This window comes from Podarcis erhardii (genome assembly GCF_964252035.2).
Source record: "Podarcis erhardii genome assembly, chromosome: 1".
NCBI classification, from domain to species: Eukaryota; Metazoa; Chordata; class Lepidosauria; order Squamata; family Lacertidae; genus Podarcis; species Podarcis erhardii.
Genome location: NC_138497.1, coordinates 11,092,610 through 11,380,967, shown reverse-complemented (window position 1 = coordinate 11,380,967; position 288,358 = coordinate 11,092,610). Strand labels below are relative to the sequence as shown.

General features: G+C 45.4%; 7 protein-coding genes and 1 pseudogene across 20 annotated transcripts in view; 2 read left to right on the top strand and 6 right to left on the bottom strand.

The window, feature by feature from the left end:
* BRF1 (BRF1 general transcription factor IIIB subunit) overlaps nucleotides 1-56,313 on the bottom strand; it is a gene marked incomplete at its 5' end in the record, with an annotated part of 190,627 nt that extends 134,314 nt beyond the window's left edge. The window contains 4 exons of the mRNA XM_081861258.1: nucleotides 935-966; nucleotides 23,795-23,968; nucleotides 47,582-47,659; nucleotides 56,106-56,313. Coding sequence (XP_081717384.1) covers nucleotides 935-966; nucleotides 23,795-23,968; nucleotides 47,582-47,659; nucleotides 56,106-56,313 — 492 coding nt within the window. The remainder of the gene's footprint in view (nucleotides 1-934; nucleotides 967-23,794; nucleotides 23,969-47,581; nucleotides 47,660-56,105) is intronic.
* Nucleotides 56,314-77,794: 21,481 nt separating this feature from the next.
* PPP1R36 (protein phosphatase 1 regulatory subunit 36) lies at nucleotides 77,795-145,813 on the bottom strand (the record flags this gene model as incomplete). The annotated part of the gene is made up of 11 exons (XM_081880246.1): nucleotides 77,795-78,090; nucleotides 79,556-79,750; nucleotides 81,338-81,531; nucleotides 81,648-81,690; nucleotides 91,687-91,827; nucleotides 94,454-94,552; nucleotides 96,341-96,407; nucleotides 100,533-100,651; nucleotides 101,899-101,994; nucleotides 102,900-102,964; nucleotides 145,481-145,813. 11 exons carry the CDS (start codon nucleotides 145,811-145,813, stop codon nucleotides 77,856-77,858), a joined length of 1,587 nt encoding a protein of 528 aa, XP_081736372.1. The 3' UTR covers nucleotides 77,795-77,855.
* Nucleotides 120,395-122,916, bottom strand: HSPA2 (heat shock protein family A (Hsp70) member 2). Its single transcript, XM_081839887.1, has one exon. The coding sequence runs from the start codon at nucleotides 122,691-122,693 to the stop codon at nucleotides 120,789-120,791; it is 1,905 nt and encodes a 634-aa protein (XP_081696013.1). The 5' UTR covers nucleotides 122,694-122,916; the 3' UTR covers nucleotides 120,395-120,788.
* On the bottom strand, nucleotides 131,473-141,582 carry ZBTB1 (zinc finger and BTB domain containing 1). 3 transcript variants are annotated; one of them, XM_081860950.1, is made up of 2 exons: nucleotides 140,927-141,582; nucleotides 131,473-134,084 (listed from the first exon to the last, which is right to left on the bottom strand). In XM_081860950.1, exon 2 carries the CDS (start codon nucleotides 134,062-134,064, stop codon nucleotides 131,938-131,940), a length of 2,127 nt encoding a protein of 708 aa, XP_081717076.1. In that variant the 5' UTR covers nucleotides 134,065-134,084; nucleotides 140,927-141,582; the 3' UTR covers nucleotides 131,473-131,937. The 3 variants fall into 3 exon arrangements, with proteins under 3 accessions (XP_081717076.1, XP_081717078.1, XP_081717077.1); XM_081860952.1 differs by lacking the exon at nucleotides 140,927-141,582 and adding an exon at nucleotides 140,813-140,833; XM_081860951.1 differs by lacking the exon at nucleotides 140,927-141,582 and adding an exon at nucleotides 134,886-136,025.
* Nucleotides 145,814-161,458: 15,645 nt separating the features above from the next.
* ZBTB25 (zinc finger and BTB domain containing 25) lies at nucleotides 161,459-170,746 on the top strand. Of its 6 annotated transcripts, none has more exons than XM_081863345.1 (3): nucleotides 161,459-161,660; nucleotides 163,583-163,762; nucleotides 167,683-170,746. In XM_081863345.1, the coding sequence occupies exons 1-3, from the start codon at nucleotides 161,650-161,652 to the stop codon at nucleotides 168,818-168,820; spliced, it is 1,329 nt and encodes a 442-aa protein (XP_081719471.1). In that variant the 5' UTR covers nucleotides 161,459-161,649; the 3' UTR covers nucleotides 168,821-170,746. The 6 variants fall into 6 exon arrangements, with proteins under 6 accessions (XP_081719471.1, XP_081719472.1, XP_081719474.1 ...); XM_081863346.1 differs by lacking the exon at nucleotides 161,459-161,660 and adding an exon at nucleotides 161,807-161,919; XM_081863348.1 differs by lacking the exon at nucleotides 161,459-161,660 and adding an exon at nucleotides 161,890-161,914.
* Nucleotides 170,747-171,568: 822 nt separating this feature from the next.
* On the top strand, nucleotides 171,569-172,181 carry LOC309344595 (fatty acid-binding protein, adipocyte pseudogene; annotated as a pseudogene). Its single transcript has one exon. The product of its transcript is annotated as a fatty acid-binding protein, adipocyte pseudogene (transcript).
* Nucleotides 172,182-178,572: 6,391 nt separating this feature from the next.
* AKAP5 (A-kinase anchoring protein 5) lies at nucleotides 178,573-192,037 on the bottom strand. 6 transcript variants are annotated; one of them, XM_081863162.1, is made up of 2 exons: nucleotides 191,794-192,037; nucleotides 178,573-181,559 (listed from the first exon to the last, which is right to left on the bottom strand). In XM_081863162.1, the coding sequence occupies exon 2, from the start codon at nucleotides 180,780-180,782 to the stop codon at nucleotides 179,340-179,342; it is 1,443 nt and encodes a 480-aa protein (XP_081719288.1). In that variant the 5' UTR covers nucleotides 180,783-181,559; nucleotides 191,794-192,037; the 3' UTR covers nucleotides 178,573-179,339. The 6 variants fall into 6 exon arrangements, with proteins under 6 accessions (XP_081719288.1, XP_081719289.1, XP_081719284.1 ...); XM_081863163.1 differs by lacking the exon at nucleotides 191,794-192,037 and adding an exon at nucleotides 191,704-191,724; XM_081863158.1 differs by lacking the exon at nucleotides 191,794-192,037 and adding an exon at nucleotides 191,376-191,680.
* Nucleotides 192,038-200,635: 8,598 nt separating this feature from the next.
* On the bottom strand, nucleotides 200,636-271,929 carry MTHFD1 (methylenetetrahydrofolate dehydrogenase, cyclohydrolase and formyltetrahydrofolate synthetase 1). The gene is made up of 29 exons (XM_081859442.1): nucleotides 271,775-271,929; nucleotides 260,755-260,839; nucleotides 259,778-259,837; nucleotides 258,569-258,622; nucleotides 257,731-257,867; nucleotides 256,164-256,264; nucleotides 255,042-255,178; nucleotides 254,192-254,303; nucleotides 246,879-247,006; nucleotides 245,201-245,298; nucleotides 243,840-244,013; nucleotides 242,689-242,825; nucleotides 241,598-241,644; nucleotides 239,541-239,648; nucleotides 239,354-239,428; nucleotides 238,327-238,429; nucleotides 237,087-237,163; nucleotides 232,780-232,920; nucleotides 232,044-232,112; nucleotides 230,048-230,159; nucleotides 228,410-228,549; nucleotides 224,712-224,753; nucleotides 222,649-222,749; nucleotides 219,450-219,627; nucleotides 215,580-215,687; nucleotides 214,261-214,413; nucleotides 204,843-204,951; nucleotides 202,980-204,545; nucleotides 200,636-201,845 (listed from the first exon to the last, which is right to left on the bottom strand). Exons 1-27 carry the CDS (start codon nucleotides 271,813-271,815, stop codon nucleotides 204,862-204,864), a joined length of 2,808 nt encoding a protein of 935 aa, XP_081715568.1. The 5' UTR covers nucleotides 271,816-271,929; the 3' UTR covers nucleotides 200,636-201,845; nucleotides 202,980-204,545; nucleotides 204,843-204,861.
* Nucleotides 271,930-288,358: the final 16,429 nt, after the last annotated feature.

Here is a 288,358-nt window from a genome sequence, read left to right as displayed (position 1 = left end):
TTAAATGTCCTGGAGTAGAAGGAAGGTTGCATCTCGGTGGTAGAAAACCTACTCTGCATGTAGATGGTCCCAGGTAGGGCTGGCAAAGTCCTCACCAGTCTGAAACTCTAGAGCAATGGTTCTCAACCTTTTTCCGACCATGGTCCCCTTCCAACCTTGTTTCCTTCCTGTGGCTAAAGGTAGCTATTTAAATGTATTGCTTGTAAATAGAACATGTCGTATTTATAATTTTTACAAATCCACTGGGAAGCATGGTCACTTCTCGGTTGACTCTACTCTTGTTTTCTATTCTCTTCCACTTCTCTGTTTTCTTTTTTCTTTTCTGATTTCTTTTCTCAGTCAATTCTGTTTTCTTCACTTCTCACTTCCCTCTGTGGCTCCCTAGTCTCATGCCGTGAACCCTCCACTTACGTGATTTTCACCTGTGGCCCCTTTGGAATAGTCTATGGGGCCTGCAGGGGGGTATACAGCCCGTGGTTGAGAAACGCTGCTCTAAAGCAGTGCTTCCTAAACTTGGGTCTCCAGCTGTTTTTGGACTACAATTCCCATTATCCCTGACCACTGGTCTTGCTAGCTAGGGATGATGGGAGTTGTAGTCCAAAACATCTGGAGGGCACCAGGTTGGGGGGAGGCAGGTATATAAAATCTGACCTTGGGCCACTGCCTCAGCAGCAAGTTCATTAGCATCACAATGATACTAACTGTTGATTTGTTATTTGTTGAAGGGAGCGAGAGGCACCAAACACTTGATCTCTAATTGCATAGAACAATTATCCCCGATTTCCAACCCCTGTGATTTTCCTGTCCAGCACTGCTAAACCAAAAAGAGAGATAATTAAGGCTTTCTGAATAAGCACCCACGTTAGTAGCTCTTCACTTGCAAGGATTAATGTTTGAGCAGAACATTGGGAGAAAATCGGATGCAGTACAATACCTGAAGGAGATCGCTGAGGTCAAGCAGCATGTCTGTGGTGGAGGTTAAGGAACTTAAGCACATACTCAGGCGTGAGGAGCTGCTCTTTGATTGGCAGCTGGGAAAAGAAACAAAAGCACTTTGCTCCAAATGCACATGAATAGGGTGTGTCATCTCCTTATCCTGATTTGTTAAGCAAGGTGGTTAGGGCTTTTCCAAACACACACACAATCCACTCATTCATAAGCGTTTAGTAAGGGTCTGCATCTTTCGCTGCTGTTTTATTAAGAAAAATGTTGCCTGACATTTAAGCCAATATTCTAGTCAGTAAAGAACACTAATTTCAGGTTGGAACTAAATGCTAACAGTAACAAATTATAGGGGAAATGTTGCTTTATGAACGCCACAGATCCCACCATTCGCTTCCCCCAATTCTAACCAAATCATGCTCCCCAGACTTTCTAAATGCAACATGTGGTTATTGTAAAAGAGAGTCAGGTCTGCTCCTCACCCCAGAATTTTAGAACTACACACTCCTCCTTTTCTAATAACATCTGATAAAACCAGCACATTGTGCAACGTCATCAAACTGCAGGTTTGCGGGGGGCGGGTGTGTGACTTTGTTTTAACAAACCACCACAGCAAGTGGAACAAAACATTTGCTCCCGAAGGCAGAGAAAGGGCTCAAAAGTATTGGGCACACCATAATTGAGTATCAGCTGGCGACACCTTTTGGAGGTTGGTTTCCAGAGTGTAAGAATGTAAGAAAAGCCCTGCTGGATCAGAAGGAAGGCCCACCTTGCCAGCATCCTGTTTTCCGCAGTGGCAGATCAGATGATGTGGAAATCCCACAAATGGGGAACAAGAGCAATTGCCCAACTCCTGCTGCTGTTCCGCAGCAAGTGGTACTCAGGAGGAATGCTGCACGTCTAGTAGCCAGCCACTGACAGCCTCACCTTCTGTGACTTTGTCCAACCCCATTTTTAAGCCATCTTGTGGTGTTGTTTAGTCATTTAGTCGTGTCTGACTCTTTGTGACCCCATGGACCACCAGGCACTCCTATCTTCCACTACCTCCCGCAATTTGGTCAGACTCATGTTTGTAGCTTCGAGAACACTGTCCAACCATCTCGTTCTCTGTCGTCCCCTTCTCCTTGTGCCCTCCATCTTTCCCAGCATCAGGGTCTTTTCCAGGGAGTCTTCTCTTCTCATGAGGTGGCCATCTTGTGGTAGTGAATTCCATAGTCTCATTTATGAGCTGCCTCTCCTCTATTCAGCTGCAAGTCCCCACTCAATGAATGAATGCCCAAATCAAGCAGAGGCACAGCAGGGGTGCTCCTCTGAGGACGGGGAAATTATTACTGTGAACACATTTTAAAAGCAAATCATTTGACCTGGAAGAATGATTATAATTCAGAAAGAAGAAAAACATGGCTCAGCTATCAGTAGGTTTGGCAGACACGGCTAACACATTAAAACTTTGAACATGCTTCCTTCCTTTCCTCACATCAGCCAAATAGCAATAGCACCCTCCTGCTGGAACAACTAATAGGGGGGAATGTTTAACCAAGAGATTGCATTGATGCAATGAACCACAGGAACCTCTACCAGCAACAACCAACAGCTAAAAGCCAGGTGTGTCTAAGTCACATGGAACACAAAGCACTCTGGCCAGGTTCTTCTCAAAGGGATTGCAAAAGAAGAGTTACCTTTCTTTGGATCCCATCCATCTTTCTGCTATCATTCTCCCTCCGGGTTTACATTTCCTTTCAATAACATCTCGCTTTCATTTCAAAATCTCCTGCCGATCTTGCTGTCTGGCACAAGCGTTTTTGCCAGGGAGATCTCTGAGAACAACTCGCCAAGTATTGTGTGATTTTTAAATGGCTCGACGTGACACTTATTAACTGTGCATGCGACACTTTGCACAGTTTCATCACAAAAACAGAGAAGTCCCTGTCCACGAGGAAAATATATATAGTAGTACCTCTGGTTGCGAACGGGATCCATTCAGGAGGCCCATTCGCAACATGAAAAGAGTGCAACCCTCAGCGGTGCATCTGTACACACGCGGGTTGCAATTTGCCGCTTCTGCGCATGCGTGTGATGTCATTTTGTGCTTCTGCGCATGCGCGAGCGGCAAGACCCAGAAGTAACCCTTTCCGGTAGTTCCGGGTCGCCGCAGGACATAACCTGAAAGAACATAACATGAAGCGGACGTAACATGAGGTATGATTGTAATCTAAAAATATTTTTCATTGTTTATTACATTTTCATTCTGAAAATGCAGCTGCTCTAAGGAAGTATACATGGTTCTCTACCCCCCCCCCCTTATCTTCAAAAACAATCTGTGGAGTAGGTTCAGGAGAATGAGGAGAGAGAGAGAGAGAGAGAGAGAGAGAGAGAGAGAGAGGGAGAGGGAGAGGGAGAGGGAGAGGGAGAGGGAGAGGGAGAGGGAGAGGAAGAAAGAAAGAAAGAAAGAAAGAAAGAAAGAAAGAAAGAAAGAAAGAAAGATCCTGTCCCAAGGGCACCCCGTGAACTTCATCAGGGCCAGCTCCAGGTGTGAGGGGGCCCTGGGTAAATTGTGCTCCTTCTCTGCCAGTGGGCTCTGGCTCACCTGGTTGCAGTGACAGTGCTCCAAGCAGAACTGCTGGGGGGGGGTCTACCCTCCCCCCCAACAACCTTTAATTCGCCACATTGCTCCAGAATGGGCAATAGGCTGGGGGCATTGTGAAAAATGAGAAGGGTGGCTAGATCCAACCACCTGCTTGGAGTGCCAGTTCAGAAAAAAAAAACACGAGAAGGGTCTCAGGAAGGGGCATCATCAGACGGTTCTGCTTAGGTCTGGGATCCTGGCCCCTGCCCAAGGACACCAGCTCCAAGTTTCCAATGATCAACAGAGATCATTCTGTTTGGAATTCCTGGTACATCTTTGCAGTGGGCCACGTGGGGCTGTGGAACAGGAGGGCAGAATTATCACCTCCAGGATTGAGGATGGGCGCCATCGGTTCTCTGGTCCTACCTGACTTTTCTGGGAGCTGCGTGGAGGAGACCCCTGACTTCCTGGGGGGTATTGCAAGGCAGGTTGCCAGACAAGAGAGAATTTGAACCTGGGCCTCCCAGCATCCTAACCACTGCACTACAATGGCTTTCTAAAAAAGGCTTTGCTAGCCCTGTCATCCAAGATGACTGAGATTCAAGGATGTCATTTTGGTCAGCGCTGTGACAGTCAATCTTTCTGGTTAGCATAATACAGTACAACTCAAATTCCAAGGATGAGATGATCCAACTCTAGGACCATGTACCTTGTCTAACCCCCTGTACCTTGAAACAGTCTTGCCTTTGTTCAACCACAGTGGAGACAGGGACACTAGTCTAACCCCATGCTATAACTTGGCCATGGGCCCTCTTAGTCCCATCTAGGGATGCCACAAAAACCCAGTTGCCTATTGGTCACCTATGGGCCAGACAACTGTTTTTATGTACTCAGTTTCCTGAAAGCGAGACTTTGCAACTGCACGGTTTCAGAGATCTTCACAAAGACTGGAGCAGCTTTTAGAGTGACTATGAGTTACACCAACAGAACACTGTGCAATAATACAACATACATTAGATGTTTCATTCATTCAAATGTTTTAGATTATGGAATGTTTTCTTAGCTTGTGCAAGTATTAGAAAACTTCAGCGCTTTGATGAGTTAGTAAAGGTTGCCTTTTCCATAATTACAATCTTTCTTTCAACTTAATAAACACTAGAGTAGATCTTAGCCTGAACATTTCAGTTTAAATACTGTGGATTATTTTTTTTTTTAAGGATAGGAACAAAAAAACACAAAGAGCTTCAAAGTTATACTGCACATTCCACAGCTACACCTTATCAGCAAGGTAGGGGAGAGGTATTCACTTGGCACAATCTGAACCTTTATCCAATGACGGGGAGGGAAATCACACTAGGGGGTTTGCGGGTATTATAATTCCTATTACAATGAGATTTCCAATGCATGGTAGGGTAGAATGCTGGTGTCCGAAGAAGTGTCCTTGACAATATCCAAACACTCAGAGCCAGAAAACACTTATGGGGGGTCCAAAACCAGTAAGAAACCTGCAGGAAAATTGCCATTGGTTAGAGAAATGTCCCCACAAACATTACAAGGCTTTGTGCCAACCTGCTGGCACTTCCTCTGCAGTCATGAGTTGCCTCACTCTCTGGAAAAATGAAAGAAAACCGCTTCGGTGTGGAATACTGCTTTGCCAGTTTTTTCATTCAAAGGGGGATGGGTTTTGCAGAAAATTGCCCAACACATTTGAAAGTACAGTGGTACCTCTGGTTGTGAATGGAATCTGTTCTGAAGGCCTGTTCGCAATATGTGCAGAACGCAACCTGCGTCTGCACGTGTTGCGATTCGCCGCTTCTGCGCATGACATCATTTTGCATGTTTGTGCATGCGCAAGCAGCAAAACGCAGAAGTAACCCTTTCTGGTACTTCCGGGTTGCCAGGGAACACAACCTGAATACGTTCAACCTGCAGCGAACATAACATGAGGTATGACTGTATACCCACCCAATCCATGAACTGGAATCAGCTTCCTATCCCAGCTTCTTCCAGCAAATGGGGTTCTGTATTGGGGGAGGAATAGTCTAGGCTAAGAAAGAGGTTTCCGTACCTTGAATGCCATAAAGGGGGCAGGAAGGGTTTTGTTTACTCCTTTTCCATGTACAGTGGTACCTCGGGATGCGAACAGAATACGTTCCAGAGCCCCGTTCGCATCCCGAATGGAACTCAAGACGTGACGGTGCGTCTGCGCGTGCGCGGGTTGCGTTTCGCCGCTACCGCACATGCGCGTGACGTCATGAGCGTATGCGTATGCGCGAGCGGCGAAACCCGGAAGTAAGGCGCTCCATTACTTCCAGGTTGCTGCGGAGCACAACTCGAATGCGCTCAACCCAAAGCGCATTCAACTCGAGGTACGACTGTAACTGTAAACTGGTTTGCGTCCAGTGCTCTTGGGTGTCCTAGAATCAGAGTTGGAAGGGACCCAAGGGTCATCTAGTCCAACCCCCTGCAATGCAGGAATCTCAGCTAAAGTATCCATGACAGATGGCCATCCAACCTCTACTTAAAAGTCTCCAAAGAAAGGGAGTCCACCACCTCTCGTGGGAGTCTGTTCTACTGCCGAACGGCTCTTACTGTCAGAAAGCTTTCCCTAATGTTAGTCGGAATCTCCTTTCATGCAGCTTGAAGCCTACTCTCCAGAGCAGGAGAAAACAAGCATGCTCCCTCCTCCATGTGACGGCCCTTAAGATATTTGAAGATTGCTATCATATCTCCTCTCAGTCTCATCTTTTCCAGGCTAAATAATACCCAGCTCCTTCAAACGCTCCTCATAAGGCTTAGTTTCCAGACCCCTGATCATCTTGATTGCCTTCCTCTGTACACGTTTCCTGTCGCTGCCCATTGTTCTATGAAAAATATCAGGGTGCTTTTACATTGATTAAGGTAGTAAATAAACAAGGGACGTTGTACAGGTGTCCAATTTGTGACAATTTTCAAGCAGAACAACTTTGTAGGTCAACTTATGTGTACAGACAACTCCTCATTTGATTGCATTCAATAGGTGCACGACCGCGCATATGGGCATCACATCTAACTCGGAAATGAGCCATAAACATCACAAAAGGGGGTGGGAACGGGGCGGGGCAGGGCAGGAACAGGGTGCTTGCAGGCTTTTTTCAGTGGTGTTTCAAATATACCTTACTTTACTCAAACAGGCGGTGCCTCGGAACATAACCCCCCCCCACACGCCCCGCCATAAATAGTTATCTGTATATGAAAAGTGTGCGGGGAAAACCCTTTTGCTTCCACTAAACTGTCAATGAAATAATTAAACATAACATTTGTCACAGTGCTTCATATACATAACCCACTTGCAATCCTTATACTGTAAGGCTTACAGAAATTCAGAAGCTCAGCATTGTTTACTCCCCTACTTCAGATTGAGCGACTGAGGCTAAGAGAGAGAGAGAGAGAGAGAGAGAGAGAGAGAGAGAGAGAAGCTTCCCCTAAGACCACCTAGAGAAAGCAGGGACTTTCTGATTCACAGCTCAAGTCGCATCCACTCCCCCTATGGTTTTCTCCCAGAGAATCCTGGGAACCATAGCTCACCCCTTACAATACTACAATCCCCAGCACCCTTAACAAACTACAGTTCCCAGGATTCTTTGGGGGAAGCCACATCCTTTAAAAGTATGACATAGATACGACCTCAATCCTTTAACCACTTCTCTTCAACAAGAAGCCTCCGCTCTAAGTAGATACAAAACATCTCCATGAATATAATATTTATTTGTGTCTGTGTGTGTGTGTGTGTGTGTGTGTGTATTGCATTACACTGAATTTCAGGAGTCAGCAGGTGCTGCAATCCTATTCTGGGCTTAAAGATGCCCCCTCCTTCATAAGACCTTACTTCTGCCACAACAGCTTGTAAAAAAAAAAAAAACCACACTTAAGATGGCAGATCCAAGTTCTTCTGTCTACATCCATATCCTATATCCAACCTGCCTTTTTCAGTGCCATAGAATTTGTATAAGAGCCTAGTGAGAGACAAAAGATCCTTTGTTGCAAGACGCGCACAAATTCAGATGGGCTGTACAAGCACATCCAGCCTCTGACAAACCCTTCACACAGACACACCCTTTGACAATTGCTTTACCAGTGGAACAAGAGGGCGAGGCTTTATTACTGTCTTCAAAATACACTGAAATAAATCATCTCGCCTGCCTCGGCTCTGCTTCCAGCTAGCCCAGTTGCAGCTTAAAAAGAATACATATAACAATATATTCCCAAAGTTCCTAAAGATACCTCGTGCATCTGGCGTCACAATGAAAACCCATGGAGAGAGTTATGCAGAGGCAGAAGTGGGGCTTTCAGCAGGATTCTCAATCGCTCAAAGGTCAGGGAGCAGGTTTGATCTCAGAATACGCCAGGCTTGCTTGCTTCCGTAATTCATAGAATCACAGAACTGCAGAGTTGGAAGGCACCCTGAGGATCATCCAATCCAGGGGTCAGCAAACTTTTTCAGGAGGGGGCCAGTCCACTGTCCCTCAGACCTTGTGGGGGACCGGACCCACCCTCTCCCAAAAGCAACCCCCTCCCCAAAGGACCCCCCTCACCTGAAAGGAGAAACCCCACCAACGCCAATGTCACTCACGCTGCAGCTGCCGACGCCACCTTGTCTTCGGCAGCGTTGTCGTCATCCTCTGCCTTGGCCAGGGGTCCGCAGGGGCGCAAAGCCCAGGCCATTGGCCTGGGCAGCAGAAACAGCCTCTCCGCCACCACCGCTTCCTCCCGCTCAGCTCTTGGCCATATGCAGCTGCCTCAGCGGGAAGGAAGGGGTGTCGCCCAGAGGCATCAGCAGCTTCAGATTGGCTGCAGGAGCTTCCTGCGGCCAATCTGAAGCTGCATCAGCATTGCAGAAGTCAGTCTCCATGTGTCGAATCCTCTGCACCGCACCGATTTAGCGCAGGGACTGACCAAGCGGGCGGCAGGGTCTGCAGGCCAGATTAACGAGCCCGGTGTGCCGCATCCGGCCCCTGGGCCTTAGTTTGCCGACCCCTGATCCAATCCAACCCCCTGTGATGCAGGAATAGGCAGCTGTCCCATAGAGGGATCAAACCTGCAACCTTGGCGTTATCAGCACCACGCTATAACCAACTGAGCTATCATGGTTATAAATGAAGGGCTGCCATTCACGCTGGGAAAGGTGAACCACTGCACTTCTGGACAGACTTGCACTGACTTGGATCCAGAGCCCCTCCATGTGCAACTCGGCTCAGGCTGCTCCCACTGAAGGAAGGGGGGCATGCAATTTCGGCAGCTCCTTGCAAAGCTGCCCAGAAGGTTCAGGGACACCCCAGAACAACATACGAGATGTGAGAGGCTGCAAGGAAATGGAGAACAGCCCCCCCCCAAAAAAACTGCTTCATTTCCACCACCTCAGGCTGATGCCTCCGCCAGGTGAGTCCCTTCCATAAGCAAATGAGAGTCTTTCCGAACGCTCTGGATCAATTCACTGACAAGTGGCTTGGCCCTCATTAAAAATAATTCATCAGGAGAAGAGAAAGCACACTATTTCCACAGGTCCCAGCAGTATAGAAGCCTCACAGAAGAACACAGAATCATAGAACTGTAGAGTTCTATGGACTCTACTTCCTTGGAGGTTTTTAAGCGGGGCGGGGGCATCTGTCATGGATGCTTCAGCTGAGATTTCTGCACTGCAGGGGACTAGACTAGATGACTCTTGGGTTCCCTTCCAACACCACAATTCTATGCTCCTTCCTTTTGCAAATGATAACTCACATCTAGCAGAGGCTGCTGCTCCACTAAGGGGAGAACATTTCTGAGGGCAGAGGGAGGGGGAGGAGGAGGACTGGCCAAAAATCACCTCTTCTCTATTCTGCCTGCAAGAGCATCCAAAGCGCTGCCAACGACAAATCTGGATGGAACCCAACAACAATATAGTGAGTGTGTTGGATCACGTTCATACACTTTCACTGTAAACACAATGCACACACAAACCTTGAAGAAAAGAATCTGATGAGCCAGAAATAGCTTAGCACACTGATGCCTGAATGGAAGACAACAACACTAGAAATTCATTACATATACACACAGAGCAGCATTGTGTGATGGTTCAGATATCCATTAAAGATTAAGAAAAGTTCAGGGCGCAAATTTGAGGCCTCCCTTGCAGCAATGTCAGATAATGTTTAGATGCCAGGCTGCCAGAGAAAAGAGGAAATGTGTCATTTGCTTTCCAAGGGGTGGCCTGTTCTATGCCTGCTGTGAGAGCAATTATCAATAGGAAGCAGTTGTAAAAACACCCCTTTGTTTTTAATCTCTCTCTCTCTCTTTTACAATACAAACGGTTTGGGAGACTGTGAATCACAGAAATAGTGACTTCATCCCCAGCAACATGCTGGGAGAGAAAAGGTCAGGAAGATGGAGCAAGTAGTATCTGGGGTCTTTAGTGAGGCTGGAATGCAGCACACAAACCAACATTTGTCCCCCTTAGTATGAGCCAGTTCAATATAATCCGTGCAAAGACTGAGGCCCCCATATGAGGTCAAGCCCCCTTTGTTTGCAAGATTATCCCTTTTGGTGAAGCCATTTGGTGGAGCTATTTATAGACAAGACATATAATACCCATCACAAAAGGAACTATATAAAGGACAAGGCACCCGCTAAACACAGCTGAGTTCAAATCGAGCTGCAAATGTCTAACTGGCTACAAAAGCAGGGGGAAAGTCCTCCAGATTACCTCATGCTATTGTGTCTGGTTGCATCAGCAGATCACAGTTTGCAGCCAAGCAAAGGCATGCAGGATAAAAATATTTGGGGGTGCAGGGTGGGAGAGGCCGATGGAGATGTTTGGAGTTTGGGCCTGGAAAGAACCCGAGACAAGAGCAGAATAATGGGTGTGGTGACAGCCACTTACCAGCTGGACCATGCTCAGAGAAGAGCTGCCAGGACAGCAAGGAGTCTGAAAATTAAGTAGGAACAGTTGCCAGAGCTAGTATTGTTTAGCCTTAGACAGAATAGGAAGAGGTGAAGGGGAGAGGTCTCTGAATATTTGAAGGCGTGCCATGAAGAAGCTGGAGCTGACTTTGTCTCTGTTGCCACTTTGGGCCAAACTAGAATCAAGGGATAGAAGCTGCACAGAAGTAGATATCAGGTCAATATTAGGAGAAATAACAAGAGCTGTTCAAGAGTGGAACAGACTGTGGTGGGCTTGCCTTTGCTAGAGGTATTTAAGCAGAGACTGAACGGTCATCCTTCAGGGATGCTGTAACTGCATCCTGAACTTCAGATTCTTGCACTGAGCAGAGGCTTGGATTACATGAACTCCATGGTTCCCTCCAACTCTGATTCTGCGTGCAAGGCATGTCTTCTGCTATGAATTATAACCCCGCCCAATGTTTTAAAGATTTTCAACTCAACTCAACTACAATGTAAAGACAAGTGATTGGAAGCAATTACGTACTTTCTGGAAGTCTGCACCTCACAATTTCAAAAAATCATGAGGTCTCCTTGTTTATCATTGTTCTCTAACCAACACTCAAAAAACTCCACTCTGCGTTACAGCTGAATAACCTGCCTAGTAGAAATAAAACTTCTCCCTCATTAATTAACATAAAGCTAATAAAATTAATACAAAAAACTATGCAATTATTTAATTAGGCTCGTTAACTGACACTTCTAGTCTATCAACACCCAAGTACATGGCACAACTGAAGAATAAAAATAATCAGATAACAAATGTGGCAAATGTTACAACACTCAGAATCAACTTTAGATTAGTTGACCACAGAGAGATTGGTTGCTTATGTGCAAAGCATGCAAAAAATGCTGTAGCACAAATATAGAGCTGTTCCTTGTGATTGCAGGATGAGGACTCAGAGAGGCTGCCTGTATCTGTGTTGCAGAAGACTGTACAAATCTGCATATCAAAATCCCCTGCACTGGGGGGGTGGGGTGGGGGTGGAAATCCTCTTATTAAAAAACAAGGAAAAGAAAGCAAAAAGATTCTCAGTTGGAAAAGCAAGGATGCAAACTTGCAAAATCAGGTTTTACCTGGAAGCTGAATAAATAAGAACAGCTGGACATTAGGAACCCAAAGAGCTCTCTGATAGATCACCTACTGATACCACTGCTTGGATCTGAGTGATGCCATTTTGGCTGCATCAAGACTGGCGCTCTGACAACAAATTTGATATTAATGTACAGGATGCTTGTTACTACTATCCTTTATAAGGTGCTTCCCAATGTTCAAAGTACTTCACATACATTATCTTATTGTAATCTCCCCAGCCTCATAAGGTAATAATTATATGCCCTGAGCAATACGCTTCTTCTCCTCCTCTCCGCTACCAAGTGAAGGTTCTTCAAATAGCTGTGAGGCAAAAGCATGAATGTTTTTGTGTTTTATAATCCAGACATAAACATTCTCCCTGTGAAGCAATTTACATAAAGAATATTAGGCAAACCTATGCACATTTTGCTGCCAGTGCCAATGAACACAGAAGGACATTGGCATGCGTAGATCATGCAATATATAGATGTTTTAAATTGTTTGTATTAAATTGTTTGTTTTACTGGAGACGCGAGTATTTTATTTGTACAAGGAGTGTGGCACAAAACAGACACACTGTGGATTTTTTTAACGTTTGATATATTTTTGTTTGCACCCATGAATTGCCCCCACTCCTACTTTTAGATCAGGGATCGGCAAGGTTTATCTCCCCTGGGCCGGTTCACTCCAGCGGAGATCCCTCTGTGGGCTGGATCGCGTGCACCCGCGATTTCCGTTGTCTGCGCAGATGCAATTTCCGGGGCCGCAGAAGTGAGTCACCGCACCACACTGCGTCGGTTTAGCGTAACACGTGGGGACTCGCCGAGCGGCCGTCTCGGTTGGGGGGTAGCTCGTGGGCCGGTTAAACAACCCCCGTGGGCAGCTTGTGGCCCATGGGCCTTAGGTTGCCGACCCCTGCTTTAGACAATCCTTCGTGCTTTTTGGTAGAGTGAGGTTATTTGCTGCCAGAAAATCCTAAACAAGCTTGGACTTTCTGGGAGGAAGTTGCAGAGAGCAGATGAATCAATAGGCAATTCTGGTTGAAGCTGTTGGAAACTGAAGTCCACCAACTTCCTGAGGACCAAAGGTTACCTATTATTTGAGGGTTAGCAGCCCAGCACCCACAAATCACAGCAAATACAGTGGTATCTATCATTCCCTTCAGCCTCAGCCAGCAAGGCACTCTGGTCTCACCTGTCTAAGCCAGAATATCATCCTGCTATGTATTATGGTTCAGGGCTTTGGAACAGGCCAGAAGGCCAAAAACAAACCCCAGAAGCAACCTGGATATGTGGCACTCAGGCCTAGGAGTCTTCTTCAAGCAGAGGGTAGAATAAGGAAGTGCAGAATCAGTCTAAGACTGAGTAGCAGAGCGAAGCCCCAGAGAGCATTATCTTCTGCCCACTACTACACTTCAGGCTCCAAAATCACACAGTAGCAGAAGTAATGCATGAATCAAGGATGAACACAAGAAGCAGGACTTACCTGCCAGTGCTCATTTTCTTCCAAGGAAATTTATACTTAGCCCTAATGCAGAGTAACCACAAAACATCAGTCTTTCCTACAGTTATCAAGATTTAGAAGGTGATCAAGCATCATAATCTTTTATATCCGTACCTGGCAGTGTATTGCCTAATCAAAACAATGAGATCACATTGGTTTTGCTATAAAATGTACATTAGTTTGCTGCCGTTGAATTGCTCAAGAACAGTGAAGCCTTCAGGGAATGCTAACAGTAGAATGATGAAATCTTCAGCTGTGACAAGGAAGAAGAGGACAGATTTAGTACGCTAACTGCTACAAAAGAACTTGGTTAAGAAAGTTTTGGAAGACAATTCCTCACCAGCCTTTCATATGGGACTTTTCTGCACCATCTACACATGCTGCAGTGTGCATGAAAAATCCTGGTGCCAATTGATGGCAGAATTAAGAGACTGCTGGTATGAGCAACTAAATGGCTAATTGTCTGTCTTAGTTATCTAATAATAAGCAACCATCAGCCACGGGGGGACTGCACCCCCACCCTTTTTCTTGGCTGGCTTTTGATCCAGCAAAGACACCAGAGGACTCTGCACAACAGGTGAATGGCAGCTCAAAGGGCTGAAGGGGAAATTGGCAAAAACCACTTTCCTCCTTTTCCCCTTAGGGAACACATTCACAGGCGCAAAAGCGCAACTGGATTCCACCAGTGAAGATTTATCAGTCTTTGACGTGACCTGCTATTATTGAAATATGGTATATGAAGTGCTGTGACCCCTTAAAACACTATATAATATAAAATGTCAAGTAAACTAGAGTTCACTGTAGCAGCCCAAAACATCAATAGCCTATCACGGATTTTACAAAGACAGAACTCCTTTTCATTCCAAAAAGCTTGCTTAAAATATAGACGTTAATTTGGTCTGTCCATGAACTGAACTCTTGTTTTGCTACAAGGTCTGTAATAACCAGACTTGAATGATCTTTAAGCAGCAATTTAGGGAACCACTCACTCACAGACACACATGCCCTTCTCAGGGAAACATGAAAGCATCTATTATTTTGTTTTTGAGACCCATTATCTGTGAAGAGTCAAACCGGCCTATTTAATCAATATTTGACACTTATTTACCAATTAAATTTAAAAGTTCAAAGCTTTATGATTTCAGTGGCGAGTGGCATGAGCAGATTTGCTTCCAAAGGAGGTGAAAAAAATGCAATTATCAAGGTTTCTAAATTACAAGCATATAACCTCCCACTAAAAAGAAGACTCTCAACAAAGACAGAGAATCTTTACTCGGAAGCGTCATCAAACTTTTATGCCCCTTAATCCTCTGTAGATGGCAAACACTTATTGCAAGTCTCATTTACAACCCAGAAAGTGCTCTTTTCATTATCAGGGTTTGTTGTGTGTGTTTTCTAAGGATATCTCGTAAACTTATCTCAGTTACTAGAGCTCTTCGCAAGAAAAATATGCACTGATTGTACATATCATTTGCCTCTGGCAAAATAATCACTGCCAGCAATATGCTGGGAAAGAGGTAATCAAGTCCTCTTCGCATACTACTCTGTTGTGGGTTTGACTGCGATCTGGCAGCGCAATTTCACATAGCACACCACGGCACAAAGATCGCAATCTATTCAGATGCAGCTTGCATCCAAAATGTAGCTACAAGGAAAGACAGGGCTCTGTACTTACTATGTCCCTCCATTCAGAAGCAAATTCTCTGCCTTCCCATTTGGTGGAGTAGTGCTGGGGAGAAGAGAGTTCAAATCCCCACATTTAGCTATGATGACGCTCAACTCAGGCCTGTCACTATCTCTCAGCCCAGCTTACCCTTAGGGTTATTTATTAAGACATTTTTATCGAGCCTCAAAGTGGTATACAAGATTAAAAACATAGTATGCAATACAAAACAAAATAAATGCCACTGAAATCAGACAAATAAATCACATGCTGCCAAAGGCCTACATACAGTGGTGCCCCGCAAGACGAATGCCTCGCAAGACGGAAAACCCGCTAGACGAAAGGGTTTTCCGTTTTGGAGGTGCTTCGCAAAACACATTTCCTATGGGCTTGCTTCGCAAGACGAAAATGTCTTGCGAGTTCCTGTGGGGTTTTTTTCCTCCTCCCCCCCTTTTTCTAAGCCGCTAAGCCGCTTATCTGCTTATCCGCTAAGCCAATAAGCCGCTAAAAGCCGCTAATAGCGCTAATAGCGCTAATCCACTAAGCCGTCAATGGGCCTGCTTCGCAAGACGAAAAAACCGCTAGACGAATTAATTTCGTCTTGCGAGGCACCACTGTAAATGTGTTTTAAGGAGACACCTAAATACCAGCAGTGAGAGGTGAATCCCAATAAAATGATGCAACTACAGGAAAAGTTCTGCCCAAGGGGCTTCTTAGTGATGGCTCCCCATTTGTGAAATGCCTTTCCTGCTGATGTGAGCCTGCCTTTCTCATTACTAACTTTTAGGAGAAAGTTAAAAGCTTACAATGGCTGAAAGATACTGCTCCCGGTAGTCTTGACATTATTGGCTGTGAGGGTATGTGACTGTTTTTAAACATTTTTAGATGTTCTTAATGTTCCTACTTATCTTATAAATGGAGGGTATTTTTAATGCATTTAAAAAGACACCCCCACCTTCAATCTCAGGTGTTGCAAGCACTACTAAAATGCAGCCAGTGTATAAAATAAATACAATCATATTAAGCAGTCAGAATCAGATGTGGTACTAGTGGAATAAAATATGTATGTCTGCACAGCTTTTCCAAACATGCCGCTACACGATCATCACATCAGGGTGCATCTCTCAACTGCCTCAAATGAGATAATGCCACTTGGTAATGAATAGGGCAATGCCTGCAGACATGTGCATAAGTTGGCTCTGCATGTCTGCAGGGGAAGACAACACCATACAGAAAACCTTATGCATTCAGAGCTCAATCTCCTTCACTAAAGTGAATGAATGGCAAGTCGCTGGGTGGAAGCACTGAAGATCAGAGAGAAAAGCACAGAAATCCACAAATCCACTCACCAGCTTGTCAAAAGCAAATATCCAAACCCTTTCTCGTAAGGAGAAAGCACAGATCATGCCCTGGCCTGGAGCCCCCAACCTCTAAACTGAACTGGTATGTGGAGAAAGTAAGAAACAGCAGCAGAAAACCCTCAGGTATTTCTTAGATTTAACCCAGTGCAAGTGAAAGAAATTCCTGCCTCTCTTTCAAGCTTACTATATGCTCCAGAAAAAGCACGGGCACAATTTAGATCAGCGTCTGCTGGTAGATATCTGACTAATTTGTCATGGATCAGCAAGAGTTTCTAAACTACTCTCAACTGGCTGCCAAGAGCAACTACTAAAAGGCTTCCATCATTAAATTAGGCCGCTAAAACAAAGGAAGCTGGAAGGAAAACCAGAAGTGGGCTTTTGTGTGAAACGATTGTGAGCTTGGTTTTCAGACCGATTACAATTCCTGGGCTGAACACATGTAGAGGCAGCCTGTTCCTTAATTATTAGCTTATGTCTGTGTTCCTGCCCTTTCTTTTGCACCTGACGCTGGTTGACAGACCTTAGAATTAATCAGAAAATGAGGTAGGTCCTATAAACTTGAATTCCTGCCATCCCTGTTCCGGAATACTTGAGAGAGGCTGGGCCTTATCTCAATTGCTCTGAAGTTTAGAGAACTTTCGGTGGTGCCCTGCACAACCCTTTGGGATATTCTGATTCTTCTTCGGGGGGGTTTTAAAAAACATGCTGCATTTTATCATTTTTGCTGTTAGCTTTCTTGCTTTTGGATGCTTTTTTTTTACATATTTGGGTATGTGCATTTTATGAAAAGGCAGCCTATAAATAAATACAAATAAGTAAGTAGAAGCTTGTGCAATGTGATAATCAGAGCACACTGAGATAGGAGACTGCCTCTTCCCAAGCCGCAGGTGTGGTTAGAGGACGGGAGTAAAGCAAGTTTTTATATTTGTGGACCCCCCTAGAAACGCCACCTTGCTCAGCAAGCTGACTTAGAGCAACTTCAGCCCCAAGCACTGCATATTTGTACCCACTCTAAATTAGGTTTACTTTTTTTAATGCAAAAATGGAGGGGGGGATAAATCTATGCTCTTCTTGGAAGGAGGGATAAAAAATGTAATATAAAAATATGTCAAGTGTTGTATCAGACATTACAAGTACAATTTAGCATTTTGTCCAGCTTTGTTCTTCTGGTGCGAGGAAGAGGGTTAACTTGTAAACACCAAGCACACATTGTGCACCTGTATCCTGTTCCCACTAGGAAGAAACACCCTCTTTTTACTCAGTGACACGGGAACATTCTTATCTGGCTCGCTCGCTCTCCAAAACGATACACACGGCAGCATATGTGGAAAGGAAAATTAAAGCCCATTTGTTGAGAGTACAGGGGGTCCATCCTTCATATTTTCCATCACCAGCTGCAGTTATTCCTGTCTACCAAAAGTTCACACGGTGAGCCATCTGTTGGCTAAATCCTAGTGAAAACAACTCAGTCCAATCTTCTAGTTGTGAGATGATGGAGAGAGTTTGCCAACTGCCCCTCCCCTCTTATTTACCTTCATTCACTTTCCTCTTTGCAGGACTCTTCTCTGATTGGATTGCAAGCCTGCAGGCAGTGCCTGTTTAGTTTTCAGGTTTTGCATGGACTCTTAATTGGTTTTAGGTGCTTTATTCAGTACTGTTTCAGTGCTGTGCTTTTCTCAAGATATCCATGTCTCCTTTTCCCAGGCCAAACCAAACCCCCGAGTCAGTAAGTTCCTCCCAGGGCTGCCTCCGTGTTCCATGGGAGGCTCTTTCTCCAAAACGGACAGAGGTTTTCTGCCTCAGAGCCCTTGGCAGGCTAAAATCCAGGGCTCCTATGCCTCCCCAGCAAGTGGCAGGTGCTATATCAACACAGGCCATTGGTATACTCTCTCACACCATGTGCAACAGGGCTTAGGGGAATGGCCTGGTGAAGATCTCCAACTGGAAGCAAGGACCACCTTTCCCCAATTTCTGCAGAAGCACCTTATGTGAGCATCCAGTTTGCCCAAACTGTTTCCTGTGTCTCTACTGGGCTTCGCCTCCCTTCCTTCTTCCCTAAAAAGCAACAACTGGGCTCCTTCTCTGCCATCAAGCAGCTGGTGGAGAGTGTCCCACCCTTCTTCTCCCAAAGGTGGAGAGTCTCCAGGCAAAGTCCCAATGTGGTCCCCTCAGGGGTCATTGCCTGGCTGGTGCCTGTCGGCGCTGATCAGGCCTACTTAGAGGGCTGGGTACTAGCAAAGGACCGGCAAGCTCTGGCAGCTCATCACACCCGCCTTACTGTTGTATAAAGATAAAATGGAGGAGAGCCTTGCACATAATCCCGAACTTCTTGGAGGAAGGGCAGGTTTTTTTAAAGAAAAAAAGAAAGCAACACTTACACAAGACTACCACGCATTTCAAAACATCCTACTCAGAATTTGGTCTTAATAGCAAGAACAACCAGTTGTTCCAGCCTGTAGCTTAGAAGTTTAAAAATGTGCAGCCTCTCCCAAGTGAGGTTGGGTTGCTCCGTTAGAGTTTACAACAGCAATATCAAAACACTTTCTTGCCAAGATCACAGCACACGTTCCTGCATATAATTCACCCAAATGATGCAGAAGGGCAATGCTCGGGGTCAGGAAGAAGTCAGAGAGTCACCCTTCCATTAGAAACACAAAACAAAATTGGAGGGGGGCATTTCACAGCTGAGTAGTTCAATACATGCTGTGCATGCAGAAATCCCTAGGTTTAATCCCTGCCATCTACCAAAGGATACCAGGCAGCAGGACTAAGAAAGACCCTCTGCCTAGACCACAAAGAACTGCTACAAGAGTCCAGAGCTTTGAGCCAGAGAGACCGACAGGCTGACCCCAGAAAAGGCAGCTATGCATGTTCACATGAGAAAGAAGTTATCAGTAAACACCACACTAAATAAGAGTTGATTTCTTGCGATGTATTATCTGGCAAAATTATATTCTTCATCTATGCACACACACAAACACAATGTGCACTGCATGTTGTGAAAAATTCCAGCTCAACTATGGCTAATCTAAAGAGCAGTACAGAAGTCTACTGTTAAAAGTCATTCTATAGCCTTCCATTTTGCCCTACTGGAAGGACTCTCTCAATTTATATGCAGGGTGGAGAGCACACCAGTGCAAAAGTAGCAGATAATTTGGTATGGGCATATTATTCAGCGTCCTGCAAATTTTTGCATTTGCTAGAGATTTCTCATTTGCCAGAGGCCTTCAAGCAAAGGCTAGGCAGTCATGTCTTTGGGTTGATCAATTCTAGATTTCCTACATTGATCAGGAGGGTTGCTTAGTTTCCGTAATTGAATTCTGCTTCTCTTGGTGCAGGTTTTTTGCACTATCATCATATACGAATACTTAGCACTTAAACAGAGAGATTCGAAGACATCTGCATTTTGTAATCCTTAAAAACTTGCAAGGCAGGTCAGTATTATTATGCATTCATTTATTTGAAGAACTTCTAGTTCATTAAATTCAATCCCACAGCAGGATGCAATAGAGTGAGAGAACGAGAGTCTGCAGCTCACCAAGATTCAAAGATTCTCCTTCTAAGATTCAGACCTATAAGGGGCTTGAAACTCAAAAGACAGACAAGGCACCTCCAGCTTTCCTGCCCTTAGCAGGACCAAATCTCACAATTCACCTACACCCGCATCGAGTTGTGTGCATTAGTTGTGATCCCCCATAGAGTTCACTATCCCTCCAAGTCTAGGCACTGCTGGGAGTCTGAAAGCAGGGCCACCTGATGCACATATGTACATCTCATTAAACATAATGGATAAGTGTCTTACCAAACACTACCTGCATATGGTAATGGAGGAGGTTTCATGGGAACCTTAAGCCAGGTCAAATTATTCACCCATCTAGCTCAGTATTAAGGGACGCGGGTGGCGCTGTGGTCTAAACTACCAAGCCTCTTGGGTTTGCCGATCAGAAGGTCAGTGGTTTGAATCCCCACGACGAGGTGAGCTCCCGTTGCTCAGTCCCAGCTCCTGCCAACCTAGCAGTTCAAAAGCATGCCAAAAAAGTGCAAGTAAATAAATAGGTACCACTCCAGCAGACAGGTAAATGGCATTTCCGTGTGCTGCTCTGGTTTCGCCAGAAGCGGCTTAGTCATGCTGGCCACATGACCTAGAAAAACTGTCTGCGGACAAACGCCGGCTTCCAGTAAAGCAAGATGAGCGCTGCAACCCCAGAGTCGTCCGTGACTGGACTTAACAGTCAGGGGTCCTTTACCTTTACCTTTTTAGCTCAGTATTGTCTACTCTTGACCAGCAGCAGCTCTCCAGAATTTCTAGCAGAATATTTCACTCACTGCAACCTGATGCTTTTATCTGGTGTGATGCTGAACCTGGAACCTTCTGCATGCAAAGCATTGAGCTATATATAGTCTATGCAGATCTGCTTCCATGCAACTGGCTGCCCAGGCAGCAGGGAATTTTGGCTGTGTACTTAATATTACAAAGGGGAGGGGGGAGCACAACCCTTCTTGAGGATTGCTTTCAGTTATAACCACATGTTCTTGTTCGTAGGAATGAGGGGGCCTATCCAGCAAAAGGCAGGCACATAATTTAAGTGAAACTCCACCAAAGTGAAAACACTCCAATATACCCAGGCTGACAACATACGCAAAATTACTTATCCACTCTAGTTACTGCTTGAGCTTATGTAACAGACCCACATAGATCACTGTGCCAGATGGTCTCTTACACATACTACGTTGTCCTGGGGGCCGAATGTCAAGGTAACCACAAGGGGAAAGCTGAAGCAATTTATGCTGATGAAAGAATAAAAAGGGCAAACATCGCCCCATCATATTCTTTTTAACTGCCCCCTATTCCCCACAAACTTGAAAAATAACCCTGGTAGATAATATCCAGATTATTTGCATATAATGTTGAAATTACTGGGAAAATGCAACCCTCTTTTCAAAAGACCCACCCCCCACGCTTGAAAGCAGATTGCTACAACTTTTGTACCAAAAAACCTCCCTTATTAGGGGGTGGCTTCTTGTTTAGCCCTAAATGCTCCTTTAGAAAGACCATGAACCAGAAGATGCTAGTCAATTTGCAAGTATTATTTACAATGGCATTTCATTTTTGTAAATTTAAACTCAAGAAGGGGCCTTCCCCCCCCCCATGGCTCCCTTCCCCCAGGGAGGCTCACCTGGCACCTTCATTACATATCTTTAGCAGCCAGGCAAAAACGTTCCTCTACCACCAGGCCTTTAGCTGACTGAACATTCTACGTCCTTTTAAATATGTTTTTTTTGGGGGGGGTATTGGTTTGCTTTTGTTTTATTATGGATTCTGTGTTCTCATTTTTTTTAATGTTGTAAACCACCCTGTGATCCTTGGGTGAAGGGCAGTATACAGATTTAATAAATACTAACAACACCCAGTATCATGAAACGATGGGTAGTATGTAATGAAGTGTCAGGGAAGAGTTAGAAGTTTTCAGTATTTTTGTTAGTGCTAAGACTTGTGGCTGTAGAACAGAACTTACCCTCTCTCTGTTTCCTCCATATACCCATAAATCTGTTCTGGGGTTGCCACAAACCTTCAAGAGCAAATTTGGGGAGGGGGGGCACACGGGGAGAAGGCGATGAAGTTCTGTTGCACAATTGGAAATCCTTGCACTAAGGGAACTACTTCACTGAATGCCTCCCTACACTTTAATCTATTTCTTATGTTGAGCTTTTTGTCTATTTCTTTCCATTTTATAAACGTTTTCTTGAGAGCTAAACTTTGAACATGCTGAAAATGTTAATTTAACATACTCTTCAACCTTTTTTGCCCTTTGAAAATGTAAACATGTTTCTCATTATATTATATAGTTGCTCTGCTGCAAACCATTAAAAAGAAATGTGTATCTGAAGAAGTGTGCATGCACACGAAACCATTAAACATGCAAACCATTAAAAAGAAATGTGTATCTGAAGAAGTGTGCATGCACACGAAAGCTCATACCAAGAACTGACTTAGTTGGTCTTTAAGGTGCTACTGGAAGGAATTTGTTTTGTTTTCATTAAAAAGAAAGCAGCTTTATACTGAACGTTGGGTATTTCTATTTCTGCAGCCAGGAGCTTGCCTTTTTTGCTCTACTGTGGTTAAAGAAACCTTCTTCAACTCTTACTTCAGCACTCAATTTGCTGTCAGAACTGTCGTATGCATTTTCATCTTCTGTTTACTTTAAATATTGTGATTCACGTTGGATTTTCGGTATTTTTGTTCTTTTTCATTCTTATCCCAAACACTGTGCTCTGCTACCCCCTCTAAGGCAAGGAACCTCTGACCTGTGGGCTTCATTAGACCTGACAGACCACTCCATTTGGCCCACAAGGCTGTTTCAGCCCAGCCTGCCCCACACCTGACTTCACATACTTTTCAAAGTGCCATGGGTAAGCCAAGTCATGACACCATTGTGATGTCCCGCCTGTCAAACGTGGTCCAAGAAGGGCTGAATGGGTTCATCTCCCTTGAGCTAAGTCTAAGGTTTACACAACATATTACCTAGACAATAAGGGAAACTGCATAATATTCTAACAGGCTAACAAAGGATAGAAGTAGCGTAACCCTGCTGAAGGAGGCACATGCTCATTCCTGGTCCGCCTGAGGAAGTATTTCCTTCTACCAATGTGGACCTGAAATTCTAAGGAGTAAAAGGAATCCAATATACTGGGTTTGTTAGCACATTGCACTTGTCATGTGGTATGAACCCCAGATCACTGTTTGTTTGTTTGTTTGTTTGTTTGTTTGTTTGTTTGTTTGTTTGTTTGTTTGTTCCGTGAGCAGGAAGCCGAAAATAACAAACATCACTAATGTGAAAAAAAATAAACATTCCCAAGAAAATGGTACACCAGAAAAGAACACCAGGATCATGAAGTTAAGGTGGAAATGGGTACAAAATGTGAAAGACAGTTTGCCTGCTCAGCAGAGTGGGAAGATTCAAAGGCCTGTTTTTTTGGCTTTAATCAAAATGAAATGCATCTTACGCTGCTTTTATTTACATCATCACAGTTTTGCATGGGTGGGTGAAATAAATAAATGGAGAGGTCCTGCTCTCCATTTATTTACTGTCCACCCCCCAACCACATCCAGTGGGTTCTCCTTGCTTACCAGGCTTTGGGAAGAAGGGGAGGGGGCTCTGGGACACTTTCTTCCATCTTGGAAGGGGGGTTGGCAACTTGGAAGGGGTTTCCTGAGGTTCCTGGCTATATGCAATTTTGCATTTACGAGTGAACCTCCCAAATCAAACCCTCGCTTAAGATGAAAGCTACCTGTACACTGTATTGTTGCAAATATAATTTGTTGTCACTATATTTTGGCATACACAGCTAGTAAATAGGCACATTTAATTGTTTATTTTAAAAAAAATACCCACTCAGTGCATAGAATCAGTGAGCTGACCTGAAATGTGGAATAAACACATTGTGGCCTGATCTAATACAAAGGGGCGGGGGGGGGGAGGTCCGTTCATGCCCCTCCCCTACAGGCTAGGGCACCCTATTCAACTATAGATTAAATCGGACAATCCCTACCAATTTCACCATTGACTTTTATTGAAGACAAAATGTTTTCCTGGAGTTTTCTTCGATGCTTGACAAGATTAAAGTGTACAAAAATGGACTTAATAGTGAATTAGCACAAAAGAGTTAAGCCCTCAAACAGCCCAAGGAATGCCCCCCAAAATATTCAAGCAGCAGTGAAAGGATACGTGGAGTGCCTTCTGTTCTGCACACCAGGTAGAGGCAAGCAGCGATCACATGGGTCATCTTCCTCCCTCGGGTTAAGTGCTTGCTCACGGCCATCTTGAAAAAATTGAAGGCTGTATCAAGGCAATGCTGATTCAGTTGCAGTTGGTTCCCCAAATGATGGATCTGCCGTTTTCCTTTCAAGAGAATAATAATAATAATAATAATAATAATAATAATAATAATAATAATACACCATTTGCAAAGCATACTTACACTATGAATTCAAGTCAACTTGGTTGCTCTATACTTTTGGGTAGGGGGTTGTTTTGTTATAAAATAAGAAGTTAAAACTTTTAAAGCCACTAGGTCCTCTCTCTTTCTCAGATACTATATAATTTGCACCCAAGAAGGGGTTGTGTTCACTCAATATGGGTAGTATAAAGATTTTTACTTAAAACTATGTACAGTGTTAAATATGTACAACACCTGAATCAATTAAGAATTTCTGCAGTGCTGCCCGCAGATCACAAAAAACCCCCACAAACTCATATATATCCACTTAGATAGCATAGGGTACAACAATTTGTAGCACATTCTTTCTTTCCGATAGTGGGTATATTCACTTGCCCAAGCTTAAGCTACACTAAAAAGAATGGATTTTACTTCTGAGTAGATGTGCATAGCATAAAATTCATATATGTGCCAAATATGTGCTACTATAAATGATAGATTTTTAACCTATTAGAGAAATAAGTTTAGGTTGGATGATAAATAAGCCTGCATTTCAGTCCCCGCCCCCCAATTGTCTATTTCCCCACTGCTCCCAAAAAAATAAAACCAGATTGTGTGATTCCACCACCACCCATGGCTTCAAATAGATAAGCCAAAGGTTTGTTAAGAAGCAGGACTGTTTTCATCTGAATAAATGTACAGATACGCTATTCCGAAGAGAGTGAACAATGCCCTCAGTGTAAGTGCATGTCTCCAAATTGCAAACAGAAGACATTCCACGTTAATTTGAAAGAAAAGTAAAAGTTTTCAGTTCACCAAAAACCTGGCAAAGCACATTCTTGCTCATGCAGGTCCCCTGACCGCAAACAAGGCAAAACCACAACTGAGGAAATCTGGCCATAGAAAAAGATGTGCCCTCTAAGTTCGCCACTGCTGTGGAAGTACTTCCTGCAAATCACATTTGAGGAGAGCTCAGCTGCCAGATTACAAAGATTAAGTTGTGGCTTCAAGAAGACGGATGCACCTTATTGCTTTGTTTGAAGCCCTTTAGATGACTCATAAGAGGATATGACACAGCTGGTGATACAGTTGTGGAAAGCATAGCACAGGCACATCATGCTAATAAACACTTCAGCTGCAGGAAACTGTGGCAAGAGCACAAGCCCAAATTGAAGGAGAGTAGTTATAGAAGAACAGGGTAAAGTAAGTATGGTATTTATTGACCGGCCAATGAGTAGAGCATAGGTTCAATATGTAAGAAAAATGTTTCTGCCATGTGTTGTTACAGGAAACATGCAGAACATTAAAGTTTCATGGGGATATTAGAAACAAATAACATTTCCATGCAGGGAGAGAAGTTTGCCATGTGGCTTGTTCAACAGTTTAAACTAAGCACATGATGACAACACCAGACTTGTCGGGGAAATGAAAACACTGTGTCCATGTGCATTACTTTGTGCTTCTTCTTCCAGACTGCCTATCAAAGCACCTATAACACCAGGCATAGAGTAGCCAGCATATGGCAGATAAGCTCTTATAGGGTCAGTTCATAACGCAACCTTCCATATGTGTCCTATGTCCGAGGGGCCAAGATAACAAATCTTCCACCACAACCAGTAATATTTTATGTGATCTAAAAGCTATGCTCATAAGGGCTCAGAAATCTGCTTAACACCACTGATCCTTTATACCAGGGGTTATATTGGGGTTGGGAAACAGAGGCACTCCAAATATTATAGGACTCCAACTACCCTCATCCCTGACCATTGCCCATGTTGGCTGGGCTTATGGGAAATCCAGGAACATGTTCCCTATGCCTGGCCTGTCTCGCAGGATCTCTCCAGGATTTCAGTCACAAATCCTTTCCAGCCCTACCAGAAGATGCCAGGGATTGAAGCTGGAACCTTTTAAATCTAAAAGTAAGATCTACCAGTACGCTGCATCCCTTCCCTGGATACATTAATCTATAAATTCAACATCCCCCATTACATTCAGTAGGCTTTCTCTGTCGCCTGCATTGCCTATCAAATTTGTTTGAAGAAACCCAATCCCTGGCCTGTGTTATACCCGTTATAAACAGGGGAAGTGAGCTTTGCCCTGAGAATTACAAACTGCACTTGATAAGACTGACTAGAGATGTGGAGAAAGACCTATCTCGATTCCTGAACTGTACTAAATATTATTTGGTCAACACAGGATGCTCAAGATCTTGCTTTTCCAATCCAAGCTGATAAACTGTTGCCGACAAAGCTCACATATATAATTTTAATATGTAATCTAAAAAGTGCCTTGTGTACTCCGAATCAGATCAAAGCTGGTGCCAGAAACATGGGGAATTATTCATGGGACTTTTTCCACAATGAATCGTTTTGATTAAAGCCAACAAAGCTTTCACAGAACCACCTGGTGTCTCTCTCTGTATGCTTGTCTGTACGTGCATCATTTTTGAACTGCGAGAAACTAGACTTTGTTAGTGCCGTCTTCCGACATGAGCAATGCCCATAGTGCTGCCAATCCCAAACCCCAATTGCCAAATGCCCAATCTAGCACCATTTTGCTAATTAAATTAAATTAAATTGCTTGCAGATGTGCCAGTGCTGCACTGGTCTCTAACCCACATAAATTAACTATCCTGAACAGGCTGTGCCTGGCTATAATTAAAATGGGATGTGCAGGTTAATCAGCAACTATGTTTTTAATTTCCCTACAAAGGAGCATAGTGCACCCACCATTATTTTTAATTCCTAAGCCTCTTTAACAAACATAATCCGTACTCTGATCTTAACCCCCCACACACATACACAAAAAGAAGTTGCTCCTGCAGGGCACAGTGCAGCTGATTCTCTTGTGGCGGCTTCAAACGTTATGAAATTGCGAGATGAAAAGCAATACAAAGCTGGAACTGGCATGCAACCAGCATGTAAATACTGATGTGATCACATACATGTGCAGTTCAATGATTCCATGTATTTTGCTACATACAGATATGGCAGGCAGCTGCAATGAGCTGGAGCTTCCCAGTGTGCATACACTACATGCACCAACAGCAGAAATACATACTATGATTACTACATTATGCCCACCAGGCTGCGTGCTAATTCCTAAACAGAAGCACTTTCTCAATACCAGTTTTGTAATGCTTAGTAAACCCTTCTTTTTCCCTATGCTCAGGGGAATAAGAAATACCGTAATTTAGCACTGGAGTATAATGAAACACTGCTTTCTTCTGTCTGGCTCTACAAGCAAAACAGAGCAATTTTAATTTTGCAGATTGTAAACTGTGTGGCAGCCCTTTGGACTAGGGGTATGGGTGGGTGGGTGGGCAGGCGGGTGAGCGAGTGAGTGAGTAAAATATAGCGTGGCATACATTGAAAGTTCAAGCACATTATGTCACCAGTAACCATTTCCCAATGACAGCAAAGTGATTTTGTTTATACAAATTACCGTATTTTTTCGTCTATAAGATGCCCCTATGTATAAGATGCCCCCTATTTTGGGGGACTCCGATTTAAGAAAATGGGGGGAGATGGCCCCCATGTATAAGATGCCCCCAAATTTTGAACATTATTTTTTAAGGGGGGGGGGACCTACGTCTTATACACGGAAAAATACGGTATGTCATCTTTTCACATCTTTTTCATCTAATGTCCCAATTTGCTCCCTATTTTCTGCTTTTGGTGTATTAAAAGTAATTGTTTATTGTTTTAGTGATTCAGCACGACGTTCCTCATTCTACTTTCACTTACAACTGTCTCCGTTTACATTTGTTTTGGCAAAGTTTGGACTCCTTTACGCGTACCTCGTTTCAGCTTGTCTTTTTTAGCTGCTGTCCAAGCAGGGCAGTGATAAAAATGTGGAACCGGTTTCCAGAAAACTGGAATAGTTTTACAATCCTGGCTCATGGCACACCAACTAAGCAGGCCGTAGAGAAGACCCAGGTGGCCTGGCCATCTGTAGAAGCCCAAACCCTGATTTCACCTTCACCACCACGAAAGAACACTTGCATTAATAATCAAAAGGGGAGATAATTTTAACTTGCTGAAGGACCAGTACAGGCCTGCCTCATATAATGAGAAGCTGTGAAATGAATTAATAGAAACATGCTATTAGCTACCGAGTGCCGAGTTCAGACCAACAGTACTTCAAGTTCAGTGTTTCGTAGGAATCTGAAACACGCAACTACGTTTGCACTGTGACGGTGTGATGACACCTCAATACATCAGCACAACAGACAATTCAGCAAGACTGCAAAGCTTCATCAACAGGACGCCTAGATTAGAGCCTCCGGATCATCCTCTTCACTCCAATGAGCTCTCTCTCAAGTGGTTAATAAAGCTGTATTCCCTGCAGGCCCAGAGAGCTTCAATCTGTCAACCACTAGGCATTGAAGGGTGTGGAAACTAAGCAGCAATCATAACGGGGAATTACAGCTTTAAGGAGTGACAGCACTGACAGCAAAAGATCAAGTGTATTCCCCCCCCCCCCCCGACTGGAGACCAGGGCAGAGAAACAGCCCAATTAAGGTGAGAGTCAGTAAGCCTAGAAAAGCCAACACAGACTTTTGAGGAAATCCTGTCCTCGGGGACCATGAAAAGCGCTTTATATATTGCACCTCAGTAACTTCCAAACAAAAGGTCAGGGCTTCTGCTAGCATCGAGCACGGGGGTACATAGCATGTCCAGCTGTTCACTGAGAGTAAGTGGGTAGAGTAATGAACTATGACCAGGGAGGCATCCGTTCAAATCCGAACTCTGCTATAAACCTCACTGGGTAACCCTGGACCAGTTGCTAACTTCTAGTACCTATTATAACCTACCATGGAGAGTTTCCTGAGAGGATGCACTGCAACCTGCAACCTTCCTGAGGGAAGAGGAAAAGTCGAAGAGAAGCTTCTGAGCTGGGCCTGGGACAGTCAGATAAAATGAGAAATCTCACTGATTCCACATGTCTCTGAAGCTCATTACAACATCAGGGACAAGTTCCCTTCAGGCTCAGCAGAAGGGCGGGGGTCCATCCCTGACTTGACAGTGTACTACAGAGAAACTCAGATAAAATGTGGCTTCTTTCTCACTGCCTTCCAAGTGTCTCTGAAGTTCAGGCTATCTCTGGGGCAGGGGAGGAGGAATAATGTCAGTGGAAACCACATACTTTGACTGCAAACCAAGGCTAGGTGTAATCTGGGGGTTGGGGAACTGCTGTGAACAAAAAAATTGGGACCATCCACAGTTCAGGAAGCAATTCAACCATAGAAGATAACGCTCACAGGTAATAAGATTGTTATTAATAATGATGGTGATGATCAATCGTCTTCCACAGGTGTATCTAAGGCAACGCGCAAAACATTGTAATTTTAAAATGTTTGGCATGCCAATCTAGGATGGAAGACAAGTATGAGAGTGAGCCCTGTTTTCCCTCCACTTGCTGCAACCAAAATACATATGGATTGGCTGGAATAAGAGCTCTGTCCCAGCAGAAAAATACACAGCTCCGATGGCTCAGATGCACAACCCGTAACTACCAGAAACCTTGCATTCAGTGTAGTGGACCCAAGCCTGTGGAATTCCATTCCAACAGAGATTAGACAGACACCCTCCTTGCTAAACTTCAGGCACGTGACAAAAGACTTTCTTGTTCCAGAAGGCGTCTTATAGTCAATTTTCATGGTTTTACTGTCCCCATTTCTGTAAACTGTGTTTATGCATACCACTTAGAAATGTGAATAATTAAACAGTATTAAAAATGTCTTAAATAAATAAAAGTTGCAGCAGGAAACACTGCAAGGTGGTGGTATGTGATTCAAAGTCTCAGAATTCCAACATATCTCCAAAAAGACATACAATATATTTTACCGTATCAGGTTTGCTTGGGTTTCTTTACATATTTGTGAGGATTCTTCTACTAGGATATACTAGAATTATGCCAACTTCTGAAACACCATGCCAACAGCACATCCATTTTATGCATCAAGATAGGCATTGCTCCAGAGCCAAGGAATTGTCTGATCCTTCTTTCAAGACATAAGTTATTCATCAGGGCACTGAATTACTTTTCACAGCCCCCAAGCCATTGTCTTTTGCTTCAGTCATCTTCTGATCTAGAGCCTTGCTTGGAGGAGCATTCTAATTGGTCCTGTTTGGAGTCACACTTCAGAGCAGACACTTATTCAACGTATATCTAAATCTGAAAATGGTGCCCCATAGGACATACCTTACACAAAGTCCAATTAGTGAGCAACATTCTATGCCTTCAAAGATCATTTATCCACTACTACTGAAGTAGAAACATCTGCAAGAGCAGTGTTTATTCACAATAGTCAAGTCTCCCGCTAGGTAAATCTGGCTAAAGATTGTGCCGGGGGGGGGGGGTAAGTGCAACAACACTATCATCATAGTGGGGGGGTTTAAGTGCAACAACACTATCATCACCACAGTTCAAGAAGGACACGGACAAACTGGAACGTGTCCAGAGGAGGGCAACCAAAATGGTCAAAGGCCTGGAAACAATGCCTTATGAAGAACAGCTAAGGGAGCTGGGCATGTTTAGCCTGGAGAAGAGGAGGTTAAGGGGTGATATGATAGCCATGTTCAAATATATAAAAGGATGTCACATAGAGGAGGGAGAAAGGTTGTTTTCTGCTGCTCCAGAGAAGCGGACACGGAGCAATGGTTCCAAACTACAAGAAAAAAGATTCCACCTAAACATTAGGAAGAACTTCCTGACAGTAAGAGCTGTTCGACAGTGGAATTTGCTGCCAAGGAGTGTGGTGGAGTCTCCTTCTTTGGAGGTCTTTAAGCAGAGGCTTGACAACCATATGTCAGGAGTGCTCTGAGGGTGTTTCCTGCTTGGCAGGGGGTTGGACTCGATGGCCCTTGTGGCCTCTTCCAACTCTATGATTCTATGATTCTATGATCATATACGCTGCTTCAGGAATGGATGAGAGAAAGAGGTTTATAATGGGAAGCATGGATGATGGCATTTGAAATACTGCTATATATGAATGCATGAATGTTGTTGTTGTTTTAATTAAGTACTGCTGTCCCAAAAGTTTTTACAGATCTTCCCACCACACCAGCACCATCCACTTAGCTTGTGGTTTCTTAAACTGTAGGGTGCATTCCCCAAATGAACAGCACCAGATTATCTAATAATCTCATAATCTGAGTGCTCTATCTTGCCACAAGCGAAAACCAACTATTGGAGCTCCACATTATCCTCATTCCCATTAATTTTAAGATTAATTTAAGCTTTTTGAATGGCTTTGCAAGATGGGCACGGTGGCACACAAAAGAACCAAGGAACCAAAGCCACCTCTTTAAGAGTCATGCAGTCTTCGCCTAAAATGGCTTATCATATCAAAGAGTAAATCAGGCCCACTGAGAATCATGGTTTGCAAACCGGGAGCACACAACTTCACCTCACCTCCACAGCAATTACGCCCTTCACGTTTTTAACTGCAGAAGTTATTGCACACCTGTGGCCCTCCAGGTGTTACTGTACTATAGTTCCCAACTTCCCTGACCACTGACCTTGATGGTGGAAGTTGGAACAATATATGGACAGTCACAGTTCCCCATCCCTTAACTGAAGTTTCAGTCCTTGATCTTTGCAGGAACTGTCTTTTGTGTTAACTACGGTTTTCATCAGTGCTCATATCAACGCAAGAGCGAAGTTAACAAAGCAAAGAATAAAAGTAAAAGGAGTGGGGAATTGCTCTGGACAATCGCAGTCTTTTAACCATAGTTAGGAAATCAGGAGCATTATGACTGCTCTGGGCCTAAGATCATTTTACAGACCATTTGCCGGCCTTTCCATCAGAATCTCAGCCTTTGGTCTCCCCAAATTTCCCAGAGGTTTATTTCAATGACTCTGACTTAAACCAGAGCTTGGCAGTGCTCTTAGGAAAGCACTTGTTTATATCATTGGAAAATACACAAATAGAAATACAAGATAAAAAAGAAAGCTATTAAAAACAATAGTCGTGCCTCCACAGACAGATGCGGTATGCTTCTCAATACCAGTTGCTGGTAAATCACAAGTGGGCAGAGTGCCGTTGCATAAGCATCTGGACCAGATGGGCCTTTGGCCTGATCCAGCAGGGCTCTTCTTATGTTCTTAAAAATACTGTCTTACTGAAGACTACAGAAGCTAAAACTTCTTGAAAACATTGTCTGCATTACATTTGACTAAAACAAAATTTGCTCTAAAAAGAGATTCCATGGTGACTCAACTAGTCAATTAGCTTTCTCATTTCCAAAAGTATTACCAACCTTCCTGTAATGGTTCTAGGGGTGCGTAAACCGGCGCCACACCTGGCTGGGTTGGCTGAGTGAAGCTTTTCTGTCCGGACAGCCACTCGCCCGTGGCTGTCTCAATCGCTGGCAGAATCCGTCAGTGGGGGTTTCTTGAACTTCTTCCAGCAAAGAAGCTCTTTGACGCCTAGCCTCCGCCTACTCTCCCTGCGCGGAAGCCTTCTGCGCAAGGAGGGTGTGGGCAGCGGAGGACCCGTGCTCTCCCCGCTGGTCCCCGGCGAGGAGTCATGGGACCACCTCGCCAATTCCCCCATCTGCCCCCCTTCTCCACTGGTGCTACGCTGATTCCCTTCCCCAGAAGATGGGCTGCCTCTCCCCATCCCGGGACGCTCTCTGGAATCCCTCTGGAGCCCGCTCTCTCCCTCCGGCCCTGATGGCAGTTCCCTGACACTTCCAGTATTATAAACTCAGATATATAAGCTAGGAACAAATGGCACCTTAAATCTAGGTTACAGTCACCACAATGGAATATCTATTCGCCAGGGGTTGGACTAGATTACCCTCAGGGTCCCTTCCAATACTACAATTCTACAACTCTATGATCTCAACTACATTGCTTGACTGTAGTTGTTGTAGGTTATTGAATTTATATACCACCCTATACCCGCAGGTCTCAAGGCAGTTTACAGAATGAGATCAAAATATAAAACCACAAAATCCATAATCAAAATAACACCAACCCAATAACGCCCCCCCCCAAAAAAATCTCCACATTTTAAAAGGGCATAGTTTGCTCTTCCAACAATTCACTTGTCCCAATATTCAAGAAGGAGAAACACACATAGTGGAAATGGAAATGGGATTAACTATGGACTAAGGCAGAGGCTTTTAAACTGTAGTCACCAACCTGGTGCCCAAAAATCTCCACGCAGTTGCAGTGGCAGTGGCACCCTCCATGAAAGGCCAAGGTTTGGCTTCACATGTTCCCCAAACCAGGACTCATGGGTAAGCTGTCTCCTAACTGATCATCAACAGGGGCTACAGCTCATGGCTAATAGGAGACAATTTAAGCACAAGGCCCTTGGCTTAGCACAGCAGAAAAAAGGACTGGAGATGATCAGGGCAGTTGTGAGCATCTCTGCCATACATTCACACGACATGGTCTCAATGAGTCGTAACTTGGCATAATGTTGTGCAAACCGGGCAAAGGAAATGCTTAATGCTTATGATAAACCACAATGCCCAGAGCTTGCGTTTCCCTAAATTCCTGTTGTTTTCATGCAACGATCACCAACTACACACAGTGCATTTTGTGTTAATAAGAATCTGAATGATTTAGCTATATAGCCTTTCCCTGCTCCTCGCTTATTTTGGTTTGTGGAAAAGATTCATAAGCCTCACGAGTGCAGTGCAGCTTCTTAGAAAAACAAAAAACAAAAAAAATCAACTGATTTGACTATAATTAGCCCACAGCTTTGTTGTATTCTGCACTGGTTAATTTCCCTTTAAAAGGCAGCCCCCATCATGCCTTTTTCTTCCCTTTGTTCTAGCACAAAAGATTCCCAAGACTGGAAATTTTCAGAGAAAATAAAAATTCTTAATAATAAAAATGTGTTAAGCTGCAAAAGAAGATCATGCACCTCAGAACAAAAGGACCTCCTGAATAACCCTCAAACTGTTCCAAGTCAGATTCCAGCTTCAAGAACATGGATTGCAATGACTTGAAACCATTCGCTCTTAAAAGATGAACTACATGCTACTTGCAACCACATATAATAAAACTCCTAATGGATGCTGCTTTTAGGCAAAGCAGATTCAGAACAGGCTAGAAAACAGAGCTCAACCCTCCCCTTGCCTGCTTTTTTACCCTGCAACACCCCACCCCACAGCCACTTCCCCCTCTACTGATGCATGGACGTTCAGGCTTGGACAAATCATTACAACAGCACAGACCGGTAAGCCCACTGATGAGCAAGGAGGTTCCCCTTCCAGGATGGTCCATTACAACGCTGCTGCTGGGCAAGTGAGCAGGTGGGGAAGGCTGGCCGTCACTCCACCCTGACTACCACAAGCGGGCATACCTAGTCACTGCTTGTGGGCACAGTGGGGAAGGACTGGGATAACTGTCAGACTCCCCCTGACTCATCCGTGGGTTTGCCTGGAGACAGAGTTGGACTAGATGACCCTTGGGGTCCCTTCCAACTCTACGATTCTGTGAGCCATCAGCTTCACATAATGATACAGCGCAGAGGAGTAGCTAAGTGCCGACAGAGGTACTGAGGGGCAAAAAGTCAATATCCCTGTCTGTATTGATAAATTAATAAAATGTTATTGTGCTATCACGGTGGACCTGGACTTTCCAGCTACCTAGTAGAAACTAGCATGATGCTCCCAAGCCCGTAATTTGCAGGTCCCTTTGTGTGTGTGGCTTTAAAGGAACAAGAAAATACAGGCTCAGTGGGTTGCTTTTATTAAACAGCATATAAACTTAATGTAACATAAGAACAGCCTGATGAATCAGGCCAATGGCCCATCTAGCCCAGCATCCTCTTCTCACGAGGCCTATCGGAAGCCTAGGAGGAGGACACAAGTGCAACAGCACTCTCCTCACCTGTGATTCCTAGCAACTGGCATTCAGTGGCAGCACAAACGAGTGGAGACAGTTCTGTGTATCTGGAATCGGAAACAATCTGAGACTGGGATATATTTTTTTCCCTCCTGTGATTTTCACAGCACAAATGCTGAAGAAGAAAAATTGCATAAGGCTGCAGCAATTTCAAACAAAAACTGCACTTACTCATCTGCTGCAACCAGCTAATAAACAGAACATTTCTACAAATCCTCCCACTCACGTGAACTCAAGCCAAAGAACAGAACACAAAATACCTTCCTTCCCCTTCAAAAGGGAAGGGTTGCAAGTGCCATGGCTGCGTTCTTCCCCCTCCGTTTCTTACATATGCACAGGCACCGCTAGAACGCCGAGTCAATTCCAGCCCAGAATTTCAAGAGAAGCTCCTTCCAGGGATATGGTGCCAAAATAAATGTTTTATTTTGTAGACTCCCAGCATAATGAAGAGAGAAAAGTGCATCCAGCGTGAGAAAAAATGCTATGGCTTAACAGACCTGGGTGAGAAAATGGCACACTGTGGAAACACACTGCAGAAACCACTGGCAAAAACACCTGCCATGTCTACAAAGCAAACTGAGAAGGGTTAATGGAGGTGGATCAGATATTATCTCCTCCTTCCCCCTCCCCGCCCTGGCCTACAGACTAGTGCACAGGGAATCACAAACAAGTGGTCACTAATGCAAGGTGCGTGCTGCGGCTATTTTGGCAGTGGCATCAGTCCTCCATAGCCGCCCTGTCTCTGAATCGCCAGCAAACTATTGTACATCTCAGGTCTTCCCCTACGCACCAAAGAACGGGAGCTACTGAGCACAGTCACTATATCCTGCTCCATGATACAGCCTCTCTTATAGGAATTACAACACTCCTCTACTAGCATGGAATAAAAGTAAGCTTGTCCCAACTTAAATAAGGGCTAAAGGTGTGTTCAAAGCATGTGTTTTACTTGCATGAGATCCCATGTAGGGCTGGGAAAGAGTCCTGTCTGAAATCCTAGCAAGCTACTGCCAAATCATGTAAAATAGACAATAGTGAGATAGATGGATCAATGGACAAAGGCAGCTTCCTCTGTCCGACCAAAGAGCTTATTTTAGGAGTGTCTTAGTACAACTCAGAAAGAAGCAAAAATTCACTGCTGGTCCTCACATTTACTACACATACAGTATTGTTGTTGTTTAGTCGTTTAGTCGTGTCCGACTCTTCGTGACCCCATGGACCAGAGCACGCCAGGCACTCCTGTCTTCCACTGCCTCCCGCAGTTTGGTCAAACTCATGCTGGTAGCTTCGAGAACACTGTCCAACCATCTCGTCCTCTATCGTCCCCTTCTCCTTGTGCCCTCCATCTTTCCCAACATCAGGGACTTTTCCAGGGAGTCTTCTCTTCTCCTGAGGTGGCCAAAGTATTGGAGCCTCAGCTTCAAGATCTGTCCTTCCAGTGAGCATCAGGGCTGATTTCCTTAAGAATGGATAGGTTTGATCTTCTTGCAGTCAATGGGACTCTCAAGAGTCTCCTCAGCACCAGAATTCAAAACACATACAGTATACCTGGTGCCTAATCTGACATCCTCAGAAACTCAGCTTCAGTTTGTATTTAAAGGAAGGTTCCAACCAATATGAAATTTCCAAACTCAGAGGAAACCTCAGAGTTAACCAAGCAGTGAAGCTGGAGAAAGGTTCAGAAGCAAGAGCAGGGGGGCAGGCAGGACTTCAGAATCTCCCACCTCAGGAAAGGTCACCTGGTGGCTGCTTTATCATTTAGCTTTGTCCTGGGGAGCCGCTGCATGTCAGTGAAGACAATACTGAGCTAGACTACCAATGATCTGACTCAATATACGGCAATAGCCCTCCCATTAACAAGTCCTTTGTTGTTGTAAGTATCAGAGGCTAACAATCACCCTTGTTTAAAGTCCAGGAGACACCACTGGAGGCACTTAGCCTACAGTAACTGGACAGGTTTGATTAATATTAAGCAAACAGTCTGTGAGCACCTAGAAAGGAATACTGTGATCACCAATAGTCAGCATGGATTTCTGAAAAATAAGTCATGTCAGACTAACCTGATCTCGTTTTTTGACAGAATTACAAGCCTGGTAGATGAAGGGAACGCAGTGGATGTAGCCTACCTTGATTTCAGCAAGGCATTTGACAGGGTGCCCCATGATATTCTTGTAAAGAAGCTGGTAAAATGCGGTCTTGACTATGCTACCACTCAGTGGATTTGTAACTGGCTGACTGACCGAACCCAAAGGGTGCTCATCAATGGTTCCTCTTCATCCTGGAGAAGAGTGACTAGTGGGGTGCCACAGGGTTCTGTCTTGGGCCCGGTCTTATTCAACATCTTTATCAACGACTTGGATGATGGACTCAAGGGCATCCTGATCAAATTTGCAGATGACACCAAACTGGGAGGGGTGGCTAACACCCCAGAGGACAGGATCACACTTCAAAACGACCTTGACAGATTAGAGAACTGGGCCAAAACAAACAAGATGAATTTTAATAGGGAGAAATGTAAAGTATTGCACTTGGGCAAAAAAAATGAGAGGCACAAATACAAGATGGGTGACACCTGGCTTGAGAGCAGTACATGTGAAAAGGATCTAGGAGTCTTGGTTGACCACAAACTTGACATGAGCCAACAGTGTGACGCGGCAGCTAAAAAAGCCAATGCAATTCTGGGCTGCATCAATAGGAGTATTGCATCTAGATCAAGGGAAGTAATAGTGCCACTGTATTCTGCTCTGGTCAGACCTCACCTGGAGTACTGTGTCCAGTTCTGGGCACCACAGTTCAAGAAGGACACTGACAAACTAGAACGTGTCCAGAGGAGGGCAACCAAAATGGTCAAAGGCCTGGAAGCGATGCCTTATGAGGAACGGCTAAGGGAGCTGGGCATGTTTAGCCTGGAGAAGAGGAGGTTAAGGGGTGATATGATAGCCATGTTCAAATATATAAAAGGATGTCACATAGAGGAGGGAGAAAGGTTGTTTTCTGCTGCTCCAGAGAAGCGGACACGGAGCAATAGTTCCAAACTACAAGAAAAAAGATTCCACCTAAACATTAGGAAGAACTTCCTGACAGTAAGAGCTGTTCGACAGTGGAATTTGCTGCCAAGGAGTGTGGTGGAGTCTCCTTCTTTGGAGGTCTTTAAGCAGAGGCTTGACAACCATATGTCAGGAGTGCTCTGATGGTGTTTCCTGCTTGGCAGGGGGTTGGACTCGATGGCCCTTGTGGTCTCTTCCAACTCTATGATTCTATGATTCTATGATTCTATAATATATATATATTAGCATAAACTCTGAGCCTTGCAATAAAATAAAATGGACATAACCAGCCAACTAAGCAATGTTCCCAGGCAGTCTCTATCTTTCTTCAGACTCTTCAGCTGCCTGGCAGCAGTGAATAGAGAGCTGAACTGTGTTTGGTGCGCATGTGAGCAAGACAGAGAATTTGCTACCCACCCATAATCTTACAAATCTAAAGGAATCAAATTAAGCTTGAATAGATGAGTGTCCTTCACTCAAGGAATATCAATTTACAGTACTTATAAAGAAGCACCGCTTTTATATGAATATAATCCACCAAGAGGGTTGCACACAAAATAAAGCATAAAACATAGCAACAAGGTGCAAAAAGGCTTCAAAATTACACTGAATTAATAGCTGGAAAACCAGTGCTCTAAATCAGGAATCCTACCAAGAGACAAACCACAAGACATAATTAGGCCCACAATGTAAAGCTGATTCACCGCTTAAATGCCTTTTGGTCAATTAGATGTTCCTCCTCTCTTACTCAAGAGGGAATGCCTCTTCTTAGATAGCAGCTCTTGTGGCTGTTTACTATTTACTTATTAGATATGTATACTGCCCTATACCCGTAGATCTCAGAGTAGTTCAAAACGTAAAATTACAATAGAAAAAGACACAAAATACATAATAAAAACAAAGACAATCCAATAATCCCATAATAATGCAGTGGTCCCCAATTAGCTAAGTACTGCGGGGCCCCTTGTTTTTCAAAAGCCAAGACATAGAGCCCCTGCTTTTGAAAATGTTGATAGGTGCATTACCTAAAATCAAAGGGAGTGTTTTATTCATATGCACAGTTATGCTGATTAAAGGAGTGATCCTATAACAAGACCCACCAAGTTCAGCAGTGTTAGGATCCAGTGCAGTGGTTTCCAATTAGGGGTGCAGAACGCACCCAGGGGGTCCACAACCCGATCCCTTGCCCTCCCCCCCACTAATTTTTGTCATTTTTGCATGTTAATATCACAATTTTATGGTGTATTTTAGCACTATGTGGTTTTTCAATACATTGGCCAGAATCGGTTTTGAAATCACACCGCGATAATGATTCTGACCTGGCAATATGCAACAATAAATTGCTCCTCGCGCAAGCAAATTTCAAGTCACCGCTGATATCTCAAGATGATCTCAGCCAATAACACTGCTGATCTGAGCTGCCTTCCCTCACATTGAGGGAGACCAGGGTAGTCGATTGTAAGGCACTGCCTTCCCCTCACACAGATAGAGAACAGGGCAGCTGACTGCCCTCACTTTAAGACACCGTGGCACTACCTTCCCCTGGCAGTGAGGCAGAGCACCTTTTCTCAGTCAGCAGGAAAGTTAAAGGTAAAGGTAAAGGGACCCCTGATCATTAGGTCCATTCGTGACCGACTCTGGGGTTGCGGCACTCATCTCGCTTTACTGGCTGAGGGAGCCAGCGTACAGCTTCCGAGTCATATGGCCAGCATGACTAAGGTGCTTCTGGAGAACCAGAGCAGCACACGGAAATGCTGTTTACCTTCCCGCCAGAGCGGTACCTATTTATCTACTTGCACTTTGACGTGCTTTCAAACTGCTAGGTTGGCAGGAGCAGGGACCGAGCAACGGGAGCTCACCCCGTCGCAGGGATCTGAACCGCCGACCTTCTGATCAGCAAATCCTAGGCTCTGTGGTTTAACCCACAGTGCCACCCGCGTCCCCAAGCAGCTTTTCTCAGTCAGCAGAAAAGTAGCAGCTGCCATAGTGGGTGTGCATCTTCGCTGGCTGCCCCGCTGATGGCAGCTTGATGCACCCCCCATCCCCTCCCCCCTCAAACCATGGATGGAGGTGACTCCACTTCCTCTCCTGCCCCCACCCACTGGATCTCCAAGGCTGCTCCTTCCCTCATCTTCATGCCTGATCTCCAATTTCAGACATCGTGATATATCGGAATATAGCGGCTGGGGCAGGGCAGGGCACCTATGGGGGTGGGGCAAGCTGAGGCAGGGCATGCTGCCAGAACTGTGTCCCCCCAGCACCCTCTACCTGGAGGGCCACTGAGTGGGACACAGTGCTCGTGCACCACCCCAGCGCAGCCTGCAAAAGCAGTGAAAGGGCTGGGGCCAGAGCCGCCATGTTCCTGCAAGGCTTGCGGATAGCCGCCTGAAGCCTGGAGAGCGAGAGGGGTCAGTGCACACCGATCCCTCTTGCTCTCCAGGCTTCGCTTCGCTGGAGAGGCGCTGCACAGTTTTCCCTCTCTGCGCAACGCCCCTTCAGCAAAGCGGGAGGAGAAATGGAAGGGGCTCTGTTTCTCCTGCCGCTTCGCTGAAGGGGTGCTGAGCAGAGAGGGGGAGAATTTTTTTTTCCTGTTCTCCCCCTCCTATGGTCCGGTGCGTCCTATGGTCCAGTGCTCCCTATAGAGCGAAAAATACGGTAATCACAGGAATTTGGCTAATTCATCAGTTAAGATTTCTTTAAGTGGGCACCAGCTTGACGTACTGTGTGTCGTTGCTTTCGTTTTACCCTGATGAAGAGTAAAGATATAGATATATCTTGAAACATACTGGGTCCCCCAGCTATTTATTTATGTAGATCGCCACTGTATTATTCAGCATAAAAGCCATACAAGGCAATAATTTCTTGAAAATTTGAGTTGGCTTAAGGTATTTTGTTAGCTCAGCTGACAAGCTCCCAACAATGGGCACAGACATGTGTGCATTCACACACAGAGTTAACGTTTTACTCAGGCTGGAAATGTATGGTCACGTGCAACACACAGCTCCCTCTAGGAGTTTTAATGCTGTTAACTGTGTTTTTAAATACAGTCTCAACCAAACCCCATTTGCCACTAAATTTGCCAACACACAGGCTGCACATCTAATTCTCTACAGGGAAAAAAGCTCTCACTTTAATGGGCTTACAGAAATTGCTTTATGACTCTTAGCTTTGACTTCATGCATAATACAAGGAAAAGAGCACTGTGTATAATCACTGTGTGTGTAGGATATGAAATGGAACACCGTGGGCTGCACTGATGACAGCACCAACATCAGCCATGCTTTGATTTTCATAGAAGAACAAATAAAAGTGGGGACATGACAATGGGGTTCCTCACTCTGGTCAACAGACCCCACCTTTTAGATCCATAGCAAGCAAATATTGCAAAATGAGATCAAAATAAGCATAAAAAATTATTAACAGGTTCTCCCAGTACCACCCACAAAAGTCCACAGGATATCTCCTACTTCTAAAGCTTTCATTTTGTTTGTATACTGCCCTTCATCCAAAGATCACAGGGCAGTTTACAACATAAAAATACAAAATAAGAACACAAAATAATAACAATGCAAAAACAAACCAATAACCCCTCCTCCCACAAACACATTTAAAAGGCCACAGAACGTTCAATCCGCCAAAGGCCCGGTTACAGAGAAACATAAAGATATGTAATGAAGGCACCAGACGATCCACCCTAAGGAGAGGGAACCCACTGCAGAAACGGCCTGTTCTTGGGTTGCCAACCTCAGAAGTCTTATGAAGGAGGCACATGAAAAAGGACCTCAGACGATTATTACAGGGTTCAGGTTGGTTCAAATGGGGAGAAGCAGTCCTTGAGGTATTACGGTCCTGGGGGCAAAGTTTGCAGATAATATTAAATTATTCAGGAGAAAATCAAAAATTGAAAAATCAAATTGTGAAGAGCAAAAAGGATCGCTTTACTGATAAGAAGGTCAGTTCTTCATGGGCTCCCAAACACAGTTGCGAATGAATGGTTCCGAGATCACTAACGTATTTCAGAATCATTGGCTTCAATGGGGCATGCATATCTGAATAACTGTATTTTTATATTTTTAACTCGTTTTCTGCACGAATACTCTCACTGTCAACTTTGCTACTATCTCTCCCTCGCTTAGGATTACTGCCACTCAAGATGCCAGCAACTTTCACATTTTCCACCAGTCCTTCCGTATTTGACAGAAACAATTCAAGACCCGTCATATTCCTCATTGCTTCTTCCGTTTTCTGAAATAGGTTATCGTCAAGAAATTACTACACAGCCCATGTTTTGCCTCCAACAAATTAGGATAGATGGATTAATAAACCATTAATACCAGTTTAAACATACTTGACAACTTTGCTGACTCCCTAAGAATGCATTTCATCTGTCTGTCTGATTCTTTCATTCCAAATCCATGCCTATAGTTATGCCACCTCTCTCCCCACACCTTGCCCCCAACCTTCCTTGCTCTTAAAATTACAGAATGGTCTGCAGCTTCAATTCTGCAATTCTCCAATTTCGCTTTAAGCAATCTAACCTTCCTGATGTATTTCTTAATTAAGAAATACCAGTTCAATGGTTTTGAAGCATTATGAACTCAGGTCTGCAAATAAATTACCAAGTTCTAAATGCCATTAGAGAACTATTAGCAGCAGCAAAACAACAATTTCACCAAATGAATAGCTTTCTTATTTTTGCATAGTATTCAATTCTAGGGGAAAATGTAGTATAAATGCTTCTGCCAATTCATTTAAAAAGTACTTGCATTAAGAAAAAGAAAAGAAGGGGGGGGGGGAATTCACTTCGTATACACAAACTTTCCATACTGTTCTGGTTACATGACTCATTTTTCTCAGCTGTATCATCATTAAGTGGCCTGGTACAAACGTAATGTTCCATGAATACTAACTGTGGTCAAGAGATCAGGAACATGCAATAAGCTTGTAGGCTGCAGCCCATGCCAGGGAGCAAACATATCATCAGACAATATTGATGATGATGATGATGATGATGATGATTGTCATCATCATCATTACGCTTATTATTATTGTTATTGTTATTATCATTACGCTCATCTGACTGGATTACCAGTCAGTTGCAATGAGAGGACTGTGTCAATCTTTATTTTATATAATGCATTTGTTTTAGTCTTTAAATTGTAAACTTCCCTTGGATGCATTGATATGAAGGCCATATGTAAATCCAATAAATAATCAGACCTGTGAAAATACTGGGCGGCGGAATTCGACATAGTGGGAATTACAAATTGAGATGTGGAATTTTAATATGCAATTTGCAAGCTGATTTGCAAGCTGATTTCAGTCACTTTGCTGTATCACGGGACTTTCAAGTCTGTAAGAAATAAAATACTTGCCTCATCCACATTTTCCAAGAAGTCCTTTGAATAAAACTAGTTACACTGATTCTGTACCATCTGAAGCCTGTCTGTATGCCTGTCATTTAAACTAGCTCTCTAAAGGAGTGGACCTATGATGGAGCGCCTGATGGGATACTAGATTGTAAGAACGTACTACCTTCCCAAGTTACAATTCAGAAACTTGACATTCATTTCCATGAACACGAATTCATGATCATCAAAGAAAGTTTCTGGCAGTTTCCCTCTCTACGCTCCCATACCCGATTCCTCAACTAGCTCTGTTCCAGGTAATTGGCAAATTGCCAGGGCGCAACAGAGGTTTGCTAAACCAGTATTTTCATCTTGCCTCTCTAAGGCGACAATTCTACGTATACCCATAAAGCAGGGGTGCCAACTTGAATAAAATATTGTGGGGGGCCAGGTGAGCCCAGCCCCACATAACTGATCACATGACACAGTGCACACACACCATATGAATGGGAATATGCCCATCAACTTGGGGGCGGGGTCCCGGCCCCCTGAAATATTTTATTGTGGGGGCTGAAGCAATCCACAAGATGTGCACTCAGAAGCGAGTCCCATTGCATTCAGAAGCAAATCTAATTCTATTCAGTATACTTCCAGGAAAGTGTGCACATGATTGCTTGCAGACTTAAAGTCAATAAATAGTATGGGAAGGACAAATGACCTAGTCTGAATTTCAGCACTGCAACTTGGTGCTCAAGTTTTCCTTAAGTCGGGGCTGGGGAACCTATGGCCCTCCAGATGTTGCTGAACTACAGCTTCTATCAGTCCCAGCAAGCATGACCAATGTCAAAGGATGATGTGAGCTGTAGTTCAGCAACATCTAGAAGACCAAAGGTTCCCAACACTTGCCTTAAGTGAACAGACAAAATTCAGAATGCCTCAGCCAATTGGCAGTCATGCCATACTTGTCAGTTCACAACCATAGCAGTTATCAGTCTTAGTCACAGTCACCTATACTGACTTCTTATTTTTACCCTTATATGTTCAGAATAAGTTACATATGAACACTCCATTAAACTGTATATTTGCTGCTGGGGGGAGCCAAGGGTGCCAAGGAAGGCATGCATGACCTGTAATTATTTTTTTTATGTTGCAAAGGATGCTGAGGCACAACTCTCATACCCAGCCACTTTTCTGACCTTAACCACATTTCTCAGGCAGCCATTCCAAACGTCTCAAGCAGGCCATTAACAACTCTTAAGGTTGCTGCTTGCACTCTTCTGTGGTTCCGGCTCCCACTCAGGGGTGCATATTCAGTTGATGGAGGGCACTGACCAGGTCCATTGGCCATAACTTCTGCCCCCATCAACTGAAAGTGTGCCCCAGAATGCCTGCTATTAGGAATTACAGATGAATATCACAAATGTTAGTTCCTTGCAAGAGGGTCTGTCCACTATCACTAATCTTCTGACTGAATAACTCCTCATAACCTTCCAGGGAAACTGTATTTAACAAGACAAATGATTGAAAATAAAAAGTAGGTTCCACTGGTAGACATACTTCCTCTCGAACCAACTCTTCGGCAGTGCTTTACTTTAAATATATATATATTCAAGTCAACAGGCAAAGCTCCATGAACTTCAAACTGACAAAACACTTGTCAACAAATGCCAGTGAAAATAAAAATTACAACATCATTCCCACAGTTTCATTTGCTCCTGACCCAAAAAGGAAGGGGGTGGGATTATGCACAATGGCCAGCCAACTGCTTTTCACATCGAAGTCGGAAGAATGTCCTCATCTACCCCAGTGCTGTGTACATTAATACAGACTGTTCTTTCAGCACCTGGGGAATCTGCCAGCACAGTGCTGCACACGCTGGAAAGGAGTTTCTCAGAGACAGAGTGGCAGCAAGCCAGAGGAGGGCTTGTTACACAGATTAAAGTCTGCATTCCTTTCTACCGAGTGAAAGAGAATACCCACCATGCACTGTCAGTAAGGCGGCCCCAGATTAAGCCACAAAAGAAGACAATTCTGCAAGCAGTCTGCTTCTTTATACAACCATTTAGCAAAGCATTTTACTTTCAAGCACTGTATCTGGGACATGTGTCCGTTTTACTTTGGTGGGACTCAACCAGCTTAATTCCAAGCACTCCAGTTTAATAGTGCCATGGAGTAGACAGCCCCTGTCGCCAAAAGAAGACGGAATGGAGAGATAGGGAGAGAAGTGAAATACATCGTTCAAGGACTCCTTCTAGGAGTCATTGTTGGGGATATGAGAGACACTCTTAAAACAAAGAAATTGTTTAAATGCTAATCCTAAGTAAAAGCTGCTTCTCTGCGAGCCGCTGCGACATGGCTCGAGTAATTTTTAGATCAGCGATGGTGACCCCGTGGCCCACCAGATGCTGTTGCACTCCAACTCCCATCAGTCCCTAGTGAATGGTGAATGCTCAGGGATTTTGGAAATGGTAGTCCAACAACATCTGGAAAACCACAAATTCCCTGCCACTGGTTTAAATTGTCTGGCCATGGAATCAGCAGCAAGGGGGCTCTCTGGGACAGTGTTTGCCAACCCAGTGCCCTTCAGATAGTCTGAACTACAACTCCCATCAGCCTCAAACAACACAGCTAATATTTTATTTGGAGGCATTTAAAAAATAAATGCCTGAACATCTTTGGGCTTGTTGTGGTGACCATTGCCCAGCATGGTTAATTATCAATTTTAAAGGACTTACTGAAACTACCAGAACTGTATGAAACTAAACTTGGGGGGGGGGGGAATCAGTTTACATGCACCCTTACAGGTCATGCTAGCAAGAACTCATGAGAAAAAAATCAGCCAATTCTTACATTAGAAAATAGACAACACCCAAGATTAGTCTACAAGCAATTAAGGGTATCACATTGAAAATAACAGCAGTGTCAAACTGCCTAAAGAAAGCTCAAAATACAGAGAAATGAGAAAAACAGCCCATTGTGATTTTTAAACGTAGTGTTCATTTTCTGCTATAAAATTTGCTTTAAAATATATATAGTAATTGCACCATAGGATTTTAAAAATAAAGTACGCATCATAATGGGCATGGTATACCAAGCAGTATGTGGAGAGAGAGAGAGAGAGAGAGAGAGAGAGCGCGCAGCCCATGTGATCAGTGTACAGTATGAAAGCTACATCTGATGTAAATATGGGAGGTTGGCCTTCTGCCCCTGCTTTGTCAACAGAGCAGTAACTTTTAGTGCCTGCAGTCCAAGCTCCAGCTTCTCCAATGCAAAGGGACTGAACAGGAGAGCACTCCCTCCAAGTCTAAATCTGGCCCTGAGTCTAATCTGGCTCTTGACACTAATGCACAAGCCTGCCTCCATAAACAGATGTTGCACATAAGTAGCATTTGTTGGGTTGAAATAGCCAGGGTTCATTTATTATTAAATATATGTCCTGCCTTTCTTCTATCGAAGAGCATTGATCAGACCAAGGCTTACTTAGCTTGAGTAACGTTCCTACATTAGACCCACCCTTTTTGTAATTTTATTTCACAACAATGTTAAAGACTGTTTGGGCAGGAGGTGTTGTTTCCCAAAGCACATAGTTTGTCTTTTGCGGGAGGCCAGTGCAGAACAGATTGCAAGAAAATACATATATCTATTCCATTTTGAGTCTGGAATCATCATAAATAATGGGAATGGGAGATTACAAATCTGCCAGATTTCAGTACAAAGATATTGTGGAGCCTGAACTTGAAAACAACCTTTTACACACTAATGATTGATTGGTTGGTTGGTTGGTTGATTGATTGATATTGATTGATTGATTGATTGATTGATTGATTGATTGATATTTATTTATATCCTGCCTTTCTTCCATTAAAGCACTCAAGGCAGAATACACAAGTTTCCCAAGTGGTCTCCCATCCAGAAACTGAACAGATCCACACCCATTTGGCATCAGGAAAGTAACTGCATCATGTGCTCTCAGACAATGCCCTGGGAAACAAGTTCCCTCTATTGCAAGGTTACTGGGTGCTAGAAAACCTGTGGGGTTCAGGGACTGCACTGGAAAAATTGGGTACAGGAAGGCTTGGCTGAAGTGCCACCATCCAATCAATCAGAGTTGTGCCATTTTCCTGACCTAAACCCCCTCTTCCAACAGAACACATCACACAAGAAGGTGTTAGAATAGTTGTCCATCAAATATGGCTGCTCCTTTCTGAAACACCACCCACAATCAGTAGCTGACAAACCCATGATAGAACTATTTAGCAGAGAAGCCTTCCCCTTAGTTTTAGTTTTTAAATAAGTTATAACAAGTTACCATTTTGGAGAGTCTGCGCCCGTGATTCCTTTCCCAAGTTGACGTGAAATCCTCCAACTGTCTGTGTTTTTCCTGCCGCTGCAAGGAACAAAAAAGAAAAAAGCTTGTCAAATACTACAGATTAATGGAAGTATTACAATAAATCTTGTGATGGCTCCCTTTTAGTAAGTGTTTCATCTAACAAACTTCAGTGGTCCAAGACACAGAGGCTCCTCTTATGCTGATTAAGGACCCAAGAACACTCATAAGGGAACTCAAGAGCTCTCCTTTCTGCAACTTCATCTGCTTCTATCACAGAGTGCAACAGGCTCTCAGAGTGGGTGACTGAAAGGTTGTGCAATATATATTACTAGGGGCTGCCATCGCTGCTTGCTCTGCTCACCCACTCCATCCACCCATCTCTCTGCCCTTACCACACAGCTGACCAACCAGACTCTCTTTACACCTTCCCCCATACCTCACCCCAAGCCCCTCCTCTCTCACCCTTTGAAAGGGAGGAAGAGGAACTTCACACAGCAGTTTGCTAAATGACTGTGTGAAGGGTCTTCTCACCCTCTGTTAAACAGCTTACCTGGGCCAGCCAGCCATTCCTCATGCTGCATTTGGCATAGCTACCTATTGGCAGCCATGCAAGCTGCAGAGTGTGACGACACCTTATCTTTTTATGTAGGGAGAAAAACAGTGTGGGGGCACATGCAAACATTTCCAAAGATTCTTATTGGGTTTTCAAAGTCAGGCTGCATGTTAACTACTGTAGTACTTTGGGGTTTAGCAAACTTCCAAAAGGTAGCAAGCAAACGCATCAGGAAGCTTCTAAGAATATGTTCCCTGTTACCTTCAAACTATGATTACCAATTTAAGAACAAGCCAGAATATGATACCTCAGTTCTGTTCCCGTGCTGTTTAACAAACTACTGAATGGGATCATACAAAGCTTTGGAGTACGCTATTATCAGTATACTGGCGATATACAGCTCTATTTCTCCTTTTTATCTTCTGCAGGTGAGGCAGTGGATGTGCTGAATCAATGCCTGGTTGCAATAATGGACTGGATGAGAGCTAATGCACTGAAACTTCATCCAGACAAAGACTGAGTTGCTGTTAGTGAGGGGTCCTTCTGTTCAGCTGTGTTGTGTCCAGTCTGCTTTAGACAGGGTCACACGCCCTCTGAAGAAGCAAATTCAAAGTCTGAGGGTTCTCCTGGATCTACTGTTGCCACTTGAGATACAGGTGCCTTTAGTGAGGCAGAGTGCCTTCCCCCAGCTCAGGGTAGTGGCCCAGCTATGGCACTGCATGGTGTGCAAAACTAAAAGAGCATGGGAGCAAAACTGAATTTTTTCCCCCTAACAAATAAATTATTCCAGGAGCCATCAGAACCCATTCCATAGTGATGTGTCCAGTCAGAAGGAAAAAATTAAAATGAAAAACACATTTCTGGTTTCTATGCCATTTATGAAAGGTGTCAATCCAGACCTCTTTCAGCATAATTCTTTGGAAATCATTTGCACGTTAAGTTTCAGACTTCTCCCAGTTGACAACAGAACAATTTGTGCTAAAAAGTGGTTTATTTATCAGAACTATTAAGCCAAGGAAGCTGATGATGTGGAAGTAACTATGGTTTCTACCGTAAGAGAATATGTGGGGGTTTAAGTAATATTTTCACCACTGCACTCTTATAAAGAGAAAAATGGCACATACTAAAACAAGGAAGGAAACCTGTAATATCTGGTACTTTACACACTTATAATGCAGCCTGCCACTTATGCAGAAAGTGTCCAACCAACTGTGAGATAACCATGGATTACACTGGCTACATTGGGAGACTTAAGATACAAAAGCTAGATGCTTCAGTTCCATAGTATCTGCAATTGATAGCAACAAATGCAAAGATCCTTAAATTTTTCAGTCTGAGGTTTTCAGTCAAAAGCTACTGCTAAAAGATGGCTAACTCTCAACTTCTACCATTCAGCTGTCAAGCAATTTTACAGGATAGTAAACAGATCTGAACACTCTCCAGCAGAGACAAGTTCTGTCAAGCCCATTCTCTCCACATCCCCACCCCACCCCTCTTCTGTTCCCAGGTATCACCCCAGTGGGAGTCAGATTCTGAGGTTCATCTCTGGATGAAATACAGCTCTATAAAAAGCAAGGGGGGAAATCAATGCAGTCACAAAGTGCACAATTCAGCATTTTCATAACTGCCAAACTATCCTCTGCAGCATCTCAAGCAAGCCTTTGTTGCTGTCATGAAAGCAGCATATACAGGAAGAGGGTGCCAGAAAGAGATTTAGCCCTGATGCATGATACAAGACTGACACCTGGAGGAAGCCATGAAAGATGCAATGAGAAAGTCACTCATACGCTGTGCAGCTTCCCTGGGAGAGTTATCTGTTTCCATGATAAGGGGCTGCATCTTTCCTACATGATTCGAACAATCTGTTTTGTCCACATGACTCCTGAGGCACTCAAGAAAGTCTGTAATATGACGACAGGCAGGTAACAATTAATAAAGAAAGATAAAGTTTATAATAGGTCTATAGGCAGGAAATGCGCCCATGCTAATTAAATCTTCCTGTCCTAAGACCACCTGTAGCTTGGAAAGCTGCTATTTTTCTAATGCAACTGTGGGGAACCTGTGTGCCTTCCAGAAGTTCTTGGACTCCAACTCCCATCAACCCCAGCCAGAACAGCCAATAAGATGGAGGCTGCAGGCCAGCACCTTCTGAAGGTCCCACAAGTTCCCTGCCCCTGTTCTAATGGCTAGATGTGTAAGCAAGCATAAACAATGGCAGTCTGTGTCCTAAGGTAAAGGTAAAGGGACCCCTGACCATTAGGTCCAGTCGTGACTGACTCTGGACTTGCGGCGCTCATCTCGCTTTATTGGCCGAGGAAGCTGGCGTACAGCTTCCGGGTCATGTGGCCAGCATGACTAAGCCGCTTCTGGCGAACCAGAGCAGCGCACGGAAACATCGCTTACCTTCCCACCGGAGCGGTACCTATTTATCGACTTGCACTTTGATGTGCTTTCGAACTGCTAGGTTGGCAGGAGCTGGGACAGAGCAACGGGAGCTCACCCCGTCGTGGGGATTCGAACCGCCAACCTTCTGATCGGCAAGTCCTAGGCTCTGTGGTTTAACCCACAGCACCACCCGTGTCCCAGTTGTGTACAAGTCCTACTCTACTAAAATAACTCACAAATGAGGGTGTCTTCTGCATGACCATCCCTCCCCCCTTGCTTTCGGATGGCAATCTATAAGGAACCTCAGAGAAGCAATTTCTGCAGTAAACTCTGCATTTGAATTCAGCATGAATGGGCTTTAGGATAGCAGAAACAACAACCATCAGACAAGCTTATCTGACACTTGAAACGCTGTATCAGAGAATGAGCCACTCAACAGAAGGCTGGGGCTGTTCTGTTTATTTAAGAAATACGCTAATCTGAAAAGATGTGTGGAAGTTTGCAGAGAGATATGGAGAGTGGCTGGGGTGTGGGGTAATACGATTCTATTTATTTCACTTATTGCATTTGTATACCACTTTTCTGCCAAACCACTCAAGGCAGTTTATAATTTGTATAAGCCATTATCAATCCAAGACCGCTACAAAAGGATTGGCAAGAGAAGAGAAGAGAAAAACAAACAATTTCAGGTCCCAGCTCTTTTATAAGGTTACCTAATGAGCCAGTGGAATGGCCACAGCGGATCACATTGACAACCAAAGTATAAAGTAAATTCTGCATTCTATCTCCCACTGCAAACAAACAGCATCATAATTTATGGAAGGATGCTTCTGGAGTCTAAACATGGCAATGTCTCTTTCAAGTTCTGTAAAATATTACTGAAACAGATGGTAGAAGAGTGCTAACATCTTCAGCAGTTTTGGCATCACTGTTAAGAAATAAAAGTTATCAATGCTTGGGGGTATGTGCTTGTTTTAAGTTGCCTGATTTCAATTCATCAACAGGCCAAACTTGGGGTTTTGTAGGTGGGGTTTGTTTGGCAAGCACAAAGCAATGCTTCCGTATGAGCAGAGGTGTCTAAGACCACCATCCATTTCATGGAAACTGCCCATATTCTCAAGCTTTCCTGAGTAACTAGAAACCACTGTAGGAGAAGAGCAAGCCACAGGAGCCTTCCGTCTTTGTCAACAGGGAACTGGCACTAGCTGTACTAGAGAGAGGCTGTCAGTTTCCCCCCTTTCTGTCTTCATAGGCTATAAATGGGCATTGGACAGTGTCTAAAAGATGATAGTACAGTGAAAGTTTCAGGGGCTATGGAGTGTAATATTTTATACAGTGGTACCTTGGTATTCAAACTGCTTGGCTCCCGAACAAATCGGCTCCCAAATGCTGCAAACCCAGAAGTAAACGTTCCAGTTTGTGAACGTTTTTCGGAAGCCGAACATCCGACACGGCTTCCGATTGAGTGCAGGAAGCTCCTGCAGCCAATCAGAAGCCACACCTTGGTTTTCAAAGGTTTTCAGAAGTCAAACGGACTCCCAGAATGGATTAAGTTCGAGAACCAAGGCACCACTCTTAATGCGCCCACTTGTTAATCCCATCTTGTGAAAGTGAACTGTTTCCTGCTCAACTCATCGGGAATGAAAAAAAGGTGCAATTTGTTAAAGTTCCTGGCATAAATATAAGCCCATGGTGATTATTACAGCCTAAAACTGCCTACTGACTTTCAAAATTTTCTTCGATTTCTGGGTGTCACACCAACTTCTTACTGCACATTTCTTGATTTTCAGATGCCACAGTAGGTTAGGTACACATACATGCTTAAATTTCCTCCCTCTGCAGCTTTCACCATCCTTTCTAGACACTTGCCAAACTCAGCAGTAAAACAGATTCTGTAATAAGAGAGGTTGATGAAGAAAGAACAGGAAGAAAGAAATACTTCTAAATACGAGACATGACCAAATAGATAGGAAAAACCTAACAGATCTGAGTATTGAAGACATAGCAGGAAAGAAAGTCAGGTAAGTAAATGTAGTGGATTGAACTGTGAGAACTATATGGATGGCTCTATATAGGATTATTTGGGGGGGGGGAATCTACCTTTACCAGAATTTCCCCCCAAATTCTACCCCATCTGATCTCACAACTTCCCAGCCTTCATCCCACCAAATATTACACCCTCTCCTATTCCTGCCATTCCCCCCCGCCCTCAATCATATCTAAGCCATCATTGGTTACACCTTTTCACTTCCTCTGTGCACACACTATTCACTTAAGGTCCCCTCTCTTGATCTCCATCACCTCAAAATGATACGCAAGACCACGGCAATTCAGAAAATATGCAGTAGCCCCCACAAGTCACACAGACCTCTTAAAACCAAGTCTCTTCTGTCCTCAAAACTACCTGCCCCCCCCCAGAGCCTAGGACTTGCCAATCAGAAGGTCAGCGGTTCGAATCCCCGCAACGGGGTGAGCTCCCGTTGCTCGGTCCCTGCTCTTGCCAACCTAGCAGTTCGAAAACACATCAAAGTGCAAGTAGATAAATAGGTACCACTCTGGCGGGAAGGTAAACGGCGTTTCCGTGCGTTGCTCTGGTTCGCCAGAAGCGGCTTAGTCATGCTGGCCACATGACCCGGAAGCTGTACGCCGGCTCCCTTGGCCAATAAGGCGAGATGAGCGCTGCAACCCCAGAGTCAGCCACGACTGGACCTAATGGTCAGGGGTCCCTTTACCTTATACTAAGGGAGACCACAAGTTCATCTAGCCATTATTGTCAACACTGACTGGCAGCAACTCACAGGATTTCAGACAACAATTTCCTATTCCCCACCCTGCCAGACGATGCTGGGAAATAAACCTGAGACCTCCTGCATACACAGAACATGTGCTACCTCTGAGCTATGGCCCTTCCCTGCCAGCCTCAGCTCATTCAAAGTGCCCTAAATCCAGTCCTCTGGCACAGCCACCACATGCTGTCCAGTTCCTAAAAGCATAAGAAGAGCCTGCTGGATTAGGTGAAAGGCCCATCGAGCCCAGCATCCTAGTCTTACAGTGACTGACCAAATACCCACAAGTAGGATTCAAGCACAAGAGCCCTCTCCTCATTCACTCACACACACCGTGGTTTCCAGGACCCTGTTATTCAGAAGCATTGCTGCCTCCAACATTGGAGGCAGAGCACAACCATCATCGCTAGTACAGTAGTACCTCGGGTTACAGACGCTTCAGGTTACAGACACAGCTAACCCAGAAATAGTACCTTGGGTTGGGAACTTTGCTTCAGGATGAGAACAGAAATCGCGCAGCAGCAGTGGGAGGCCCCATTAGCTAAAGTGGTGCTGCAGGTTAAGAACAGTTTCAGGTTAACAACGGCCCTCCAGAACGCATTAAGTTCTTAACCCAAGGTACCACTGTAGTCACTGGCAGCCCTCTAATCCATGAATTTGTCTAATGCTCTTTTAAAGCCTCCTAGGTGGGTGGCCATCACTGCCTCTTGTGGGAGCGAGTTCCATAGTTCAATTATGTGCTGCATGAAGAAGTCCTTTCTTTTATCTGTCCTGAATCTTCCAACATCAGCTTCACTGGGTGCCCATGAGTTCTAATGTTATGAGAAAAGGAGAAATAACTTTCTTCTAGCTGCTTTCTCCATGCCACACATAATTTTATAAACATCACCATGTCACCTGCTACTCGCCTTCTCTAAGGCTAAGCTAAGAAGTCCCAGACCCTGCATGTTCAAGGGAAGTTCTGCCCTTGATCATTTTGGTTGCCCTTTTCTGATCCTTTGCATATTAAGCTTCCAATCCTTCTCATTATTAGTATTATTATTAATTAGATTTATTAGTCTTTTTTGCCACAGCAATGAAACGCGACCTCAAAAACAATTTTAAAAAACATATAAACATTTGGGGAGGAAAGACATTAAAACATCTCACCCACTCTAAAACCCCATCAGTTGTTAAAGGTGTGGTTTAAAAGGAACATATCTGCCTGAATTGCCTTGAAGTCATAACTTTAACCCATCACTGTGCGTCTGGTTTTTAAGGAAGGGTACAGAGGGACGCGGGTGGCGCTGTGGGTTAAGCCACAGAGCCTAGGACTTGCCAATCAGAAGGTCGGTGGTTCGAATACCCGCAACGGGGTGAGCTCCCATTGCTCGGTCCCTGCTCCTGCCAACCTAGCAGTTCGAAAGCACATCAAAGTGCAAGTAGATAAATAATAAACAAAAATAATAAATAATACCACCCATTTCTCTCTCACACACCTTGGACACTAAACCCCCAGTAGACCCTCCAAGTGTCCTTATTTTCCAGGGACAGTCCCAGATTTACAGAAGTTGCCCCGGTTTCCAATGGGATCCCAGAATGTCCTGCTTTTCCTTAGGAAGTCCATATTTTCATCGGAGAAATGTTGGAGGGTATGGAGTTATGCAAACCCAGCCCCCAAGCCAAGGGGATAAGTAACTATACAACCTATAGAAGACATCTGAAGGAAGATTTGCATAGGGAAGCTCTTTAGCGTTCAATGTTTTGTTATGTTTTCATATATTGGAAGCCGCCCAGAGTGGCTGGAGCAACCCGGTCAGATGGACAGGGTATAAAGTGGTACCTCTGGATGCGAACGGGATCTGTTCCGGAGCCCCGTTCGCATCCAGAAGCGAACGCAACCCACATCTGTGCGAGCCGTGATTCGCCGCTTCCGTGCATGCACGTGACGTCATTTTGACCGTCTGCACATGTGCGAGCAGTGAAACCCAGAAGTAATACGCTCCGTTACTTCCGAGTCACCGCAGCACGCAACCCAAAAAAACTTATCCCGAAGCTACTTCAACCCGAGGTATTACTCTATAAATATTATTATTATTAATACTACTAGTAGTATTATTATTTAATAGGACATCCCTATTTTCATTGGAGAAATGTTGGCGGGTATGGAGTTCTGTGACCCCTGAACCAAGGGGATAAGTAAATATTCAACCTTTAGAAGACATCTGAAGGCAGAGCAGACCTGCATAGGGAAGTTTTTAAATATTCGATGTTTTGTTATGTTTTTATATATGTCAAAAGTCACCCATAGTGGCTGGAGCAACCCAGTCAGATGGACAGGGTGTGTGTAAAATAATAATAATAATAATAATAATAATAATAATAATTATTATTATTTAATAGGACATCCCCATTTTCATTGGAGAAATGTTGGAGGGTATGGAGTTATGTGACCCCAGAGCAATCTAAAGGCAGCCCTGTATAGGGAAGTTTTTTTAAAAGTTTTCTTGCATTTTTATGTATGTTGTAAGCCGCCCAGAGTGGCTGGGGCAACAGGGTCAGAGGTGTGGGGTACAAATCCTGAAATAACAACAACAATTCTTCATATGGAATAGTAATGGTGGTGGTGGTGATAATGATAATAATAATGATGATTTCTTCATATGGACTAGGACGTCTGTATTTTCACAGAAGCGTATGCCCCAGCGCAGCTCACACACCCGGCTGCCCCACATGCCCTGCCGGCTTCCCCTTCTGCATCCCCTTTTCTATCCCTTCCTTTGATTCCCCCGTCACCCACCGTCGAGGGAGACGAACTGCCCGACGGCCGACGACCCTCCTCCGCTGTTCTCCACGAACTGCACCTCGGAGACGATGATGTTGTCCTCGAGGACGGAGCCGCAGCCCGTGCAAACCGCGTCTCCGCGGGCCGAGTCCACCTCGATCTCCGAGCTGCCGCACGCGGCGCACACCCGCCCGCCGCCGCCGCCGCCGCCGCCGCCCGGCATCTTCGAGGCAGGCTCCCCTCAGGCCCAAGGAAAAACGCCCCCGCCGCCGCCGCCGCCTCGCGGGCCGGGCCGGGCCGGGCCGGCGACCCCCTCCGCCTGCCCGCCTGCTCTCTCTCTCTCTCTCTCTCTCGCCGCCACACGCGCGCTCTCCCCTCACGGGCCTCGGCCGGCTCCCCTCGCCGGCTCCACCTCGGCCCGCAAACGCCGCCCCTTCTCGCGAGGCCGGCGAGGCCTAGTCGCCTCCCCTCGCCGGGAACGGGCGAGCCGACCGCTCGGGGGCCGAGGGGACGCGTTCGGCTCCAGCCCGCTCGTCGCCCCGCGGCCTAGGCGCTCCCGCGGGGCTTCGCGGGCCCTCTCGCCTCAGGCAGGGCAGTGGGAAGCCTGTGGGCCGCTCAGGGTGCTCGTGGACTACAACTCCCGTCAGCCCTCGCCAGCGCGACCTGGTAGCAGGGGCTGATGGGAGATGGAGTCCAGGAGCTGCCTGAGGGCCGCTGGTTCGCTTCCCAGGGGTATGGGCTGTTTTAGCTTGCCCCGCGTTCGCAGAAAACAAGCAGTGGGGCCAACCCAATTAACTTTTAAGTCAAAAACTGGTTTTTGTTTTTGTTTGTTTCTTTATCCTGCTGCTAGGCCACACAAACACAAAAGTTGTGGTGGGGGTGTTGTCACATTGCAGCTTGAAGATGTCAGCGAAGAAACCACCTTCTCAGGCTTACAATGGGGAAGACACAGCACTAAAGGAAAAAAGGAGTGGGAGGGAGAAGGTGGATAAGCAAACCTATTTCTTCATTACTAAGTTCTCGTACTGAGCAGGTAGAATGAGCCAAAAGCTGCTGGTCTTTCACCAGAGCTGACAAAGAAAGTCCTCTTTCCCACTCCCATAGCTTGATGAATTGTGGGGAGCTGATAGTAAATGTATATATAAATGACTGGCAGAATCCGAGACCTGGGAGAAGAAGAGGTGGAAGAGGACTGGAATAAGTTTAAAGACTATTTGCAGAAGCACTGTAAAATTTATGAATGTTAAACGATGTTGGTTTTAAAAATAATACGGCATTAGTGATATAGGTTTAAAAGCTATGTAAAAAATGTAAACTGAAGAAGGGTAAAAGACTAAAGCTATAATATGTCAAAAGTAAACAATACATCAAAGGCGTTCAAACATAAGGAGGAAGGATTGGAGACATAATAGAAAGATTTTAATAATCAGAAATGAGTCTTGAAAGAGGGTAAGGATTTGCTGTATTTGACTGGGTAAAGAGGAACACAAAAAAGGGAGGCGTGAGGAAGTCAAGAAAGAAGGTTTTGCAAATATGAACTTAAAAGCTGGAAGTTTTTATTTTTAATTTTTTATGGAATCCTCTTTTTCTCTGTACTTTTGCATTTTTTTATTTTTATTTATCTGTTTTATGTGACTGTTTGTGGTTTTTTTACTTTTGTGGCTGTTATGTTTTTCTCTTTTCTGTAAAAGCAAATAAACATATTTTTTTTAAAAAAAAGAACATTCCCTGAATTAAAATAGGATTTCAAAAAAAAAAAAGATAGTAAATGTGTATATTCCTCAGAATTGTTTTGGCCATATGTATGTCAAATTTGAGTGGCTGGGGAAACCCAGCCAGATGGGTGGGGTGCAAATAATAAATTATTATTATTATTACTACAGTATTCCTAACTGTTAAAGTGTGGGGCTTGCCTCCTTCTTGAGCTAGAATTTCACCCCCAATTGGTGACCTTCCCAGAGAGGAGTCTGGATTGCTGCTGTGGAAAATGAATTTGTGGGGAGTGTTGCGCTAGAAAGACAGGCCTTCCTTCATTTGGGTTGCTGATTTCATTCACAGCATGGAACACTCCATGATATCTGAAAAATAAAGAGCCCCTGAGCATGGAGAGTATATTTTCCTCACCACTGAATAAACAAAGCCTCTGCAAAGAGAGAAAGAAGATTAAGAAACATGGCTCATTCGCAATGGTTTTCTTCCTAGTTATGTGTAAGGTACAGGTAAAGGGACCCCTGACCATCTCGCTTTATTGGCCGAGGGAGCCGGCGTACAGCATGACTAAGCCGCTTCTGGCGAACCAGAGCAGCGCATGGAAACGCCATTTACATTCCCACGGGTGTCGTACCTATTTATCTACTTGCACTTGACGTGCTTTCAAACTGCTAGGTGGGCAGGAGCAGAGACCGAGCAACGGGAGCTCACCCCATCGGGATTCGATGCAAGGCCACTTAGAGCTGCATCCCCTCCTTTTCAGGAAGAGCATCATGGCAAGGGGAAGAAATTTTTTTATATATATATATAAATATTTATTAAAGTTTTTGAATACAATACATAAATAGTAAACAACATTACTTATATCATAACATAGTTTCATCACTTCTTTGGACTCCCTCACGTCTCCCGCTCCCACTTACATCGTTATAAAATTTTTTCAAGCAAATTATCATCTTGTTTAGAACCTTATATCCGCTCATTTAAATAAAATCTAGCAATTCTCCAAAAAATTTATATTTTCCTTAATCTCACTTATCGTCAAATTCAAATCTAATTCAGTGGTGGACAGTTATTTATGATCTAGCATCCTTCTTAACATTCAACCAAATTACAATATTTTTGTAGATAAATCTTAAATTTCTTCCAGTCTTCTTCAACCCTCTCTTCTCCCAGGTCTCGGATTCTGCCAGTCATCTCGGCCAGTTGCATATAGTCCATCAGCTGCATCTGCCACTCTTCCAGTGTGGGTAGATCTTGAGTTTTCCAGTTCTTAACGATGAGTATCCTTGCTGCCGTTGTTGCATACATAAAAAATGTTCGGTCCTTCTTTAACACCTTCTGGCCGACCATACCCAGAAGGAAGGCTTCTGGTTTCTTAGTGAAGGTATACTTAAATACCTTTTTCAACTCATTATAAATCATTTCCCAGAAGACCTTCACTTTAGGGCAGGTCCACCAAAGGTGAAAGAATGTTCCTTCATTTTCTTTACATTTCCAACATTTATTATCAGACAAATGGTATATTTTGGCAAGTTTAACTGGGGTCATGTACCATCTGTATATCATTTTCATTACATTTTCCTTCAGAGCATTACATGCAGTGAAGTTCAGCCCAGTGGTCCACAACCTTTCCCAGTCCTCAAACATAATGTTATGCCCAATGTCCTGTGCCCACTTTATCATAGCCGATTTAACCATTTCATCTTGTGTATTCCATTTTAACAGCAAGTTATACATTCTTGATAATACCTTAGTCTTTGGTTCTAACAATTCTGTTTCCAACTTCGATTTCTCCACCTGGAACCCTAACTTTTTATCATTTTTAAAAACTTCTTTAATCTGACCGTAATGTAACCAGTCTCGCACTTTATCCTTCATTTTCTCCAAACTCTGCAATTTCCAATTGTCTCCATCTTTTTCTAATATTTCCCAATATTTTGGCCATTTGGCCTCCATATTGGGTCTTTTTCGGGCCTTAGCTTCCAGAGGAGAAAGCCACCTTGGAGTTTTGTTTTCCAATAAGTCTTTATATTTTGTCCAGACATTAAACACTGCTTTTCTGACAATATGGTTCTTAAAGGCCTTGTTAATCTTAACTTTGTCGTACCATAAGTATGCATGCCAACCAAAAGCATTATTAAAACCTTCCAAATCCAGTACATCAGTGTCTTCAAGAAGTAGCCAATCTTTTAGCCAGCAGAAAGCTGCGGCCTCGTAGTACAACTTTAAGTCTGGCAGGGCAAAGCCCCCTCTTTCTTTCGCATTAGTTAATATCTTAAACTTAATTCTGGGCTTTTTGCCCTGCCAGACAAACTTAGAAATATCTCTCTGCCACTTCCGGAAGCACTCCGTCTTGTCCACAATCTGTAGTGTTTGAAACAAAAACAACATTTTTGGCAATACATTCATCTTAATAGCAGCAATTCAGCCTAACAAAGAAAGTTTCAATTTTGTCCAACTGTCTAAGTCTCTCTTAATTTCTGACCAACATTTTTCATAGTTATCCTTAAATAGACTCAGATTTTTTGCTGTTATATTTACCCCTAGGTACTTTACTTTTTTAACCACATTCAGGCAAGGGGAAGATAAGCCTCGTCCCGTCCACCAGGTAAGGAGCAGCTGCTCCCCCCACCCCAACCTTGCCAAAAAACATTCCACTTCTTCTGCCTGTTCTTAGACTGGAGAGCTGAAGGGAACCAAACTCCTGCCTCATCCATCAAGCAAAGGACTAAGGGGTCCTGGGCTGTGTTCCTGCCATGAGTTGCAAGGTATAAACCTTCTAAGCAAATAAGCAATAGATCAAGCTACAGAGAGAAGAAAAACCGTCTTGTAGGATCAATCTCATTTTACATGAAGCAGATGGCTTGGCACTTAGCTGAAATGCCTCAAGCTTCGTACTGGAAATTCCATCACGACAAATCAGTCCTAAAGTACTCTCAGCTAATTATTGTTCACTTGGGTCACTTGGTCTAGCATTTTCCTAAGTGCAAATTGCCCATCACTCCTCAAACACTCTTTAATTAACCCCCCCTTCCCCAACACACACAAACACAAATGTTCTGGAAGAGTGCTTAAGAGTACAAAACGTTGAAGAAAATGTGTTCATGCACATTTAAGGCTAAATTTTCTTATTCTTCTTTGGCGATCACTCTTAGCCGAGTAAGATTGTCCTCCATGAACATGGTTTTAACAATGAGTCTGTAAGTGACCGTGGAGGCCAGTTCTGGATCCACACGTCCTTCCACAGTGGGGACATAGGTTTCCAGGCGGGAGTTGATTACAGTGTGGATTTGCCAAGCATGCCTTCCTCTTAGCACATTTCTCCCTTGCGTCCTGAGTTCGAGTGTCTTCAAAGCCCATGACACCTTTGGTAAAGGCTGTTCTCCAACTGGACCGCTCGCAGGCAAGTGTTTCCCAATTGTTTGTGTTTATACTACATTTTTTTAGATTTGCTTTGAGAGAGTCTTTAAACCTCTTTTGTTGACCACCAGCATTACGCTTTCCATTTTTAAGTTTGGAATAGAGTAGTTGCTTTGGAAGGTGATCATCAGGCATCCGCACAACATGACCAGTCCAACAAAGTTGATGTTGAAGAATAATTGCTTCAATACTGGTGATCTTCCAGTACACTGATATTAGTTCGCCTGTCTTCCCAAGACAGTATAATTTAGCCTGGGAAGACAGGCTAAATTATACCAAATGTTAAATCACAAAATCTTGGAACTGAAAAGGATGGGAGACATCTAGTTCAAAAACACCGCCCCAATGCATGATGCAACCTTAAATACATGAAGCAGTGTAAAAATAATAATTATTTCCTTCTGCCCCATTTCATGATGGGAATCCCACTCATAGCTGCTATTTGCACCTACAGCAGCATCCTTTTTGGACAAATAGCTTGGCGGGGCAGGGGCAGTGAAATGATTTGATCCCCCACTTTCACCACAGTCCTGACTGGGAGATTCATATGACAGCTTTAAAAATAATAATAATACATGTAACATAATTGGAATAACAAGTCTCTCTCTAACTATAATCCAGTTTCCACGATGGTCGCTGCTTGACAAAATAGTTAACTGAGATCAGCATAAGGTGGTGTTGTGAAAACAGATGGCACGAAACCAATGCTGACCCCCCACAACTCACTAGTTGTTAACTTGTTTGCATAAAGTACTGTGCTTTTTCTCCCACACTTTCTTGTTTTCTGCTTTCATATTCAGGAGCTATGGCTAACCTAGAAGCCCCTTAAGTTTTATTAACTCTAAAGGAGAATAATAAAATTTATTCCCCACTTTCCAGCATGCTATGAAGTCTCCAGAAGTAGCACTTAAAACCTTAGTTTTCTATGGATGAGTGCATAGAAACATAGGGTAATTTTCTAATATTTATGTTATTTGCCAATATAAAACTTGAATGGGGGGGGGGGACAACCCACAGACAGCCGACCAGCTAATCCTGTATCACATTTCCTGCAAGTAGGGTTAGTAGTAATAATAATAATAATAATAATAATAATAATAATAATAATAATAATAAATGTTGTTTGTACCCTGCCCTCCCCTGCCAGAGCCGGGCTCAGAGCAGCTAACATCATATAAATAACACAGTACACATAAAAACAGGCATCAATTAATTAAAATACATCTTATAATTAATTCAGACAAATTAAAATCTGGACAAATGGCAGTTATCAGGTAAAGACTGAGAGCGGTTAATACTTTCCAGGACCAACTGTTTTCACTGGTCATATAAGGACCTGTGAGCAGACTGGGAGGCCTTCTTCATGCTTGTTCTTATACAAAGGAAAAATGGTCAGACTGTGCCTTTTTCAAAGGCCTGGTGGAACAGCTCTGTCTTGCAGGCCCTGCAGAAAGATGTCAAGTCTGGGTTGCCTCCAGACTATCCCTAGGTTCCAGGAGAGTTTCAAGTTCATACTGGAACTTTAGATTTGTGCAATTAAAGTGAATTTATTTGATTGTGTTTATTGAATTTATATCCCACCTTTGCTCCTAAAGAATTAAAGTACTTTGTTGTCCTTGTGCAACTATTCCACTTTTTTATGATAATAAAAAACATTGATTTTTTTGCAGTTAGGAAAGTGATAGACAGGAAAATAGATTGAAAATCATGGGATGAATGAACAATTAATGGGAACATATGTTAATAATAATAATAATAATAATAATAATAATAATAATAATAATTTATTATTTGTACCCCGCCCATCTGGCTGGGTTTCCCCAGCCACTCTGGGCGGCTTCCAACAGAGATAAAAAATACACTAAAATGTCACATATTAAAAACTTCCCTGAACAGGGCTGCCTTCAGATGTCTTCTGAATGTCAGGTAGTTGTCCATCGCCTTGACATCCGGTGGGAGGGCATTCCACAGGGCGGGCGCCACCACCGAGAAGGCCCTCTGCCTGGTTCCCTGCAACTTGGCCTCTCGCAGTGAGGGAACCGCCAGAAGGCCCTCGGAGCTGGACCTCAGTGTCCGGGCAGAGCGATGGGGGAGGAGACGCTCCTTCAGATATACTGGACCGAGGCCATTTAGGGCTTTAAAGGTCAGCACCAACACTTTGAATTGTGCTCGGAAACGTACTGGGAGCCAATGTAGGTCTTTCAAGACCGGTGTTATATGGTCTTGGCGGCCGCTCCCAGTCACCAGTCTAGCTGCCGCATTCTGTATTAGTTGTAGTTTCCGGGTCACCTTCAAAGGTAGCCCCACGTAGAGCGCATTGCAGTAGTCCAAGCGGGAGATAACCAGAGCATGTACCACTCTGGCGAGACAGTCCGCAGGCAGATAGGGTCTCAGCCTACGTACCAGATGGAGCTGGTAAACAGCTGCCCTGGATACAGATTTGACCTGTGCCTCCATGGACAGCTGTGAGTCCAAAATGACTCCCAGGCTGCGCACCTGGTCCTTCAGGGGCACAGTTACCCCATTCAGGACCAGGGAATCCTCCACACCTGCCCGCCTCCTGTCCCCCAAAAACAGTACTTCTGTCTTGTCAGGATTCAACCTCAATCTGTTAGCCGCCATCCAACCTCCAACCGCTTCCAGACACTCACACAGGACCTTTACCGCCTTCACTGGTTCTGATTTAAAAGAGAGGTAGACCTGGGTATCATCTGCATACTGATGAACACCCAGCCCAAACCTCCTGATGATCCCTCCCAGCGGCTGCATGTAGATGTTGAAAAGCATGGGGGAGAGGACAGAACCCTGAGGCACCCCACAAGTGAGCGGCCAGGGGTCTGAACACTCACCCCACACCACCACCTTCTGGACACGGCCCAGGAGGAAGGAGCGGAACCACTGTATGACAGTGCCCCCAGCTCCCAGCCCCTCAAGACGGTCCAGAAGGATGTCATGGTCGATGGTATCAAACGCCGCTGAGAGATCCAGCAGAACTAGGAAACAGCTCTCACCTTTGTCCCTAGCCCGCCGGTTAACACCCAAAAAGCAAATCAGGATGAATGCTCATTGTCATGTAACCACCCCATAAACAAACAAATAAAGAACAGAGATAAACTAACCACAACGTAGTTTTTGTGCAAGCAAATTGGAATGAATGCTGAATAAACAGGACATCTGGAGGGGCCCACTGTGCTTTTTAGCTAACTTTGGCGAAATTCTCAACTTTTGGGTATTATAGTGGGGAAAAATCTGGAGATAAAGTCTTCACTGTCAAGAGAACATTTCTGCCTTAAGTACGGTAAATTCCCTTTGATGAAACATCACTTAATGCTCCTTCTCTCAGCCTAACAATAGTATAAAGCAGTCAGCAGAGGGAGCCAAAACCCTATTTCTGCTCTGCTCTTGTTCTCTAAATAATTTAATAACCTTTACATAATTAAATGTTCCTGGGAGCCCAGAGCACTTGCTCACAGAGGTAGTTGGACTATTCTGTCTCTCTATGATTTGCCAGTCTTCTGTTTACCTCCATCCTCTCAGAATCTTCTGGAAGTGGGCTATTCTGTCCAGTCTGTAGATCAGGGGTCAGCAAACTTTTTCAGCAGGGGGCCGGTCCACTGTCCCTCAGACCTTGTGGGGAGCTGGACTATATTTTGGGGGGTGGAATTGAACGAATTCCTATGCCCCACAACTAACCCAGAGATGCATTTTAAATAAAAGGACACATTCTACTCATGTAATAATAATAATAATAATAATAATAATAATAATAATAATAAATTTATTTATACCCTGCCCTCCCCGGCCAGAGCCGGGCTGAGGGTGGCTAACACCAGTAAAATTACAATAAAAACATAATAGGGGGTCAATTTAAAATACAGGTTAAAATGCAATTTAAAATGCAGCCTCATTTTAAAAGTAGCCCATGTATCAAAACCATAAGGGGAGGGAAAACATAAGGGTCAGACTGAGTCCAAACCAAAGGCCAGGCGGAACAGCTCTGTCTTGCAGGCCCTGCGGAAAGATGTCAAGTCTCGCAGGGCTCTAGTCTCTTGTGACAGAATGTTCCACCAAGTTGGAGCCAGTACTGAAAAGGCCCTGGCCCTAGTTGAGACCAATCTAACCACCTTGCAACCTGGGACCTCCAAAGTGTTGTCATTTGTGGACCTTAAGGTCCTCCGCAGGGCATACCAGGAGAGGCGGTCCCATAGGTACCTGGGTCCTAGGCCGCATAGGGCTTTAAAGGTTAAAACCAGCACCTTAAACCTGACCCTGTACTCCACCGGGAGCCAGTGCAGCTGGTAAAGCACTGGGTGAATGTGATCCCGCGGCAAGGACCCTGCAAGGAGTCTCGCCGCGGCATTCTGCACCCGCTGGAGTTTCTGGGTCAGCTTCAAGGGCAGCCCCATGTAGAGTGATTTACAATAATCATGCCGTGACCGTGACATGGATCACTGTGGCCAGATCAGGGCGAGAAAGGTAAGGGACCAACTAACTGCTTGATACGGCGGAGATGGAAAAATGCCACCTTTGCTGTGGCTGCAACCTGCGCCTCCACTGATTCCCAAATGGCGGGACGGATTTAGAAGGTGATTGGGCTGGATCCGCCCCCGGGCCTTAGTTTGGCAACCCATACTCTAGCTCAGGCATGTCCAAAGTCCATTTCGGGGGCCTAATCCGGCCCGCCAGTTGGTTTAATGTGGCCCCTGTGGCAGTTTTTTTCCAGGGGTAAAATTCTAAAAAAAGTTCAACAACTTCAGTCCTAAAAAAAAGTCAACAACTTTTGTCGGCCCTCGCGCATGTTCACGTCATCAAATCTGGCCCTCTGAAAACAGCTTGAACTCCCTGCTCTAGCCCAAGTATAGCACCATTCTGAAGAGGCTGTCTGTTGTGTCCCTGCTCTGAGCATTTCTCCTTCCAGTTAGGTGGCAGGCCCAGAACTCACTCATGCCGGCTTTCTCTGAGGGTGGGTGGTTCTTGATTGCAAATTTGCTGCGCATGCAAGAGGGCCCACGTTCAAGCGTTCCTTCGCATTTTGAGTTCAAAGAGAATGTGGTGGAAGGTTGAGGGGGGGGTGACTCCACTTGACCCTGAAGAGCTGCTGTCAGTCAGAGTAAGTAATGCTAGTCAAGAAGAACAGGTAGTCAGTCTGACCTGGTATGAAGAGACTTTTTGCGCCAGACTAGACTTGAAGGCAGCAAATCTATCTGTTTAAACAGATTGAGAGAGGGATGGGTGGCAATCCGTTTTTTAACTTGCAAATTGGATGCAGACATCAGAAGGTTAAGAACCTTCCTCTCATCTGCAGTTTATCCACCCAAACCCACCTCAACCTGCAAGAGTTAAATACCCAAATAGGGCTTTAGTATGACTGTTGGTTTTTAGAAGAAAAGAAACTCCACAATCAGAAATCTGGGAAATACTGGGGCAGGGAATGTCTGGTATGTTTTTGATGAATCAGAGGGGCCTCCTTGTATGTTTAGGATTCCATCTCTCATCCGAAGATAAATGACAGTGTCTGGCGTCCTTGCCTTGGTCCGGATTGCAGAAATGTAGCAAAGCTCCACAAAGGAGCTGTTTTTCTAGGCTTGCGTTGTGTGCAATAGCTCAAAAGGGAAGGATAATTACTAATATTGTTTTCTTTATCAGGGCTGCAGTCCTGTGAATTCAAATTCAGAAGTAATCCTTCGTCTGATAGGGCTTAATCCCAGATGCCAGCAAGTGTGAACAGTATTGCTGCCGCAAGATTCATTCCTACACAACCACCTTTGACAACCTGGTATGCTTCAAACTTTTTGGACTAAAGTTCCCATCAACCCCTGCCTGCCAGTTACTTCAGCATCTATAATTATTACTGCTGCTGCTACTATTTCTTCTGTTGTTGCTGTTACAACGACTACTGCATAAAGTTTATTTAGCACCAATTCTTATAGAATCATAGAATTGTAGAGTTGGAAGGGACATCTAGTCCAACCCCCTGCAATATGGCGGGGGGGGGAGCGAAAAGGTTGTGAAGATTGAGAAGGTTGAGCAGCTGCATATCAGGCATAGGCAAACTCGGCCCTCCAGATGTTTTGGGACTACAACTCCCATCATCCCTGACCACTGGTCCTGCTAGCTAGGGATGATGGGAGTTGTTGGCCAAAAACATCTGGAGGGCCAAGTTTGCCTGTGCCTGGATAACATAATCAAAATGGCAGTTTTCATAGTAGCATATCATGTTTAATCAGTTTGATTAATCGGTTAAAACACATTGATACCTTCAGTTGATTGCACAGAAGGTGGTTCACTTATAAAAAATGTTTTTAATAAATACTTTAAAAATTGCAAGAAAGAACCTTAGAAGAGCCTGCTGGATATGACCAATGGCCCATCTATTCCAGCATCCTGTCCTCTCAGTGGCCGATCACAAAATCAGAGAGTTGGAAGGGGCCACAAGGGTCATCTAGTCCAACCCCCTGCAATGCAAGAATATTTTGCCCCACGTGGGGCTCAAACCCACAACTCTGAAATGAAGAGTCTCGTGCTCTGCCAACTGAGCTGTGTCCATGAGAAGCCTATAAGCAGAACCTGAGCACAAGAGCTCTTTCTTCTCCTGTGTTTTCCAGCAACTGGTATCTAGAAGCATTGCTGCCTCTTCTAAAACAATGCCTGTTGCAACACATTCATGTGTCATCTGAAAATGAGGAAAGCGTGCTTTTCTCTCTTTCAAAGGACTCTTCTCATATGAGAACATTATTCTTTTCTCATTCTAAACTCTGCATTGTAATTACAAAACAATACCTTTTCTTAATGCTGTGCCGTCTGCTGAAGAGAACAGCAGAAGAAGGTATTGTAGACCTGCACTGCACTCTGAGTTCTGCCGACACCTGTGTCTGCATGTCACTTCTCAACTTTTGCCTGCAAAACCTCGCCTGCCAAGATGTTGAAAAGAAAGAAGAACAGGACCTAACAGGTAGCGTAGTTTAATGGGGAAACACCAAAGCAAACAAACAAGGACCTAACAAACGAGGCAGAGTCAGAACAGCGGGGAAATAAAGTACTTATTCACACAGCAGATTGTTAAACTATGGAACTCACTTCCACAGGAAACAGTGGCAAACTACCAAGTTGGATGGCTTTAAAAGAGTGGGTAAATTCATGATGTATAGATGGTATATTACACCTGTGAAATGATCCAAAATGTATAAGATAAATAATAAATGTTGGAAATGTGAAGAAAAAGAAGGAACATTTTATCATATGTGGTGGGAATGTAAGAAAGTAAAGAACTTCTGGGAAATGATATATAATGAGATGAAAAAGATGTTGAAATATACATTTTTGTCTCTAGTTTCGATTTCTCCACCTGGAAACCAATTTTCCTGTCTTGTTTAAAAGTCTCCATTATTTGATAATAATGGAGCCAATCTCGTACTTTAGACTTTATTTTCTCATAGCTCTGTAGTTTAAATTTACCACTTTCTTGTTCTAAAATTTCAAAATATTTTGGCCATATTTGATCTATTCTTGTCCATTGTTAGAACCCAATACTAAGAATTGTTAGAACCCAATACTAAGAATTTATCAAGGATGTATAACCTATTGCTGAAGTGGAATACAATAGATGAAACTGTTAAGTCAGCTATGATTAAATGGGCACAGGACATAGGTCATGACATCATGCTTGCGGACTGGGAACAGTTATGGACCACCGGTACTAAATTTACGGCATGTAATGCCTTAAAAGAAAATATTATGAAAATGATTTACAGGTGGTACATGACCCCAGTCAAGCTCGCGAAGATTTACCATTTGCCCAATAATAAATGTTGGAAATGTAATGAAGCCGAAGGTACCTTCTTTCACCTTTGGTGGACCTGCCCAAGGATTAAGGCCTTCTGGGAAATGATTTATAATGAAATTAAGAAGGTACTTAAATGTACTTTTCAAAAGAAACCGGAGGCATTTCTCCTGGGCATGGTTGGCCAATTGGTTTCAAAGAGGGATAAGATTTTCTTTTTTTTTTTTTTAATAATTTTTATTAATTTTCAACAAACAAAAATACAAACAAAAAATATAACCTGACTTCCCCAAACCTCCCCTTCGCTGCATCCTTATTTTATCAGTTTTTTTAGCATTCTTTCATCCAATTCTTAAATATAATTCTTATTAAAGTTTATCAAACTCCAATTTTACAACTGTAATTCCTTGTGTCTAATCCCTTGACATCTTAGCATTCCATAATATTACAAACGTCCTTAAGATAAATTTTAAATTTTTCACAGTCCTCTTCCACCGACTTTCTCCTCTGGTCTCGAATTCTGCCGGTCATCTCCGCCAACCCCATAAATTCAGTCACCTTGGTCTGCCATTCTTCCAGAGTAGGTAGTTCTTGCGTTTTCCAATACTTTGCCAGGAGGATTCTTGCTGCTGTAGTTGCATACATAAAAAAGGTTCTATCTTTCTTTGGAATTGTTTGGCCAACCATGCCCAAGAGAAAGGCCTCCGGTTTCTTTACAAAAGTCCATTTAAGGATTTTCTTAATTTCATTATAGATCATTTCCCAGTAAGCCTTAATCTTAGGGCAGGTCCACCAAAGATGATAAAAAGTTCCTTCACATTCATTACATTTCCAGCACTTGTTGTTGGGCAAATGATATATCTTTGCAAGCTTGACTGGGGTCATGTACCACCTATAGATCATTTTCATTATATTCTCTTTTAGGGCAGTACATGCCGTAAACTTAATGCCTGTGGTCCATAACTGCTCCCAATCAGCAAACATAATATCATGTCCAATGTCTTGTGCCCACTTAATCATTGCTGATTTAACCGTTTCATCCTGTGTGTTCCATTTTAGCAGCAAATTATACATTCTAGACAAGTTCTTAGTATTGGGCTCTAGCAATTCTGTTTCTAATTTTGACCTCTCCTTCTGGAAACCTAGTTTCTTGTCCTGCTTGAAAGTTTCATTGATCTGGTAATAATGTAACCAGTCACGGACTTTAGGCTTTAATTTCTCAAAACTCTGTAGTTTCAACTTTTCACCATCATACTCTATAATTTCACAATATTTTGGCCAATCTGACTCCATATTAAGCTTTTTAACCGCCTTGGCTTCCATTGGTGACAACCACCTGGGGGTTTTACTTTCCAACAAATCTTTATATCTAGTCCATACATTATACAATGCTTTCCTGACAATATGATTTTTAAAATTTCTATGAACTTTTACCTTGTCATACCATAAATATGCATGCCATCCAAAACTATTATCATACCCTTCCAGATCCAAAATATCTGTATCTTTCAGAAGTAGCCATTGTTTCAACCAGCAGAAAGCTGCTGCTTCATAGTAGAGTCTTAAGTCCAGCAGGGCAAAACCCCCTCTATCTTTTGCATCAGTCAAAATCTTAAACTTAATTCTGGGCTTTTTGCCCTGCCAGACAAACCTAGATATATCTTTTTGCCACTTCTTGAAACAATCCATCTTGTCTAAAATTTGCAATGTCTGGAATAAAAACAACAGTCTAGGCAACACATTCATCTTGATAACAGCAATTCGGCCTAACAAGGAAAGTCTCAGTCTAGACCACATATCGAAATCTTTCTTCACTTCAAGCCAGCATTTCTCATAGTTATCTCATAGTTATCTTTAACATTTAAATAAATTAATGTTTTTAGATGTTAAGTTTACCCCCAGATATTTCACCTTACTTACAATTTCTAAACCAGTTTCCCTTTGGAAGCTATTTTTTTCCTCTATCGTTAAGTTTTTTCCCAGCACCTTTGTCTTATGTTTATTCAGTTTAAAACCTGCCACCTGACCAAATATTTCAATTAATTCTAAAACTCTTTTTACACTGGCTTCTGGTTGTTGCAGTGTCAAAACTAGGTCATCCGCAAAAGCTCTTAGCTTATAATGTTTAGATCCGACCTGTAATCCTTTAACCAGCTGGTCCCCTCTAATCATATTCAACAAAACCTCCAGTACTGATATAAATAGTAGAGGGGAAATTGGGCATCCCTGTCGTGTCCCTTTCTCAATGGGAATTTCGTCCATAACTACACCATTCATAATTAACTTGGCTTTTTGTTCAGAATATATTGCACCTATACCGTTTTCAAAGTTTTGGCCTACCCCCATCCCTTGAAGATTCTTCTTCATAAAACTCCAACAGATGTTATCAAAGGCTTTCTCTGCGTCGACAAATATCAACACAGCTTTTCTATTTATGTCAGTTTCCAATAGTTCTAAGATATCTATAATGTTCCTCACATTATCTGACATATGTCTCCCTGGGAGAAAGCCTGTTTGGTCTTTATGAATCTTCTCCAACAACACTTTTTAAAATCTTTTTGCTAAAATGTCTGCAAAAATTTTGTAATCCACATTCAAAAGTGATATAGGGCGGTAGTTTCTAACTTGTTGTTTTTCAAGTTCTGACTTCGGTATAAGTGAGATGAATGCCTCTTTCCACGATTCTGGAGCCCTTTTCCCCTCCAAAATTTGGTTGCAGACTTCTTTCAATGGTTGTATTAACCATTCCTTCAATGCTTTGTAGTACTTCGCAGTCAAACCGTCTGGCCCTGGTGATTTTCCTAGTTGCATGTTCTGGATGGCACCCTCTATTTCTTGATTCGTAATTTTCTCATTCAGGATCCTTTTATTTTCTTCCGATATTTTTTGTAGGCCATATTTTCCAATAAATTCTTCTATCTCTTGTTCATTTTTTGGCCCTTGTTTATACAGTTTCTTGAAAAAACCTTGAAAACAATTACTTATCTCATTTGGTTTATTTATAATCTTCCCATCAACTTCGAGCGATATCACTGTGTTCAACTTTTGTCTTTTTTTCAGTTGCCATGCGAGTAGCTTCCCACATTTATCTGCTGATTCAAAAGTCTTTTGCTTCATCTGTTTTATTTTCCATTCTATTTCTTGGTTCACCAATTCCATATATTGTGTTTGGTAAAACTTTATTTCTCTTAGTATCTCGTGGGACTTAGGTTTAGATCTAAGTTTCTTTTCCCCTTCTTTTATTAAATTCCAGATTTTTTCTTTTTTCTCATTCTGCTTTTTCTTCTTTATAGAGTTCTGTTGTATCAGGAAACCACGCATCACGGCTTTACTTGCGTCCCAAATTACTCTTTTTTCTACGTCTGATCTTAGATTTACCTCGAAGTAGTCTTTAAGTGTTTTTTGGGCCTTTTTATAAATTTCTTCATCTCCAAATAGGGTGTCATTCATCCTCCATCTAAAGGTTCCAGCTGTTGTCAATCTCATTTCCATCTTTACTGGATTATGGTCAGAACAAGTTTTCGGGCAGATTTCTGCTTTTTTAACTCTTGATGCCAGATTGCTAGATATCCATATTTGGTCAATTCTCGTCCATGTCTTTTTTGCTTCAGAAAAAAAGGTCCCCTCCTTCTCCAGAGGATTCCTAGTTCTCCAAATGTCAATCAAGTCCAGTGTGTCAGTCAGTTCAAAGAAAGTCTTAGGTAATCTTCCATTCTTGGAGACTACTTGACTTTGGGCCTTATCCATGTTCGTGGAGACAACTCCATTCATATCACCCAACAATATAATTTTAAGGTCCAAAAAGTTCATCAAAGTCTCATGCAACTTCTTGAAAAACTCAGCTTTCCCCTCATTCGGTGCATAAACTCCTACAATCAAGATCTTTTCTCCTTGAGCTTGGATTTCTACTGCCAGGTATCTTCCTTGCTCATCTTTGAATATCAACTTCGGATCTAATTTTTCTTTGACGTAAATCACCACCCCTCTTTTCTTAACTTTGTCTGATGAAACGAATTCCGATCCTAGTCTCTTATTTATCAGAAGTTTCCGATGTATCCTGGTAATGTGGGTTTCTTGTAAACATATAACATCTAAGTGCTCTCTCTTTAGTATATGAAACACTTGATTCCTTTTTCGGGGATGATTAAGGCCATGACAGTTCCAACTCAAGAGTTGCAGAGACATTTTTGTTGCTAGGTGTTTCTCCCACCGACTGCACCCAGTTGTTGTTCCTCGTCAGTAGGTGGTTGGTTCAATCCAAACGATAGATTTGCGATATCCGGTATTTCCCTCTCACTCAAAGAGGGATAAGATTTTCTTTATGTACGCCACTACAGCAGCAAGGATTCTTCTAGCAAAGTATTGGAAAATACAAGAATTACCCACACTGGAAGAATGGCAGGCGAAAGTGATTGACTTTATGGGACTGGCAGAAATGACCGGCAGAATCCGCGACCAAGAGAAAGAGACAGTGGAGGAAGATTGGAAAAAGTTTAAACTATATCTTAAGAACTGTTGTAAAATAGAGGAGTGATAAAATGTCAAGGGGAAGGAAGATGCAGAATTGCAGCTAAAACTGTTTGATGATTTAAGGTGAAATTGAGAATGACAATGAGTTTAAATTTAATTGGCAAAAAGGGTTGTTGAAAAACTGTAAAATAAGGATGCAAAAAGGGTGAGGTATGGGGAAGTCCGAGAAACGAGGCGTATGAAAATGAGGTTAAGAAATGATATTTTTTGTGTGTGTTCGTATTTGTTGATGTTTGTGTGTTGTTGTTGATTAGTGTTAAAAATTGGAAAATTAATAAAAAATTATTATTTTAAAAAATGAAATATACATTTTTAAAGAAACCAGAAGCATTTTTACTTGGTATTATAAATGAGGATATTAATAGACAGGATCTTAAATTGTTCTTATATGCAACAACGGCGGCAAGAGTATTGTTGGCCCAGAAATGGAAGCAAGAAGAAATACCGACAAAAGAAGAATGGCAGACAAAATTAATGGACTATGCAGAATTGGATAAAACCTACAGGACCAGAGATTTACAGATAATTGGAAGAAATATATGAACTATTTTAAGAGCAACTGTCATCAACAAATTACACTAGTAGGATTACAAGAAGTTTTGTAAGGAGAAACATATGAAATATTGCAAAGAAGAGAAAGAAGAGAAATATTAGTTACGAGATTTAAATGTAATAGTGAAAGTAAGAAATGTATATTAAGTGAAAAGATTGGAAAATTTTCAGATGTGATTGATGGAAGTCAAAAAATTGTATAAGATATAAAAGTATGTTTAATAATTGTGTTAAAAAACTAATAAAAAATAATAAAATAATGGATAAATCCAAGGCTCTCAGTGGCTCTTAGCATCTTGTTGACCATTGTGGGAACAGGAGGCTGAACTAGATGGAGCTTGAAGTGGCTTCTTCCGGTCCAAAACGTCTGGAGGGAACCAGGTCAGGAAAGGCTGGCAGAATCTTGTCAAAATTGGGGGGTGGGGTGGACAAATCAGAACAGAATATGCTCAAGTGCAACTTTTCACAGCAAACTCCCAAAGCACAGCAGTGAAGTGTTTTGCTAAACACATCCTATGCCCTTGCAGCTAACAGGAAGCTGGCAACTTTTAACTTAACCACCCTTCCTGGTATGGAATGACTTATGTGCCTTTCCCTACAACCACCCCACATTTGTGCCAGCCCAGGCCATGGGCAGTGCTGGAGAGGCTGCTCCAAATCCCTCGTGGAGAAGCAAGGATTAGCGTGTACCAGGCCATCTTTGGCGTGCTGTTCATCAAGATTCCCCAGCTGAGCTGAAGCTTTGCTGAATGACAAAAGAGGTTCTTTTATCCTATCTCCAGAGATGTGTAGTTTTAGCTCCCAAGGCAGGCGTGTTGTGCTTGTGGAGGCACGCAACTTGCTGAGGTCTGGTTCCATATGAGGGTGAATCATCTTTCTAAGAGGAGAAAGTGAGTCAGAAGGAAAGCTCTCTTTGTACAGGCTTATTATATGCCAGTCCCCCCTGCTGTTTTGCCCAGGAGTCAGGGAGAAATATCCACTCTTGCTAATGACATGTTGCAGCTGGGAATAATAAAAAGTGTGGCTCATTATTCCAGCCCCACCCAGCCTTTCCATTGTGTGCTGTTGTGCATCCAAATGTTGATTATTTAGTTTAGAGCAAACTGGCAGGTCCTAGGGTTTCTATGTTGTTGTTCTTTTAAAAAAACAAGGTGTCCACATTCTCGTTATGGGTCTTTGCACATGTGCACGTGCATTATTTCCAACAACACTTAATTTAAAGCACACATCCCTAGTGATACGAATCTTGGGGTGCTTCCAAGGATGGGCTTAATATGGTAAACATATCACAAATGGGACATTGATCACATTTCCGCCCAAAAGGTAAATCTGGATCCAGTTATTGGGGGTGGGGGGAATACGGGCTGGGGTTTTGAAGCCAGAATGTCACATGGACCATGCAAAAAAAAAAAATTGCACGCAGGAGAAGCACCCATCTGCCAATCTGGAAATTAGAACCCAAGGTCAATCCCTCCCCTCAGCGGCGTAGCGTGGGTTGTCAGCACCCGGGGCAAGGCAAGTAATTTGCGCCCCCTAACCCGGGGCAAGGCAAGTAATTTGCGCCCCCTAACCCCTAACCTGCCGCCGCTGCCAGCTTCTTGCTGCTGCCTGGGCTGGGGTATTCACAGTTCTACAAATCTTTGGCGCTGGCTTGCTCCATTAGTTTAACTTGGGGGGGGGGGGAGATTGCAATGGTGCTATGTGCACCGAGAGGGGGGGCACGGTTGCAACGCAGTGGGGGGGAGAGAAGAAGAGAAACTAGCAGGAGAACCTGGATTTCCCTCTGCAGCTCTGTGGGGAAGGAGGGCACAGACTGGGCTCCTTCCTTGCCACAAGATCCTGGCTGCGGGGCGCAATTCGGGAGGCTCGGCTGGCCGGGCCCAGGCCCCGCGGGGCTCCTCCGCGCTCCCCTCCCCCGGCCGGGTGGGCGGCACCTGCCAAGGCTGCGGGTTCCGCTGCGCCTCCGTCTCTCTTTCCACTGGTAGCGAGAGCGGGTGGGAGGAGGCCACCCGGGAGCCGGAAACGGGCGCCAAATAAGGAGAGCGGGGCGGGCCTGGATCCTGGCCTTGTTTGGCGCTTCCCCTCGGCCGGCGGCCCAGCCAAGCCCGCGGCGGCGGCGAGGCGATGCCCGCGCAGGGGGGCGCCCACCCCTCGGCCCCTGCCCGGCGCTGCCGCCCCAGCACCTGCCCGCTCCTCCCAAGGGGCCTCCTCTCCCTCCCGCCTCTTCGCAGCAGTCCTCGCGGGGGGGGGGGGGACAGGCTCGACTCTCCCCTCCCTCTTGCGCCCCGTCCCGCGGGCGATCCTGGCCAGGCTCCGGCTCCGGACCTCCTTGCTGGTGCCTGCTGCTCCCCCTGGTCGCCCAGCCCGACCCCTCCTCCCAAAGGAGCTGAGCCCCGAGGCTCTTCGGCGACTCTGGAGGCGGCGAGTGCGCCCCCCCAGATGTTGCGCCCGGTGCGGCCGGCACCCCCTGCACCCCCCACGCTACGCCACTGCCTCCCCTTCTCTGCTGCAGGGCACAAATATAGGATGGTCAGCTGCAAAAGAAAATGGGGCTCTTGCACCTTTAATAGGTCTGCAGAAGACCTTGTCATAGCTTGTCATGCAGTGATGCAAGGGCATATATGAACTGGCCCCAAAAGAGGGTCTTTTCCTGCTTTCTAACCCATGCTAAGAGATCTCTGAATGTTCCTTTGATGGAACAGACTTGTTTCTCAGCAAGATATGTTGCACTCAGCCCTGACTTTATGGGGACCAAACTGGCTTTAAGACAAGCACTTCCATTGCAATGCAAGCACTCCCACTCTTGTCTGTGGGCTGGCTGTATCCACATCAATCCATGGAGGATATAGAGACACAGGAAGCAGTGGGAAGCTGTAGTCTAAAGAACAGTAGGTCCTGTTCCGTTGACCTTGCAAAGGCAGAATGCCTGGCTCCTAGTATTTACAAGGCCCTGGCCAATTTAAAGCCTTCGGGTTGCTTGCCAGTTGCAGATGTTAACATCTGTCCCGTTCTGCCTGGACTCCTGGATCAGTTTCAGGAAGCTCATCAAGTTAAATGTCCACCCCTGACCTTGAGAATCCCAGTTTGCTCCCAGTAGTCCTAGATTGTTTGAGGAATGCAGTAGGATGGTGTGTGGGTAAGGAAAATTTTAAAATTGCAAATTAAAGGTCAGCATACAGTGCATTTAAAAAAACAACAACTAATAGGGCTCACTAATAAACATTCCACAGGGATGGAGCAGGTACTGAAGATAATGTCCGAGACTGCCAAATCGCCACCCACAGCAGGCCACCAGCAGAGGATGTGAACAAGCACAGTTTGCTAGGCCTGTGCAGCAGGAACTTCCAGTTGATGCACCAAAGCCTTAGGGAGGGCTCTGCAGTGAGGATGCAGGAAAAAGCCTTCTCCACCTTTATGGATTCCCATTTTACGAAACCTACCTGTTCCACCAGGGTTTTGGAGGTGTTTAATACCTGAAAGTGTACTATGTCTAGTTTCAAAAAAACTCTTTATTCTGGTTTTAACACAGACAGTTTTAACTTGCTTTAATGGTCTTTTTTTATTTAATTTTTTTAATGCTCCGAATACTGTATTGTCCTGGGAGCTTGGCAAAGTGGAAAATGTAGCCTGGCTTTGCTATACTCTCCCTGCAGGCTGGAGCACACAAGGGATACAATTCAAACGGCAAACGTTTCAAAACGTTTCGGCAAACATTTCAAAAGAGTTTAATTAAACGAATAAAAATTATCCCTAATGGCTAGCGTACGCTGCTAGAGATTCTCAACGTAATCTGCTTCAGTGGTAGCCCTTGAAGCCACCACGGACTGGAGGCTCGCGCTGCCTTGTGGGACCTTAGGAGAGACATTCAGCTCCTGGGAAACAGCTGGAGAGATGCTGGTCTCCGATCTCATGCTTTCGTCATCCTCGTTCTCAGCATCCTGCATCCCGATAGGCTGAAGCGTATGAGGGATAAATCTGTGGCGTGGGCATCCAATGATGCCGATCCTGCCGGAGAAGAAGAGTGCAGCCAGGTTGTTGAGTGGATGCCCACCTGTTACACCTGGGCTAAGGAAACTGCACTGGCTAAGCTAGAGCGTAGGGGTTACACTCCACCACTTAACACCATGGCAAAGTGGTTTGGGTGCTATACCGGGACTGGGGAGACCAAGGTCCAAATGCCCATCTTGGCTATGAAGCTCACCATGTGACCTTGTAGCAATCATCACCTCACAAGGCCAAACTAGGCAATACCTGAGCTCCGTATCTGTGCCCTGAAATGCAAGTTTGTTTTTCAAAACAGTTTGCATTTAAAATAATAATTAAAACACTGCACTTAAGGATACAGCTAAGGTCTGGTTTGGCCCTCGGTTCTCCCTCGCGGGTGATTTCTGAGAAGTTTCTAACCATAATTACCTTGAATTTCTGCTTAGCCCTCAAGAAAGAAGGGCATTTTCGCTGGCCAGGTTTGATTCAAATCCATCAGACCTCCTTTGGGGAAGGTTCTCAGGCAGGGTGGAAAGAGAAAGAACTTGCCCATGTGAAGACCACCTGGTGGAAACCCTTACACATATGGTTCTTAATTGTAAACTATATGCTGATAGTTATTGCTGATAGTTATCAGCAATTTCTAGATCAACTCTGCATCCCCAAATGGAAACCAGAGTCAGAGGTCATACATTTTCTATTACTGGGGAATGATCAGGAGCTCACCAAGTTAGTGGCTAAATATCTCTATTTGGTTTTTTGTCATCAAAATACACTGCAGACGTCTGATCTCCCTGTAGACAAGAGATGCGACGATAGACTGCTCTGCCTCCTTTCTTTTAGCAAATGTTTTGTGCCACTGGGGAAGTGGTAATTCTGTACTGATTTGTTTTGGATGTTGTATGTGATGCCAATAAAGGTTTTACGATACGATTTCTGAGAATAAAATGGGTGTCTGGAGAACCAGGTAGGCTGCCTTGTGCTCCTTGGAGAACGGGCAGGATAAGAAACAAAGAGATAAAGATGGGAGAGTCTGGTAGCTGGAGTCCCCTTCTCCCAATTTTCTGCTTTTGGGGGAAAGCAGACGGAATTGTTGCCAGGTAGACAAAACAGACAGACAGGATGCATGTCACCAAAACCAACGTAGTCCATTGGCCTGAATTTGTTGGCATCCGTCTGTCTCGGGAGACAATGGAGGAGTGTGCCTTTTGGGGTGAGGTCAAGCCATTCTCATCAAAACTCAATGGTTAAGCATTCATTGGATTCTATTCTGCTAGCTTTCCTTTTGCTCTAGCAGGGTCTTCAATGTCCTTTTGCTTTCCCCGTGGCCATCACATGCACAAACAAGGCAGATGCACCCAATACATTTAGAGCACATTCAAATAGGCTCGAAACTATGAGTAACTCAGATATATTTGTGAGAGAGGCCACTGCTCCGTTAGATTTTGTGGTCACGTATTGCGTAGAAAAGCCCTGCATTCCTTACTTGGGTTCTGGCACGACAGAGGAAAAGGGTGGCAGCTCTTCAGGAACGTAGGCTGGCTGACTTCTGCCAGCATGGAGGTAATGGTCCTGGAAAAGGTACTGAGCGCTGTCTTTAGGCATCGGCAGCAAGGTGCTCAGCACAGGCGATCGCTGGTCCATGACGCTTCGGATGGCTGGCTGCCTTACATCGGTGCTCCTTTAAGAAATAGTTTAAAAAATAAAATAAAAAATGAATAAGGGAAAGGTGTCCAAGTAAGGGTGACATCATACAGCGTACCTCCCGACTGACAGCATTTTGCAGGCTTTGGGGGTGCAGAATTCAATCACATACTGGAAATTTAGATTTGCAGAAATAAAATGGATTAAAGTGCTCTATTGCCTCAGGGAAACAAATCTACTAAAAAATATGGATTATTTTTATTTTTATTTTTTTTGCAATTAGGAAAGTGACAAGGAAATGCATTGAAAAACATGGGATGAATGAATGACCAATGGGAAAGTATGTGAATAGATGAGATACAATAGCCATCTTCAAATATCTCAAGGGCTGTCACATGGGAGATGGAGCAAGCTTGTTTTCTCCTGCTCTGAAGCAAAGGACTTGACCCAATGGATTCAAGTTACAAGAAAGGAGATTCCGACTAAACACCAGGAAGAACTTTCCGATGGGAAGAAGAAGAAGAAGAGTTTGGATTTGATATCCCACTTTATCACTACCTGAAGGAGTCTCAAAGCGGCTAACATTCTCCTTTCCCTTCCTCCCCCACAGCAAACACTCTGTGAGGTGAGTGGGGCTGAGAGACTTCAGAGAAGTGTGACTAGCCCAAGGTCACCCAGCAGCTGCAGGTGGAGGAGCAGAGACGCGAACCCGGTTCCCCAGATTATGAGTCCACCGCTCTTAACCACTACACCACACTGGCTCCCACTGTGCGACAGTGGAACAGTCTCTTTCGGGAGGTTGTGGACCCTCCTTGCTTGGAGGTGTATAAGCAGAAGTTGGACAGTCATCTGCCGTGGATGCTTTGGCTGAGATTCCTGCATTGCAGAGGGTTGGACTAGAGGACCCTTTCGGTCCCTTCAACTCTACAATTCTATGATTCTATGATCCTCAGGCTGGAATGTGCCTGTAATGGTTCTAGGGGTTGCTCATGCGTAAATCGGCACCACACTTGGCTGGGTTACCTGGGTGAACCTTTTCTGTCCGGACAGCCACTCACCCGTGGCTGCCTCAATCGCTGGCAGAATCCGTCAGTGGGCGTTTCTTGAACTTCTTCCAGCAAAGAAGCTCTTTGATGCCTAGTCTCCGCCTACTCTCCCTGCGCCGAAGGCTTCTGCGCAGGGAGGGTGTGGGCAGCGGAGGACCCGTGCTCTCCCCGCTGGTCTCCGGCGAGGAGTCATGGAGCCACCTCGCCGATTCCCCCATCTGCCCCCCTTCTCCACTGGTGTTACGCTGATTTCCTTCCCCAGCAGATGGGCTGCCTCTCTCCCTCCTGGGACGCTCTCCGGCATCCCTCTGGAGCCCTCCCTCCTCCTCTGGCTCAGATGGCAGTTCCCTGACAGTGCCCTACAACTACAATAATGCCTCTTGTTCACCTGGATGGAGTGCAGAAAATTCCGACTTTTGTATGGTTGGAATGTAACCTACTGCAGGCTCCAGCCACTTCTGGCATATGGCCTTGGCAGGGCTTTGGGCTAAAAAAAATATTCCCCACCCCCGATATAAATATCTGCAATGCATCCAATAATGGAGGGGGGGGGGAGAAGAGAGAAAATGAGGCCATACTTGCGATAGCGGAAAGTGACTTTCTTCACCTCCTTGGTCACGTCTGTTTTCAACTCCTTGGGTTTAGCTGTCTCTCTCAGAGCAGGATTGAATATGTTTGAGCGGAGCAGCCGGCCAACTTCCTGCTGGATTTCCTTGAGGTTCTTCTGTCTGAACGTCACAAAAGCCACATAGGAGGAGAAATTGTACAAACACTAGATGCAAAAATACAATAAAAAGAAAAATGGAGGTGATCTACTCTATTGTTGCAGCTTATCTGAAAGATGAGACAACCCTTAGCTGCTCTGTTCCTCCAGGCAACCGCTCTTACCTCAAAGAAATCCCTGTCTTTCTGTGTTGTTGATATTTTCCTCCTAAAATGTGGAAGAGAAGAATAAATCCACAGGCAGCAACAGAGAAAGTACTCCATAAACATCTTCCTAAATAAAAGGGAGTTTCTTCGACATTCTGTCACAGTCTAGCATGACCAAGAAACAGAATCAAGACCAAACGCTGGCAGGTAAAATTCATTCCCATGCCCCAATGAAACTACCAAGATCATGGCTTTTGGAAGTGGGGGCCCTGCAGTCTGCAGTTTCCTCTTGCCCAAATGACAGGAGGCGCACAAATGCAGTTTCAGACCACCTGTTGAACACATTCATCCTGATTTGTTTGCAGGGAGGTTAGACAATGTTGCATGAAAGCAAGCGTTATCTCATGATTCCCAGTGCATTTCCCCCACTTCTTTATTGCAAAACAACAACAACAACACAATCTTTTGGGGAAGTGGGTTTGTTTGCTTTATTTCAGATATTTACATAATACTTAATAGTCAGAATTTCTAAGTAGGGTAAATAAAATGGTTTGGGGAAAAGAAAAAAAATCTAACCATACAGAGAATAAGAACAATTAAAAATCAACATAAAATCAGAACACTACCTTAAAATGCTGGCTGAAATAAGAAAGTTGTGGGACAACTATTCTCATATAACTGACATGCTTAACTCTAATTAATGCATGAAGGGGTTAATACAATAGAGTCCTGCAGGCTTATTTCCTTTACCTTGGAAGGAAATAGGTAATCAAGCCTATTGTCCCCATCCCTCCCCACTCTACCTGAGATGCTCAGCATGTGAAGAAGTTTGAGCTTGCTGCTCCAACTCAGCCACATGACTCTCACCAGCCATTCTTGAGTTCCTATACCGATAATCTGGGAACCCTTACCACTTTGTTACTGTCTTTGTTTCAAGGTCTGAAGCACATGAATCCAACCTTTAGAGAGTTTGTAAGTAAACCAGTTTTTACTTTGCTGAACATGTGGTCTTTTCCTATGCTGGGGGGTAGTGAGGAAATTTGGAAGCAACGCAGAAGGCGTACTAAATATTTGCCCCAAACCTGGATCTTGGCATCCAGGAATTATTCAGCATGGAGGGTCCTTGTTTAATCTCAGTTGGGAGGGAATTTCAGGCTTCAGCAATGTAAGGCATGTAAGCTGAGCCATGGGGCACCACCAACAGAGACTCCCTTAAGATCTCAGTGATCAGGCTGGGATGTAAGGGATTCACCAATCCTTATGATATTCTGGATCCAATTTTTTAAGGGCTTTGTAGATTAATGCAGGGACACGGGTGGCGCTGTGGGTTAAACCACAGAGCCTAGGACTTGCCGACCAGAAGGTCGGTAGTTCGAATCCCCGCAATGGGGTGAGCTCCCGTTGCTCGGTCCCAGCTCCTGCCAACCTAGCAGTTTGAAAGCACGTCAAAGTACAAGTAGATAAATAGGTACTGCTTCAAGAGGAAGGTAAACGGTGTTTCCGTGCGCTGCTCTGGTTCGGCAGAAGCAGCTTACTCATACTGGCCACATGACCCGGAAGCTGTACGGCGGCTCCCTTGACCAATAAAGCATGATGAGCGCCACAACCCCAGAGTCGGCCACGACTGGACCTAATGGCCAGGGGTCCCTTTACCTTTAAATTAATGCATGAACCTTGAACTAGGCATGGTATCATATGTACAAGCTTTTAAGCAATGTTGTTAAATGGCTGTGGTCATCCGATCCCATCAAGTCTAGCTGTAGCATTTTCCACCAATCAGAACTCCAGGAAAGCCCCACATAGAACACATTGCACTAAGAGGCAATTGTACTTTAGTCCCATTCCATGGAAAACTTCAGCTATAAATCAAACTGGTGTTAATGGCAGTGAAGCTGGCCAGGTTTTGAGTTTTTTTTAGCTCCGTCAAGTTGGCATTCCCAAATCATTTGCCTATTTTAGCCGCTCTCCCAGTCTCAAACCAAGAGCGTCCTCCTGGCTTATGGAAGATCTCTAAATTTGACTAAACATATGTATTTAATATACACAGCTGCGAGAACAAAATGCAGATCCTTCCCCTCCCCTTATGTAAATTTGCCCCAGAGGAAACTGGCAGCAATAAATATTACCTAACCCTGTCCCTGAGCCAGATATGCCTGGTTCCTTCCTCATTGTATGAGGCACTAACAAAGGAAAAGGAGAAGGAAATCTACAAAACCCGTTAAAAAAATGGCAAGGTCCTCTGCAAATACCATCTAAGGGCCCCTCTGCAACTTCACCTCTGCCTTGTTCCAAGATTTTCACCACACTTTGGCTCTGCACACACAAAGATTGGGAATCACACAGGTGGGGGGGCAGGATGACACCCCCCAGAAAAGAGTAGAGTGTGTTTGTGTGCATTTTCCCCTTTAGGGCTGAAGCTGAATTTCTCTCTCTGGGCCCTTTTATCCTTGGAGAGAAAGTTGGGCTTCTGTGAAATGTTGTTTTGGGGGACGATGTTGCCATTTTATGACAAGAGATGTCTCTGAAGATTACATATATCGCTCTTAGGCCCCAAAGGGCTGGTGACTTAGTCAGTTTGACTAAGGAGCCCTTCAGGGTCCGTTTCGGGGGGGGGGCGCTAATCTGGCCCGCTGGTCGGTTTAATCCGGCCCCTGTAGCAGTTTATCTCCTGGAGTAAAATCCTTTTAAAAACTCAACAACTTTGGTCCTCACACATGTTCACTTCATCAAATCTGGCCCTCTTTGAAAAAAGTTTGGGCACCCCTGCTTTAGGCTTAACTTTCCTAACCTGGGGGGGGCCTCAACTCTGGACTAAAACTCAGCCCCAGCCAGGATAGGCCGCTCTAAATTTATTTATTTATTTGGTTAAATTTTATATACTGCCTGTTACTGGAAAAATCCGAGGGCTCCCTTGGACAAAAAGTAAAGACACCAACCAGAGTAAATTGGAGCAAATCAGCAGCCTGTAGGCTTGGCCTTTATTGAACTGTTGCAACAGGGTGTTCCCCTCACTTGCAGGTGAGAGAAAAGACACAGAAAAATGGTTCCAGTTACAGATAGGTAGCCGTGTTGGTCTGCCATAGTCAAAACAAAACAAATTCCTTCCAGTAGCACCTTAAAGACCAACTAAGTCAGTTCTTGGTATGAGCTTTCGTGTGCATGCACACTTCTTCAGATACACTGCTTCAGTGTATCTTCAGAAAAATGGTGTGCAAGACCTTATAAAAACTTTTGAAATTCCCCTCCTCTAGGTCAAGCCCACCCCCAGAAACATCATGCATACATTACAGAAAGGAGGGGTTGAGGGAGGAGTTGTGGTGGTAACCTGAGTGTCCTGTCACCTGGCTGGTTCCCTTCTCTCCCCCTCCCCATGAGTCACTTCCAGGAGACAAAGGGGAGTTTGCAGTTTCTTGCCCCCTGAGGGGAGATCTGATCAGTGTCCTTTGTTTCAGTCCATGCTGAATCCACTCCCATATGCAAGTTCTTTGTGATCTTGATTGTCTTCTGTCTGGGATCATCAGGGTTGGCATAGCCATAACTGGGCAGGGCTCCTGTGGATGTGCTGGGATGGTGAAGGGATTATGGCTGCCCTGTATCAAACCTTCCCCATTTTGTAGTCCTTCCTTCATGGAGTAAAATAAAAATGGAACAGTGCAAATCCAATGTATGGTTGATTTTCTTATGAATTTATAACAGAAGCGTAGCGTATGTAGTGTGTGAGTGTGAGTGTGTGTGAAGTTTGTACAAACAGAATGATTGGGGTGGGGGGGTTCCTGCTACACTGCCCTTCATCGTAAGATCAGAAGGTGGTTCACAATATAAAAACACAAAAATATGTAACATAATAACAAAACAATACCCCCCCTTTAAAAGACCACAGATTGTTTAATGAGCCAAAGGCCTGGTTATAGAGGAAAGGTTTTGCCTGGTGCCTAAAGTGATGTAACAAAGGCGCCAAGCGAGCTTTCCTGGGTGGAGCAGTCCCCAAATGGGGAGCCAGGGCAAAAAAGGCCCCTCAGGATTGGCTCTAGCAGTCAGCAGCCATGGACCTTCCCCAGCAATACGATTCCTTATATTTCACATTTTCAGACGTGTGCTAAAGTTCTCTACGCCAGAGATTCCAAAGCTCCCTTCAGGTTGCCTGCAGAAGGTTTGTGAAACAGTTGGGCATCTCTATGCTCAGCCCTGCTCTCTTGCTCTCTTGCTCTCTTTCTTTCTTTCTTTCTTTCTTTCTTTCTTTCTTTTCTTGACAGTGGAATTCAAGGCTCTTTTGACCAGGGACAGATAAGGATCTTCATAATATGGTCCTGGTGCTGTCTACTTATATTCCTTAAAAATTAACCACCAGGTAAGCAGCCTTTCTCAGCCTCCTGGCTGCCAGTTGTTTTTCTGGGCCCTGTTCAAGATGCTGAAAAATCCCAAGTCATTTGGCTTTTCCTGACATGAAAAAATGCAGCAATGGGGGAAGCTCCAGCTCTGAATTTCGGCCCAACATGCAAGTATCTAGGGTACAGAATGCAAAGGTGGCACCCTGTATTTATTTTCACTCTATCCCTGCAGCTGAATTGGGAGGGGGTGGGGTGTGTGTGTGTGTGTGTGTGTGTGTGTGTGTGTGTGTGTGTGTTTGCAATACTTGGAATTCAGAGCCAGGCTTTCTGGTTGGGTCACTGAACAATTTTGTCATGCTGACTCTTGCAAGCACAGCATTTTTGGGCTGGGCCACCGACTGTACTCAGCCTACAATTAACCACGGAGTTGGTGCGGCTCACCCTGCCGAATCGACAAGAAGAGGGAAAATAACTCCCTGTGCCCCGAGCGACGAGGATGGCTGACAGGACGCTGCTGAACCTGCAGCTGTGCAGGCACCTGCGGGTGGCAAGGCACCGCCCAAGATCACACAGATTTTGCTGCTACAGAAGCAGAAGGCAGCGGCTCTCTTGTGTCTCAGGTGTGTTGGCAGCCCAGCGGCCTCGTATCAATTGGCTGCAGATGCAACGAACTGAACCCGGGACATGATGCCTTCTGTGTTTGTTTTCTTTGTTTGTTTTAATTTCAACCTTTATTATAGAAAAAACTTAAAATACATACAATATAAAACATTACATTTCAGACATTACAAATTATAAATATACAAAAGAATATAGAAGAAAGAAAAGAAATAGAAAAAAAGAAATATGATTTTATTTACAATAAAAAGAACCTTCCGACTACACCCGTTGTACTATTTTGAAATAAATTCTTTTTTTACACAGTTTCCTGAAAATGCAAAGTGCATGCACATGCAGGAGAACAAAGCTCAAAGTCAGGGCGTGTTCCTTGTTTCGGGTTTGGCACTTCAACACAAGGCCAGAAAGAAAGAAAGAAAAATGTGGGAAGGAAAAAGAAGCTATTTTAGGTGAGGTGAGGTGTTGAATATCCTGTTCTCCACACAAGGGGAGTCCTTTGGCAGGCTAGGCGGCCCAGGGAGAGGGAACACAAATAATACCAAGGTGCCAAGCTGCTTTTAGGGATTACAGGCACCCTTAAAAATCATGGGTGGTGCCTGAGGTTGGCAGGGTTGAGCAGCTGCTGGGATCGTAGCACAAGGGTGCAGCAGGTGCCCTGAATGAAGAAGGTCCCAGGTTCAGTCCCAGGTATATCAAGTTGAAAGGGGTCTAATCGTAGCAGGTGAGGTGGAAAAGCTTGAGATCTCAGAGAGCCACTGCCAGTCAGAGTAGATAACAGGTGGGCATGATGGTCAAATGGATCTCCTTTGAAGCACCTTCCTACGACCCGGAAGCCAGCGCTGTCTGCTTGGTTTTCACTCTGTGCACAGCCAGCTCTGAGGCAGCGCAGGTTGTCTGTAACCTTCCCAAACCTTTCATGGACCAAAGCAGCTGCAAGCCAGATGCCTCGATGAGCGCTGGGGCATTTTCTTGCTCCACGCACCTCAGCAGATGTGCCTCTGCCTGCTCTACCCTATGAGGCCCTCCAAGCTTCAAGTGCCCAAGCCTCACTCAATTCCTAACCCTAGGATGGGGACAGGGGTGGGAGCAAAACTCTTGATTCCACAGGAACACACTGATTCAGAAGAGATTGTAAAACATGGTACTTGGGGACTCTGTGTTCCTGCCAAGTCTGCTAACCCCAGCTAAGGCCTCGCTGGAATTCTTCCTGCAAGTTAATTTGGCTGAGTGCTGCTGCTTCACCCTGGAATCATATCAGTAAAAGCTCATTCCAGGGCAATGTGCTCCCCGACAGACTTCACCTTCCGGTTGGGAATCTGCGCGTCTTTAAGGGTGCTCTCCTAAAGCTGCCAAGACAACTTCTCCTCTCTCCGTTCCGGCAGTCTCGTGGGCTTTCTGAAAAAGCACAGGCCAGCAGGCGCTCGCAGCAGGTCACGTCCAGCTAAACAGGAAGGCAAATCCCCAAGGGGACTTCCGCGCTGAATAAACGCAGCTTTGGTTCTGAACGCCGAGCATGAGCTTCCTGCCAACAACAAAACAGCCATGCAAGCTTTGGGGAGTGTGACCAATCTGAAATACAGTGGTGCCCCACAAGACGAACGCCTCGCAAGACGGAAAACCCGCTAGACGAAAGGGTTTTCCGTTTTGGAGGCACTTCGCAAAACGAATTTCCCTATGGGCTTGCTTCGCAAGACGAAATGTCTTGCGAGTTCCTGCGGGTTTTCCCCCCTCTTACCCCCCTTTTCCTAAGCCGCTAAGCCGCTTATCAGCTGATCCGCTAAAAGCCGCTAAATCGCTAATAGCGCTAATCCGCTAAGCTGTCAATGGGCTTGCTTCGCAAGACAAAAAAACCGCTATACGAAGAGCCTCACGGAACGGATTAATTTCGTCTTGCGAGGCACCACTGTAAAGCTGCCGCTGTTTGTTTCTCTTGCTCTGCACCATCACAAAGCTCAAAGAATGGATGCCCGAGCTGGTGCAGGAGAAATAAACTCGACTCATAAACACGTCAAAGAAATGACCTGCCAAGGTGGACCTGTGCTTTGCATGTCATTATAAGAGTCTGGGGGCTTTTTCTTGCCCTTCGAAGCCCCATACTGGAAGAAAGCTAGTGAGAGTGAGTGATTCAAAGCGGGCAAGGCTCAAGCATGCAAGCTCTTCTCCCCAGTAGCAGCCCTTCTCTCCAGTCCTCTTTCCACCACCATTAGTGTTATTAGCTGCCTGGAGGCAGTGAGGGATCAGCCTGACTTGCACCCGCACCTTTAGCAGCAGAAACCAGCAGATTAAGCTGCTCACAACACAAGAGGACCACCTGGTAATGCCTACTGATCAAGCTGCTGTCAACAGCAACAGAGGCCAGCTGAAGAGATTGGAACCCCAGGCTGGGGTCAAGAGAAGGGTGGCTAGCGAACATAAGAAGGGGAACTCTCTAGGACAGGCCTGAGCAGAAGGCAAATATGTGAGTAGCTTGCTGTGAGACTCCCAATTGTTTGACTCTCTTTTTTGCAACCTAAATCAGGCTGCAGAAATGAACAAAGCTAAGCAGGAATGGGTTTGGGGGGAAAGAGCTATGAGCTCAGGTCAAATCCCTTGGCTCAGAGGCACCCTGTTCCTTAATTTTAACTGTAAGCTATCTGTGAGAAGGAAAACTCTGGTCCTGAACCACCGCTGCCTTGTGGGACATCTTCAGGAGTAAACCCTACACAAATCCAGAGTGAAGTCCCTAAGGCGATTGGATGGCGCCTTCCAGCAACTCCTGCAGCCAAGCTGGTGCCAAACGTCTTGCTCTGCTTTCCTTTGGACCACATCAACAAGTCTGAGAGGGGGCGGTGTCTTGTCGTCTGGGCAGCCCAGGACATCCATACACGCTGCCCAGGCTTGTGCCCTGGGGAGGTCACTTGGTGCTGCTAACAAAGTGGTTTGACTTCACCTCCCAACACTCCATTGTCTCTTGAGAAAGACAGATGTCAACACATGCCCTTTGTACCTGGTCCTTGTTGGTATAACTTCAGGTTCTTGCAAACAAAACCTACAAAATGGATCCAGCAAGCTTGAAGCCTGAATGCCCCTGCTCTAGAGCAACTGGTAAGACTGGCAGGCTTTGGTTTGGGAGCTTTCTTATTGCCTTCTGAACAAAATTGTGTAGCAGTGCCTTTAACAGACACTGAATCTGCAGCAAGCAGAAGAAGATTGTCTTTGTCTCCACAGCATGAAAAGCTTTGTTTGCTGAGTCCTGCATAGAAAATATCTGCTAAACTCGCAAGAGCAGGCCACACTGGTTTTTCTTCCCGGAGATGGCAACCTTAATGGGAGTGGAAGCAGTGCTGGGAAAGATGTAGTAGGGGCTGCTGTGTTTTCATGGGCTTTGTAAGGTGGCAGTCATCGCAAGGGATTTGGCCCAAGTATTTAAAATATTTTTTTTTTTAAGTACTTGCCCCTCCCCTTCATACTGTGACATTCATCCCACTTCTTTGCGTGTTGAGACATTCCAGAGGCACAGAGCTTGCTCAAGTTTCATTTCCTTTGGAAGCAATTGCCAGAACTTCAGTCATGTAATATTTGCCCTTCTTTACAAACGTACGCATTGAGCATAGATGGGGGAAAGTCCACTGCTCGCACATCAGATCTCCAGGTGAAATAGCCAGCAACCTAAATGTTAAGACTCAGGTCTCTCTCTCCAAAATTACTCAAACTGCCAGCAGCAGCTAGGGATCATCCTTTGCTAGGAGCGTGGGAATAAAAGCATGCCCCCCCTTCCAAGTATTCCCTAGCTATTCAGAAGAGTAAGAGTGCCTAAAAATTAGTTACCACGGAAGCACACTGCCAGATTTGTGCAGTTCACCAACACACCATTGCCAAGCCCAAAACTCTCTGGCAAGGCATTGCGATAAGGCAGCCGACAGTGGTAGCCCTAATCACAGAAATCTGATAGCAAATAATGTAATGAGTTTTGTTAAGTTGCAACAGCTATTTGCATGCCACCAGATCCTGAACACATTCACCCAGAGGCTATGACTGCTGATTTTAGTGACTTCTAAGGAAAAATGATGAGAATTTTAGCCTGTGATCCTAACTGATGTTATTTTGGAATGTGTCCCACTGAGTTCATTTGGACCCAATAATTTTTGCTTAAGACCTTGCACAGATTCCCTGAGTGCAGGTTTACCTGGAAGTTATGCATCCTTACTTGAAAGCAAGCCAAGCCTTCTACTGAGTTAGACCATTGGCTCATCTAGACCAGTGTTTCCCAACCTTGGGCCTCCAGCTGTTTTTGGCCTACAACTCCCATCATCCCTAGCTAGCAAGACCAGTGGTCAGGGATGATGGGAATTGTAGTTCAAAAACAGCTGGAGGCCCAAGGTTGGGAAACACTGATCTAGACTACAGAATCATAGAATTATAGGAAGGGACCATGAGGATCATCTTGTCCAATCTCCTGCAATGCAGAAAACTTTGGCCCAATTTGAACCCACAACTCTACCCACAACTGAGCTATCAGCATGTCCTACTTTAAGGTAAAAGTAAAAGTACCCCTGACAGTTAAGTCCAGTCACAGACGACTCTGGGGTTGCAGCACTCATCTCACTCTATAGGCCAAGGGAGCATGTGTTTGTCCGCAGACAGCTTCTGGGTCATGTGGCCAGCAGGACTCAGCCACTTCTGGCAAAACCAGAGCAGTGCACGGAAATGCCATTTACCTTCCCGCCAGAGCGGTACCTATTTATCTACTTGCACTTTGGTGTGCTTTCGAACTGCTAGGTTGGCAGGAGCTGTCCTACTTTATTTGGCAGCTATTCTCCAGGATTTCACAAGAGCCCTTCCCATGCCAGGAACTGAACCAGTGACATTTTGCATGCAAAGTAGGTGCTCTCCAGATGAGCTACAACCCTTCCCCACTGAACTCTCTGGGATTTGCTTCCTGGTGAAAACGCTAAGAATCAGGCGGCACATCCCCCTTCAGTTTCCATAAAGGACTCTCAAAGGGCATTGGGTTTTGACAACCCACTCAGAAACCCAAGTTCCCACTTCTTCTGTTTTATTCCCTAGACATCTGCTGCGAAGAGCAGATGGCATTACAGAAAAGCATTTCCTGGGCGCAGCCATTTCCTTACTTCCCACAAGCCATGTGATGCTGATCGGACATTCCCAGCCCGAGGATGAGGATGCAGTACAGCTCGGCCAGGTGCTTTTTGGTCACTGCTAGCTTGATTTGGTTCTCCCGCATCTCTTTCCTTTCCAGGGCACTGGGCTTCCTGTTTCACAAAAAAGCAAGTCATTAAAAAAAGCATTGCACAGAGCACTCTCCCACTCATGGTTAGAATCATAGAATCATAGAGTTGGAAGAGACCACAAGGGCCATTGAGTCCAACCCCCTGCCAAGCAGGAAACACCATCAGAGCACTCCTGACATATGGTTGTCAAGCCTCTGCTTAAAGACCTCCAAAGAAGGAGACTCCACCACACTCCTTGGCAGCAAATTCCACTGTCGAACAGCTCTCACTGTCAGGAAGTTCTTCCTAATGTTTAGGTGGAATCTTCTTTCTTGTAGTTTGGAGCCATTGCTCCGTGTCCGCTTCTCTGGAGCAGCAGAAAACAACCTTTCTCCCTCCTCTATGTGACATCCTTTTATCTATTTGAACATGGCTATCATATCACCCCTTAACCTCCTCTTCTCCAGGCTAAACATGCCCAGCTCCCTTAGCCGTTCCTCATAAGGCATCGCTTCCAGGCCTTTGACCATTTTGGTTGCCCTCCTCTGGACACGTTCCAGTTTGTCAGTGTCCTTCTTGAACTGTGGTGCCCAGAACTGGACACAGTACTCCAGGTGAGGTCTGACCAGAGCAGAATACAGTGGCACTATTACTTCCCTTGATCTAGATGCTATACTCCTATTGATGCAGCCCAGAATTGCATTGGCTTTTTTAGCTGCCGCGTCACACTGTTGGCTCATGTCAAGTTTGTGGTCAACCAAGACGATCAAGAACACTATGCACCGGGGAATTCTGACCCAAATAAAAGAAAGCAACAGAAAGATTACCGGTAAATCATAGGGCTGGAGTGGCACGCCCTGGGATTGCCTAGCAAGACTCTGGTCAGGCAAGCAAGATCCACTATGCCTGGACTATCATTAGTAGATTAGGTGATACAAAAGAACAGTAGGGTAACTGCAAATAAGGAGCAGGGAGGACCAAGGTGTTGTGTGCTAGAATGTCTCCAGGTAGGTCAGGTGTGGCTAACTTATGGTCCTCCAGAGGTTGTTGATCTCCAGCACCCATCAGACTCAGCCAGAAGAGCCAATAGCCAGGGATGATTGGAATTAAGGAGCAAGCTTGTTTTCTCCTGCTCTGGTGGTAGGACTCAAATCAGTGGCTTCAAGTTACAAGAAAGGAGATTCTGACTAAACATCAGGAAGAGCTTTCTGATGCCAGTGGGACGGTCTATCTCAGGAGGTTGTGAGCTCTTCTTCATTTGAGGTTTTAAAGCAGAGGTTGGATGGCCACCTGTCATGGATGCTTTAGCTGAGATTCCTGCATGGCAGGGGGTTGGGCTAGATGACCCTTGAGGTCCCTTACAACTCTATGATTCTATGAATGTGATCCGACAACATCTTGGATGGCCACACCTTATTGGCCTCCCTCAAGGCTGGGGATCCTCTGTGGCCATCCAGATGTTGTTGAACCACATTCATAGAACCATGTCCCAATACCTGGTGGTGATGTAATCTAAATGATCTAGTTTAAGATCTCACCTGGGTCAACACAAAACAAAACAGGCAGGTGTTGGGCCATAAAGCAGCTGCCAGTTCAAACTAAAGTTGGTTTGACCTGTACTCTGTAAGCTGTCTTTGAAAGGTGTTTATATTTTGAAAGGCAACCTAAAAGTCTGTTACATAGGGGCGAAAGTCGGGACGACAACATTATGGCTGAGTTTAATGCAGGAAATAGCTTTTGGCTGCTGTGGACTCACCTAAAAACCCCAGGGAAGCAAGAGGGTTGGTGCCCCTTGCAAACACGCGAGGGGCAACAGAGGAGAGATACCCAGGCCAAGGCACTAGTGAAAGTAGGTTTGGGTGCATTTGTGGAGAAAGAAGGGAGAGTTCTGTCCACTTTTCTTCCCCCCCCCTTTTTTTCTTTAAGAAGAAGAGTTTGGATTTGATATCTTGCTTTATCACTACCCAAAGGAGTCTCAAAGCGGCTAACATTCTCCTTTCCCTTCCTCCCCCACAACAAACACTCTGTGAGGTGAGTGAGGCTGAGACACTTCAGAGAAATGTGACTAGCCCAAGGTTACCCAGCAGATGCATGTGGAGGAGCAGAGAACCGGACCTGGTTCACCAGATCACGAGTCTACCACTACACCACATTGGCTCTCAGTTCTGTCCACTTTTCAACAGTTCATGCAACACCCACCACCCCAGCTTCTGCTGGTCTTAGGCCACATCCACCGATGCAGAACTGACCTCAAATGCAGCCATGAAGAACAGGAGAGGTGGGGCTGACCTGAAAATGCTGAGACGCACTGACTAAAGTCTCCTGGTGGAGGAAGAAAGTCAGAAACGACCCAGGAAAGAAGGATGGAACCAGTCAGAGGAGACTGAAGAACACTGGGCTCAAATAGCTCCAGGGACTTGACAGGTGTCCCGCAGAATCACAGGAAATGGTCTTGGACTCCCAACTTCAGACTATTCACCCGTTAGTCACCTGAGCACTGGCAACTCTCCAAGGTCTTGGGCTTGAGGCCTCGTGGCTTGTGATCTTTCCAACCAGCACAAATTGGGTCTTGAAGCAAAGCACACCGACACTGAATATACAGAGCAATAGCGCTTTCTAAACATGACGAGACTCCGCTTAAGACACACATCCAAGCGATTTTACTCACCCCATGAAAGATTTGGGTTTCATCTCCAAGGCTATTTTTTCCAGATAAAAATTCAGATAGTACAGCAGAGCCATGAGAAAATCATCTAGCTGCCGGCACCTAGAGAAGATTTTAAAAACAGAGCAAAACACCACGTCACCCATGTAAACTTCTTCACAAGGGTCAAAACAAAATAAAAAAATTCCTTCCAGTAGCACCTTAAAGACCAACTGAGTTAGTTTTAGGTATGAGCTTTCGTGTGCATGCACACTTCTTCTTCACAAGGGAGCAGTTTTCTTTTGCTAAATGCAGCCTACTGGGCAATGGCACCTGGGTACCCTTCATGATAGGGACACGGGTGGCGCTGTGGGTTAAACCACAGAGCCTAGGACTTGCTGATCAGAAGGTCGGCAGTTTGAATCCCCGCAACGGGGTGAGCTCCCGTTGCTCGGTCCCAGCTCCTGCCAACCTAGCATGACCCAGAAGCTGTATGCCGGCTCCCTTGGCCAATAAAGCGAGATGAGTGCCGCAACCCCAGAGTCATCTGCGACTGGACCTGATGGTCAGGGGTCCCTTTACCCTTACCTTTACCCTTCACAATACCCAACGTTTATGCCCAACGTGGGGCTCAAACCCTTGGCCCTGAGATTAAAGGTCTCCTGGTCTATCAACTATCCCAGCAGCCTATTATGTGTAAAGACCCAGAGGGTCACTTAACCATAATGGGATTTTAGAATAAGGGATAATTAATTGGCCCTCCCAATCATCGTCATTCCCACTTAAGAAGAAGAAGAAGAGTTTGGATTTGATATCCCGCTTTATCACTACCCGAAGGAGTCTCAAAGCGGCTAACATTCTCCTTTCCCTTCCTCCCCAACAACAAACACTCTGTGAGGTGAGTGGGGCTGAGAGACTTCAGAGAAGTGTGACTGGCCCAAGGTCACCCAGCAGCTGCATGTGGAGGAGCGGAGACTTGAACCCGGTTCCCCAGATTACGAGACTACCACTCTTAACCACTACACCACACTGGCTCTCTCTTAACCCACAAAGCTTACTGCATGACCTTGGGATAGCCATTCTCTCTTAGCCTAACCTACCTCGCAGGGTTTTTGTGAAGATGTGGGAATAATAAGAGGTGGGAATAATGCATGTGGTCTGAGGTCCTTGGAACAAGGCTGGTGGGGGCGGGGGTGAGTGGGATGCAAATAATTCCAAGCAGGCAAAAACATTGAGCCAGTGAAAGGTGTGGTCTGGGGAGAGGAGAATCATAAAACCTTAGAACTGTAGGGCTGAAAGGGACCCTGAGGGTCATCTAGTCCAACCCCCTGCAATGCAGGAATCTGAAGATGCCCCATACAGAGATCGAACCTGCAACCTTGATATTATCAGCACCACACTCTAACCAACTGAGAAGTAGCCTGGCAAGTGTTTCAAGGACCACACAGAAAGCCGTGGAGGGCCACATTTGGCCCCCAGGCCTGATGTTCCCCAGCCCTGCTTTGCAATGCTAAAAGCAGCACATATATTAACCCAGATCCCTTATTAATCTCCTGTTGCAGGTGAAGTGCTGACCCGGACAATCCCTTGCCCCAGGTCTGCTCATATGATTGACTAAGATTTTTGCAACAGCCCCATTTCATACTTAAAATGGAAGTGTAGCGAGAAGCAGCTGCAAGGTTACTTGTCAGAGGATGTGGTGGTTGTGATTTCTGACATTTCCCCTCTCACGGAATTGTATATATGTCAAAGATATCTTTCAGAATTCAGGTCTTGATGACACAGGATTTGGCAACCTCTCCACTAACATCTGACTTGGTTTTTACAAGGTGCCGTAAAATATATTTTTCTTTAAAAAAAAAAATGAAGTGAAAACATCCCACTGTGAAATGCAAATACCAAATGGCATACCTCATAACTAAAGAGAAAGAATGGATGCGAAAGGAATCGTCTTCGTGGGCCAGAAACAGGGCAGCGTCTGAAAACATTCAAAGTGAAAATTTTTAAAATCTGTAGCATTGCATTCTTGTCCAGCCCTGCAAAGTGTCTGCACATTATCTCAGAGAAGGTTTTTTACATAAATCAAGTTTTGTTTGCCTATATTTTTAAACTAAACTTCCTCCACGGAGCTTAGGGTGGTCCACCCATTTTTTATTCCCCCCTCTAGCCCTGTGAACTAAGCTGTGAATAAATTACTGTCCCCAAATCACCCAGTGAGCTTTACACCTGGGAGGATTTGAAACCAAGTCTCTCCGGTCCTTGTCAAACTTATGGAAAATCACATTTGCTGAACTTGCTTCCAGTTCTGATTTGTTTTGACCGTTAGGCTTGGCCATGTCGGCAGAATGGAAGATGGCAGGATCCCCAAGGATGTGCTCTAAGCGGAGCTGGCTACAGGCACCAGGCCAGTTGGCAGACCAACTCTGTGTTGCAAAAATGTCTGCAAACATGGCATTAAGACTGGTAATATCAACCCCACCGTGTGGGAATCCCTTGCAGACAATTGCAATGCCTGGAGACAGACAGACAGGCTGTGCATCCATAGCAGTGACGGGGGGGGAATGACCACTGGGAGAAGCGCCGAGAGAAGAAACAACCGGATGCCTCCCTTTGCCCCAGCTGCAACAAAACATGTCTCTCCCATATCGGTCTCTATACCCAAAGCAGGAGCTGTAACTTTCCAACATTTTGACTTCACCCCTCAAAGGCGCACTCCTCCTTTGTCTCCCAAGACAGGCAGATGCCAACAACAACCAGTTTAAGAAAAGGGGCAGAGAAAGAAGGAACTATGCAAGGGGTTGGGGAATAATAATAATAATTTATTATTCATAACCCCCCCCATCAGGCTGAGTTTCCCCAGCCACTCTGGGTGGCTCCCAATCAAGTGTTAAAAATAGTACAGCATTAAATATTAAAAACTTCCCTAAACAAATCACATGGAATCCTAAAACACGCTTACTAAGAACAAATCACATGGAATTCACTCATCTCCAAGTAGACAGGTTTAGCACTGCCCTATAAGGGATTTGGTGTAACTTGAGACGGGAGTAAGGAAAACAGCCCATTAAATTTGGGTTGGTTTTATTTGCCCTGCTTTGTTTCACCTTAAGATAACAGCATGCCTCCTTCCAGGGAGAACAAAAGTGGGTGCGGTTTGGGTGTAGGGCTCCGTCAGTAATCCCAGGGATTCTACCTGGAAAACTCTGCCACTGAGTTTGCACCAGGAGATGTGTGGACTGATGGATGCACATCACTATTGTGGCAGGCTTGGAGTTTATCAAAGCTGCATCAGGCGTGACCCAAGAGGAATAAGCAAGTCGCCCAGGTCTAGTTTTCGTGGAGGCGGTAAAAATGCGTCTGGGTGGTTCACCTTTAGACTGCAGGTGAGACTCACTTGACTGAAAGCTCCTCTGTACAAAAGCAGTCCCTGAATATAGAAATCTAACAAGTCAGAGAAAAGGGCCAAATTAATACTAGGGCTTTTTTTGCATTTAATGCACATGTTTGTAAAAATACAAATTACATCTATTTTGGTTCTTAATGGCTGTAGGCACATCATGCCTTTGAAGCACAGCCAAAGCACACAAACACAACCTTCAAAGAATTCTGGGCACATTAGTGTGTTAAGGGTTGCTGGGAAATGTATCAACAGTGCCTATAATCCTTTGAAGGGGGAAATGTGCTTAAATCACACACACAGAGTACTAGTCGAGCCTTCTCCTCATCACCTATTTTTCTACATGGAGTGTGGAGGGGGGGTTTCTTCTTTTTTTGTATGGAGGAACATGAAATCATGTTTGCTCCCACCTGCAGTCTGCTCTGAAGTGCTATTACCCAGACACAGAGTTTTCCATCTCTGTAAGAACACGGCTTCTTCTAGCACATTATGACAACTTGTCTACGGTGGATTAACCTATGCGAGGACAGTCTTTCCTGTCCATAAAGATTTCCAGAATCCCAGTCCAAATTTAAGGTCTTGCAACGTTTTTCAAAGTTGACCCAACTTTTCAAACGAAAAATGCAAGGCAGTCTTCCTAGGGCCATACCATTAAAATGCTAGAGGAAAACAATGAGCTTAGAAATTATTATTACTATTACAGCTGATTTAGCTATTTATACCACACCTTGTTTACAAAGAAACGTAAGGGGGCTTACCTGCTAGGCATAGGAAGCTGAAAGGCCACACAACAGAAAGAAGGATAGGCAGGGAGTTTCTGATGAGAGGGAAAATGCCGTATTTTTTGCTCTATAAGACTCACTTTTTCCCTCCTAAAAAGTAAGGGGAAATGTGTGTGCGTCTTATGGAGCGAATGCAGGCTGCGCAGCTATCCCAGAAGCCAGAACAGCAAGAGGGATCACTGCTTTCGCTGCACAGCAAGCCCTCTTGCTGTTCTGGCTTCTGAGATTCAGAATATTTTTTTTTCTTGTTTTCCTCCTCCAAAAACTAGGTGCGTCTTGTGGTCTGGTGCGTCTTATAGAGCGAAAAATATGGTACATGCCCACTTCCTTCTCCCTCACCCTGCATTTTGAATAGTCTGCTCTGGGTAGGTGTATACCTGCAGCACATGAGAATGATTTTAGGTGCACTGCTGCATTCATTGTGCTTACCTGCTCTGCACTTTCCCAAGCATTAACCAGTTTTAGTCAAACAAAAGTGCACTGAAATAGTGCCTTTGTAATACTTGCTTTGTTCGCGAATATACAAAAGCAGCTACGAATGCCTTCAGGCGAAGCCAGAGTAGTGTAGTGTTTGAAGGCTCAAGAGTAAAAGCCGAGAGACCCAGGACCAAATTGTTCAGCCATGAAAGACACTGAGTAACCAGTCAGTCTCTCTCTCAGCCTCACCTCCCCCTGCAAGGCTGTTGTTGTGCTGCGCTACCTTGAGCTTCTGGAAGAAAGGTGGGACATGCATGTTTTAATTAGGGTTGCCACCATGTTTCAAACAGGGAAAATCCGGACAGAAAAGTTGTTGAGCATTTTTTGGGCAGAGTTGTTGAACTTGCCAAAAATGACACTGCTGAAATAGATTGCCAGAAGGTCGGATTTTCCTGGGCATTTTTGTGATTTCCACCCCAGACGTATGGTAACCCTAGTTACCGTATTTTTTGCTCTATAAGACTCACTTTTCCCCTACTAAACAGTAAAGGGAAATGTGTGTGCGTCTTATGGAGCGAATGAAGGCTGCGCAGCTATCCCAGAAGCCAGAATAGCGAGAGGGATTGCTGCTTTCACTGCGCAGCGATCCCTCTGGGTGTTCTGGCGTCTGAGATTCAGATTTTTTTTTTCTTGTTTTCCTCCTCCAAAAACTAGGTGCGTCTTGTGGTCTGGTGCGTCTTATAGAGCAAAAAATACGGTAATAAATGTCCCCTCCAGCTCAGTCCCCTATTGTTTTCAATACAGCAAAATGCAGTACTCTTTGTCTGAGTCTCCCGAGATTCAGGGTTACTGCACCTTCTCTGCTCTTCCCATACGCTCCGATTCACATCACACCCCAATGGCAGGAGAGACAGAGAAACAGAGAGATTTCCAGACGACCAAGTGAAACACTGCCACTCACCAGTCCATTAAGAAACATTTGTCAAACCCTCAGCCACACCTACATGTGTTGGGCAAAAACCATAATGAAGCCCATTTGTGCAATCAGAGATAGTAAAATGTTGTAACCAATGCTATGAAGATGCCATTATGAAAGAAGAGACTGGCACCATGATGCGATATAGAAGAGGAGGCTGCCTTTCTGCCTTCCCTTGCTCCATATGGACTGGAAATCTTGCATGACTCAAGTTATTTCCATGACTGGAGCCTTTCTGCAAAACACCCACTCCCTGTTTGGTCTGTAGCACATAAGACTGCCATTGCTGGTTCTGTGCAAGACCGTTAAGGTGGACGATGCTCTTGGCTCCCACAGCTGGAAGGGACAAAGAAGCTATTTCTTTGATTTTTATGATTCTTAGGTATGCTGGACACAAGCCATTTAGGCCAAGTAAACAAGTGCTGTTGACTCGGGATAACACTGAAATCAGCAACCCTTGGAACAATCTCAAGGATGGCAGAGAAGATCAATAAGCTGCAACTAACTTGGCAATTCAGCACCCACACTTACACTTAACGTCTTCCAGAGAAATCAGCTCCTTTTGCAATCGCCTCAACAGCCGGGGCGACTTATCTTCTTGGATACTTCTCCGTACGGCAAAGATATCTCGGAAAAAAACAGGATCCGGTCTGCAGATAAAATGGAGGGTGGGTAGGACTTGCATTTCATTTAATTGGACACATGCCAAGGCAACTCTGGAGCTAAACTCTGGCATGTTCTCTTTCCAGGTAACCTTGATTACGTTGAAAACAAAGGCAGAATTCAGCCTTCTCTGGGCACATGAAGCTTCCTTACTGGTCTCTCGAGCCTTTAATACCCACAACACGCATTTAAAGCACTGTCATACCACTTTAACAGCCATAGCTCCCTGCCCCAAGAATCCTGGGAACTGTAGTTTGAGGGTGTTGGGAACTGTAGTTCCAAGAGGGGATTCCTAGCAACTACAGTTCCCAGAATTCTTTGGGGGAAACCAGGATTGATTGAAGTAGCATAAGAGGGCTTTGAATGTATGGTGTGGATGTGACCTGGAGGGGAAACTCTTTGCAAGACGCAGTGACGAAAATGGCCGTTTGTGCAGCTGTCTTCCCATCCTACCAATGCAGATGGCCTGTGGACCCGTTCTTTCTCATATTTGAGGGTGTGGATCCTCAAATGATCAATTGTAGCTAAGGCATTATGGGATGCAGGTGCAGAAGAGGGGAGGGGAGATACATCAGATGTATGTATGGTGTAACCATCAGCAAAAAAGCAGGCCTGTGATGTTGTGTTGCTATTGTTCCCATTTTACAGACAGGGAAGTGACTTCAAACAAGCAGCTTGCCCAAACACGTTTGCTGCTAAGCAGGCACAGAGGTGGCCCATGACACAAAATCCAAATGGCAACCCCCGTGGCAATGGCAACAATATAATAATAGACCAAATAATTGACCATTTGCTTCCCTTTAATGGTGCACAAGAGGCAGGCCACCTCACTCTACCTAGAACGAATTGGAACTCCTGTCTCAAGAGTCACAAAGGAGAACTTTTTAAAACCAATCATTTTATTTTTTAAAAATAAATAAATTGGTGACATCGGTGGGATTCCCTTACCATCCAGGTCAGGCTCAGACCATTTCTCCATCTAGCCCAATACTGCCTACCCTGGCAGGCAGCAGCTCTCCAGGATCTCAGGCCTTGGTCTTTGCTGGGGATCAAACCGAGGGCCTTCTGCATTGAGCTATGTTCCATCCCCAAAGGTACGTCCAGTCTCTTCCGCTTCCCTTCCCCAAATACAGGATTTGTGTGGGATTTGAATCCAGGACTTCTTACACCCTTGCCAAGATCACAGACTATAGTCTGGGCATTTCGAGCTCTGCTGATTTTTAAACTGGGTCACCTGTCTGGCGTTTTTGTGGCCGTCTCCTGGAAGTGGATGGTTTTCCCTTTCTTAGACTTCTTCTCCACTTCCTTATCTTCCTCCTTAGGCTGGGCACTACAATACCAAACAGAGGGGAGTCTGCAGTAATGGCAGTGGCAATTCATACAACTACACAGGAAAGAGAGCTCACCATGCATCTCTCAACCACAGAGAGAGCCCAGCAGAGAGGAATGGCAGCAAGTCCAATGCCAGTTTAGGATGCAATCTTGCCCCTGCCCACTTATAATTCAGCTAGGATACTTGGTTTTTTTAATTTTCCAAAGCCCCACCATCCACAACATTTCTAAGTTGATCTGTTCGTCCTCCATCCTTAATAACCCCCCCCCCAAAAAAAAATGAATACTGAAGGCGAGGGGGAAACAGGTTCAGGGATTGGACAGGTGGTTCTTTATGACATCACAGCATGCTCAACCAATCAGCGTGGGGTATCTTCTGCTTCAAAATTACAGAGATGTTTTCATTTTTATTCTTGCAGAGATTGAAGGGATGGGTATGTTTGGACCAACTGCACTTAGGGAGAGATGAGGCATACTACTAGATGCTTTCACAGCTGGAAAGAGCGGCATCCTGCAAACTCAGGCTCTTTTCAATTGTCACTTTGTTTACTGTGGAATACCTCTTCTTACCTCCCATCCCTGCAAGGATTTTATCAGGCCTGACATTTGCCTCCTTTCAGAGGCAAAGAAAAAACATTTCGGTTCCTCCATGGTTTTGGAAAACAAGGACTCTATTTACTAAAATGTATTGGTTTCATCCTGCTGATTATGATCTGCTATTGTTGGAAATGTCGTAGATTCCATTGGTTTTATTGATTTTAATAGACTATGCATGGAGGGGGGAAGATCATGCTGCAGGGCCAGGCACTTCATAAACTAGCTCACTGGCAAGTGATACGAAATCATGATAACCACAAACGGAAACACAACAAAGTCAGACAGAAAGGGACACTGAATCCTTACCATGCAAATTCAAGACTTCGGCTGTCATCTTTCCAGTACCACAAGCCAGGGTTAACTTTCGTGAACTGCAAACATTTTGGAATACACAAGTATCGAGGCGTTAATTTAAACCATTTCATCATTTTCATGTTCGATTTTCAGCTCCAAAAACTCCAGCAAGTTCATGGGCCTGACCGATAAGCCCAATGCCATGTGCTTCTGAAGAATGGCGATTCAATGTACACCCAAAATCAGGGCTGGAACAACCACTGGGACATTATCAAGCAACCTCCAGGGATATTATTTCATAGTATTATTCTAAAAAAAAAGACTGATGTTGTGAGCCACCAAGCCTTAGAAATACAACTTTTCCTAAAGGCTTCCACAATATTGGCCACCGGTGTATATAAAGGCCAGTGGTCCATCTAATAATCCTAATCATAATAATCAAGACATTGACTGAATATTTCCAACTGCCTATTTAAAAACAACCAATGCCGACTGGTCGTTTCAAGTTTGTGACCATCAGAAACACTATGGATAGGGATGGAAGGTGGAATAAATATATATGAACACATATAGTGTTGTCCGACCTGTGGGGTGTCCTCCCATCATATGTCAATGAGATAAATAAGCATACAGCTATTAGGAAACATCTGAAGGCAGCCCTGTATCGGGAAGTTTTTAATGTTTGAGGTTTAATAATAATAATAATAATAATTTATTATTTATACCCCGCCCATCTGGCTGGGTTTCCCTAGCCACTCTGGGCGGCTTCTAACAGAACGCTAAAATACAATAACCTATTAAACATTAAAAGCTTCCCTAAACAGGGCTGCCTTCGGATGTCTTCAAAAAGTCTGGTAGTTGTTTTTCTCTTTGACATCTGGTGGGAAGGCGTTCCAAAGGGCGGGTGCCACTACTGAGAAGGCCCTCTGCCTGGTTCCCTGTAACATCACTTCTTGCAATGAGGGATCCGCCAGAAAGCCCTCGGCAGTGGATCTCAGTGTCCGGGCTGAACGATGGGGGTGGAGACGCTCCTTCAGGTATACTGGACTGAGGCCGTTTAAGGCTTTAAAGGTCAGCACCAACACTTTAAATTGTGCTCGGAACCGTATTATGTTGGAAGCTGCCCAGAGTGGTTGGGACAACCCAGTCAGTTGGGGGGGGGGGGGTTTCCACTAATAATAATAATAATAATGCAAGCCAGTTGTATTCCTCAAGTAAGATTTAATTCATAAAAGGTTAGACAGCCCAAATGGTGCAGTGATTAAAGTGTCTGCCTGGGACCTGGGAGACCAGGGTTCAAATCCCCACTCAGCCATGAAGTTCACTGGGCAATCTTGGAGCTCATCATGGTCTCTCAGCCTGACCTACCTCACAGGGCTGTTGAGAGGGTAAAATGAGGGGCGGAGGGCGGGGGCCCAATGTAGGCCTTATTGGGGGCTTTTGGTAGAAAGGTGGGGTAGAAATGTAATAGGTAAATAAATGAAGCACATCAGCACCCACAAACTGAAAACTGCTCCTGAATTGTGGATGCAAGAGTGGGTGCCTCTAATATTTGGATTTGAAGAGGGAATTTTGACAGGTGAAGGTTGCACGATGACCCAGCTATGAAAGGTGATGGCAGGGCCAGATTGAGGTCTGATGAGGCCCTAAGCTACTGAAGGTAATGGGGCAATTATATGTCCAGCTGTCCTCTGTCAACAACAAATTGTCGCTGTTTTTTGTGTTGAATATATGCTGTATGGTAATTTATGGACCTGATAGGTATCTAAAGCCATTTGCACATAACAAAATATGTGTTTTATCAAAGTCATTGTTGAATTGAAATACAATTAAGAAGTATATTAATAGTGAAATAATTATTAAGTTCTAACTTAAAATGATTTTTTTATTCATAACAAACGTAAAAATGCAAAAACACTGTTGCTGTATGTAAGTTTTATTGTATTTGTTTTTTATCTTATATTTTGGAAATGTACATCCAGGTTTTTTTCCCTTTAATTTTTTGGGGGGACCTCCAAGAGAGCGGGGCCCTAAGCTATAGCTTGTTTAGCTTATACGTAAATCCGGCACTGAGTGCAAGACCCAACCTGGTCATATCCAACCTTGGGCTTTTTAAAAAAAAAAAAAAAGGAAAAAAGTAATATCTGCAAACCCCACCCCACCCCCAAGAAGTTCCACAGTCACTAGACACATCCAGGAATGCAAACTTACTTACAGGCACTATATGTCCCTTGGGCAGCTCCAGGAACTGTAGCTGAGACATGGCGACACTTTGTTTACTGAGAGAGTATCCTGGCAACTGCTCTCTGTCTCTCTTTCCATCTTGAATAGAAGGGTCGGCTCTCCCGCCTGAAGACTACAAGTCCCATCATGCAACGCGGCAGGCCTTCCCTTTTTTGGTCTGTCTGCGTGGTGGCTTTTGGCTCTCTTTTCTAACCAAAGGGCGTCCTCAGAAGTTATCCCAATTGTGAACCCCCTTCCCAGATACGTGTGAACAGGGCGCCCGCGTTTCGTGTCGCAGGCGGCTTTCCTTTAAAATAGCCCATCCGGAGTCGGTGGAAGAGGATTGGAAGAAGTTCAAAGACTACTTGCAGAAACATTGTAAAATTTATGAATGTTAAAATGATGTTGGATATAAAAATAATATGGCATTAGTGACAAAGTTAGAAAGCGTATGCAAAAATGAATTTTAAAAAGGGTGAAAGATTAGAGTTCTATTATGTCAAATTTAAACAACACGGCAAAAGTGATTAAGTTATAAGGAATATGCAAGAACGATTCAAAAAGAGAAGAAAGATTGGAGACATAATAGGTCAAGTTATATAATCAACAAGGAGAATTGAAAGAGGGCAAGGATTTGCTGAACTTGATTGGGTAAATGGGAACACAAAAAAGGGAGGTGTGAGGAAGTCAAGAAACAGGGTTAAATAAGTATAAAGCTAAAAATTGCATTTTTTCTTTTTTCTTTTTTCTATTATCTTTTTTGATGTTCTATTGTGTATTTTTTTGTTTATTTTTTCTGTATTTTTGCTATGTTTGTTTTCTTTTTCTATGTTGTATGTAGGTTTGTGCTTTTTTGTAAAACCTTAATAAATATTTTATAATAAAATATAAATAAATAAAATAAAATAGCCCATCCGACACACTGACTGGTTTCACACTTCGGAGCAGGATTGCTTGCTTTCTGAGTGAACTGTCGGCGCTCATTTTTCTCTCACACACATATATATGTGTGTAATATTTATTTATCTGTTTTATTTTATGCATTAAATTTCAGTACCACCCTCCCTCCCCAAAGGAGCCGAGGGTGTCAAGCAGCAAAGCAGCACCACTGAAAAATAATTTTTAAAAACATTGTGAGCATCTAAAAACAATCTTATATCCACACCACGATTTCAAGGTGGCCAGGATCAATAATCTTTTCAGCCATCAAATGCCTGGGTGAACTGGAATGTGGTAGTTTTTTTTTTTTTTAAGTCCCTGAATGTTAATAATGCTCCTAGGCTGGGGGAGTTTTCCACAGCTGAGTCACTACCCAAAAGGCCTTGCAGCAGGTAGTGGCAACCTGGCAGCAGTTTTACAAAATCAGATTTAGTTCGTGTTTAATATGTATTTAACTTTAAATGTATTAAACTACCTGCATTGAGGTTTGGGCTGTTATGCACTGATGCACACCCACACAGGGAGAGTAGAGCAGACTGCAAACATGGCATCAGAATGACTTAAACTCATGCCCATGAAGAGGGTGTCACCTTATGTTTCCACCCATCCGCGCACCTAAATCCTCCCCAATTCCTTTCATTAAATCGTGCGTCCCTGCCATAGCTGTCAACTTACAGATTTGAAAATAAGGGACCAGCAGCCTTGAAAATAAGGGACCAGCAGCCAAAATAAGGGACCTACAGCCTCACCTGTTCCAGGCACTCCAGTCTTCCTGTCCTCCTGCAGTCTGGTCAAACTCATGCTGGTAGCTTCGAGAACACTGTCCAACCAACTTTGTAACCAGAGGTTCAACTGAATAGAATCTGAATCACATGCACCACAAGGCCTGTGTAGCCTCAACTTAAGATGGTTCCCCGGCCTGGCTTTGCACTGCAAAGTTTGCAGCAGCACGTGCAACAAAATGGCGTCCAACATTCAAAACCCCCCTCAGCTTGCATTAACTAGCCACACACAAGGCATGCAAGCTCCATCCCCCAGTCGTTCTTAGACTTCTTATTGGGTGAGCAACACAGCCAAGCAACACAGTTGGAGCCTCCCTCCTCCCTGGCCGGCAGGGAGGGAGGGAGAGGAGCTGCTTCCTTTGAAATTTAAAGGACATCATTTAAGGGACATTTAAGGGACATCCATCAATAAGGGACAGCAGCGGGACATGGCACTGGAATAAGGGACTGTCCCTTCAAATAAGGGACACTTGACAGCTATGGTCCCTGCTGACAGAGCTTGCTGATGGTCGTTCAGGTCCCCGCACAACGACGGCTCTCTGAGCTCGGCTTACTTCTCTGCCTGCGCCCTGTGACCTTTTTTAAACAACAGAACACTGTATGTTGTGTTTGCAGTTGCTATTGTGGGCTGCCAAGGATATTCTGGAGCCTTGGCAGCAATGCCGCATATTTATCAAGACCAAGAAGAGAAGCAGATTTGGAAACAAACGAGGTTTTGGAGTTGCGTCGAGGCAACGCTTCAAAAGCAGTATCAAAAACAGGGTAAAAAGAAAGAGGCACAGTGAAGATAAATGCTTCTGTCATCAGCATGTGCTTATTAAGTCTGGCCATTCAGTTATCAAAAGCCTCCAACCTTTTCAGACCCAGGCCCCCACTGTTTAACCCAAACATGCATTTGGAGACCTGTTTCTTAATCATTATTTTTTACCATATGTATGTACGGTGCTAATTCTGCTGTTGCAAATCACCTTAGATCAGGCTCTGACCCAACAGTCGGTCTGACTCCCAACTCAGCAATTGAAGAAGAACAACTTAGATGAACCACTTTTAAAACATACTGTATTGATGAACTAAAAAGGTGCCCTCAATTAAATCAACAGATTTAATTTCCTTCCTGATAATAACTGCAGGTTGCAAGTGTCACCTTAGAAGAGGAATGCCTCTTTTCAGGCAAGATCTGCTGGGACACATCATTTAAATGCAAAACAATGCATCCCTACTCCCCCCCCCTTTCATATGCAAATTTATGCAGCTGCACTAAATCAGTTAGCTGACTTAAACGCTCATGCTCAATTAAATAATATTTTTCTAATTGGGTGTAGATATTCCAAATGTTCCTATTTTCCAGGGACAGTCCTGGATTTACAGAAGCCATCCCAGTTCCTGATTTGATCTCACAATGTCCCGCTTTTCCTTAGGATGTCCCTATTTTCACTGAACAAATGTTGGAGGGTATGGAGTTATGTGACCCTCAAATTAAGGAAATAAGTAACTATACAGCCTTCAGAAGATATCTGAAGGCAGCCCTGTATAGGGAAGTTTTTAAATGTTTAATTATGATTTTATATGTGCTGGAAGCCGCCCAGAGTGACTGGGGCAACCCAGTCAGGTGAGCGGGGTATAAATAGTTAAATCATTATCGTTGTTGTTGTTGTTGTTGTTGTTGTTGAATAGGACGTTCCTATTTTCATTGGAGAAACATCAGAGGGTATGTGGCTGATGGCTTTACTTGTTATGATTTGCACCCTAGGTTTTTGGACTCAAATATGCAGTGTCCATATACCTCAGAAAAAGAACAGTGTTTCTTAGTTACAGTCCTGAAAGGTTTGTGTTACATAAACATGCGTTACATAATCCCGTATATCATAGCCTTTATTTAAACTAATAAGCCTTAAACTCTCCCCTCAAAAGCATTGTGTCTGGGGAATGCCTTGCATTCCACGGAGGAAGACCGAAATAAAATGGAAATGCCTTCAGGTCTTGGCCCTCGAAAAGTCTGTGGATGTCAGATCTGATTTCCTAGGGAATTATTACGGCACAACTACCTTTGCACTCGACTATGCAGCGCTGAATTCGTTCCCTGCACAGCAGCTGCCGTTCTGTTTATTTCTGCATTGGCCACTTACCTGCCAAATGTTCCCTTCCTGTTCTCAATAAGCAGTTCCTTGCCTCGGGGACAGAAACCAAGAACATTAAACTCACCCTGATCTGCTCTTCTGTACTTTTCCATCCTCTGCCATCAGGTGTTTTGGTGTCGGGGTGTGTGTGTGTGTGTTAGGGGTAGCATTTTTTTGGCAGGAAGAACAGAGAAAGGCTTGGCAGGTAGAATGATTGGAAGGAAAAAAAACAGGATTAAATGGCTCAAGAATCCTTGTTAATGAAGCTAATCCTTGGGATGACAGTTACTTTTTGGCCCTTATGCAATGCGCTTTTCTTCTCATACATTGTACAGTATCACACATGATTAACCACATCCGCATAGTAGAGAGGGGAAACGAACTTTCTGGGCAACATTGTACGGATTGCTTGCCAATTTAGGGTGGAGCAACAAGTGTGAATTTTACCTTTGAAAAGGAAGCTGGTTTCTGCATGCCCAGGTGCCTTCAGTGACAAATTATTATGCCAGTCGCCTGATTAAAGAAAGCCAGTCCACTGTATGAGTTTTAATCAGCTAATTTGCGTAAGGGCACACACACCACCTCCGAAGTAAGAAACATCTTCTCTTTGCTCTTAGATCAGTAGTGGGGAATCTCTGGCCTGCCAGCATGGTCAGCCGTCAGGAGCAGTGGGAACTGGAGGCCATGAACATCCGAGGGCCATAGGTTCCCTACCCATTTTGGACTCTTCTGAGCACAATTCAAAATGTTGGTACTGACCTTTAAAGCTCTAAATGGCCACCAGCCCTGTATACCTGAAAGAGCGTCTCCATCCCCCGTCATGCAGCCCGAACACTGAAGTCCAACTCTGAGGGCCTCCTGGTGGTTCTCTGCCTGCAAGAAGTGAGGTTACAGGGCACCAGGCAGAAGGGCCTTCTCAGCAGTTGCACCCTCTTGTGTGGAACGGCCTCCCATCAGATGTCAAGGAGAGAAGACATCCGAAGGCAGCCCTGTATAGGAAAGCTTTTAGTGTTTGACGTTTTATTATGGTTCTGTATGTTCTGGAAGCCACCCAGAGTGACAAATAATGAAATTACCATGGACGCTCGGGTTGCGAATGTAATCCGTGCAGGAAGCACGTTCGCAACCTGCAGTGTCCGCAACCATCTGTGCATGCATGGGTTGCAATTTGGCGCTTCTGTGCATGTGCAAAGCGGGATTTAGGCACTTCCGCGCAAGCCCCGAAACCCGGAAGCAACCTGCTCCGGTACTTCCAGGTTAGGCGTGGTACGCAACCCGAAATCGCGCAACCCAAACGTCTGTAACCTGAGGTTACAGCCCCAGCTGCTTCTTCTCCATTACAATGTGGGGAGAGGAGGGTATGTGCTTAACCCTTTTCCCTAGCCTGATCCCCTGCCTTCCCCTCCCCCCCAAAAACTCTGCTGTTAACTTTTCTAAACTGGGTTTCCTCAATGCATGTACTATATTGCATAAGTTCCGGTGAAAAAGTGATGGGGAGGGGGAAGGCATAAGCCCCTTCTACACATGATGCTTCTCCTCTTCAAAAATCGCCGCTGCCACCCCCCATGGTTGTTTTGAAGCTGAGGAGTGGCCAGAGTTTCCCGATCTGTGTTTGCTACTGAACACACAAGTTGGTCCATAATTGTACTGCTTCATGTGTTCAAGGCGGCTACCCTCTGCCATGCCAAGGCTGCAGCTAGGGCTGCACAGAGCTATTCTGGCTGAAGTTCATGGCAGCAGCAACACTGGCTTTACATTAAAGCCTTCAATGAGAGAAAGTTTCAATTAGCACGGAGTGCCACTTATGGGAAGGGAATGTAACTTTTAAAAACCTGAATAGCCAGCTGCTCACACTAATAAAAGGCTCCCTACCCTTCTCTGCTCCTCTTTTTATTTTTATTTGTTAATTTAAGATGGTGCCAACTATTTTGATGCTGCTGGGAATGCATGCTGCGGTTGTTCTAGCTGCTAACCTTTGATTGTGAACATGCCACAAGGAGAAAACAACATTCAGGGCAGACGGATTTCTTAGCACCGTATACACAATTTGGCTTTCTGCTCCAGCATTTTGCAGAATCATCTCCACTCATCATTCATATAGCGTTTTGGGTCGCAGGCATCCTGATTCATCTGCTTTAATGTCCCTGTGCATTATTAAAAAGGCCCATTTGGCAGATGAAAAGCCAAATGGCCGAGAGAAAGCAAATTGCTCAAGAGCACAGAGAGACAATACAGCTTAGCTGGCGTTCGATTCCAGTACTCCCAGGTTCTTGTGCAAAACGCTAATCACAGGATCTGCACCCATTGTATTTGAAGACAAAGGCTGTGTGTATGTTACTGGCTTAAAATGCAGTGAGGTGCTTTGCTGGAAGTATTATTATTTTTTGCTGCATTTCAAATGGCATGTTCATCACTGTGCACATCAGTCAAGCTGCACGTGTTTCCAAGTTGCCCAGCGTTGGTCTGCCCCAGTAGGCGGAGAGGTGGCATGGATGCTTTCATGTAGCTTTTCAAATTGGATCGAAGCTGGTTTTGAGGGGAATGCATCAAAATACAGTATTCTTCAAGAAACTGCAGGGTAGGTGTAGATTATGGCTAATGTCATGTGTATACAGCTTCACAAACCAGAAGGGGGGTGGGGATGGGACATGGGATGCAGAGCAAATAAGAGTGTGTACACAGCCAAAGACAAAAGAAGTCAGACTTGGAAAAAATCTATGGCGCTCTTGTTGCCTACCTTTGTGATAGTATAATAGGAAGCTGCCTTATGCTGAGTCAGACCATTGGGACATCTGATTCAATAATAGTCTACAATCAGCAGTTCTCCAGGGTTTCAGACAGGGAACATACATTGCAGAAGTTTGGACTAGACAATGTTCATGGTACCTTCCAATTATACAATTCTATGATTCTGTTATTTCCAGCCCTATTTGGAGATGCCAGGATTGAACCCAGGTCTTTCTGCATGCAAAACAGATGCTCTGCCTCGTGAGTTATGTCCCTTCCCCATAACACCAGTCTTGAAATACCTACATTGGCTCCCAGTACATTTCCGAGCACAATTCAAAGTGTTGGTGCTGACCTTTAAAGCCCTAAATGACCTCGGTCCAGTATACCTGAAGGAGCGTCTCCACCACCACCACTCAGCCCGGACACTGAGATCCAGCACCGAGGGCCTTCTGGCGGTTCCCTCACTGCGAGAAGCCAAGTTACAGGGAACCAGGCAGAGGGCCTTCTTGGTAGTGGCACCCGCCCTGTGGAACGCCCTCCCACCAGATGTCAAAGAGAAAAACAACTACCAGACTTTTTGAAGACATCTGAAGGCAGCATGTTTAGGGAAGCTTTTAATGTTTGATGCATTACTGTATTTTAATATTTTGTTGGAAGCCACCCAGAGTGGCTGAGGAAGCCCAGCTAGATGGGTGGCGTATAAATAATAAATTATTATTGTATTATTATTATTATTATTATTATTATTATTATTATTATTATAATTATTATTATATATATTGCTGTTGCTTTTATATCAGCCTCGTATTTAACAACCATAGGCACCCGGGTATACTCTGCAGCAAATAAGCAGGCTGGAGGCAGAGGAATGGATCACACCAACCTTCCTACACCAACTTGCTGATAGCCACCGAGAAAGAAAAGTCTCTTTCTCCACAACCATCAAAGAAATGCTGCAAGCTTTCGACCGAGGATCAGATTGTTCTATTGCTTCTCCAACAGTTTGCATTGCACACAGAATTTCCTTTCCTTTTCCCCCTTTTTATTAGTGTGCTAAGAGGCTAGCAGTCTGTGTCTCCTTGCTGTCCGCGGAGGATGCGCAGGGATTGTAATTTTTGTGGGCATATTTACAGGTCTGCTTTTATACAGCTATAAACCAGGGATGGAGAGCCTGTGGTCCCCCCCCCCCAACAGAATGTTGCCCTTCATGCCTTTCAACCTGGCCCTTGGGACTTTTCCCAGGCCATGTTCCCTCCCCAGATCTCCCTGAGTGTTTTCACCTGGCTGGAAAGTTTCCTTCAAATCTGATAATGCCTGTTTTATCTGGGTAGAGAATGACCAATAATATTCTGTCTGTTTTGGGGAGAATCTTCCTCTCCAACTAAAAAGTCACTCCTTCTCCTTTCCCTATGTGCCACTTTGCTCCCAGAAATCTTCTTTGCAGACTGTCAAAGGTAGCCATGAAGGTAAAGCAATTCATTTATTTCTGACTCAAGGGCACAATTTCACCAGGACAGTCTCCAGCATAAGCTCTGTGGAAACATTCATGAGAATTGCTCAAAGGCCCAGAACAATTGCTTCAGAAGATGTCCCTAGTAGATTGCCCTCTTTAATTCCAGAGCGTTTTCTAGCCAGCTTTCAAGTTTTTATTTCATAAGGCACATCAAAGAGAGAGGGAATACCATCTGGGATGCATTGTGCCCACGTCCCCCTCCATTGCAGCCGTCTGCTGGGCTAAATGCAGAGCATCACCTGCAGGATGGCAACCATGCCCAAACACTCCCATCGCCCTCGGGGTTGCGTTCAGATCTTGCAAATTCAAGTCCTGTAGAAGTTGCGCCTATCAAGCCAAAAGACTGAAGCATTTTTAAAAAATCTAGATTTGGGAGAAGTTCGCCATATGACATTTCTGAGAAGGGTGGTCCACTTGCTTGCTTTACTGTAGGGTCGACCTACAAAATCCAGACCACATTATGGCACAGAACAAGCACGTCAGGAAAAGGAAGTGTGCACTAAGCCAAACGGCACAAGAATTTGTTTAAATGCTGCCTGACGGTTCCTTTAGTCAAATTGGGTATTTGCAGAGATGGCCCTACCTTCCAGCAGAGATCTCAAGTGACAGCTGCTAAGGGACTTGGAGCTGACGGAGCTCTGTGCTCCATGCAACCAGTCCCACCCCCCCCCCTCAAACACAGTGGAAGATCTATTTAAAGCCCATTTAAAACATGGTTTCCACCCCAAGGAATCCTGGGAGCTGTAGTTTGAGCTCTGGGTAAACTATAGCTCCCAATATTCTTTAGAAAGAAGCATGTGCTTTATACATATAGTGTCAATATGACCTAAGTGCCAGCCCAGCTAGTTTCTGTTGCAGTTGAGGGCAGCAAACTGTATTATTGCTTGCTTGCTCAAAATGAACTTTGAGTTTAAATGAGATTTAAGAGAATTGCCCTGGGCCCGTTGTTGTTCCACGTCTTTATAAATGACTTGGATGAAGGAATTGAGGGGATGCTCATCAAATTTGCAGATGACACCAGACTGGGAGGGGTACCTAATGCTGCAGAAGACAGAATCATAATTCAAAATGACCTTAACAGATTGGAGAACTGGGCACCACCTAACAAAATGAATTTCAATAAGGACAAATGTAAGGTTCTGCACTTAGGCAGGAAGAACCAGATGCACAAATATAGGATGGGGGACACCTGGCTTACTAGCAGTACATGTGAAAAAGGGATGTAGGGGTCTTGGAGAACCATAAGCTTAACATGAGTCCACAGTGTGATGCAGCAGCAAAAAAAGCAAATTCTATTCTAGACTACATCAACAGAAGTCTAGTGTCCAAAATAAGGGAAGTAATAGTATCACTCTATTCTGCCTTAGTCAGACCGCACTGGGAATACTGTATCCAATTCTGGGCACCACAATTTAAGAAGGATGTTGACAAGCTGAAACATGTGCAGAGGAGGGTGACCAAGATGATAAGGGTCTGGAAACCAAGCCTGATGAGGAACGGTTGAAGGAGCTGGGTATGTTTACCCTGGAAAACAGCAGACAGAGGAGATATGATAGCCATCTTCAAATATCTCAAAGGCTGTCACGTGGAAGAGGGAGCATGCTTGTTTTCTCCTGCTCAGGAGGGTAGGATTCGAACCAATGGCTTCAAGTTGCAAGAAATGAGATTCCGACTAAACATTTGGAAAAACTGTCTGACAGTAAGAGCCGTTCGGCAGTGGAGAAGACTCCCACGAGAGGTGGTGGACTCTCCTTCCTTGGAGGATTTTAAACAGAGGTTGGATGGTTATCTGTCATGGTCATCTCTAGCTTTAGCTGAGATTCCTGCATTGCAGCGGGTTGGACTAGATGACCCTTAGTGTCCCTTCCAACTCTAAAATTCTATTACTCCTTCTAAGAACATAGGAATCTACTTTATATGGCGCTCATCTAGCTCAGTGTGGTCTACAGTGATTGGCAGCGGCTGTCTCGGATTTCAGGAGTCTCTCCCAGCCTTAATTGGAGATGCCAAGGATTGAACCCTGAACCTTCACAGCATGCAAGGAAGATACTCTTAACCACTGAGCTAGGGCCCTGTCTACATACCTAGATTTCCTGCACCACTAAGAAAGTGAAACATGGCTACTTCAGGTTGTGTTTTTTCACAAGTTGGAAAAGGGAAGTTATTTTATTCCTTATTCCTTATCAAGTATTGTTGTTGTTATATTGTATTTATATTATATTATATTATATTATATTATATTATATTATATTATATTATATTATATTATATTATATTATATTATATTATATTATATTATATTATATCATTATTATTTTCTTGTTTATACCCCGGCCATCTGGGTTGCTTCTAGTAAAATATTAAAAAAAAAAAGATGTCAGACATTAAAAACTTCCCTGATGTTTTCTAAATGTTTCAGATGTTTTCTAAAAGTTGTGTAATTCTTTATCTCCATGACATGTGAGGGCATTCCAAAGGGCGGGCGCCACTGCCGAGAAGGCCCTGTGCCTGGTTCCCTGTAACTTTACTTCTCGTGGTGAGGGAACCAGAAGACCCTCAGAAGTGGACCTCAGCTGAACGATGGGGGTAGAGATGCTCCTTTTTGCAGAATAAATACTGTATCCTCGTTAAGAGCCTATTGAACTCTGGTGCATTGGGTCATTGCATCTGGCTGTTAACCAGAAGGTTGGTGATTCAAGCCCACCCAGAGACAGCTGTGGGCAAGATTCCTGCACTGCTGGGGTTGGGCTAGATGACCCTTGGTATCCTTTCCAACTCTATGGTTTTATGGAATCTATGGAACTCACGCAAAAACCTGTAATTCTCAAGGATTTCCTTAGAAGCAAATAAAACAGCTCACAATAAATTATTGCTAAAATTATTCCTAAGCCCCAGCACATGATTAGGCCTCCTTTTCACCCCAAAGGTTTGTCAGAATTCGGCATTTATGCATGCATTCAAACTAAATAGCCTGCTTTCACCAGAAAAGGACTAAGGGTAGCTTATGGCAAGCAATAGGGAAAAAATTTCAAAACCAATGTTAAAACTTCAAAAATGTAAAGGCAGCCCACACCAGTAGATTTGGGGGGGGGGGGAGCTGGTAAAAGCCATTAAAAGGATTCCACTAATAATAATAATAATAATAATAATAATAATAATAATAATAATAATAATAATAATAATAATAATAAATTTGTACCCCGTCCATCTGGCTGGGCTTCCCAAGCCACTCTGGGCAGCTTCCAACAAAATATTAAAATACAGTAATGCATCAAACATTAAAAGCTTCCCTAAACAGGGCTGCCTTAGATGTCTTCTAAAAGTCTGGTAGTAGACTTCTGGTGGGAGGGTGTTCCACAGGGCAGGTGCCACTACTGAGAAGGCCCTCCACCTGGTTCCCTCTAACTTGGCTTCTCACAGTGGGGGAACCACCAGAAGGCCTTTGGCGCTGGACCTCAGCATCCGGGCAGAGTGATGGGGGAGCATGAAGCTGTCCCATACAGGGACCAATCCTGCAACCTAGGCATTACCATGAGAGCAGAGGTTTTACCTGGTTCTGGAAAGATGACGCCAGGTGAACATCTCTAAGGAGAGAATTGCATAATTTCAGTGCTACCACAGAAAAGCACCTCTCTCCAATAGTTACCTGTCTAACTTGAAAGGGGGGGTACCTTAGAAGGGCGCATGAAGTTCTTAATTGAGGAGTGGGTTCATATAGATGATCCTTAACCTTCTTCAAACCCAGGCCACTTAAAGCAGGCAGGACTGACAGCACAATCCAAACCTAAAATCCAGCAGGGTGTGAGGATTTGGGTTTGCTGCCTCTTGGGCTGCCTACGTTGCTGTTAAGTCCCCCGCCCACCCCCTGCAGAAAAGGAGCATGGTGAGGGCATGGCAGGAAATGGGGCCCAATCCTCAAAACATAGGCCCATGTTCACCTGCCAGCTCAGCCAGCAGCACCCCCTCGCAGAGGCTTCTGAAAAGCTTTTGGAAAAGGAGCAAGTTACAATGGCTTTCTGATTGCTCTATATTATAAGAATCAGAATCAGACCAAGTACTGTCAACACTTACTGGCAGCACCTGTCCAGGGGTTCAGGCAGGGAGCATTCCCAGCCCTCTCTAGAGGCACCAGGGATGGAATCCAGGACCTTTCACATGTAAGGCACAGTCCCTACCACAGCAATAGCTGAACTACAACTGCCATTAAACCCAACCACTGGTCATGCTGGCTGGGTATGATGGGAGTTGTAGTTCAACATCTGGGAGGGCCACAGCATAGCCACATCAATTTAAGGCTTTCGAGGACAAAAGTAGAGCTTTGAATTGAGCCCAGAAGAAGCGGAGGCAGTAAAGATATTTTAGTACGGCTGGATTGATGTTCCTCGCTCTCCTAAAAGGGCTCTGATGACTTCAGCTCCAATTTCTGGTAACCAAAATCTGATTTCCTTTCTTTCTCCTCCTCCTCCACCCCACTTTCATAGGTTTTCTTGATGCCTTTACTGTCATGTAAACAGAAACTCCTTCAACGATAACGCTTGAAAGGGGCAAGCAACATCAAGCTTGTCTGCTCTCATCCCAATGGGTGTGTCAAGCATTTCTGTTCCAGCGAGGGTATGAAATCTCTTTTACCACCTTTGGAAACTGCAAGAGCCTGACTAAGGGAGTAAATCCCACTGAAGTCCACATGGCAAGGTTTGGTCTAGCCCTCGGTAAAGCCTAGAATCTGAAAAGTTTCACCAAATGCCAGAAGAGGCCGCATCTCCTTACCAACATGCCCCTAATTATATTGTAACTTTCTGGAGATTTTAATTCTAAGACACGTTGGGAGCCAGTTGAAATCAGGGTATAAATATAAACACAGACTATTTGCAATATATGTACAGCTCTGTAGCCTTGTATGGAGGTGCTCAGATTCTTCCAATACTGATGAGAACACAGAACAGCCATCTTGCTGAAGCCTATCAGGTCTAGCTTAGCAATAGGAAACTGCAACTGTGTACACACTATGTACGGTATTTGAAGCTCATGACTCCCCACTCCCAAGAATCCTGGGAACTGTAGTTGGTTAAGGTCTGGGAATTGCAGCTCTATGGGGGTAAACTACATTTCCCAGGGTTCTTTGGGGAAGGATTTGTGCTTTAAATGTATGGTGTGAATGCTGTTCCTTTCTGCTTCATGTAGGCTGTTAATAAAGAAAGATGGCTTCTTACACTAGTTTAATCTGGATCGACAGGAAAAAAGGAGGCAGGGCAGGGGAGCAAGTAAAGGTAACTATGGTATCCGCCAGTGAACTTAATTTATCAATTCATAGTGGCATGTGAGAATCTATTGTGTTCCAGAATCTCTCAGTAGGGGGGCACCTAGATTTACCAGAAGCATCCTCAAAATCAGCCTACCAGGAGCCCTCCAGATGTTTGGGACTACAACTTCCATCAGTCCCAGCCAACATGGCCACTCAGGTGGCATGAAGGCTAATGAGATCTGCCCCAATCAGCCAAGCATCATGTAGCTATCCTAGGTGGGGCTGATGTGAGTTGTGGCCCTGAACATCTGGAGGGCTCCTGGTTGGCAGAGGCTGCTCAGAACATACAGTATATGCAGCCTTAAGATGGAACCAGCTGGACCCCTCTGTGGCCCTCTATGTGGGTTGTTTCATGGAAAACAAACATTGAAAAAGCAACATTGGTAGGTGTGCTACTTGCCACGCAAAGCATGAAAAAGGCACCCCTGCCAAAATCTCATCTATACCTATATTTAAAAAGTATGGGAATCCTCCCACCCATTATTTTATTTTATCGTAACCCTATAAGGAAAATGAAAAACAAAACTAAGGACTTGGCATATGCTAGAAAATGTTCTCCACTTCAGACAGACTTTACTAACAGTAACTAGGCTGTACAAATACCTATGCAATAGGACAATGAAAAATACCTATGTAGGTAGTAACCTAGATTTAAGTTTTAGCTGTGCTGTGATTAGCTGTTACAAATAATACCTCCCTACGTACCCACCCACACTGTACTCTGTTCCATTTCTAGGTCATTCACCAAGGCTCCTGGATCCAGTCTGTTTGGGGAATCCTTGGATTGAACTGATAATATCCAGTATTATGATTTTTTAAAGGTATTTGAGAAGTGGTCATTTTTTCCTTCCAGATATAGAAACCACATTCAGCTACCTAGTCTTTCATTCAAGAATCTTCCAGTTAAACCATCCCAGCAGGACCTTGTCAATTTTACCATAAAATCAGTTAAACCCGAGTTTGCTACAGCCCTTGATTTCACCATATGTGGACAAGATCAGCTCACAACACAGAGTTCTTTTGCTCCACTAGCTAAGCAGTTTTACAAGCTGTTAACTTTAAATATTTTACAAGGGTCACCACCAGCTGTTGGGAAGTTATTACTTCATGAGAAACTAGCATCTCCCCAAAATAGTTCTTACGATTTTGCTATTCTGACCCCATTTGTTTCATCCCTTCAGAGAGATAAGATACCAAAACCAGTTTATGCAAGCATTTGCATCTGGCTCCACCCTGTTAGCAAACTGTTTTTATGCTGTTGTCAGCTCCTGAGCTGGTTTGATTACATAGTAAAGCTAATTATAAAGGAAAGCTCCTCTATTAAGTATTCTTTTTAATAAGGCTATTTAGTTTCCCTGATGTATGAAACCAATTAGCTTTGGACTCTGCCAGAAGTAAAACACTTAAGCTGTTGAAAGGATCTCTGTTTTATGACATTAGACCAGCTGGCAATTGTGCAGAAATCTTTAACCCCGTGATAATTTTTAGTTTTAAAGATAATCAAAGCAAGACTTAACTGCAGTTAACTGGGTGCCACTTTTTCTAACAGGTCCTGTACCTTTAACAACTGCATTACTGAGAAGTGACTTGAAAATCATGTCCCAGTACATATATATATATACACACACACACACACACACACACACACACACACAGTGATAGAAAGGTTTACCTACTGCATTTCTGTCTGGGGTTTTTTTAAATCAAGAATAGTGGCAAAGTTGTGCCAAGTAGTAACAGACTAAGCCAGACCACCAATAAAATACTCTGCCTGTAACCCAACAATCATTTCAGGAAGAGTGCAAGTGCTTAACTATTTTCCCAACTAGAGCACTTTAACCCACAGTTGCTACCGCTTCTATCCCATAAACCATTTACTTTTAAAATGAAAAAGGAGGGTATTGTTAAGCTTCAAGTAACTTTTTATTACCAAAATTTTAAAATAACCAGACCAAATAGTTACAAAAAAAGGTAAAACCTTTCTTTGGGGTATGTTTTAACATTTTCCATGCTCTCTTGAAATGTTTCTCCCTCAATTGTAATGCTCAAGTAGATACTTTAAAAAACAGTGAACATAAAGAAACAAATCTACAGACTAGCATGGATATCTGAATACAAAGACAAACATTATCTGTAACAAACTTTTAAGCTGGCTTTTCTTCCCCTGGCAGAGAGCAAGTTAACAACCTCCTCCCATACACACCCACAGGAAAAACCCTCCAGCAATGGCACTGACTGAAGAAAAAGGGAAGAGCAGAAGATGGCAATTGCTCTTATAGTCCAGTCTATGGTAGTTTAGTCTACCTCTTCAATGGTGGGCCCACCGCCTGGAGCCCCCGCAGCTCCTCCAGCACCCTGGTACAGTTTAGCAATGATGGGGTTGCAAAGCTTCTCCAGCTCCTTCTGCTTGTGCTCAAATTCTTCCTTCTCAGCCATCTGGTTGCGGTCGAGCCAGCTGATCACTTCCTGACACTTCTCAAGCACCCTCTGCTTGTCCTGCTCACTAATCTTGCCTTTCAGCTTGTCATCTTCCACCGTCTGCTTGATGTTGTACGCATAGGACTCCAGGGCATTCTTGGAAACCACCCGTTCCCGGTTGGACTCATCCTCTGCCTTGTAACGCTCTGCTTCCTGGACCATACGGTCAATGTCGTCTTTACTGAGGCGGCCCTTGTCATTAGTAATTGTGATCTTGTTCTCTTTGCCGGTGCTCTTGTCCACCGCTGTGACATTGAGGATGCCGTTTGCGTCAATGTCAAATGTGACCTCAATTTGAGGAACACCGCGGGGGGCTGGCGGGATACCCGTCAGGTCAAACTTGCCCAGTAGATTATTGTCCTTGGTCATGGCCCGCTCGCCCTCATACACCTGCACCAGCACACTGCTCTGGTTGTCTGAATAGGTGGTGAAGGTCTGGGTCTGCTTGGTGGGAATAGTTGTGTTGCGTTTGATCAAGGCGGTCATCACACCACCAGCTGTCTCGATACCCAGCGACAGTGGTGCCACATCAAGAAGCAGAAGGTCCTGCACATTCTCGGACTTGTCCCCCATCAGGATAGCAGCCTGTACAGCAGCGCCATAGGCCACAGCTTCATCAGGATTGATGCTTTTGTTGAGTTCTTTGCCGTTAAAGAAGTCCTGCAGCAGCTTCTGGATCTTGGGGATGCGGGTGGAGCCACCGACGAGCACAATCTCATTGATTTGCCCTTTGTCGAGCTTGGCATCACGCAGGGCCTTCTCCACAGGCTCAAGGGTGCCACGGAAAAGATCGGCATTGAGCTCCTCAAAGCGGGCACGGGTGATGGACGTGTAGAAGTCAATCCCATCAAACAGCGAGTCAATCTCAATCGAAGCCTGGGTGGAGGAGCTGAGGGTGCGCTTGGCTCTCTCGCAGGCTGTGCGCAGCCGCCGGACTGCCCGCTTGTTGCCAGCGATGTCCCGCTTGTGCTTGCGCTTGAACTCCTCCACAAAGTGGCTCACCATGCGGTTGTCAAAGTCCTCCCCGCCCAGGTGAGTATCGCCTGCGGTAGACTTCACCTCAAAGATGCCGTCTTCGATGGTCAGGATGGAGACGTCAAAAGTGCCACCTCCCAGGTCAAAGATCAGCACGTTCTTCTCGCCAGCGCCGCTGCCTTTCTTATCCAAGCCATAGGCGATAGCGGCTGCCGTGGGCTCATTGATGATACGCAGCACATTGAGCCCCGTGATGGTGCCAGCGTCCTTGGTGGCTTGGCGCTGTGAGTCGTTGAAGTAGGCAGGCACCGTGATGACAGCGCTCTGGACCTTGCGCCCAAGGTAAGCCTCGGCTATCTCCTTCATTTTGGTCAGCACCATAGAGGAGATCTCCTCAGGGAAGAAGGTCTTTATCTCCCCCTTGTACTCCACCTGCACCTTTGGCTTCCCTGCCTCGCTCACCACACGGAAGGGCCAGTGCTTCATGTCGGACTGCACGGTGGGGTCGTCGAATTTGCGGCCGATGAGGCGCTTGGCGTCGAAGATGGTGTTGTTGGGGTTCATAGCCACCTGGTTCTTGGCTGCATCCCCAATGAGGCGCTCGGTGTCCGTGAAGGCCACATAGCTGGGCGTGGTGCGGTTGCCTTGGTCGTTGGCGATGATCTCCACCTTCCCATGCTGGAAGACCCCCACGCAGGAGTACGTGGTGCCCAAGTCGATGCCTATGGCAGGCGCTTTGCCCGACATGGTTGCAGGAACGCGGTTAGGTATCTCTCGAAAGCTCCGCCGACTGGAACGTCCCTCACGCTAGTGGTTTTGTATCTCGCCCGCCGCTTCGCTCACAACGAACGCTCTCGCTTCGGCTCTGAGGCGCGATCTGCCGTTGCCGTCGCCTTCGCCTCCGTTTTTATACCCGCGGCTCTCCCGCTTCTGGAACCTGCCAGAACGCGCTCGGCCAATCGTGACGCACACCGCGGACCTCTGACCAATCGCTCCGCTATGCCTCCTTCCCGCCTCTGCTCGTCCCAACCAGAAGCTTCCACAGGGCTCGAGATCAGACGGAGAGGATTGATGTCACCGGCAACCAATAGGGGCTCGGAGGGACGAAAGGGTTGGCTCTTGGAGACGCCTTCTGGGAGGCCGTTATGCAAAATAGCTCGGGCGCGCCCCTCAGCGCCTCGAGACCAGAAAAAAAAGTTCCGTCATCTTTCTCCTTAACTTTGAAGCTCGAGCGCCTTCTACTTGCTTCTAACGGCGTCGGGAATATTCGAAGAGCGCGCGGGGCGGGGGGGGGGTAGCGATGACGCAGCAGGATGACGAGAAAGGGGCAGTTGACTGAGGGAGATAAAATAACTGAAATAAAAGCAGTATTTGAGGGAAGGGTTGCCGCTTTAAAGGAAAAAAATAAGGTCACCCTGAGTCCCCAACATCGTGTTTCAGGCTCACCTTCCAATGCTGTAGTTGTAGCAGGAGAAAATACTGTCTCTGAGCACGTCCAGAGTGCATTTGTCCTCACCTCACATTTAAACGTCATAACTAACTGGCACTTTAAAAATGGAGCCTTTTTTGAGAACTAATATAACATAGCTTTTGTCAACCTGGTGCCCTCATGCTGACTTGGTGAGGATTGTAGTCCGAAACAGAGGGCAGCAGGTTGGGGAAGGCTGTGCCATAATTCACTTGAACTGAGGTATCTCTTTTCCCCTCTCAATTTCCAAAATGAAGAAGCAACAAGCAAAAAATAATAAAGTATGTTTTCCCACACTAGGCAAAGTACAGAGAAAGCAAACAGAGAGATTTTAGTTTATTCTTCTCTTCCCCCAGGGAGGGATTCAATAACATGCAATAAGCTGAATCTACTTCAATTGTGCAGAATGAAAGTGTTTTGTCATCCTAGTGCAACAAATTATGATTATGATTATTATTTAAAAAACAGACTTTGCAGTTACAGAAGTGATGGGAAAACACTGAAAAGTGAGGGGTGAATAAATGATTGACAGGCAGACACCTAAGCACCCCAAAAGCAAATCAGGATGAATGAAGGTGAATGTTCATTGTATATAACCATCCTGTAAGCAAATTGGAATACATGCTTAGTAAAGACCAGAATATAGCCTAACCAGGATAAATACACTGCTGCTTCAAGGCAAGCAAAAGCAAGCTTTTAATACTGACATCTGTTACCATGCCATTATTCAGTCCTGAGATGCATGAAGGGGTGAGGACATTTGCAGCCAAGCATTTTCCGCAAGCGACCACATAGTTGGCCCTGTGCGTAAAGGAATTATGGCTTTCCAAGGGCTTTCTTTCAAAGCTAGATCAGGACTCCTAGCCCCAAAGAGCAATACAGATGAAGGCAGAGGCAGCAAGTGCCTGGAGTGAAAGAGGGTTGATAAAGGAAAATAAACACAATGCAAGAAAAAGGTACAGATTTGGACAAGGGCCAGTGCGCAGTTTAGGCTGCTAGCGATTGCAGTATGGCTGTGATAGGTAGCTGAAATATCCTTTTTTAAAAAAAAAAATATTTATTAAAATTTTAAAGATTACAAAAAGAAAATTAGAAATAAAAAAAATACAGAAAAAATACAAACAGTTAGAAAAAGAAAAACAGCTCAAACTTTTACATAACTTTCTTTCTTTTGCTTATTTCCTTGACCTCCTCACACCTCCCTTTTTTGTATTCTAGTTCAATTATATATTTTAGCAAATCCTTTCCAGCTTTGTTTTTATCCTAATAATTTATCTTAATATACTGTAATTTTACATTCTCGTCTTTCACCAATTAAAAAAATCAATTTTTACCTAATCCTTTATATCATTTCTGCTAAAACCACATTACTTCATTCCAACATCCTTCTAACATTCCTTAATTTTACAATGTTTCTGTAGATGAACTTTAATTTTTTTCCAATCTTCTTCCACCAACTCTTCACCTTGGTCACGGATTCTGCCAGTCATTTCCGCCAGTTCCATATAGTCCATCACTTTCATCTGCCATTCTTCCCGGGTGGGCGGTAGCTGAAATATCCGTGCTCACAGGTGATTCTTGGGAATAAACACTAGGGGACAACAGTTGCCTTCATTTCTTGTTTGTAAAGCTTTGCAAAGGCATCTTGATGGCTGCTGTTGAAACAGAGGCATACAGGCTCAACAGGACAGGACAACGGGTGGTTAATATGGATAAAGTGGTGGAGCAGGACATAAGGATAATAATGGTGGATCTGAAATGCCAGCATTTGGAGGAAAGGACAGCAACATGTGCAGCAATTAGTGGAAAGGGGTAATATTGAGATAGACTTTAGAACAGGCATAGGCAAACTCGGCCCTCCAGATGTTTTGAGACTACAACTCCCATCATCCCTAGCTAACAAGACCAGTGGTCAGGGGGTGGTGGGAATTGTAGTTTCAAAACATCTGGAGGGCCGAGTTTGCCTATGCCTGCTTTAGAAAGAAATTGGGCAGCAACTCAAAGTGAAAAGTGACAACCAAAGAAGAAAAAGGAGACAAGCAGTGTTGTGCTTTAAAGTTCCTGATTTATAGCGTGGGGCTCGTTTTTCTAGCCTGCAAGCCACTGTTTGTTAATTCTTATAAATTCAGCTGAATGTCAAATACCATCTTTAAGCAAACAAAGTGCTAGAGAGGAACTTGACCTTTTTTGGTTGTGATGCAAGAATTCCATGACACTCCTTAGTGAGAAACCAGAAAGGAAATTTGGTCACTTCTGTGGGGGGTGGGCAGGGGTCCAGCTCAAAAGGCATCCAGAAAGCATGCGATGTTGCAGACTCTTTGAAATCTTTTCTCTTTCAGCAACGCTTTCCCTTCTACTGACATGTAAAATGGTAGGCTGAGCAGTATTCATTTACACATTCTTATAACCGCTGCTTCTTCATAGTTTTTTCACGTGAAAGTGCCTCCGTTTCATTACTAGTATGACTTGGTCTTTTTGGAATATTCCCCACCCCCAAGATTATGGAGCATTAGGGTAGGAGATCAGGAGGCAGATAATGAGTTGGGTTTTAGGGATAATGGAATAAGGCTAAAGGAAAGTGGGAAATGGGTCTGGGAGTTGTGGGCTTAGTCATGATCATGATAGGAAGAAATTAACCATAGGAGCATTGCGGGAGTGAAGACAATGAATCGGCGTTCTTGGTGGCAGGTCTCTGCAAGTTTAGAAGCTAGGCAAGAGTTCATTGCAACAACTTTTATTGGTGGCAAATCAATATATTTTGTAGCAGACCACTTTTAAGCCAGCATTCCCGAGAGGCAGAGTGTGTCTGGCTGTTAACCAGAAGCTTGGTGCTTTGAGCCCACCCAAGGATAGCTGTGGGCAGGATTCCTGCATTTCAGGGGGCTGAACTAGGTGGCCCATGGGGTCCCTTCCGACTCTACAAATGCTGTGGTTTCCTTTGGAGAAAAATTCCAAAAGTGTTTAGCCAGAAATACTTTGAATTAATTTAGACAATATTTTCCTAAGTAACAGCACAATCCTAGATATGTCCAAGCCCCAGGCAAACAGTGCCACTGAAAGAGTACTGGGGCACAAGGACACCAGTAACTGTGCATATGCAGCCCCTTACATTCTTGTGCGCACATGGAGATTCACTCTTTGGTGTGTGGGAGGGGGTCACAATTAGGGCATTGCTCTTTTTGCATAGGTTTAACTGTGACAATATGGGACGCGGGTGGCGCTGTGGGTAAACCACAGAGTCTAGGTCTTGCCAGTCAGAAGGTTGGTGGTTCAAATCTCCATGACGTGGTGAGCTCCTATTGCTCGGTCCCAGCTCCGGCCAACCTAGCAGTTCAAAAGCACGTCAAAGTGCAAGTAGATAAATAGGTACCGCTCCAGAGGGAAGGTAAACGGTGTTACCGTGTGCTGCTCTGGTTCGTCAGAAGCGGCTTAGTCATGCTGGCCACATGACCCAGAAGCTGTACACCAGCTCCCTCGGCCAGTAAAGTGAGATGAGTGCCGCAACCCAAGTCGTCAGCGACTGGACCTAACAATCAGGGGGGAAAACCCGTATTTACCTTTAAATGCACACTGATAAAAGTAGTTGCAGCTGATGTCACCTGTCTTTCTTCTGGTTCTCACGCACCTCCCTCTTTCTTTTTATTTTATCTATATCCCAGCATTTTCCTCCAAGGAGCTCCCAAGTGGTGTATATGGTTCTCCCCCTCTTCATTTAATCCCAACCACCCTGTGAAGTAGGTTGAGATGAGAGGCAATAGTTGGCCCAAGGTCACCCAGTGAGCTCTATGGCCTAATGGGGATTTGAACCTTGGTCTTCCAGGTCCTGGTTCAGCACTCTAACCACTACACCACACTGCCTCTGAAAATAGAGAAGACTATTTAAAGACAACAGCAAGGATTTGAACTCACAGACTCTGGGTATGAAGGAAGGTCTGATGAACAGGATGCCTCATTTACCTCCTGTTTCAGAGGCTAGGGTTGGTTGGGTGAAAGGACCGGGGGATGAACAGAGGGAAGCAGCCCCTGCCACTTCATTTTCCAAGTTGTCTTGAGGGCATTTAAAGTTACAAGCTGACAACTATTTGCCAGGAAGTCAGATTAGGAACTTTTGAATAAGTATTAAGGCAAGGAACTGATAAACACAGGTTCACTTTTGTGCTGCATGATTGACTTTTCTTTGACGAGCCCAGATTTAACACTAACCAAAACTAAATATATAAATCACTTGCTTCAGGAAGGCTCACACTGCCTCAACAGTGGCAGAACTTGCCTGCTTACAAACTACATAACCTAGGTCAAGACAGCAACAGGATTGCTACTTTTGGCAGGTAGAATTTCAACAGATGCAGTTGTGGAATTTCTGCCTCCAATGCTGCTGTTAAATGCACAAGGCTGCCTTCTTGTAAACAAGTTGGCAACCACACAGCCCATGAGTCGATACAAATTACCAGAAGCACTGTAGCTATTTCAATAGTAAATCGTATCAATTTGTCTTTCTGGGAGTTTTACAAGCTTAGTGGGTATTTCTCAAAGAGAAAATCAGTAACAGCTGACAAGCTTCCCAGAAAGTTGTCCACCACTACTGATTTTCTCTGCAGTAATATCTTGTTGCAAGGGAACAATGGAGCGTGCATTCTCAGCTCACCTTTGGGGACTGTGAGGCCAGCTCTTCCCATGTACTCTTTTGCACCTTAGAAAATGCTCCAGAGTGCCCTGCAACATGCAGCCGTTTTATGGCAGGGCCTTGGTAGCAGCCAAGCCAGTATGGAAAATGCTCATTATAGAGGCACAGCCATATTTCAAATGGATCACATCAAAGAGTAAAGAGATACAGTGGTACCTCTGGTTACGTACTTAATTGTTCCAGAGGTCCGTTCTTAACCTGAAACTGTTCTTAACCTGAAATACCACTTTAGCTAATGGGGCCTCCCGCTGCTGTCGTGCCGCCACCATGCGATTTCTGTTCTCATCCTGAAGCAAAGTTCTTAACCCGAGGTACTATTTCTGGGTTAGCGGAGTCTGTAACCTGAAGCATATGTAACCTGAAGTGTATGTAACCCGAGGTACCACTGTATACCATATGGCCAAAGCAGGTCTTGGTTTTTTACGGGAATAGTCCATTGATGAAAGCTGTATGAATTAGCTGATCAGTACAGTTGCCTGCTATCATGGGAACAGCCAGGCTGCTCCTGCGCCTTTAACAGCAGGCTGAACATGCAAAATTTATCACATCACAGGAAGACACATTATCCCATTCTAATGTCTGCAATCAAGTTGCTGTTAAAGGCACAGCTACACACTGAAATATCAGCAGTTGAAACTCCCCACTTTCTCTACCCATGGTTTGCTACAGAGTCCCTTTGCTAAAAATGAGACAGGTGCCAGTTTGACCCAGGAGGACCTCTGGTTGCCAACCCCTGCTAGGTATAAGACCGGAACAAACTGCAGCATACAGAGCACATATTGTGGCCCGTTACATTCTCTCAAGAGCTCCCAGTGTTTGCAACAGTAAGCAAGAGGCCTCTGAAATCTGCAATGGTCCCAGTTTGGCTTGCTGACCCGACCCACAAGTGTCAGCAAATACTGTTGAGCCTTTTGGAACCCATCTCAGAGGCCCAGTTCATTCGCTCACTTAACTTGGCTGGCCAATGTCTTCATATGGCAGATCAGCAGGTGCATCCTCTGCCCTGCACCAGTCTTTATCCTCTGCCCTGCACCAGGCAATATCTTTTCTTCTTTTTTTAATAAATATTTATTAAAGTTTTTGAATACAAATACACAAATAATAAACAATCTTACTTCCAACGCAATGCAGTTTCATCAATTCTTTGGACTCCCTCACGTCTCCCGCTCCCATTTTCATCGTAAAAGGTTTTTCCAAGCAAATTATCAACTTGTTTACGGTCTTATATCCACTCATTTAAATATAATCTAGCAATTCTCCAAAAAAATTATGTTTTCTTTAATCTCACTTATCATCGAATTCAAATCTAGTTTAGTGGTGGCCAATTTTTTATAATCTAGCATCCTTCTTAACATTCAACTGCACCAGGCAATATCATGGACACAGCACAATAGGCATGACCACCAACTGCAGACTTCAGGTCCCACAAAGGTGTTGGCAACTGGACAGGTTTATTAATGTGGGTTTCATGCAGCTTAATACAGCTCCCTGGCTTCCTCCTAGTTCAAGGTGAGAGAGGGAGTGATTTGGAGACTGTATTGTGTCTAAGGAGACTGCACACTGCTAATTAACTGTCCCTGAACATAGTGTACATGACACCCAGTTAGTGCAGCTCTTGTCCTTTAAAAAGCAATGGGTGACTGGTTATCCACTAGGGGGCAGGAAGGATTTGCTGCAGAGAGGAGAGAGGCTCACACCTTCCTATATCATGTGAAAGTAGTAAACTGAGGATTAAACCAGTGTCATTTGTACCATTATTATTGTTGAGAAGTGCAGTTTTAAATAAGGGGTCATTCTGTATCTTCCATCCATTCAAGCAAGAGGTATTATGAGAGTTCAAGCATACATGTCGGGGGGGGACGACACTCAATGAAGGTGCAAAACAGGTGCGGGGCTTGGCCATGGGAGAAGGGTGTGGGCAAGGGCCAAATTAGAGAGGCTTGCAGGGCGGTACTTGGCCCCTTGCCCTGCATTTCCTGTCTTAAATGAAGGTACAACCTGCCACAGGATCTGAGTTTGCAATCTTCAAACCACCCAGCATTTATTTCTGTTCCAACAGAAGCATGCATGTTTTAGATTAGTCACCAGGCAGAGCTCATACATCAACTGAAACTATTCTAAATGGTGAATGGTTGGAAACAATACAAGCTTCTGTAGCATGTGAAAATCAAAGACGGCTTGTAGTCTGTTTTGCAACTTGGGAGACAAAGAGAACTTTCCCACTAACTAGAGCTCTGCCTCCGTTCAGATCTGCAGTCATTGCACAGTAAGACATAGGATATTACACTGAGGGTGGTGTTGTGTACGGTATTTACATTTTTCACGTTTCACACAGATAATTTTGGCCCTCATTAAGTAGACATTGCACCATAGATCTGGGACAAGCATCTTGAGGTATCCTCCTTATTGGGCTGCCCATTCCTCCCACACTTCATCACCAGTTTTTCCTGTTATTTTTAATGAAGAATTGGTACTGTGGTAGCCATTAATTGAGGCTTTGGCTAATACAGTACAGTAGTAGTAGTAGTATTTATACCCCGCCCATCTGGCTAGGTCTCCCCAGTCATATGCTTCTAGGGCATATAAAAACATAATAAAAAGTCAAAACATTAAAAACTTCCCAATACAGGGCTGCCTTTAGATGTCATCTAAAAATTGTGTAGTTCTTTATCTCCTTCATGGGAGGTTCACTTCTCGCACTCAGGGAACTGCTGGAAGTCCCTTGGAGGTGGACCTCAGAGGAGTTGTCGTCCAAAGCATGGAAAGTGGCAAGGGTGCGGAAGACTGTTTTAGAGTATATCCTGGATGTTTTACAATGTGCTTATGCTGCAACATCCTGATTTTTCTGTTGTAGCACGTCTGCACAGCAGAGAATTCCTGTGAATGTGCAGTTCTCTCATTTCACCCCAAGATAGCATTGCAGAATGAACTAAAGTCACCCAAAGTGCTCTGGATCATGAGATTTAAATATCAAACAAGATGTCTGTGATAGCCAGTATATACATTAAGTTATAAACCCAATGGGTTTTACTCAGTGTACTCACTGGAATTAATAGTCCTAACTTAGTAACATTAATTTCACTGGGTCTACTCTTGAGTAAAACTTAGCTACCACTCAATAGGTACAGTCCAACAGAGCCCATTGATTTCAACAGACTTAAGCAGTGTGGCCAGTGGATATTTCTTCCCAATCCCTGTACATATTAAACATTATGCAGTCTTGATTTTCACATGAAAGTTTACTCCCCATATGGGACAGCTGCATATTTGTGCATTGCAGGGGGTTGGACTAGATAATTCTCAGGGTCCCTTCCAGCTGTACAATTCTTCGATTCTATGCACATGGAAATAGAAAAGGAGACAGCTTACATTGATGGAACTGAGAAGCTGTTTAATAGAAGCCAGTGATTCAGGTAATACTACAGTGTGCTTTTGAAGTCTAGAGTTTAAAAATAATGATTTGATTCATCTACTTAAGAAAGCGGGGGGGGGGGGGGGACACAGAAACAGAACTTAACATGAGGCAAGAATAAAAATGCAATAATTAAACATTTGGTGCTTTTTATGAACTTTAATACCCTAACAGTGCAATTCCATAACTATTTACTTAGAAGAAAGTCCCATTAAGTTCACTGGGGCTTACTTCCAGGTAAGTGAGCATAGGATTGCAGCCTAAATGAAGAAGCACATGATTTAAATGTTCTTTTAAACAAACAAACAAAACCAGAACATTTCAAAACAGGCCATTTAATTTTTTAAAAAAATGTATGATTGTTTGCTATGCTTTGGTGTTCCACTTGCTTTTGTTTTAGTTCTTGCCAATAAGCGTTATTATGCATTCATGTTCTTTTCAAATGTTTGGCATTATAGTGAGATCTCATATCTTTCCTCAGATTAAATTTGGCGCCACATACGCCACATGTATAGAGGTGAACATCCATGTGCTGTTCGAGTTGTTCGTTATTTGGGAAAATCTGAAAGCAGACCTGGCATATTGTCTCTCCAGCTGACAGGTGGGATATCATGTGCCGGACATGATCGTGCTTCCGGAAGTTTCCTTGGTCACAAATGGAGCAGACATACCTGGCCATGCCCTTGTGCATGTCGTTGTGAAGGCGCAACTGGCGCTCTCTTAGGAACTGCTTGCCGCATGTCTGACAAGCAAACTGTTTTTCCTTGGTGTGCACCGTGTAGTGTTCCCGTAAGTGGCAACGCTGATAAAAGCCCTTCCCGCAAAGATTGCAGAAATGCTTGCGTCGATGGTCTCTTTCATTCTCTTCCATCATGGCATTCTTGAACAGATCTTGATCCAGGCAGCTGGACATGTGCTCAACCACCAAATTCTCCGTCTCAAAACGCAAGCCGCAGTTAGGGCACCGGAAGGGGCAAGCTGAATCCCTGTAGAGCTGTTTCTTCGGAAGACTGTTCATCTGGAAATGGCCGTCACCGAACTCGTCCAGCATCTCCACATACATCATCTCCTGAATTTCAGATTGTTCCTCGGGGCTTTCTTCCAAGTCAATTTTCTCCTCCATGTTCCTTAAGCCATTGGTGGTCAAATCTTGGGGCTCCCCGCAGGACTGCGCATGATCCTGCAACTGGCGCCCTTTCACCAATATCTGGCCACATTTCCCACACGCACATATGTTTTCTATGTGCTTGGACAAGTAATGAGAAGAGAGGTCTTCCTCAGTGATTGTCTGCCCGCACAGTTCACAGGACGCATTTTCTGGGCCCTCCTCGACGGCACTGACTTTACTGTTAAGGACCCTGGCGCTTCTAAAATATTTCCTGGCCTCCTCATCAATAGGCATGTGGGGTTTTAAGAAAGCTTTCCTAACACGCCTGTTTTCACTGACCTCTTCCTCAATGTAGTACCTGTAAACCGGGTCATCATCATCCAGGTCGTCGTTGTCAGTGGAATCGTTGCCGTCGGTCACCTTAATAATGTTAAACTCTTTCAGGTCGTCGATGGGGTTGTCCTCTGGCTCCATCTTGACAATGATCCTTTTCCTCTCCATGGCTCGACTCCGCTGTTTGCCCAGTGCCTCCAACGAAACGCTCGTGCCTTTCCCGCTAGTTACATTCGACACTGGGGAGGATGACCCATCCGTCGCTTGGCTTGCCTCTGTTTTGAATTCGTCCAGCTGGGGAGATGGGGTTTTAAGGGCGGAGTCTCTCTCTCCGCCGTCTTTCTTATCGGCCCCGTAATACCTGGCGTTCTGATAGGAGTGCCTGTTTGTGCAGGACATGATGTGCTCGTCCAGCAGCCGCTCACAGCTGAAACTGAAGCCGCAGCCGTCGCAGGTGAAGCTCCTCCCAAAGCGGCGCGATATGGACACTCGGTCTTTGGCGCCAGAGGCCTTGCGCACAACACTCCCTTTGCAGCTCTCCAACGGCTGCTCGGATAAGCTGCTCAGCCGCAGAGCTTCGTCACTGACCTCCCTGCCCTGGGATGTGCTCACCGTCGAACTTGGAGGTTCAGCACCGCACCTGCTCGCTTCACTCCCGCTTCGGGCCAGCGTCTCTTCGTACATCCGCACGCCAAAGACCATTTTGCTATTTTGGGTGCTGGAAGCAGAAGAGGAGCACCGCAAACCCGAGGAGTTTGTGTCCTGTATGTCTTCCAGACATTCCGGCACGTTGTACAGCTGCAGCGAGTTCATGGCCACCTTGAACTGCTCAAAGTTGTTGGGGGCTGTTGCGATTTTCCCCAGATACATGAACTGCAAAATGAGATCAAAGCACTCGGCCGTGATCTTCATGTTGCTGAGGTTTAGTTGCGCCGTGCTGTGCTGCTGGCTCATGAAAAACATCCTGAAATAAGAGCTGCAGGCGGCAAGGACAGCTTTGTGCGCCTGGAAGTAGATGTCGTCAATCGCAATGCAGCAGTCGCAGAGAAAACCCCACTCTCTTTGGTTGTTGAGCTGCTGGAGGACATAGCTGCTGTGGCTGGTCCTTGCCATCTTGTGCCAGAATCACGGCCCTGTGCAAACAAGAGGAAAAGGGAGGAGGAGAGAAAAAACATATATACAGCTATCAGCTAAGTTTTGACAACTGAAAGAAGAGCCCCACTACCTCATGATCCGAACCAAGGGATGGCCAACATCATGGTACCCTTCTAATGCTTCTGTTGGACTCCATCTCCCATCAGCCCCAGCCAGCATGGCAAATGGCCTGGGATGATGGGAGTTGTAGTCCAGCAAAATATTTGAGGGCACCATGCTGGTTATCTTTGCCCTAACTGATTACCATACTAGCCACGGATGAATGCATTTTGATATGCTTCTGGAGCCAAATAAGAGGCACAGAAGACCTCAGGGAATCTGTGTTGTAAGTGTATGTGTGCTGGGGTTACTCACTGGCTTCCCTGCCTCTACCCAGGGTAATAAAAGTCTGAAGGAATGGTGCTGGAACCAAGCAGGCCTGCATCTGTGCCCACATGTATGCCAACTTGGGTTCCACGACAGAAAGGTGGGATATAAAAGAAGATTAAATAAATAAAAAATACTCGCAGGGGCTGGAGAGGGTAGGCTGTGATCCTAGAATTCCTAGGTGGGAGAAAAAGCTTCATTGAAATCAACGTGACTTAAGAGTCTGGTGACACATCGCACATGCCGTGTGGAAAGTATCCATGCCTAGTGGAGCTCGGCTTGTTGAGATTTCCCCCTGAAGGCTGGCGGCGCAGGATTTCAAGCTGCCGCACAGAGAAGCAGAAGCGTGTGCTCAGGTCTCACAAGGCCTCACAGGGAAGCAGATGCTTCTTTGGCACAGCTCAGCAACTAACCTTTCCAATGAGTTGGGAGGGGTATGTTCCAGGGAAAATTAGCCCCTGAAAGATAATGAGAGATAAAGAGAAGAAGAAAAAGTGGCCAGCAGCTCCTGCTTTCTTGCATGTTTGCCTCCCCCCCCCCCCGCAAGTTTTCTCTAGCTGGCTCCTGCAAGTCTTCAGTAGTCTTACAAGGCAAGATTTGTGGTCTACGTGTATGGGTAATGCACAGGTCCCCAGCTTTTTTGGACCTGGGGGATGATTTTGAAACCTTAGAAAACATCATGGACACTGCGGCAAAACAGCTGAGTGATTTAAATCAGCCTTTTTTTCTTATTAATGTCAGTCGTCTAAGTGAAATCCATCCATCCTCCCAGCCACCGCCGATATGTAATTAAAATCAAATCAAATCAGGAGGGGCAGAGCACGAAGCAGAAGGTCCAGGGGCAATGCGGTGTCTAAAAGCACAATGCTGCAGGACCCTAGGAATAACAACTTGCCAGGCTCGTATTTACAAGGAATTGTGTTCAGAATTACAGAAAAAGGGTATTATGTGCTATAGCAGGAACTGGAGTAAAGCAGGCAAGGTATTATGCTGTGCTAATTATGCAAGTCAAAAAGGCCCGGTTTCTAGTATTTGTGTGGCCGGTCCAATCCCAAGGCCTCATCCTGGTCACCAGTCACAGGAGCTGATGGGCTGCCATTAATATACACCCTCTAGACTAGAGAAACAGGGGGCACTTCCTGAGCAGTAAAGTTGTGGTGAAACGCTTGCCCCAATGCAGCCCAGGGCAGGTGTGCTCACCTACTGAAAAAGCACATTGCAGAGATTTGTAGCCATCCTGTTTTTCTTGCTAAGCGGGCTTGCATTTTGGTTTTAATGACCTCATATCATTGCCGCTCCCCTGTCATGTGACAAAAAAGTACTGAGTTTTCAGCTGTGAGGGCTTTAAAAGGATGGGGGGGGGGCACTCAATTCTCCATGGTGGAATCTCCAAACTGCGCTGTATGATATTTAGGACGATGGTTAATTCAGCTCTGCACACTGCAGAAAGGCCTCATGTGCTGCATTTGCAGTGCACACAATATGTTTCAGCTTCTGTTAACAGCAGACACTTGGAAACGTGATTTGGCTTTGCTGCGAAATGCTATGGGGTCATTCAACCACTCCCATACTTGGGGGGTGGGGTCAATAACATTATAGTACTGTAGAGGCAGAGAATGATGCAAAATGAGCTAATACCTGTCCATACAAATCACCCAGAGCGTGAAAGGGGGGGGAGTGTGTAAAGGGGGGGGGAATTGCCCCTTCCCATAGCAACTTACTGCACATTCATTTGTCCATTATGGAACTGAACCAGAAGCAACAGATGCTACTGTCTAAATAAGACCCTAGTTTAGGGTGCATCTAGCAATCATGGGTGACCATTACCCCAAAGGCACATTCCTCTACTACAGTGATGGCCAAACTTGGCCCTCCAGCTGTTTTGGGACTACAATTCCCATTATCCCTGACCACTGGTCCTGTTAGCTAGGGATGATGGGAGCTGTAGTCCCAAAACAGCTGGAGGGCCAAGTTTGGCCATCACCGCTCTACTATCTTCCGAGACATATGGATGTCAACAACCACCAACATATTTTGTCCTTGTTTGGGACTGTGGTGAAAATGAATCCATGCCTCATTTAGGATTTTCCCATTCTCTGTGCCTGTTTGACCATGCAGGAACTATTTAAAAACCTATTGCTCATCTTAGGGCATATTAGAAAGAGTTTGCTGAAACCATCATGGGCTGCAAACAGCAAAGAACTGCTTTCTAAGGGCTCATGGAAAAATACCGATTTCTTTAAGGAAATCCCTAAGCATAGCAAGGCAATCCCAAGTGTCCTAGCAGCTTGCTTCTCCCTCTTCATGTACACAGGACCATGCTCTGCTTTCCCCCTGTCATGTGCGTCCTCCTCACCTTCCCCTTGCAGAGCTAACCATGGTAAGCAAAACACGCAGGTTTGTAGCCATGAATAGAACTTGGTTAGAATTAAGATGAATGCACATGTCATGTTCACTCTGATCATGCAAAGAAGAGCAAATTTGCTTGAGGGGGCAGGGAAAGAGAATATGATCATGGTGGGGTGTTCCTAATTGTGTTTAGGAGAAGGAGCAATTTTACTTCTGCGTTGTGGTCCTTAGCCCTTTTTGCTAAAGAAAACCATTTGCCAGTTTTCACATTCCCCCAACCCAAGCTCTGCCAAACAAACATGCAAGGAGTTTGTTACTGAGAAGCTGGAGCTCCACCGTACCACAATGCGATCTCTCCATAGTCTCCAAAAATAGGCAGGCTTGCTGCCAAAAGTGGGACAGAGCTACGGCAAATATGCTGGATTCCTAATAATGAGAGAGACGTCGCTGTTGCAAAACAGGACTGCTAAGAAGGGCCTTTTATGAGGCCTTGCAAATGGATCCACAGAGGTTACAAGTCTGCATATAAATATCATTATTATTATTGTTATTATTTGCCACGCAGAAATAGGTGATTTACAAAAGGAATGCCTATAGAGTCAAAAGCATAGCAATCATCACTATACCAGCACTAGCAAGAAGAATTAAAAGAAAGGAGCAGGAATTATAGAATCACAGAATTGTAGAGTTGGAAGGGGCCCAGAGAATCATCTAGTCCAGAGGTCCTCCAGATGTTTCTGGACTACAACATCCATCAGCCCCAAACAGCACAGCCAGTGATTGGGGGTGATGGGAGGTGTAGTCCAAGAACATCTGGAGGGCCACAGGTTGTGCACCTGATAGTCCAACGACCTGCAGGGCAAGAATCTCAACTAAAGCATCCATGACAGATGCCCATCCAACCTCTGCTTTAAAAGCTCCAAGGAGGGAGTCCATATGGATGCTTCTAGATAGGGGCTCTATGTGACACGCAGGTCGTTCATCTGCTTGGCATGCAGAAGGTTCCAGGTTCAGTCCCCAGCATCTCCAGGTAGGATTGGGAGAGCTACGCCATCAGAAACCCTGGACAGCTGCTGCTGCCAGACCGTGTAGACAAAAGTGAGCCCAACAGACCTGTGGCCTGACTTTGTATAAAACAGCAGTTTCAACAGAAGCAAATGCATACTCAGCATTCATCCAGTTTGCAAAAGCTTTCCTCTTGGGTGGCAGGGAGATGGTTCTCTAGCCTCAGGAAACCAGGTGCCAGTTCACATACGTCAACAGCAGCCCAACATATGGAGCAAATTGCCACCATCCTTTAGAGCAATGAATGCAACACGATGGCAATCTTTTTACGCATCCTTGCTTCTAGGGGGTGGTAGCAAACAGTGTTTCCTTTTTTGCAAATATCCGTATTCCAATTTTCCTCCAAAGAGTTCAGAGTGGCTTTTCATGGCGGTTGCCTCATTTCATTTTCCCAAGAAGGCAGGCAGGAAACAGAGGGAGGCAGAAGGACAGGAAGACAGATGAGCAGGGAAACCGCTCAGTGGAGCTTCATGGCTGAGTGGGGATATGACCAGGGTTTCCTGCAGCCAAAACAAGCTCTCTTCCAAACTGCATACTTATCTCTCCCCTGCCTTCTTTTATCTCTAGCCTGAGTTAACTGCAGGTCAAAGACTTATGACTTCAGGTATGCCTTTTTAGTGAGATACCAATGGCTTCCAATACATTGGAAAATCCTAAGCTGCAATTGTTCATAAGGCATATTCTTCTATGAGATGTGCAAGAGAAACATTGCCATCACTTTTACAGTTTATTTACACACACACACACACACACACACACACACACACACACACACTTACTTGCAGGATAGTGTATCACAACAACCCTGTAAGGAAGGTTAGGCTAAAGAAGACTGAATAGGAACTTGCAGCAGAGCCTTCAGTAAGGCTGTCCCTGAACAGCATTCCTATTGAGATAAAACAGGTTCCCACTATCTGTATTTTCCAAAAACAACCGAAGACATTTTTGTTGTTGTTGTTTCAACAAGCTTTCCCAGATGAATGAAAAAAGTATCTGCCTTAGATGTTCATTTTGTACCTTTTCCAGTTGTTTTCGTACTGTTTTGAAAACGGATTCTAACTGTTCCTATGGTGGTGTCTGTCAACCTCCTCTAGACATATTTTAAAAGGGTATTCCTATATCAATGAATGAAGAATAATTATTAAGATACAATAATGGCCCAAGGACAACCAGGAAGCTTCGTAGCTCAATGGGAAGATGAACCCAGGTCTCTGTGAGGTGCAACCAATGAGGCACTTTAGCTGTACGTTGCTCATCCATTCCCACACAAAATCTCCCATTTATGTCTAGGGATCTATAGAATCACAGAACTGTAGAGTTGGAAGGGACCCTGAGGGTCATCTAGTCCAATCGCCTGCAATGCAGGCATTTCAACTGAAGCATCCCCAATATCTGCTTAAAAACCTCCAATGAAGGAGAGTCATAGAATCATAGAATCATAGAGTTGGAAGAGACCACAAGGGCCATCGAGTCCAACCCCCTGCCAAGCAGGAAACACCATCAGAGCACTCCTGACATATGGTTGTCAAGCCTCTGCTTAAAGACCTCCAAAGAAGGAGCCTCCACCACACTCCTTGGCAGCAAATTCCACTGTTGAACAGCTCTTACTGTCAGGAAGTTCTTCCTAATGTTTAGGTGGAATCTTCTTTCTTGTAGTTTGGATCCATTGCTCCGTGAGTCCACAACCTCCTGAGTAGTGCGTAGCATTTATACAGTGTGCAAAGCACTCAATAGGTGTTTCTGTCTTGTAATCTTTAAGAGGGGTTAAAAGGTGGGTGAGTGTAACGGACTGAGGCTAACAGGCAAAAAGCTACATATAACGAGTTTGTGGCTGGGGCCAGAGTCTAATCACAGATGTCCTGATTTGCAGCTCAGGCTTTTAGGGCCAAAGGAGACACGGAAGATCCCTGGTCAGATTTCCAGAAAGTTCAAAAGCAGCTGCCAGGGAGGCACTGATCTCAATCAGGGCAGTGGCAAGAGGGAGTCTGTGCGCGTTTAACTCTTCCCTTCCACACTGCTTTCCTCGTCTAAAGCATGGGTAGGCAAACTACGGCCCCGGTTCCGGATCCGGCCCAATCACCTTCTAAATCCAGCCCGCGGACGGTCTGGGAATCGGCGTGTTTTTACATGAGTAGAATGTGTGCTTTTATTTAAAATGCATCTCTGGGTTATTTGTGGGGCATAGGAATTCGTTCATTCCCCCCCCCCCCCAAAAAAATATAGTCCGGCCCCCGACAAGGTCTGAGGGACAGCGGCCCCCTGCTGAAAATGTTTGCTGACCCCTGGTCTAAAGCATTCCTCCAAAGGTGTGAAGAAAAAGAAAAACGCAGGTTCCTGTATCTGCAAGCTGGATGTCTGGGGGCAAGGCATTTTGATCAGGAATGCAAGGCGGGGAGGAAAGGACTGCTGCCCCATGCCAACCCAACTCTTCCTCCCCTCCCACCCCACAGTTGCTTTTACATCCTTACAGACAAACAAGACCCACGGGAAGATCAAAACGCCTGCGTCGTGCCCTGCCAATGACCACAATGCTACAGGCAGCTCAGCATCCCTCCTAAACGCAGGATGCATCAATCTACATCCACACATCTCAAACCTCCAAGATGGGAGCTTCTCCGGAGTGTGTCAGAAGAAGAGAAAATGAGGAGCTCTGGGTGGGTGGCTCAGGACAACATGCCTGTTGCCACAGGTGCTGGCAGGGCTTGAGGAATCACGAAGGGATGCAAGGAACTGCCTTATACCAAGCCAGACCATCAGTTTGGCAGCAGTTCTCAACCTGTGGGTCCCCAGATGTTGTTGGACTACAACTCCCATCATCCCTGTGCTCTGGCCTTGCTAGCTAGGGGTGATGGGAGTTGTAATTCAACAACATCTGGGGACCCACAGGTTGCGACAGGCTGGTCTAGAGCATTGTGTATACACTGACCAGCATCAGCTCTTCAAGCAGGAGTCTCTTCCCGGTCCTGAATTTGGGATCTACGTCATGCAAAGTTGACGGATGCTCTGCCGCTGCGCCCTTCCCCGATCTGAGCCACCAAACCTGCCCAATTCCTGCAGCTTCGCTTCGTCCGACTCGCTTCCTAAACTTTGTTATCACCATCCTTTCCGCATCCTTCCGACATCCTCCTAACAACCGTGAGCCAGGCGTAGCTGCGGCGGCGCTCCTTCCCCAACTGCGATGAGCGCGAGGCTTCTGTTATAGAGCATTGAAAAAATAAATAAACTTGAAATAAACTGCAAAGGGGGCGGAGAGAGGGGCCTTAACGCATGAAACACAGCAGAGGCGAGCGATGTCTCCAAGCCAAGGAAGACTCCCGGCGTCTCCTCCTGTTTTGCCTTCTGCAGGAGCGGTTGCCTAAGCAGCGAGAGCTCCGGTTCACATGCCGCTCATGACATCACCGGCTATATTGGTTTGCAACAAACAGTCCGATGGAGCAGCAATGGGCGAAAGCATGATTGCACGCACACACAAAATGCGGTGAGAAAGCATGCAGGGGGGGGAACAGATTCCGCCTCTGAGAAACTTAGCAGGGAGATGCAAAGCGGTCTTCGCGCAAGTTATCTATCAGCAGGCACACGCTGGCTTCCTGCTTCTGCAACTTGTCCTCCATTCTCATCCGCCCACCTCTCCGCCCACTAATGCAAGAAGAGCATTTCTTTGAAATGAAGAAGAAGAAATTCCGCCACGGTTTTTGCACAATTCCCTAAGCGTCATGGCTCCGGCTGGCTGAATGCACTAAGGCAGCACTGAGAGAGGTTTCCCAGGCTTGCGTTGCCCGAGAGGGACAAAAACAAAACAAAACAAATATTAGTTGGTTGGAGGCCAACTAACAGAATGTTTCTGAGCAAATTAAGCCAAGAGTAATTCTGCGAAGAGAGATACCGATTCTCTGTAACTGGGGAGGAGGCCTGGGTAACGGGGGCTCGGTTCTTTCAAGAGGTATGCCATTCCCAAACTTCTGAGCTGCAGGATTAAGGAGGGGAAAAACATTTCATTCTTGCAGCCCAAAAAAAGTGGTTTGCTTTTCGGCAGGGGCGGCGTGGCGGGGAACCTGCTGAGGCTCCCCCCTCAACTGCAGACTCCTGGAGCCCCTTGGTTTCTTCCCCGTAGCTCAGGGACAGAGGTTCAATCCCTGGCGTCTCCTGATAAGGCTGGAGAAAGATCTTGCTTGAAATCCTGGAGAGCCATTTGCAACCCACTGTAGATGATACTGATCTTCCCAAGTTACTAGTCCAGCGTGTTTCATGCCCACCTCGCTGAAGGCATTTTAAAACATTGAGAACTGGCTACCAAAGTGCCTTCTGTGCAAATCACATCTATACCCCGCTTTTCCTCCAAGGAGCTCAAGATGGCCTGCTTGGTTCTTTTCCATCCCCATCCCCCGCCACTACAACAACCCTGCGAGGTAGGTTAGGCTGAGAAACAGTGCCTGCACCAAAGTCGCCCCATGAGCTTCATGTCTGAGTGTGGATTTGAACCCCGGTCTCCCAGGTCCTAGCCTGCCTGCCTGCCATTCTAATCACTACACCACCCCGGCTTGTCTTTGTCCCCGTGTTGCTAAGTGCAGCCTGAAACCTACGCAGCACCCAGGAGAGCTGATCCAATTATCAGAGCAAGCTGGTGCATGTCTGCACTGCCTGCAATCCTATTAGGCATGGGAGCAAGAACCACTGCACTCAGGGGTAGTGAGCAGACATGCAAGAATTGCACTGCAAGACCAATCTCTCCTCCTGGGCTGCACCTGAGATGGAGCGCAGTGGAATCTGACCAAATGCAGGTTTTTGTGGCTTAAGAATCAAGGCAGCTTTTCTCTCCCCCAACCCCATGGCTGTGTTCCAACATCAAGCCTGACCAAGAGCCCTGGACAACTCAAAAGCTGGCTCTTTATTCTGCGCTATCTCAGCTGGTCTTACTAAAGGTCTGACCCAACTGTCTGAACCAAAGGTCTGAACCAACTGGTTTGGTGGTACACTTTTAGCATGCAAAAGTGTCCTGGGTCAATCCCAGGCATCTCCAGACAGAGCAGGGCAGCACTCCTGCTTCAAACCCCAGACAGTGGCTGCCACTAAGTGTAGACAATACTAAGCTAGATGGACCAATGGTCTGGCTCTGTAGGAGGAAGCTTCCTATGATCCTAAGATTTCTCACAATGTCGGATTCTGCTCCTGCATTGTTGAGAATAAGACCATGAAAAAGCTTCCTTGTCTGGTCACCTGCAGAAACTCCTGCTCACCACAGGCGACCAAGCCAGTGCAATACTATTCCGAACAAGGGGTCTGTGAGAAAGACATGGATGGGCACAGGAAGTCACCTTATGGCACATTTGACTATCCATCCAAATAGCCGAGTACTGTTTTTAACCGGTGATGTTAGGGAAGAATTGATCCCTTGTTAGAAACTCAAATATATAATCTAGGTGCTCCTTAAACCAGGGTTACAGTCACCAAACGGAATGCCTAGTTGCCATTTTTGGGGCAGACAGCTCGAAAATCATAATTTTCAATATGACTTTTTGGTTCCTGAAACTCTTTCTGATTGTGCAGATAAAATTTAGCAGATAGACTTCCACAGGATGGGTATTAGTGTGTGCAAATCGGGATCCAAGGATCCCCAGGGATGCAACCCCAGATGTTGGAGACGTCAGGCGCCATCCTGGCACCTGGGCATCTTCAGTTGGTCGCAAGTGGCCAATAGCCAGGTGCAAAACGTGCCTGACAAATTTTGAGTACTGGATTGAACCGGAGACTTTCTGCATACATAGCATGTGTTCCACCACTAAAGTATGAGGCTTTAGTATAAGAGCACACCTGGAAGGAGGGGTGCCCCTTTTTCAGAGGTTGGCGACACTTGAGAACAGGTTTTATACATAATAATAACAATAATTTATTATTTATACCCCGTCCATCTGGCTGGGTTTCCCCAGCCACTCTGGGTGGCTTTCAACAGAATATTAAAATACAATAGTCTATTAAACATTAAAAGCTTCCCTAAATAGGGCTGCCTTCAGGTGTCTTCTAAAAGTCTGGTAGTTATTTTTCTCTTTGACATCTGGTGGGAAGGCATTTCACAGGGCGGGTGCCACCACCAAGAAGGCCCTCTGCCTGGTTCCCTGTAACTTGGCTTCTCGCAGCGAGGGAACCGCCAGAAGGCCCTCGGCACTGGACCTCAGTGTCCGGGCAGAACGATGGGGGTGGAGACGATTCTGAACTTCCCACCTTGCACCGCTGCCATAAGAACATTTAAAAACCAAACCTAAGTTATCTTTGACAACTGATAAGCCTCAGCACCCCCTAGGCTTGACAGTTTCACTGGAGAGTGAAGCAAATTTGGAAGAAATGGAGCGTGGGGTAGAGCAGAAACATACCTATAAATTTACAACCACAAATCTCAGCGCAGTTTGGAGCAAAGTTTGAAGCAAGCAGTTCAAGGAGTACTCACAGCAGAGTATCCTAAAGGGCCATGGTTTTTAAGGTAGGCCATATTCAGAGCCTGGATAGCTTGGTTGGTTAGAGCATGGTGCTGATAATGCCAAGGTTGCAGCCTCAATCCCCACATGGAACAGCTGCATATTCCTGCATTGCAGGGGGTTGGCCTAGATGATCTTCAGGATCCCTTCCAACTCTATAATTCAATGATTCCAAGAGCAGGGAAAAAACTGTGACTTGTGAACCACAGGCATCGCACATTCGCCAAAGCAGGAAAGAGTCTAGATTTGGGGGGTCCTGCAGTCCTCAATGTTTTGGTGGCCTTCGGCAACATCTGACACCTTGCCCCAGCCCTTGCACTGCCTTCCCCAAACCAGGTAAGCCAGGATCTGGGCATTGGGAAGGAGGTGCCCATCTTCCCATAACCTAGTTCGCATTTTCCCAGCTTGGGGAAGAAGGTAGGAGGGCTCTAGGGTCCTGCCAGAGCCCCATGCCTCCTTCTTTGGGAAGACAGCACGAGGGCTGGGGGAAGGTGTCAAATTTTAGCTTCGTCACCCACCACCCGGTCTGGGGTTCGTGTCCAAGTACTTCTGCGGCCCACTTGGTATGAAAAGTTAGACAGCCCATTCTAGCGCCGGACGACATGCCCGTGGGACCTCGGCTTTAAGAGAGCAGTTGGATCTCCCGGATGACCCACGGCACCGCCTCGATCTCCCCCGCCGCTCCCGATCCCCGGACTCAAGTTTGGCCGGCCGGCCGCGCAGCAGAAGGAGCTGCGCCGCCAGGGGCGCCCTGCCGCCTCGCCTCTCGCCCTCCCCTCTCCCCGAAGCCGCATGGCTCCAGCGGGGCAGGTCGGGGAAGCAGCTCCAGAGGCCTCGGCCGGGAAAGCCCGATGCAGCCAAGGCCGGAGAGAGAGACGATGCCGGAACCAGCCTCTCCAACCCCGGGCGCACGCAGGGGCGCACGCTTCTCCGCCTGCCCGATCGGGCGCTGCCCTCCCGCGATCGCGCTGCGCTGGGCTTCCCCCAGGCCGGAGGAGGCCTCGGCCCGGCTGCAGCGCGCCGCTCTCCAGCGCTGCGCCCCCCAGGGCGGCTCTCTCCTCCCGCGGCCTGCGCAAGCTCTACCCGGGGAAGCGAGCGTCTTGGCGCCGCGGTTGCGCCCCACTTACCCGAGGCCGATGCAGGAGTGCGGGGAGGGGTGGGATCCGGGAGGACGAGGCAGGGGCTCGAGGGGTGGCCAGCTGCTCTCCCGGCGCCGCCGCCGCCTCCTCCGGCTGCGGCAACAAAGGACTTCCGCCCCCGGCCGCGCCTGCTGCTGCTGCTGCTGCTTCCCTTGCTGCCGCCCCTGCTCTGGTGCCGCAGAAGCAGCTCCGGCTCCGCGGCGACCGCACGGAGCCGCCGGACCCCTCCCCCCGGCTGGCGGCCAGCGAGCGGCGCCGGGCCCTGCTGGCGGCGGCGGGGGCGGCCAGGGCGCAGCGGTCGCCCCCCCCCTCCCGCCGCATCTTCCTTCTCCGCGTTATCCTGCACGGCCCCATTCATTCCCCGTCTTTGGTGGGTTGGGGGTCCTCCGCCGGAATGCCCCAGACCAGAGTGTCAATGTCAGGCTGGGCAAGGGGTGGGGGACAGGCCTTCAAAGGCACCGCGCCCCCCAGCCAGGGTGGATCTGCTATTAGAATGGTAGAGCTGGAAGGGACCCCAAAGGTCATTTAATCCAACCCCCTGCGGTGCAGGAATGATGCACCTTAAACTTCAGGGCCCCTAATCCTGGAGGGGCCCAGAAGCCATTTTTGGTCCACATTGCTTTAAAAAAAAAAAAGGGAGGTGCTCTAGTAGACTCAATTTCATCATTCTATGATGCATCTCCTTAATTTTTATCCCCTCCCCATAACCCGAAAACAATAAGGCATAGGAATTCTTCGAGATGACTGGCAGAATCCGAGACCTGGGAGAGGAGACGGTGGAAGAAGACTGGAAGAAATTTAAGGACTATTTGCAAAAATATTGTAAACTGTATGAATGTTAAGGAGGATGCTTGATCATAAACAATTTGGCACCACCGAATTAGATGAAGTGAATTATGAAGATAAGTTAAACTCATGGAAAAATCAACTTTTTAGATAATGATTAGGCTAAGCTAAATGTTTTAAAGAGTGAAATGAATATATCTAAAATTTAAGATATAACATTGGAAAACTAGATTCTAAGGTGGGGACAAGGTGATAAATTGCTGGACTAATGTTTTTTTTATAATTTTGGAACGTAGGAGCGGGAGATGTGAGGAAGTCCAAAGAGGATAAGAAAATATGTTATATTTTTGTATGCTTTGTTTTTTGTGTTGTAATTAAAAAAACCTTAATAAATATTATTTAAAAAAAGGAATTCTTAATTTGCATCACTGACCTTGACGGGTGAGATAATCTAGTACAGCAATTTTAATCAAAATCTGAGACGTAGCAGTTAATTATTTTTTTGAAAGTGGTGATCTGTTGTGGAGCAACCCCTTTAAAGAAGATAACAGTGGTTACCCATACCTTGTTAGTGCTTGCAAAAGGGTCCCCATAACTGTTCAAGCTTCAGGCCCCCCGCCCCCAAATGTAGGTTTGCCACTGCCCCTAGCTGGGGTTGAATTGACTGGCGAGCTTTTTGTGGGTGGGGTGTCGCTAACAAGAATTACCAACTTACTTTGGCCCATTTTGGCTTGTTTGGATTTTAGAGGCAGTGCCGCTCACTCCAGCCACTTCTCCCTACGACCAACGACTGCTTAGAGCCTGACAAGTAATCTCTCGGTTGCCTTTGCCTGGCTTTTGTGCCTCAGACAGGATGTCTAGTGTAATGAGATGCTTCTGGACTACAACTCCTATCATCCTTGATTCCTGGCCATCCTGACCGGGGAGGATGGGAGTTAGGTGGATGGTATAACAGTATACCATATCACACATACACCCGGTGCTCTTTGGATGAAGAGTGGTATATAAATTTAATTTGAAAATGCATAAATAATATTATTATGGGGATTGTAAGAGATTGTGGAAGTGACAGATGGCAAACTCTTAGTAAAGGTAAAGGGACCCCTGACCATTAGGTCCAGTCGTGGCCGACTCTGGGTTGCGGCGCTCATCTCGCTTTACTGGCCAAGGGAGCCGGCGTACAGCTTCCGGGTCATGTGGCCAGCATGACTAAGCCGCTTCTGGCGAACCAGAGCAGCGCACGGAAACGCCGTTTACCTTCCCGCTGGAGTGGTACCTATTTATCTACTTGCACTTTGACGTGCTTTCAAACTGCTAGGTTGGCAGGAGCAAGGACCGAGCAACGGGAGCTCACCCCGTCGCGGGGATTGAGACCTCTGACCTTCTGATTGGCAAGTCCTAGGCTCTGTGGTTTAACCCACAGCACCACCCGCTCCCTAAAACTCTTGATGCTGACTTATTCTCTGTGCCTTAGGAATGTAGGAAGCTGCCTTATCCCAAGTCAGACCAGTGGACCAAGTTTTGCCCGCACTGACTGGTAGCGTCGCTCCAGGGTTGCGGGCGAGGGAACATTCCCAGCCCTCCCTAGAGATGCCAGGGTTTTGTACCCGGGACCCCTGAGTGTGTGCCTGCTCCCTTGGGTTCCACAACGGAAGAAAGGTGGGGAGGTATGTGGAAATGTACTAATAAAAAAAAAAAAGTTAAAATATGCAAGGAGAGCAAAACGATGCCTGCAGACCTTCCAGGAAGAGCAATGCTGCTTTCAGATGGATATTTTTGTGCATGACGTATTCAAATAGCGAAGTCATGCTCCAAATGTGCAGCCCTTTGGAGCCAAAATAGCACCACCCCAAAATAGCACCACCCGCAAGGGGAGGTGTCAGCAGATGTGTGTGGTGGGGGAACCCAAGGTTTCCAGAAGTACATGAAATATTTTTGTGGGGGGAACCGAGACCACCAAAACCTGAGCGCTCACCTTGGAATGCTGGCTGACGGTTGTGGAAGGGGACATGTTGTGGAGGGGAAATGGAACTGGCTGTCTGAAACCCTGACCAGCAGCACTCCGCGTGATAACATTTTAATCTTTATTCTTGCAGTTCCCTTTTGCACATCCAACTTCTGAGCTTCCTCTTGTTATACTCCAGGGGTCAGCAACCTTTTTAAGCCATGGGCCAGTCCACCGTCCCTCAGACCATGTGGTGGGCCAGACTATATTTTGGGGAAAAAATATGAACGAATTCCTATGCCCCACAAATAACCCCGAGATGCATTTTAAATAAAAGGACACATTCTACTCATGTAAAAACACACCTATTCCCGGACCATCCGCAGGCCGGATTAAGAAGGCGATTGGGCCGGATTCAGCCCTCGGGCTTTAGATTGCCTACCCATTATAGTCTATCTTTTTTTAAAAAAATTAAATTTTTATTAAGAAATTTTCTTTTACAAATTTGTTCAAACACAACCATATTTTCCAATTTACAAAAAAAAAATTTTTTGACTTCCACCAGCTCCCCCCCACAATCCTCATATTTTAATATTTATTCCGCATTTCCTTTATAATATATTGCCAGTTTATAATATCTTAACATCTCTTTTTCTCTTTACAATACCCTCTCTCATCACAAAGCCTCTTTAAATCCAACTAGCGTTGTCTGTTCATCACAAATATTTTCCAGATATATCGTAAACTTTCTCCAGTCCTGAGTGAACTTGTGATCTTTTTGGTATCTAATTTTTCCAGTCATTTTATCTAATTCCACAAAATCCATAAGTTTCAGCCTCCACTCTTCCAGTGTCGGTAATTCCTCTTGTTTCCATTTTTGGGCCATTAGGATTCTAGCCGCAGTCACTGCATATTGGAAAAGTTTATAATCACTTTTGTTAATTTCTCTTCCTGTAATTCCTAACAGAAAAGCTTCTGGTTTCTTCACAAATGTATATTTAAACATATTTTTCAACTCATTATATATCATTTCCCAGAAGCCCTTCACCTTCTTACATTCCCACCACATGTGGTAAAACGACCCTTCCTTTTCTTTACATTTCCAACACTTATTACATGTTTTGTACATTTTTGCAAGTTTAACTGGAGTGATGTACCATCTGTAAACCATTTTCATAATGTTTTCCTTTATCGTCATACATGCAGTGAATTTCATATTTTCATTCCATACTTTTTCCCAATCTGCTAATTGTATATTATAACCAAAATCCCTGGCCCAGTGTATCATAACCGATTTGACTTCTTCGTCCTTTGTTTGCCACTCCAATAACATTTTATACATTTTTGACAATATTTTACAATCATTATTTATAATCTCTTTTTGAAATCTAGACTCTCCTTCGGTATATCCCCTCTCTTTAAAATCCTTTTTAAACATTTCATTTGTTTGGAGATAGTACAACCAGTTATATACATATTTTTTAACTTGTTCGTATGGCTTCATTTTCCATTTCCCCCCTTCTTTAATAACTATATCTCCATAAGTCATCCAATGTTCTCTCATATTTGTCTTTTTCACACTCATGACCTCCAGTGGGGACAACCAATGTGCTACTTTAGGTTCCAAAATATTTTGATACCTATCCCATATTTCTATTAGAGAACCCCTGAATATATGGTTCTCAAAACCTTTATGAACTTTCTTCTTCCCCAACCATAAATAAGCGTGCCAACCAAATCTATTGTCAAAACCTTCAAGGTCCAACAACTTATTATTTTTTAATGTTATCCAATCCTTTAACCAACAGAGACAAGATGCTTCATAATATAGTTTCAGATCTGGCAGGGCAAAGCCACCTCTTTCCTTCGCATCAGTTAACAACTTGTATTGTATTCTTGGCTTTTTGCCCTGCCAGATATATTTCGATATCATTCTTTGCCACTCTCTGAAGATCTTTGTCCCCCTGATTATTGGAATCGTTTGAAATAAGAATAACATCTTTGGGAGCACGCTCATCTTGATTGTTGAAATTCTACCCCAAAAGGATAGTTTCATCCTACCCCACACTTCGAGGTCTCTCTTTATACCATTCCAAGTTGTTGAATAGTTATTTTGATATAAATCAATGTTTTTTGGGGTTAACCATATTCCTAGATATTTTACCTTCTTAGCCACCTCCATTTCTGTGTCTTTTTGCACTTCTTCTATTATACTTTGGTCCATATTCTTCACCATTAATTTGGTTTTTCTTTTATTTAATATAAACCCTGCCACCTTTCCAAACTGATCAATTTCCTTTATAACTTCCTTTAAACTGATTTCTGGGTCTTCTACCGTAATTACCAGATCATCGGCAAAGGCTTTTACTTTATATTCGTTTCGACCTACTGTGACCCCTTTTATTAATTCATTTCGTCTAATTGAACTAAGCAGGACCTCCAGGACCGTGATAAATAACAATGGTGAGAGAGGGCATCCCTGTCTTGTACCTTTCTTTATATTCACTTCTTCTGTAATTACATTGTTTATAATCAGTTTAGCTCTTTGTTCTGAATAGATTGCCTTTATACCATTATAAAAGTCTTTTCCCACTTCCATCATTTCCAAATTTTTCAACATAAATTCCCATGATATATTATCAAACGCTTTCTCTGCATCTACAAACATTAATATGGCTTGCTTCTCATTCCTGGCAGTCAAATATTCCAAAATATTTATTATATTTCTCACATTATCTTTCATTTGTCTGCCAGGAAGGAAACCAGCCTGATCCTTATGAATGAATTCCTGCAATACCTTTTTTAGTCTTTTTGCTAAAATACCCGTAAAGATCTTATAATCTGTATTCAAAACAGCAGCTCCGGCCTTTTTATGGTTTGACCAAAGAAATGTTGCTGGCTGCAAACCACCACCTTGTGTGAACGATAGCTCTGCTGGTTAGAGCGTGGTGCTGAGGACGCTGAGGTTGCAGGTTTGATCCCCGTACGGGACAGCTGCATATTCCTGCATTGCGGGGGGTTGGACTTACGATGATCCTCAGGGTCCCTTCCAACTCTAAGATTCTATGCCTGCTTCTGAGTCTCTTCTAGAGAGCCAGTGTGGTGTAGTGGTTAAGAGCGGTGGACTCGTAATCTGGTGAACCGGGTTCGCATCTCCGCTCCTCCACATGCAGCTGCTGGGTGACCTTGGGCTAGTCACACTTCTCTGAAGTCTCTCAGCCCCACTCACCTCACAGAGTGTTTGTTGTGGGGGAGGAAGGGAAAGGAGAATGTTAGCCGCTTTGAGACTCCTTCAGGTAGTGATAAAGCGGGATATCAAATCCAAACTCTTTTTCTTCTATGCATGTAGTAAAGTTGCAGCATCTAGCTCAGTGCATGACAGTTGCTACAAGGAGCAGAGCAATTTCCAAGTGTTCCATGGTGTGGGGGAACAGGGAATTTGGGGGCCACCCAAGCAAAGTGTTTTGTTGTGGGTTTGTTTTTTTTTATCTCACTCTCCCTAGAAGCTCAGTGTGCTTATGTATATTTTTGTAATTCGTTTCATACTTACATAAAAGCCACAGTGGCAATTTATGATTAAGTGGGCACAGGACATTGGTCATAACATTATGTTTGCTGACTGGGAAAAGTTGTGGACCGTATGAAGTTTACGGCATGCAATGCCTTAAGAGAGAATATTATGAAAATGATTTATAGGTGGTACATGACCCCAGTCAAGCTTGCTAAAATTTATCACTTGCCTGATAATAAATGTTGGAAATGTAAAGAAACTGAGGGTACATTCTTTCACCTCTGGTGGATGTGCCCAAAGATTAAGGCTTTCTGGGAGATGATATATAATGAACTGAAAAAGGTATTTAAATATACCTTCCTTAAGAAACCAGAGGCCTTTCTCCTGGGCATAGTTGGCCAATTGGTGTCAAAGAAAGATAGAATGTTTTTTATGTATGCAACAACAGCAGCAAGAATACTTATCGCAAAGCATTGGAAGACACAAGATTTGCCCACCTTGGAAGAATGGCAGATGCAAGTAATAGACTACATGGAGATGGCAGAAATGACTGGCAGAATCCGAGACCTGGGAGAAGACGCGGTGGAAGAGGACTGGAAGAAGTTTAAAGACTATCTGCAGAAACACTGTAAAGTTTATGAATGCTAAAACGATGTTGGATATAAAAATAATATGGCATTAGTGATATAGGCTTAAAAACTATGTAAAAATGTAATAGAAAAAGGGTGAAAGACTAAAGTTATATTATGTCAAAAGTAAATAATATGTTAAAGGTGTTTAAACATAAGGAGGAAAAATCGGAGACATAATTGAATGATTTTAATAATCAGAAATGAGTTTTGAAAGAGGGTAAGGATTTGCTGTATCTGATTGGGTAAAGAGGAACACAAAAAAGGGAGGCGTGAGAAAGTCAAGAAAGAAAGTTTTGTAAGCATGAATTTAAAAGTTGGAATTTTTACTCTTAATTTTTTTTCCTTTTTTTTTTCTTTCTCTTTTTGATGGATGGAATTTTCTTTTTTTTTTTGTATTTTTGTATTTTATTCTTCTTATCTGTTTTATGTGTATTTGTGACTGTCTTTGTTTTTCCTCATTTTTGTGGTTGTTATTTTTCTTCTTTTTTGTAAAAGCAAATATATATATTTTTTAAAAAAAAGCCACAGTGGCAATTAAGCAGTATGTTAATTAATTAATATTATTCATGGAGGTCCTCCCCACTGCCCCTTAACCTCAAAGAACATCCTTTACAACCTGCGTCTCTCCTGTGTTCATCCAACACTCTTGTCTACTATAAGGACCGCCTTTCTCCACATGAACCTACGCGGACCCTGAGATCACCTTCTGATACCATTCTTCATGGGCTTTCTCCACAAGAGGTACAGGGGGTGGCAACACGAGAACGGACCTTATCTGCAGTGGCTCCCCGTTTGTGGCATGCTCTCTCCAAAGAGGCTCACCTGGTGCCTTGCTTCTACACCTTTAGGTGCCACGCAAAACTTTCTTTTTAAACCAGGCCTTTGGCTGATTGACATCCAATGCCCTTTTAAAATGTGTTGTGCGAGGGGAGATTATTGGATTGTTTTTATTTCTGTACTTTCTGTTTTTATTTTGTGATTTTATCTTGTGAACCACCCTGAGACCTGCGGGTATAGGCTGGTATACAAATAATTAATAATAATAATAATAATAATAATAATAATAATAACAACTCATGCCCAATTAACTGGAGGATACCAATTGGATCTCTGCAGCATCAAGGTCACATTTTTAGCTCTTTTTTTTTTTTTAAGATATTTTTATTAATTTCACAGAATAAAAAAGAACAAAAAATAAAATACAAAAGTTTCATAAAACATATTTCTTTTACAGGATCTTTTGGACTTCCCCACATCTTCCCGAATCTGCATTATTTATAATACCAACTTCAGCATTTTGTTATCTTATTTCATCACTTATTGTATCTTTCATTTTGTCATATTACCCATTTCAATATATTTGTAACCCAATATTCATAATATGAAGTCTTCAACTATATTATTATCTTATTTCATTACTTATTGTACCTTTCAATTCCTTATTGTATCTTTCAATTTATTACTAATTGTATCATTCAATTTCATGTTACCAAAATCAAAGTTATTGTAACCATAATCTTATATGTTGTGGTTAAAACATAATGCAATAAAAATTTTCCTTAATTTCACCTCTCTTTTCTTGTACCTTAGTTTTCATTTCACCTAATTACCATTGCTGGGGCTAGTATTTCCTAAAAAGTGCATTTTCTTAACATTCATAGAGCTTATAGTATTTTTGCAAATAATCCTTAAATTTTTTCCAGTCCTCTTCCATTTTTTCTTCTCCCAGGTCTCGGACTCTGCCAGTCATTTCCGCCAATTCCATATAGTCCATCAACTGCGTCTGCCATTCCTCCAGTGTGGGTAAATCTTGTGTCTTCCAACACTTTGCGATTAGAATTCTTGCTGCTGTTGTAGCATACATAAAAAAAGTTCTGTCCTTCTTTACCACATTCTGGTCTACAATGCCCAGAAGGAAGGCCTCCGGTTTCTTAGGCAAGGTATATCTAAATACCTTTTTTAACTCATTATAGATCATTTCCCAAAAGGCCTTCACTTTCGGACATGTCCACCAGAGATTAAAGAACGTCCCTTCCGCCTCTTTACACTTCCAACATTTATTATCAGACAGGTGATATATCTTAGCAAGCTTGACTGGGGTCATGTACCACCGGTATATCATTTTCATAATATTTTCTTTCAGGGCACTACATGCCGTGAATTTCAATCCGGTGGTCCATAACTTTTCCCAGTCCTCAAACATTATGTTATGTCCAATATCCTGTGCCCACTTTATCATGGCGGATTTGACTGTCTCATCCTGTGTATTCCATTTAAGCAGCAAGTTATACATTCTTGAAAGTAATTTGTCTTTAGGTTCTAACAATTCTGTCTCTAATTTCGATTTTTCCACCTGGAACCCAACCTTTTTGTCTGTTTTGAAAATTTCCCGAATTTGGGCATAATGCAACCAGTCTCGCACCTTGCTTTTTACATTTTCAAAACTCTGCAGCTTCCAATTGTCACCATCTTTTTCTATTAATTCCCAATATTTTGGCCAGTAGGCCTCCATGTTAAGTCTCTTACGTGCCTTGGCCTCTGCCGGTGAAAGCCACCTTGGTGTTTTGCTCTCCAATAAGTCTTTATATTTTGTCCAGACCATAAAGATTGCTCTTCTAACAATATGGTTTTTGAACATTTTATGAACTTTAACCTTGTCATACCACAAATACGCATGCCACCCAAAAGCGTTATCAAACCCTTCCAGATCTAGGACATCGGTGTTCTCTAACAAAAACCAGTCTTTCAACCAGCAGAAGGCTGCAGATTCATAATATAACCTCAAGTCTGGCAGGGCAAATCCCCCCCTTTCTTTCGCATCTGTTAGTATTTTAAACTTAATTCGGGGCTTTTTGCCCTGCCAAACGAACTTAGAAATATCCTTCTGCCACTTTCCGAAACATACCACTTTGTCCACAATCTGCAGGGTCTGAAACAAAAATAACATTTTCGGCAAAACATTCATCTTTATAGCTGCTATTCGGCCTAACAAGGAAAGTTTTAGTCTTGTCCAAGTTTCCAAATCCCTTTTGATTTCTGACCAACATTTCTCATAGTTGTCCTTAAACAAATTCAAGTTTTTAGAAGTCAAGAACACCCCTAAATATTTTACCTTTTTAACCACATTTAATCCTGTCTCTTTCAAAAACTCATCTGTTTCTGTAGACGTTAGGTTCTTAGCTAAGACCTTAGTCTTTTGCTTGTTCAACTTAAATCCCGCCACCCGACCATAATCAGATATTAAATCCAAAACTCTTTTTGTGCTAGAAACTGGCTCCTGTAATGTTAGTACCAAATCATCTGCAAATGCTTTCAGTTTATATTGTTTCACTCCGACCTCAATGCCCCGAACTGACCGGTCCCTTCTAATCATATTCAAAAGCACCTCCAGGACCGAGATAAACAATAATGGGGATAGAGGGCACCCTTGTCGTGTCCCTTTTTCAATATTGAATTCCTCCGTCACCACATTGTTTACTATCAATTTAGCTTTTTGGTCTGAATATATTGCTTCTATACCATTTTCAAACCCCCGTCCCACTCCCATCCCTTCCAAATTTTTCTTCATGAACATCCAAGAAATGTTGTCAAAGGCTTTCTCCGCATCAATAAAAATTAACGCCGCTCTAGTGTTAATATTTGTTTGTAAGAGTTCCAAAATGTTAATAATGTTTCTCGTGTTATCAAACAAATGCCTACCCGGGAGAAAGCCTGCTTGGTCTTTGTGAATCACTTCATTCAGTACTTTTTTAAATCTATTTGCCAAAATGTCTGCAAAAATTTTGTAATCCACATTTAGGAGTGAGATGGGACGGTAGTTCTTAAGTTGAGTCTTTTCAGTTTCTGTTTTAGGAATCAATGTGATGAAAGCTTCTTTCCACGTTTCTGGTGCCTTCTTACCCTCCATAATCTGGTTACATACCTCCATCAAGGGTTGTATCAAATAGTCCTTCAAAACCTTATAATATTTGGAGGTAAGTCCATCAGGGCCTGGAGATTTGCCTAATTGGAGGTTCTGTATGGCACTCTCGATTTCCTGCTGTGTAACTTTAACATTCAGGGTTGTTCTCATTTCCTGAGGAATTTTTTGTAATCCGTTAGTTTTAATAAATTGATCTATCTCAGATTCTTTCTGTGGCCCTTGTGCATAGAGATCTTTGAAATATCTCTGGAAACATTTCCTAATTTCTTCAGGCTTCTGAACCATTCTTCCTTCAATCTCTAGATTTGTAACTGTATTTAGTTTTTGTCTTTTTTTCAACTGCCATGCTAGCAGTTTCCCACATTTATTTGCTGAATCGAAAGATCTTTGTCTCATTTGTTTAATTTTCCACTCCACTTCTTGGTTTATCAGTTTCATATATTGGGCCTGGAAAAATTTCACTTCTCTCAGCACTTCCTTAGACTTGGGCCTAGATCTTAATTTCCTTTCACCCTCACTTATTCTCTCCAATATCTTCTGCTTCTTTTCATTCCAGAGTCTTTTCTTTACAGTGTTTTGTTGTATTAGAAACCCTCTCATCACCGCTTTACTTGCGTCCCAGATTGTTCTTTTTTCCACCGTAGTGTTCAGATTTATCTCAAAGTAATCTTTTAAAGTTTTTTGGGCCTTCTTCACAATCTCCTGATCTCTGAATAAAGTGTCATTCATTTTCCATCTGAAGGATCCGGTTATGTTTAGTCTCAATTCCATTTTCAAAGCATTATGGTCGGAGCAAGTTTTTGGGCAGATTTCCACTTTTCTAGTTTTAGGTGCCAGTCCTTTAGTTGTCCATATTTGGTCGATTCGTGTCCATGACAAATGAGCTTCAGAAAAGAAAGTTCCTTCTTTTCCTAGGGGGTTCTTGACTCTCCATATATCAATCAAATCCATATTGTCTGTCATTTCAAAAAAAGTTTTAGGTAGTCTGCCTTCTTTTGTTATATTTACACTCTGCGACTTATCCATATTTACAGAGACAACCCCATTCATATCTCCCAACATAATGATGTTGTTATAGTCTAGATAATCCAGTAAAGTCTCATGCAGCTTCTTAAAAAATTCCGATTTTCCATCATTTGGCGCATAGATTCCTAATATCAAAAATTTTTCACCATGTGTATGGATTTCAATAGCCAAAATTCTGCCTTGTTCATCTTTAAATAGAAATTTCGGTGACAGGCTCTCCTTTGCGTAGATCACTACTCCTCTTTTCTTAACTCTGTCCGAAGAAATAAATTCTTGGCCTAACCTTTTATTGATTAGCACTTTCCGATGAAGCCTTGTCACATGTGTTTCTTGCAGACAAATAATGTCCAATTGCTCTTTCTTCAATATATGGAATACTTTCCTTCTTTTTTCTGGAGAATTTCCGCCATTTATATTCCAACTAAGAAGTTGCAGAGACATCCTGAATCAATTTGTAGGCCTTACAATGGGGTGTCTAGTTCTCCCGTTCCCGGCGGTGGCAGTGATGGTCCAGCTCCAGGCTGTTTAGTTCCTGGTGGTGGAGGTGGCCAAGACACAACTGCTCCTTTCTGGAGGTCTTCCCCGTTGTCGTGAAGAAACTTCTGCTGGTCCTCTGGTGTTCTGATTCTTATTTTCCTTCCTTTATAGCTAAATGATAGTCCTTGCGGGAACTCCCACCTATAAGGGATTGTGTTGTTTCTCAACAACTTTGCCAGTTCTAAGTATGAGGCTCTAAGATCCAATAACAATTTGGGTATATCTCTGTAAATTTCAGCCTTTTTACCTTCTATCTCTAGAGATTTTTTGAAATGTAGGCCTAGTATCTTGTCTCTTTCCTCTCTTGATTTCAGAATAACCAAACAGTCTCTGGACTTGTCTTTCTTCACCGATCTGCCCAGTCTAAATGCAGTCACAATTTTAAAGTCTTTATCCTCTTCTATTCCCCAAAATTTGGAGAATAAAAGTGTCAAAAATCCCTCCAAATTGCCTTCCTCCAATTCTGGGACAGCTCTCAACCTGAGGTTATTCTCCTTGTTTCTCAATTCCACCATCGACAGGTAGGCCACATTTTTAGCTCTTTTGATCCCTGCACAGCCTGATAACAGAGTGTTTAATCCCCCACAAGCCCACATGCAAAGCACCAGGACTGCGTACCACACCATCTCAAACACTTTCGGAACTTAGCAAGTAAAAAAGGATACCTTAACCCACCTCCCCTCCAGATGTTTCCTGCAGTGCAGGTGGAGTCTAAAAGTGCACGACACTTTGTGGCTTGGTTTGCGTGTGTTTTAAAATTTTCCCACCCCGACACCAAACCAACTTTCCTTCTCTGCACTAGTTGCTTAACACAGCCCCATTCCCCCCCCCCCTTGTTTGGATGGATTTGGGCCTAGTTTCTAGTTGTTAAAAGCAATAAAGCCTTCTCTGGATTCTGCCATTCCTCCTTCATTCACGTGCCCCTCTACCAGAATTCGACCTCTCCAACCCCTTCTTACAGAATTTCCCTAAAGATGTGAAATTGCCACGTCTGTCTAAGCTGGCTGGGACTAACCACATTCTTGCAAATGAACTATACAACTCACCGTTACTTAAGAAGATACTTGCAGCAGAAGTGTAAGCAGGGAAAAGGGTCCTTCTCTTCTGCGTAGAATAATTACATTTCTAAACTGTAACAGCTCCATCCTATGCAACTTCACCTCTTCCTAAGTCATTTAAGTGTAAACTCAGTGAAGCTACAACGTAAAAATAAAAAAAGACTTTGCAAGACATTTTTCCGTGTGGTCAAACCAAAGATAAAGAGCATGAAGAAATGTGGTTTATTTAATTGTCCTGAATATCTGGAGACACCAAGGTTTGCAGATGCTCTGCTGAAGGCCCAGTTCATGTTTCAGGGTATAATATAAGCCCAAGTTGAGGAGTTCTTTAAAAACCCAAACCAATCTAGGAGGTTGCCAGGAGGACACAAGGACAATTGCTGCCACATCAAGCAAGAGCCACATATTTTCATTCCAAGGATTATGGCTTCTGATTCCCCTTTCCCACAATTATGCACTGCCATAGGCTTTTCTCTGCCCGCTGCAGGCTGTTATTTGTTTATCCTGCATTAGGCTTTTCTCCACTGATTTGGAAGCCAATAGAGCGTTTTTCCCCTTCATGGATCACTGCTAAAAAGCAGAGATATCACCTTGCCAACAAAGGTCTGTATAGTTATAGCTATGGTTTTCCCAGTAGTGATGTATGGAAGTGAGAGCTGGACCATAAAGAAGGCTGATTGCCGAAGAATGGATGCTTTGGAATTATGGTGCTGGAGGAGACTCTTGAGAGTCCCATGGACTGCAAGAAGATCAAACCTATCCATTCTGAAGGAAATCAGCCCGCAGTGCTCACTGGAAGGACAGATCCTGAAGCTGAGGCTCCAATACTTTGGCCACCTCATGAGAAGAGAAGACTCCCTGGAAAAGACCCTGATGTTGGGAAAAATGGAGGGCACAAGGAGAAGGGGACGACAGAGGACGAGATGGTTGGACAGTGTTCTCGAAGCTACCAGCATGAGTTTGGCCAAACTGTGGGAGGCAGTGGAAGACAGGAGTGCATGGCGTGCTCTGGTCCATGGGGTCATGAAGAGTTGTACACAACTAAACAACAACAACAGAGCGTTTTTTGCTCTCCAGGTTAAAGATACAAACTGGAAAAACAACAGAAGCGCCCCATAAACTGTGGCCAACAGTTTCAAATAAAGCTTGCCAGGTGCTTCATATGACTGGCAGGCTGTTCACCTTACACAGAACCTCAGTGCAGTTCCCAGATGTGTGCAGATGTGCATTCATACCAGAGACCAAATGCAGGGGCCTCTCATCAGACTAACCCGATCTCGTTTTTTGACAGAATTACAAGCCTGGTAGATGAAGGGAACGCAGTGGATGTAGCCTACCTTGATTTCAGCAAGGCATTTGACAAGGTGCCCCATGATATTCTTGTAAAGAAGCTGGTAAAATGTGGACTTGACTATGCTACCACTCAGTGGATTTGTAACTGGCTGACTGACCGAACCCAAAGGGTGCTCATCAATGGTTCCTCTTCATCCTGGAGAAGAGTGACTAGTGGGGTGCCACAGGGTTCTGTCTTGGGCCCGGTCTTTTTCAACATCTTTATCAACGACTTGGATGATGGACTCAAGGGCATCCTGATCAAATTTGCAGATGACACCCAACTGGGAGGGGTGGCTAACACCCCAGAGGACAGGATCACACTTCAAAACGACCTTGACAGATTAGAGAACTGGGCCAAAACAAACAAGATGAATTTTAATAGGGAGAAATGTAAAGTATTGCACTTGGGCAAAAAAAATGAGAGGCACACATACAAGATGGGTGACACCTGGCTTGAGAGCAGTACATGTGAAAAGGATCTAGGAGTCTTGGTTGACCACAAACTTGACATGAGCCAACAGTGTGACGCGGCAGCTAAAAAAGCCAATGCGATTCTGGGCTGCATCAATAGGAGTATTACATCTAGATCAAGGGAAGTAATAGTGCCACTGTATTTTGCTCTGGTCAGACCTCACCTGGAGTACTTTGTCCAGTTCTGGGCACCACAGTTCAAGAAAGACACTGACAAACTGGAACGTGTCCAGAGGAGGGCAACCAAAATGGTCAAAGGCCTGGAAACGATGCCTTATGAGGAACGGCTAAGGGAGCTGGGCATGTTTAGCCTGGAGAAGAGGAGGTTAAGGGGTGATATGATAGCCATGTTCAAATATATAAAAGGATGTCACATAGAGGAGGGAGAAAGGTTGTTTTCTGCTGCTCCAGAGAAGCGGACACAGAGCAATGGTTCCAAACTACAAGAAAGAAGATTCCACCTAAACATTAGGAAGAACTTCCTGACAGTAAGAGCTGTTCGACAGTGGAATTTGCTGCCAAGGAGTGTGGTGGAGTCTCCTTCTTTGGAGGTCTTTAAGCAGAGGCTTGACAACCATATGTCAGGAGTGCTCTGATGGTGTTTCCTGCTTGGCAGGGGGTTGGACTCGATGGCCCTTGTGGTCTCTTCCAACTCTATGATTCTATGATTCATCCCACCAGCTGCAGATCTTGGAGCCTGAAACCATAGAAGAGTGTTGGAAGGGACCCCAAGGGTCGTCTAGTCCAACCCCACGACCCTGAGATCAAGCGTCTCCGTGCTCTATTGACTGAGCTGTCCCGGGGATACAACAGCATTGCCCTGTTGTGTCTTTTTTTTTACTGCCATGGGAGCAGGCCGGCTTTCCAACCTTCACGTGAGCCGTCGCTGAGAGGCAAGGAATGCATTAAATGAAACGGAAACCCCCCTGTCGAAATGACTCCAAGGTGAGGGAGGGAGGCGCGCCAGGGAGACAGGCAATCCAGAGGCTTTGCAGCTGCCTCCTGGTGCCTGGCGCCACAGCCCCCTTCCCAGCCCCCTCCCCTTTCCCCTCCCTCTGCTTTCCCTTCTTCGGCCCGGAGGCGCAAAAAAAAAGCAACGTGAGAGCGCGCGCGCGCGTATCCGGCGCGCCCTTGTTCCCTGCAGTCGCTGCGCCGCCGCCGCCGCCGCCGCTTCCAGGCGCCGAGAGGCCCGCTGCCTTGTGGGGTAAGGGGGCCAGGAGCCGACGGGACGGAGATGTGGGTGCGGGGTGGCGTCGGGGAGCGCTGTGCAATGGGGAGCAGCCCCTCGTCCACCGGAGGAGGGGGACGATCGGCCGAAGGGGTGGGGGGAACCCAGGAATAGATGCCCGGGGTGGGATGGCTTCCTTGCGCACCTCGCCTTTTGCAGCCGCGCGCCGCGTCTGCAACAGGAGCCGGCGAGCTATTTGCAAGCAAGCAAACCGACCCCGCTGCACCGCCGGCCTTGGCTGCCTTTCTGTGCGCGCGCGCGCGCGTGTGGCACGTTTGCATTTCCGTAGCTCACTATGGGCATGCGCGGCGGCCAAGGGTTTTGGCTTTTTTGGTGGGGCCGGAGGCGCGCAGGCCAGCGGCACCCCGAGCCAGAAGCGCGCAGGTACTTGGGGCTGCTGGGTCGCCGCCTTGCGCAGGGCCTTCTAGCGCAGTATTGGCTGGCAGCGGCTCTCCAGGGTCTCTGGGGCGCGAGGGGTGGGTGCCGTCTCCCAGCCTGCTTGAACTCGGGATCTTCTGCCTTGCAAAGCGGGTGCTTCGCCGCTGAGAGTGCGAGCTTGTGCCCGGTTGCTAGCAGGTTGCAGCCGGGTGATTGTGCTTTTTTTTTTAAGATTGCACCATCGGTAAGGCATTTCAGCAGCCCTGAAAACACGTTGCAGGAAACCACACGAGTGGAGAGAGGGCTCTTGTCCTCTGGTCCTGCTCTTTGTTTGGCCACTGTGAGAACAGGATCCTGTCCTAAAGTCTTCTGATGCGCCTGTTATCCCTCTGCTTTCACTGGAGAAGAGGGGAGGGGGAGCACTTTTAAGAGTTGTAGCCAACTCAGTTGAAACTGCCTAATTAATGCAGTCTTTGGCCAGCCTGGGCCTGATGGGAGTTGTAGTCGAAAACATCTGGAAGGCACAAGTTTGGCAAAGGCTGGTTTAATGTCTCGGGCATTTTGAAGCCTCGTATTTTAGATATTGTTGTTTTAAGTTTGAGTGTGTTTTGTGGTTTTGGTGGTTTGAATCTTATTAGCATTAAAAACAACACACAGGCCGAAATAGCAAGTATTCCGGATCATGCTTGCTCAGTGGTCAGGAATGATGGGAGTTGTAGTTCCTGCTACCCTGAAATGGACATGCCTTCTCAGGCAGGGTGGGCAAAAGGTAGGTGGAAATCTGCAGATAGATTTCTGTTTTGCAGTAAACCTGCAAGGGCTTCTGATCCTCAGTTGTCTTGCAATAGCAACAACTATTCCACCTAAATTAGGCAGGTGAAATGAAGAGAGTTTGGGGAAATCGAGAGAGTATGAAAGGACTGCAATCTTAGTTCAGTTCTTGAACTAGAAGCGAATTCCTAGGCTCAGAACATTCTCAGAGGCCCCTTGCTCTTTAATTTTAACTGCTTGACCTAGGATAGCTCAGTCAGCGGAGCATGAGACCCTTAATCTCAAGGTTGTGAGTTCAAGTCTCATCTAGGGCAAAACATTCCTGCATTGCATGGGGGTGGCGTAATTGACGCTTGTGGCCCCTTCCAACTATACAGTTCTTTTGCACCTGACTGCAGCTGGTAGATCTTGGGATTTTAGTAAAAACAAAAAACAGAGTTAAGATCTCACAAGCCTGAGCACCCATAAGAGCTCTTGTTTTGTCCTGCAGAAACACTATGGAGACTGCCAGCCACAGCCTGATCCTCCTGCAGCAGCTGAACATGCAGCGGGAATTTGGGTTTCTCTGTGACTGCACTGTGGCCATAGGAGACGTCTACTTCAAAGCTCACCGAGCTGTCCTGGCTGCCTTCTCAAACTATTTTAAGATGATATTCATTCACCAGACAAGGTAAGGCAGTGCATGTCTTTTGGGGGCATTAGGGGTGCAATCACAAACTTGTTTTCTGGGAAGGGGAGGCTCTCAGAACTCCCAGAATATCTCCCTCACACACATAAGACTTCGCAGCATTTGGCTACCTGGAATGTTGTGGTTCAAAGGGGGGAAGCGAAGAAGCTGATTTAAATATTATACCTGCCTCCAGCCCTAGTAAGAGAAAGATAAAATGGCAGAATCAGAATTGTAGAGTTGGAAGGGACATTAAGGGTCATCACGTCCAATCTCAACTAGATCATATATGACAGGCGGCCAGCCAACCTCTGCTTAAAAACCTCCAAGGAAGGGAGAGTCCACCATCTCTTGTGGGAGCCTCTTCCACTGCCAGATAGCTCTTACCGTCAGAAAGTTCTTCCTGATGTTTAATCACAGTCTCCGTCCTTGCAACTTGATAGATAGATAGAAATGTATTACGGTCCCAGACTAGTTTTACATACCATATTAAACGAGCATAAAACACAATAGAATTAAGTTTGGATTAACAATCAATTATAACAATAAACAGTACGACTATGGCAGCATATTAGGAATGTGGTTTAGGACTTAATCTCTAAAATATTATCTAGAGTTCGCATCTGAGGTCTTAAAGGGTAAAGGCAAAGGGGACCCTTGACCATTAGGTCCAGTCGCAGCCGACTCTGGGGTTGCAGCGCTTATCTCGCTTTATTGGCCAAGGGAGCTGGCGTACAGCTTCCGGGTCATGTGGCCAGCATGACTAAGCCGCTTCTGGCAAACCAGAGCAGTGCACGGAAACACTGTTTACCTTCCCGCTGGAGTGGTACCTATTTATCTACTTGCACTTTGACGTGCTTTCGAACTGCTAGGTTGGCAGGAGCAAGGACTGAGCAACGGGAGCTCACCCCGTCGCAGGGATTTGAACTGCCGACCTTCTGATTGGCAAGTCCTAGGCTCTGTGGTTTAACCCACAGCGCCACCCGCGTCCTTTATCTGAGGTCTTAGACTTTGTAATAGCACAGCTTGTTTCCCGGGTTTTATGGCAGCTGTGCAAAATTTGGCCACCCTTAGTGTGATCTCTGGATTCTTGTCCTCTAACAGGCATTTTAAGCATTGAGATTCAAACCCACTTGGGATTTTCTGTATAACAGGGGTAATAAAGACCGAATGTATATCCTCATAAAAACGGCATTGAAGCAAGACATGGGAGACAGTTTCCCCCTCTATCAAGCTGCAGGGGCAAACTTGCTCTGCATATGGTTTACCCACATATCTGCCCTGCGATAAGGCAGATGGCAGCACATTGAATCTAGTGAGGATGAACAACCGTCTATATTTAGATATATGTAGTTTTGACAGATATACTGCTGGGGTAAAACCTCTCCCCATTGTCTTTGATTGCTGGGTGCTTATTCATCTCACTCACATGACCCTGAAATTCTACATCCCATATTCATTGGCGAATTGTTGCTATGGCTTTCTCATAACCTGCGGCTGTCAGTGCCTGTGGTGAAAACCCCAAGCCTTTTAGCTTTTAGCATAATGTACCCTATAACTTGAATCCTTTGGTTCAGGTCCTGCCCTTCGGAGCAGGAGAAAACAAACTTGCTCCATGTGACAGCCCTTCAGATATTTGAAGATGGTGATCCTGTCTCCTCTCAGTCTGCTATTTAGCAGGCTAAACATACCCAATTCCTCATAAAGCTTGGTTTCCAGACCCTTGATGATCTTGGTCACTCTCCTCTGTACATGTTCCAGCTTGTCAACATCTTCCTTAAATTCTGGTGCCCAGAACTGGACACAGTAATCCAGATGTGGTCTGACCAAGGCAGAGTAGAGTGGTACTATTACTTCCCTTGATCTGGACCATAGAGTTCTGTTGATGCAACCTAGAATAACTTTAGCTTTTTTTGCTGCTGCTGCGGCATCACACTGTTGACTCATGTGAAGCTTGTGGTCCACCAAGACTTCTAGATCCGTTTCCCATGTTCTGCTAGTAAACCTGGTTTCCCCCATCCTATATTTGTGCATCTGGTTCTTCCTGCCGAAGTTCAGACCCTTACATTTGTCAGGAGCTCAGATAAAAGGAAACATTTTCTAAGATGGACAGGATACTTATCTTTTTAAAAATAAATAAATAATTGTTTTAGTTCAGTAAGCCACGTTTATGCTTATCCGGCTCTACATTCATCCATTGTCTTAAAAACAAATTGAGTTTTCCCCCTTTTAAACACTGCCCAATCCAAATCCAAGTCTTTACAGCCTAGCCCAAGGCCATTGTCAGTCATAAATAGCACGATTAAGAAGAAGAGGAGGAGGAGTTTGGATTTGATATCCCGCCTTTCACTCCCTTTAAGGAGTCTCAAAGCGGCTAACATTCTCCTTTCCCTTCCTCCCCCACAACAAACACTCTGTGAGGTGAGTGGGGCTGGGAGACTTCAGAGAAGTGTGACTGGCCCAAGGTCACCCAGCAGCTACATGTGGAGGAGCAGGGAATCGAACCTGGTTCACCAGATTACGAGTCCACCGCTCTTAACAACTGCACCACACTGGCCAGTTAGTGTGTCATTTAAGAAGAGCCTGCTGAATCAGGGCTGTGGCCAGCATCCTGTTTTCATTGTGACCAACCAGATGTGTGTCTGCATCCATCACTAAGTTTGCTGAAGATTTTCAGAAAATAATTTGATCCTAGAGACCAGAAGGTGCACCTGTATTTTTTTGTAATTCATTAGAAAAGGAAGTAAAATACAGATTAAGAAATTGGAACAGACATTGCCTCAAATATGAAAGGGAAGAAGAAGAGAGAAATGTGTTAGACCGCATCCAAAAATGTCACCTCTCAAAATTTACAGTATATTCAGCTTGTTATTATTCTAAAAGCAATCAATTGTGGGGTATTTTTTAGTTGTTAAGCCAAGAAACAAATGAATAACATAAATAAATGAAGAATAACTTCTTCTTAGGAGAAACCACAGTATAATTCCCCTTCCATAAATTTATGCATGCCGTCAGTTTATTCAAAAGCACAGTATGTTATGACCCCTGGCTATTCCTCAAGGGTAGGAGGAGTCTGTTTTAAATCCTGGTATTGGCTTACAATTGCCTGAACATTTGCATTATCAGCACTGGCTCGTGAATGGTCACTGTACTTATTGTTTGTGCATTCTCAGCTTTAGTATAATTGACAGCTTGTATCTGTATATTTTTTCAATTTCTTTCTTTTTTTTGGTTTTAAAGAATATTTATTAACATTTCCAAAATAATACAAAAACAAAAAGAAAACACAAAAAATAACAGAAATACAAAAATACAAAATTGAAAACAATTAAAAACAGATACAATTTCCATTACTTATTTTCTATTAACTTATTTCCCAGACCTCTTCTCACTTCCCCTTTTTGTATTCCAGTTCAAATTATTAGCTCAGCAAATCCTTATTGTAACTTATTATAACTTATTATAACTTCTTATAGCTTACTTCTCAGCCTTTACATTACAGCTGGTAACCACTTAATTTCTGTCCAACATCATTCTAACATCCATTAATTTTACAATGCTTCTGTAAGTAATCTTTAAATTTCTTCCAGTCTTCTTCCGCCGACTCTTTTCCCTGGTCTCGGATTCTGCCGGTCATTTCTGCTAGTCTCATATAGTCTATCACCTTCATCTGCCATTGTATATTTTTTAAATTTCATTCCCCTCATTGCTCACACATATTTTTCTTTGCACCCATGTGTATATAAAAACGCCAACTTAGGATAGCCCTTCATACTTGCTGTTGACTAAAACCGACAAAAGCTTATGTCACAGTGAATATGTTGGTCTTTAAAGTTCTTCTGGATTCTTCATTGTTATGTTTGTCTTCACTCTTAACGGCTGCGCTGCAATCCGCTTCCCTAACGTTCCTCTTTTGTTTCAAGCAGCGACTGCATAAAGATCCAGCCAACAGATATCCAACCTGACATATTCAGCTACTTGCTGCATATAATGTACACCGGCAAAGGACCCAAACAGATAGTCAACCAGACCCGGCTGGAGGAAGGCATCCATTTCCTACATGCCGACTACCTTTCCCGCATGGCTGTGGAAATGAACCAGATGCTGTCGCCGGAGTCTGTGCAGTCTTCGAACCTGTACGGCATCCAGATCTCCACCACGCACAAATCCGTCAAGGGAGGCCTGCAGGCGAAGGAAAGTTTGACGAGCCTCGGGACCAGAACCGCCGGCCAAAGCGATCACCCCCAGCTGCAGCTCTCTTTGGCTATTGGGCTCGACGACGGCTCTTTGGACCAGCAGCTTCCTCGTCCTTCGCTCCCTCCGGCTGTGAAGCCGTCAGAGGAGCTTCCAAACGCTCCTGTAACTATAAAACAGGAGAAAAGCGACCCGGAACAAGTGGTGTCTCAGAGCCACACCTCATCGTCCCCGGATGTCAGCGGCCAGGCCTTTTCCAGGACGAACCTCAAGGTCCATTTATGCCAGTACTGCGGGGAGCACTTCGAATCCCGGAGCAATCTGCGCGAACACCTCTTCACGCATGTCTCGGGGTCGCTGCCGTTTGGGGTTCCGGCCTCGATTCTGGAAAGCAGCGACCTTGGCCAGCTGCAGCCCCTGCACGAAAACCACGAGGCCGCGGAAAGCCACCGGCTGGGCTCCTTCCTCCGGAAAGAGGACGAGCTCCACCTGGAGCATCCGGCTCACAGCAGCTTGGAGCCTCTGCCCATCGGCCAGCTGTCTCTCGTTTCCAAGGATTCTGAGCCGGTGGAACTGAACTGCAACTTTTCCTTCTCGCGGAAGAGGAAAATCAGCTGCGCGGTTTGCGGCCACAAGTTCCTTCGCAAGAGCCAGCTGCTTGAGCACATGTACACACACAAAGGCAAACACTTCAAACTGGGCCGGTGCCAGAGGCTGGGTGGCGCAGCAGCCCCTAAATTTCAGCTGCTGGGCAGCAGCTGGACTCCGGCGAAGAGCACTGCGCTCTCGCAAGCTCATGCGGATTTGCATAACGCGCCGGATCCTGACCTCTCCCAAGAGAGTATTGACACCATACTGGTTGAATAGCTCCTTTCCTTTTTCCTGTATGCGTTTTTTTGCCTGTGAATTCCTGCGCTCCTTTCAACGTCTCTCTCATTGTCGCTGAAGGTGTTTTCTGTCTTCTTGCAAAATAGGAATCGGCAGACTGAAAGCCCTGTTCTGGGTTGCCCCGTGGACTCGGTTGCACGGCTGTTTCTCACACTGCTCCAGTAACATATGCACTGGTGAGACCATGTGGTAAGGGGCAGGTGACATGGCTGCGCATTGCTGCAAAATGCAAACTGAGTGCACTGCCACACTTAAAATCATATGAGATGCCAGAGGTAGGTACAGATAAGAATGCAGCTTCAAAAGAACAATCGGACATGCTTATATTGCCCTTCCAAGTGTTTTCTTTTGCAAGCGGGACTTGCTGTCAGAGCTGATTGCTGCCGTTAGCAAGCCCTGCTTTGTCCATTTGCAGGAGCGGTTTGAATGCAAACCACGCCTGCAGATGGACTTCAAAGGGGCTCTGCGACAGGGTTTCCCCAAACTTGGGTCTACAGCAGTTTTTGGACTACAACTCACATCATCCTTAGCAAGCAGGTCAGGGATGTTGGGAATTGTAGTCCAAAAACAGCTGGAGGCACAAGTTTGGGAAACCCTGCTCTGTGATGAGCCCCTTTGACAGTGGTTCTCTGGCAATGTCCCTCCAGTGGATCCTGCTTGCCCTGGACTATATTTCAGACCCAGGAAATATCCCTTTCAGAGACCGAGGAAAACAGCTATCAGGGCCAGAGGTCTCATTCCCTCTAAGTCAGTTTCATGTGTTCACATAACAACACATTTTGTGCTAGCCCCAGCATTCTTGCAGATGGAATATTCTGTAGAGTTTGTTATATAGGGCTATCGCCAGTGGATAGAAAGAGTAACATAAAGTGGCCAGGAGCAGTCGTGCCCTGAAGCCACTTTCGAGGGCTGCACCTGGATTGAGTTTCGGCTGCCCCTGCTGCATCTCTGCAGGCTTCCCCGTTCTGGCCTCACACCCTTCCAAAGAGCTTCCACCCGAGAGGCTGATTTTGTGGCACCTGCTCTTCAGGGGTGATTGGGTAGTTCAACCTGTGATGCGGAAATGGTTACAAGACTCCCCAGCCTCAGGGGAAGCCTCTTGTCATCTCTCTGGATGAGTTGCTGTCCACAAGGCTTGTCTCAAATCAGTGACTCCTGCGGAAACACATAGAATTGGTCCCTCTGGGGAACCTTTCGGAGACAGCAAAGGAAGTGATGAGCAAGATCGGGGTTAAAATTAGTCTACAGCCCACCCACTCAAAATTCATGTTTCTATACACTCAAGAGAGGTGCAGAATCCTGCATTTGTCCCTCTAGGCCTGAGGTTCTCCAACACTGCTTGGAAAAATCTTTTCACACGTAAGTGGTGTGTTCCTCCAATTCAGGAGAAAAAGGCGCAAGTCTGTCAGTTTTGTCTGGGAAACACTTGGAAATCACGTCGCTCTAAGCAGATGCCATAGGAACACTGAGGCTATTCAGGAATCTTTTGCCCAATGTGGGGCTCGAACCCACAACCCTGAGCATTTGGGGGGTTGGACTAGCTGACCCTGGTGGTCCCTTCCAACTCTTAGGATTCCTTGTTTCTATCCCAGCCCTACAAGTTTTCCAGTTTAGCCAGAAAGGGGCATGGAACCTTACCAGCAGATTGGTGCAATAAAAAGCTCTGCCCTTGCTAGCTTTAGATAGTCCTGTGTGAGTTTTTTTCTCATCGCACTAATTAGTTGCTGACCCATTTCTTTGGATTTGGATACATTGCTTAAGATAGATTTCTTCCCCGTTACAGCACATCCTGTAGATTCTCTCTAACTGTTTGCTCCCAAAGACTCCAAGCCCCCTTTAAGTTATTTGCTCTGTTTTTATTTTTACAAAAAACTGAGGAATAAAACCAAAATCTTCTGAATCTTCCATCGGCTTGTGCTTTCTATTTTCCTGTAGAAAAACTCTGATCTCGTGGTTGGTTTGCCCAGAGCATTGGAGAGGGGCTCTTGGTCCTTTTAGTAGGTTGTCTCAAAGCAGCTTCCAGGAGATTTTCACCATAAAACCACACCCGAAAGCGTTTGGCTGAATTGGACCAAAGGCCTGGCATATGTAGCAAAGCAGGAGGTGTGGTAGGAAGGGGCATAGTTCTGGATTTGGCCCAGGTTTCTATGTGAATGCATGCAAAAAGTCCTCCTTTCCAGCTTTTGTCTATCAGCCAGCAGGTGGCAGCAAAGTGCAAACAATGTTCTTTTCTCAAATTAAAATGTGAACTTGCCAGTTGTAAACTCCACTAAAAGGCCTTTTGTTATTCCACACATACACACCCGCTCCACGCCTCCCACTGTTCTTCTGCAACAATTCTCTGACACACAAGGTGAGTCACTCAGATTTATGAGGGAATTTTGAAACACATGTCAGAAGAGCATGAAGAGGAGGCGGGAAAGAATTTTTATTTTATTTTTTTAGAAAGATGTGTTTTTACTGAAGGTGGGAAATACTTGAAAGCTTTTCTTTTGGACTGTAATGGCAAGGAAATGCAGTCTTGAGTTCTGAGCGCTCTTTTCCTGCTGGATTCTTTTTGATAAACCCCGCCTCCCAAACCGTGTGTCTTGTTTTCCTTTCCCCACCTCATCCCTTCTTCCTTTTGTGCTGTCCCCTTTAGGCAGTGGCGCTTTTAGGGCAGAGAGGTCCACAGCTCCACTCAGCAGAATGAGTAGACGGGTCCCCCAACACAACAGGGCTAGCTCAGAGGTGCTGTGCTCTTTGTGGTGCTTAGTTAAACTTGTAAGAAGTTCCTCAGGAGACTTAGTTAATCCCACACCATGTGTGAACAATTTTTAGGAACTTGGAAGCTTGTTTCCACTGAAAAATTTGATGACTATATGAAAGAACTTGGTGTGGGCTTTCCCACCAGGAAGTTGGCTGGTGTTGCCAAGCCCAATGTGATCATCAGTTGCAATGGAGATGTTATAACCATCAAAACACAGAGCAGTTTAAAGAGCACCGAGATTTCCTTCAAACTGGGGGAACTGTTTGATGAGACCACAGCAGATGACAGGAAAGTAAAGAGTATTGTAACATTAGACAATGGGTCGCTCAATCAGTTGCAGAAATGGGATGGCAAAGAGACCACAATAAAAAGAAAAATAGAAGATGGAAAGCTGGTTGTGGAGTGTGAAATGAACAACGTTATCTGCACCAGAGTGTATGAGAAAGCATGAAGATAGATTCCTTCCGCTGTGTGGTTAGTGGAACACAGAAGCAGAAGAGTTAGCTGGTTTTGGATGCAGAGCCCCACAAGGCAGTTGCTTTCTCCAAAAAACTGATATGTTATTGATAAAACCGTTCCAAAGGACCTGTATACAGTACCGTATTAAACCTAAAAGTATGGTGACTATTCAATAAAGTGCTTAAAAAAAAACAAAAACAGGGCTAGCTCACCATTCTGAAGCAAGTACTCCACGTTGCCCTCTAAAGAAGATGCATTATTTCCAGAGTCCCAGATTATCGACCTGACACAACCCTTTTCCACTGGAGGGCAGAGTAAAAATATTTCAAAACAAAGATGCCCCACATATGCAAGTGCAAATCCACATCCGACTTATTGCAGATCAGGATGTAATTGGAAAAAGAGAGGAAGCAAAAAGAATGGACCTTTCCCCCTTGCTGATCAGAAATTCTTGCTGCAAATTCACTAGTTCCCTATTGCACTCCCCACAATTTATTTGTAGGGATGTTTGTGACCAAAAAAAGCACCCGAAGAGGCGTATTGTGAAACTCAAAACGGAAAATAGCACCGCCAAAAAAATAGCAAGGGAGTGTCCTAAAGTAATCAAAACCAAAGCAAATTGAACGAAACGAGAAGCCATTGACCCAGGAGGGAACACACACAAAACCCAAATGGATTGTTTTAGATTAGGCAATTTTCCTGCATACATATAACCGAAAAGGTTTGCTATGTTGCAGCCTAGCTGTACAGATCCCTAGACAACAATAGTATCACCTGCTAAGGATTGGGGCCAAGGTGTCTATATTGGTTTTAAGCCGCTTGAGAGCAAATGTTGCCTTCTGTCTGATTTCCATTTTTCTCTGCCGTTTCCTGAGGCTTCTTTCAGAGCCGCCTCGTTTTTCTTTCTGCAGTTCTCTTTTGTGCAATCACAATGGAAGTGGAGAGGCAAGGAATAGCTTCAGTTTCATTGTTTAGCTCCTTTTCTTTTGTATTACTTCACACGCACACCCTGCTCCCTTCTCACTTGCATGCTTACCTTTATACGTGACAAAAGCTGTAAGGAAAAAAAGGAGGGGTGATGCATGCCATCAAACATTCATCGGGGGCCGCACCAGCAGTTTGGTCACCCTCAAAGGGCCGGTTGTATCTGTAGGACTATGTGTCCACTCTTTATTATCATAAATTATTGTCACTGCATTCAATTATTACTGTTTTTTGTAATAATGTAAGTAATAACTAGCTCTGAAAGCAGAAACATAGAATAATCACATCACAGGATGGCATGCGCTCAATATAAAAACAAGTGGGGGTTTCCTGAATGCATGTAAAGTGGAGGTTTCCAGTGTAGAACAGCCGGCGCCGCTAGAGGGCAGACGTTCTCTGGCTTGTAAGCTGCCGTGCATGCGCTGAAGAGGCGACTTTCTTGTGTCAAAAAAAAAAGAAAAAAAGGCGAGAATAAAAGGTGAAGGCTGGCGGCCGGCGGCGGCTACACGGGCCACATGATGAGGTCTGGCGGGCCAGATTCGGCCCGTGGACCTTGTGTTTGACACCTGTGCCGTGTGGTATGTGAAATAAATCAACCAACAATTTATCTCCAATATGAATTGCTCATCACCAGCAGCAGAAAGGGGCAGAGTATGTGGATCTACCACCCTACCTTAAAAGGTAAAGGACCCCTGACCATTAGGTCCAGTCGTAACTGACTCTGGGGTTGTGGTGCTCGTTTTATTGGCTGAGGGAGCCAGCGTACAGCTTCCGGGTCATGTGGCCAGCATGACTAAGCCGCTTATGGCGAACCAGAGCAGCGCACGGAAATGCCGTTTACCTTCCCGCCAGAGCAGTACCTATTTATCTACTTGCGCTTTGACGTTTTTACGTGCTTTCGAACTGCTAGGTTGGCAGGAGCAGGGACCGAGCAACAGGAGCTCACCCTGTTGCGAGGATTCGAACCGCCGACCTTCTGATCGGCAAGCCCTAGGCTCTCTGGTTTAACCCACAGCGCCGTGTCCCCTGCCTTACCCGAGTAAACCCTGGACGTAAAACTTGAGCTGACATGCACAGGATCGCACCAAAGACCAAGCCTCTTTAAAGGAAAGGAAGTTGGGGACATTAATGGATTATTTTGGGGGAGAGAGAAGGGGCTGTTGCTAGCCTTGGTGCAGGATTTCTAACCTCCAAGGCTGTGTCATTTCAGAAGGCAGATTTGGGATTGCAGGACTGGAGAGCTCAGCTAGTTAGAGCGTCGTGCTAAAAATGCCAAGGGTGCTGGTTCAATCCCCATACAGGGCAGCTGCATATTCCTGCATTGCAGGGGGTTGGACTAGATGATCCTCAGGGTCCCTTCCAATGCTACAATTCTAGGATTCTCTCACTTCACTATCACATTCGCTGATGTGGATAGATTCCTCCAAGTTGGTAGGCCCACCACCTGCCTCCTTGATCCGTGCCCATCTTGGCTGATTAGGGAGTGTCCAGATGTTACGCGGACCCCCCTGGTTGAAATTATCAATTTGTCCCTTGACACGGGGACATTCCCAGGGGAACTGAAGGAAGCAGTGGTGTGTCCACTCTTAAAGAAAACTTCATTAGATCCCTTAGACCTATCCAATTACCGCCCAGTTTCAAATCTTCCATATCTGGGTAAGGTAATTGAGAGAGCGGTTGCTGAACAGCTTGGTAGGTTTCTGGGGGAAACATAGGCTTTAGATCCATTTCAGTCTGGTTTCCGTCCTGGTTTTGGGACAGAGATGGCTCTGGTTGCCCTAACAGATGATCTCCATAGACAACTGGATCGAGGCGGGTCAGGACTGCTGATCCTTTTAGATTTGTCAGCAGCCTTTGACATGGTCGATCATGATCTTCTGGACCACCGCCTCGCAGACGTGGGGATACAGGGCATAGCCCAACTGGTTGTGCTCTTTTATCTCTGGCCGGGGACAGAGGGTGGCACTAGGGAGGGAAATGTCGTTGCGCCACTCCTTGGTGTGTGGAGTGCTGCAGGGCGCAATTCTCTCCCCGATGCTTTTTAACATCTTTATGCGCCCCCTTGCCCAGATTATCCGGAACTTTGGGCTGGGCTGTCACCAGTATGCTGATGACACTCAGCTCTATCTGCTGATGGATGGCCACACCGACTCGGCCCCGAACACACTGACCAGATGCTTGGAAGCTGCGGCTAGATGGTTTCGTGGGAGCCGACTGAAACTAAATCCTTCAAAGACAGAGGTCCTATGGCTGGGTCGGGATGGCATGGGGATGAGGGACCAACTCCCTTCTCTTGCGGGGGCCCAATTAGTGCCAGTGTCTTCTGTTAAGAGTTTGGGTGTAATCCTTGACGCCTCCCTTTCCATGGAGGCGCAGGTTACAGCAACAGCCAAGGCAACATTTTTCCACCTTCGCCGCATCAAGCAGTTGGTCCCTTACCTTTCCCGCCCCGACCTGGCCACAGTGATCCATGCGATGGTCATCTCCAGGCTTGACTACTGTAATTCACTCTACGCGGGGCTGCCCTTGAAAATGTCCCAGAAACTCCAGCGGGTGCAGAATGCTGCAGCGTGGCTCCTCACAGGGTCCCTGCCATGGGAGCATATTCACCTAGTGTTTTTCAAACTGCACTGGCTCCCGGTAGAGTACAGGGTCAGATTTAAGGTGCTGCTTTTGACCTTTAAAGCCCTTCATGGCCTAGGACCCTCGTACCTATGGGACCGCCTCTCCCGGTATGCCCCAGAGAGCCTCAAGGTCCATAAATAGCAACACCCTAGTGGTCCCGGGCCCTAAGGAAGTTAGATTAGCTTCAACCAGAGCCAGGGCCTTTTCGGCTCTGGCTCCAGCCTGGTGGAACACTCTGCCTCATGAGACCAGGGCCCTGCAGGATCTGATTTCTTTCCACAGGGCCTGTAAGACATTGTTCCGCCTGGCCTTTGGCTTGGAGCCAATTTGATTCCCTCCCTCTCTTTTTTTCTTTCCTTCTCCTCCTGCGTTGAGGCTACATTTTATTTTAACGTTGTAATATTTTAATGTTGTATTTTAATTTTGTTTTTAAGTTGTAATCATTCAACTTGTTTTTATTATTGCTTGTAAGCTGCTCTGAGCCCGGCCTTGGCTGGGGAGGGCGGGGTATAAATAAAAAATTATTATTATTATTATTATTACTTAAAGCAAAAACCAAAACCGTATTCCATGCACCTAGAAAAGTAAAACATCGGAGTAGCCGAGGCTGAAACCGAAGCAATCAAGTACATAATACCCCAACCAAAAATTAACCTCAATTCTGAAGTGGTACGGTCCCAGCTTAATAGGGCTGTACCATGTGATTTTTATAAACACATACACTGGACCTGAATTAAATACTGTTTGGGTGCTGACAAAATGAGATCAGCTTCAGGTTCTCCTTTGCACAACTTCCAATATCCTTTTTGCCTATAATTATGTGCCAATCAAGAACTGTGTGTTTTAAATACAATTTTTCAGTGAATTTTATGAACTGCCCAATTCTCTGCAGCCGTTTTCATTTTTCTCCCAGTTTTGGGAAGGGGGCGACTAGAATCGACACCAAGAAGGCTCAGGGTCACTCCTTGCATTGCCCACTGCTATGTATGCAGGAGGTTTGGTTAACTTCTGGAGACGGTGCAATGCATATGGACCGACTGTGTAGGTCTGAACAGCTGCAAACTCCCAAGTTCACCCGGATTGACATCATGTTTAACAGGCATCTACAGAAAACAATCCCAGAGCTTTTATTCCTTACCACAAATGTTATGTGCAGGTACTGCTATATGAAAACTCCAGCAATCCTGGATGAATGACTCTTATCTTGATGGCAGCCCCAGGAACATCTGTCGCAGCTAAATGTGGCCCCCTAGGCCACTCTCTGGCCCTCAGGACCCTCCCTTAGGTCCTGACCTGTCCCCAGGTAACTGTTGGTTTCTATTTCCCTCACTGAGCAGCAACTGCAGTCACGGGACATTGTTTTGCATTCCACAGTCAGAGTTACTGTTGGGTTCCCACGGGAATGGGAGACTGGATGTGACGTTCACTGGTTTCCTGTTTTTCACTGTTCTCTCGGTGTTCTTTGTTTCCGAGAGGAGTTGCTTCTTTGCTCTCACAGAGGCAAGATGCATGTTTGTATTCTCTCAGCATAGAAGTGTAAATAAAGTTAAGAATGTGGCACATACTGCTTATCCTTCTGCTGTGTGACGACGCTCTGCTTGGGCTCAAGATATGACGAGCCTGTATCAGCTTCAGCTTCAGATGGGCCGAAGCTGGTCAAAATCTCACAGTAACAACCACTACCAGAACCTTTTGCATCCCCTCAAGTGTTTAACTGGGACAATGCCTATTGGTCGCCTATATCTGCAGGTGTAGAAGCCTCTCGATTATTTGCATGGTTGGAATGTAGCCAGCAAAGGTTAAGTGTCACGTTATTCCTCCACCCACTTTTGTCTCTGGCCCCGCCCACCTCCACATGTGGCCCCTTCCTACGTGGAGACGTGGCCCTCAGCTTGAAAACGTTCTCCATTCTTGATCTCTGGTGACCTCCCAGAAAAAAAAACACTCTTCTGGGGACTTTCCACAGGCTTCCTGAACCTCAAATGGCTTGAGGGATATACCCTTTCCTGAAATAAATAGGTAGGCATGATTCATTCTTGCACTTGTGCAAGAGTAACCTATGTGGACCTAAGGAAAACTAAGGAGTAGATGGAGCCCTTGCATTTGAAAACGGTTAAGCGCCAAAGCAGTGCCTAGTTTGCTGGATCTCCTCAAAAACACTCCAGCCAATCTTTTTTATCATTCCAGTAGTGTTTAGTTGCTTAGTTTAGTGCTCACTGGAAGGACAGATCGTGAAGCTGAGACTCCAATACTTTGGCCACCTCATGAGAAGAGAAGACTCCCTGGAAAAGACCCTGATGTTGGGAAAGATGGAGGGCACAAGGAGAAGGAGACGGCAGACGACGAGATGGTTGGACAGTGTTATCGAAGCTACCAGCATGAGTTTGACCAAACTGCTGGAGGCAGTGGAAGACAGGAGTGCCTGGCGTGCTCTGGTCCAGGTGGCCACGAAGAGTCAGACACGACTAAACGACTAAACAACAACAAGTGTTTAGTTCTGCGTGCCACAGTTTAAGAAGGATATTGACGAGCTGGAAAATGTGCCGAGGAGGGCGACCAAAATGATCAAGGGTCTAGAAACCAAGCCTTAGGAGGAACAGTTTAATTACTCTTTAAATATATATATTTTTAAGGCTCCAGTGTTGCAGCATTTCTGCCTAGGAAACATACTGCACCTCCATTATCATTTTGGCTGCCCTCTTCTACAAGCTCTAAAATATCCTTGGTTCAGGTACGGCAACCAGAATTGCATATTGCATTCCAAGAACTGACCGCGTCACAGATTTGTATAACGGCATTAGGAGTCTTATTTCCGATCCCTTACACCACCTGATATTTGACGATAGTTTTAATCTGTACTCAGTGAGATTTGCTGCTTTTTGGTTTCCCTTTGGAAGATCAAGTGAGCTCCAAGTCTCTGAAAACGAAACATTTATTCTGAGCAAAAACAGTGCCGAAAGGCTCTAGAAAGTTACACTTTTCTAAATGAACACTGAAGTTTTGCTAATATGGCTCTTAAGGCCTCTGCAAGACCTCCGATAAAAACGTCTTGCTTGCCAGTTTCAACGTGTGCATCCTTCATTCACTGTTCTGTCAATTGATCCCAGTTCAACAACTTGCCTCTAACAGCAACTTAACCAAAAGCAATTTAGCGGGTGTTAAATTTGATTAACGTAGGGCTTCTTCAAGCATTTGGCAATAATGGGAATCGAACAGCTTGGTTCTAAGTAAGGGAAATAAATGGACATGGGAAAGAAGAGGTGGCTTCTTGCTCTCCTAGCTCTACTACGCAGAACAAGCCATTAACACATCACCATGCAGCAAAGGGCCCACCCTTCCAAAAATCCTTTTTTTACGTACATGATACATTCGTCTCACCGACATGCAAAATTAAGCTAATCGCAGCGAGTACTGCAATTTAACTCGGGGTTTCATCCGATGTCTTTCATGCTGAGTTCAAATATTGTAGGACTTCCTTCCCCCTTCCTATGGCATTAATACTGGATTAACCTGTAAGGCGAGGACAGGTAGTTTTGGCAACTGATGCAGAAAATTCAGCCAAGCCACTTAAACAGCAGGTCCCTTGCACCTTTTCCCCGGTGCTCAGAATCCGCTACAGTACTTGTGGAAGTCTGATGGCAGGGCCCGGCCAAAGACCACCAGGGAGCTCCGGTGACCCTATCATAGAAAACTGTTTTGTTTATTTTGCTCCAGAGCCATCTCATTCACAAGCTGCTCGATGGACGACTGGATGGCCGCCTTCACAAGTGAGGCAGCCGTTTCAATCAGAAGCACCTCGTATTGTTCTGAAGCCCAGTGCTCCTGGTCATTGGCACCCAAAGGTGGCTGGGCCTGCGGACACATCTTGCCTTCCCTCCCTGACCTGGAATCGGGGACTTTGCTGGTTTTCTTTTTCGCTTTCTGTTTGCTGGCTTGCGGAAAGGAAAACGTTTCGCAGCTATAGCTGGGTTCCTCTTCCTCTTCCTCCTGGAAGGCCTCCGCTTCTGTGATCATTATCACAATGCCCGCCCCAGGCATTGCAAGCTTGTTTTCGTCGGATTCTGCTTCCTGGATGGGACAATTTGGCTCCTGTGAAGCCTCGTCTTCGGACACAGGCAGATTGCATTGCAGCATCACTTCAACCGAATCGCCTTCCTTGGCACCGTCCATCTCCAGCACAGCATCCTCCCCTGATTGTTCCAACTCAGCCTCTTTGACAGGAGAGTTCTTGGAGTCTTCTCCTTCCAAGATGTTGGGTTGGCTTTCTGGCAGGTCCTGGGCAAGCAGGGAGCCCACCTCTCCCTCAAAATCAAACCTCTCGTTTCTCACTTCTTCAGGTTCTCCGTAGAGGCTTCCGTGATGCAGCTGGAAGAGTTGCTTCTCCTGTTCTGTTTTGAGGACCGTTTCGGAGTGGATAATTTCTGACTGAGCTGTAAAGTCTGTGTACTGGTCAGGACCCGGACTCATCTCTGAAAAAGCGTCCTCTCTCCTGGCTGGAGCCACTTCTTCAGAGTTGTTTACAACCCCCCTGTCGCCCTCGTTTTCAAGGGCACCGCTGGGGTCAGCGTTCAGAAGACCTTCCGCAGACACAGACTCCGGTTCACTGTTCCTTTTGTTATCCAGAATGCTCGCCCCTTCGCTGGCTTTCTCGCCATGATCCCCCTCCTCTGTTATTTCAGCCTGGCAGGACTTCTTGCTTCTACAGAACCTTAGGCAGGGAATTTTATGGTTGGAGCTGGTGCGCTCCTTTGCGCCAGAATTTTCCACATTCGTCTCCAGCTGCACACGGGAACCAGACTGTGCTTCTTTCTTCAAAGCGGATTTGGACCTCCTCCTCAGTGTCACAAGACGCTTGAAGGACAACCAGGCCCCTCCGGACGTCCACGATAGATCTGAAGCCTCCATTTGGCTTTGCCCAGAGTTGGAGAGCTGGTTTGTAGCCTTTCGGGTTACAGATTCACGATCCTCGTCTTTCTCTGTTGTGTAGGACTTCTTCCTTTTCTTAAAGCAAATTGCGGAGGCCTTTTGGGCCGGGCTCTCGTGTGGAAGGAAAGGCTTTTCCGCATTTGAGGCTTCCGGTTCTTGCATACTCTCTGTCTGAATTTCTTTCGTTGCATCCTCCATTCTTAAATCCCTGTCCCTTAGCTATCGTTTCAGAGGAAAGGCATCCTTATGGCAGATCCACACCACAAACGTATCAGTTTTATAGCAGTTGTGAATACTTGGAATTGTAGTTTGGGAAGTGACAAAATCCTTAGAACCACAATTCCCTGCAGAGAGGAGACGACTGTTTGCATCTGCAGCGCTGATATGCTGTTATCAAACTCAACAAACCATCCCTTGAGATGTCTTCTCACGACCTCAAGATGACCTATCTATTTTATTCTATTTTTTACAAAAACATCTTTTGATGGACACCTGAAGGCAGCTTTCTCTTTCGCTTAGTGTTTTTGTTTTTTAAAAGAGTGAGATTTTTCTTTTTTTGACAGCAGGGTGTTTTTACCCCCTTCCATGTATCTTACTGAAGAACTCTCTGCCCGACGCCTCTGAGCATCAATTTTAATCATCTCTCGGTGCGATGGGCGATACTCTTTCATCAGAAGCTTGGCGCTTTAATAGTTTAAAATAGATTTTGGATAATCACAGAGACTGGCCCTGCTCCATTAACGGCAGCCCCGGGAGACAACATCCACTTGCAAATATACGTGCCTTTTCCCAATCAGGGGTTTTGCATGCAAGCGACTACAAAGAAGGCCATCTTCATAAACTGGTTCAGGGAGAGGCATCCCTGTCTCCTTCTAAGTCTGCTTCTTATTGCCTTTTGGTCCATTTTCCAATTAGCATCCCTCGGGTTATAAAACGCAACAACTTTCCTCATTGATGGGATTGCTTTGTGGGCACCTGCAAGGGGGGGGGGAGAGAAAGAAAAATGGGGGAAAGTAATATTGCACTGTACTCAGGGTGCCCACACAAATTAATGCTCCAAAAAAATCAGACTGCTTTGCAAGGGAGGGGAGGGAGAAGTGCTTTATTTTATTTTTTATTTATATTTAACTACCTTTGTAGGCAGGTATTGGGTTTGACTGTAGGGGCCCCAAGTTTTACATCTCTTGAATGCAGCCGTAAACAGAAAATACAGTGGAGGAGATATACAGTCATACCTCAGATATACAGTCGTACCTTGGAAGTCGAATGCAAACCGTTCTGGAAGTTCGGTCAACTTCTAAAACGTTCGGAAACCAAAGCGTGGCTTCTGATTGGCAGCAGGAAGCTTCTGCAGCCAATCAGAAGCCACGGAAGCCCCATTGGACGTTCGGATTCCAAAAATAGTTCTCAAACCAGAATAGTTACTTCCGGGTTTGCGACGTCCAGGAGCCAAAACGTTTGAGAACGAAGCTGTTCGAAAACCAAGGTACAACTGTATAAGCAAGGCATCCAAAGGCATTAAACCAAAGTTACAGTGGCCAAAATGGAATGTCCAGTTGCCATTTTGATGATCAGTTAAACATCTGACTAGTTCAGATGACTTATCTTGTGGAGAATTGCATCGAACCCTGACTCCAGCTTCCAACAGATATAAAAACATAATAAAGCATCAAACCTTAAAAACTCTCCTATACAAGGCTGCCTTCAGATGTCTTCTAAAAGTCACATACAGTAGACCCTCTAGTTACGGACCACTCTGGATACGTGGTTTTCGGGCTACGAATGCTGCAAACCTGGAAGTGTATACTTCCGCTGTCAGGGGCTCAGGAGCAGAAGCACAGGGAAGGGAGGAAATGGAGCGAAGGGGAAGAATCTGAGGGCAGCGTAGGAGAAGATGACAGTGGCCCGAGAGATTCCATGAGCCTCTCCAGCGAATCGGAAGATTCACAGAAGGGGGCGCCGGTGGCCAGGGCAAGGGGGGTCCCAAGGGGGACACTCCAGAAGCAAGGGGCCAGCGGGGACTCCCAGAGCAGCAGTTGGAGATCAGGACCAGCTTCCCACCAGAGCATAGTGGGGGGAAAGAGTCCCAGGTATCGGGGCCCGCGTCTCCCCCAGCAGGGAAAGAAGATGAGTCAGGGCTGACCACGCCTCCATCGGAGAGTCAGGCAACGGAGGGGAGGTCAGGTCCAGCCAGCATCCCGGAAGAGGGAAGCAGTGACGGAAGCAGTGTAACGGTCAGGAGGAAGGTCACTGGGTTGGCGCGAGAGCCAAGTTCAAATGTACAGGCACGCGGGACAGCAGAGAACGAGGATTGGGAACCAGGTCCTAAAGCCCGCCGGAGGCAGGGGGAGGAGTCAAGCGACTCAGCGTCAGAAGAGTCCAGAAAGGGGAATGCCTCAGCGGACAGGAGGACCCAGAGGAGGAGAGAGCAGAGGAAGAGGTGGAGCAGGGCTAGAATCTTAAACTGGTGTCGGGGGGAGGAGATTCAGACGGAACTTCGGCGGTCTAGGGTTTAAGACGTAGAGCTGCGCGCTACGGCTTTAAAATGGAAACTGAACTTCAATAAAGACTTTTGTATATAACGACGACCTGGCGTTGGTCCTCTGTGAGCTGGGACCTCGGGGCAGCTCTGACATCCGCGTTTTGCCATGCGCACATGTGCAGAAGTGCTCTGCGTGTCGCGCGTACAGAAGCAGCGCTTCTGCCTCCGGACTTTTCGGCATGTGGATGGACCCCCAGAACAAATTTAATTCGTATCCGGTGGGTCCACTGTAGTCATTTATCTGTTTTATATTTGACAGAAGGGCGTTTCACAAGGCGGGCACCACTACCGAGAAGGCCCTCCGCAGCAGAGAGGACGAGTCATCCCCACCATCAACAAACTCCTGAAGAAAGCTCAGGTTCTGCAAAAAAAAAATAGGCCGTGGTGCCGTGGACAGGAAGGGATGTCTACTTCGTGGGAACCCAAGTCCCGTTTGCGACACAAACATCATGTAGGCGCTTTCTTGCTAGCACCCACGGCTTTCTTCTTCAAAAATGCGAGCTGCGCTGCACGAGGGATGTTTATTTATAGTCTTGCCTTCCCTTTCCATAGCAACTGCAGCATAAATCGCCAAGCACATGTCTTCAGCATTTCGCGGGCGCTACCTACGGGTGAAGCCCTTCAACCGCAAATGCCATTGTGATACAGTGGTACCTTGGGTTACATACGCTTCAGGTTACATATGCTTCAGGTTACAGACTCTGCTAACCTAGAAATATTGCTTCAGGTTAAGAACTTTGCTTCAGGATGAGAACAGAAATCGCATGGTGGTGGCAGCGGGAGGCCCCATTAGCTAAAGTAGTGCTTCAGTTTAAGAACAGTTTCAGGTTAAGAACGGACCTCCGGGACGAATTAAGTACCCCGAGGTACCACTGTACTTCTAAAAGTGGGTGGAAGGAAGGAGGGAGAGTTTTCCGCCAAGATTCACAGCACCAAGAACCAAGATTTGCAGCAAAGCCTCAGGCTCATCCCAAACATCCGATTACTCACTCTAAGAGCTTTCGTTGAGATCACTGTGCCCTTACAAATAATTCGTGATAGCAACAGCACAGGCGTCTACCCACTTGTGTGGAGGGTTAGATTCCCAGGTTCTGCATGTATACATGAAATGGAAACACCACTGGGTTCAGTGGTGGGTGGAATCAAATAATAACAATTCCTGGATGCCCACCCCATCCCCCCTTTTCATTTGTTATTATTATTATTTTTAAAAATTGCAAGCACATTGCAAGAGGAAAAGTCACTCTTAAAAAAAAAAGGTAAAAGACGTCTGGGGAAAAACTTATAATGAATTTTAAAAAATGATGAAATATACATTTATGAAGAAACCAGAAGCCTTTCTCCTTGGAATAATAGGTTCTAAATTGCTCAAAAGAGATGTAAAAGTATTTTTGTATGCCACAACTGCTGCACGGATTTTAATAGCCAAAAAATGGAAAACACAAGAATTACCAACGGTAGAAGAATGGCAGATGAAGATGATGGACTTTATGGAGCTGGCTGATCTCATCGGGAGAATCCGCGACCAGAAAGCAGAGGAATATCAAGAAGACTGGAAGAAATTTAAAGACTATTTGAATAAATATTTTAATATTAAAGATTTGTAATTTCTTGAAAGAACTAATTAGGCCTAGGGTTAAATTAGGATTAAATAAATAAATAAGAAACAGAAGGATACGAAAAGTTAGGAAATTTGATTATAACCGGAATATTGTTATATGGAATAATGATATTGGAAAATGCTACATTCAATTACAAGGAAATTCAGTTGGAAGAGATTAGAGGAAGTCAAGTAATATGTTTATGAAGTTCAACTAATTAATTTTTAAGTCTTATTGTATTTATGTATGTGGTGGTATATGGGAGGTTTGCAATATTTTATTTTCTCTATTATCTTTTTTCTTTTATTATTGTTTATTTCTTTTTCTGTTATGTTTAAGTTATGTCTTTGTATGAAATTTAATAATTATTATTAGGGGGGGGGGGCAGAAAAAACATTTTAAATCATAGAATTGTAGAGTTGGAAGTAATCTCAAGCCGCCATCTAGTCCAAACCCCTGTAATGCAGGAATAAAGGGAGCTAAGCCTTTGGTACACCAACCTCAAATGCTGGTTTAGAGCAGCTGTTTTAACAGCTGTCTAACAGCCAGAGGACTCCTGGCCCAGAGCACATGCTTGGCATGTAGAGTACTTCAACTTCCACACCTGGCGCCTCTAGTTGAAGGGCTCTATTGGAGCTGTTTGGGGAAGGATCCTGCACCTCAGACCTCTCTCAGGGAGCAGAGAGGGCTGCGGCAGATGGAACCATGGTCTGGCGATATCTGACACCCTCTTGGGACTACAACTCCCATCATCCTTGCCCATTGGCAAGGCCTGATGGGAGTCTGGAAGACAACGATATCCACACGTTGTGGGTGGCTGCAGTAAAACAAGATGCCCCATCTAAACATTTCTCCTGCCTTCAGATCAGGCCAGTGGACTCCAAGGATAGCTGCGCACATTCGCTAGCGGTGACTTAGAGGAGCTTCAACACTGAGCAGAGGTTGGATGGTTATCTGCCATGGATGCTTTAGCTGAGATTCCTGCATTGCAGGGGGTTGGACTAGATGACCCCTATGGGTCCCTTCCAACCAGGGTGGATTTGAAATGTTTAACCACATCTTAAGTGTTTAACCAAATGTTTAACCAACTATTAAGGTGATACTACTGCAATGCACTCTACGTGGGGCTACCTTTGAAGGTGACCCGGAAACTACAACTAATCCAGCATGCGGCAGCTAGACTGGTGACTGGGAGCGGCCGCCGAGACCATATAACACCGGTCTTGAAAGACCTACATTGGCTCCCAGTACGTTTCCGAGCACAATTCAAAGTGTTGGTGCTGACCTTTAAAGCCCTAAATGGCCTTGGTCCAGTATATCTGAAGGAGCGTCTCCACCCCCATCGTTCTGCCCGGACACTGAGGTCCAGCTCCGAGGGCCTTCTGGCGGTTCCCTCACTGCGAGAGGCCAAGTTGCAGGGAACCAGGCAGAGGGCCTTCTCGGTAGTGGCGCCCGCCCTGTGGAACGCCCTCCCATCAGATGTCAAAGCGATAAACATCTACCTGACATTCAGAAGACATCTGAAGGCAGCCCTGTTCAGGGAAGTTTTTAATATGTGACATTTTAGTGTATCTTTCATCTTTGTTGGAAGCCGCCCAGAGTGGCTGGGGAAACCCAGCCAGATGGGCGGGGTACAAATAATAAATTATTAGTATTATTATACCAGCAAGAATGAGTCTATCTGTTTTTAAAAAATGATTTAAATCACGTCTTACTGACTAATGATTTAAATAACTAGTCTGTAAGACTTGATTTAAATCTTTTTTCTTTTCTTTTTTACAGAAAGACTCATTCTTGCTGGTATCATCTTAATATTTACAACTAGATGAAGGTTTCATTTTTGGAATAATAAATTTTCAGAGTTGTTTCTACAGTTCTATCAAAAATTACTGATTTGGTGATACTCTTAGAAATACATAGACCAATAATGATGAAATTATGGTGAGGTTTAATAAGTGAACTGTTTATATTTTGACAACTGTTCTGCTGTACTTTATTGGAACGAGAAAAATAATCATTTCCTTCATAGCAATTTAAACAATTTATTTAACTAAAACAATAACATTATAGCATATGTATCCATGCTTGTTAACTGATGTGGTTAAACAATCTTTTTAAAAAACCCAACAACTTAGACTGAGTTTTAGCACACATGAAAAACTTAAACAAATCCTTATGTCCTGATGAATAGCATTTGCACTATAATGTAACTTAAATAGAAAATCTTTAGAAAGATATTTCCTCCAAAAGCATTTTATTTTTAAAATCTGATTTAAATTTTAAAAAGTATTTACATTTTTAAAATCTGATTTAAATAAAAAAATCTGATTTAAATAAATATGTTAGTTTGGTTTAAAAAAAACAAACAAACCTTGATTTTTATCCACCCTGCTTCCAACTCTACGATACTATGATTCTATGAAGATTTGCTGCAACAGAAGTTCGTCTGTCTATGACCTCCTTTCTGTAAAAACCCAAGTCCGTTTGGAAAGTCCATGCAACCAACTATACATGTGTAGTTTGTGCATGAAAAAGATTTCAGCCCTGGACTAGTTTGTGGCAAGCCACCAATGACCTGAAGCTTGTTGTGCTGTATAAACCTAAATATTATTACTACCTGTATTTCCACCCCCCACTTAGGTAAAAGGTAAAGGACCCCTGGACGGCTAAGTCGAGTCAAAGGCGACTCTGGGGTTGCAGCACTCACCTCGCTTTTAGGCCGAGGGAGCCAGCATTTGTCCACAGACAGCTTTCTGGTTCTTGTGGCCAGCATGATTAAACTGCTTCTGGTGAAACCAAACACTGTGATGGATGTCAGAGTGCATGGAAATGCTGTTTACCTTCCCGCAGCAGCGGTACCTATTTATCTACTTGCGCTGACGTGCTTTCAAACTGCTAGGTTGGCAGTAGCTGGGACAGAGCAACCGGAGCTCACTCCATCGTGGGGACTCAAACTGCCGACCTTCTGATTGGCAAGCCCAAGAGCCTCAGTGGTTTAGACCACAGCGCCACCCACATCCCCCAACTTACCTTTACAACAAAACTTTGAGGTAGGCTGGTGACTGGCTCAAGGTCACCCAGTCCTGGCTTAGTGGGGATTTGAAGAAGAAGAAGAAAAAGAAGAGTTTGGATTTGATATCCCACCTTTCACTCCCTTTAAGGAGTCTCAAAGCGGCCAACATTCTCCTTTCCCTTCCTCCCCCACAACAAACGCTCTGTGAGATGAGTGGGTCTGAGAGACTTCAGTGTGACTGGCCCAAGGTCACCCAGCAGCTGCAGGTGGAGGAGCGGAGATGCAAACCTGGTTCCCAAGATTACGAGACTACTGCTCTTATCCACTACACCACACCGGCTCTCCTCCTCCTCTCCACAGACTGAGTCTGGTATTCTAACCACCATGCCTAGCTCTAAAGAGGCACCATATGAAACCAATCACTGTATTTTTCGCCCTATAAGACGCACCTAGTTTTTGGAAGAGGAAAACAAGGGGGGAAAATTCTGAATCCCAGAAGCCAGGGCACCCCTTCTCCCTCCTCGGGGAAAAGCCCCAAAGAGCCGCACTCACGCTCCACGCGGCTCTTTAAAGGGAGCGCTGAGAAGAGCCTCCCGCCTGCATTCGCTCCATAAGACGCACACACATTTCCCCTTACTTTTTAGGAGGGGAAAAGTGTGTCTTATAGAGCAAAAAATACGGTACTTATACTCGGCGCGATTCACCTCCATTGGCAGGTGCCCTGTGGAAAAACTTCTGCTCTCAAAACCAGGCTCCCCCATCCCTGTGAAATTCACTCTTTGGGTGGAGGGAGAGTGCCCATGACAGCACTGGAAAGCTGAAATTGCTTGTGAAAGCCGGAACAAGTGGAACGGCGCAGCGCTGAATTCCACCCGCTCTATTTAAATGGTTCCACATGGGCAGATAGTATTTGAGAAAGCAGCAACTCTGTTAGAATGGCAAAGTTCAAGACTGTTCCCAGAAATAGGAACCTGTGTCCTGGAGTAAGCCGGCTGAGCTGTGATAGCAGCTCTTGACCCCGTCGGACTCGAACTTGTTAAGATCAGAAACGCGAGGAAGTTTGCAAAGAAAAGAGAGCGAGAGAAAGATGCAAGGTCCATGCCTACGTATTAGCCTAGCCACTGACGACAGCTTCCACTGGTGATCAGCATGTGCCATGGGACAAACCCAAAGACCACTCGCAACGGGAGCCAGTTCACACAGCCACCAAGCGCAGAGAAATCTAGCAATGTAAATGCGTGTGTGAACTAGACCCAAAAAGGTGAGATTCGTGGCTGAATGGAGGATTTGAACCCTGGTCTCCCAGGTCCTAGTCTGACACTGCATCATTAAAGGTGCCCAATGTTAAAAAGCAGAGACATCACCTTGCCAACAAAGGTCCATATAGTTAAAGCTATGGTTTTCCCAGTAGTGATGTATGGAAGTGAGAGCTGGACTGAAGGAAGGTGACCATAAAGAAGGCTGATCACCGAAGAATTGATGCTTCTGAATTATGGTGCTGGAGGAGACTCTTGAGAGTCCCATGGACTGCAAGAAGATCAAACCTATCCATTCTGAAGGAAATCAGCCCGCAGTGCTCACTGGAAGGACAGATCCTGAAGCTGAGGCTCCAATACTTTGGCCACTTCATGAGAAGAGAAGACTCCCTGGAAAAGCCCTGATGTTGGGAAAGATGGAGGGCACAAGGAGAAGGGGACGACAGAGGATGAGATGGTTGGACAGTGTTCTCGAAGCCACAAACATGAGTTTGAACAAACTGCGGGAGGCAGTGGAAGACAGGAGTGCCTGGCGTGCTCTAGTCCGTGGGGTCACAAAGAGTCAGACATGACTAAACAACAATGTTATGTACCTCCACCCATTCTACACGACCACTGGGGAAGTTCTTTGCATGTCTTGATCGAAATTCGGTACACAGAGCCAGCTGCAAAAAAAAAAAAAGGCAGCCAGCGGCAGAGAAGAAAGCCAGAGCACAGAATGAAGCCATATAGTGCAAAGAACATTTTTAGCAGTCCTTGCACTGAGAGAAAGGGGGAGTTGCAGTGACAGCCATTATTGTATATATTTCTGCAAGCACAACCCCAGGGTGAAAGAAATGTTAGTCGATCCTACTACTTCGTTATCTGATTACATTGGTATTTATTTGCAAACAAACAAACAATATTTATTACGGCCATAGGCCCATACAGGTAAAAACAACACATAAACAACACATAAATAAATATTTATTTGCAAATGAATGAACAATAGTTTGGAAGGTGTTTTTTTAAAAAAAGGGTATTGAAAACAGTTAAAACAAATTACAGTCACAGGAATAGGGTGGGAACACCTATCGCAGGTGTTAAAGGCCAGGATAAAAAATGATTTCCACCTGTCACATCAAGTTCCACTGAAAGCATTCTTTCCTCTATTCAAGAAAAAGGGGGGGGCACATTCTAAGCTGCTACCTGCCAGGCACCACAATATGGGTATATTATACATATATTTTAAAAATTGACACTCGGTTAAGCCGGATAACCTTTTAAATCAATTAGCCAAACCCTGCAAAACGCAATCTGCCTTGTGCATTTCTAATGTATCTAATAGCATGCAAATTTGATTAGCAAAAATCTGATGCCACTCACAAGAGCAAAAAGCCCCTACAAGGTAGTTTCTGTACTGCAAACCCAGCATTTTTGCAGGCATCCATTAAGTGGGATTTTTTATTTTATTTTAAAGATACATCGTAAAGGTAGCCCCGGATACCTGCAGTCAGGACTGCTGACTCTCGATTCACAGAAAGTGTGCCAGTCTACAATTCCACCTGTTCTTCAGACAAAGGATTGAAGCCGCCAGCACCGACTCCGGGAACCAGCAAGACCTTTCCAAACCACCGTGCAAGAGATCCCCGATGCACCCATTCTACAGACAAGTCACTGAGGCTGAGAAGGAGCCCTTCGCTTTGCCCCAAGGGACCATGCTCAGGTTGACCGCGCGAAGATTTGCACATATCCCTTTTGAAAAATTTGTATGCCGCTTAATCGTCGAGATCTCTAACAAGCGGCTTACGCGGAGGTCCAGCCTTGGGCCATGCACCGCTCTCTCTTTTTTTAATCACTCCCCCCCGCCACTGCCTATCATTTAAGGGGAACCTGCAACTACCTGCACCTCGTCGTTGCTGGCGCTCAGGCGATCCTCATCCCGGCTGCGGAGCCTGGGAGCGGGCGCGCCTTGCAGCTTCGAGGGGCGCCTCTCTTTGCAGAGCAAGCGGGCGCGCTGCCCTGGTGCAGCTGCAAAAGCCTCGCGCTTGCAAGGCGCCCGGCGCGCACAGCCCCACCGCCAAGCCCCCAGCGCGCACGCTGCTGCTGCACGCCTCCGCGGCTCTGCACGCCGCGCGCTCCCCCTCATTGCACCGGTGGGGGCTGCCTGCGGCTGCTGGCCCGTCCTGCCCCTCTTCCTCCCGGGCGCTTGGCACTCCCGGGCAGCCGCCGTGCGCGATGCACCCCCGGGCATTTGCTGCAGCTGCTGCCCGCTGGATTCCGCGCTTGCTGCCTCGGTGCTCGCCTGCCTGCCTGCCCGCTCCGGATCTGCATCCCCGCTCCCGCCTTGGCAATGTGCAACCCCTTCCCCGGGGCGATCGCTTGCCCCGCCAGGCTCACCTTGCGCTCCGGCCGCCGCACCCCGCGCCTCGCCCGCGCTGCCGTCCTGCCTGCCCGCCCGCCAGCCCGCCCGCCGCTCGCGCTCTCCTCCTGCCGCGGCGCCGCCGAGATCCGCCCACTGGACGGCCGCGGGGAGGGGAGAGGAGGCGGGGAGCCGTCCTTCGGGCGCCCCCTCGGCGCGCCAAGGCGAAGCTCCCCGCCCAGGATCGGGTCGCGGCAAAGGCAGGAGGAAAAGTGCCGCCCACCCCCGGTCCTTAATTCGGATTAACAGACGCCGGGTCGGCTCCCCCGCCAAGAAACTAGCGTATAGGTGACGAACCAGACCTGCGTGCCCTGGAAACATGCAGGTGTCGCTGCTGCGTGGAAAGATGGAAACGTTTCCCATAACGCATGTCCTGCAAACGCGCGCTTCTCTTACGCATAGTGCAGCAAGGGCGCAGGTTCACACGTTCGCACGCGCGTCGGTTGTTTTCTCTGAGGCCGCTGGAGGGAAGTGCTGTGTGTCCGTTTGAAGCCCCCATATGGCTCTCCAGGGTCTGGGCGGAGAGCCTTTCCCGTCGTCTCATACCGGATCCTTTGTAAAAAAAAAAAGCAAAACTATTTCTTCCGAGGATCGAAGCTGACACCTTCTCCACGCAGAGGTAGCGCCTTCCCCTCCCCTCAAACATGGGGGTGTTTGTAATGGTTCAGGGTATGAGCACTGCCTCCCTTGTGTCAGAGCAATGATGGCCCCATTCACATCTACAAGTTACTGTGCCTTACTGTATTTTCATCAGCTAGCAAACACGAATGTGTGAACCAGCTTTTATAGTGCAGCCAGGTTACTACAATATTTATTCAATTTATATACCTCCCTTTATCCAAAGGTCCCAGGGCGGTGTACAACATTAAGAACATAATTTACTCAGCATAATAATGAAAACATAATACACATCATAATAACCATGTAATCATAATAACAGTCTCTCGCACATTTAACAGGCGATAGATTATTCAGTAACTGAACGCCTGGGTAAAGAGGAATATTTTCATCTCTGGGGAGAGTGTTCCATAGTTGGGGAGCCACTACAGAAAAGGCCCTGTCTCATGCTGCCACCCTCCAAACCTCTCAAGGAGGTGGGGATATAGAGATTACAAACTCAGTGTTCAGGTTGGTTCAAATGGAGACAGACGTTCCTTAAGGTATTGAGCTCCTGAGCTGTGTAAGTCCTTATAGGTCAAAACCAGCGCTTTGAACTGGGCCCGGAAACTAATTGGCAGCCAGTGCTCTATCCCATGACTGCCCACTGTATCTGTTTGAGACAAGTCTGGGTACCTGTCCTGTTATTCTTCACCTCCAGGCGTTTTTCCACACCTGCAGGGGTGCCCTCTTGATTTTGCAGACTCCCGACAGCCACCAGAATCCTTGTCTATTGGGCATGCTGGCCGGGGCTGATGGGGTTTGTAGTCCTCAACATCTGGACAACATCAGACTGGAGGAGCCTGGTTTAGAACATCCATGAGGTCAAGGATGCAGAGCCTGTGGCCCTGCAGGTGTTGTGGGACTCCAACTCCCATCTGCTCCAACCAGGAAACCCCGGTGACCAGGGCTAATGGGAGATGCGGCTTACACAAGCATTTGGGGATTCTGATGGGGTGTTTATGAACAAGAGGCACATGGGGCTCGTCAACCTGGGAAGGAAGACTCTGATCCTAAACCTCCGCTGCCTTGGGGGACATATTGGAGAGACGAAAAGGCTAAGGATTAAACCCTCCACAAATCCAGAATGGAGTCCCTAAGATGGATGGATGGATGGTGCCTTGTGTGTCTCCTTCCTGCAACTGCTACAGCCAAGCTGGTGCCAAACATACTGCTCTGCTTTCCTTTGGACCACACCACGAGCGCTGAGAGGCAGGTCTTGTCCTCTGGGCAGCCCAGGACTAAATATACACTGCCCAGGCTTGTGCCCCAAACTGGTCTCCTAACGCAGCAGTTTGACTTCACCCCCCGAGGCACACTCCATTGTCAACAACATAAGAAGCCCTGCTGGATCTGGCTAAAGGTTAATATTGTTTTATAGCATGGGTAGGCAAACTAAGGCCTGGGGGCCGGATCCAGCCCAATTGCCTTCTAAATCCAGCCCGTGGACAGTCTGGGAATCAGCGTGTTTTTACATGAGTAGAATGTGTCCTTTTATTTAAAATGCATCTCTGGGTTATTTGTGGGGCATAGGAATTCGTTAATTCCCGCCCACCCACTCCAATATAGTCCGGCCCCCGACAAGGTCTGAGGGACCATGGACTGCCCCCCTGCTGAAAAAGTTTGCTGACCTCTGTGTTATAGATTATAAATGCTGAATTGATTTGTTAATAATATAATATGGCTTATTGTTTAAGTTGTTGCTTTGTGCTTTATAGACTGCAATTGTTTTACTGATGATTTAGTTTATTCTGTATTTGTGACGTTCTGTTATGTTCTAGCCAGCATGTTATTGTTATTTATTGCTTGTAAGCCACTTTGAGACCCATTTGAATGGAAATCGGCATATAAATGTAATAAATCGAAGCACCACCAACTGGCATTCAGAGTCTTCCTTCCTCTCACACAGGAGATAGAATGCCGCCATCTTGGCTTAGGCCTTTATGCTCATGCAGTAGCAGCTGGTCCAGTCTGAACGTTATCAAACGAATCCAATTTGTCTTGGCTGTCTTCCCGCACATGGGAAACGAGTACAAGAGGCCAGGCCTGCACAGATGCAGCCGGTGATTGCAATACTAATGTCTTCAGACTGGTTGATATGCTATGGGTTCCCCCACCATTGCGACTCATGCAAACATTGGGGATGCATTCCAGATTAAACCCTTTAATGAAAACACCAGCTTTATCAAGCTGAATGCCAAAGTCGGCCATTCAGCAGTGCGATCCTAGCCTGAAGGAAGAGGATATTTCGTAGAATCACAGACTTGTAGAGGTGGAAGGGAATCCAAGAGGCATCTATTCTAACCCCCTGTGATGCAGGAAATGTGGGGTATCTGGAGATGGGACTTCATTCTATGAGGTATTCCGCCAACGGCTGTTGGACTCCCAACTCCCATCATCCCCAGCCAGTGTGGCCAATAGCCATGCACGATGGGAGTTGTAGTCCAGCATATTCCAGAAGCCTATGGGATCCCCTTTCTCTGAAGAAGCACTGCTAACAGATTCTGTTAGTTTTTCTGTTTAGCACACCACCTTAAATTAACCCCCACTTTCTTTTTGTTAAGATTGCCTTGATTCTCCATAACACAAAACCCTTGTAATCTAGCTTTTCTGCTAGTAGCCTGCACCTGACAAGGAGGCTCTGTTTTGGCCTGGAGAAAGAATTCATGAACTTCTTCTTCTTTGGTGATCACTCATAACTGAGTAAGATTGTGATATGGTCTTAACAGTGTGTCTGTAAGTGACTGTGGAGGCCAATTCTGGATCCGCATACCCTTCCACAGTGGGGACATAGGTTTCCGGGCAGGAGTTGTTCACAGCGAGGGTTTGCCAAGTGTGCCTTCCTCTCATCGCGTTTCTCCCTTTCGTCCTGAGTTTGAGCGTCTTCAAAGTCCACGACACCTTTGGGAGAGGCTATTCTCCAGCGGGAGGCCAGTGTTTCCCAATTATCCATGCTTATACTGCATTTTTAAAGATTTGCCTTGAGAGTATCTTTAAACCTATTTTGTTGTCCACTGGCATTTCGTTTTCCATTCTCAAGTTTGGAATAGAGTAGTTGCTTTGGAAGATGATAATCAGACATCTGAACCACATGACCAGTCCAACAAAGTTGATGTTGAAGAATCATTGCTTCAACACTGGTGATCTTTGCTTCTTCTTGACATTTGTTCACCTGTCTTCCCAAGTGGTGGGTAAAAATTTTCGGAAACACCATTAATGGAATCTTTTGAGGAGTTGGAGATGGCGTTTATAAGTGGTCCATGTTTCACAAGCATACAGTAATATTGGTAGGACAATAGCTTTGTAAACAAGCATTTTGGTTTCCCTGCGAATGTCCCGGTCCTCAAACACTCTGCACTTCCATCAGGAGAACGCTGCGCTCCCAGAGCTCAGATGATGCTGGATTTTGGCATCCATGTCAGCCCTTGTAGAAATATAACTGCCTATGTAGGGGAAATGATCAACGTTTTGTAGGGAAATGCGCAGACGACATTCTTAGCAACCTGAGTTGCAACCATACCTGGCAAATACATTTATCGTTCCTTAACTGTAAATCTCTGCCATTCGCCTTACTTTTAATATGTATGATAGGTTGTCTGTCTTTATTATTATTTTACCATTGATGTTCTGTAATGTGTTTTTAATGTTGTACACCGCCCTGGGATCTTCTGAAAAAGGGTGGTATATAAATTGAATAAATAATAATAATTATAATCAATTAATAAATTATACACAGAGAGATATAACAAACAGAATGCCCCTCAAAGAGTGCAGCATCTTGTCAAACAAATTAGTCAGTATAATACAAACAATTTCCCTCTTTCAGAAAAAGTGTATTTCCATTTCCTCAGAAGAAGCAGGTGGTCTGTGCTCATGTTGTTTTAAAGTGTTTATGATGTAAAACTGGAGCAAGCTGCAGAAAACCTACCTGAATTTTCATTGCTGCTTTGTCAATGTATCTTTGCCAGTTGATTTTTCCATAAGAATTCGGTTCCCAAGCAATGTAAACCCAACTGCTAATAAATTTGTGCTTACAGATCTCCAGAACTTAGCAACAGCAAGTTCCTTCCTCTCCTCTCCTCTTTGTTTACCAGCAACCCCAAATAAGAGTTATGGAGAACGTGAAAGCTTGCACAGCATCTTGTAATATTTTGCTTGGCCTTGTAAAGATAATATGGATTAATGTCCTAATAAGAGTTAAATCCTTTGCAACGGATGAGCTGGCCCAAGAGATGAGTCCTATCTCCCTATCTGCTCATCTGCAGCTAGCTTGGCTAACGGAGCGTTTTGGCTGATTGCAGAGTTAAATGATGCCGCAAAGAGAGTTTGTCTCCAAATTGCCTCCCTCTGGAACCTCTTCCTTCCTGGAAATTTGCACTCCCTTTCCCCAAGGTGTGGTGTCTTGTATGCCCCTGCCAAGGGACTCTTCTCAAAACCTGAGACCCACGGCTTAACACAAATTTGTACGTGTGCCGTTGGTAGAGTAATCTCTCTGCCACTATTCTTCAATTGCAAGTTTGTGGCTGAATGGAGATTCCAATTTAGCAATTCTCAGTACAGACCCATAGAATGGCAGAAAGCCTTGGTTAAGTAACTGGAGGGGTGGAAATGTTTAATTGTGAATGCACCCTAGATTACTGGTTCCCATACTCTTTCCCCCACATGGACCACTTGAGAATAGCTGCCGGTCATGGCGGACCACTTATTTTTCTACCGGTTGCGTCCTCTAAAACTTAGGACACTTTCCCCCTGAAATATACTCAGAGTTGAGTGTGAATTTCATGCTCTTTATTCAGCTCATAGTAGCAAAGAATGAATCTTTCCCCAAAACGTCTAGCTACATATACATTATTTACACAATGGGCCCTGCATGATTGGCTAATTCCGGGCTGCTCCTGTAGGTCAATCAGGTTGCAGATTCACCTCCTCCAGAAGTCTGATTGGCTGTTCCTGCAGGCCAATCAGGTCACTGATTCACTTGCACCTGGAACTGGATTGGGTGGCTCCTGCGGACCAATCGGACTGCTGCATTCTGGATCCTATTGTTCTAGGATTCAGCTCAGTAGTAACACTCCCAATGGGTAGTTTTTCAAAGAAGAAGAAGAAGAAATTGAGAGGTACTCTTCACTTTTCTTACACCACCTTACAGCTCAGTTGGTTAGAGCATGGTGCTAATAATGCCAAGGTAGCAGGTTCAAACCCCGTATAGGACAGCTGCATATTCCTGCATTGCAGGGGGTTGGCCTAGATGAACCTCAGGGTCTCTTCCAACTATGATTCTATGATCCTCCCAAAAAAACACCTGCTGGGTTGTGCAAGAAGAACTACCTTCCCACATAGGGACATGAAAACAGAAGAAGTGGCCTTCTACCAGTTCAAACTATTGATCTAGCCCAGTACAATCTATTCTGGCTGGCCGCAGCTCTATAGGGTCTTTCCCAGCACCTGCTGCCTAATCTTGCAAAGCACAACCTCTACAGCCCCTCTGCTAACGACCCTTTTGTTCTGGGTGTGCAACGCTGTTTGGAAGGCGGTGCTCTAATAGTGATTTATGCAGAGACAACATACTGGACGAGAGGGACTTCTGCTGCAATCTCGGCGCCCAGAGAGCGCCCGTTCAGATAATTTCCAGCACAGAGCTGTAGAAGACGGATGAGCTTATGGCTTCGCTGTGAGTAAAGAATGACTGGGAGCAGGCAAAGGGACAGCAATAAATCACACAGGCGTGCAACAGCCTCCTTGGTGGCTGGGCGCAGGAGTCTTTCGTGATTTATTCCTCATAGCACACCAGTTGCCAGTCTCTCAGGGTACAGCACATTGCATGCAGAATAACTACCTTAGGAGGACACCAAAACAGTTGGTTCCTTTTGCCTTGGAGACCCCTATCAGCTGTCACTGCTTGACACAATGCTTAAAAATGGGGGTGGGGGGTTTAAAGGGAACATGAAACATCTTAAGCTTCAAAGCTCTTTACAGGTAAGACAATAAACTAATTGTTGCATGAATTTCCTTCTTCCCAATAGGTAAAGGGACCCCTGACCATTAGGTCCAGTCGTGACCGACTCTGGGTTGCGGCGCTCATCTCGCTTTACTGGCCAAGGGAGCCGGCATACAGCTTCCGGGTCATGTGGCCAGCATGACTAAGCCGCTTCTGGCGAACCAGAGCAGCGCACGGAAACGCCGTTTACCTTCCCACTGGAGCGGTACCTATTCATCTACTTGCACTTTGACGTGCTTTCGAACTGCTAGGTTGGCGGGAGCAGGGACCAAGCAACGGGAGCTCACCCTGTTGCAGGGATTCGAACCGCCGACCTTCTGATCGGCAAGTCGTAGGCTCTGTGGTTTAACCCACAGCGCCACCCGTGTCCCAATAGCTAGGCTATATATAGCAAGCCTTTCGCCTACACAGGGGCTCCTCCCTTGTGAAAGCAACTCCAGAAATTTTTGGTTTGCCACCACTACAGAACTTAGGAGCACCAGAAGTTGCCTTATACCGTGTAAGATCACCGGTCCTCCTAGCTTAGTAGTGTCAACACTGCTGGTAGTTGCACGCCAGGACTTCAAGCATGGGATGTTCCCACTTCAGACCTAACTGGAGATACGTGGGATTGAACCTGGGACTTTGTGTGTGTAAAGCAGTTGCTCTGCCCCTGAGCTATGGCCCCTTTCTGCATTCTATGCCCACATAACACACTGCATAGAAGCCAGCCTGGGTGTGCACTTGACATGGGTGGGCAATAGCTCAGTAGGTAGAGCATGAGACTCTTAAATCTCAGGGTTGGGGGTTTGAGCCCCATGTTGGGCAAAATATTCCTGCATTGCCGGGGTTGGACTAGAGGATCCTCGTGGTCCCTTCCAACTCAGCAAAGCATCCTGTGACTGTCTTATCTGAGTTGCTTGGCAAACTAGCACATAGCATTAGGTACATAAAGGGCTCTGGTTATGGTATTCTTTGTTGGGACGTAGTGGAGACTTGTGAAGACTGTTGGAGAAATTTATGGAACTGTGGAAGCTTTGAGAAGAGCTCATCTAAGAGAAAGTGGACAACTTACAAGTCTTCTGGACTCAAGAGAACTCTGGAAGTTGCAGGACTTTGAAAGCATCTCAACTTAGTACTTGCCTTGTGGACTTTGAAAGCAAAGAACCCTCTCTGGGCTCAGAGAGTGAATACTTCTTGTAGCAACTGCCAACAGCTTGTGGGTGTGTTGGTGTTTGCCAAGTAAAAGCTCTCTCTTCTACACAGTTGTTTCCTATGGTGAGATTAACCAATGGAGTGAACTTCTATGGCACATACAAAACACCAGGCACGGTATCGGGACCCGTGCTTTTTAACTTGTTCATAAACCATAGAGAATTAGGAGCAGTGAGGTGGCCAAGTTTGCTGATAATACTGCATAGTTCAGTCAGTGAAACAAAGAGAGATTGCAAACAACTCCAAAAGGACATTTGCAAACTGAGTGAATGGGTAGTAAAATGGTAAGGAATATGCTTTCAGTTGCGAGCAGAACAGGGGTGGAGAAGCTGCCACACTAAAGAGGTTGCTCTCATAAGTCTCAGCCAGGATGGCTAATTGCTAGGGATGATGGCAGCCGTGATTCAACACCTGGAGGACCACAGGTTTTGGCACCCCCGATGTAGAGCACAGCCTCACACCAGGTCAGACTATTTGTCCATAGAGCTCAGTATTTCCCACTCTGGCTGGCAGTATCTCTACAGTGTCTCAGAGAAAGGTATTCCCCTTCCCCTCCAACCCTGATCTTTTTAGCTAGAGATGCCATGGTTTGAAATGGAGATCTTTTAAAAAGGCAAAAGGTAAAGGGCCCCTGGGCGGTTAAGTCCAATCAAAGGCAACTATGGGGCGCAGAGCTCATCTCGCTACAGGCCGAGGGAGCCGGTGTTTGTCCACAGACAGCTTTCTGGGTCATGTGGCCAGCAGATCTAAATGCCATGTACCTTCCTGCTGTAGTGGTACCTATTTATCTACTCGCACGGTTATGCTTTTGAACTGCTAGGTTGGCAGGATCTGGGACAAAGCAACGGGAGCTCACGCTGTTGTGCGGATTCAAACCACCGACCTTCTGATTGGCAAGCCCAAGAGGCTCAGTGGTTTAGAGATCTTTTACCTGTAAAGCATATGCACCACCACTAAGCTACAGAATAATCTAAAATGAATTCAGGTTTATTTTCAGTAGGTGTTGAGGAGGTAAGGAGTATAAGGGTTAAGTTAAACTGAAGGCTTTAATAAGAGTTTCAATGAGAAGCCGTATGCCCCTCAATCTCTTTGAACGAAGGGCGATGGCACACAGGCAATGAAAACAGCTCAGATATACATCAAAATCCAGTTGACTATATGTCTGGCCTTAGAATTTCCTTCTATATGTGAACATTTCCCTTTCCCCTTTCCAGAGACTCAGGACCCCGGTTTAACCCCATCCATGTTGGTGCATTGCAGATGCAAATATTGCAGCATTTATAATCCATTTCCAGTAACCAGAGCTCTTGCCCAAAACAGTTCTGGAACTCATAATAAAAACAAGTTCCTCTACATTAATCACAGCACATTCATCAAGTACCCGAGAGCTTTTTAAAGATGTAGCAGTTTATTTGTGTTAATTACAAGTCTGGCAACAATTGCATTTTCACATTAGGAAGTAATATATCTTTTGGGGGAGAGGAAAGAGGATGTTCCTCTGTGTGTGAGAGAGAGAGACAAACCTTATTTGAAACAGCTTTTGCATCTTGTTTGATCACTTGAACAGAAACATGAATGTTGCACAAAAGAAATAAAGGTTTGGCAGTGAACACCAGGGACCTATTAAAAAGGCAAAGCGGGAGGAAACGTCCCATCCTTGAGGTCTTATGTGGGAGATCCAGTCTCCCCACAAATAGAAAGAGGTGCCCACCAAGGAGCACTGAAGGCAAAGCCTTTGGAGTTGGATTTTTGGACTTTGGATTCTGGAAAAAAGAAAAATCAGGGCTGCATGCAAATTTCTCTTATGCGAAGCTGACGGAGATGGAAAGAGCACTGGCCAATTTGGGTCTCTCTTGGAGGTTAGGATCTGGACTTCAAACAGGAGTAAACCCATCATAAAAACCGCAGGAATTATTTCATTTGCACCAAAGGAAGAACAAGCATATGAACCACCCAAGACACATGGGAGCCTGTGGAATAGCACTTTATAAATCGGCAGCCATCAAGTCAATGTTTTACTTTATTGTTACTAATGCAACTGTACATAGCTGGGGTTGTTATTGGGTTGGGGAACTGAAGCTGATTGTATGTTCATATATTCAAAAGTAATTTAAAAATATGTTTTTAAAAACCCACAGGAACATAGGAAGTTGCCTTATACAGACCCAGTCCATCTGGCTCAGCACTGTCTACGTTGATTGGCAGTGGCTCTTTAGGGTTTCAGAAAAGGGTTTTTTTCTCCCAGCCCTACCTGTGGATGGAACCTGGGATATTTTTCTGCATGCAAAACCAAGAACTTTGTCCTTTTATGAAATAAGAGAGAAGCATGGAGCAGGGAAAGTTTCCTATCCATCATCTCTAATTTCTTTTGTCAGAGTTGCACGACTGAGAGTCAGAAAAGGACTCAAAGGAGAGGTATTCAGGTATTTTGTACATTCCCAGTGCAGGGGAACATCCTGGGCAAACAAGGTGTCTTACGGCAGCAGATGCCTCTGCAATCACCCGAGAAGCCATCAAGGTTGACCGTACAAGTCCACATTGTTCCCAGCCATCCTTGTTTTCTGACAATGATTAGGGTAGGCGTAAATAAACTCCAGATCTGGAATGAAACCAGGAACGGAACAACTCCTATAACAAGCAGAGCCTTTGAAGCAATGCAAAATGAAAACACAGCAGGACTTTAAAAGGTGCAGCGTGCAGACATCAAGCACCCACAGGGAAAAGTATACTTAGAACCAACACACAGTGAGGGCAACATAGGGATCCCAAGAGATCTGGGCAGTTTGCTACAATGGCTGGCTGGCATCCAAGCGACAAGATGACCTATTTGGTTGCAGCCTGCGCTGAACATGTGCCAGGTCCCAATCCCTGACGGGAAAACTAAGATGCTTGTTAAATGAATTCCCAAGCAGTGCAAAAGCAGAAGAAGTTAAACAGAGTTTGGCTTTGGAGTTTTCCTTTCTCCAGTTGCTGTGAGGAAGACAGGCTCTGTTCATGGGTTCACAAAAGCAAACATACACTCAGACAGGTGTGTGCATAAGCAAGTAAACCAAGCAGCTACCCAAGGAAGCATTGCTCAAGTGATGGGCAGTTCTGTACCACTGCGTGGGGAGCTGTCGCCAGAGGGAACACAATCATCCGCCCACTTCCCTGTATCATTTAAACTAGCTACACATCTCAGAATAGACCACTTGTCGCCCGCTGAGCCAAGCACAACGCCACCAACCTGCTCATCAATTGTCCTCTATTTTATTTTTTTGCTGCCTCCCAAGGACTACTAAATAAAAAGGGAGGTTGATCAAGCTATAAAGGAGAATGTTAGCCGCTTTGAGACTCCTTAGGGTAGTGATAAAGCGGGATATCAAATCCAAATCCAAGCTACCTGATGGGCCCCCATCCACGCATTCAGATTGGCTGATCATATATTTGCAGGCCTGCATTAGGGGAGTTGACTGCTGCCGAACAGGAGATGAAGGCCATTTAAACTGATGTGAGCATGCAAAGCAGAGACATCACCTTGCTGACAAAGGTCCGTATAGTAAAAGCCATGGTTTTCCCAGTAGTGATGTATGAAAGTGAGAGCTGGACCATAAAGAAGGCTGATTGACGAAGAATTGATGCTTTTGAATTATGGTGCTGGGGGAGACTCTCAAGATCAAACCTCTCCATTCTTAAGGAAATCAGCCCTGAGCGCTCACTGGAAGGACAGATCCTGAAGCTGAGGCTCCAATACTTTGGCCACCTCATGAGAAGAGAAGACTCCCTGGAAAAGACCCTGATGTTGGGAAAGATGGAGGGCACAAGGAGAAGGGGACGACAGAGGACGAGATGGTTGGACAGTGTTCTCGAAGCTCCGAACATGAGTTTGACCAAACTGCGGGAGGCAATGGAAGACAGGAGTGCCTGGCATGCTCTGGTCCATGGGGTCACGAAGAGTCGGACACGACTAAACGATTAAACAACAACAGACCATGCAAAGTATCATCTGCACCGTCAGAATGCTGGTCTGTTTGGCCACAGTGGCCAACCAGATGCCTCAGTGGGAAGTCCTCCAGAAGGATAAGAGGATGACGGCACTCCCCTATTGTTATTTGCCAGCAGTTGGCATTCAACAATCATACTGTCTCTGATCCTGGAGGCACTATACGACCATCGTGACTAGCAGGCACTGTCTACTAACAACTTAGGCAATGCAGCACCCTCCAGATTGTTGTTGGCCTCCAATGCCCATGAATCTCGACCAGCAATGGCCTATGGCCAGGGTTTATGGGAGTCGTAGTTCATCCTTCATTTGGAAGGCACTGCACTGGATGACCCTGGCCTACGATGAGAAGCAAGGTCTCAGGCACAGGAGTTTCTCAGGCCTTCCTCCAGAGATCCTTTTAACCGAAGGGATTGAACCTGGGTTACCATCTGCATGCTTCTGCCATTGAAGAGTGCATTGCCTTGCCGATTTCGGAACGGGCTGTGCAGCTTGGGGATATGTGCAGAGTTGCCTGCCCCATTCCATGGGAATGTACTAGCATTCATAATTACACCAAAGATTTAAGACGTTAAAAACACACTTTTGTACATTAGGCACTAATAGAGGATGCTAGGGCTGCAGTGTTTGAACTGATTAATCAGTTAGGATTACATGATCACATTTTTTTTTTAACCAACCCAAAAAAGGATCTCCTCCAATTAGCTGGGCAGATTTTTTAACAAAGTATTGCGAATATAAAAAGTGCAGAAGGCAAACACCATTCTAAAAGAAGCCTTCTCTAGCATCTCTTTCCAAAAGAACGTTTTTTTGATATTGCCAAAGACGACACATACAATCTACCAATAAAGAAAATACCACCTTTTGCTTAGAAATATTCTGTTTACCCATATGCATACTGCATAGATCGAAACTCATGTGATTAATCAATTAAAACATCTTTAATAAGTTTGCTACCCTAGTTAAAACCACATATTGCTTTTCACTGACTGTTTAAAACCACGTTTTGAACCCATTTTAAAAGGTTTCTGGGTGATATCCAACATTAGCCAGAGTAGGCCCTCTGAAATCAATGCATTTAAGTCCATAGATCTACTCCTGAATATGACTAATCCTGGTGATCACCCTTTGCATTTAACATGATGCAGACTTTCACCTGTAGTGACTAAAAAGTAGACAACCTAATTAAAAATACAGTATTACAGATTATTATTATTTTTTTAAAAAATGCAGCAGGCTAATTTGTTTCCAAAGGCTTCCTAGTGTCCCCTTGAGGTACCTTCTTCAGGTTTTGCCAAACTGGCATTGCTTGGATACCTACAAAAAGAAAAGAAATCATGTCACTAGTCCTCAGCATTGCAAGCCATGATGAAAAATGCAGAAAATAGATGGCCAACTGCAGCTCTCTAGAGCTATGTAGGTCAAACAACTATGTAGTTCTTTCACATGCATGTTCCTGGGATTGCAGAATAGGGACTGCATGATGGGAAAAAAAGGCTTCCACACTATTTCAGGGAAGAGTGAATGGTGGGACCAGGTGTGATTGCAGAGCTGGGAAAATCCAGCAGTTGCAAGCAGGGAGTCCTGCAGGATAGCGAGCAATGAAGTACTCACTTTGGATTGTCAGTTCATTTTAGAACAGGCCGGTCACTTCTCCAGTCGCTGGGTCCAGGTCAATGTCATAGAAACAAGGCCTAGTTGGAAGTCCCGGCATTGTGCTCATCTGGAAGGAATTAAAAGGGGGGAAAATCAACTGAAACGAACTGAACAAGTATCAAAACCAGAGCTGGAAACAAGAGCAAAGAACATTAAGAGCTTCCTTGCTGGATCTGGGTCATGTCAGTGGACCAGCTTGAAGCCAAAGTCCTATTAACCAGCAGGAAGCAGACCACCAAGGCAAAGGCATTTCAACCCTCTTCCTGCTGGCTAGACAGCCGAAAAACTTGGCACCTCTCTTCCCAGGCAGGATTGCCACTGGTACAGCTGACATTTGCCCTGTGGCTTCACAAGGAGAAAGGGACAGGGGAGCAAAGCTGGGATCTTCTTTCCAGCAAAGGCTCTACCAGAAAGGAGGTATGGGAGGAATTAAGACAGTTCCATCTGCCTGCCAGTTCTTCGACATTCCAGACAACCCCCCCCCCCCCCCCGGATCCAAAACGCCAGCTGCCCTCTTGGTTGCTGCAAACAGGCCCCTGCTGTTTTGGGTGGGGCTCTTTGGGAAAGTACGAGAGGAAAGCTCATTGCTTCGAGTTTGGCTTCAAAGTTCATGAGAAGGCAACAGTACGCTTTGAATGAAGCACCAGTAAACGTATGGATTCGTTTCCGCTACAATCTTGAGCCTGTGGTCTTTGTGGGTTGCTAATGTTCAAATCTGAACCCTGATTAATAACTATTGTTATTATTGTGTATCTGAAGAAGTGTGCATGCGCAAGAAAGCTTATACCCCGAACAAACTTAGCTGGTCTCTAAGGTGCTATTGGACAATTTATTTTTATTTTTTTATGTTGACTGTGTCAGACCAACACGGCTACCTACCTGAATCTATTATTATAATTATTATTATTATTATAATTATTATTATTATTAGTGGTATGCTACCCATCTGACTGGGTTGCCACAGCCACTATGGGGGGTCCTGACGTTAAAGGCTTCCCTGAACAGCGCTGCCTTCAGATGTCTTCTAAAAGTCCGTTGTGGAAGCAAATTGTGGAAGCAAATTCCATAGTTAAACTATACACTAACCCAGGGATGGCTGTGAGCAGGATTCCTGCATTGCAGGGGGTTGAACTAGATGATGATGATGATTGGCAGGGGGTTGGACTCGATGGCCCTTGTGGTCTCTTCCAACTCTATGATTCTATGAATAATTTATACCCTGCCCATCTGGCTGGGCTTCCCCAGCCACTCTGGGCGGCTTTCAACACAATATTAAAATACAATATTGCATTAAACATTAAAAGCTTCCCTAAACATGGCTGCCTTCAGGTGTCATCTAAAAGTCGGATAGTTCTTCTTCTCTTTGACATCTGGTGGGAGGGCGTTCCACAGGGCGGGTGCCACTACCGAGAAGGCCCTCTGCCTGGGTCCCTGTAACTTGGCTTCTCGCAGTGAGGGAACCCAGTGTCCGGGCAGAATGATGGGGGTGGAGACGCTCCTTCAGGTATACTGGGCCAAGGCCGTTTAGGGCTTTAAAGGTCAGCACCAACACTTTGAATTGTGCTCGGAAACGTACTGGGAGCCAATGTAGGTCTTTCAAGACCGGTGTTATGTGGTCTCGGCGGCCACTCCCAGTCCCGAGTCTAGCTGCTGCATTCTGGAATTGTTGTAGTTTCCAAGTCACCTTCAGAGGTAGCTCCACGTAGAGCATGTTGCAGCAGTCCAAGCGAGAGAGAACCAGAGCATGCACCACTCTGGCGAGACAGTCCACGGGCAGGTAGGGTCTCGGCCTGTGTACCAGATGGTGCTGGTAGACAGCTGCCCTGGACACAGAACTGACCTGCGCCTCCATGGACAGCTGTGAGTCCAAAATGACTTTCAGGCTGCACACCTGGTCCTTCAGGGGCACAGTTACCCCATTCAGGACCAGGAAGTCCTCCACACCCGCCCGCCTCCTGTCCCCCAAAAACAGTACTTCTGTTTTGTCAGGATTCAACCTCAATCTGTTAGCTGCCATCCATCCTCCAACCGCCTCCAGGCACTCACACAGGACAGCTGGGGTCCCTTCCAGCTCTGCAATTTTACTGTGTGAGGAAGACGCTGTTTTCTGCTTTGATCACCCACCATGCAGCTTCATGGAATGACCTTGTAGCTTCGAGACGGGAGAATGAAAAGCATCTCCACTCACTTTTCCCACACCAGGCATTAGGTGATGAACCTTAATCACATTTCCGATTCGTTTTTCTTTCTTTCTTTCTTTCTTTAAAAAAGAGAGAAAAAGATTTCCACCACTCTTTCTCCCATTTTGCAGAGAGCTCAATTAGGTGGATGGAGAATTTCCTGCTCAGCACTGCGAAAGAAAGCTCCAAGTTTAGCTGAGACGTGAGCCGCTGCTTCCAATATCTTAATCCTGGCTGGTGGGCCATGCAGGCAGCAGAGTCTTAAAGCAAGACAGAGCTGCAAATTGGCTGACGTATTTCCACCCCCCCCCCCGCTAAGATTACTTCTGAAGCAATGGTACATTTTTATGCAGCTCTTTAGAAGGCTCGCTTCACACACAAGGGATCATAACCCTTAATCAGTGGTATTCTTTCTGCAGGTGAGCCGGGCTCGCGAGAGACATTTTTAAAAGATTAACCCGTGTGTTTAAAAAACAAGAAAAGACGGGAAGATTTCTAGCAAGCAGCATTTCTGATTAAAAACCAGACCAAACCCCAACAACCCACAAAGCAAACCTATTACACTCTGAAAATGGCTCCCATCTGGCTCCCCAGAACATTATGGGAATGAATTCTAAATAGTGTTTTTTCTTTTTCTTTTGCTAGTCTTGTTAACCTCCTTTGATTGCAAAGAGGAGGGTTGGGGGAATGTATGGATTCAACCAGGAGATAAGATGGGGCCTTAGAGACTAATATATCTATTACGGCACGAGCTTTCAAGCTACTTGCTCTTCCCACCCGGAATAAGTGAGCCTTGTCGACAACTTCATTTACAAGGTCTTAACATTTGCCTTTTTGGCTGGGATTTCGGCGTCAGTGCTGAATGGGTACATCTGCAGGCAGCAGACATGGCAGGTTAATAGAGGTTAGGGACGTTCACGCAGCTGCAGATATAAGCAGCGACCAGCATACAAAGGGCTGTAAATCTGCTCAAAGGAGTCGGCCGTAGCAGGGCTTGCGGACCAGCAAAGCCATTTAATGCCTGGCTTAACCATTTGCTCAAGAAAATAATCAGGTACGGCAACAAGGAAGAAGCAAATTCTCTGTGCAAGAGGCTTCCTATTCCCCCCCCCCCTTTTTGGATTTATAACTCTCTAGCGCCGTTCGATCAGAACATGCCAGGAAGGGTTGCTTAATCTTGAGCAAGAGAAGCAGGATTTTTTTTTCCTGCTTCACCTTCAAGATGCCCTTGCCTTATACAGCAAGCTGCTTGCAGAACTCGGTTCACTGTGGGTGGGACGACCTTCGCCTGCAATTCAAAACACACTTTCCCGGAAGAAAGCCCCACTGAATACACATGCCTAGGATTGCGTTACAAGATTTGGGCAGCCTGGAAAAATGACCATCGGGGTGCTTTTCTTGCACAAAATCTCTACCATGTGCTCTCTCTCTCTCTCTCTCCATAGTACCGTATTTTTTGCTCCATAAGGTGCACCGGACTATAGGGCGCACCTAGTTTTTAGGGGGGGGAAATAGAGGGGGGGGAATTATCCATCTCGTTGGCTGTCTTGGCTTCCTCTTTAGCCGCGCGCAACCTCTCCAGCTGGGAGAGGATCCCGGATGGATCTCGCTCGCTGTCTTGGCTTCGTTTTTAGCCGCAGGCGTTCCCCCCGCGCTCCGAAGGCTTGCGGATAGCAGCCTGAAGCCTGAAGCCCGGGGAGCGCAGCACCAATTCCTGCTGCCCTCCCCGGGCTTCAGGCAGCTATCCGCAAGCCTTCGGAGTGCACCCCCAGCCCCACAAGCCCCCGGACCTGTTCAGTTGGCGCTGCGCTCCCCGGGCTTCAGGCTGCTATCCGCAAGCCTTCGGAGCACGGGGGGAACGCCTGCTGCGCTCCGGAGGCTTCGCGTTGCTTTCGCTGAAGCCTGGAGAACGAGAGGGGTCAGTGCGCACTGATCCCTCTCGCTCTCCAGGCTTCAGCGAAAGCAACGCGAAGCCTCCGGAGCGCGGAGGAAGCGCTCCCTCTGCGCTTCGGAGGTTTCCCGTTGCTATCGCTGAAGCCAAGGAGCCTGCATTTGCTCCATAGGACGCACACACATTTCCCCTTAATTTTTGGTGGGGAAAAAGTGCGTCCTATAGAACGAAAAATACGGTATGTGTCCAGATCTTTCTCCCTTCTCTTAAAGAACTTTACATAACAGAACTTTTTTTTAAAAAAAAAAAAAAGCAGGGAGAGATGATGTTTATTCACATTGGTACAAGCCCATCAGAAACACCCACGGGCTGACAATCAGACAGAAAAGACTGAGATTTAAGCCGTCCTTTACGTTTTGCACCTGCTGCTTTCAGACCCGTCAAAGCCAGTGTCCACCCTATCCCACAGCCTTGCTCTTATAGCACAAATATTTTAATGGGCATAGGGAGGGGAAAGGTGTTCCTAAAACAAGTCCCTTTTGCATTTCTGTTGCTCAAGAGGCCTGCGTTTCCCCTTCCATAGCAACAACAAAAATATATAATAGTGAGTGGTGTCTCAGACCAGGACAATACGAGGAATACTGTTTACAAGGGAGAGAATGTGAACATATGGGGTCATTAGAATATGCAGTTGTGATGGATAAATAAAGAGAACAATGGAAGGGGCGGGGAGGGAAGTCGAAGATTACGAATATATAGTTCTATTCAATGAAATGTTAAAAAATTGTAATGGAAAAATATAAATAAAAAAATTACAAAAAAGGGAATATTGTTTACAGTACTAGCTGCTTGGCCTCTAAAAAGAGTATTGTAGAGCTGGAAAAGGGGAACCAAATGACCAGGGGACTGCAGCAATCCATTACAAGGAAAGACTAAAATATTTAGGACTTTATAGTTTAGAAAAAAGCAAGTCAGGACACACAATAGAGGCACATAACGTAATGTACGGTGTAGAAAAAGTGGATGAAATACATTATTTCCCCCCACTCTTCTTAGAGGCCAGGGTCATTCAACGAAGCCATATGGTGACGGCAAATTCAGGACAGAAAAAGAAAAAAGACTTCCTCACATTGTTGAACTACAGAGCTGACTAGAATCATAGAATTGTAGAGTTGGAAGGGACCACGAGTGTCATCTAGTCCAACCCCTGCAATGCAGGAATCTTGTTGCCCATCATGAGGCTTGAACCCACAACCCTAAGATTAACAGTCTCCTTATCTTCTCTAGATTGGGGACAGACAGAATCAATTGCACCGCCCGTTTGCAGACCACAGCAATATGTTTCATACGCTCAAGTTTCTGCCATCCCATTCTGCTGTGGGAGATGGAGAGAACATGATGCAACTCTGAAAATACTTCTTTTAAAAAAACACCCTCCTATCCCACACACCCAAATAAATTCAACCAGAGCAAAATAATCTATACCAATAGCCTTCCAGCCACAATCTTCCCAGTCCACTTGTTCCTTACTATAAGATGTGGTGCTGAAAAAGGCTTTAGAAGGGAATTGGGATAAATTCATGGAGGAGAAGACTATATCCATAGCTACTAGTCAGGATGATGACTGCTCCCTGCTGGATTAGAGGAACTGATGCTTCTGAATTTCAGCTGCTGCAACAGGAGAGGCCTAGGGCGGTTCTGTTCTCCTTGTGGGGCATCTCAAGGACTTTGGGCTGGCCGCAGGATGCTGTGTTCGATAGGCCTCTGGTGCTTATTCTGTTCCTGAGCTTTGCAGGGCGAGTGGGCGGTTGTCACAGGGTAGAAGCGAACAAATGCTGCCTTCGCTGTGCACCTCTGATCTGAAGTACAGGGGAGCATAATACATCCATTCTCTCGTTTCCACTCCCACAGCTGGCAGGGCTATGAATGTTTCCACAAAAGTGAGAAAGAGACGAGTGTTTGGCGCTCTCTGGGGAGGTTGCAAACAGTCAGGGAGGGAGGGGACTGCAGGCTTGTGCCGTACAGACCATAATACAAGGCTTCCTCCAGCAGCCCGGCTACAAAACCAGCTCCGACCCGCAGGGCTCCTTATAATCTTTGCATTTTGAAGTGATGTTAACGGGAGCAACGACACTGCGCTGAGCGAGTGGGTTTTAATAATGTTAAGCATAAAGATTATGCTAATGGCCTCGTTGGCTGACGTGTGCTTATTCCGGGATGCAGTTTGAAAGAGAACGTCGGTGGAGTCAAAGACCAAATTCAACCCCCTGAGCGCACCCCCTCCCCTCCGGCCGACATCAACCGGTGCTCCCAAGACTGCCAGAATAAGTCTTTGGTTTTTGAGTGGCTTATGTCAGGCGTAGGTTGTCAGCAAAAACAATAAAGCACTCAAGTAAATAGTTACTGAGGGAAACAAACTGCAGCTCGGGCCTAGTGGTTTCAGCAACGCTTTTCAGGAGGTCTTGCCCCGATGATGCAGTTGCAAGGCCTGGATGTCCCCATCTTTCCACCCCTAAGGCTCCTTGACTCCCCATACAGTCTCAAACTGCAGCTGCACACAATTCATCTCTGCCCCACTCTTTTCATTGCTCTGTGTGTTCTTGGAGACCAAGGAGGGAGCGGAGCTGGTCGCAGCAGGAAGTGGGGACACCCTGAAATCTTCAGCAGCCTGTCTTCACTCTGCCTTTTGGTCCCCCTCCCCTCCAGCCTCTGCTTCAGCCTCAGAGTCTGCACTGCTCTCTGCCCCAGACTCTTCCTGCTCACTAAGCCCTGTTACCTCTTCAGCTTCCAACACCTCCTCCTCCTCCCAGTCTGATCCCTCTTCTCCCTCTGACCACTCATCGTCATCCCACCACCAATTCCCAGGCTCTGAGCCTCCTTCCCTTGGGGGTTCCCCGGCTGGCTCCTCCCACCATTCCTCTGCAACCAGCCAGTCCATGACATCTTGCCAGGGGTAATCACGCCTACAGTAGGGCTGGGCGATATATTGCCCAAAACTGAAGTCCTTATTGTGATATCAGTTTCATAATTTTCGACCTGGCAATATATTGTGAATCATGGTGTGTGTGTGTGCGTGTGTGTACTTTGCAAAAATCACAATGTGGGAAAAACCGCAAAGCCAGCCAATGCTTCTCTCTGCCTGCTCAGCTCTCCATTGACTCCAGCGAATCACAAGCGCAGGCGCTGGCAAAAATTGTGATGCAGGAAAAACCATGAAGCCAGCTAATGCCTCTACATAGTTCCATCTTTCTTTCAGACATTGTGATGTATCAGAATGCAGTAGTACTTACAGATGCTTCAGGTTACAGACTCCGCTAACCCAGAAATAGTACCTCGGGTTAAGAACTTTGCTTCAGGATGAGAACAGAAATTGCGCGGCGGTGGTGCGAGGCCCCATTAGCTAAAGTGGTACCTCAGGTTAAGAACGGCCTCGGCCCAGTATACCTGAAGGAACATCTCCACCCCCATCGTTCTGCCCAGATGCTGAGGTCCAGCACCAAGGGCCTTCTGGCGGTTTCCTCACTGCGAGAAGCCAAGTTACAGGGAACCAGGCAGAGGGCCTTCTCGGTAGTGGCACCCGCCCTGTGGAACGCCCTCCCACCAGATGTCAAAGAGAACAACAACTACCAGACTTTTAGAAGACATCTGAAGGCAGCCCTGTTTAGGGAAGCTTTTAATGTTTGATGCATTACTGTATTTTAATATTGTGTTGGAAGCCGCCCAGAGTGGCTGGGGAGGCTCGGCCAGATGGGCGGAATATAAATAATAAATTGTTGTTGTTGTTAGTTTCAGGTTAAGAACAGACCTCCAGAACGAATTAAGTTCTTAACCCATATTGCTATGTTTAGCTGGTGATATATTACAATGCTGAAAAACAGGTATCGCCAAGCGCTCGTGTTCAGCGTTCCTGCCCCTCCCAGAGGAACTGCAGGGGTGATGTGTCCCTTAGGCCAAGAAAGTTCAGTCACCTGTAGTGTCCTGCCTACTCTGACAATGGTGCTCCAAATGCACAGGGATTTGTGCAAGCCCTGCTACTGAACCTGAGGACTGAACCCAGGACCTCAAGGCTGGCTCTTTCTGCCAATGAGTTATGGCTCTTCCACCTGAACATAAGCAGCATTACCTTAAGCTGACAGCTCCTGAGAGTCTTTTCTTTTTTAAAATATCATATGGTTTTGTGAGAGCCTGGAAAAACAACAGCAAGAATCTAGTGCTACAGGCAGACTTGCGTAAGATGCTTGGGGGATTTCAATTAAAAGCCAAGCCGTCCAAATTTGGAGACGCCAAAACAAGACAAAATGTTTTAGTCTTCCGAACATTCCTGCAACATGTGCTTTGCTATTTATACCAGAGAACATTTTTTCCCCCTTGGGCTAACAAGCATATCTTAGATGAGAGCTCCTCCCCTCAACTCTCTCCTGGCCACAAATCAGCAATATTCACCCAAAATCAGCAATATTCACCATAAAATAATTGAAGGTCTGTTTGGATAAGGAAAGTGTGTCACTGGGCTACAGGTTTAATACAGCATGCTGGAGATTTATTGATTTAAAAAAACCAAAAACCAAAAGTGACTTAATGTACAAAGCATTGAAAGTAAAATTGCTTTGTAAGCTTGCACAACACAAAACAGGTGTTTGTTTGTTTGTACCTCAGCCACACCCCAGCATCCAACATGTATAAAAACAATAAAACACGAAACATACGGAGCGGCCTTCAGATGTCTTCTAAAAGTCAGATAGCTACTTATCTCATTGACATCTGATGGGACGGCCTTCCACAGGGTGGGCGCCACTACCGAGAAGGCCCTTTTGCCTGGTTCCCTGTAACCTCACTTCTTGCTGTGAGGGAACTGCCAGAAGGCCTTTGGAGCTAGACCTCAGTGTCTGGGGAGAATGATGGGGGTGGAGACACTCCTTGGGGTATACAGGCCTGAGGCTGTTTAGGGCTTTTTAAACGAGAAGGGGCGCTTTATGGCCTAACATGAAGAGAATGAGATCCACACAAACTGCAGAGATTCACAGTCCCTCCAGCCCTCTCTTCCATCTGGAAACAGCATTTCGCTAATCCAGCTTTCCTCAACTTTGGGTCCCCGGATGCTGCTGGACTACAACCTCCATCATCCTTGGCCACTGGCCATGCTGGCTGGGGATGATGGGATTTGTAGTGCAACGGCATTTGGGAATCCAGGGTTGGTCAAAGGCTGTGCTGGGCTACATAGACAAAAGGTCGAAGGCAGCTCTACATGTTTGCTACCCGCTCCAACTCAATCCACACAACAAAGCTTTCGATATGTAGCACTTACCGTTCCTACTAACGGATACAAGAATCCTGCGCCCACGCTGGCTCGGATGTCTCTGATGGGCAGGATGAAACCAGAGGGCACCCCTTTCTGTTCTGGGTCGTGAGACAGCGACAGGTGGGTTTTCGCCATGCAGATAGGCAGGTTCCCAAAACCCTGGATGATGGATTGAGGAGACCACAAGGAAGAGTAGGAAAACTTTTGAACAGCGTGCCAGTAAAACATTATGCAATTGCTCCAATTAAAGTGTACTCAGCTCTGTCGTGCCTTGATTTAAAACATCTGGAGGGCCGAGTTTGCCTATGCCTGCTGTAAAACTACTGAACTGGGAGTATTCCCCATTAACTCAATGGAGACTTATTTTTTGAGCAGATGTGTTATAGCAGGCATAGGCAAACTCAGCCCTCCAGATGTTTTGGGACTACAACTCCCATGATCCCTAGCTAACAGGACCAGTGGTCAGGGATGATGGGAATTGTAGTCCCAAAACATCTGGAGGGCCGAGTTTGCCTATGCTTGTGTTATAGGGTTGCACTGTTAAATCTGGCTGCAACCCTAAGCCCTTCATGTGTAATTTCTGCTGCGACGGAGTAGCACTGCTACCCCAAAGGGAAAGTAAAAGACCCCCTAATGCTGCCATTTGCTGTTCTATGAAGATAATTTGCTAATTGCAAGTGCTTTTGCGAGGAGCCAATATGGACCTTGGGCTTTCTAAACAGTTTCATTCCAGCGATTTGGAAGCAAAGTTTCAACTGAGATACTTAACTGGAGCTGCGAGTTCCGTAACTTTAGTTTATTAAGGAGTGGTGAGTAAGCAGCAGTAAGCAAAAACTCCAAATATGCTTTTTAAATGGACACACACAGGATAAAGTGCAAACAGCTTTGCATATCATTGGCCTATGGAATATTAACAAGGAATGCTTTTACAGTGCAAACCTTCTTTTCGAAATTTACAAATGCGCATACAAGCTACAAAATGTTAACATCCTTAACTAAGGCAGTCTGAATTTGGTGTCAAGAAAAGCCGAATGACATCCCACTAAAATAGGAGAAGATACAAATTAAGTTTACAAGCTCATAAAAAGAATAAGCCCTAATTATCAGCATCTTATCAGAGAGAGAAAGCAAGAATAGGCAACATGCCAAAATGAAGCCTGTTTTTTCTGAAGAAGCATTTTCTAGGCTTCTTTCCTAAGAAATTAATTAAGACAGTCTTGGTAGCTGTTGACCAACTCAGGCTACGTGCACAGGAAAAATCAGAACGTGCACTAAAGAATCCAAACGTAAGAGCCCAATCTTGCAAGGATGTTTTGCTAGCATACCTGCTTGGTGTACAGAAGAATCTTCTGCTCTGCTTCTGGCAGCAGTTCAACGTCCTTCGCCCCGTAGATCGTCTGTGCAATAATTCTTATCTTGTCTAGAATTGGAAGCTAGAAAGACAGGAAAGGGAGCAGGGAGAGTCAGCCCAATTCCTTTCCTACCGCCATGGGATGCCAAATCAATAAGGAACGTAGCCAATCATGGTAATCTGAAAGCAACATGAACGCATCATTTTCCCAAGCAGAAAACTTACGGACGAGGGGCTGCACCAGAAAATGGAAGGCTTACCCTGAGTGGTGGTGATGGGGAGGAACCTCAGGCCAAGGGCACAGATGTGGCCCCCCAGACCTCTCTGTATGGCCCTTTGTACTCTCCCCAAGCCACAACCCTCTCCTTAGATCACACCTCTCAATGGTCCTGCCTCCTCGGGTGCTTCTGCCTGGCTGGACTTGAATTTTGATAATTCATTTCTCTTGCCCATCAGGATGGAGAGGGGTGTGCGGAAACTAGCTTACTGTGCAAAGGTAAATAATTTACATTCTTTGCTCCACCCACTTCTGGACCTGCCCACCACAGGAATGTGATCCCAAAAGGCAACGAAAAAGATTCCCACCTTTCGCTTTCGTGATTAATAATATGTATTTTAAATTTAAATTTAAATGGAGGCAGTGAGAGATTTTACTTTCTTGGGCTCCATGATCACTGCAGATTGTGACAGCAGTCACGAAATTAAAAGACGCCTGCTTCTTGGGAGAAAAGCAATGACAAACCTAGATAGTATCTTAAAAAGCAGAGACATCACCTTGCCAACAAAGGTCCGTATAGTTAAAAGCTATGGTTTTCCCAGTGGTGATGTATGGAAGTGAGAGCTGGACCATAAAGAAGGCTGATCATCGAAGAATTGATGCTTTGGAATTATGGTGCTGGAGGAGACTCTTGAGAGTCCCATGGACTGCAAGAAGATAAAACCGATCCATTCTTAAGGAAATCAGCCCTGAGTGCTCACTGGAAGGACGGATCGTGAAGCTGAGGCTCCAATACTTTGGCCACCTCATGAGAAGAGAAGACTCCCTGGAAAAGACCCTGATGTTGGGAAAGATGGAGGGCACAAGGAGAAGGGGACGGCAGAGGACGAGATGGTTGGACAGTGTTCTCGAAGCTACCAGCATGATTTTGACCAAGCAGCGGGAGGCAGTGGAAGACAGAAGTGCCTGGCATGCTCTGGTCCATGGGGTCATGAAGAGTCGGACATGACTAAACAACTAAACAACAACAACAATTTTAAATTTATTATTTATAACTCGCCCATCTGGCTGAGTTTCCCCAGCCACTCTGGGCGGCTCCCAATCAAGTGTTAAAAAAATATAGCATTAAATATTACAAACTTCCCTAAACAGGATTGCCTTCAGATGTCTTTTAAAAATAGGATAGCTCCTTATTTCCTTGACATCTGATGGGAGAGTGTTCCACAGGGCGGGTGCCACGACCGATAAGGCAGAGTCGAAGGGACATCTCAGGCAGGCAAGAATGCTTAAGAGCGGAAAGCAGAGTCTGTGAGGGATTGGGCTGGGGAGAGGGGGTGCATGTGTGGAGAGGCCTAGGGGCTGTTTGGGGGGGGGGCTAGGCCCGAAGTTCCCCAAATGTTTATTTGCTGGGCTGACAGTGTCTGTTACTGCTGCTTAGCATGCATTGCTCATTAGTTATTATGAACCATTGTGTATCATTTATGACGATGTGCTACTTATTATGATGCATCGTATTTATATGACAGTTTCTTTCTTTTTTGATTGGATGGATACACACACACACACGTTTATTATGATCTATGTTGTAAACCGCCTTGTGGTCTTTTTTGACAAAGGGTGGTGTAGGAATTCTAAAAATAAGTAAAATAAATGTCCTGATTCAGTAGAGGCCATGTTCCTGTATGCGTAAGACTGGAGAGGATATAGAACGTTAAAATACATAGGTGCATGTGTGCATTCTTATTTTTACACGAGTGGCGCTGTGGGTTAAACCACAGAGCCTAGGACTTGCTGATCAGAAGGTTGGCGGTTCGAATCCCCATGACAGGGTGAGCTCCGGTTGCTCAGTCCCCGCACCTGCCAACCTAGCAGTTCGAAAGCACGTCAAAGTGCAAGTAGATAAATAGGTACCGCTCAGGCGGGAAGGTAAACGGCGTTTCTGTGCGCTGCTCTGGTTCGCCAGAAGCGGCTTAGTCAAGCTGTACGCTGGCTCCCTCGGCCAATAAAGCGAGATGAGCGCCGCAACCCCAGAGTCGGCTATGACTGGACCTAATGGTTAGGGGTCCTTTACCTTTACTAACCAGTCAAGCCTTCAGAAAAGCCCCATAAGTGCAGTTGAAACACCAGGAGAGTTGCAAGGGGAGTGCAGAAGGGGAAGGGAGCCTTTCATTTCTCAGAGGGAACCAAAATTCATTTCAAGGCGGAGGGAGGAAACAGTGGAAGGCAACTCAGAACACCTTGGCCCAGCAATCTGCATTTTCCTTTTAAGCTATCCATTATTCCTTAAGTCACTTTTTTTAAAAAAACACACACAAACACAACCACATTATTCCCCATCACTTTGAGAATGCCAATCAGATTCTGGGCATTCGGAACAAAAAATTCTGTGTCTTCCCAGGGACATTAGAAAGCAATTTGATTATGCCGCTGACTCAAAGGCAAGGAATTAGATTTAGCCTGAGAGAGAGACAGAGGGGATTGCTGGGTACCTGGCTTGGCTAGTCGTGGAAAGAGAGCCTGCAAGAGCATTTATGATAATTTTGAGGCCCTAAGCCATTCACACACCCCATCAGCCAGTCTTTCCCAAGTCTCCCACAAGCTTATCGGTATCTTCCCCCAGAGCAGGTGTGGGGAACCAGATGCTGTGGAACTGCAAGCTCCCATCAGACTCCACAAGCACGGCCAATGGCCCAGATATTTGGGAACTTTAGTGCAGCAAGAGCCAGAGTGACAAAGGTTCCCTACTCCAAAGAGTTAAAGAAAAATTCTAAGGGGGAAAAATAACTATTAAAATAGGTGAGCAACAAAGGCTAGGGTCTTTGGGTTTATGAATGCAGAAGACTGGTAATTGATGGGAGCTTATTATGTACATATATTTTTGAAGATGTATAACTGAAGAAGTGAATAATGTGAAACAGATAAATACAGTCGTACCTTGGAAGGAGAACGGAATCCGTTCCGGAAGTCCGTTCAACTTCCAAAATGTTCGAAAACCAAAGCGCGGCTTCTGATTGGTTGCAGGAAGCTCCTGCAGCCAATGGGAAGCTGCCAAAGCCCCGTCAGATGCTCAGCTTCCAAAAATAGTTCACAAACCAGAATAGTCACTTCCAGGTTTGCGGCATTCGGGAGCCAAAACGTTCGAGAATTAGGCTGATCGAAAACCAAGGTGCGGCTGTACTGGAAATCGGAGGAGCAAGATTTGTAACGTGAAAAGCTCCTGTAAAAATAACAAGATTCATTTTCGCCGGAACAACTCTCATTGTGGCAATTTATAAGCTATATGTTGGCATGGGCTGTTTTCTTCTTTTTGCAAACTCAATACGTGCAGTTCCTGAGTTTAGTGGAAGGTTTAAAATTTATATGAAGAAAGTGTATGGTTCAGTCCCTGGGATCTTAAGGCTAGGAGAGGCCCTTGTCTGACCCCCTGGACAGCTGCTGTCAGCCAGAGAAGGCGTCACTGAGATGGAGCTGCTGCTTATATGCCTGTGTTTCTCACCCATGCACCAGAATCATTGCTAGCCCAGCTGCAGACTCCTTTCCTCAAAAGAACTTCCCTTTTTCTGCATTATAACTCGAACATCCCAAAGGTGGAAGAGGAGTCACACAGGGTTCAGTGAGAATCCTTACCTCCACATTGTACAAAAACTTGAAGTTGCTGGGGGCCAGCGATGCTCTCTGTACAGCTTCGGCCAGAGCCATGGCTCCTCTCCCTGCGTCGGCCCAGTGGGTGCATTTCACAGCATCAAAAGCGCCCACTTCCTTAGCCAACCGGATGACCAGCTGTAGCTCCGCCTCTGTGTCAGATCTGCAAAGATATCCATTGATGGAGAGTTAACACTGGGGGAAACAAGTGGATGATTTTCCTTGTGAGTGTGGTGTGGAGAGCCAGTGTGGTGTAGTGGTTAAGAGCGGCAGTCTTGTAATCTGGGGAACCGGGTTCGCGTTTCCGCTCCTCCACATGCAGCTACTGGGAGACCTTGGGCCAGTCACACTTCTCTGAAGTCTCTCAGCCTCACTCAACTCACAGAGTGTTTGTTGTGGGGGAGGAAGGGAAAGGAGAATGTTAGCCGCTTTGAGACTCCTTTGGGTAGTGATAAAGTGGGATATCAAATCCAAACTCTTCTTCTTCTTGGGTCAATGCACCTTAGCAAACAGCAGGAAAATTCAGTGCCTCTTCCTGTACACCCTTTACTTTTATTTGCTATCAGGATAGATAAAAATCTCAGGCCAAGGGAGCAGGCATTTGTCCACAGGCAGCTTTCCGGGTCATGTGGCCAGCAGGACTAAATCGCTTCTGGAGCAACAGAATACCATGACGGAAACCAGAGCGCACAGAAACACTGTTTACCTTCCTGCCACAGCGGTATCTATTTATCTACTTACACTGGTGTGCTTTTGAACTGTTAGGTTGGCAGGAGCTGGGACAGAGCAATGGGAGCTCACCCCGTCATGGGGGTTCAAACCACCGACCTTCCGATCGGCAAGCCTAAGAGGCTCAGTGGTTTAGACCATAGCGCCACCCGCGTCTTGAGCTTTACCTAAGAGATGCTATCACTATACTGAGCCAATGATGATGTAAACCATAGAGGGAGAAGCATAGGGAGATTTAATTTTGACTATTAATGCTCACTGAAAACCATTAAGTGCTTAATCTTCATGACATCCCAACCACCACCTCCCACGATTCAGCTGGCAGGAATGAAAAAGCACTGCCTGATTAGCGAAGACATTTTCTTTTATTCAAGGTTGAAAACGAGACGAGAGCAGAGAGCTGCCACAGAACATTTCTCAAATGCACTTCAGAGCAACATCTCATGTGGATGCAGATCACATTTAAGACACATGCAGAATGACTCACGGATGGCATGGAAGGAGGGGCGGGGACCAGGGAGGAGCAGGAGAGCTTTAATTTGGGCTCACGAACAAGATATTGTGCGGGTAGCTTGCCACCTTTCAGCCAGTCACCCATACGTGGTGGTTTCCTAAGCGCAGACACGGCCAAACATGGCCCTCCAACTGTTTTGGGACTAGAATTCCCATCATCCCTGACCACTGGACCAGTTAGCTAGGGATCATGGGAGTTGTAGTCCCAAAACAGCTGGAGGGCCAAGTTTGGCCATGCCTGCCTTTGGATGTATCAGGACCACCAAGGCCTTATCAGGAGAAACACCTTATCTGAATGCACCCTTTCCTATGTTACTTGGAATAATAATAATAATAACATCAAGGAATTGTTGAGTTGGAAGGGACCCAAGGGTCATCTAGTGCAACCCACTGCAGTGCTGGAATTTTATGCATCGCCATCCCTGGGTGGGTTCGAACCACCAGCCTTCTGGTTGCACTGAGCCACTGCGCCACTGGGGGAGGTGTTAATAATAATAATAATAATAATAATAATAATAATAATAAGCAGAGACATCACCTTGCCAACAAAGGTCCGTATAGTTAAAGCCATGGTTTTCCCAGTAGTGATGTATGGAAGTGAGAGCTGGACCATAAAGAAGGCTGATCGCCGAAGAATGGATGCTTTTGAATTATGGTGCTGGAGGAGACTCTTGAGAGTCCCATGGACTGCAAGAAGATCAAACCTATCCATTCTGAAGGAAATCAGCCCTGAGCGCTCACTGGAAGGACATATCCTGAAGTTGAGATTCCAATACTTCAGGATGAGAACATAAATCGCATGGCGGTGGCGGGAGGCCCCATTAGCTAAAGTGGTACCTCAGGTTGAGAACAGTTTAAGGTTAAGAATGGACCTCCAGAACGAATTAAGTTCTTAACCCGAGGTACCACTGTACTGGAGAAAAGTTCATATGCGTCTCTCACACTGGCTGCGGGAAAATAAAATAATAATAATAATAATAATAATAATAATAATAATAATAATGTTTGTACCCCACCCATCTGACTCGGTTGTCCAAGTCACTCTGGGCAGCTCCCCAGGTAAGAGCTGGGAGGGTCCACTTGCTTTTGTGTAGGATGGCCACCTCATGAGAAGAGAAGACTCCCTGGAAAAGACCCTGATGTTGGGAAAGATGGAGGATACAAGGAGAAGGGGACGACAGAGGATGAGATGGTTGGACAGTGTTCTTGAAGCTACCAGCATGAGTTTGACCAAACTGCGGGAGGCAGTGGAAGACAGGAGTGCCTGGCATGCTCTGGTCCATGGGGTCACGAAGAGTCGGACACGACTAAACAACAACAACAACAACAACAATAATAATGATAATAATAATAATAATACCCATATAAATGGTGCTTTCCAGCATTCAAAGCACATCATGTGCATTATCTTATCGCCATCCTTACAAGAAGCCTGTACAGTGAGACAGCATGATTACCCCCATTTTACAGATGGGGCCAGGGAGGCAAACCGTTATCCACAAGACTTTGTCTCCAGTCACCAATCTCCATACTCAAGAGATAAGACGCTGAGAAGGGTTTCAGATGTTGATTGCACTGTCCAGACAAGTTCATATGGGAAAAGGGGACCCTCTAGGTATGGGGGCGTCCTGAGCCATGTAGGGCTTTAAACGTCAAAAGCAGCACTTTGAATTCAGTTTGCAAACCAAGTGGCAGCCAGTGGGACAGAACTGGTGTTAAGAGATCCCACCTCCCTGTGTTCTTTAACCACCTGCCTGCCAAGCTGAGCACTAGCTGAAGTTTCCGAACCATCTTCAGCGGCAGCCCCATGTGACAACAGCCCTGCGATAATATGCTACTATTTCACTGCAGTTCCAAAACAACAGTCTGAAGTAGTGTGAGTCCCCTTTACTGTTTTATTTTCCTGCATGGATAGGCAGGGACTTTTAGCTCTCTTACTTACTTGAATGCATTGACAGCTACGACGACCGGGATGCCAAAGGTCCTGGCGTTTTGGATTTGCTTGCGCAAGTTGCTGCACCCTTTCTCCAAAAGTGGGAGGTTCTGTACGAAAAGGAAAGGGGGGGGGGAGGAGAGAGTTTGTTTGGGGATGAACAAGTGCTAGGTAGCTTTTTGCAACTTGCCGGCTCCCAGTACAGCTGTTACGGCATCTTTAGCCTCTTTTTTCGGAAGCATATTCTCAGGATCACTTAAATAATAGAATAGCAGAATTGCAGAGATGGAAGGGACCCCAGGGTCATCTAGTCCAACCCGCTGCGATGCAAAAATCTCAACTAAAGCATCCATGGCGAGATGGCCACCCAACCTCTGCTTAAAAACCTCCATGGAAGGAGAGTCTACAACCTCCCGAGGGAGTCTACATGAATCTGTCCATCTTCTGTCTACTCTTGAGTGTTCCACCTTCGTTCTGCCATAGAAATTGGCCATAAAAGTCTCTGGAACCCGCCGCCAATCTTGGCCAGTTAAGAAAGTTAACGTCCAATTGTGAAAGATTTTTAAGCTGCTTTATCAACTGCTCTATCTAACGTTGCTTTTTCTCGTGGTAAACTGTGCACTGCAACATCATTTGCCGTAAGCTGCCTCAGGAGCTTATATTGGTGGAGAAAGGTAAACGCTTTGTTTTAGATGGCTAGCCAAGATGCATATTTTTTGGAGGGTGTCTGGAAGCAAACTCTGATTGCTGCTGCTTTTGTTAGTAATTGCTCTTCTGTGATTTGTTAGGAGTTTTTAACGGATTGTTATTTTAGGGACTTTGCGGATTTTTATCTACTTGCCTTATTGTAAAGCACCCAGTGGCTTGGGCTTATCTAAAATACAAACAAATAATCCTCAACCAAACAGCCAGAAGCTACCCTTAGCCCCAGTCTACCATTTTCCTGACCTGAATTCAGCTACCTCCCAGGCACTTTACTTTTTTTAAAAAAAAGCACAGCTGCAGCAACAGAGAGGTTATAGAGAGATAAAACCATTGGCATGGAAAATTTTAAGTAGACCTGTGGATTAAACGAGCAGCGAGCACTGCAAGCCCAAAGTGTCATTAGAAAAATGAAGCACTGCAGCTCAGGTTAGGAAGTCGAAAAGGAGAGTTTTTCTCTTAGGCATTTTGTGTGCTGAGAGCACCCTACATTCTGCTTTCTCGGCAAACAAAATGTCTAAGAGAAAAACTCTCCTTTTCAACTTCCTAACCTGAGCTGCAGTGGGTGGGGATTCTGGCCAAGCTACAGAGTGATCTCTTAATACTTAAGTAATTTAAATTTCCTCTGAAGCTTTGACTCACCCCCTTTTTAGGATTAATTTCCTCACCTGAAGCAGCTTGAGTCTTTACCATATATTCTTGCTTACATTCAATATCAGACTGCCACTGGCTTGGTTCACACATAACGCCAAGCCATGGTTTATTAAACTATAGCTTCGTGTTGTACGTGAACCCTGCCAAGTGGCTGAATTACTGTTTACTGCCAACAAACCACAATCCTGATGGTTTCTTGTTGGATTACGACACTCGGTTCATTTCATTTATAACTCGATGCTATGTGTGAACCTGGCCGCGTCATTCCTGATGCGTGGCAAGATACAAAAAACACGGGGAAAGCAAAGTTAGACAAACCAACCAAGGTTTAGAGAAACGTATGGCTTAAAAGCTGCTTACAAACTGATTTCATATCCTGGTCTTTAAGCAGGGCTTAAAGTCATGGTTTCTCTGTGGCTGGAACTGTGGTTTCCAACAAGCTAGGCTAGAAGTGCTGGCATCAGGTACATGAGGGAAGGAGGTGTGGCCACACAGATCATTTGGGGACCAACAAACCATGGTTTACTGGCCTGGGATTATGATGTAAGAACTGGGTCCCCGAATCTTGGCTCAAAATGAGCAATCTTTATTCCTCAGAGCGGAAGTATATGTACTGCATTTAAGGGCACGTACTGAGGGTGCTGAGGCTGCCTTGTGTCTTGCAAAGTTCTTATTAGATCAGGGAACAGTAAATAGAGTCGGCAAATTATTGTTACCTCTTCAGTGTACTCCTTTGGCAAGGGAACTCCAGCTGCGACCTGCAAAGAGCAAAAACCAATGAACTCTAATTTCATTCCCAACCCTGGAGTTTACCTGGGAGCCTATTTAATTATTATTATTTATTATTTATACCCAGCCCATCTGGCCGGGCCTCCCCAGCCACTCTGGGTGGCTTCCAACACAATATTAAAATACAGTAATACATCAAACATTAAAAGCACCCTAAGGTCAGCGCAACCCCACTGGTTCTTTAAACAACACGAAGAGAGAGACACAAGACAACCCGAACGGGTTGGCAGGGAATCGCCCCACATAATAGATAAGCAAGATGGCTAACCTAAAAGCAATTACATTAAACGTGAGGGGGCTGGGAAACCCCATCAAAAGAAAACGCATCACCTCATACATAAACACCATGAAACCACACATCACCTTCCTACAAGAAATACACAACCCACCCAAAGGCAGCAAACTCCTGAGCGACCCCCGCTTCAGTCAGCAGTGGGTCGCACGAGGCTCAGGGAAAGCTCGCGGTGTAGCCATAATACTCAGTAGAGACCTGAACTTCACTGCCACAACAGTCCTCAGGGACAAAAAAGGCAGATTCATTTTCGCTAAAGGGACACTAGATGGTAAAATCAAACTGACAATTGGCTCCATATATGCCCCAAACGCGAAACAATTAGAATTCTTCCAGAAGACACTAAACAAATTCCTCTCCTTCTCTGAAGGGGAAGCAATCCTAGGAGGGGACCTCAATCTAAATATGAAAGGTATATCCCTGAAAGATATCCACCCTACAACCCCATGGGCAACCTTCCTCCGAAGGAAACCCCCAACAACTAGGAACTCTTACAAGTTACTAAAAATGCTAAAAAACAGGGGTCTCTACGACATTTGGAGTGAGCAAAACCCGGGAGACATCAGCCATACATTCCAATCGGGACGTCATGATACAGTGTCCAGACTGGACAGCATTCTACTCACACAGGGTCTGATCCCCTCAGTGGAATCAACAAACATCGGTAACATTAAAATCACAGATCACGCCCCAGTAGAAGTCATCGTTAAAATAGGAGAAGGAACACAAACCACCCCATCATGGTCCTTCAGTCCCATCCTAACTACAAACAAACAAATTAGAGAGAGTCTCACAAAAACCCTCCAAAACTACTTCAAGGAAAACGATGTAGACAGTATAACAACCCCCCTCCTATGGGACACAATGAAAGCGGTCACCAGAGGAGCTTGCATAAAATAGAAAACTTTCCTTAAAAAACAAACCTCCTCAAAAATTAGCAAAATAGAACAAGACATCACAGCCCTCTCAACACGCTACAAACAAACAGGATCAAACATTAAAAGCTTCCCTAAACAGGGCTGCCTTCAGATGTCGTCTAAAAGTCTGGTAGTTGTTGTTCTCTTTGACATCTGGTGAGAGGGCGTTCCACAGGGCGGGTGCCACTACCGAGAAGGCCCTCTGCCTGGTTCCCTGTAACTTGGCTTCTCGCAGTGAGGAAACCGCCAGAAGGTCCTTGTTGCTGGACCTCAGTGTCCAGGCTGAGCAGTGGTGGTGGAGACGCTCCTTCAGATTCCTCACAAGCAGGATGAAGTGGACCAGAGGTGGAGTGGGCACAAATTAGACTTTTAGGAAAGGTCCCCACTTCGAGAGAGAAGGGGAGTTCTTCTACAAGGACATAGCAAAGGTTGTGAGTTTTGGCTCACGTCTAGGAGTCCTGCACATTAACATAATGAACCAAGCAGCAATTGTTTCCCTGTGATGAATTCACAAAGAATAGATGGCTGCCTCCAGGGACGTATCATTACCTCTCAGCACAAGGCTCTGAGGCCAAAGGAAGAGAGACACCAGACTGTGAAGACGATAGCCAGCGGCACACAGAAGATCTCATTAGCAAAGAAGCAGTGGGCAATGCTGAGGGAATGAATTTGACCTTCCTCCTTCCTCCTGCAGACTCTTAATGTTTTTTCTGGAGAATAACTTATCTTAGCTCCTATTCCAAGCTAAGCAGAGAAGAGGTTGTTTGCCAGTCACCAGGAAGCTCGACTTGTGTTTGCGTGTGTGTGTGCAAATCTCTCTCTCTTTTTACTCCATCTTTAGCCACACACACACACACACACACACACACACATACACACAGTCTGTTAAAAAATAAGATCACTTTGAACTCAAAAGATAAAAAAGGAAGTAAGGTATTTCTAAGACTGGCAAAAAAGCAAACGTTCTTTGACACAGAAGGGCAGTAATTCTGCTTGACATCTCTGTAAGGAGAAGCTAAATATGGAAAATATTCAGAATACTTATCAGGGATTAGGCTACAGAAAGGAAAAAGGGGGCAGCTAGAGAAACTGCCTCTTGCTTATGCCGCAAAGCCTAAGGAATCTGTAAGAAACAGAAAAGCAGAGCATTTGCTGCCTACCCAAAATGGAGATTTGTTTCTGGAACATGGCAGTCTGGTTGCTCCGCCAACGCGGCCAATGTAAACCTAATTCATCAGAGACAAGTCTCTGCAAGGAGGCTTTGCTTATCCAAACAGCAAGGGCCACGAGGGGAAAGGAGAAATGCAAATTAAAAGCCCGACGCCTTCATAACGATAACCATCACTTTATATACTGACAGAAGCTATCGTTTTTAAATTTTAAATAAGAAGCAAGCAGAGGACTGTATAGAGGGAGTGGGGAAAAGAGCAAAATGTGTTTTTGTTTTTTGCTTTTCCAATGAAGAAAGAGAATAAACATCATGACGGATGGTAAGGGAGAGGATCAGAATCAGAAAAAGAAACTGAGGGAGATTGGAGAGGAATTGAGAGCACTGGCTACCCAATAAGGGCAGCTGGAAAGTGGAGCCAGATTCCTCAACATCACTGCACACTTTGGGGAAGGATAAGTCAATCTGGTGCCCTCCAGTTTTTTAAAAAATATAAATTTTATTAAGAGTTTTCAACATGTGATAGAATAAAAACCCAACTCGTCTAAAATAACAACAACAATAAAAGTGCTAAAGGGCGCATCTATTATTATTTTAGACTAGTTGGGTTTTTTATTCTATCATATGATATAAATGTGATAAAGGGCCCTTATAGCTATTATGTTTTCCTCCTTTCTCTTTCTCCCCCCCCTCTTTTTTCCTCCTTTCTTGTCCTTTCTTTGTTTCTTATTATTTCTGTTATTTAGTTTGATTTTTACTGCATTTTATGTAAAAAATAAAATAAAATAAATACTTATTAAAATGACAGCAACAACAATACAGAAAATGAAGGGAGAAAATGAAGGGAGAAAACGATAAAAGAAAGAGAGCACAGAGTTGTATATATATAGCCCTCTATTATATCTTAATTTTTGATCCTCATACAGAGAAGCGAAACCTCTCAGCTCTCACCGGGGAGAGCTTCCCTCTTCGTCAGTCACACGCCCTGAGAAAAGCCACTCCAGCCTGCCTCTCCCAAAGGTCCCTTCTGTCCCATCACCTCTCTGTATGCATCTTCATTTATCCTGAATTTTAAGTCTTCAGAAATCATAACATACATGTGGATAATATCCACAGGTATTAATGGCCGTGCTGGCTGGAGCTGATGGGCACTGTGGTCCAGAATACCTGGAGGGCACCAGAATGGGGGAACTAAAATGACTTAAGCACTGGTCTCTGGGCTTCCCTATCGCCAAGGCTGCCACTCACCGTAGGGCCTCCACCATGCATCTTCAGAGCTCGGACAGTAGCCACCAAGACGACCACATGGGGCTGCAGGCCAGAATACCGGCACTTGATGTCAAAGAACTTTTCCATGCCAATATCTGCTCCGAAGCCAGCTTCTGTCACTGCAGGCGGAACAAAAGGAGAAAACTGCATTATATTATGTACAATCTCCTTTCTATTTGCTTGGCAGCATTAGGATCATTCTCATTTTAATCTCCGTCCTTAAGCCATCCACTCTAGTGTGTTTTTGTTTGTTTGTTTGTTTTTAAAGGTAAAGGGACCCTTGACCATTAGGTCCAGTCATGGACGACTCAGGGGTTGCGGCGCTTATCTCGCTTTTGGGGGTGGAGCTGGAAGTCAGCTTTTAAATTTGTACTAATTTGGCGACAATTTGATAAAAATTATGGAAAATCAATAAAAATAACTGGCAAAAAAGTAAAAAAAAATCACCCAAAAATAAAACCTGTTCCTTAGATTTGGAAGATGCAGATTTTCAAACCCTCATGGTGTTTCATGTATTTTAGTGGATTGTCTTAAGTTATTGTGTTGCATTTTGGGAATCAAGATTATTTTGGTTTCCCTGAGAATGTCCAGGTCCTCAAACGGAAGACAATCTTACTCGGCTATAAGTGATCGTCAGAGAAGATGATGATGTTGCACTCTGCCTCGGTTACTTCTGATTTAAATCCTGCATGTAAATATTCTAAATAAATAAATGATGGCAGCCAGAAGGGTGAACCAAAGTGACAAAGCCCATTTTCTCAGCCACTTCACCCACTTTGAAACCGGCTGTTTTGTCTTGCTATAATCCCAGGGTGAGGTGAAATTATTTTGGCGCGATTTGAAACAGAGGTGCAGCCATTTTGTTTCCCCCATGAAGTTCTGTTCTGAGGTGCTCTTTGAGAATATGGTGGAAAACACAGCCACTTCCTTTGCCATTCCCTGGGGGCTGCCAGTTCAGTGGACAGAAGCTGAATTTATGCAGAAAAATACACGCTTCTACAGAGTGGGCGGCTTGTTCCTCAAGCATCTCATTTTATCCGTGAGGTGCAGTGTTAAACACACCTCCAGAGAAAGGGCAGTGACTGAAGCAGGCTTGTTAAATAGATGAACTCACAGCATGTTGTTCCTTGCAAGCCTTTCTGAACAACACAAGACTTTTGTTTTAGGCTTGAATTTCTCTCTGCTCTTTTATTTTATTTTTAAAAAACAAGAATTGCCTTGCAAAAACCCGTAGCAGTTCTAGCATGCCCAATCAGAAGTAAGTCCACTGTGTTCAATACGACTTACACCCAAGTAAACAAGCCGAGGAATCGTTGAAAAGATTATGGGAAACAAATTTGGGGAAGGGGACACAACTTCACAAAGCTATTCCTCTTTGAATTACTAGGTCAATTTCACAAATGTTTTTCAGTGCAACAGCAATAATAGGGAACCCATGGCCCTCCAGATGTTGTTGGACTCCAACTCCCATCATTCCCAGCTAGAGAGGCCAACAGGGATCATGGGAGTTGTAGTCCAGAAACCTATGGATGGCCACAGGTTCCCCCACCCACTGCATTGTGCAGCCGTGAATTCCGTAACTAAACAGTGCATGAAAGTTGGTGCACAAACACTCACCCACAAACCCTTCCTTGCCGACGAGCTTCAGGGCAATCTTGTCTGCCAGGACAGATGAGTTGCCATGGGCAATGTTGGCAAATGGACCAGCGTGGACAAATACAGGGTTGCCCTGTGAAGAGAAGGGGGAAATGCAACTGGAAGAAGGAAATGCAAAGGGAGAACAGCTGCTTTGCCACCTGGAATGCTGCAAGCCCAACGCACACTTAAAAGGTAAAGGGACACCTGACCATTAGGTCCAGCCGTAGCCGGCTATGGGGTTGCGGCGCTCATCTCGCTTTACTGGCCAAGGGAGCCGGTGTACAGCTTCCGGGTCATGTGGCCAGCATGACTCTGGCAAACCAGAGCAGCGCACGGAAACGCCATTTACTTTCCCGCCAGAGCGGTACCTATTTATCTACTTGCACTTTGACGTGCTTTCGAACTGCTAGGTTGGCAGGAGCAGGGACCGAGCAACGGGAGCTCACCCTGTCGCGTGGATTCGAACCGCCGACCTTCTGATCAGCAAGCCCTACGCACACTTACTCAGAAGCAAATTCCATGGATCTCAACGGCACTTGCTTGCGAGTAAGCATGTGTTAGGGCTCTAAAAATCTTGCAGCACTTCAAGTGTCTCTGGTGAAACAACCCAACAAAATGGAAATTGGGCAGAACTGAAAACCAGCAGGAAAAATCAGCCCATCACAGTCCCTTCTGTGTCGCCCCAAGTTGAGCGATTTTTATTGTAATTGTTAAGAGTGAATTTAATTATTATTTGCTGGTGTTTTGAAAGTTAATTTTGTTGTGTTCTATTATATTCTAACACATCACTGAATATCACTTTATATGACATAAGTCATTTTTAAAGTTAGGTTTCATTATGCCTTTTTGTACTGGATCAGATTATTATAAGGTGTGTATATTTTGTTGCTGCAAACCGCCTTGTGTATAGTAATATAGAAAGATGGTATACAAATTGAAAGTGAAATGAAATGAGACGCTCTCTTTCTGCGCCAAACAGTTCTACAGGAGAGGAGGGACCTCTCACTTCTCAAGCCAAATCCTTTCCTGCACAGAATGGGCAGGATCCAGGAAGTTTAAACCTTTCTGGCTCCTTCAGGAATGCAGACGGCAACCCCCCCCCCCCCCACTTCTGCTAGCTGAGGGTAGAGGAAGAAGATGCAATCTTGCCTCTTAGGAACTGGCTTCCCTCATAGCTCAGAGTCCTTTCTTGGCCACCCCCACACCTTCTGGGAATGTGACAACTCTGCAAACCACATCCATTCCTGCTGCGTTATATTTCGGCACTTAACTTTAAACAGCAAGAGCTTTGCCTCTGGATTAAGAGCCTGCAGGGTTTGCAAGAATCCCTGTTGGATCAACTAGGCTAGCATCCTGATTCCAACACCACCTCTGGATAAACAACACTTCCTCTTGATTTCCTCGCAGTAACTGGTATTCCATGCCTCTGCATGGGGAGGTTCTATTGATCATGGCCAGTTGCCCTTGACAGGTCTATATAATTTCTATTTTAAGCAACATGAAGACCAGCCCCCTATTTACAACCTGTGTGCTCTGAGGTAAGGCAGAAAAGCCTAGGAGCAGAGAGCCACCAGCTCCCGACTGGACCACCGGTGGCCTGGGAGATCTGTTGAGGCAGCTTTGTCCCTCCTTCCCCAGCCATTTCCCCCCCCCTTGGGGGCAGGCAGAAGAGGATAAATCCAGGCCAGGGATCTAGTGCCATCGGCAGCTGATGCCACTGTGAGATTATTTTTCTACCATTTCATAGATTAAGGGTCTCATGACTGAGCTATCCCATTTGTTTGTGTTAATGTTTTTTAATCGCAAACCACTTTGGAAACACAGCAAACAAACAAGGCAAACCATGAAGGGGTGATTGGTTGTCAGGTGCAAAATGTTCTTGAGAACCACTGCCTCACAGCGTTGGGGGGGGGTGGCAGGTAGGTTTTCTGATTTCCAACTGAAAGCACAAAGCTTGCACAAGATATGCACTTACCTCCAGAGTCTGCATGAGGTTTGGCTCAATAGCATCTTTCATCAAAACTGCCAGGGCACCACTAACTCCCTAAAGAAAGAAGTGTTTAGAGTTACCTGGGTGGCAGTTCTTGCCAATTTCTTCAGGTTTAGGATGCTCCAAGAACCGCAAGGGAGCCCACTATTCCACCTTGACAGAAATAGGATGCTAAATGAACACAGCGGAGGATGCCATGCTCACCATTTTAAAAATTCCACAATTACAGGCAGGTTAATTTCACACATGTACGATCTACCTCTGGGATAGTGCTCGAGTGCCGAAGAGACCAGCCTTGGTGCGTGCGAGGCCTCTACTTCTCCCTATTTTTAATTTTAAAATGTAAATTAAAGCTGGTGTCCAGGGCAATTTACCTTCGGCACACAATGGGATTCTGGAGCAGGGCCTCCTCAGACTACCTGAATCACAAGGGGCTCGCAAAGAAGAATATGCTCCACAGGTTCTGCTTCGTTCCAGCGCTGTAGAGGGTTGGACTAAATCAGGCATAGGCAAGCTCAGCCCTCCAGATGTTTTGGGACTACAATTCCCATCACCCCTGACCAATGGTACTGTTACCTAGGGATCATGGGAGTTGTAGTTCCAAAAACATCTGGAGGGCCGACGTTGCCTATGCCTGGACTAGATGACTCTTGGGTCCCCACTCCACAATACCATGATTCTAAGTTATCCTGGAGCCAGCTTAGGTTTACGGCCTACGTACCAGATCTTCTGTGGTAATTGGAACGCCTTTCTTGCTGGAAGCCACCACCATTTTGGCTAGGCGACGCCTCATGTCCTCCAGGCCATCTGTGAGAGCCAAGACCGCCATGATTTCACTGGCAACCGTGATGTCGAACTGAGCCTGCCGGAGGGAAGGACAGGGTCAAAAACAGTCTCCTTTCAACGCATGCGGCATTTTTTTGTTTTAATGGAGAACCACTGTCTCCGGATACAAACTCTATAGTGGGGATGTGGGGTGGGGGACTCTTTCATGCCTCGCAAGGGCCCTGTTTCCTTGGAGGGAAGCAGTTGGGGGCTGCATGCTAGTGGATGGTCAGGGCTCCTGCAAACTGCAGAGGTTGAGATAAGACGAGGGGATTTCGACAGGGATAGCTTGTCCTGCAAACAACACACACTGACATTGCCAGAGCTTTGCCTTCTTTTGTATCTGGGCACCCTGGTGGTGGGGAGGGCCAAAGTGGGCAAGGCTGGAGCGAAACCCCTCTCCTTCACCTGATACACTTTGTTCAATCCCGGACCTCTGGGTAGCTGAATTGCTTAGCAGAGCTTTGCAAACTTGTCATATCGGTGACACACTTTTTAGATATGCATCATTTCGCGACACGGTACTTCAGTTTTACTAGCAAGCCAGAGGTTTAAACTAACCCCTTTCCAGCCCCATGAGGAGCACAGGGAGCATTCACATGACACACCTACACACTGCAGCCGACATGTTAACGTGATGCGACACACCGTTTGGAATGCTCTGGGTTAGAGTGTGATGCTGATAACGCCAAAGTTGCAGGTTTGGTTCCAGTAAGAGACAGCTGCCTATTCCTGCATTGCAGGGGCTTGGAGTAGATGATAGGCCCCCTTCCAGCTCTATGATACCCCTGGCAAAGGTGGGGAGCCTCAGACCCAGGGGACGAATATGGCACCTCAAGCCTCTCCATCCCACTCAGGACTCTCTCCATGCCTCATCTCCTTGACCCTGTTCATTGCCCTCCTCAAGTGGGTTTGCCTGGCAGGAATGTGTCCTTGAAGAAGAGTTTGGATTTGATATCCCGCTTTATCACTACCCGAAGGAGTCTCAAAGCGGCTAACGTTCTCCTTTTCCTTCCTCCCCCACAACAAACACTCTGTGAGGTGAGTGGGGCTGAGAGACTTCAGAGAAGTGTGACTAGCCCAAGGTCACCCAGCAGCTGTATGTGGAGGAGCGGGGAAGCGAACCTGGTTCACCAGATTACGAGTCTACTGCTCTTAACCACTACACCACACTGGTTCTCGCCGTGAACTGCAAGAGTTTCTCTTGCTTGCATGGACGGCAAGATGGATTTTTGTGGTTAACAGGTGAGAGAAGCATTAGACACAGCGGCCAATGCGGCCTTTTTGCTTGGCCCCCAAGACGCTTCCCAGGTCACCCACATCCTGCAAGCTACACCTTCCTTGAGTGCTTTTCCCTTTCTGGAATGAATCCTTGAACTGTTAGTATTTCATGCATCCGATGCTGCAGATGTGGTCGGTGTAAATCACACGCCTGTCTGGGAAGACGGTGGGAACGGAAGACAGCCTTTTCTCTCTTCCGTTGTGGGTACTGTTGGGACTGTACTTCTGCTTTTACTTCGTCCTATCTTCTCTCAGAGCTGATGAGAGAGGACGCCATAATTCTTTGTCTGTACATAGTGTGTAAATAAATACGTAGATTAGCTCTACGATGTCTTGCGCTTCTTGCTGTGCAATGCTAGAAGATTAGTGTGCATATACTATCTGGTATACGTCGCTGAGCAGACTGGAGAAGAAGGGAAATGCTTTTTCCAGAGCTGCGCATACCAGAGGATGCTTGGAGTGTGGGGGCTGCAGGAGCACCTCAGGGCGTTTTCCAACATGAACTGCCACAACGCCTCTCGCTTGCCTGGAAGAAATCCATCTTTACTGTGGCAGCAGCACATTTTGCAATTCGCTGCCTGTTGAGACTGGGCAAGTGCCTTCTCTGTACTTTTTTTGCTGCTTGCTAAAAACATCTTTGTTTAAGGTGTGCAGAATGATTATGTATGCTTTAATCTGGTTTTTGAATAAACAACAAAGGAAATCCCCTGTGTTGCGAAACAGACAACTCTGAACAGCCACAAGCAACACGCGGCTAATAATTTGCTAACAATAACAGTCACAGTCAGTGCAGAACAGTTTTTCCGGATGACGAACTGTTTCAACGGTAATTCTTCATCAGCAAATGAATTGTCCTTACAGGTACACCTAGTAGCAAAGAATCAGCAGTCACCGAGAAGTGCAGTAAAAACTGTTCTACGCTATATTCGAAGCACCAATCACTGCTCATTTGCAGGACTGTGACTGTTGAAAGGCATTTTGCCTCCATCTCCAGGTTCTTTGACACTGACTAACTACGCTCTCTATTGTTGTTCATGAACATTATTTGACTCCGATGATTCATTACTCCATTGCATATTTTCTGTTCATGAATTGTGAAACATTATAATTTTGTAAATATTTTGTTAGCACATTATTAGCTGCGTGTTGCCTGTGGTTGTTCAAATTAATCTGGTTTTTAGCTGATCACCGATTCTGTTTTTTTTTTTTTTAATGTTCCCAGTCGTTATTAGCTGTTCCCCCAACCCCTGATAATGTTAGTGTTTTTGTAAACCATTTTGAGGTTTTATTACAATCAAGTGGTGTCTAAATCTTGGGAAACAAAATATACAAATAAAATAGAGATAAAGGACGGGTGTCTACAATACACACACCTCTCACTTTCGTATGGCTGGAAAGTCACCTGTTGTAAGGTAAGAGTCAACTCCATTGCTCCACCCACATTTTGCCTCTGGCTCCACCTACCACCTGCATGCCGTCCCCAGAAGGGATGAAAAAGGTTTCCAACCACTACCCCTGTCCCACGGGAAAGATAGTGCAAGGTTGTGCTGGAAGAGGTGCCATTTTTTATGCCAAGGACAACACAGAGTCAAGCAAACTAGATGTCAGAAATGGAGCGGACTACAGGGGTACCTTGGTTCTCAAATTTAATCCGTTCTGGGGGTCCGTTTGACTCCTGAAATGGTTCAAAAACCAAGGTGCAGCTTCCAATTGGCTGCAGGAGCTGCCTGCACTCAATCAGAAGCCATGGAAGCTGCGTTGGACGTTCAGCTCCTGAAAACGTTTGCAAAGCAGAATACAGTCATAAGGCTAAAGCTAAAGGTAAAGGGACCCCTGACCATTAGGTCCAATCGTGGCCGACTCTGGGGTTGCGGCGCTCATCTCGCTTTATTGGCCAAGGGAGCCGGCGTACAGCTTCCAGGTCATGTGGCCAGCATGACTAAGCCGCTTCTGGCGAACCAGAGCAGCGCACGGAAATGCCGTTTACCTTCCCGCCGGAGTGGTACCTATTTATCTACTTGCACTTTGACGTGCTTTCGAATTGCTAGGTTGGCAGGAGCAGGGACCGAGCAATGGGAGCTCCCCACCCAGTCACGGGGATTCGAACTGCCGACCTTCTGATCGGCAAGTCCTAGACTCTGTGGCTTAACCCACAGCGCCACCCACGTCCCAAGAATACAGTCATACCTTCGGTTAAATATGCTTCAGGTTGAGCATTTTCAGGTTATGCTCTGTGGCGACCCGGAAGTAACGGAACGCGTTACTTCCGGGTTTCGCCACTCGTGCATGTGCAAACCTTCAAAATAAGGTCATGCACATGTGCAGAAGTGGCGAATCATGATGCACAGACGCACAGTCGTGGGTTGCGTTCTACTCAGGATGCGAACGGGGCTCCGGAATGGATCCCGTTCACATCCAGACGTACCACTGTACTCATTTCTGGGTTTGCAGCGTTCAGGAGCTGATTTGTTTGGGAGCCAAGCTGTTTGATTACCAAGGTACCACTTACAGATAGGTAGCCGTGTTGGTCTGCCATAGTCAAAACAAAACAAATTCCTTCCAGTAGCACCTTAAAGACCAACTAAGTCAGTTCTTGGTATGAGCTTTCGTGTGCATGCACACTTCTTCAGATATCAAAGGTACCACTGTACTCCAAAACACGGTGGGTGGAAAAGCCAGCCCCTCAGAGCAATTTAGCAACAGGTACATATTATTACCCCCCCCCAACACTTTTATGTTCTCATGCACATCAACTGTAGAAAAACACTCAGTGGGGAAAGAAAAACCCCAACACCTCTTAGCTTAAGGTCAACCCAGTTGCTAAGGGAGGGTAAGATGCTATTGTTCAAAGACCAGCCAGTTCCCCACCACCACCCTCGCAATAAGAAAGCATCTCGGAATGAGAGAGGAAAGGGCACTTACTGTGCGTGAGAACCCCTTTTCGGTTGGAGACTGCCCAATAGTGATCTTCCGCAGAAACCTGTCATTTGTGTCCATCACTGAGCAAGGGAAAGTGAGGAGAGGGAGGGAAGGAGAGAATGAATGGATGGATGGTTGAAAGCAGGTTAAAAAGGACCCTGTGATATGGGGATTTTAGGCAGGGTTTTTTTTGGGGGGGGGGGCTAGCAAGGGTCAGCAACCTTTTTCAGCCGTGGGCCGGTCCACCGTCCCTCAAACCATGTGGTGGGCTGGACTATTTTTTTTGGGGGGGGGGGGAATGAACGAATTCCTATGCCCCACAAATAACCCAGACATGCATTTTAAATAAAAGCAGACATTCTCCTCATGTAAAAACACCAGGCAGGCCCCACAAATAACGCAGAGGTGCATTTTAAATAAAAGGACACATTATGGTCATGTAAAAACACACTGATTCCCGGACTGCCCACGGACTGAATTGAGAAGGTGGTTGGGCTGCATCTGGCCCCTGGGCCTTAGGCTGCCTACCCCATTAGCTCAGAAAAGCTGCTGAAAGGCGAATGCCTATTCATACGTGCACACACTCAAAGACATGCAGGAACACACAGACACAGGTGCACAGCCCTCTCCCTCCCAAAAACTTTTTAGAGGTCAACAGTTTCCACAAGCGTTCCAATCAGCGCTGAGCAGCTACATCTCAAGAGCTGCCCAGCAGCGTCCGTGCGGCTAGCCTGCCAAGAAAATCTAATTAAATGGTAGCTCCCTGTGCTGACCAGAACATCTCTGCCGGCCACTTCCTGCTGCCACATAAGCCCACCGAGAGGGAGCACATAGGAAGGAGAAGGCCCAGCAGAGGGGATGTTGCACAGGGCCCTCCTCAAATCTTGAGCCAGCCCTATCAATAACTCTGTAATTCTGGGGATGTTCCTGATTGGAAGTCGGCAAGCCCAGAGCAATGACTCATGCAGAGAAGCAACGGCAGTCTCCTTGGAGGATGGACAGTTCTGCTACACGGGAAGCGGAGGAGCATAACTATCTATAATCTGTGTGCAATCAGATTTTGGCTAACATTGAAGGCTCTGGGATGGGGACAGGCAGTGGAGGGAAATAAGTAGGAATCTCTAAGTCTAAACCTTAAACCATTTTTTTTTTTTGTACACACACAAATACTAAAGCTCAAACTCCCGCACGCTTTTAAACGTCTTTCTACTTTGCCCACTGTGGGTAATTTTTGTGCCAATACCTCTTTGCCACGTTATGCTGTCTGGATCAATATCCAATCTCACAAATTTGTTTATTTCATCATCCGTCAAAGCCCTTGGGTCTGTTTTCTCAATATGCAATCTCTGAGGAGGAACAAAAGGAGGGGGAGAGAAATAAGATGGTGGGTAGTTATAAGAAATGAGCAACTTCGGGGGGGGGGGGGTTGGAATCGTTCTTAAAGCAAAATAATAAAGGGAGAGCTGCTTCTAAAAGCCTAGGCTGAAACTTGAAACCTGCCAAGAAGAAATGTGAAAAAGCATGGTTTGCACATAACTCTGAACCATGGTTTCTTTAAGCCATGGGTTAGCATCCTGTGCAAACCAGGAATGATTTTAGTGACAGAATTTTTTTAAAGCCAGAATTTCAGCTTCAATGGGCCAGCTATAGATATGGGTCCTAAGTGTGTTTCCTGCCTAGCTAACTTGAACAGGAGCCTAATCTGAAAGAAGATATATAATGTAGAGCCAGATTTTCCTGAAGAAATAAAGAGAGACTTGTACAAATCAGCCTTCTCCAACTTGGTGCCCTCCAGCTCTTTCAGACTATCCACCAAAACAGCTGGAGGGCATTGGTAAGGGCTGGCATAGTACATTACACTTTCCCTGGGTGCAAATCTCATAAATTACAGGGCCAAGATTCTGGGTTTTGCAACTGTCTGCTGGCTCCTGATGGCTTACATGACAACACTGATGCACAAATATGACTTCATTAGGTGCTCTTGATTAGTCCGAAAAGTGTGACTTTTAAATTTTGTACCTTTTTTCTCTTTGCATACATTTGCCAGATACCCAACCTTGCATTTTTTGCCTCCTGTTTGCCTGGTTTTTTTCTATGCTTTGCTGTTTTCAGTACAAGTTATTAAAATGAAATAAAAGGATTCTGGGCTTTGCACCAAATTCTATGCTTGCAAACATGCAAGATGGTCACATCCCTGAATATTTAGTCCATGAATCATCCACACGGAAGGGACCTGGAATTGGTTACCGGAACAGGCTCTGCAAACTCACCCGCAATCTTTGGATCTGGACGTTGGAGAACTTCCTGGCGCCGTCAACAGAAGGGACCAATCGGGAATAGAGAGCCTTAAGGAGCAAAGGCACTTCATTAGCGGCTGCAGGGCACTCAACAAGTCACACACACACACACACACACACACACACACACACACAAATGCTACAGGGGAAAAGATGTTACCTGATCAGACTGCGTGGCCTCGTGGAAGATGCGGGCATCAATAGCGGCAGCGACCAGGTTATTGGCTGCAGTAATGGCGTGGATGTCGCCAGTGAGGTGGAGATTGAACTAGAGAGGACAGAAAATGTCAGTTTGCATTTCTTAGCGCAGAAAGTACTGATCTGATGTGTTGAGATCTTTCCTATTCTAATTAATTCAAGAGGGTTCTGGAAGCTTCTCTGTGTGAAAGAAGGTTCATGATGTTTGGGTTATTTCTTCAGAGAAGCTGAGTACAGCTAGTTTAAACTAGTTCTGTTCTCTTTCAGTCAAGGTCATGCTGACTATAAAAATAGGCCAGAAGGAGCCTGGGTTTCACACTTTCTCTTTCTATCTCTCTTTCCTTCTGGTGTGGTGTTCTGAACAGTGGTAACTCTGGTTGTGAACGGGATCCGTTCCGGAGGCTCGTTCACAACATGAAAAGAGCACAACCTGCAGCGGCGCATCTGCGCACGCACGGGTTGTGATTTGCCGCTTCTGCACATGCGCGTGGCAAAACCTGGAAGTAACCCTTTCCGGTACTTCCAGGTCGCCGCGGGACGTAACCTGAAAGAACGTAACATGAAGCGGACGTAACATGAGGTATGACTGTACATAGTATGCTTAGTGTTAAGATTCAGACTTATTGGATTTCTTATGGACAGGGCCAATCCTGAATGCATTGGATTTGTGACCATTATGCTCATTTGCCTTCAGTGGCAGTAAAGCTCTGCTGGATGAAATACAATTGCCTCTGGTCTATTTTTTTTTTTGGAATCTTGCAACATGTTTAAGTTTTTTACTCTGCTAACTATACAATGGAATCTAACCTGGATCAATATTGAGTAGAATATCCATGACAAAAAGTAGAATATCCATGACAAATTGGATCGGGGTGGAGAGGATCTCAACTACAACCTCAAACCCTCTGTTAAAGCCCAGCAAGTCCCAAAACAGGACTATGAGCTGGAGAGGGAAATATTCCACGGAGGCGCAGGTTAATTCTGTGTCCAGGGCAGCTGTCTACCAGCTCCACCTGGTACGCAGGCTGAGACCCTACCTGCCTGCGGACTGTCTCGCCAAAGTGGTGCATGCTCTAGTTATCTCCCGCTTGGACTACTGCAATGCGCTCTACCTTTGAAGGTGACCCAGAAACTGCAATTAATCCAGAATGCAGCAGCTGGACTAGTGACTGGGAATGACTGCTGGGAGCACATAACATCGGTCTTGAAAGACCTGCATAGGCTCCCAGTACATTTCTGAGCACAATTCAAAGTGTTGGTGCTGACCTTTAAAGCCCTAAATGGCCTCGGTCCTGTATACCTCAAGGAGCATCTCCACCCCCATCGTTCAGCCTGGACACTGAGGTCCAGCTCCGAGGGCCTTCTGGCGGTTCCCTCATTGCGAAAAGTGAGGTTACAGGGAACCAGACAGAGGGCCTTCTTGGTAGTGGCGCACGCCCTGTGGAACGCCCTCCCTTCAGATGTGAAGGAAATAAGCAGCTATCCTATTTTTAAAAGACATCTGAAGGCAGCCCTGTTTAGGGAAGTTTTTAATATTTAATGCTGTATTGTTTTTAACACTAGATTGGAAGCCACCCAGAGTGGCTGGGGAAACTCAGCCAGATGGGCGGGGTATAAATAATAAATTATTGTTATTATTATTATTATTATTAGCAATGTTCCTACAGGCGAGGTTAGAAAGTTGCTCTGTGATAGGTAAGAGACAAGAGCCGTCTCTTGATGTCACACTGCAAAATTTCCAGAGATCCAGGGAAGTGGGTACTGTATCGTAGAACAAGTTCCTTCAACCACTACAGGCTTCTCAAAGGTTTCCCAGCCCTGCTTTAAACACAGAATCACAGAATTGTAGAGTTGGAAGGAACCACAAGTTCCAACCCCTTGCAATGCAGGAATCTTTCGCCCAGTGTGGGGCTCAAACCCACGACCTTGAGATTAAGAGTCTCGTGCTCTACTGACTGAGCTAATCCCACATCAGCCGTTTTGTCTCAAATGCAGTCGTAAATTAAGGAATCAAGTTACCTCCTCCATAGGAATAACCTGAGAATATCCACCTCCAGCCGCACCACCTGTATAAAAAGAAAGGATGCCATTCATCAGACCGCGCTTGCAAAAAGTGTGAGCATCTTTATATTATTTTTTTATTGATTTTCACATTTATCACAGAAAGAAAAAGAAAACATTACAAAACACACAACAGAGAAAAAGAGAAAAAAGCGCAAAAAAGAATTATTACTTCAAATCCCTAATTTTCGTTACATTGATAAGTGACTTCCTCAAATCCCCTCTAACTGAATTTCATTATATCACCTGTTTAACAGTTCTCCAAATTCATATTTCTAATAACATTAACTCCTTTCATTTACTAACCTCTTCTCTTTTATTAATATTCAAATCCTTAATATTTACTTCCACATATTCTTACTCTACCCCTAAGCCTATTTATTGCTTCCAATAATTTCCTATTTATCTTAGATTACAATATTTAGCTAGATATTCTTTAAATTTCTTAAAAGCGTGAGCATCTTTAGATTATGAAGAGGATGCACAGGCTTCTAAAACCGACAAACTTCTCTCAGCAGTGATGGGTGTCAAAAAAAGGGCTTGCCCGAAAACCTCCTGCATCCGATTACCAGAGATGAAAGTAGATTATGTGCTTATCTGTAAATTGTCTTGTGTTATCTCATAACTTTTAAGTCCAAATTACTGATACCGGAAACAATATTTTCAGTACAGTGGTACCTCGGGTTACATACGCTTCAGGTTACAGACTCCGCTAAGCCAGAAATAGTGCTTCAGGTTAAGAACTTTGCTTCAGGATAAGAACAGAAATCAGCCTTCGGCGGTGCAGTGGCAGCGGGAGGCCCCATTAGCTAAAGTGGTGCTTCAGGTTAAGAACAGTTTCAGGTTAAGAACAGACCTCCGGAACGAATTAAGTACTTAACCCAAGGTACCACTGTAATGTTCTGGGAAGGGATATAGCTTGTGGCCATGCATCTGCCTTGAATGCAGAAGATTCCAGGTTCAACCCGCCCCCCCCTGCAGCATCTCCAGGTGCACCCTGGACATAAGAAGAGGCTGCTGGATCAGGCCCACGGCCCACCTTTACGTACCTTTAATTCCAAATGTGGGTCCTTGCGAAGGCTGCCGAACGCAGGCAAAGGCATTCCGACCAAGGTATGCTCCCAGCGCTTGAACCAGTCCCACTGTTGTGGTGCTTTTCCCTTCTCCCAGGGGTGTGGGCGTTATACTGAAATGCAAAAAAACAAACAAACCCCAAGGCATTGGGAAAATGCACCTGTTTCCTTTGAGCAAAGCCGACAGGCTATGAACAAGGTGATCTCCTGCATGCACCCTTAGCGCTGGTATTCAAAGCTCAAGACAAGCTCTTTGGGGTCCAGCAAATCACAGGACGGCCATGATGCCGATCTCGTGCTGCCTCACCTCTGCCTCTCCCAGCAAACAACCACCACCTGCCTCCTGGGAAGTCAGTGCAGCGGCTCCAGCCAGTGGCATAGCATGGTTAGGGCCACGGGGCAGCTGCCCTGGGCACAAAATTGTTTAGGGTGCATAATTTCAGCACCCAGAGCTGCCTCAACACAGCTGTGCACTGTTAGTTTCTGTTTTGCCACTGAGCAGCTGCTTAGAGTCACAAGGCTCTGTTTACATTCCAGAGACATTCCAGTCTCACGGGAGAAGGGAGACGGATGTGACGTTACTGGTTTCCTGTTCCTTTGTTGTTCAGTTGCTCTCTGCTCTCACAGAGAGAGGATGTATTTTCCTTTGCTCTCTACGTAGCTTAGTAATAAAGCATAGCATGTAGCCATAAATCTCATCACTTCCGCATGCTGTTTTGGATTCTCTGCTGAATGGGGGAACGTGCCTGAGGCCTCATCAAAGGCTCAGGTCGTTAATTATTCATCAGGGGCGATTCCGGAGCAGTCGGCGGAAGATGAGCTTTATCAGCTTGGCCGAGCGGAGATCCCGACATGCACTTCCAGTGAACGACTCCTCTTTTCTTATCACAGTGGCTGCAATACTCCTGAGTGACGCGGACACCATTAGGCAGTTGAATGTGAATGCATACTCTGTCTGTTTCCATCCCTCTCTCCCACCCACCCCGCTCCAAGCAGCCCTGGGCACTGGAAACCCATGTTACGCCACTGGCTGGTTCCACCCCACCTGGCAGGCTGCTCCTCAATGTCCCCAACTGAAAAAGGCTATGAGCCGACCGGAGTAGCAGAAACGGACACATGAAACCTACCCTGTTACGACAACGTATCTGCCGTCGGGCTGGTCCTTCAGGCGCTTCAGCGCCGACAGCGAAATCTTGGCCTTGCACTGGCCGTAGAGTTGCACCTCATCTGAGAGCAGACCGATCTCCTTGGCCAGCTGGCCGATGGGCTTGGGGAAGCAGGACCGGGATACTTCGATGTCGCTGAAAGTCAACAAGAGGGCAGTGAGGAAGAGTTCTACGGAGAGACGATACGCAGGACTATAGGAAGCGGCTTTAATGCTGAGTTATAGATCGCTGGCCCAGTGAAGTTCATGGCTGAGTGAGGATTCGAACCCAAGCCTCCCAGGCTGTAGCCCACTACTTTAATCACAACACCACCCTGGCTCTCCCCACTACAGTTGTGTGTGTATGGAGGGAGAGTCATGTTTCTGAGTGCTCGCCTAAAAGAAAGGCTCCTAGCAAGCTGGAAAATTAGCAGGAGAAGGATGGACCAGAGCGAGCTCTCATCTTGGGTGCCCTCCGGCTGTTTTAAAACTACAACACCTGTCAGTCCCAGCCACAACATCTGGAGATATTCCTAGAACCACAGAATTGCAGACTTGGAAGGCATCATACAAGGATCATCTGGTCCACCACACCCTGCAATTGCAAGGCTCTCTCTGCTCAATGTAGGGACGTGGGTGGCACTGTGGGTTAAACCACAGAGCCTAGGATTTGCCGATCAGAAGGTTGGTGGTTTGAATCCCCACGACGGGGTGAGCTCCCGTTGCTTGGTCCCTGCCATCCTAGCAGTTCGAAAGCATGCCAAAGTGCAAGTAGATAAATAGGTACCGCTCTGGCGGGAAGGTAAACGGCATTTCCGTGCGCCGCTCTGGTTTTGCCAGAAGCGGCTTAGTCATGCTGGCCACATGACCCAGAAGCTGTACGCCGGCTCCCTCGGCCAATAAAGCGAGATGAGCGCCGCAACCCCAGAGTCGGTCATGACTGGACCTAATGGTCAGGGGTCCCTTTACCTTTACTCTGCTCAATGTGGAGCTCAAATGCACAACCCTGAGATTAAGATCCACATGATCTTCCCCAGATTGGGGGAAGGTAGACCTTGTTTTAAAACAACAACCACCTAGATAAAAAAGCTGTTCCCTGCAAATTCAACAAAAATCAATTACATCACCCATTTGCAGACCACAGAAATATATTCCATCAGTTCCAAGTTTCTATCAACCCATTTAGCTGTGAGTAGTGGAGAGAACATGCTGGACCTCTACAAAGACTTAATAAAAACAACACCCCCTATCCCATGCCCCAACACGCCCCCCATATAAATTCAGGCAAAAACCAGAAAGAAATAATCTCTATCAATGGCCTTCCAGCCATAAATTGTTCCTTACCTTGGAACGGGCGTTCTAGGGATCAGCTGGTTATACTGAATATTCCACTTGCCGGGCTGATATTTCTCCAGAAAGCGCTGCGCGCTTTCTACAGTGCTCTAAATTCGTATTGAAAAACAAAGAAGCGAACCAAGGAAAGGTCCATCACACAAAACGTTCCAGCAGGTCAGTCAATAATGTCATAGGCAAGACAGAACAGGAGCCCAGCACACACCTGGCAAGACTACTGGCCGCAATTGCTGTGTTCTCCCTCTGAATACTACCTGCTGGGAGCCAGGGAGAGTGCAGTTGCACTCAAGTCCCGCTTGCAGGCTTTCCACAGGCGTCTGGCTCCTCCGGCTGCAGCAACAAAGGACTTCCGCCCCCAGCCAAGAACCTCCATCACTCATTGTTATGCAGATGGGTACAAGCTGCAGGGCCTTTTTGGTTGTGGCACTGCTGTTACGGAATGCACTCTCTACGGCCTCAACACCTCCATCCCCTGCCTCGTTCTAACATCTTCATTACAACCTGGTTGCTTGGGTAGGTTTTGGGGGAAGGCCGATTATTATTTCTGTTGCCCTTGAAGCCAATTTTAGATTTACCCCCCCCCCCCCGCAAAAAAGCAGGATATAAAACAAAGGACCCTAACTGTTTACAGCATTAGTTGCTGCATTTTAGGATTATCGTTTCTGATCTCTGCTGTCAGACACTCTGATTACATCAGCAGAAAGCCAGAATACAAAGGTTAAATCATCATCATGGTTTATATTTTGAGAGCCTCTGGCCCTTCAGATGCTATTGGACTCCTGTCGTCTGTAGCCAGCATGCCTAATGGTCAAGAATAATAGATCACAGACTCCAATCTGCCCCTGATTTAGAGGCACAGTGATCAGAAATACTGGAGGTTGCTATTTATTCCAGCAATTTATATAGCTCTTCATGCAACAGAGATGGACATACAAGCAGCTTACAATGTTACAAAACGATAGTTTTTTAAGAATCAGCTAACATATGGGGGCCGTCATGGCTAATGGCAGATGAAAAACAGACATACAGTGGAGACATGCAGCCCCATCAAATAATAATAATAATAATAATAATAATAATAATAATAATAACAACAACAACAACAACAACAACAACACGCAGCCCCAACAAAATATGACAAACACAACAAAACATCAAACATTAAAAACTTCCTTATACAGAGCTGCCTTCTGATGTCTCCTAAAGTCAAATAGAATGAAGGCAGCCCTGTTTAGGGAAGCTTTTAATGTTTGATGTATTACATTATTTTAATATTTTTTTGGAAGCCGCCCAGAGTGGCTGGGGAAGCCCAGCCAGATGGGCGGGGTATAAATAATAAATTATTATTATTATTATTATTATTATTATTATTATTATTATTATTATCATCATCCCATTATTTAACATTTACAAGCATGCATTCATAGGTAGCAGATGCACCCTCACCTCTGCAATTTATGCTCACGCCAAAAGGTGGGACAAAAACACACACACAGAGAGAACACCCTACAGCACCCACAACCATTCCTCCCCCCCCCCCGTACATAATGTGCAGCTGCTCTGGGGGAAAGCCAGAGTTTTGAGGGTGGGGTTGTGGGAGAGCAACGCAGCCCCTATGCCTCCCACAGGTACAACCAGTGCGCTCTCTCCGCGAACCAAGGGCACACACCTGCATCAGCATGGCAACCGTCATTGGCCCGACACCTCCAGGGACCGGGGTGATGTAACCCGCCTTCTCCTTGGCTGCGCTGTAGGCCACATCGCCAACGACCCTTTTCCCACTTGCCCTCGTACTGTCTGTGTGTGAGAGAGAGATAAGGGGAGGGTGCGCATCAGAGCAATACAAAGAATAAGCAGGAAAAAGGCCTGGGAACATCTTTGCAACGGCAGAAAAACACACGCATAATCTCTTGGCAGCACTAAGGCAACACACCAGACCACTCTGTTTCTCCTCCTCTTTCAGGTTTCACTAATAATTGCTGTGCTGCTAAGCTGGTGAACTGCACAGCTCACCCAGAAAAACTCCCCTTAAGTATTTCCCCACTTCCTGCGTTTTAGCGCTGTTTTTATCCGTGTTCACGCTGCTCCATGTGGTTTTATGCTGGTTCGATGTTCAGTTCTGCCCAAAGTGCAGCTGCTGCAGCAGCAATCGTTTACACGCGGACCGGATTTGTGTTTTGCAGATTTTAATTTGTGAACCACTCAGGAGGGCATGTATATAAAAATGCAAAAAAGAGAAAGAAAAATAAATTCATCAAAGAGCAAGGTTTGCTCAAAAACTCCTGCGTGTACCATTTTTATAAGCGGCCGATGCATCATGCTTTTCTTAAGACTTTGCAAGGCAGCAAGATAGCTTGGGATTTGCGGGGCGAGGGGGTGGGCATGAAGAATAATCCTGCATTAATGCCATGGAGCCAGAGCTGCCTTAGCCAAACCTTTTCCTTTCTTTTCCTTTTTAAAAAAACCCATTCAGTCAAATTGCAAGCACTTGTGGCCGGCTAAAGCTATCGTTTTCCCAGTAGTGATGTATGGAAGTGAGAGCTGGACCATAAAGAAGGCTGATCGCCAAAGAATCAATGCTTTTGAATTATGGTGCTGGAGGAGACTCTTGAGAGTCCCATGGACTGCAAGAAGATCAAACGCATCCATTCTTAAGGAAATCAGCCCTGAGCGCTCACTGGAAGGACAGATCCTGAAGCTGAGGCTCCAATACTTTGACCACCTCATGAGAAGAGAAGACTCCCTGGAAAAGACCGTGATGTTGGGAAAGATGGAGGGCACAAGGAGAAGGGGACGACAGAGGACCAGATGGGTGGACAGTGTTCTCGAAGCCACAAACATGAGTCTGACCAAACTGCGGGAGGCAGTGGAAGACAGGAGTGCCTGGCGTGCTCTGGTCCATGGGGTCACGAAGAGTCAGACACGACTAAACAACAGCAAAAGGGTTAAGATCTACCTCGATAGAGGGCTCTGTATTTTATTATTCTTTCTCTGCTTCTCTTCCGCCTGCCTCTATTTTCTCTATGTCCTTTTTGTTTTGTTTTCTTCTCTATTTTTATTTAGATTAGTTTGGTTTTTAGTGTATGGCACGTTGAAAACTTTCCAAAAAAAAAAAAAAATTCAGGTTAAAAAAACAAAACACATCTGTCACACACTATGTTGGCAGTCATTTCTTGAGGAAAGGGATCGGTGGAATTGTCAGCGCTTTTCACACCATCTCACCTTCCAGAACATTCCTCAGCAGCCAGGCATCCCTCAGGTGTTTCAGCCTAAAACTCCCATCAGCCCCAGCTAGCTGAGATGGGAGTTTTTTGTCCTAAACATCTGTAAGCTGCCAGGTTAGCAACGGCTGCTCTAGACTTCAGCTTATGCAGCAGGGATCTTTAGAGCACATTATCCTTTTATGTAATTATACCCACATTTCAAAAATAAAGAATTTTAAGCTTCATGCATAATTCGATACCAGCTCCATGTAGCCCATGTCATCCAATAAGATTCTATTTCAATATATCCTTTAAAAAAAATATGACTTTGATCCTGAAATTGGGCTGTTTTATATCCCTACCTCGATATTAACCCAGAGAACAAGGGCAATTATTCTCAAGATCATTAAATTATTGGCCTCCCCTTTTGAACTTTCAGATAAAGCTGCCTGTGTCTCCATAGCAGCCGCCGTCAAACTGATGTCCAGGGCAGAGACGGAGCCTCCACCCGACAGCTCCCAGGCCTGCAAATGCTCTCAATGTCTCTGAGAATTATATCCCACATGCAGAAGTCTGCGCTTGTCCACTTTACCTCCTCTCAACCTCTTCCCCTGCATTCAAGCGGTGTGGCTAGGGTCGGTGCATGGCCTGGGGAGACTCCCAGGGGCCAGGCCTAGAGGGTTTGAGGTTCCTCAACCCTGTATTAAAGGTTGACTATACAGTATCATATACAGAAGGGACCTGAGGGTCATCTAGTCCAACCCCCTGCAACCAGGGCCGGATTGAGGTTTGAGGAGGCCCTAAGCTACTGAAGTTAATGGGGCCCTTTATATGTCCAGATGTCCTTTGTCAACAACAAATTGTCACTGTTTATTGTGTTGAATATATGCTATATGGTAATTTATGGACCTGATAGGGAACACATTCATCCAGTGCTTTACCAACTGCACTGGCTCCCGGTGGAGTACAGGGTCAGGTTTAAGGTGCTGGTTTTGAACTTTAAAGCCCTATGCAGCGCCTAGTACCCTGTACCTATGGGACCACCTCTCCTAGTATGCCCCGCAGAGGACCTTAAGGTCCACAAATGACAACATTTTGGAGGTCCCAAGTCAAAAGGTGGTTAGTTTGGTCTCAACTAGGGCCAGGGCCTTTTCAGTAGTGGCCTCGACTTGGTGGAACGCTCTGTCATAAGAGACTAGGGCCCTGTGGGACTTGACATCATTCTGCAGGGCCTGCAAGACAGAGCTGTTCCGCCTGGCCTTTGGTGTGGACTCAGTCTGACCCTTATGTTTCCTTCCCCTTATGGTTTTGATCTATGAGCTACTATTAAAATGAGGCTGCATTTTAAATTGCATTTTAACCTGCATTTTAAATTGTCTCCCCTCCCCCATTATGTTTTTATTGTAATTTTACTGGTGTTAGCCGCCCTGAGCCTGGCTCTGGCCAGGGAGGGCGGGGTATAAATAAAAATTTATTATGATTATGATTATTATCTAAAGCCATTTGCGCATAACAAAATACGTATTTTATCAAAGTAATTGTTGAACTGAAATACAATTAAGAAATATATTAATAGTGAAATACATCATAGGAGCCTACGCAACACAAAACACTGTTGCTGCATGTAGGTTTTGTTTTGTTTTGTTTAACTTATGTACATCCAGTTTTTTTCCCCTTTAATTTTTTGGGGTGCCCCCAAGAGAGTGGGGCCCTATAGCTTGTTTAGTTTATACGTAAATCCAGCACTGCCTGCAATGCACACCATCCAACCTCTGCTTAAAAACCTCCAAGAAAGGAGATTCCACAACCTCCCAAGGTAGACCGTTCCACTGTTGAACAGTTCTTACTGTCAGAAAGTTCTTCCTGATGTTTAGTCGGAATCTCCTTCTTGAAGCCACTGGTTCGAGTCCTACCCTCCAGGGCAGGAGAAAACAAGCTTGCTACATCCTCTGTGTGACATCCCTCGAGATATGTGAAGATGGCTATCTCCTTCACAAATCCCGGTGTGAAATAGTTCTATTGGAAGTGGAGGCACTTTAAAAAAAGAGGCCCATTCTAAAGGGGAATCCTAGGCTGGGGTCCTAATGCAAGTTAAAGACAGAAGCAAAGTTTCCTGCCCGCTCTACAAAGCAACTTGTCTCCCTCGCTGAAGGGTCCCCAGCCAGGTGGGACCCCTCTTGAACTGTGTGTGTGTAAAATCTTTCCAAGCTGGGCTTGGATCGCAAAATAAGTCAACTCAGAGACAGGCAGCCTCCAGGTGTTATTGAACTGCACAGCATTTCTCAAACTTGGGTCGCCAGGTGTTGTTGCACTATAACTCCCATCATCCCTTGCTAGCAGGATCAGCAGTCAGAGCCAGTGTGGTGTAGTGGTTAAGAGCGGTAGACTCGTAATCTGGTGAACCCGGTTCCCTTCCCTGCGGGTGACCTTGGTCTAGTCACACTTCTCTGAAGTCTCTTAACCTCACTCACCTCACAGAGTGTTTGTTGTGGGGGGGGAGGGAAAGGAGATTGTTGGCCGCTTTGAGACTCCTTAGGGTAGTGAGGGACGCGGGTGGCGCTGTGGGTTAAACCACAGAGCCTAGGACTTGCCAATCAGAAGCTTGGCAGTTCGAATCCCCATGATGGGGTGAGCTCCCGTTGTTTTGTCCCAGCTCCTGCCAACCTAGCAGTTCGAAAGCACGTCAAAGTGCAAGTAGATAAATAGGTACCGCTCCGGCGGGAAGGTAAACGGCGTTTCCGTGCGCTGCTCTGGTTCGCCAGAAGCGGCTTAGTCATGCTGGCCACATGACCCGGAAGCTGTACGCCGGTTCTCTCGGCCAATAAAGCGAGATGAACGCCGTAACCCCAGAGTCCGTCATGACTGGGCCTAATGGTCAGGGGTCCTTTACCTTTAGGGTAGTGATAAAGCGGGATATCAAATCCAAACTCCTCCTCTTCTTCTTCAGGGATGCTGGGAACTGCAGTCCAACAACAGCTGGCGACCCAAGTTTGAGAAACACTGGTTCCTCCGTTAATTCATAAAACTTGGGCCCCAGAGCATCTCTCTACATGAGACCCTGAAGGGTCACAGTCACTGAGCGAGAGGCGCCAATGGTCTGACCTGGTGGAAAGGCGGCTTCCGAACTTCCCCGCCTGCCCCACAAGAAGCCCCCTGGACCCACCTTTCACTCAAGGGCATTGGGGGCACTGGGATAGGTCCCTGGACTGTGACGGTTTGCCTTAGTAGTTTGGGGGGGTGGAGAAAGGAGCATGTGCACCCCTGAATTTTGCACGGAAGGAATGCGCCAAATGAGAGCCAAATCCATTGCTCCATCCCAGTTTTTCCTCTGCTCTTGCCCACAAGCGCAATAAGGTTGCTCGTGTGGCAACCATACTGGAAAAACTCACCCCACCTTGTTTGGAAGGTACACTGACCAGTTTGCAAGGGGGCAGCCCTTTCTCTAGATACCTGGCCTGCGAAGTGACACAAAATGGCAGACGTAAAATACACCTCTCACTTATCCCTGCTTGGATGCAGAGACCAAGATTTTTCTGCCCTGCTCTTCGTTGACAGCTCTAAGATCTCAGTTAATCAACCAGAGTCTGGCTGGCATAGATTGCTTCTTTAGAAACACTTCTTTGCTGCATTTCTCTCCCCCGCCCCACTTAAGAATCTAACTCTCAGGTTCTTAAATAAGAGGATTAGTCACACCTGTCAGGCTGTTGCTATCCTCCCACTTAACTGCGCTCCCATGAAGCCTGTTTTTATAAGTGATTTATTGCAATTATCTAATGGAAAGTGGGGTTTTTTCCGAAAAAAAAGAAGAAAAAAAAGAAAGCACTCCTATGACTCCATAATTTTATTTAACATGGTGACAATGACGGCTTGCTGAAGTCGCTTGTCAACCCAATGGAGTATGGAAACTGCTTTGTTATTGGAGGGATGGGGGAGGGTGCATGATGTCGGGCTTTGGATGCCATCTTCCAATTTCTGGTTGCCAGGATCCTGCCCAGCTCCCTTCTCCTTCCTCCCCAACAGAGGAAGTCTCTTGCCCTCCAAGCTGCGCTGACCTTGGAGTTTTCCTAGACTTAGCGGTCACTTCTCAGCTTTCTGAGAGGGTAGCAGCTGTGAAAACTGGTGAAATCCATGCTAGGGAGTGTTAGGAAAGGAAAATAAAACACCTGATGCCATTACACAGCTGTGTTTGGAATACCGTGTGCCGTTCTGGCTGCCTCACCTCAGAAAGGATACTGCAGAGTTGGAAAAACATCCAGGAAAGGGCAACCAAAACAATCAAGGGGATAGTTACAGGTAGGTAGCCATGTTGGTCTGCCATGGTCGAAACAAAATAAAAAAATTCCTTCCAGTAGCACCTTAGAGACCAACTAAATTTGTTATTGGTATGAGCTTTCAGTGCCCTTCAGCTCTCTATATTGGACAAACAGGCCAAACCCTACGCCAAAGGATAAATGCGACATAAATCTGATATCAGGATTCACAAGACAGAGAAACCAGTAGGAGAACACTTCAAACTCCCAGGACATTCTATACAAGATCTCATTTCAGAAACAGACTGGAAAGAGAAGTTGCTGAATTGCAACTTACTTAAAACCATGGAGAGACCTGGTCTGAATAGAGACATTGGAATAGAGACATTGGCTATTTTTAGCCATCTCACCCCTTGCTTTTTCCTGTAAGACCTATTGCAATCGTTAACAGTCATCAACAGGTCTACCACACCTATGAGCCAATCACCCATTCCTACCACCCTTCTGAGTAATACCCCTCCCCACCCTCCCACTATATATAAGGGTCTGGTGACTTCTGTTTCAGTGTATCTGAAGAAGTGTGCATGCACACGAAAGCTCATACCAATAACTAACTTAGTTGGTCTCTAAGGTGCTACTGGAAGGATTTTTAAAATTTTGTTTTGAATCAAGGGGCTGTGAGGGAAGTTTGCAACATTTGGGACTTTTAAGAGGAAAGGTGAGTAAGAGGTTATCATGATAGCACTTAAAAATATGGAATTTGCTCCTGTAAGAGGCAGCGATAACCACCAAATTGCATTACTTTAAAGGAGGATTAGACAAACTCCATGGAGGATAAGGCTCTCAATGGCTACTGTGTGCTGGCTCCACAGTTTGAGGCCGTAGCGGATAGCTCAATCGGTAAGAGTGTGGTGCGGATAACGCCAGGGTTGCAAGTTCAATCCCTGTAAGGGACAGATGCGTCTTCCTGCACTGCATGGGGTTGGACTGGATGATCCTCAGGGTCCCTTTCCAACTCTATGATACCAGTTGCTACAAACCACAGGAGGGGAGAGCGTTCTTGCTGGTTTCCCACAGACATTTGGCTAGCCACTCTAAGACTAGACGGGATGTTGGCCTGATCCTGCAGGCTCTTCTCATGTTTTTGTTTTCCAGAAGCTGCTTTTTTATTTTTTTCCTGCAGCATAGTTTTATGAGTATCAATATGTCAGGTTTTTATACTGTCAATCAATCTTTATTACGGTCCAGAGACCCAACAAATTGTTACAAAGCAATGCACAGTTCAAACAGCCTACCTCCAGGTTAAACAAGCATTTTGTTCAGACTTAAAGATAGGGATCATTGGTTCTTACAATCACTGATTAAAAACTTTGCCACTGCTAATGTTCTAGCATTTGTCCGGTCTTCCAATAGGAACCTGACATAGTGAGTCTCTGATTTTCCCGGGAAAGGTACCAGCAAGGGTAATATCAGTTCAGCCCTGGCTTGCTCATATTTCACACATTGCAACGCTTTTTAAAAAAATTTACCTGGTATGTGGTTGATTCCACAGTCAATCACGACCGCGCCAGGTTTGATCCAATCTCCTTTCACCATCTCTGCCTTGCCAGCAGCAACCACCAGGATATCTGCTTTGCTGACCTGCAAACAGAGCTTGCATCAACCAAGGGTTCACCAGGTATATTCTACTACCCTTCCCTTTTGATCAGTCTCTCTCCTACCCCACCCCTTTAAAGCAAATACTCTATTTTAAAAGAAATGTTTAAAGGCAGGGAGAAGAGAAGAGAAGAGAAGAACCCAGTGGTGGCTAGAGTCCATTAGGACTGCAAGGCCCTTCCCTCTTGACCCCATGCTTGATGGGGACGTAGAAGAGGGCCTTCTCGGTGGCTGCTCCCAGACTCTGGAACTCCCCTCCACTTGAGAAGTCAGACTGGCGCTGCCCTATTTTTATTGCAATTATCTGTATAATGGTTACAGATTTTTATGTATGGGTGGGTGTGTATTTGTGTATACATACATGTGTGTGTGGATATTGTTTAATCCCCCCCCCCATGTTTTAGCTGTTCCCATGAGGGAGGGAGAGTGAGCTATAAATAAATTTAGAAGAACAAAAAGAACAGGAAGAGGAAGAAGAAATAGGGTGTAATGCAGGAGGCCAACAGTAGGTGGAGTCAGAGCCAACAATGGGCAGAGCCAACTAATCCTATCTTTGTCCCCTGCATCCTCTCCGCTGACTTCTACAAGGAAACAATGAACAGGGTGGTGATACAATGACTACTACAATCAACACAGGATAGTATCACCAAGGCAACTTTGTACTTCCAAGCACAACAACAACAACAGCAATAATTTTATACCCCGCCCGCCTCCCAGCCTTACCTCCTCAGCCAGGGACGCAGTCTTGGAGTGGCATGTCGTCACAGTCGCGTGGTTCCAGAGCAGGAGGTCGTGCATCGGAGCGCCAACTATCTTGCTGCGACCAATCACCACGGCTCTTTTCCCAGCCACCTGAACACCTGAAACACAGAACTCACAACTTAGTTTTGCCTGAATTCTGAGCTGTGGTAATGACGTATTTCAGCCTCTAGGGCTTGTGGGATTCCACTGCATGAAAGAAGCAGAAGCTACACCGCTGAGCCTCTTTGCTTCCCCACAGGCAGGGTGGCATCTTTCTCCTAATCTTTTTTATAAATATAATTTTTATTTATTTTCCATTTAATATTATACATTCATATCATCATTATCCACAATACCACCCTGGCTCTGTAGAGCATATTGACTTCCTTCACTCCCGCCTCATGGCTTTCAAAATCAACCTTTATATCGCTGCAATTTATACGTTTTCCAATTCTAATTACGCTCATTACAGAATGGCTCAAAATTTAAATAAATATAGAAAGACAGAAAATTTCTCACTACAAGTCTTCAAACAGCCCTGCTAGTGACATTAATTGCTTACAATTATCTTTCAGATATCGTATAAATTGACTCCAATCCCTTTGGAATACTTGATTGTGCTGGTTTTGGATTTTTCCTGTCAGCTTCGCCAGTTCTGCAAAGTCCATCATCTTCATCTGCCACTCTTCTTTCGCTGGTACTTTTTGTTATTTCCATTTTTGGGCTAAAATAATTCTTGCCGCAGTTGTTGAACACATAAAAAGTCTTTTATCTTCCCTCGGTATCTCTTCACCCACTATACCCAGTAAAAAAGCTTCTGTTTTTTTTTAACAAAGTCTTTTTAAACATTTTCTTTAACTCATTAAATACCATTTCCCAGAAAGCCTTTACCTCTTTGCAAGTCCACCACATGTGGTAGAAGATACCTTTCCTTTCCTGATGATTTCAAGCACTCATTAGTTCTTGTCTTGTACATTTTAGCCCTTTTTCTTAATATTTTGTCCCTAGCACAGCAAAACACACCAGGACCTTAATTCTTCCTGGACCTCTTTCACAGTAGCATATTTACCAAGGCAAGAGGCCACGTGGCTTTTCCTTGCTCACCTGTCTGCCTGATGAGCTCCATGCATCCTTTCGGCGTGCAGGGGATGAAACAGTCTCCAAGGTCGCCACGTGAGAGCTTCCCTGCGTTAATACTGCTCAAGCTGTAAAGGCAAAAACAAAGCAGCAGTGGTCAGTGGTCTCTGAGGAAGGAAAAAGCTGGCTGGAGAATGATAGGACAGAAATTTGAGGAAGATGGAAAGGATTTGCTGAAACAATTAATTGAAGTGGAGTACAAAAAAAGGGAGGTGTGAGGAGGTCGCTGAAACAAGTAAAATAAAGTTAATAACATTGAAAGTATTGGTTGTGTTACTTTTTTCTCTTTTTAAAAATTGTTTTTGTTATGTATATGTAATATTTTTGTCTTTGTATTGTATTGTATGGTTTTGTTATGTTTAATTCTTTTTCTTTTTTCTCTCTGTAATTTTCAAAACTTTAATAAATATTATTTAAAAAAAGAAAAAGCTGGCTGGAGTTCTATTCCCTTGTTCTAAGTCTGGGGCAAACTGAAGTGCAACCTCCTCTGGAAATAAATGAATTGGGGGGGGGGGTAAGATGCAAATGTTCTCTGTTCCAGAAGGTACAAGCATCTGGTTCTGCACTGAAATCCCTTTGCCATATACGGTATGCATGTGATGATAAAGGCTGAAACCTTCTCACTTCAGTAGCAAACATCACCAGTAGCAAAGATCTCACTTCAGAAGCAAAGATCACCAGTGTCAAAGCACTGATTCTTCAACACCAACTTCGTTGGACTGGTCATGTTGTGCTGTTTAACGTCTTCCAAAGCAACTACTCTATTCCGAACATAAAAATGGAAAGTGTAATGCTGGTGGTCAACAAAAGAGGTTCAAAGACTCTCTCAAGGCAAATCTTAAAAAAAAAAAAAAGGTACAGTGGTACCTCAGGTTAAGAACTTAATTCGTTCCGGAGGTCCGTTCTTAATCTGAAACTGTTCTTAACCTGAGGTACCACTTTAGCTAATGGGGCCTCCCACTGCCGCTGCCGCACAATTTCTGTTCTTGCCCTGAAGCAAAGTTCTTAACCCGAGGTACTATTTCTGGGTTAGCAGAGTCTGTAAACTGAAGCGTCTGTAACCTGAAGCGTCTGTAACCCGAGGTACCACTGCAGTATAAACACCGAGAACTGGGAAACACTTCCCTGCGGGCGCTCGAATTGGAGAACTGCCTTTCCCAAAGGTGTCATGGGCTTTGAATACACTCAAACTCAGGATGAAAGGGAGGAACGTGCTAAGAGGAAGGCACGCTTGGCAAACCCTCACTGTGATCAATTCCCTCCTGGAAACCAATGTCCCCACTGTGGAAAGAAGTGTAGATCCAGAACCTGCCTCCACAGTCACTTACAGACTCACTTTTAAAACTGTGTTTATGGAGGACAATCTTACTCGGCTATGAGTGATCGCCAAAGAAGAAAGTAAACCTTCTCACTTCAGTCTCATCTCCAGGCAGCTCTCTGGGATTCCAGACAGAGGACATTCCTATCTCTACCTGGAAATTGCAAGGGATTAAACCTGCTCTACCGCAGACCTTTGACCCTTCCACAAACTTACCCGTCCACATCCTTTTCAGGTGCCACAGAATTGGTGACTTTCTCCGTGTTGATGGGCTTGTTGGTATCCAAAGGCAATTGTACTATAAACCCATGAACAGCAGGGTCCTCGTTCAGATTGTGTATGCATCTCAGCACCTGTTCGTTTAAAAGCAGGAACACGACCGGCGGGGAGGGGAGACAATTAGAAAGAAACAGGTGAGGCTCTGCAACAAAATGTTGCAGCATAGCATTCTCCTGTTCAGGGTTCCAGTCTGCCATTCTATCTCCCTTCCTTCTATTCCCCACTGCTCCCCACATCTGTCAGCATTCTGTGGCTACTGAGCATGCTAACCCATCATGCTAGTCCTCATTGAGCTGTTTTGAACCTTCTCTCTCCGTTTCCCCCCCCTACATGTGGTACATGTGTATAGATGGGGGGCGTTTTGGGAGGGGTCATAGGAGGATGAACACACTTATGTCCGTTAAAATATCTGAATTATCCACTGATGTCTGAGGGTTGCTCTCCCTTCCATCCCTGAGGGAGTTTATAAATAACTCCTCTGTATGAAAGGAAGAAATTAGCTATCTGGACAACAAGATGGTTAATTCCAACACTTTAATTTTGTATCTCATAGAATCGTTCTCTCTCCTGAACCTCCCAACATGCAGCTTCATAGCACAATAGCAGATGACAGTAAGGTCACAGGTTCAATCCCAGGGACCTCCAACTGAAAAAGATCTCAGGAAGCAGATTTAGGAATCGATGAGGCACTTTCAGAAGAAACCGTGATCCAGCAAATGCAACAGGATCTCCCTGTGAAACCACAGAGAGATTCGTAAAGCAAAAGGGGGGTTACCTCGGCTTCTGTTGCAGTGCTTGGCAGCTTGATGTGGTTGGCATTGATCCCAATCTGGAAAATAAGACGGAGAACAAAATAGAAATCATTAGACTCTATGAATTGTGATGTGATTAGATGAAAAGCAGCCAAGTAATTTTCTCATTCTGGAAGGCTCAGGAAAGAGATGGCAGAACTGAGCCGAAACCTTTGGCTCCCTTCTTCTCCCCGCCACATGCACAGAAAGGGACCTTGCTCTGGGCAACTTTTCCAGAGAGGGAAAGTGTTTGCCCACTGGGCAGGAAAACACGTTGCCAAGGCAACCAGGAGACATGCACCGTCTTCTCACGCTGTGATTTAGCTGTCCACCATCAACAAGGCAGTGTGCGGCGGCAACAGCATGTCTCCACCTTGCCCTCTTCTTGTTTATATCTTGGGATATAAACAGAAATAATATTCAGAACATTTTGTCTTTCTTTCTTTCTTTCTTTCTTTCTTTCTTTCTTACTGTGACTTTCCATAGAGGCGCTTATTTGGAGCAGCTGGGAATCAGGGCAACGACCACAGATCGGTGGCAGACCATAATGTTCTGGGAAGGGATGTAGCTCAGTGACAAGAGCATCTGCCATTGCTGTCAGTCAGTGAGGATAACACTAAGCTGGATGGAGCAATGGTCTGGCCCAGCACATGGCAGCGTCCGATGTTTCAAACTCACTCCCCACATGCAGATTGGTCATCCTGTTTGCCCATCACAATGTTCCTCCTAGAATGTTGCATCCTTTCCATGCGCCGCTGCCACAGCCAGGAATGGCGAGAGGAGTGCAGAACGACCACAGCTATACATGGCGCTGAAGCAACACCCAGGTGCTCTCCCTGAGTCACTGTTTCCTGGGCTCTGACGTGGTCCACCAGGCTATACCCACTGTGCCTCACAGCCTTTCTCAGATGTGAAGGAAATAAGCAGCTATTCTATCTTTAAAAGACATCTGAAGGCAGCCCTGTTCAGGGAAGTTTTTTTTTTTTAATATTTAATGCTGTACTGTTTTTTAACACTTGAATGGGAGCCGCCCAGAGTGGCTGGGGAAACTCAGCCAGATGGGCGGGGTACTAATAATAATAATAATAATAATAATAATAATAATTTATTATTATTATTAATCAACACCAAAGTGAAAAGGGGGAATGAAACACTCCAGAGAACCCTACACTATTTGGCGTGGGTAATATTACCTCGGCAGCAGCCTTGAGTTTCATGCTAATGTAGAGATTTGAATCATCCCGATCACCAACCTTTAGAGGGAGGAAGAGAAAAAAAATAAATCACTAATAGAAGGCAATTTATTGGTTTCACTTATTTTTGGTTCGGTTCCTAAGATAACTTAGCTTAAGGAAGTCGTAGCCGAGTTTTTGGTAGCAGTCCTCCAAGGAGCAGGTTAACAAGGAAAACCACTGACTCTATATGTATATATATATATGCATTTAGCAAACTGCTGCCTTTTTATATATATTTTAAGGCTTTTATATGTTATTTTCTCTTTTAAGGTTTTATTTCCATAATGCCTAATAAAGGTTTGATAAAGTAAGTAAGTAAGTAAGTAAGTAGCTTAAGGAAGTCAATGAAAGAAAAATTTATCGTCCCTCCCCCACTTGTGTAACCACTGACAGGGTGTCTCCTCGCCCCCCAAGCTCATCCAGAGGATAATAGGACCCTCCTTTAAGGCGTGTAATGGTATGGAGGAGGGAACCTCACACAAAATTAGCAGACCTCCCAGTTTGGGGCAACCCCACCCTCCAATAATAGGCCTCCATACCAAATCCCACATTACACAAGAACCGTCTGCTTCCTTACGTTCCTCTTCGGTCACTGAAATTCCACTGAAATGGGCAGTAGCAAATGGGGGAAAGGGTTAAGCCTTTCCTCATCCCCTGTAAATTTTAATTTCCTCCTCCCAAAGACTGCTTCGCAGATAATAAGTATTATTTCAAGACACAAAGTGGCCACGGATTACACCGTTCCAGACAGGCCAATGCCAAAGTTTCAGATTTTGATATATATATATATAATACAGAAAAACTGTTTTTGCATGAAATTCTGTCCAAAATATCTGGAGGACATCCAAGTGGGTGAAGGACGCTGTAACGTCTGACCCCGTGAGCATCTGCTTTTGATGAAAACAAATCTCAAAATTGTAGATACAGCCGCTAACCTGTAGAATTGCAAGGCCTGGTCTGAAGCCTGGGACTCTCTCCTTCATTTCTGCCACTTGGCTCTTGAGCCTCTGCCTCACTTGCCTAGAAAAGGAAGAGATCAGAGGGAGAAAAGAAAGGCACCGGTCACAAATCCAGCAGCAGGAAAAACTAGGAGAAGTAGAGTTCCAAACATGTGCCAGGGTTCAAACCAACTTGGAACTTTCTGGAAGACTTAATCTTGGAACCTATGTTCCCACATTATTCATCGTGGAAGTGAGAAATTGGGTACTCCTGACTACTACTTTTCTACCTCTGCCCATAGAGGAAATTTTCCCTACTTGGCGTCCTCCATGTTGTGGACTACAACTCCCATCAGCCCCAGCCAGCCTGGTCAGGGTGATGGGAGATGTAGTCCTGGGAGGCACCAGGTTAGGGAAGGCTGCCATAATGCATGAAGGTGGAGAGAGAAATTGTGACAAAACTGTAAGAACCCAGGGAGCTGCCTTATACTGAATCAGACCTTTGATCCACCTAGCTTTGGTACCTCGCGTTAAGAACTTAATTCGTTCTGGAGGTCTGTTCTTAATCTGAGGTACCACTTTAGGTAATGGGGCCTCCTGCTACCGCTGAACGATTTCTGTTCTTAACCTGCAGCAAAGTTCTTAACCTGAGGTAATATTTCTTGGTTAGCGGAGTCTGTAACCTGAATCGTATGTAACCTGAGGTACCACTGTAGTGTCCACACTGACTGGCAGCAGCTCTCTGGGGAGATGCTGGGGACTGAACCCGCAACCTTCTGCATGCAAAGCAGATGCTCTGTAACTGAGCTATAGAGTCCAAGACACCAAGGTCCAATCACAGAGTCAGTGGTACCTCGGGTTACAGATGCTTCAGGTTACAGACTCCGCTAACTCAGAAATAGTACCTTGGGTTAAGAACTTTGCTTCAGGATGAGAACAGAGATTGCACAGCGGCAGCAGTGGGAGGCCCCATTAGCTAAAGTGGTGCTTCAGGTTAAGAACAGTTTCAGGTTAAGAACGGACCTCCGGAACCAATTAAGTTCTTAACCCAAGGTACCACTGTAAAGCAGTTTCAAGAGGCAGCAAGGAAATCCATGCATTTTCACAGGAAACATCTGTGTAAACACGCCATTTGTTACTCTGCATTGGCTCCAAGTATGTTTCTGAGCACAATTCAAAGTGTGGGTGCTGACCTTTAAAGCTCTAAACGGCCTCAGTCCAGTATACCTGAAGGAGCATCTCCACCCCCATCGTTCTGCCCGGACACTGAGGTCCAGCGCCGAGGGCCTTCTGGCGGTTCCCTCCCTGCGAAAAGTGAGGTTACAGGGAACCAGACAGAGGGCCTTCTTGGTAGTGGCGCCCGCCCTGTGGAACGCCCTCCCTTCAGATGTGAAGGAAATAAGCAGCTATCCTATCTTTAAAAGACATCTGAAGGCAGCCCTGTTTAGGGAAGTTTGTAATATTTAATGCTGTATTGTTTTTAACACTTGATTGGAAGCTGCCAAGAGTGGCTGGGGAAACTCAGCCAGATGGGCGGGGTATAAATAATAAATAATTATTATAATTATTATAATAATTATTATTATTATTACTGATTGCATCCTGCCTTTTCCTCCAAGGAGCTCAGGGTGGCGCACATGGTTCTCCCCCTCGTGTAATTCCCACAGCAACCCTGTGAGGTAGGTCAGGCTGAGAGGCAGTGATGGGCCAAGTGAGGACTCGAACCCTGGTTTCTCCCCGGTTCCTAGTCAGACACCCTAACCAAAATACTATACACTGGCTCTCAAATTAGACCATGCTGGCTCTCACGCCCCTCGATTTAGGAACAGAAAAGCAAACACAATGAGCTACGCCAACACAAAGAAACCACAATTCATTCTCATCTGTACTTTACGTAGGATCTCATGGATAAGTAGCTGCTTCTTGTTCATGATATAGCTGGTCTCCAACTGCTGTTCAGGCACAAGCTAAAAAGATTAAGTCAGGCACATTCATTGTGCATTTAAAAATAATAGGATTTAAAAATAAGAACCCCAGTGAAAACAAAATCAAATGGATCCGCCAGTTGCTATTACAGTCACTCTTGAGGCGCACTGCACCACGCCGGTTTGCGGGAATAAGAATACTCGCATTGCAATGCCATCTACTGAGCGCTGGGTGCACTTGCAGGTAACAGAAACTGCTTTTGTAAATAAAAAAAAGGTTTTAATTAAAGAGCGTTAAGTCCCATTTTCAGCCTGTTGATATTCGTAGTATTTGACAAAGTACGCAGATCTTCAGCTACTGACCTCTGTTTAAAAGTGTTTTGCTTTGATTTTATAGCTCTTAAGATCATACTTTGTCCTTTGCCTGCAAAACCTCCCTTGGGAGATTGTGGACTCTCCTTCCTTGGGGGTTTTTAAGCAGAGGTTGGATGGCCATCTTTCATGGATGATCTAGTTGAGATTCATAGAATCATAGAATCAAAGAGTTGGAAGAGACCACAAGGGCCATCGAGTCCAACTCCCTGCCAAGCAGGAAACACCATCAGAGCATTCCTGACATATGGTTGTCAAGCCTCTGCTTAAAGACCTCCAAAGAAGGAGACTCCACCACACTCCTTGGCAGCAAATTCCACTGTCGAACAGCTCTTACTGTCAGGAAGTTCTTCCTAATGTTTAGGTGGAATCTTCTTTCTTGTAGTTTGGATCCATTCCTGGATGGCAGTGTTGGACTCCCCAAAGGACATTCACCTGGCACCTTCATTATACACCTTTAGGCACCAGGCAAAAACGTTATTTTAACCCAGTCCTTTGGTTGATCTGATTTACATCACATGCCCTTTTAAAATGTGTTTTTTGGGTGGGCGCTACCGGTTTGTTGTTTTTATTTTTATTATGTATTTTGTGGTTTTATATCTTGATTTTATTACGCGAACTGCACTGAGGCCCCCCAGGTATAGGGCGGTATATAAATTCAATAAATAAATAAAATAAAATAACCCTCAGGGACCCCTTCCAACTGTACAATTCTATGAATCGGCAAAAATATAACATGTGAATCTGTCAGCAGTTAGCACCTCCCCTGCTAACTTTTGTTTCACAATTTTTAGAGTCGAGTTGGCAGATTCTGTGATGAGCCATAAAGGACAATCTGTTCTAAATGTCAGCTAGTTAATATTTCACCAAAACCCACTCAAATATCTCCCTCGGCTGCCATGCTAGGGGCAGGAGGCGACGGCTGAAGTCCCAGAATAAGAGATTACAGGTGCCCCTACCTTGTCCCAAATATATAAAGCCTATTGTTCTTTATATTTTTCCCTAATACAAGCGTGGGAAACTTTGGTTCTTGTGAGGGCCGCATTGATGTCTTAGCGACCTTCTGAGGTCCAACCTTCTGAGGTGGGCGGGGACAGGGGCAAAAGTGGGTGGGGCTACAAATATTAAGGTTAGATTTTGTACAGAAACACAGCCATCGTGTCTGATTCTCTTTTAAAGACATCCAAGTTGGTGGCCCTCAGTACATGACGCTCACCCATGGTTCTGTCACAGCCTCTCAGCCTAACCTACCTCACAGGGTTGTTGTGAGGGTAAAATGGAGAGGGGCCACAATGCACACCACCCAGAGAAAAGGACGTAAATGTGATAGTAAACAAAAAACTGTGGGAGCAAAGTACTTTCTTTGGTCTGTCCCGTATCTCGGCAAGATAACGTGCAATCAGATACAGCAATGTATAAAGGTCAAGGGACCCCTGACAATTAAGTCCAGCCGTGAACGACTCTGGGGTTGCGGCGCTCATCTCGCTTTACAGGCCGAGGGAGCCGGCGTTTGTCTGCTTCCGCAAACAGTTTTTCTGGGTCATGTAGCCAGCATGACTAAGCTGCTTCTAGCAAAACCAGAGCAGCACACAGAAACGCCGTTTACCTTCCCGTCGGACTGGTACCTATTTATCTACTTGCACTGGCATGCTTTCAAACTGCTAGGTTGGCAGGAGCTGGGATTGAACAATGGGAGCTCACCCCGTCGCGGGGATTTGAACCGCCAACCTTTCGATCGGCAAGCCCAAGTGGTGGTTTAACCCACAGCGTCACCCGCATCCCTACAGCAATGTACAGTGGTACCTCTGGTTACGTACTTAATTCGTTCTGGAGGTCCGTTCTTAACCTGAAACTGTTCTTGACCTGAGACACCACTTTAGCTAATGGGGCCTCCTGCCACCGCCGTGCAATTTCTGTTCTCATTCCTGAAGCAAAGTTCTTAACCCAAGGTACTATTTCTGGGTTAGTGGAGTCTGTAACCTGACGCGTATGTAACCCGAGGTGCCACTGTATATCTATATATTAAATAACTTTGTGGCAACTGAAAAAGACATACAGATTTATTGTGGCACAATCAATGTAGCAATAGCATTTGCTGCAACATTTACTTCTTGGTTTCACGCTTCTGCAGACGTCATCAACTTGGTGTCCTCCAAATGTTTGGGACTGCAATTCCCATCAGTCCCAGCCAGGAGTTGTAGTCCCGAACATCTGGAGGCAGTTTCCGAAATTCACATTTTGCACCTAGCTACTGGCCACTTGTGACCAAGTGCAGATGCTGGGGTGCTAGGACAGCGCCTGATACCTCCAAAATCTGGAGGTGCAAGCCTAGGGATCCTTGGACTGTGTTCACACACTAGTAACACGTCCTGAAGAATTCTATCCATTATATTTTATCTGCACAATCAGAATGGATTTCAGGAACCAAAATGCTTTTCCTGTGCAGCCTGAACAAGAGCGGTGAACAACGTTGTAGTTAATTGTTGTCGCTTGTCTTCGCTTACCCCCACCCCACTGCCCTGCTCACAGGTGTGAAGAATATTCTGATGTCATGAATGCTCTGTGTCACCGTTAAGAAAAAGAGGTTGAAATAGACCAATATATATGTGGGCTGTCCCTGGATCAAGTGACTTTTCTTTTTAATTAAGTTCTTAATCTAGCTCAAAGTTGTCATCTGAACTAGGCAGACGTTTAACGTAGAATCAATCACAGTCAGGAAAAAAAAGACTTACCGAATTTTTTGCTCTATAAGACTCACTTTTCCCCTCCTAAAAAGTAAGGGGGAATGTGTGTGCGTCTAATGGAGCGAATGCAGGCTGCGCAGCTATCCCAGAAGCCGGAACAGCAAGAGGGATTGCTGCTTTCACTGCGCAGCGATCCCTCTTGCTGTTCTGGCGTCTGAGATTCAGAATATATATATTCTTTTTTTCCTCCTCCACAAACTAGGTGCGTCGTGTGGTCTGGTGCGTCTTATAGAGCAAAAAATACGGGTATGCCAAAATGCTAATTAGACATTCCATTTTAGCAACTGTAACCTTGGTTTGAGGAGCCATTTGGCACCTAGGTTATTATATAACTGAGTTTCTAACACTATCTGGAGAGTACCAGGTTGGTATAGTGATCCGATTGCTATGCAGGAAAAATGCAATGTACAATGTGGCCTTTTGATAAGTAAACTACCACCACCACCAAACAAAAAGGTCCCTTTTGTCTTCTAGTGTAAACTGAAGTGTTGTATGAATGGTCTCCCCAACCGCAGAGAGCCCAAGGCAGCCTAGAGCCCTGTTTCAACAGAAAACACAGATTCAAAGCTGTTCTCAAGTTGTAGGTCATTTCAAAGATTAATCTGGATTGAGCAGTTGTAAACAAAATTTCCCCACCTGTAAAATGGGGAACAGTAATAAATAAACATTAAGTTGCTTCAAATAATGGAAAAAATATATCTCTAAATTTACCTGGCAGAGGGAAAAGCTATGAACTAAACATAAAATTTTGATAGATTTAAAAGAAAGAGGAGGCTTTGCCCTGCCAGACCTGCAATTGTATTATGAGGCAGCCTGCTTGTGCTGGTTAAAATAATGGATCATATTGGGAAATGCAGACATTTTAGATCTAGAAGGTCATGACATAAAATTTGGCTGGCATGCTTGTCTTTGGTATGGGAAAGCTAAAATTTATATGAGTTTGACAAACCACATTATCAGGAAGAATTTGTATAGAGTCTGGGAGAATTATAAAAATTTGCTGGAAAGAAAAACACCTCTATGGTTATCTCTCATTGAAGCAATTACAATTAAAAGAGTTACCGGTAATATGGATAGACAATGGGCGACTTATAAGGAATTATTGGATTTTACAAGGAGGGAACCCAGATTGAAACCTTTGGAAGACTTAAGGAGTTGAGTCAAGGATTGGTTACAATACCACCAATTACATGATATGTTTAAGCTAGACTAAAAAAATGGGGGTTTGGACCAAAGCTCACAATTTGAAAGAGAATTATTACAGAACAAGGATAAACATTTATCTAAAATGTATAATTTTTTACTAGAATGGAAAGCAAAAGATGAGCTAGTTAAAGCTTCATTGACACACTGGGCAATAGATATAGGACATAATATAGACTGAAACCTCTGGGAGAAACTTTGGAAGTATGATTTTAGATTTACTGCATGTTATTCACTGAAGGAGAACTATATAAAAATGATTCATAGATGGTATTTAACTCTGAGCAGGTTGGCTAAGATGTATAAATCCAGTGGCGTAGCGTGGGGGGTGCAGGGGGGGCCAGCCGCACCGGGCGCAACATCTGGGGGTTAGGGTTAGGGGTAGGGTTAGGGTTAGGGGGCGCAAATCCACGGGTTAGGGGGCGCAAATTACTTGCCTTGCCCCGGGTGCTGACAACCCACGCTACGCCACTGTATAAATCCGAATCTGATATGTGTTGGAAATGTAAAGAATGGAAGGTACGTCTTTCATATGTGGTGGACATGTAAAAAGGTAAAAGAATATTGGGAAATGATTTATAATGAGCTGGGGAAAAAAACCCCCAGAGTTCTTTTTGTTAGGAACAATCCAGACAGAAATCCCCAGATTTTATTCCCAGAATAAAGATTATTTATGTATGCTACAGCTGCAGCTCGAGTTTTGTCAGCCCCAAACTGGAAAGTGAGAGAGGTCCCAGGCAAAGAGGACTCGCGACTTAAGATCTTAGAATAGGCAGAACTAGGTTTAATGTATAGAATATGACAGCAAGAAGAATATTTATTTAAGGAGGAGTGGAAAATATTTAGTGACTATATGGAAAATAACTACATTGCTGAAAACAATGACAGCATTAAGAAAAAAACAACAGTGTAATTATTGTTTGAGGGACGTAAAAATGGAGAACTGGCAAAAATGGTTTTAGTAAAATATGCAGGAAGAATAGATAAACAAAATGAACCAAGGAAGGAGAGGGAGGAAAGTCCTTGATAGATATTTAATGGTATGTAAAATGTCTGTTTTGTTTATAAAATTGAAAATTCAATTTAAACTGTTTTAAAAAAGAGAGAATCTAGGGGCAGCTGAAAGACTAGCAACCGTATTTCAGCATCAACTTCCATGAACTAATGTCCACTTTACATATCGGATGAAGTCTAGGCTCTAATTCACAAAAGCTGATGCCCTAGTAAATCATCGCCACCAAGAAGACACTGTGCTTGCTATAAATCAGATGGCAGGCTTCCTCAACCTCGGCGCACCAGATGTTTTGAGACTACAATTCCCATCATCTGTGACTACTGGTCCTGCTAGCTAGGGATCATGGGAGTTGTAGGCCAAAAAGGTTGAAGAAGCCTGGCCTAAGGCCTTCAAGATGTTGATGGGCTCAACTCTCACATCAGTCCCATGGCCAATGGATGGAGATTGCGGGAGATGGAATCCCGAAAACTTCTTGTGGACTACTGGTTCCCCACCCTGCTAAGAATAGATTCACACTGGGAATCGCTTTGAAGACACGTTCATGTGAGCGTTTCAAGAACCAGAAAAGGGGGAAAGGGCATACGTAACTGCAGGAATGCAGGAACCTCGCAAATAAAGGTCTAAGGCATTGCACAGGGTTGCAAGTTCAAGCAGATGAAACTACATAGGCTCCCTGGTTAAATTTCATGCAGGCCCAGATCCTATAGCGCAGTGCTCTTGCCTGAAGCTGTTTGCTTCGCTGGCTCCCTTGTCTTTCCACTTCCAGCGCTGTGTTAAAATTGTGCAATTGGGTGGTGAGCTGGGGGGGGGGGAGAGAAGGGAAAGGCAGCTGGATTAGATGCCAATTATCTGCTTCCAATGCAAAATTGACATATGAAGGTCAACCCGTATGGATTCAGCAGCAGTAATGAAAGCAGCGCCACTAAATTAAAGCAGTCCACATCGCCCAGCCATCAGCTCTGGTTGCATAAGTGCTATACATTTAAAGCCAATGACTTGCCCCATAATAATCATGGGAACTGTAGTTTACCTCTCGCGGAACTATAATTCCCAGCACCCTAAAACTAAACTACAGCTCCCTGCCTGCAAATTGCCTAGGGACGTATATGTCCAATTCACGAATCAATAAATTGCCAATGGTCAGGGATGATGGGAGCTGAGCATATATATAAAGGACTGGGAACCCTGCAGATGTTGCTGGACTACAGTTCCCATCACCCCAGACAGCATCCCATGGTTTGCATAATTTTCACCTCCAATGCACCCCTGCACTCAAGGGTAGTGATGAGCTCCAGGAAAGAGGCTGCAGGACTATGGCAACACTCATGGTAGAATCCAACATAACACTGACCCCATCATTTCAACAGCACAAAGATTTCAAGACTTTCCCCAACCCTCTGGGGCAGCTTGGGGAGAGGAGAGGAAGGGAGCAGTCTTTTGCAGAAGCAGAAAACCTCGCATGGACGGAACAAGGGAGGCAGCTTCTGCTCTCATGCTGCAAAGAGGTCTAACAAGCCTCCTAGGCGCAGGCAGAAATCTAACAGGTGAGGTTTTTTGTTTTGTGCAGCATGCAGGTACAATGACAGAGGAATAAAACTAAAAGCAGCTTCTTCAACCAGGCCCCCAGATAGAAGTGAGCTTTGAAAGCAAAGGTTTCAAAAGCGGACATAGTTTAAGACACACACATATGATTTCAGGATCAAGGAATCAAATGTTAATCAGTCACGGACCAGCTGCTGGGTTAATATTAAGCCAGCAGAGCAATAAAGGGAGACAGTGACGAGGGCCTGCTTGGAAATCTCTGCAGGCCACAGCCCTCCTCCCTGGTCCTGTCCCAGTATTTCTGCCAGGCTGCAATGTGTCCTCTCCAAGTCATACAGTCATACCTCGGGTTACAGACACAGGTTGCGCGTTTTTGGGTTGTGTACTGTGCCAAACCCAGAAGTACTGGAATGGGTTACTTCCGCTCGCGCATGCTAAACCGCGCTTTGCGCATGCGCAGAAATGCCGAATCGCAACCCGCAGACACAGCGCTGCGGGTTGTGAACATGCCTCCCGCACAGATCACATTCGCAACCCAAGCGTCCACTGTACTACTTTTTTGTGTAGATGGAGAACAGAGACAGGGTGCAGGAGCACATGCCGAGAAGCTCTCCTGCTGTAGAAAGGCAGCATTCGCATTCGCTGCTCTGGCCACTTTTGCCTTCCTCCTTGCACAGCACTGAGCCATGGCTCCCCAAAGGCTCCAGGGAGCATAATGGCTCCCTTTGTACGACAGCTCCACCAGGTACCAATCTATATCTGGGCATCGTTCAAAATGCGGCTTTGATTTATTATCTCCGTCCCACCAGCCTCACGGGCATTCTTGGTGGGGGTTGCAGGACAGGGCCTTCTCGGTGATGGCAGCTCCCAAACTCCCTCCCTCAAGAAGCTTGACTCGTTCCCTCCTTGCTGTCCTCCCACCTTCACGTTCCAACGGGCTGCTGGGAACAGACTGCTTTTAAAGAAAGGGTTCGGGCTGTGCTGCTTTAATTGCAGTTATCCATATGCTTTTAAGGTATTTTATCTATGCATATAGTTTAAATTCTGATTGCTTTCCCTGCCCTTAAGTTTTTAGCAGCTCTTATTTTTGTCCATAAGCCACCTTCCTTGCAAGTAAATAAATATATAATGATAATAGTAAAAAAATAAAACGTTGCCCAGAATGGAATGCAACCCTCAGGGTGCAGGGGTGAAATCATAGAATTGTAGGGTTGGAAGGGACCACGGCGGTCATCTAGCCTAACCCCCTGCAATGCAGAAATCTCTTGCTTGAACCAATGACCCTGAAATTAAAGAGTCTCATAGCTCAGTTGGTTAGAGCATGGTGCTGATAATGCCAAGGTTGCAGGTTTGATTCCTGCATGGGGCAGCTGCATATTCCTGCGTTGCAGGGGGTTGGACTGGATGACCCTCAGGGTCCCTTCCAACTCGACAATTCTTTGGTTCCATGCTCTAGTGACTGATCTATCCCTGATGACTGGCCATGCTGGCTGGGGCTGATCTGAGTTGCCAGCCCAACAGCAGCTGGAGAGAGCCACTGGAAGCTAGCCCTGCCCTGGAGGAAAAGGACGGCCTCGGGTTCGATTTACAGCCCCATGACGCCACCAGCTTGCAGAGGCTCAGCAGCGCGTATCTGGCCCGTGCCTGGATGGGAGACCACCTGGGAACCGGGCATAGGACCCTCCTTTGGCCTCCAGGTGATGGGAGGAAGGCGGGCGATTTTTATTTAAAGTTAAAACGAACGGCAACTTCATGCAACAACGAATAAGTTGGTTGCAAGCGAAGGGAAACGGCACGTGGCTTTGGGGGAGTCTGCGTGGGAGACTCTTAACCTCATGGTTGTGGGTTCGAGTCCCCCGCTGGGAAAAAGAGCAGCTGATCCCCGTGGTCCCTTCCAACTCTACAATTCCACGAAGCTGGTGAAATCTACGCCAAGTGGCGCGCAAGTCCCGCGGAACTCCACGCGGGCGACTCCTGCCCGGACGCGCGCTGGGGCGCGCAGCAAACCCGGAATCCTTCATCCTAAGGGGGTTCTGGCCCTCTGGGAGAAGTGGGGCGCAAAACACGCCCCCACACTTATAGCCCCGAGTCCAGGTGCGCCCTAGCAGGCCCCGAGAGCGATGCATACACGCGTCTCCTTCCTGCCCGCCTCCCCGCGCGCAAACCCCGGCCCTCCCCAAAGCCCCGAGGGGGCGGCGGCGGCGGCGGCGACCTACTCGGAAACGGCCTTGCCGCTGATGATCTCGGCGGGAGGCATGGCGACACCCCGGGCGAATGCAGCTCCTGCGCTCAGTGAAGCCCCGATGGTGCCTGCCGAGGGGTCAAAAGAGGAGGCCCGGCCCGCCCTCCCCGCCCCTCTGCACGGGACACCCACGTGGCCGCGAAACTTTTCCCTCTTTCCCCCGCAAGCCGGAGGAGGAGGGAGCCAGCGGATCTCCAACGCGACTGGCCGCCTCTTCCTCCGGCGCGCCCGCCCCCTGGAGGCCCCCGATCCGCCCCTTTGTGCGCGATCCAAGGTGCGTCGGTTCCCCCGAGGGAGTGCAACCGCCTCCCTCCGCCTCCTCCTGAGTAGGTGGGGCCGGTGGGGATCCCTCGCTGCCTTTCGATCTGGTGGAAGAGAGGTCACAGGGTGGAAAGAAGGGTGGTTGTGTCGGACCATAGCTGTCAACTTACAGATTTGAAAATAAGGGGCCAGCAGCCTCAAAAATAAGGGATCAGCAGCCAAAATAAGGGATTTTGGCTTAGCTTATACAGAAATCCGCCAGTGATGGAGCCATGCTGCTTTGGCTGCCACTGACTGTGTTTTGCAATGGGTTGGACTAGATGATCCTAAGGGTCTACAACTCCGACCAAAGAAGAGTGGCAGACAAAACTGATGAACGACGTCGGTCGAGATGGCAAAGCTTACAGGCAGAATTAGAAACCAGGAAGAGGACCTCTTTAATAAAGAATGGGGAAAGTTTATAATTTAGTTGAAAAGCTATTGTTGAAAAGCTATTGTAAAGAGTTACATACATTGGTAGGATTGACAGAAAACTTGCAGTAAAAATTTGAACTATGGATGGACAAATGATTTATAAAAATAGAGTTATGAAAGGGATGCAGAGGGGGAAATCACTACATTAAGATGCTGCACTGGTTGGAGGGGATGCTAAACAGCACATCGGGGCTGCCGTCATCCTGGCGCGAGGAGTTCCATCGGCCCTTCCCCGCCCAAGAGAGAGGGAAGGAGAGAGACTCTCGCCCACGATGCCCGCGAGCCCGACATGAGGCGGTTGTGGCACTGCCATGGCCGCTGAAGCACCGCCCTTCTGCGTCCCTCCCCATCCCCTCCTCTTCCTCCTCCCTCAGGCCGCCTCCTCAGCCACCGCCACCTGTCTCCTCACGACCCACCCCTGAGGGGGGAAAGGGAGAGACGGAGACGCGGCAGCTTATGCGCATGCTCTCTCTCGCGGCAGAGGACCCCGAGCCGTTGCTTCCCTCCCGAGCCGGGCGAGCATGAAACCTGGGAAATTTAGGGGACATCAGCGGGACACGGCGCTGGGATAAGGGAGTTTCCCGCCAAATAAGGGATGGTTGACAGCTATGTGTCGGACCCCATCACTGCTGCAGGCTCACCCAGCCCTGATTTTGTGCGCTTTTACTGTGCTGGGGAGTAAATCCTGCTTTGCCCCTCTGGGGACGTTCCAGGGGCTCCCCTTCAAAACTCAGGCTGCCGTCTGAGCGCTGGGACAGTTAAGGCATTTTTATTTCGGCTCCCATCTTCCCCCCGAAAAGCCACGAGCTAGTTTAGCTGTGGGAAAACTGTGTCTCTTCACATGGTATGTTGGCATCCGTCCTAGAGACAATGGAGTGCGCCTCCGGGGGTGAAGTAAAAGTGCATCGAAGTGACCTCTCCAGGACACAAACCTGGGCACTAGATAAATGCAAAATCTGAGAAAGTTTGAATCTTTTGAAATCCGGCTTTGACACAGAAACTCAACTTTAGGATTATCCTGTCCTTCCCCTTTCTCTCATATTATCTTACCTTCAGCCCAGTGTTTTACCAATCCTGTTTCAGCAATTGGAATGTTTGCGAACATTCTGTGTCACTGCAGTGGCTCGGTAGGAGGGCCTGAAGCGCTGAAGAGCAGCTGTCAGTCAGTGCATAGACAGTGATGAGCCAGCTGCACCTGTGATCTGATTTGGTATAAGAAATATTCATTTGCTCCTATGACCAGCTCTCTCCTTGCTACCATTTCAGCAGACTCTAAAACACATTCTTATTCGCAGTTGCATTTATTGAAAGTTTGCGAAAGGCAGGGGCTTCTATTTTCTATTTTTATTGGGCTGGCCGATGAAATTGAATTGGAAGTAATAAGGTGTTTTATCACTGCTGCTGTCATTATTAGTGTACTGCTTGTACTTTATGCGGTTTTAAATTGTTTTTATATGTTGTAAGCCGTGATGGGAAGATAATATATTTTTGAAAGGAAGCGTATAAAATAGAATAATATCAATACATTTGCTCTTCAGCTCCTTCCAGATTCAGGACACAAAAATACAGTAAAGATAGGTTAAAGACAAAGACATGAATTGCATCATTAAAATAGCAGCACCAGAGAGGCATAAAACAACTGGTTCCATTCTTAAAAAAAATAACCGTTAGCAACGGTTTAAATACAGTCAGGATTAAAAAAATAAAGAAATGCTGATACAGGGCTGCCTTCAGATAAAGGGTAAAGGGACCCCTGACCATTAGGTCCAGTCGAGACCGACTCTGGGGTTGCGGCGCTCATCTTGCTTTACTGGCCGAGGGAGCCGGCGTACAGCTTCTGGGTCATGTGGCCAGCATGACTAAGCCGCTTCTGGCAAACCAGAGCAGCTCACGGAAACGCTGTTTACCTTCCTGCCGGAGCGGTACCTATTTATCTACTTGCACTTTGACGTGCTTTTGATCTGCTAGGTTGGCAGGAGCAGCGACAGAGCAGCGGGAGCTCACCCTGTCACAGGGATTCGAACCACCAACCTTCTGATCGGCAAGTCCTAGGCTCTGTGGTATGACCCACAGCGCCACCCGCGTCCCTGCCTTCAGATAAATCTGCTTAATTTTGCCTGGGTGATGCCTGCTATAAATATATATAGAAGATGTCAAAGATCAATATCTGGGGGGACATGCATTCCAATATTTCATTTATTATTGCATGTGTTATTCCTTCTTCAAGGAGCTCAACATGGCCTATGTAGTTCTCCCTCTCCCTGTTTAACTCCCACAACAACCCTGTGAGGGAGGTTAGGCTAAGAGACCGTTACTGGGCCAGGGTCACTGTTATGTACTGAAGTTCTCACCCTGGGCCAGCAGGGGGATACTGTAGATAGTTTTCACTCAGGTCCCTATATGCAAATAAGGAATTGAAAGTGACGTTCAGTGATTGGATAGTTACAGAAAGTTGTTACTGTTGCATTGTAGTGGAGCTCTATATAAGCAGGCTGGCTGAACCCTACAGTTCTGTTCTGTTCTGGGTCTGTGAATAAACAAGAGCTGTTTGAAGAATCGCTGTGTCGTCTGATATGTTCACCCACGATAATAGATGGCCTACCTCATGGGGATGTTGTGAAGGTTGTCAAGATAACAAAGTGTTTGAGTGCTTTGGAAAAGTTCTGTATAAATACTAAGTGGCGTCATTAGCAATCGATGCCAATGAAGTTTTTTACCGCAACTCCTTTCCTGCCCATCTCTTCTTGCTGCCCGCACCCTTTTGCCTTAAATTATCTCGACAACAACCGCATGCGGCTGTTAAGTGTAATTATTTTACTGATGAGAACCTGGGGTTGAGAGAAGAAAGAGATCTATTAATATCGAAAGCATTTTAGCTGGAGAAGATTCGGAACAATCCCAGAGATGGCCTCAATACGCCCCTCGTTTGAGGTTATCTTGACTCCTCTCCAGGGCGAGGAATGATTCAGAAGGAACAAATGAGTTTACAAATTGACATTTCACACCGCAGCCATAGCAATAATGCTTAGGATACTTGCAGAGCTGTCTCGATGCTTCTGCAGCATTTTGCCAGCTAATTAACCACGATTGGGCAGGGAGCTGGCGTCCAGCCTCCTTCATCTAAAGGACAGTCACAATATTTGAGTAATCAGAAGTCTTTGGAAGAAACGGGGGCCTGTGAGGAAGATGGTCTTAGAATGAAACGGGAATAATGAGTAACCAACCGTAGGTAGCAGAGGTAAAGTAGATTCGGGGCTAGCTTTCTAGCCAGGGTGGGGCAAAGGGATGCGCCCCCCATCACACCCTGAGCTGTGCTTTATATCTTCCCTGGACTTTTCGGCGAAACTGCCTTTTCAGTTTGTGACTTAGCAGACAGCTTCTGGTTAAAGAATGGCAGCTTGCTTTCAGAACACAAGCAATTTAAGAATAAAGGGAACCCTGACCATTAGGTCCAGTCGTGGACGACTCTGGGGTTGCGGCACTCATCTTGCTTTATTGGCAGAGGGAGCCGGCGTACAGCTTCTGGGTCATGTGGCCGGCATGACTAATCTGCTTCTGGTAAACCAGAGCAGCGCACGGAAACGCCGTTTAACTTCCCGCCGGAGCAGTACCTATTTATCTATTTGCACTTTGACGTGCTTTTGAACTGCTTGGTTGGCAGGAGCTGGGACCGAGTAACGGGAACTCATCCTGTCGCAGGGATTTGAACCGCTGACCTTCTGATCGGCATGTCCTAGGCTCTGTGGTTTAATCCACAGCACCACACCTGTCCCCTAATTTAAGAATAGGAGCCTCTGAAAAATCCAGCGAATGAGGCAGGATAAGTGTGCAATAAAAATCTCACCAGGAAGAGCCTCTCCCCCCCCCCCCCGTCTGCTTGTTCGAGACTTTCCCTGACTTCAGGTGGATTTTTCATCAACGCAATCGCCCTGTAGTTACTTAAGCGATAGTTAAATATTAAAACTTCGTATTATGAGCTAGAGTTAGACTTTAACCCCTCAGACTTCCCTTTGCTGTGCTTTGGGTCATTTTTTGGGGTGGGGTGTTACTTAAGTCTTGAATGTTGATCACAAGAAAGCAATGTGAGTAAAATATGAGTTACAAAAATCCCCGCGTGTATACAGCGCAACAAATAAATGGCGATCAGGTTTGCGCTTCTGTTTGGGAAATACGTGAAGAGCTATCAGTGGGGAGCTGGATTTAAATCACTGGTTTTGATGGGCCTTTTTTTCCTTGCTGATTTAAGCTGTCTTGATTTAAGTCTGGCACCTGTTGAAGTGTGCTGCATTTGTGCACACTTAACCACAATCCAACTTGTCTTACAGGATGTCAGTCCAGATGGCTCAGGAGTGCTGCATCAGCGCTACCCCCCTCCCCTGGTGTCTTAAGATCCAGGAATATGATGCCTGTGGTTTTCACTGGTGCAGACCATAGTCAGGAATCAACCCAGCCCCATCAGGCCTTGCACAACGGTTGGCTTCTCATGCTATCTTCACTGATGTCCTAGAGAAAAGTACTGTACCCACCTCTCCCCAAGATCCTCTCCTTAATCCTGATTGGGCTCCGCAACCCTGTTTTAGGACTACAGTGGACGCTCGGGTTGAGAACGATCTGTGCGGGATGCACGTTTGCAACCCGCAGCATTCGCAACCTGCAGCTGCACGTCTGCGCACGCACGGGTTGCGAGTCGGCTCTTCTGCGCATGCACAAAGTGCGATTTAGTGCTTCTGTGCATGCTTGATTGCTGAAACCTGGAAGTAACCCGTTTCAGTACTTCCGGGTTTCGGTGGTCCGTAACCCAAAAAAACATAACCTGAAGCATCTGTAACCCGAGGTATGACTGTACTAGACTCCGCTATCTGGAAAAGCCCATTGAGGCATAAAGCCAGCTCATGTTCCTTCTGTAATACTGGTGCATTTATCTGAGAGAAGTCACGCTACTTCCTTTTCCTTTCTTGATTTGGCATCCATGATTGCGAGGGGTCACAAGACAAGGGAACTCCCTAGAATGTGGGTGATGCAGGCTGGACACAGAGTGCTCTTCAGATCATACCCAGGGTGCAGAGTGCTGGTGTGGTTTTCACCAGCTGCACAAATTTATTTCTTCCTATTTTTCTTCCCAGCACACTGCTTAGTGAGTTTAGTCAGCATGAATCTGACTGGAGCCCCTTCATTTAAAGCACAGCAGCTAGGATGAAAACCTTCTCAGGGACTCTTTAGCAAATGGGGACTGATGTTGCTCATGGCTGATTCCTGTTCAAATACAACCTGAAGATGTCTTCAATATCGAGTTCACCGGATTGTCTTAGCAGAGTGCTGTATTGACATCCTCTTTGACAAAAATGTTTTTGTGTGTTTCAACAGTTTCCAAAGTCAGCACGAGGCTGCTGAATACCAAACTGGAGCTGGCCCCAAGGGATTTACCCAATGAGAATAGGTTTTAAATGACATCTTCTGATATTTCCCATTCCCTGGAAAAGCTAGTGTTGGGGCACCTGAGGAATTCTCACCCTATGGTCTTCAGTGTTGTAAAATGCAAAGCCCATCTAAGATAGCTTCTCTGTGCGGGAGGAACTGGTTGATGGTAACTTCCCATGTTCCTAATACTTAACTAGATGACAGTCTCTCTCCTGTTCAGCTAGAGCAAACCAAGAACTGCTAGATCTGGGCTTGTCAGCTATACCGTTCCAGCACCTTGCCTGTATTCTCTAGTTCAAGAACTGAAACTCAGCTCCGGCAGAGCTTGAAGGCAGCCCTGTTGAGTAAGCGGTCAGTAAAGAGGAGTCAAGGTTGGCATGGACCAGAGAGATTTTTATCAGCGATGCACTTGGCAAAGACGTCATAGCAGGCTACTGAGTAACTTATGTTTCTAGAAGGATGCCTAGAAGCAATTGCACCACTCTCTACCCAGAAAAACTCTGAGTTCTGCCATCATCGCTAGCATCAAGTAGACATGGAAATTCCTCTGGCCTGGATAGAGGGTACTGACTGCAGGGCCACCCTAAAACCCTATAGCCTGTATTCCAGATGTAATGAAAAGGGGAGCCCGGAGTAGAGATGTCACAGAATTCCAGAGGAAACAGGAGTGGAAATTGCCAATGTTCACTTACACATCCCATGTCCAGAATGGAAATAAATCCAGAAAATATGCTTGACACTCAGGGTTGTTGTTGCTTTCAGCCTACAAACGATACGTAGTTGATTGTTTTCCCCAACTGCATTGCATTTTTTGGCGTGTTGAAATGAAGAGTGCAATGTATGTAATTAGATAAAGTACGTAAGTTACATACTTTTGCCACGGAGGCCATAGAGACAAATGTGTAGGTTCTGGCAGAAGGCGAATTGCAGCAGAACAGAAACATCGCTGCATGCAACGAGTGCAGGGGAGAATGCCTTCTTATACCCCATAATCCAGAGTGTCCCACATGGCCACCAAAGGGCAATGTCATAGTTTCACAAAGTAGCACAGTTACATCTTGATGCTGGGGCTCGGTTCTACCAACGCACAATTTTGTGTCAGTGATCAGCTTTATCAGCAGACTACTGCAACCTCCTGGCTTGGAGGTGCAAACTTTGCAGTACAAATAAAACAACCCCCCCAACTACGTATTAGCTGCAAGGGGCAGCCAAGAAAAACAGAAATTTGGCAGGCATCATTTGGGGTAGAGCTCAATGCCCTTTCAAGCATTGCTGCAATCACTGGTTGATATTTTGCCACTTTGCCTTAAGATACTTTTTTACTTTATACTTTATTGTCACTTGTACAACTTGTATACAGTGAGATTACACGAGCACCCCCCACTCAGCTCTCTTAGTCTTAATTCCCCTTGTTTACTGACACACACCCACCAAACCCGAAAGTCAGTTGCCCTGTTGTTATATTTTCATTCAGCAGCCTAACAGCCCACGGATAGAAGCTGTTCTTTACCCTGTTGGTGCGACTAATCATGCTTCTATATCTTCTGCCCGAGGGCAGGAGATTAAGAAAGTGCCAGCCAAGGTGTGAATCATCCCTGAGAATTTTCCTCACTCTCCTGAGGCAACGTTCTTCCACAATGTCATCCAGTGGATTCACGGGACAGCCCATAATATCTTGTGCTGTATTCACCACCCTCTGTAGGCACTTCCCATCAGTTGATGTCAAACAAGCGTACCACACCGTGATGCAGTATGAAAAGACACTTTCTATTGTGAACCTGTAGAAGGAGATCATCAAAAGTTGATGGACATCGTTCTTTCCCAATAATCTGAGGAGATAGAGTCTCTGTTGGGCTTTCTTAACCAGGACTAACTCCCAACTACATAATCACAACATGCACAACCTCAACACCTGATATGGTGTAATGCTCCTGAATACCAATTGCTGGAGACCACAAGAGGGGAGAATACTTGTGTGCTTGGATCCTGCTCTCAGGTTTACCACAGGCTTCTGGTTGACCATCATGAGAACAGGAGGAGAACTGAACTAGATGGGCCACTGGCCTGATCCAGAAGGCTCTTCCAATGTTCTTATGATCAGTACTGGTAGCAGACACAAACATCGCCCTCACACTCAAGGTGGGCCTGAAGGCCACCAGAATTAGATGACAACTCTGTTTCAAGTGGGATGCACAATAAATCTTGAAATGAGCTCATTTTCTCCTGCTGGGGGGGAGGGGGAGGTAGGGCCCGAACCAATGTGTTCCAAGTTACAAGAAAGGAGATTCCAACTAAACATCAGGAAGAACTTTCTGACATTCAAAGCTGTTTGACAGTGGAACGGACTCCCATGAAAGGTGATGGTATCCCCTTCACTGGAGGCTTATAAACAGAGGTCAGATGGGCTGGCCATCTGTCATGGATGCTTTAGTTGAAATTCCTTCATTGCAGTGGGTTGGACCAGATAGCCCTTGGTGGACCTTCCAACTCTACAGTTCTATGATTCTATGACCCAAAATGTTATTGTTTGCCATCACATATCTCCTCCTTACGTAGGAGGCCTTATCAGCAGCTTCATTGACATGTCACATGTTAATGAAGCTCCTTTAAGCCAGGGTATATTGATGGATAGCTTGTTGTTGGACTTTGCCTTAGTGGAAATACACGGTTATCACAATGCAATAGGATTTGTAGACCTACCTGGGAGCTGGAGCTGGCTTTGACTCTCCAGTGAGCAATTACAGTGGGTTCTGTGATCTTTTAATGCAAGGTAGAGGAACACCTGACTCTCCAGATGTTGTAGAACACCAAATCCCATCATCCCTGAACACCAACCATGCTGGCTGGGAGTGGTGGGAATTGGAGTCCATCCTTGACACCACCACCCTGCTTCTTTTGGTCAGGAGAAAGGAGATGGCAATAGAAGGAGGATAGATTTCATTTCAACTTTATTGCAGGAAATTGATCCTACATCTACCCTCTAAAACTGCTCCCGCTACAGATCAAACACACGCTGCCTCTATTATCTTTTTGTCGCCTGCTGAAGAACTCCCCTTTCCAACAAACCTTTTAAGTGGAGATTTTTATCCCTCTTCAAGTCTGTCTTGAAGCAGTTGAAATTGCTTTCGTATATGTGTTTTATTGTTAAATCACTTCAGGATGTTTTATGGGAAATGATTCACAGACGCAATCGATAATACTTCTAGGGAGGCTGTGCACAACCTGCCCCAATGAAGAAGAGCACCTCCACACAAGACACCAACAGCGCAATCCTGCCTGCTCAGAAGTAAATCACCTAGAGTGGGGCTTAATCCCAGGTGAATGGGTTCAGGCTTGCGGCTTTAATTCCCTAATGAATTGTTGAGAGTTCCATGGCGTTCATTTTCCTGGAAGTCACCCAGAGTGGCTGGAGCAACCCAGTCAGATGGACGGCATATAAATAATAAAATTATTACAGTGGTGGCGCTGTGGGTTAAACCACAGAGCCTAGGACTTGCCGATCAGAAGGTCGGCAGTTTGAATCCCCGCGACGGGGCGAGTTCCCGTTGCTTGGTCCCTTCTCCTGCCAACCTAGCAGTTCGAAAGCACGTCAAAGTGCAAGTAGATAAATAAGTACCGCTCCAGCGGGAAGGTAAACGGCATTTCCATGCACTGCTCTGGTTTGCCAGAAGCGGCTTAGTCATGCTGGCCACATGACCCAGAAGCTGTACGCCGGCTCCCTCGGCCAATAAAGTGAGATGAGCGCCGCAACCCCAGAGTCGGCCACGACTGGACCAAATGGTCAGGGGTCCCTTTACCCCTTTACCCCTTTACCCCTTTACCCCTTTACCCCTTTACCCCTTTACCCCTTTACCCCTTTACCCCTTTACCCCTTTACCCCTTTACCTTGGTTCTCAAATGTAATCCATGGCTTCTGACTGGTGCAGGCACCCCGGAAACAATAGCCGACAACTGCATTGGACATTTGGCTTCCGAAAAACGTTTGAAAACTGGAACACTTAACTTCCAGGTTTTCAGCATTCGGGAGCCGAAATGTTCAAGTACCGAGGCGTTCAAGAACCAAGGTTCCATTGTATTTATTATTATTATTATTATTTTCTGTGGTCTTCTTTGCTTCATTAGGGATAGGCCTTTTGATCTGCCCTTCTGTCACGGGCATTTCCCAGCCAAAGGAATGCACAGGACAGTTGTTTCTACAATTCCAAACACCCATGCACACCAGTCTAGTGTCTCTGGGCAGCTATTCTCAGGTTTGTACTCTAGGGAGCAGCTGCAGGAATGGGGGGGGGGCACTTTAGTGGGAGGTGGTAGTGCTGTGGACTCTGATGACACAGCAGGCTATAAAAGTGCAAAAGCCTCTCTCAGACCGTCAGACGAGTCTGACACTGAATTGGAGGAACCACTCTTCACCATAGGCTACCTTTCTCCTAAAGAGGAGAAGTCTAGCATGGAAGACTTGCGTATAGTACGCAAACCTGAAAGAGCCACAAAGGGTAAACTACCCAAAACAGGGGTCAGCAACCTTTTTCATCCATGGGCCGGTCCACTGTCCCTCAGACCATGTGGTGGGCCAGGTTACATGAAATGGGGGAGGATGTTGAGAATTCCATTCCTCCCGTGCTGCAGATGTGTGGGATTGTTACATGTTACATGCCTGTTTACATTCCAGCACTGATTATTGGAGTCTTGTGAGAGGAAATTGAGATACGCTGTTTCCGCTCTGTATAGCTTTTGCAGCTCTCTCTCTGAGGAAGAAAGATGGAGAGAGAAGCCATGTTTTCTTTGTTTTGTTACGTTTGATTTAATTTGCCATAAATTAGGCTTAGATGTTACTCTTCAAGGCTGAGCTTCTGTTTTGAACTCTGCTAATCGTTTGCTCATGTCCCTGGATATGGGCCACATCAGCGTGACGGGAGACCGGAGTGATGAATCCCGGGCGATGCTGGATTGGGGGAGGCACCAGGCCTCGGTGTTATCACCCAACAGTTTATGTACCTTCCCCTGACAGGCTGTGCACATGTAGCCAGAGACTGTGCCTACACGGAAACGTCCTCTGCTCCTCCCTTTTCAGTCCCCTCCTGGTTCTGGATCACAGTGGTGCAGGAGAGGGTGGGGAGGCACACGGCCCTCCACTTGCCTGACCTGCCTCTTCCTCCTCCTCTTCCAACACAACCTGTGCTCCACCCTCAGGCTCTAAAGCTTCCCCTGCCTCTGCCTCTTGCCTCTTGGCTGGTACAGTTCCCCACAAACCACTGCCTGCCGCTCCTGAGTCAGACACCGGGCCCCATTCCACTGGTACACTCTCACCAGCATCCTGGTGTCCCTGACATCTGCTGGACACTCGATGATTTGATTTATTTCTTTGTTAGCATTTCCCATATCACTCTAGGACAGGGGTAGCCAATGTGGTGCTTTCTAGATGCTACTGGACTGCAATTCGGTCTCTTTCAACCGTTGGCTGGGCTGGTGGGAGTTACTGTCCAATGACGTATGGAGGGAGGGCGCCATGTTATCTACTCCTGCTTTAGACACCTCCTGCTCCTCAAATGTCTCAGCAACTGCTCAATAGGTATGAAGCAATCGGGAGAAGCAGGATTAGGTGGAAAAAGGCAGGCTGTTGCTCAGGCAGGCACTCAAAAGTGCCAAAGTCCATCACTTTGGTACTTACGAAACAGCCCACTCAGTAGAATAGTTTTCACTTCCAAATCTGTCGTTGCTTTGTTTCCGATTAACTGAAGCGGAATAGCATATTCTGCGTTTAATTGCATGTTAACCTCTTAAATACAAAAATAAAATTGTGCAGCCTTGCAGCTTTGAACAGGGCAAAGGCTGGAAAGAGAGAAGAGGGAAACAGTGAAAGGAAGAATATGGGAGCCTCTAAAGGTAAAGGTAAAGGGACCCCTGACCATTAGGTCCAGTCATGACTGACTCTGGGGTTGTGGCACTCATCTCGCTTTATTGGCCGAGGGAGCCGGCGTACAGCTTCCGGGTCACGTGGCCAGCATGACTAAGCCACTTCTGGCGAACCAGAGCAGCACATGGAAACGCCGTTTACCTTCTCGCCGGAGCGTTACCTATTTATCTTTTTTTTTTTTTTTTAAATAATATTTATTAAGAATTTCCAATTATAACAATATAAAAAAAACAAAACATCCAGATTTAAGATCTTATTTTCCATAACATCTTTCCAGGACTTCCCCTCCCCTCCCCCTCTTGTATTCCAATTCTTACAAATAAATTCAGCAATTTATTATCCCAAATTTTAACCTTATTATCATTAGCCCAATTTAAAAATATTTTCCCATCTCCTAAGATCGACCTATTCCCTTCCGCGCGTTCCCCCCTTTAATATACATAATAGATTAAAATATAATAAAATAAAATATGATTTTGATTTTACAGCCTTTGGATTCCAAATCCCTCCCCCTTTTCCTGGTTGCGTTTCCCGTATTGATCAACATCTGATGTCTTCCTGGAGTTCCCACATTTATTTAAGCCATAGTCCTTTACCAGTCTTCTTTAATTTTAAATGTCCAATCTTGGAAGGAGTCTATCTCAAAAAGGCCCATTTTTTCCATCCAGATTTTTATATACTTGGGAGTAAAACTCCAATTTTATTTCTTAAACCTTTCAAATCTGGATTTCCCAAATGTTCCCACTTCCAACTTTGTCCAATTCTTATTATTCTTGTTGTTCTTGTTGGTCTCTCTCCTCTTTCTTTTCCTGTTTTCCTGCACAAATGTTCTAATTCCAAAAGCTTCTAAATTCCGCTGCAGAGGCTCTGTTATTCAGGAACGAAACATGATGCCAAGTCCCTTCCATTTTCAATAGATAAGTCTATTGTCTACTTTAGTGTGTAAACCTCTGTAGTCAAAATAATGTTCCATTTCTGCAGTTTCCCAGGAGATAAAAAGTTCTGTCAAATTCGATGCCAACAACTTGTAATATCCCTCGGCTCCTCTAGGTGGATTATAATAACTCAGTTCCCTTCCAGATCACGTCCACCAGTCAAAGTAACTTTATTATTCCTTGTTTTAAACATTTTGTATCCAATTTGTAGCAAATATAACCGGCAAAGTCCTCGTAACAAAGTTCTCATTATTGTTCTTCTGCTTTGACAGCTCTTTGACAGCTGTCAAAACTTCTCCTTGTCTTCTCCCGGCGCTCTCACTAAGACGCTCCCAGGTTCCGGGGTGGGGGTGGGGGTTGCTTTTTGACTAAATTCCACTTTTCTCCTCCAGCTCAATCTTATAATTTTCCATCGCGAAATTTCATAACTTTATCAAAATAAGGTTGCGCTCAATCTTAGATGTTAAGTCCTTTACTTTAGCTCCTCTACAACAGGGGGGGGGGCCTGACTTCCTTTTTATACCTCCCCCGCTCGTTCCGAATTCTTTAAAAAATTTCTCGCCTTTTTTAATCCAAGTTCCGATTACTCACGGGTTATGCTTTTAAGTCCAAATTTCCAATGGAAGAAGTCAGCGCTCTCCGTCGAATGGCATGCGGCTTCGCTCGGCAGGGGAAGCGGAGGACTCAAAGCACCCCCCCCTGTCACCCGTTCCGCAGCCTTTAAAAAGGCTCCTTCGCGGGTCGGGGGGGGCTCAAAAGGTGCCAGCCGAGTCACCATGTCCATGGGTTTTAGCGCCCATGGTTTTTAAGGGTCCCCGCGTCGCCGGCGCGGCAGGACCCAGCCCCTACCGAGCAGGCTCCCTCCGGAGCTCGGAGGGAGTCCGCCATTCGGCGATGGCGCCAACCCTATTTATCTACTTGCACTTTGACGTGCTTTCAAACTGCTAGGTTGGCAGGAGCAGGGACCGAGCAACGGGAGCTCAACCCATCGCAGGGATTTGAACCGCCGACCTTTTGATCGGCAAGTCCTAGGCTCTGTGGTTTAACCCACAGCACCACCCACATCCCATGGGAGCCTCTAGCAGGTAGCAAATAGGAGGATTGATACACATGTTATGGGTTTTGATGACAGTGGTTGTCTCTTCTCCCTGGCCCCTACTGGTATACTAATACAACAGCATATCTGGTAACAGGGATGCAAGGAAATATAATTTTCTCCAGGGCCCTAAACTCTTTGCATGGAAGCCCTGGCACATGCAATTTCCAGGTTCCTTCCGCGGAACAATGCTCTGGGGAAATTACATTTCCCAGGGTCTCTGGCGCTTACCATTAAATTGGAAGGGATCCCTAGGGTCATCTAGTCCAACCCCCTGCAATGCAGGAATCTCAGGTGGAGCATCCATGGCAGATGGCCATCCAACCTCTGCTTAAAAGTCTCCAAGGAAGGAGAGTCCACAACCTTCCAAAGGAGTCCATTCCACTGTCAAACAGCTCTTGCTGTCAAAAAGTTCTTCCTGATGTTTAGTCGGAATCTCCTTTCTTGTAACTTGAAGCCATTAGTTCGAGTCCTACCCTCTAGAGCAGGAGAAAACGAGCGGCGTGACACCCACACCCGGTCACATCCAAACGTCAAACCTCTTCACAAGATGGATGTAAAGAGCCATCAGGGGCAGGGGAGCAGCCAGATATGGTTGTGTGGAGCGTTCCCAAAATGTTGAGGCATTTGTGTTGCTCCAATTTTGCAATTTTGCAATTTACCTGGAATGTGTGGTTATTACAGTCATGCTCCTCTCGCAATCTAACACAAGGAGGAGCTCTTGGCATGAGAAACACTTGGTGCTGGGAAATGTGCAATGGCCTCAATGTGCTTCAGTGCCAAGCGGAAGCAGACACGAAATACAAATTGGGGACTTGCTTGTGAGGTAGGGCTCTTGCCCTTGATTTGCAGAGCTCCAGGTTACACCACCTGAAGAAAGAAGGCTGTTGGATCAGGCCTTTATAAGTCCCCAATCTGCTGCATTGGGGAATCTCCAGAAACTGCCTTGTTCCACCTAGTTCAGTAGTGTCTACACTGATTGCCGGCTGCTCTTTGGGATTTCAGACTGGGCATGTTCTCAGCCTTCCCTGCAGATGCCAGGGATTAAACCTGCAATTCAAGCAGGTGTTCTGCCCCTTAGCTACGGCCCTTTCCCCTTGATTTGCTTATATAATGTATCCTACCCCACCTTGGGACTATAGAGATGATGCTTGTGTTATAAATGTTTATATGCATAATTAAAGTCAGCTGTCTGAGCTGTGTGTATGTGTGTAGATATGTGCGTTGTAGGTGTGTGGGTGGGTGTGGGTGTGGGTGTAATGTGTATCTATCTATGCAAATGCCACACATACTAAAGTTTATTAACTCAGTGGTTTTTATTTCCATTTATTTCCAACAGGTGTGTTGCTGCAAATTTACTCCTCCAAGTCTCTGTTTTAAACCGATTTGTAATGTTATAAGGGTGTTCATAAAATTACAGAAATGTAGGGTTGGAAGAGGGACACGGGTGGCGCTGTGGGTAAATCCTCAGCGCCTAGGGATTGCCAATTGCTTGGTTGGCGGTTCGAATCCCCACGGCGGGGTGAGCTCCCGTCTGCGGTCCCAGCTCCTGCCCACCTAGCAGTTCGAAAGCACCCTAAAAAGTGCAAGTAGATAAATAGGTACCGCTTTCTAGCAGGAAGGTAAACGGTGTTTCCATGCGCTGCGCTGGTGCCGGCTCGCCAGAGCAGCTTCGTCACGCTGGCCACGTGACCCGGAAGTGTCTCCGGACAGTGCTGGCCCCCGGCCTCTTAAGTGAGATGGGCGCACAACCCTAGAGTCGGACATGACTGGCCCGTATGGGCAGGGGTACTTTACCTTCAGTCTGTAACCTGAAGCGTATGTAACCCGAGTTACCACTGTATAAGTTAAATACCGTATATACTCAAGTATAAGCCGACTTTTTCAGCACATTTTTTATGCTGAAAAAGCCCCCCTTGGCTTATACTCGAGTGATGGTCCTTTCAGGCTGTTCCATTTTCCTCCTCCGCCTTTGCCGCTGTCGGCAGCAGCAGAGGAGGAACGAGCAGCCCAAAAGCAGCCCTTTTGGGCTGCTTGTTCTTCCTCAGCTGCTGCTGCCACCAGCAGGTTTGTAGTGTGGTGAACCGGCTTATACTCAAGTCAATAAGTTTTCTGAGTTTTTTGTGGTAAAATTAGGTGCCTCGGCTTATATTCGGGTCGGCTTATACTCAAGTATATACGGTAAGCTAAATGCATATAAGTTAAATAAGTTAAATGGTCAAGGATAGGAATGAGTAAATCTGCCAGTTTTGGTTTCTCCCAGTTTCTCGTTTTCCCAACATTAAGTTCAATTCTCTGCACTTCTCTGCAATGGATTTATTTTTTAAATCCTCATTAGAATTCATCTGCCTTTTAGTGTGGATTTCTCCTCACACACACATTTTTGTATACACATCCCCCAAATTTATTTTACTTATTTATTTCACAGAATTTATATGCTGCTTGATTGTAAAAAACACA

Coding starts and splice junctions, on each gene's coding strand:
- MTHFD1 (XM_081859442.1), bottom strand. CDS start 271,815: ATGCCTCCCGCCGAGATCATCAGCGGCAAGGCCGTTTCCGA. Junction 260,840..271,774: donor AGCGGCAAGGCCGTTTCCGA/GTAGGTCGCCGC, acceptor TTCCTTTTCTAG/GCAAGTGAGGCAGAGGCTCA. Junction 247,007..254,191: donor TGGAATCAACCACATACCAG/GTAAATTTTTTT, acceptor TCTCACACACAG/ACAGTACGAGGGCAAGTGGG.
- HSPA2 (XM_081839887.1), bottom strand. CDS start 122,693: ATGTCGGGCAAAGCGCCTGCCATAGGCATCGACTTGGGCACCACGTAC.
- AKAP5 (XM_081863162.1), bottom strand. CDS start 180,782: ATGGAGGATGCAACGAAAGAAATTCAGACAGAGAGTATGCAAGAACCG.
- ZBTB25 (XM_081863343.1), top strand. CDS start 162,239: ATGGGCATGCGCGGCGGCCAAGGGTTTTGGCTTTTTTGGTGGGGCCGG. Junction 162,328..163,582: donor CCCGAGCCAGAAGCGCGCAG/GTACTTGGGGCT, acceptor TTTGTCCTGCAG/AAACACTATGGAGACTGCCA. Junction 163,763..167,682: donor ATATTCATTCACCAGACAAG/GTAAGGCAGTGC, acceptor TTTTGTTTCAAG/CAGCGACTGCATAAAGATCC.
- ZBTB1 (XM_081860950.1), bottom strand. CDS start 134,064: ATGGCAAGGACCAGCCACAGCAGCTATGTCCTCCAGCAGCTCAACAAC.